Genomic DNA, 288,358 nt, shown 5'->3' with positions numbered 1-288,358 from the left:
AATTGTACCAGCCTCCACCACTTCCACTGGCAGCCCATTCCATACACACACCACCCTCTGTGTGAAAATAGTTGCCCTTAGGTCTCTTTCAAATCTTTCCCCTCTCACCCTAAACCTAAGCCCTCTAGTTTTGGACTCCCCCACCCCATGGAGAAGATCTTGTCTATTCACCTGTCAGAGCCCTCAGCCCTCAGCTCTCAGCTCCCGACAGTCCAGGAAATACAGCCTCAACCTATTCAGCCACTCCCTTTAGCTCCAACCCTGGCAACATTCTTGTAGATCTTTTCTGAACCCTTTCAAGTTTCACAACATCATTCCCATAATAGGGAAAATAGAATTGCATGCAATATTCCATTAGTGGCCTAACCAATGTCCTGTATAGCTGCAACATGACCTCCCAACTCCTGTACTCAATACTCTGACCAATAAAGAAAAGCATACCAAACACCACCTTCACTATCCTATCTATCTGCAACTCCACTTTCAAGGTGCTATGAACCTGCATTCCAAGGTCTCTTTGTTCAGCAACACTGCCTTGGAACTTACCATTAAGTGTATAAGTCCTGCCTTGATTTACCTTTCCAAAATGCAACACCTCACATTTATCTCAACTCTTGCTAACAAGTTTGGAGAAGATTTGTAGCTCAGGTTGAGGTTCTGGATGAAGTTTGCTCGCTGAGCTGAAAGGTTCGTTTTCAGACATTTCGTCACCATGCTCGGTAACATCATCAGTGAGCCTCCGGTGAAGCCTTGCTAGCAATCTTTGCATTTATATAGCACCATAGCACATGAATGAATGCGTACTTCATTCAGTTGATGGATGGAGGGTTATATAATCCAGGATGTGGAATAAAGTCACCATAGTCCCATTCTCTCATTAGAGAGAGATGACCGGTGATGGTTTAACCTACAAGTCATCCCACCTCAGGGAGAAGGAGAATCCTTCGTGGTAACTTCAGCTGGTGTGTGGGAATTGAACCCATACTGTTAATATTACACTGCATCACAAATCACCTGAGCTAACAAACAGCTGGTCTGGATATAGTGAGCACTGTGTCATGTGTTGTGTCACACAGCTGATATGCAATGTGCCGCTAAGAGACTTGCTCATCTGATCACCATCTCGTAGCATATGAGCTGATGGTATGGAAGTGTCAGTCCCCATCTTACTTGGACTACATGCAGCATGACAGGCTGAGAGACGCTTGCTTTGCAGCTGTGTTGTTCAGTATCAGTTTCGCAGTGTCAGTGAATGTCATATCGGTAGTACTAGAAGCTGTAATAAAAAACGATTGAATATTTAAGCACTACATTACCAACTTTGAGTTCTTATGTCACGGGAGATTATATAAGTATTGCCTGATCAAGTACAGAAACACTCTGGAACGTTAAAATACCCATCGTTGCATCTGTGCAGCACCTCACATTTATGTAAGCACTTGCTCACAATCTTTGTTCTGAAGAAGGGCTACACCTGAAATGTCGACTTCTGCACCTCCTGATGCTGCCTGGCTTATTGCGTTCTCCCAGCCTCCTGCCTGTCTACTCTGGGATTCCAGCATCTGCAGTTTATTTGTCAATAACCGTCATTGTGTCTACAGCAGACCTTGAGGGCAGATCAAATCATCCCACGTCATTTTCTCTTGAATTGGATTGAGAGTGAATAGTCTGGATAAACTGGATCCAAGCGAGTTTTGTTACTATGTCTGGGATTTAAGTTCTGTAGACTGGTCAGTGCATTGAGTTGGGAGGTCATGTTGCAGCTGTACTGGACATTGATTAGGCCACTACTGGAATACTGTGTTCAATTCTGGTCTCCCTGCAGTAGGAAAGATACTAAAGAATAATGCAGCACAGGAACATGGCCTTCAGCCCTCCAAACCTGTGACACCACATTTTGCCCTTCCATACTAAAACTGTCTTCACTTACAGGATCCGTATCCCTCTATTCCCTTCCTATTCATCCAGGTGCTTCCTGAAAGCTGCTGTTGTGTTTGTTTCCACCACCTCCCCTGGCAGCGCATTCCAGGCACTCACCACCCTGTGTGTGAAACACTTATTTCACATATCTCTTTTAAACCCCCATCCCTCTGTACCTTGAACCCGTGTCCCCGAGTAATCTTATAAACGTCTATTAGGTCGGTCCTCAAGCTCCTGTGTTCTACTGAAAACAACTATCCAACCTTTTCTCATTGCTAAAATCCCCCATAGCAGGCAACATCCTGGTCAACCTTTTCTGTACCCTCTCCAAAGTCACATGGTGACCAAGTGCAGCCTAATTAAAGTTCGATAAAGCTGCAGCATAACTTGTCTATTCTTATACTCAATGCCCCTTCCAATGAAGGCAAGCATGCCATAGGCCTTTTTTCACTCCCTTATCTACCTGTGCTGCTGCCTTCAGTGATCTGTGGACCTGAACACACAGATCCCCCTGCATATCAATACTCCTAAGGGTTCTGCCATTCATTGCATAATTTCCACCTGCATTTGACGTTCCAAAATGCATCACCTCACGTTTGTCTGGATTAAACTCCATCTGTCATTTTCCTGCCTACGCCTCCAACTGATTTATATCCTGCTGTATCCTCTGACAATCCTCCTCACTATCAGCAACTCCTGCAAACGAACTAATTAGATCAGCTACAATTTCCTCCAAATCATTTATGTAGACCACAACCAGCAGAGGACCCAGCACTGATCCCTGTGGAACACCACGAGTCACAAACCCTCCATTCCGAAAAGCATCTTTCCACCGCTACCCTCTATGTCCTATGACTAAGCTAATGTTGTTAAATTTGAAAGGGTTCAGAAAAGCTTTACAAGGATGTTGCAGGGTTGAAAGGTTGAGCTACAGGGAGAGTCTGAACAGGCTGGGGCTGTTTTTCCTGGAGGGTCGGAGGCTGAGGGATGACCTTATAGAGGTTTATAAAATCATGAGGGACATCCATAAGGTGAATAGTTAAGGTCTTTTCCCCAGGGTAGGGGAGTCCAAAACTAGAGGGCATATGTTTAAGGTGAGAGGGGAAAGATTTAAAAGGGTCCTAAGGGCAACCTTTTTCACACAGAGGGTGGTATGGAATGAGCTGCCATAGGAAGTGGTGGAGGCTGGTACAATTACAACATTTAAAAGGCATCTAGATGAGTATATAATTGGAAGGATTTAGAGGGATATGGGCCAAATGCTGGCAAATAGGACTAGATTAATTTAGGATATGAGGTCAGTACGGATGAGTTGGACTGAAGGTCCTGTTTCCATACTGTACAGCTTTATGACTCGAGATCATATTTACAAAGGGACAACAAAAGAAAATAGGAAGGGTGGGAGGAACCGCTCAAATTACTTTTACCCAGAATGTGGTGAGTGTGTGGAATAGATTATTGGCATGGGTGGTAGAACAGGAAACCTTAATGGGTTTCAAGAGGGAAGTAGATAGGTTCTGGTAAACAAACAGAGTGCTGGGTTCTTCAAAATACATTGACAGAATCCTGCAGGCAGGTGGGCAAAATAAACTAAAGGTTTTCACTAGGGCTTGAAAGTGTCACTATGGTCAGAATTCCACACCGCTCTGCAGAGTGGCCAGGGAGGTGGGAAGGGTGACCATTTAACAGGTTGGGAGTGAACAAGGGCAGACAACTGAGGGCAGAGGTGGGAATGGTAGATGGTTGGATCAATCTTTCTGCCTTTGGGGGATTGGAGGAGAGCCATAAATGGCCACTTGCCCGTCTCACAGTGGCTGATGGTGGTGGTGGGTGGTCACTCAGTAGTCATGTGACATGGTGTGGGGAGGGCTAACATACTTCCTGTTTGTTCTCCTGCACGGGCTAACATTAGCAGAAAGGCTGACCCTCCCACAAAAAAAACTCCCCCAGCTCAAGAAGAAACCCCCTCCCCCCTCCATATTCACCCTTGCCAGGACCTCCCCAGTAAACCCTTGCCCCACCACTGCCATAAATGCCTCTCCTTTGATCCTCCATGGCTTCATATCCCTTCAGCCACCTTCCCCTGTTGTCCCATCAGTGGACACCACACCCAGTGGTGCTGCTGTGTCTGAAGAGCTGTGGTCATTTGATTGGGTCAATCAATACAACGGGGTCTATACCTGTGAATGAGCTCCTCATGGAGGGTTTCCCAGACTGATAGCTGAAATGAATGGATTGTCTATTGAGAATGGGTCCAACAGGCTGCCTTGTCTCCACTTGGGTTTCCAAGAGTGAGAGATGACGTGATTGAAGAAAAAAGACCTTGATAAGTCTTGCCAGGCCACAGTGATAAAGTGGTTTCTACTTGTGGGTCACTCCAGAATGAGGGCACACTGTCTCAAAATTGGGGGGTCACCCTTTTAGGACAAAGGTGAGAAGGATTGTTTCCTTCTCTCCGAGAGTTGTCCGATTTTGGAACTCTTTGCCTCAGAAGGCTGTGGAGGTGTGTGTGTGTGTGTGTGTGTCTGTGTGTGTGTGAGAGAGGGAGAGCCTGTGTGTGTGTGTGTGAGTGAGTGTGTGTGTGTGAGAGAGAGAGGGAAAGTCTGTGTGTGTGTATGTGTGTGTGTGTGTGTGTGTGCGTGTGTCTGTGTGTGTGTGTGTGTGTGTGTGAGAGAGAGGGAAAGTCTGTGTGTGTGTGTGTGTGTGTGTGTGTGTGCGTGTGTCTGTGTGTGTGTGTGTGTGTGTGTGAGAGAGAGGGAAAGTCTGTGTGTGTGTGTGTGTGTGCGTGTGTCTGTGTGTGTGTGTGTGTGTGTGAGAGAGAGAGGGAAAGTCTGTGTGTGTGTGTGTGTGTGTGTGTGTGTGTGTGTGAAAGAGTGTGTGTGTGTGTGTGTTTGAGTCTGGGTGTATGTCTGCGTCTGTCTGTGTGAGAGAGTGTATGTATCTGAGTCTGTGTCATGTGTGTCTGTGTCGTATGTGTGTGTCTGTGTGTGCGAGAGAGACTGTGTGTGTGAGAGTCTGTATGTGTGTATCTGTGTGTGCGAGAGAGGAAAAATCTGTGTGTGTGAGAGAGAGAGAGACTGTGAGTATGAGAGAATCTGTATGTGTGTCTGTGTGTGTGAGAGAGGGAGGAGTCTGTGTGTGCGTGTGGGGGATGTGGGGCATTGAATATGACTCTCATGAGGCAGGAGAACCAAACGGTTAATACAAATGTGGAATTTGGAAAACCAATGATTACTTACAGTGTGGAAACAGGCCCTTCGGCCCAACAAGTCCACACCGACCCACCGAAGCGAAACCCACCCATACATTTGCCCCTTACCTAACACTACAGGCAAATTAGCATGTGACCTGCACATCTTTGGACTGTGGGAGGAAACCCATGCAGACAGGGGGAGAACGTGCAAACTCCACACAGTCAGCCACCTGAGGCGGGAATTGAACCCGGGTCTCTGGCACTGTGAGGCAGCAGGGCTAACCACTGTGCCACCGTGCCACCCACTAATTTTATCAAATGGAGGGACTGAATAGTCTATTCTGCTTCTGGTTCACATATCTGAATGTTCTGCCCTTTCTGTTCTTCAAACTCCTTCCACATCCGGATGGTGTTTCTTTGTCGAGAAATGACAAGGGTATGGGTTCTGTCCGGAACACTCAGTATTATAATCAAAGTGGAAAACACACCCCTCATTATCGAAACCTCTCAGCGAAACTTTCTAATCCTTTCAGACTCATGCTTATTTACTTTTCCCTTAAATGTCTTTGTGCTATCTGTTGAGAGGTCCACACTCCCAATGCTTTCTGCGAAGTTCTCCTGAATACCCGATTGGATCTGTTAGTGACTATCTTATGTCTATGGCCTGTTGCTTTGGGCTCTCTGCAGCAAATGGAAACAGCTACTCCACATCTCTAAACCCATTCACTATCTGAACCTGTCCATGGTCTAAACCCGTTCACTATCTAAACCCGTTCACTATCTAAACCCATCCATTACATAAACCCGTCCATTATCTAAACCCGTCCATTATCTAAACCCGTCCACTATCTAAACCCGTCCATTATCTAAACCCATCCACTATCTAAACCCGTCCACTATCTAAACCCGTTCACTATATAAACGCGTCTATTATATAAAACCGTTCACTATCTAAAACCGTTCACTATCTAAACATGTTCACTATCTAAACGCGTCGATAATCTAAACCTGTCCATTATCTAAACCTGTTCATCATCTAAACCTGATGAAGGGCTTATGCCCGAAACGTCGAATTTCCTGTTCCTTGGATGCTGCCTGACCTGCTGTGCTTTAACCAGCAACACATTTTCAGCCATCATCTAAACCCGTCCATCATCTTAACCCGTTCATTATCTAAACCCGTTCATTATCTAACGGTGTTCTATCAGGCAGTAGGAAACCTATCAGCCTTTCAATGCAATGAGGATTGACAGTAAATGCCAGGCTACCAGCCCACACAGTGGGCAAAGGACATTGACCAAATCATGCTCAAACACAAAATAAACTACGATAAATATTGAAAATCTGAAATAAAATAGATATGAAACATCGTTTGAAAACGTGCTCTATAAAATAGGGTGGCACGGTGGCTCAGTGGTTAGTACAGCTGCCTCACAGCGCCAGGGCCCTGGGTTCAATTCCCGCCTCAGGTGACTGTCTGTGTGGAGCTTGCACGTTGTCTCCCCGTGTCTGCGTGGGTTTCCTCCGGGTGCTCCAGTTTCCTCCCACAGTCCAAAGATGTGCAAGTTACGGTGAATTGGCCATGCTAAATTGCCCAAAGTGTTAGGTGCATTAGTCAGAGGGAAATGGGTCTGGGTGGGTTACTCTTCAGAGGGTCGGTGTGGACTTGTTGGGCTGAAGGGCCAGTTTCCACACACTGTAGGGAATCTAATCTAAAACAGTAAATGCTGGAGATCACAGCGGGTCAGGCAGCATTCATGGGGAGAGAGCAAGCTAATGTTCAAGTCTAGATGACTCTGCACCAGAACTGAAGAGAATTGTGGAGGGGAAGCATTTATACAGTAGTGAGGGGGGAGGTTGGAGTGCTGGGGGAGAAAGGATGTTGATAGTTCGGGTGAAGTGATCCGAATGTGAGAATGGCAGAACAATGGTGTGTCTAACAGCCAGGCTGGAAAGAACAGACAGTCTCTCTGGGGTGGGGAATGGGAGATAGGACGTGGAATGCAACAAGGATGGATTGAAAAAAAAGGGAAGGAATTTGTTCACAGTTTGAAGGTGTCGAACTCAATATCGAGCCCGGAAGGTTGACATTTGCTGAGCAGGTCAGGCAACATCCGAGGGAGGAGGGAAAGGAATTCCGAGTTATTGGACAGGAGCTCCCAACATTTCTCAGGCTGAGTTCAAGAGTGTTGGTGAGTTGAAATTCGGGGACAGTGCTGAGTTCATAAAAGAAGAATCTGGAAAAGCCAGGCCAGACCACAATGTAGATCTGTCAGCTGGGGAACACAAAGCAAGAACAGTTAACAAACACACTCAGTTAATTTGGCCTGTTTCCACGCTGTAGAGATTCTAATTCTATGATTGACAAAGAGTGCTAGAGAAACTCAGCAGGCCTGTGGTCACATCCTTGGAGAGAGAAACTGAGCTAATGTTTTAAGTATGATGTGACTTTTCTTCAGAAATGCTTATGCGGCCCTGCTGTTAAACCCACTTCTGGCCTGGGACTTTCCCCACATTTTGCATCCATACCTCCCCCCTCTGTCTCCCAGTAAATAGCCACACAAATGGTTCTGGTCAATGACCATTCAACAGAATTGGAAGCAGATATTTAATGTGGTATTTTTCAATGCCGGAAATACATTTCTTATTGGTACAGAGAATGCTGACGGGTTAATAAGTTTGTAAAAAGTATTGAAATGGAAACATTTACTCTGCTATTTGAACTCATGGCTCCTACGGTGGGAATGTACCTTTTAATAGGATATATTAATCACTTGAAGAATGTAGATGGAGCTTGCAAATATTGCTTCATACAAGCATAAAATGCTCTAAAGGCTGATCAGGGAGCAACTATTGAATGATACTGCTTACGCATCTTTGAAAAGTGGGCACAAAAAAAAAGACTTTGTATTGGAAATGATTCTGCAAGTACTAATCTGTTATGCCAAATACTTCTGACAGCGTGTCAACTGGCAGAGGAATTGACTCAGTTTAAATGCTGCAAACGTAATCTGTGTGTCACAAAGATTGCCAACGACTCATCGGACGAAGGTGGTAAATAAGTGAGTCACACCCATTGGGAAAGTCCCATGTTTAATCTCTGCTCGCTGCTGAGCCAGCTGATATCCCGGCAAGGCTTCCAACACCAACAACCTGTATTTATGTAGCGCCTTTCAATTGCAATACAGAGTGCACCAAGGCATGATCAGACAGAATCGGTGCTGAGCCATGACTGCATGCTGTTGGGCAGGTAACTACAGACCTGCTCAAGGGGAGCACTCAGCAACTTTTATATCTGAAAAGTTATTTTCTTATCTCATCGCGTAGAGATAGACCCTCTGGCCCACCATGTCTACACTGACCTAAAAACATCAAACTATATTAATCCTACTTGCCTGCACTTAGTCCACAGCCTGCTGTCCCCTGGCATTTTAAATACTCATCCAGAAGCTTCTTAAATGTTGCGAGGGTCCCTGCCTCCACCACCCTCACAGGCAGCACGTTCCACATTTCCACCAACCTCTGGGTGAAAAGTCTTTTCTCAGACTTTTCAAATCCACCAATTCCTCACCATAAACTAATGCCCTCTGGTGTTAGCTATGTCTGCCATGGGGAAAGGTTCCTCACCCTCTGTCATAACTTTGTATGCCTCAGTCAGAACCCCACCCCCCTCAGCCTCCTCTGCTCCAGGCAACACAAACCCAGTTGATCCAGCCTCTTCTCATAACAGATTTCTCTCCCCAGGCAACATCCGGGTGAATCTCCTCTGCACCTTCTTCAGTGCAATCACTTCCTTCTGACAGTGTGTTGGCCAGAACTGCGCACAGTATCCCATTCGTGAGTTTTGAGAAGATTTGTAGCTCAGGTTGAGATTCTGGATGTAAGTTTGCTCACTGAGCTGAAAGGTTCCTTTTCAGACGTTTTGTCACCATACCAGGTAACATCATCAGTGAGCCTCTGGTGAAGAATTGTAACAAACACTACTTTGGATAAACAGGCAGAAAACTAGCCACCAAAATACATGGTGGCACAGTGGTTAGCACTGCTGCCTCACAGCGCCAGAGACCCGGGTTCAATTCCCGACTCAAGCGACTGACTGTGTGGAGTTTGCACATTCTCCCCCTGTCTGCGTGGGTTTCCTCCCACAGTCCGAAGATGTGCAGGTCAGGTGAATTGGCCGTGCTAAATTGTCCGTAGTGTTAGGTAAGGGGTAAATGTAGGGGAATGGGTGGGTTGTGCTTCGGAGGGTGGGTGTGGACTTGTTGGGCCGAAGGGCCTGCTTCCACACTGTAAGTAATCTAATCTAATCTAATACATGAACATCAACCAGCCACAAAAGGACATGACCCACTCTCACTAGTATCCTCACATACAGATGAGGAAAGACACCACTTCGACTGGGACAACACCGCATCCTCAGACAAGCCAACAGAGACACACACAAGAGTTCCTAGAAGCATGGCATTCCAACCGGAACTCTAACACATCACTTTGGACTCAATTTGACACCCTGTGAGAAAAAACAACAGGAAATAACATCACCAACCCAAGGAAACCCCAAACAATAAATAGAAAGCGGGTCATAACACCAGTGCTTTACTGGAGGCTCACTGATGATGTTTCCTAGTATGGTGACGAAACATCTGAAAGTGAACCTTGCAGCTCAGTGAGCAAACGTACATCCAGAACAATATTCCATCTGTGACCCTACTAATATTTTATGCAGTTGTAACAAGATTTCCATTTTCCTATATTCCTGGCTAATGAAGACATACATCTTATATGCTTTCATCACCACCCTAGTTCAAGAAAAACAAAATGGCAGATGCTGGAATCCAAGGTAGACAAGCAAGAGGCTGGAGGAACACAACAAGCCAGGCAGCATCAGGAGGTGGAGAAGACAACGTTTTGGGTCAAACTAGAGTCCTGAAGAAGGGTTATGCCCAAAAGGTTGACTTGTCCACCTCCTGATGCTTGCTGTGTTCCTCCAGCCTCCTGCTTTTCCCCTACCCTGTCTACCTGTGCTGATACCTTCAGGGACCTATAGACTTGTACATCAAGGTTCCTTTGTTCCTCAGTACTCTCTAGGGACTCACCATTCATTGTGTAAATCTTTCCGTTATTAGACCTCCCAAAATGCATCACCTTGCACTCATCAGGATTAATTCCATCTGCTGCTGCTCTGCCCTTTTCACATCAGACATCAGACTGATCGACATCAGACTGTAACCTGAGACAATCTCCTCACTATCAATGGCACCACCAACTTTCTGTGGCACCTGTAACTTTATAATTAAACCTTTTCTATTCACATTCATGTCATTAATGTCCCTACCAAGAAGCATTGGTCCCAGCACTGATCCCTGTGGGACACCACCGGTCACAGACTTCCAATCACAAAAGCAACCCTCCACCATCACCCTCTGCTTTCTATTTTTTTTATCAAGTTTAAAACATTTTATTTTGTTACATTCTACCATATACCGCTTATGTACACTAAATCAGTCTGGGTTTATCGTAACATTTTTCTTTTCCACCACCACCCTATTGTCTATAGATTGATACAGCAGGTAGTTGAACTGGAAAAGAACATGGTGGGATAGTCTCCAGTGTTTTCCTGCCTCTGTAAAGAAAGAGTTAATTGTGGTGGATCAAATTCCAGTCTAATACATAGTCTATTATTAGAATAACAAAAATCTTGATGGCTAGCCTTTACTCACAATCCACTACTGCACCTTTAAAAGTTCTGCCTGCATCTTACACTTCCAATGGTAGTTAAGCTGAGATGAAAATTGCAGATGTACAAAATAAACTCTGTTTCATCACTATGTTTAAAAAGAAAATAAATGCATTGCACACCAGAAAAAAAGGAAGTGATTTTCTGCACTCAGCTCTGAGCCGGCACTGGTTGTCTTCTGTAATTACTGCTACTCTCTGCCTTTTATTTGGAAGCCAATTATGGATCCAATTTGCCAACTTGTTTGGAGCGGCCTTCTGTGTGGGACTTTGTCAAAGGCCCTTTTGAAGTCCACGCAACCCACATCAGAATATATTTAGTCACCTTTTCAAAAATATACTCGGACAGGATTTCCTTCTGACAAATCCATGCTGATCTATACCAGCCTTTCTGAGTATTGATTAATCCTGACCTTCAGAATTTTTCCCAATAATTTTCCTGGCACTGACGTCAGTCTGAAAATGTGTTGCTGGAAAGGCGCAGCAGGTCAGGCAGCATCCAAAGAGCAGGAGAATTGACGTTTCGGGCATAAGCCCTTCTTCAGGAATGGGGAAGGTGTGCCAAGCAGGCTAAGATAAAAGGTAGGGAGGAGGGACTTGGGGGAGGAGTGTTGGAAGTGCGATAGGTGGAAGGAGGTCAAGGTGAGGGTGATAGGCTGGAGAGGGGATGGGGGCAGAAAGTCAGGAAGAAGATTGCAGGTTAGGCAGGTGATGCTGAGTTCGAGGTTTGGGATTGAGATAAGGTGGGGGGAGGGGAAATGAGGAAACTGGAGAAATCTGAGTTCATCCCTTGTGGTTGGAGGGTTCCTAGGCAGAAGATGAGGCGCTCTTCCTCAAGCCGTCGTGTTGCTATGGTCTGGCGATGAAGGAATCCAAGGACCTGCATGTCCTTGGTGGGGTGGGAGGGGGAGTTGAAGTGTTGAGCCATGGGATGGTTGGGTTGGTTGGTGCGGGTGTCCCAGAGGTGTTCTCTGATACGTTCCACAAGTAGGCTGGCACTTCCCCTATGGCCAATAGTGTATTAAATATCTCCACCAGGACCCCAGCAATGTCTGTCCTTTTCTCCCATAGCACCATGGGTACATCCAGCCCTGAGGTTTATTCCTTTATATTCCAAGAGTATGATAAAATCAATCACTTTCGCTGTTGAAATTAATAGGCAGAGCCAAGACTGACTGAAGGAACAACTAAACACTATTTGCTTTGGGGACAGAACTTCAGCAGCTTAAATTGACAACACTGATCAAGTCATCATAGTCTTACCAGACCACAGGACAGCTCTCCCATTAGAGAGAGACAACTGGTGGTGAGTTTAACCTGAGGGTCACCATACCTCAGGGGAGGAAAGGGTTTGAGAAGCAGAGTCCTTCCTGGTAATCTCAGCCAGCGACGGGAACTGAATCCACATTGTTGGTAATATACAGCATTGCAAAACCATCCAGTCCACTGAGCTAAACCAACGCACCACTCCCACCTACACTCAACAACGATGATGACAATCTTGATGGACATCCTGCCTTCCCAGAAAAAAAAGTGCCAAGTGTGATTCACATGAATTCATGGGCAATGGGAGTTGATGGCTAGGTCAGTATTTATTCCCTAGAGGGCAGTTAACCACATTGTTGACGGTCTGGAGTCATGTGTGAGTCAGACCTGGTAAAGGTGACAGATTTCATTCTTTAAAGGCTATTATTAAACCAGATGTTTTTTTTACATCCACTGACAGTGGTCTTCTGGTTGCCAGCTGGCTAGATTTTGTTTAAGTTCTGGGCCGGAGGAGATATTCTTGGATGGGAGCAGTGAGAAAGTGAACAGGTCCAAGACAAAGCCGCACAACACCCGCTCCCTCCTCCACCAATGCTCAGTAGCTGCAGAAAACCTTCAAGGCTCCTTAGACAGCACCTTCCAAATCCATGACTTCCATCTAGAAGGACAAGGGCAGCAGATACATGGATTATAAAATCATGAGGGGCATGGATAGGGTGAATTGACAAGGTGGGGTGGGGGAATCCAAAACTAGAGAGCATAGGTTTAAGGTGAGAGGGGTAAGATTTAAAAGGGAGCTAGGGTGCAATTTTTGGAGGGTGGTGCATGTATGGAATGAGCTGTCAGAGGAGGCTGGAACAATTACAGCATTTAAAAGTCATCTGGACGGATACATGAATAGGAAGGATTTAGAGGGATATGGGCCATCTGCTGGCAAATGGGACTAGATTAGGTTAAGACATCTGTTCGGCATGGACAAGTTGACTGAAGGGTCCGCGCCCGTGCCATGCAGCTCTATGACACTATGACCACCTGCAAGTTTCCCCTCCAAACCACTCAACCACCCTGACTTGGAAATATATCACTGCTCTTTCAGTATCACTGAATCAAAATCCTGGAATTCCCTCCATCACACTCGTGTAGTCCACTACATGGACTAGAACAGTTCAGGAAGGCCATCGCCATCATCTCAAGGGCAAATAGGAACGGGCAATAAATACTGGCCCAGTCAGAGACACCCATGTCCCGTAGCTGAATACAAATAATGTGGTTGGAGGATCTGAAGGAAGCTTATAACATTTAATGCGTCAAGATAGGGCAGAGTTACGAAGGTTAAAATAAGTTTGAGAAGGATACAGGCTGGTAAACCTATCTCAGGCTAGGCCTTTGTGCTGAGCTGACAGATGGTTATAATCAGATTTTCAGGTGGTTTTGTTTCTATACGTTTTGAACCCAGTGACACTGGGGTGATCGAAACCGTCTCTGCTGCCATCCAGGCCAGAGCCCGACCAACTCAACATTGACAAGGCCACAAAAGCGTTCTCAAATCACTATGTTGTGCCACATGAGGACCAATGCCCACATGTTCCACACACACACACTCACGCATACTAACACACACATACACACGCTAACACATCCACACACAAACACACACACACATACACTCACACACACACTAACACATCCACACACTAACACACACAAACACACACATACACTCACATACATTAACACACACAAACACGCACATGTACACTCACATACACGCACACACATACACTGACACGCACACTAACACACACATACACACACTCACACACACACATACACTCACACACACACTAACACATCCACACACTAACACAAACACAAACACGCACACATACACTAACACACACAAACACGCACACATGTACACTCATATACACGTACACACACATACACTGACACGCACACTAACGCACACACATACACACACTAACACACACACATACACTCACATGCACACTAACACACCAACACACACAAACACACACTCACACACACAGTAACACATCCACACACTAACACACACAAACATACACACACATACACTCACACGCACACTAACACACACGCACACTAACACATCTACACACTAACACACACACATACACACGCACACGTACACTAACACACACACATACACACACTAACACATCCACACACTAACACCCACACACACTCACATGTACACACACACTAACACACACACACCAACACACACGCACACACACACAAGAGTTCCTGTTTCCAGGCTGTGTCATCAGTGTCCAGGATAGAGCAGCTACCCATCACTTCCCTCCCTTGGTCACTAAGTGTAACCCTCTTCCACCCCCTAGTGGGGAGTCATGCAAGAGCAGAAGAAAATAAGAAATGGGAGCAGGTGTAGGCTCTAACTGAGCCTGCTCCACAACTGCATCAAATCAAATCATGGCTGATCATCCTCTACACCTTCCCATATGATCCTGCACCCCTCCATTCTCCTAATATCAAAAAATATCCATAAATTTCAGGTATTGCTAAGCTCAAGTTGGGAGGATGTCAAGGGTTCTGTACCCCGAGTGAAAAAGACCTACTTCCGTCCTAAATAGGCACCTCCTCTTTCTGAAGCAAGCCAAGGGAAACATCCTTTCAGCATTGACCCAGTTCAACCCCTGAAGACCACAGCCTCAATGGGATCACCTTGTATTCTTCAAAACTACCGGGAATAGAGGCCTGGCTGACTCAGTGTCTCCTCAACCCACCCTTCCCAGCAATCAAGCTGCTGAGTCCCCTCTGAGGCACTGAATCCACCCTCTGTAAACATAGGATCACTTTTTGAATTTAAGTACAGCCCTGGACCTAGCCCTAAGAAAATATAAAATAAACAGTTTATTTTACTGTTATATAAATCTAAAACCAACCAATAATTTTGTCCTTTAATCATTGTGTCTCTATGTGACACCTGTGGTTACACATCATCTGCCAGTGCCTTAAAGTCTGGGCTGTAGTTTGAGACTGCTAGTTGTATAGAGTCCAACAAATGGATATCTGAGGGACAGGTGCAATACTTTCATCTGGAAGAACACTGTCTCACAGAGGTATGTTGAGTCATTTTAAAAACACTGGATTGTAGGAATGTGTCTTTTTCTATGTTTACAAATCTTCAAAGGTCACTATCTCTTGATCTGACTTTCAACTCAATATCAGTTTGTGTTGTAATTATCTCCATTTCTTTATAAATCAAACACCTGATGGAATTTTGGTATAGATTTGAGACAAACATGACGACTGTTCCATCACATTTAATTCCTGACATTCTTGGTTGAATTTCAGTGCTAACTTCCTCAGATGTGCAGAGGTGATTTCTGTACGGAACCATTTATCTTTATCTTTTGATCATTTCTACGGTTTTCTACAGCCTCGGGAAATGTTGCAACATTTAATTTTTTTAATCGGTAGGACCACAGACCCAGCTTCAGTCTGAATGCATTTACAGCAGTGATCCTATGTGCTACGTCTCTGCCCTTTCCCTGTAGTTCACTGTTCAATTCATTTAGTTTTGATGTTATGTCTGTATGTACTGTCTGCCCAACAGTAACATATTGACTGTATTATTGAACTAGAGATCTGGATTAATGATCTGGAGACACAAGTTCAAATCCCAACATGGCAGCTAGGGAATTTGAATTCTATTAAATATTCTATTAAAAATTACTATTAGTAATGGTGACCATTAAATACCAGATTGAAGTAAAACTTCTCTAATGTGCTTTAAGAAAACAGAATTTCCCATTTTTCCCTGGTTTGGTCTACTAACATCTCCAGTACAGTGCCAAAATTGGAACATAACCCACAGATTAGTCAAGCAACAGCCTGACATCATAGTCATACCATGGAATCAAACCTTACAGACCCCACATCACCATCCCTAGACATGACCTTTCCCACTGGTAGAGAGTCCCAGCAGAGGTGGCATACAGGGCAGTATACAGTAAGGAGGAAGTTGCCCTGGGAGTCTTCAACATTGACTTTTGATGGCATGACATCAGGATAAAAAACCCCAATCTTCTGTTGATTATCACCTCCAATCTCACCACCCCCACCCCCTTCGGCTGATTAATCTGATTCTTCTCCATGGTGAACACCACTTGGAGGAAGCCAACTGGATGTCAAAGGTATGGAAGAAGAGATTGGAAGGCTTCTCGTTGTCTTATTCACAGACCCAAGCTGTTCAGCTTCCTGAGAATCAATCACATAGTTATTAGCAGGCAGAGGCGCTTTGGCATCAATGACTGGTCACTAATCCATAGACCAATCAGCTACTTGAAGCTCCATTTGTAAACAAGCCTTCAGTTCTCAGTCATCTGCAGATTACACGTCAACTACAGCTTGAATCAGGCAGCTGTGTAAACAGTACTTCCAATGAGTGATAGGTTATCTGCTTTTCAAAAGTGCAGCAATCTTTCAGCAAGCTATGATACAATTCTTTTTCCCTTTCAGAACACAATGGGAAATACAGCAAGATACAGTGACCCAGTCTTTGGAAGATCCATAGAACTTAGAATTTAACAACAGAAAAACTGGCTTGCTCCTCTCACGAGGAGCCTTTTATATCTGAATGGGTGAAGCTTATCTTGTGATGCCAGCCACAATGCTAACTACTACAATAGGTTTTTTAAAACTTCACTCATTGGATGTAGTCATCACTGGCTGGGCCAGCCTTTATTGCCCATCCCTAGTTGCCCTTGAAAAGGTGACGATGAGCTGCTTTCTTGAACCACTGTAGTCCATATGCTGTAGGTACACCCACAATACCCTTAGGGAGGTAATTCCAGGATTTTGACCCAGTCACACTGAAGGATATTTCCAAGTCAGGATGGTGAGTGGCTTGGAGGAGATCTTGCAGATGCTGATGTTCCCATGTGTCTGCTGCCCTTGTCCTTCGAGATGGAAGTAGTCATGGCTTTGGAAGGTGCTGTCTAAGAACCTTTGCTGAATTTCGACAGTGCATCTTGTGGGTAATAGCAACAGTCTGTACTGAATGTTGGCGGTGGAGGAAATGGATGCTTGTGGATGTGATGCCACTCAAGTGGGCTGCTTTGTCTTGGATGGTGTCAACCTTCATGAGTGTTGTTGGAGCTGCACCCATCCAGATAAATGGGGAGTATTCCACCACACTCCTGACTTGTGCCTTGTAGATGTTGGACAGGCTTTGGGGAGTGAGGAGGTGTGTTATTCACTTCCTCTGCTAGCCTCTGACCTGCTCTTGTAGCCACTGTGTTTATGTGGTCAGTCCAGTTGAGTTTCTGGTCAATAGGGTAGTGGCAGATTCAGAGATGGTAACACCATTGAATGTTAAGGGATGGTGGTTAGATCGTCTCTTATTGGAGATGGTCATTGCCTGACATTTGTGTGGTCTGAATGTTATTTGCCACTTGGTAGTCCAAACCTGGTTCGTGTTTAGACCTTGCTGCATTTTGTGAGGAATCGTGAATGTTGCTGAACATTGGTGTAATCATTGGTGAACATCCCCATTTCTGAGTTTATGGTGGAGGGACGGTCATTGATGAAGCAGCTGAAGGTAAGAGTTGATGTTGTCAGAGGTGTCAAACTGTTTGTGCGAGGCAATATTTGTCCTCTCGGGTGGTCTTCCAAGACCCTGCAGCACTTCTTCAAAGACAGGCAAAAGAATTTCTTCCTGATATTCAGGGTTAATATTTATCCCTCAATCAACGCTGTGTGAAAGGGAAAACAAATCATTCTGGCATCTTGCATCTTGCAAAATGTCCAGATTACAGAGGAGGAAGTGCTGGATGTCTTGAAATGGGTAAAGATGGGTAACTCCACATGACCTGATCAGGTGTACCCAAGAATTCTGTGGGAAGCCAGAGAAGTGATTGCTGGGCCTCTTGCTGAGATATTTGTATCATCGATAGTCATAGGTGAAGTGCCGCAAAACTGGAGATTGGCAAACGTGGTGCCACTGTTTAAAAAGGGCGGTAAAGACAAGCCAGGGAACTATAGACTGGTGAGCCTGACTTCGGTGGTGGGCAAGTTGTTGGAGGGAATCCTGAGGAACAGGATGTACATGTATTTGGAAAGGCAAGGACTAATTAAGGATAGACAACATGGCTTTGTGCGTGGGAAATCATGTCTCACAAACTTGATTGAGTTTTTTGAAGAAGTAACAAAGAGGATTGATGAGGGAAGAGCAGTAGATGTGATCTATGTGGACTTCAGTAAGACGTTTGACAAGGTTCCCCATGGGAGACTGATTAGCAAGGTTAGATCTCACTGAATACAGGGAGAACTAGCCATTTGGATACAGAACTACTCAAAGGTAGAAGTCAGAGGGTGGTGGTGGAGGGTTGTTTTTCAGACTGGAGGCCCGTGACCAGTGGAGTGCCACAAGGATCGGTGCTGGGCCCTCTACTTTTTGACATTTACATAAATGATTTGGATGTGAGCATAAGAGGTACAGTTAGTAAGTTTGCAGATGAAACCAAAATTGGAGGTGTAGTGGAAAGCGAAGAGGGTTACCTCAAATTACAACAGGATCTTGACCAGATGGGCCAATCGGCTGAGAGGTGGCAGATGGAGTTTAATTCAGATAAATGCGAGGTGCTGCATTTTGGGAAAGCAAATCTTAGCAGGACTTATGCATTAATGGTAAGGTCCTAGGGAGTGTTGCTGAACAAAGAGACCTTGGAGTGCAGGGTCTGGCATGGACGGGTTGGACCGTAGGGTCTGTTTCCATGCTGTACATCTCTATGACTCTAGGACTCACTATTTGTAGGAACTTGCTGTTTGCAATTGGTTGCCATGTGTTCCTTCAACAGCTCTGAGACATCCTGAGCTGTGACAGGCACTGGATAAATGTTAGAACCTTTCCCGTTTGCACTCATAGCATTGATGCTCCTGTTGTACATTTACATCCATTATGTAGATGTCTAGGTCCTTAGTTCTCTAGTTTCCACCAACTTTAGGGATCACAAGATTTCATAAAACTAGGGCCTTGGGTAATGTTGTAGAACAGAGAGATTCAGGGTTCAGCTAATTCTTTGAAGCTCCCATTTGGCTCAGTGGTTAGCGATGCTACCTCACAGCGCCAGGGACCTGGGTTCAATTCCTGCCTTGGGTTTATTTCCATGCTGTATGACTGTAAGTAATGATAAGATCCCTCGATAGTGGCAGAAGTCTTTACTTGGTGACATGAATCACTCAAGTGGGATTAGCAATTTTCTCTGCCTAGCCTAGAGAGGTTAATGGCTGTATCTCTGCAGATTGGTGGTGAGCAAAGGCAGCAACACAGTAAAAAGAGCACTGATCTATACAACAGGGGATTTGGTGCCATTGTTTTAATAATAAATTTGTTCTGCTCAATCTTGGAAAAATATCTTCTGTCCCAAACTGTACGTTGGCCGGATAGTCCTCCCTCTTTTTTATTTGAGATGTGACATACACAGAAGCAAAAATATAACAAAGATTTGCAGCGACTAGAGACCCTGCAATGAACAAACAACAGAAATCGCTGGTGATTCTCAGCAGGTCTGTCTGAAATTGCTGGAGAAACTCAGCAGGTCTGGCAGCATCCGTGGAGAGAACCAGTTTTGAAGAAAGGCCACTGGAATCGAAACATTGACTCTGTTTGCCTCTGTCCACAGATGCTGCCAGATCTGCTGAGTTTCTCCAGCACTCTTGTGTGCACAGAAACAAAAGTGTCTCTCAAATTGACCTGCCAATGTGTACAAATGAATCTAGGACCATCATTTTGTAGATTGATATTGAAGTGTAGTCATTCTCCCACAGTCTCTGTTAAACTCAAGAAGTGGAATCATAGAATCCCTACAGTGCTGAAAGAGCCCATTCAGATCATTGAGTCTGCACTGACCCCCCCCAAAAAAATCCCACCTGGTTATCCTCATATCCCCCAATTTTGCATGGCTAACTCACCTCACCTGCACATCCCTGGACACTATGGAGACTGCCCTATGCCCAATGCACCCCAACCTGCACATCTTTGGACTGTGGGAGGAAACCGGAGCACCCGGAGGAAACCCATGCAGACATGGGGAGAACGTGCAAACTCCACACAGACAGACGCCCGAGGCTGGAATCGTACCCGGGTCCCTGTGATGGAGCAGGGCTAACAACTGAGCCACCGAATAAGTTCCTGATGTTTTTGCTTTTCCTTTTGTATGGTCCCTGCTGCCATCCCACACTCGGTATTCCATACTCCCCTCCTGAAGTTACTGAATTGTGCAGGGATGCAGTTCCTTAGCTGCCAGAGTCAGACAGGACATGATGGGTCATACGGACATCATCGGCCAATGAACCTAGATGGGTCCATTCAACTGAAGGTGAGGGGATTGGTTGGAGGACAAGAGGAAAGGGAACAAGAAAAACAGAAGAGAGAATGGGAGGAGAAAAGCGAAAGATGGAGAGAAGAGGAGGAGGTGTGGAAGAATATGGAGATGTGGTGAAACAAAAGAACAATAAAGTCACTCACAAGTAGAGGACATGTGAGTTTTGAAAAGACGGATACATTGTCAAAGATTTTTATCTTGATGCCACAAGGAATTAAGGGCTACGGGGAGAAAGTGGAGTTTAAATGCCCATCAGCCATGATTGAATGGCGGAGAGGACTCGATGGGCCGAATGGCCTTACTTCCACTCCTATGTCTTATAGTCTTATGGTCTTATCTTGCCCTCAATGGGCAACACAGTGCCAGGGTGGCTCAGTAGTTAGCACTGTTGCCTCACAGTGCCAGGGACCTGGGTTTGATTCCAGCCTCAGACAACTGTCTATGTGGAGTTGGCACATTCTCCCCGTGTCTACATGGGTTTCCTCTGGGTGCTCTGTTTCCTCCCACAACCCAAAGATATGCAGGTCCGGTGAATTGGCCATGCCAAATTGCCCATGGTGTTCATGGATTTGTAGGTTAGACGCATTAGTCAAGGGTAAATGTAGAGCAATAGATTGGGGAATGAGTGTGGTAAAAACAATGACTGCAGATGCTGGAAACCAGATTCTGGATCAGTGGTGCTGGAAGAGCACAGCAGTTCAGGCAGCATCCAACGAGCAGCGAAATGGGTGGGTTACTCTTTGGGAGGGTCGATGTGGACTTGTTGGGCAGAAGGGCCGGTTTCCACACTGTAGGGATTCTATGATTCTATGAACAGGACAGCATTACAAGAATACCAAATCTGAAAGGAAACAACAACTTGTATTGCTTGAAAAAGAGATGCTGACTGGTTGGGAAATAGAGGCATTGCCTTGAAAAATATACCAGGGAACAGGTAACTGCAGCAAAATGTAACAACAAACTGCAGATGCTGGAAATCCGAAACACAGATAGACACTGCTGGAGGAACTCAGCAGGTTTGGCAGCATCGGTGGAGAGAAAGCAGAGTTAACTTTTGGAACCCCTGACCGTCCTTGAAACAGTTAACTGCACATTTGGTTTGTCGCAAAAAGTACAGTCTGTACACAAGTTGTTTGCATTTACAAAGGAGAGGGCTCTGTGTGTGAAAATATGCAGCATACATGAGTCACACAGCGAGACCAACTGACCATCTTCAATTGATTGTTAGTGCAATTCCTAGTACACTCGGGGTAGTTTGTGACAAGTTGCAATGTGACTGTCAATAACTTGCACTGCATTACAAGCTAACTATCAGATCATGTTCCCCACTTTCTCATATCCATTGGGTTCAAAGGACTCAGCTTAAAGGGACAGCACGGTGGCTCAGTGATTAGCAATACTGCCTCACAGCAACAGGGTCCCAAGTTCAATTCCTGCCTCCGGTGACTCTCTGTGTGGAGTTTGCACATTCTCCCTGTGTCTGTGTGGGTTTCCTCTCAGAGTCCAAAGGTATACAGGTCCAGTGAATTGACCATGCTAAATTGCCTGTAGTGTAAGGTGCATTAGACAGAGGGAAATGGGTCTGAGTGGGTTACTGTTTGGATGGTCGGGTTGGGCTGAAGGGCCTGTTTCCACACTGTAGGGAATCTACATTAGTTTATCATTCCTTTTGGCCTTCCGTGGCCCCCCACCTCCAACAGAAGGAAGTATATTTCTTTCCAATTAAGAACTGAACAATTCAAAGGAGAAGACCACACATATTTGAAGGAAAATTCTATCCCATATAAATATTTTGTTTATGCCTGAGACACCAAGTTCCAATCAAAGGGAGGAGATACTCTTAAGGGGGCTTAAAAGCGAAAAAAAAATCAGCTTGGAAATTTTGGCTGAGGAGTTTTTGATGAGTTGACCTTTGAAAGTTTTGACAGTGTGTAGGTTTGAAGTAATCCCAATGTCATTTGCAGGAAGAGGATTTAAACACAGACCAGCTGCCTTAATGTGGGAGCTGCGGACAGTGTTGAGATCATACGTGACCCCCATGTTTGTCAGTCAGGCGTGTCTCAGCTCCTTCTTCCTATTTCTCTTTGCGATTCTCCCGTCGCATGGGGAGGAAATACTCAGGCACTGTGCCATGCATCTCCCTAGACATCCAAAACGGACATTCCTGGACTGCTTTTAATATGAAGTGGGGGGGGGGGGGGCGGAAAGGAAGGGGCAGTCTGGAGAGAGAGAGAGAGAGAGAGACACTTGAGAGGGCTGGTGATGAGCCCTGAGGAGACCCTCAAAGGTGAACGAGAGTCTCCATCAATTGGAAATGGAGCCTCACGCTTCAAAAACAACTTCTACAACCTCTTAGCTTCATTCAGGTATCTGCGAGAAATGAGTTTTTTCTTAACATTTTCAGGGGATGTAGCTGGCAAGGCCAATGTTTATTGCCGATTCTTAATTGCCCTAGAATTGAGGAGGGAAGTTCAGGTCAACTTTGAGTCTCACGTAGGCCAGACCAGATAAGGATGGCTAATGTCCTCCTCTAAGAGGCAGCAGATGACTTTAATACCATTCAGTAAGAGTTTCATCATCACTACTTACTAAGGCTTGTCTCTAATCCCACAGTTAAATTCAATTTAAATTCCACCAGGCGCTGGGTAGGACCTGAGTCCTTGTTCCCACAACATTCACCTGATTATAGTCTACTGATATTACAATGACTTTCTCTTAAACTCTGCAGTTAATACTGAGCTCACCACATGATAGAATCCCTACAATGTGGAATCAAACCATTTGGCCCATCGAGTCTACACTGACCTCTGAAGTGTATCTCACCCCGCCCACCCCTGGCTAATCCACTTTGTCTTGGTTCTGTGGGCAATTTACCATGGCTAACATACCTAACCCGTCCTTGTTTGGACTGTGGGAGGAAACCCACACAGACATGGGGAGAATGCGTAAGCTCCACCCAGACGGTCGTCCGAGGGTTGGATTGAACCCAAGTCACTAGAGCTGTGAGGTAGCAGTGCTAACCACTGAACTACCATGAGGATCTTGTCTAGCACCGGATGAATATTAAAAAGATGCTCTTGGAGTAGACTTGCTAGCATGTTCTAAAATAAATAAAGAAACTCAGGTAAAAACAGTAAGAATGTAAAGAATAGAAGCAGCACGCCATGATTATCATAAAACGCAGAGTAGCTTCGAAGGGTTGAATGGCCTCCTCACACTCCTGTTTTCTCTGTCTATGTTTATAACACTTCTTGAGCCTCTTCCACCATCCAATAAAATCATTACTGATATAACCTTGGCTCCTTCTCTGTCTGTTTCTTCATAACCCTTGGCTTCCTATCTATAATTCAACAAACTGTCTACCTCAACCCTAAAGATAATCAAATGACTCAGGCTTTAGAGTTCCCTGGATGAGAAGGGATACCTCTCCATCTCTCTCTGAAATAGGAGACCCTGATCTGAAACAATGTCCCGATGAGGGGAAACATTCTCTCATCAGCTACACTGACAAGTTGGCTTCCCTGTTCTTTGAAACTCCAGTGAGCAGAAGCCAAACCTGTTCAACTTTTCCTCACTGTTGTCTTTTCTTAATTCATTCAGGAGAGCTGTGAGTGGCGTTGGCTGGGCGAACATTTATTGCCCATCCATAAGTGCCCCTCAAGAAGGTGGTAGAGAGCTGCTTTAAATGCCTACTGGCACTTTCATCTCAGAACTGGCTGAGTGAACCTTCTCTGAACAGCTTCTAATATGAGTATATCCCTCCCTAAATAAGAGGAAAACTGTAACAGAAGTACTCTGTTGTCCTCCTGCGTTATCCATATCACTGTCTTTGACCCATATCCCTCAATACTTCTGCTTAACAGAACTTTATCCACCTCAGATTTAAAGTTAACAACTGTTCCAGCATCCACTGCCATTCGTGGAAATGTTTCAAATTTGGGAACTTATTCAAAACCTCTACCACTCTTTGTCAGTAGAATTGCTTCCTAACCCCCTCTCCAGAATGGTCTGGTCCTAATTCTCAGACTATGCCCCTTAGTTGTAGAATGTCCAACCAGTGGATGTAATTTGTCTTCATCTACTTTGTCTTTTCCCGTTAAAGTCATGAAGACTTTGTTCAGATTACCTCTCCAAACCATCCCCCCCTCCCCACCCCCCACCAGCTTCATTAAGCTTCTATAGGCCTAGAAATGAAGACAATAGGTGCAGAATTACACAGCACTGAGGATTCCGGGAAAGAGGATGAGGAGTGGGAAGAGCATGAAGAGGATGCAAAAGAAAGGGACATTCAGTTCATCGCTAATCACAAACCACCCCTGAACTATGAAAGAAAACACAATTTTCAGTGGACAGAGAGAGAGAGAAAGAGAGAGAGTTTCCCAAGATGAGCAAACTACTGGAAGATGTGTGGACAGGATTAAAATTTTCAATGGTCTTGTATTCTGGAGTGTCTTGAGTATATCAAATGGAAAGGATTGGTTGCTGCAAAAGAGTGAGTTGAGCATGGTGTCACCTTTAGCCATTGGGGGAGATGTCAAGATTGCATTTAGGATCAAAGAGACAAAGGGCACAAGGCCTCAATGCTATTGAAATAACTCTACAGAGGCCGGTATCCCGTCACTAAGTCACCTTTTATTTAGACATGGAGAGTCCTTGATGCTGTCGAACTTCCCTCAGAGCCAGCTCTTAGAGTGAACAGAACCCCCGGCACTACTGTTTACAGCTGTCAGCCAGGGCTCCCTGATTAAACCAAATTAACAGCCCCAATCAGAGAACTCCTATTTTATAAGGTGCACCTGCCTGACCTTATTCCAATCAGAGTCAAAACTGGTGGTGCTGGAAAAGCACAGCCGGTCAGGCAGCATCCGAGGAGCAGGAGAAGTGATGTTTTGGGCATAAGTCCTTCATCAAGACCGAGTTCCAATCTGCAGAGTTATCTGACCTAGTGCTAGCTTGCCAGAGGAAATGATGAAACTATAAGACGTAGGAGTGGAAGTAAGGCCATTCAGCCCATCGAGTCCACTCCACCATTCAATCATGACTGATGGGCATTTCAACTCCACTTACCCGCATTCTCCCCAGTAGGGACCTGAGTCACTGCCACAAAAATGCATGGTGGGTTCAAAGCATTTGCAACTTAAACTAGTCTCAATAAAGTAATGGGAAGAGGAATTTTAGACAAACACAGCAAGCATTCATTCTTTTGTATTTACTTCACTTCAGGGCCCATGTCTTTGTCAGATTGGAAGAGACAAGAGACTCACTGGCCTGTCAAAAAGAGATCAAGAGGCAATAGTCATTCAGTTTATGCATTTGGGAATGAATCCTTCACTGCGTTGTGTTGCTGTGATAGAGTAAGTATCTATTACCTTCCAACCCCATGTTTAATAGCTATACCAGCTGGACAATGAACGGAGGTGGTGGAATGAAAAGAGACTTGTTCAATTTCCCAAAGGGAGGGTGGGGATAACGCTGAGTCACTATTTAGCTTATTGTTTCAGCAATTGTACATCTATTCCACGTAAAATAGTGAATCAGTCAGTTTGTCTGAGGAGTGGATATGATTTAGCAACTCAATGATTACATCAGCACAAACTCAGAAGTTGCCCGGTCAATCTTATTTCTTAGAATTCCTATGAAAGCAGGCTGCTCAGTCCATCAAACCCATACTGCCTCTGTGAAAAGCATCCCACCAAAACCTACACTCCCACCTCACCCTATAACCCTGCATTTCCCATGGCTAAACCACCTAACCCGCACATCTTTGGACTGTGGGAGGAAACTGGAGCACCCAGAGGAAACCCATGCAGACCTGTGGGTGACGGTGTGTCGGAGTGGAGTTTGCACATTCTACCCATGCCTGTGTGGGTTTCCTGCCAAAGGTAGGTGGATTGACCATGGGATATGAAGGGTTATAGGGATAGTGTAGGGGGTGGGTCTGAGTGAGATGCTATTTGGAAGTTGGTGTGGAATAGCTGAATTGCATGCCTCCACCCTGTGGGGACTGTGTGAATGTACAGAGTTCACACACAGACAGTTACCCGAGGCTGGAACTGAACCTTGGTCCTTGATGCTGTGAGGCAGCAGTGCTAACCACTGAGTCACCGTGCCACCCAACCTCCTCAACTTCGTTGAGGCCAGGCCACATGATGTGGTACACCTCAACCTTCAAAAGGCTTTTGAAAAGGTTCCACATGAAAGGCTGTTGATCAAAGGCTGTTGTGGTCAGGACAATCCCCAGCAAGAGATAAGAAGCTGGTTGTAGTTCAGGATGAAATGTGCGCTTTCGCCGGGGCTGGAAGGGTTATTTCATCATGGGGGTATTCTCAAAGAGGCTATCACGGCCACTGCATCTGACACAGTAAACACAAAGGGACTCAACAGACAGCACCAAAACCTCAGGGGTATCATCAAATCAGAAAAGGCAACTCAGAAATTACAGTGCAAGTTGGGCAGCCTGGGTAAATGGGAAAATTAATACATTAGTGATGACGAAGTTAATGTTTCTGACATCGGCAGAGGCACAGAGCTCTGTGATTGAGACTCAGAGGGATACGTTGTGCTGGAATGCTGTCTTCAGTCCAATATATTTCATAGCGTAAGAGTTTACAGGTATTAGAGAGAGTGACAGAGAGATATACTCCTAGGATAGGTACAAGCTCGAATTGTCAGGTACTGAAAGCAGTCAAGCTAAAGAGTGAAACCTCTAAGCTAAAGCTTGAGAGAAGCGAGTGTACATCGAATCCACGGAGGGACAGTCATATTGGCTTGAGCCAAGGAGAGTAGCTGCAGCAATCTGAGGCTTGGTCACAGTGAAGTTCCCTCAAAGCAAGACAGAGAAATGCAAAACTCTGCATAAAGGAAGAAAAAAAAAGCAAGCACGCTTTATTCCATGATCAGTACCGAAATAGTCAAAGGTGCAAGCTGAATGGAATAGAGGAGGCAGTGATAGTGGACTCATTGTCAAAGATGTCCAACTAATGCAGATTCACAATTAACAACATCAGTGGGAAGGTTGAAATCCAGAGGCAAGAAAGTAGAAGCCTGGCCAGAGGAGAAAATAAACCAATTCTACAGTGTTGTGGTCATGGGCTATGGAGACCTTCAGTACAATAACAGCAAGAACATCAACAGCAGCACACACTCAATCAGCTCCCAGCATCCTCTGGGTAAATACATTTCCTTCAAATCTCCTCTAAACCTCTTCCCCTTCACCTTATAGCTGGGTCCCCTCACTACTGACACTTCAACCAAGGAGAACATAGCTGCTTCCTTCAGCTATGCTAAAGGAGGGCACTATGGAAGACTTGAGCAGTGTGGCAATATGGGCAGAGCTCAGAAATAGGAAGGGTGCAGTAACAATGTTGGGACTGTACTACAGCCCTCCCAACAGCGAGCATGAGATGGAGGTACAAATATGTGAAGAGATTATGGAAAAATGTAGGAGCAACAGGATGGTGATGATAGGAGATTTTAACTTCCCAACATTGACTAGGATTCACTTAGTATTAGAGGTTTAGATGGAGCAGAATTTGTAAGACGCATCCCGGAGGGTCTTCTAGAACAGTGTAAACAGTCCAACTCAGGAAGGGGCCATACCGGACTGGTGTTGGGAATGAGCCCAGCAGGTGGTTGAAATGGGGGATTACTTTGGGAATAGTGATCACAATTCCATAAGTTTTAGGATACTCATGGACAAAGACGAGAGTGCTAAATTGGGGGAAGGCAAACTATAGCAAAATTTGGCAGGAGTTGGAGAATGTATATTGGGAGCAGCTGTTGAAGGGAAATCCACATTCGATATATGGGAGGCTCTTAAAGAGGGGTTGATTAGAGTTCAGGAAAGGTCTGTTCCTGTGAAAATGAGGGATAGAAATGGCAAGATTAGGAACCATGGATGACAGATGAAACTGTGAGACTAGCTTAGAGGAAAAAGGATGTGTTCATAAGATCTAGGCGACTGAAGACTGACAAAGCTTTAGAAGAATATTGGGAATGTAGGACCAACCTGAAAAGAGGAATTAGGAGGGCTAAAAGAAGTCATGAGATATCCCTAGCAAACAGGGTCAAGGCAAATCCCAAAACCTTTTATTCATATATAAGGAGCAAGAGGGTAACTAGAGAAGGGGTTGGTTCTCAAGGACAAAGCAGGAAAGATATACATGGAGTCAGAGAAAATAGGTGAGATTCTTAATGAGTACTTTGCATCAGTATTCACTGAGAAGAGGGACATGGCAAGGTTAGAGATAGATCTTTGATTACTCTAGGTCAAGTCAGCATAAGGAGGGAAGAAGTCTTGTGTATTCTAAGAGGCATCAAGATGGACAAGTCCCCAGGTCCAGATGGGATCTATCCCAGGTTTCTGAGGAAAGCGAGAGAGGAAATAGCTGTGTCTTTAACAAATATCTTTGCAGCATCCTTGAAAATGGGGGATGTCCCAGAGGACTGGAGGATTGCTAATGTTGTCATCTTATTTAAGAAAGGTAGCAGGGAAAATTCAGGTACTTATATACATGTGAGGCTGACGTCAGTGGTAGGGAAGCTACTGGAGAAGATACTGAGGGATAGAATCTATTTACATTTGGAAGAAAATGGGCTTATCAGTGATGGGCAATATGGTTTTGTTCAAGGACCGTCATGTCTTACAAACCTAATAGAATTTTTTGAAGAGCTGAGAAAGTTGATTGATGAGGGAAGGGATGTAGATGTCATGTACATGGACTTTAGTTAGGCATTTGATAAGGTTCCCTATGGTAGGCTGATGAAGATGGTGAAGTCGCATGGGGTCCAGGGTGTTCTAACTAAATGGATAGACAGGTTGGGCAAACAGGAGACCGAGAGTAGTAGTGGAAGGAAGTTTCTCAAAGTGGAGACCTGTGACCAGCAGTGCCCCACAGGGATCTGTGCTGGGTTCACTGTTGTTTGTGATGTACATAAATGATTTGGAGGAAGGCGTAGGTTGCCTCATTAGCAAGTTTTCAGATGACACCAAGATTGGTGAAGTAGCAGAGAGTGAAGGGGACTGTCAGAGAATACAGCAGAATATGGATAGATAGTTTAGAGAGTTGGGCAGAGAAATGGCAGATGGAGTTCAATCCAGACAAATGCAAGGTGATGCATTTTGGAAGATGCAACTCCAGAGCAAACTATACAGTAAGTGGAAAATTCCTGGGGAAAATTGATGTACAGAGAGATCTGGGTGTTCAGGTCCATTTTTCCCTGAAGGTGGCAATGGAGGTCAGTAGAGTAGTCATGCTTTCCTTCATCAGACGAGGTATTGAGTTGGCAGATGTATAAGACTTTGGTTTGGCCACATTTGGAATATTGCATACAGTTCTGGTCGCAGCATTACCAAAAGGATGTGGATGCTTTGGAGAGGGTGCAGAGAAGGTTCACCAGGATGTTGCCTGGTATGGAGGGCGCTAGCTATGAGGACAGGTTGAGTAGATTAGGATTATTTTCATTAGAAAGACAGAGGTTGAGGGGAGATCTGATTGAGGTCTACAAAATCAAGAGAGGTATAGACAGGGTGGATAGCAAGAAACGTTTTCCCAGAGCGGGGGGCTCCATTACTCAGGGTCACGAATTCAAAGTGAGAGGGGAAAGGTTTAGGGGAGATATATACATGGAAAGATTTTTACGCAGAGGGTGATGGGAGCCTCGAACACATTGCCAGCGGAGGTGGTAGAGGCCTGAACGATAGCGTAATTTAAGATCTGTCTAGACAGAGACATGAATGGGTGGGGAGCAAAGGGATACAGATCTTTAGAAAATAGACAGCAAGTTTAGATAGAGGCTCAGGATCGGCGCAGGCTTGGAAGGCCGAAGGGCCTGTTCCCGTACTGTAATATTCTTTGTTCGATCCACCCATTGATTCCCTCATAATCTTACTAGATCAGTTAGATCACCACTCAGCCTTTTATGCTCTGAAGGAAATAACCCAGTATCTCTTCATCACTAAAATGTTCTATCCCAGGCAACATCCTGGTGTTATTGGGGATGAGGGGTGTCAGTGTGTTATTGGGGGTGAGGGGGTCAGTGTGTTATTGGGGGTGAAGGGAGTCAGTGTGTTATTGGGGTAAGGGGAGTCAGTGTGTTATTGGGGGTGAATGGAGTCAGTGTGTTATTGGGGGTGTGGGGAGTCAGTGTGTTATTGGGGGTGTGGGGAGTCAGTGTGTTATTGGGGGTGAGGGGGTCGGTGTGTTATTTGGGGTGAAGGGAGTCAGTGTGTTTATTGGGGGTGAGGGGATTCAGTGAGTTATTGGGGGTGTGGGGAGTCAGTGAGTTATTGGGGGTGAGGGGAGTGAGTGTGTTATTGGGGTGAGGGGAGTCAGTGTGTTATTGGGAGTGAGGGGAGTCAGTGTGTTATGGGGGGTGTGTGGAGTCAGTGTGTTATTGGTGGTGAGGGGTGTCAGTGAGTTATTGGGGGTGAGGGGGTCAGTGTGTTATTGGGGGTGTGGAGAGTCAGTGTGTTATTGGCGGCGAAGTGTGTCAGTGTGTTATTGGGGGTGTGGGGAGTCAGTGTGTTATTGGGGGTGTGGGGAGTCAGTGTGTTATTGGGGGTGAAGGGAGTCAGTGTGTTAATGGGGGTATGGGGAGTCAGTGTGTTATTGGGGGTGAGGGGAGTCAGTGAGTTATTGGGTGTGTGGGGAGTCAGTGTGTTATTGGGGGTGAGGGGAGTCAGTGTGTTAATGGGGGTATGGGGAGTCAGTGTGTTATTGGGGGTGAGGGGAGTCAGTGAGTTATTGGGTGTGTGGGGAGTCAGTGTGTTATTGGGGGTGAGGGGAGTCAGTGTGTTATTGGGAATGAGTGGAGTCAGTGTGTTATTGGGGGTGAAGTGTGTCAGTGAGTTATTGGGGGTGTGGGGAGTCAGTGTGTTATTGGGGGTGTGGGGAGTCAGTGTGTTATTGGGAGTGAAGGGAGTCAGTGTGTTATTGGGGGTGAGGGGAGTCAGTGTGTTATTGGGGGTGTGGGCAGTCAGTGTGTTATTGGGGGTGAGGGGAGTCAGTGTGTTATTGTGGGTGTGGGGAGTCAGTGTGTTATTAGGGTTGAGGGAGTCAGTGTGTTATTGGGGGTGAAGGGATTCAGTGTGTTATTGGGGGTGTGGGGAGTCAGTGTGTTATTAGGGATGTGGGGCGTCAGTGTGTCATTGGGGGTGAGGGGGTCAGTGTGTTATTTGGGGTGTGGGGTGTCAGTGTTTTATTGGGGTTGAGGGAGTCAGTGTGTTATTGGGGGTGAGGGGAGTCAGTGTGTTATTGGGGTTGAGGGAGTCAGTGTGTTATTGGGGGTGAGGGGAGTCAGTGTGTTATTGGGGTTGAGGGAGTCAGTGTGTTATTGGGGGTGAGGGGGTCAGTGTGTTATTGGGGGTGAGGAGAGTCAGTGTGTTATTGGGGTTGAGGGAGTCAGTGTGTTATTGGGGGTGAGGGGAGTCAGTGTGTTATTGGGGTTGAGGGAGTCAGTGTGTTATTGGGGGTGAGGGGAGTCAGTGTGTTATTGGGGGTGAGGGGAGTCAGTGTGTTATTGGGGTTGAGGGAGTCAGTGTGTTATTGGGGGTGTGGGGAGTCAGTGTGTTATTGGGGGTGAGGGGATTCAGTGTGTTATTGGGGGTGAAGTGTGTCAGTGTGTTATTGGGGTTGAGGGGAGTCAGTGTGTTATTGGGGGTGAGAGGGGCTCACTGTATTATTGGGGGTGAGGGAGTCAGTGTGTTATTGGGGGTGTGGGCAGTCAGTGTGTTATTGGGGGTGAGGGGAGTCAGTGTGTTATTGGGGGTGAGGGGAGTCAGTGTGTTATTGGGGGTGTGGGGAGTCAGTGTGTTATTGGGGGTGTGGGAGTCAGTGTGTTATTGGGGGTGTGGGGAGTCAGTGTGTTATTGGGAGTGAGGGGAGTCAGTGTGTTATTGGGGGTGAGGGGAGTCAGTGTGTTATTGGGGGTGTGGGGAGTCAGTGTGTTATTGGGAGTGAGGGGAGTCAGTGTGTTATTGGGGGTGTGGGAGTCAGTGTGTTATTGCGGGTGAGGGAGTCAGTGTGTTATTGGGAGTGAGGGGAGTCAGTGTGTTATTGGGGGTGTGGGGAGTCAGTGTGTTATTGGGAGTGAGGGGAGTCAGTGTGTTATTGGGAGTGAGGGGAGTCAGTGTGTTAGTGGGGGTGAGGGATTCAGTGTGTTATTGGGGGTGTGGGGAGTCAGTGTGTTATTGTGGTTGAGGGGAGTCAGTGTGTTATTTGGGCGTGAGGGGAGTCAGTGTATTAGTGGGGGTGAAGGGAGTCTGCGTCCTATTGGGGGTAAAGTTCATGATTTTGGAGAAATGTTATCAAATTGCAATAAGATCATAGGACATAGGAGCAGAAGTCAGCCATTCAGCCCATCAAATCTGTTCTTCCGTTCAATGAGGTCATTGCTGGTCTGATAATCTATTAACATGGATTCTGGAATAACTCTGCTTTTATGAAATGCCTGATGTTTAGTTTGACCTGAGATCCCACAGCTGCCTGACGGATTGATGTGGTGAGATCTGATTCTAATCTGACAGCCCCAGGATGCTGTCAGCATTTTCCCTGGTTTCTGATGTATGGGTCGCCTTGTCTCTGAGTGAGTGACTCACTGCAGTCTGACAACAGGCCTGGATGCTGTGATATGAAATGGTCTCTGATGTCAATCTGAAGGTGCTGAGTTTGATTGGACATATTCCATCAACTCCTGCTTTCTTTCAGTCTTGGCCCCCTCCCTATCCCACTGTTAATCTCTCTTATATTTAGGGGGCAAGTCAGCACTTTTCGTGAGAGCTTTAGTTAGTTAGCCACATAAGACCATAAGATACAGGAACAGAAATTAGGCCATTCAGCCCATCGAGTCTGCTGCACCATTTAATCATGGCTGGCAAGTTTCTCAACCCCATTCTCTTGCTTTCCTCTTGTAAACCTTGACAACCAAGAACCAATCTATCTCAGTCTTAAATACTCTCAATGACCCAGCCTCCACAGCCTTCTGTGGCAATGAATTCCATAGATTCACCGCTCTCTGGCTGAAGAAGTTTCTTCTTATTTCAGTTCTAAAGACTTTTGCCTTTACTCTGACGGTGTGCCCTCGGGACCTAGTCTTTCCTACCAATGGAAACATCTTCCTAAATCCTATCTGTTAGACAAAGCACTCACCCCACTGATTACCAACTCCTCTTATACAGGCTGACTGTCATATCTGCGGATCTGGTTTCTGTGGTTTCAGTTACCCACGGTTTACTGTGGCCTGGACATATTGCAGGGAACGTTCCAGAACCAGGGACTGGGGGCTGCTGGGAAGTTAAATGAATGGGTTCGCTCCTATCCACGGTCATGGCTTTCTGTGGAGGGTCCTGGAAGGTATCCTCTACACATTCATGGGGACTACTGTACAAAGAATTCACAGCAAATGAACCTTTCATTATTATATCCATCACTCACTCCCTCACTCCACAAGGTTTGAGACATTCCTTCAGAACAGATTAGACGATAACATCAATTTCCAATAATGAATAAGCAAAACTTTTTGAAGAAAATGAACAAAGATGATACCAAAATTGGAGGTGTAGTGGACAGTGAAGAGGGTTACCTCAGATTACAACAGGATCTTGATCAGATGGGCCAATGGGCTGAGAAGTGGCAGATGGAGTTTAATTCAGATAAATGTGAGGTGCTGCATTTTGGGAAAGCAAATCTTAGGAGGACTTATACACTTAACAATAAGGTCCTCAGGAGTGTTGCTGAACAAAGAGGCCTTGGAATGCAGGTTCATAGCTCCTTGAAAGTGGAGTCGCAGGTAGATAGGATAGTGAAGAAGGTGTTTGGTATGTTTTCCTTTATTGGTCAGAGTATTGAGTACAGGAGTTGGGAGGTCATGTTGTGGCGGTACAGGACATTGGTTAGGCCACTGTAGGAATATTGTGTGCAATTCTGGTCTCCTTCCTATCGGAAAGATGTGAAACTTGAAAGGGTTCAGAAAAGATTTACAAGGATGTTGCCAAGGTTGAGGTTTTGAGCTATTGGGAGAGGCTGAACAGGCTGGGACTGTTTTCCCTGGAGCATCAGAGGCTGAGGGGTAACCTTATAGAGGTTTACAAAATTATGAGGGGCATGGATAGGATAAATAGACAAAGTCTTTTCATGGGTTGGGGGAGTCCAGAACTAGAGGGCATAGGTTTAGGGTGAGAGGGGAAAGATAAAAGAGACCTAAGGGGCAACTTTTTCACACATAGGGTGGTACGTGTATGGAATGAGCTGCCAGAGGAAGTGGTGGAGGCTGGTACAATTGCAAATTTAAGAGGCATTTGGATGGGTAAATGAATAGGAAGGGTTTGGAGGATATGGGGCCAGGTGCTGGCAGGTGGGACTAGATTGGGTTGGGATATTTGGTCAGCATGGAAGTGTTGGACTGAAGGGTCTGTTTCCATGCTGTACATATCTACGACTATAGGACTCTATAAATGTACCATTTCTTTCTAAAACCCATGTTGCTTATCCAGCCAGGTATTTACACAAAGCAATGTCCAGGAGGTCAATTTTTTATGTTGGTGTCTGTGTGTGCATGTATGTGCGTGTGTGTGTCTCGGTGTGTGAGTGTGTGTGTGTGAGTATGTGTGTCTATGTGTGTGCGTGTGAGTGTGTCTGTGTGTGCCTCTGTGTCTGTGTGTGTGTGTGTGCGTCTGTGTATGTGTGTTTGTTTGTGAGTGTGTGTGTGTATATCTGTGTTTGTGTGTGTGTGTCAGTATGTATCAGTGTGTCTGTTTGTGTGCGTCTTTGTGAGTGTGTCTGTGTGTGTGTGAGTATCTGTATGTGTTTGCTTGCGTGAGTGTGTGTATCTGTGTGTGTGTGCATGTGTGTGTGCCTGTGTGAGTTGGTGTGTGTCTGTGTTTTTGTTTGTAGTAATGTGTATGTATGTGTGTGTGTACGTGTGTGTGTGCATGTGTGTATCTGTGTGTGTGTATGTGTGTCCGTGTATGCCCTTACGTGTGTGTGTTAATGTGTTTGTGTATGTGTGTGGATCAATGTGAGAGTTCCTGTGTGCATGTGTCAGTCTATGTATGTGTGTCTGTGTGTGTGTCAGGGTGTTCGTGTCATTGTATGTGTGTCAGTGTATATGTGTGTCAGCCTATGTATATGTGTCAGGCTATCTGTGTGTCTGTGCCTGTGTGCATATGTTAGTTATTGTGCGTATATGTGTCTGCGTGTGTGTGAGAAAGAGAGAGACGCATTGGTGGTTACTTTAAAATTTATTCATTAAATTCACGTCCTACATAAACAGCAGACTTGTGTCAGAGGTGCAGCATTGCAGACATTAATTCAGTGCTTCCCAAACCTTCTCCTCTATGACCCCATGTCAAGGCTTGAAAATTGTCACAATCACTCAGTGAGAGCTGTGACAGCCTGAGGACCCAACAGAGCAGGAAGATGGCTGAACTAACCTGCGTGGAGCTCCACTGTGTCCGTTACTGTCTCAGATTTCACTGTCTCAACTCTTTAGATCATGGCTGATTTGGGGTCCCACCTCCCACTTCTACTTTGGGGAGGGCTGATTATTGCAGCCTGAGGGTGGAAATCCATTAAGGAGTCTAGTCTTCAAAGGATCAGGGATTACATTCTGGGTTACAGTATGGAGACTTCAATTCCCTATGAGGTTCAACTTCTAATTAAATCATAAAGGTTTCCTCAAGATTTCTGTGTGATTTAAAAAAGAACTCTTCCCTATTTGCAAATAAAGTAATTTATGCAACAGTTTATGACATTGCACTTGTTGCACTCCTTGCTTTAAATCAAAGAGATCTCGAGTTCTCTTTAAATCTTAAACTATTTGATTTTTCTATTCAGTAACGGGAATAACAATGATCCAGACTCAGAGACGATGCCCGGCCTGGTGTCTGCAGAGGTCTGCAGCCCAGAGAAAAGTTCTTCAGTCCATCGGTGGGTGAGGACGATGACTCTGAAGGTGAACATCCTCTGTCACTTTAAGATGTAACCCTGAGTTTCAGGAGTTACAGTCCTGACAGAATTATATACATTACTGTCAGTGGAGTTCAATCTTCTTTACCTCTCTAAATTTTGTCTGATTCTTTTTAAATGGTCTCTTGAATATTGCTGGAAAGGAGTATACAGTGTAGTGTTTACTAGGTGGCACGGTGGCTCAGTGGTTAGCACTGCTGCCTCACCGGACCTAGGTTTGATTCCTGCCTCGGGCGACTGTCTGTGTGGAATTTGCACGTTCTCCTTGTGTCTGCATAGATTTCCTCCAGGTGCTCTGGTTTCCTCCCATAATCCAAAGATTTGCAGCTCAGGTGAAATAGCGTTAGGTGCATTAGTCAGGGGTAAATATAGGCTAGGAGAATGGGTTGCTCTTCAGAGGGTTGGTGTGGACTTTTGGGCCGAAGGGCCTGGTTCCGTACTGTAGTGAATCCAATCTAATTGTCGTGATCATTTCAAATTTGGTATTTTTGCATTTGTCCTGGTGGGTGCAAGGTGAAAAAGCCCAACAACATTTCTGTCATTTTTCAGTGAGAGTCAAGGTCTTTGCTATCCTGCAATTGTTTGTAAAGCTCTCCCTGCTAAAACAACGTGCTGCAAGCTATGCTAGGGAGTATCATCAGATACGGGGACAGGTTGTAAACATTTGCACAATTCTTCGAACTGCTAATTATTAATCAGGCTGTTTGTTCCACATGCAAGACCATGGTTTGTGTGTGAGTGGGTTCTCCCCACCTCCCCCACACAATGGCTGCATTTTAACTGGGTGTCCCAGTGGTTAGCACTGCTACCTCACAGTACTAGGGTCCCAGGTTCAATTCTGGCCTCGGATGACTGTCTGTGTGGAGCTTACACGTTGTCTCCCTGTGTCTGCGTGGGTTTCCTCCCACAGTCCAAAGTTAAGGGTGAATTGGCCATGTTAAATTGCTGAAAATGTGTTGCTGGAAAAGTGCAGCAGGTCAAGGAGCAGGAGAATTGACATTTCGGCTCATGCCCGAAACATCAATTCTCCTGCTGCGCTTTTCCAGCAACACATTTTCAACTCTGATCTCCAGCATCTGCTGTCCTCACTTTCTCCATGTTAAATTGCCCATAGTGTTAGTTGCATTAGTCAGAGGGAACTGGGTCTGGATGGGTTACTCTTCAGAGGGTCGGTGTGGACTCGTTGGGCCAAAGGACCTGTTTCCACGCTGTAGCGAATCTAATCTAATCCAACTGCATCTGAAATCGATTATGTTTATGCTGAGGATTGGGTGCACTGCTCAGGTGATTTGCTTGTGTGAAGTATTTAAATGTAGAGCAACAGGGGATCGGAGGTGTTAAGGGCTCCTTGTGGGGGTGAGGCTGGGGGAGAGGTGAGGGATGTTGGGCGTTAGGTAGTGGGTGTGGAAATTCTCTGCCAGGCTTGAGGGATCCACATTAATGTTTAGCACTCAGCCTGCAGCCTTTCAAAACTGGGAAGTATTTTGCGACTGTTTTCTGGAGAGTTTGAAGTGCAGCTCAGGAAGTGACACCCTCACTCTCGGTCAGCAAGCATAACTCAGAGGCTTGATCACAAACAGTAGGTTGATCGTACAGGGGAGGGTGCGCCTTCGTCCTTCACAATCTTCCCCATCTCTCCTGTCACAGATCCCCAAATGGTCTTCGTTCAAAGAAGAACAGGGGGCGGTTCTCCATGGTGACCTGGGCCAATACTTAGCCCTCAATCAATACCATCAAATAAAACAGAGAAGGTGATCATTGAGCCCCTGCCCACTGTGGTAGCTGACCATGTGCCATGTTTGCTATAAAACAACACCTTCCTGCTATTGGGCCAACTGAGGCCATGAAATGCGCTATATGAAGGTAGCTTCCATTCTCCACTTGTACAAATGGATAGGAACTCACCAGTGTTGCTATAATCATAGAATCCCTACAATGTGATTCTGACCATCCTGACCATCTCTCCCAGATCCACCCAACTTCTACATGTCCCATGGCTAATCCACCTAGACTGCACACTAGGGGTAATTTAGCATTGCCAATTCACCCTAACTTGCACAAATTTGGACTGTGGGAGGAAACTGGAGCACCCACAGGAAACCCATGCAGACACAGGGAGAACAATATAAACTATGCTCAGTCACCCAAAGGTGGGATCGAACCCAGGTCCTGGGAGTTGTAAGACAGCAGTGCTAACCACTGAGCCATCGTGCCAACAGACACAATATCTTACAACTGTTTCATGCAACGCCTCAAACAGAGTCTGCTGCAGAGAGAGTCAGTGCAGCTTCAGAATGAATCACAAAAATCCAAGTTCAGTCAGTAATAGGGAGGGGAAACGGATTGCTGGCCTTTATTTCGAAAAGGAAAGGCAAATGAGAGTAGGGACGTTTGCCCAATCTGTACAAGTCAGACCACAGCTGGAATACTGTGAACAGATTTGTTCCTCTTATCTAAACAGAGATATACAGCCATTGGAGTCAGCCCAGAGAAGATTCACTCAGCTGGTTCGGGGGATGGAGGGATTTTCTTATGAAGAGCGGTTGAGTAGCTTGAAACCCTACTCCCTGGAGTGTACCGCTGGAAAAGCACAGCAGGTCAGGCAGTATCCGAGGAACAGAAGAGTTGATGTTCCAGGCATAAGCCCTTTACCAGGAATGTAGGGCTTATATCCGAAACGTCAATTCTCCCACTCCTTGGATGCTGCCTGACCTGCTGTGCTTTTCCAGCACCATAGTTTTGGACTCTGATCTCCAGCATCTGCAGTCCTCACTTTCTCCTACTCCCTGGTGTTTAGAAGAGTGAGAGAGTCCTGTTTGAACACAGGGTGGGGAGATGCCAAAAGGGTAGATGATAGAAAGGTTGTCTCCCCTTGACCGATAGTGAAGGATAGCAAAGGGAGAATCATTTGGAAAGAGAGCATGGAAGTCCTCATCCCAATTGGACTGAGGCCACAGCAAGTTTGAGATTCAAATGTGTCAGAACTAAACATCTCGGCCCCAGATGTATGTATTTCAAATATCCAGCATGCTTCCTGCCAGTTTGAGGAATTATTTGGATGGTACTGTGGGTCTACCTACAACACATGGGCCGCAGTGGTTCAAGAAGGCAGCTCACCACCACCTTCTCAAGGGGCAACTAGGAATGGGGTGGCACAGGGGTTAGCACTGCTGCCTCACTGCGCCAGGGACCCGGTTCGATTCCAGCCTCAGGTGACTGTCTGTGTGGAGTTTGTACATTCTCTCCGGGTGCTCCGGTTTCCTCCCACAGTCCAAAGATGTGCAGGTTAGGGTGGATTGGCCATGCTAAATTGTCCATGGTGTTGAGGGAGGTGAGGTACATTAGTTAGGGGAATGGTCCTGGGTGGGTTACTCTGCGGGGCGTCAGTGTGGGCCGAAGGGCCTATTTCCACACTGTAGGAATTCTATGATAAAAGCTCAGTGCACCCAGTGACACCCATGTCCCAGGAGTGTACTTTAAAAAAAACAGTTTAGGGAGACAATTCCAGGATAAGAGGTGAGTGGCTGAAGCCATGGCCACTCATGGTGGAGTGACGATGTTGGGGAATGCTGGAAAATTGGAAGCATCCGGATTCCCGTGATCAGGGTCAGCTGGGGAGTTGTTTCAGGCATGAGTTGACCGTAGGAAGTATAACCTGACGTATGTTTGAGTGTAGAGAATTTACTGAGATACACTGCTGATGCCAGGCACTGATCATAGGAATAAATAAATCATTCACACTGCATTTTTCCACCTTTAAATCCAAAGGGTCGCTTGATTAATGACATTTTACACGTCTCGTAAATATATGTGGTTAGCTTTTCTTGTGCTGATTAAAGTCAGCCTGCCTGTGAATTGCCTGAGGTGCTGGTTTCTGGGGACATGTGTGTAATCTCATTATTGCCACTAATCAAATGGCAAGATGAACGGCCTGGGTGGCCTGACCCCTATGATTTGATAAGTAAATGCCCCGTTTGGTTTGGTGTTTTATCCTGATCAACACAGCCCCCTCTTTGTTCGGGTCACCATCCCAAGCTGTGTTCGAGACAAAAAAAAACCCTGCAGATGCTGGAACCTAAAACAGAGAGGCAGTAACTGGCAGCCAGTCCATACCAATCAGAGGTACAAGGGGGTGACTGAAGCAAGGTGGACGGTTGAGGTCAAGATGCAGATCAGCTCTGGCAGCACAGGCTTGAGGGGCTGAACGGTCTCCTCCTGATCCTGTGCTTCCCAGTCAAACACTCTGTTTATATAGCGCCTTCCACACAGTAAAACATCCCAAGGTGTTTCCGAACAAACATAGAAATAGAAGATATTTGAGCAGGTGACTGAAAGCCGGATGAGGAAGTTGACGGGAGAGGGAGAGATGGAAGTACCAAGAAGGTTAGGGAGGGAGCTCTGTTGCTGATGGCTGCTATCTGTTCAGACAGCACTGTCTCTGTGCTCTGGTTTGGGTAGATACTGTCCCAACCCTCCTTTCCCAGCGCTGAGTCTAAGATCTGTCTAATCATCAACATGAAAGATAGACCACTGTTCGGTCTAAACGGAAGGGGCATTTACCTTAGTAGTTTATTGCAAGATAGGAATAGATAAAGCTTGTGTTTACATAATGACTAAGGACTCTGGAGCTGTACTGAATAGGTACAGAACTCAACCATCTCCCTCCAAAGGCACCATCGGATTGGGTGAAGCTCAAAGTGACTTGAAGATTAACTCCTTCAGAACCATGCCTTACCCAATAGGGGCCTCAGCAATTCCACCCAGGAACCTCAGTGATGGGGGTGATTAGAGTCGGGGTTATGGTAGGAGCTAGGATTGGAGAAACTCATGGCACTTGGAGCATTGAAGGACTGGGTGTGGTTCCAGAGATGGGAATGGAGAGGGGGATCTGAAAACATGGATGAGACGTTGACAATCGGGGCATTGCAAGTCTGAGTCAGTGAAGGTTCATGAGCCAAGGGTTAATTAGTAAACCAGATATCATGTCAGCCTTAGATCAGCAGAGTTTAAGATTTGTTCATGTCTGGGGTGGTACCACAGTCGGTCCACTGGAGAGCTGATAAATGGTCACCCCTGAGTATATGTAGCTGAGTATATGAAGTGACTGGTATATATTGTGTACATGGTCTAGCAACATAGTGACTGTCTATATATTCCAGTATCTATCAAGACTGTGGATTTGGTCCAGTAGACACAGTGACAGCGTCTGTAATCTTGTATGGTGATACCTTGGGTAACCTGTGTGAGTCAGAGAGGAGTTTGTTGTGCACTAACCAATGCTTCAGTTGTAATGTTGCTCAAGGGAAAGGTACCTCGTGCTACCCTCTGCTTTGTGAAACTGGCTAGACTGGGGGTTCCTGGTCAGGCTCTCTCTGTCATCAGCTTCTGATGAGGAAATCACATTTGCAAATGCGGCACGTGCTGCCTTAGCACCCAGTCTTGTTATCAATCAGAGAAGTCAGAGCCATACAACACGGAAACAGACCTTTTGGTCCAACTCGTCCATGCTGACCAGATATCCCATTTTAATCTAGTCCCATTTGCCTCATATTCCTTAAAACCCTTCCCAATCATGTCCTCATCCAGATGCCTTTTCAATGCTGTAATTGTACCAGCCTCCACCACTTCCTTTGGCAGCTCATTCCACGCACACACACACCACCCCCTGTGTGAAAATGTTGCCCGACCAAGTTGTAGCTGAAGGTGAACGGGACTGGCAGCGTCTCTGGTGAGGAAAAAAGAGTTTCATGTATCGAGTCCAGTGACCCATCATCAGAATTGAAAATAGAACATTGAACAGTAGAGTACAGAAACAGGCCCTTCGGCCCACCATGTCTGTGATGACCATGATGTCACAGTAAACTAATCCCCTGTGCCTGTACATGGTCCATATCCTTCCATTCCCTGCCTGTTCAGGCTGGGAGAGGGTAATGGGGTGGAGGCAGTGGATAGTCTATATAGAGATGAAGCTTAAAGAGAGAGAGAAAGAGAATAAAGAAATAGGCAAGAGATTGCTGATGGTAAGGCGAGAGGGTGATAAATGCTCAGTATGGTTCTAAGAGATGTTGAAAATGGGTTGGGTGTGCAAGCAGGACCTTGGGTTCGGGGAAAGTGTAATGACCATGGAGGAGGATATTCCCACGCTGAAACTGATGATTGTTCTGAGCTTGACTGGAGTACTGCAGTAGTCCCGAGGCAGAGATATCAGCCCAGAAACACGCTGGCGTGTTGAAGAGACGGGCATCTGGAAGCTCACAGTCATTTTTACGGAGAGTGCGTAGATGTTCAACAAAGTGGTCACCTGGCCTGCAGTTCATCTCCCCAGTATAGAGGAGAGCACATTGTACACAGAGTCGTAGCTGTTAACACAAGCTTCTCTGTGCTGCTATTAAACCCCTTCGAGCCCAACGGCGCTGGCTGAAATTAGTGTCATAATTCCTCATTCACCCAGTGCCTCAGAACCCCATCAAAGTCAGCATGGACTCTCCCAATTGGTATGGCCTGTACTTCTTAACTAACCTCATAGCATCCTGCCCCAGCCTGATTCTGTCTAGCCTGGTTTCTCAATCTAACCAAAAGCACACCAATGCCTCCATTCCCTCACAAGGCTAAAGAATCCCAAATGTCCGCAATGACTCTGACCAATTTTTATAGACACACCAGGAAAAGCATCCTATCTGGATAGATCACAGCTGGGTACGGCAACTGCTCTGCCCAGGAGTGCAAGGGACTACAGAGAGTTGTGAACACAGCTCAGTCCATCACGCAAACCAACCTTCCATCCACTGACTCTGTCTACACTTTCTGCTGCCTTGGGAAAGCGACCAACATCATCAAAGACCCCTCCCCCATTGGTTACAAACTCTTCCACCTTATTCCATCAGGCAGAAGGTACAAACGTTTGACAAGATGTAAAGAACTGCTTCTTCCCCGCTGTTATTAGACTTATTAACAGTCCTCTCATATATTAGAGTTGATCTTTCTCTAACTTTCTCTGTGGCTGGAAGACTATATTCTGCATTCTGTTCAATTACGCTGATGTTCTTACATAATGTATGGTGTGTCTGGTTAGCACTCAACTCAATATTTGTCACTGTATCTTAAAACAAATCAAATAAAAACTTTAAAACAATCAAACTTAAAAAGACCCCGTTGACATTTAACCCTTGTCCTATGATTCTGAGGCAGACTAGGGGCAGCCATTTTGTGTGGAACATCCAGCCATGGGTGAAACTGAAGCAGAAATTGCTGGAGAAACTCAGCAGGCCTGGAAGTATTGGGGAGAGAGAAAAACAGAGTTAATGCTTCTTCTTCAGAAGTTCTAAGGAAGGGTCAGTGGATCCGAAACGTTAACTCTGTTTCTCTCTCCGCAGAAGCTGCCAGACCAGCTGAGTTTCTCCAGCAATTTCTGCTTGAGTTTCAAATTTCCAGCATCCATAGTTTTTGCTCCGGGAAGGGTGGCTTTGGCCACAAAATGTCTGGCTTCAGATCCAAATTCTATTTGATGCTGCTACTGCATAAACCATCTGGTAGAGGGAACTAAGACCCTGTCAGAAGTATTGAACTGGAGGAGAAAGTGAGGTCGGCAGATGCTGGAGATCAGAGCTGAAAATGTGTTGCTGGAAAAGCACAGCAGGTCAGGCAGCATCCAAGGAACAGGAAAGTTGACGTTTCGGGCATAAGCCTGAAGAAGAGCTTATGCCCGAAACGTCGAATTTCCTGTTCCTTGGATGCTGCCTGACCTGCTGTGCTTTTCCAGCAACACATTTTCAGAAGTATTGAACTGCCTACAATAGCCGAGACATTAATTTCAAGATAACTCACCTCCCTTTACTGTTTAAGACAATGGTCTTCAAGCCTGGAATGATGCTAATCTTGCTGCTGTGCATTTAGTTGACCAAGAATTTTAAAAAGCGAGAATATGACAATTTCCTTTACTGACTGTACAATTATAAATTAAGAAATATGAGATGAAACGTTCTGGTAATTTATAGTAACACATACTTACCTTATACAATGCTGGAATTCGAGATTTCAGACTTAAAACCAGCAAGGAGCATGAACAGTTTCATTAACTTAAGGGAACTATAAACCATCAATAGGCTGACACAAAATTCCTCAGTTCAATTGCTGGTTCAAATTTAATCTACAAATAGTGGCCTCATCAATACTTATCTCTCATCCAAAACCCACAACAGAGACCACCCATCACCTGTCATTGTCAAAGTGTTCTTGTGGGATCTTGCTGTACACAGCAGTAAGACAATCCAGGACACCTTGAGGTGGTGAAAAGCATTACATCCAAGGCCAATGAGACACATGAGCAGAAGGTGGCTATTCAATCAAAGGAGTCTGCTCTGCCATGAGGTCATGGCTGATCTGATAATCCTCAACTCCATTTTCCTGCCTTGATTCCCTTCCTGATTAAAAAAAAGTCTATGTCAGCCTCGAGTATACTTAAAAACCCAGCCTCAACAGCCGCCTGTGTTAAAGAATTCCATAGATTCGCTACCTTATTCCTGATGAAGGGTTTACGCCCGAAATGTCGATTCTCCCACTCCTCAGCTGCTACCTGACTGGCTGTGCTTTTCCAGCACCACACTCTACAATACAAATTCACCAACGTCTGAGAGAAAAAATTCCCCCTCCGCTCTATCTTAATGTAGGACCCCTTTATCCTGAGCTGATTCTCTGTCGTCCTAGACTCTCTCACAAGGGGAAATAACCCTTCCACATCTACCCTGTCAAGTCCCCAAAGAATCTTGTATGTTACAATAAGGTCACCTCTCACTCTGTTACATTCTAACGAATGCATGCCCAAGCAACTCAACCTCTGTATTCTAACTTTGACTCAGTTTATTAACAAGTATTTATCAGTTGAAAAGAGATTGTAATTTTTTTCTGACCTGTTTGTGCAGAGTCTGATGCAGGAATTCACTTCAACGTTGGACACTTTTGAAAACCTTCTGCTTGTACATTTTCAAACAGCACCACCTTCAGGATTGTTTAATGGAAACCGTTTCCCAGGAGCGTGTGGAGTCTGGGCAGTGCGAAAATTCAGGCTCTCACGATCCAGTTTAAATCCAATATTGGAGGGTCTGGCACTTTGGCCTAATGTTTGTTTCGAGCCCCCGTGTGAATTAAGGCCAAGCGTGCATTGTGCTGCTGGGGCCATAGCCACTTACAGAGCAAGGGGTGGCCCTTCAGCCCATCTTTGCTTTCTGCACTTATTACACAACAATCAATTCCTAACCCCTGATGGCTTTAGTTGAAAGGATTGAGGAAGGTATGGAATGCAACATTGGAGAATGTGAAGTAGAAGCAGGAATGGTCCTTTCAGCCTCCCCAGCCACCCCTCTCCCCCCACCTCTCTAAAAGCCATCAGCTTCTCTTTCACCTTCCCAACTTCGCCCCAAATCCCTTGATTCCTTGAGTAGCTGCAGCCTGGAACCCAATACTTGAGCCTTCCTGGCCTCCTGGGGCTGTTGCTGAACTCCAGTGTGAACTCTCCCCGTGTTTGAGACCCTCCATGAGGGCAACACATTCCCAGTGTTTACTTGCTCAGAGCATTCCAACAAAATCACTCTTTCATTCTTCTACCTTCCAGGGAGTACAGTGCCAGCTCACTCGCTCCTTCGGAATGCCCTCATCCCGGGAATCAAAGCCAGCGACCTTCAGCTGCAAACCTGCTGCAGTAAGGATATCCCTTCATATAGCTGGGAGCAATAGTGGACACTGTACTCCGTAAGAAAATAAGAACTCGGAGCGGGAGTAGGCCCCATTCGGCCCTTCAAGCCCATTCCACCATTCTATAAGATCATGGCTGACCGTTTCCTGGGACTCATCTCCACTTATCCGCCCACCCACCAGAACCCTTAATTCCTTTACTGTCCAAAAATCTCGCTTTACCTTAAAAACATTCAGTGAGGTAGCCTCAACTGCTTCCCTGGGCAGGGAATTCCACAGGTTCACAACCCTCTGGGAGAAGAAGTTCCTCCTCAACGAAATCTGCTCCCCCTTTTTTTGAGGAGATGCCCCCTAGTTCTAGTTTCGCCCGCCTGTGGAAACTACCCCCCTGCTTCTATCTTATCGATTCCCTTCATCATTTTAGATGTTTCTACAAGATACCTTCCCCTCCCTCCCCATCCTTCTGAATTCCAATGACTATAATCCCAGTCTACTCAATCTCGCCTCGTAAGCTAACACCCAAACTTGGGACCAACCAAGTGAACCTCCTCTGCACCCCCTCCTGTGCCAGTACGTCCTTTCTCAAGTAAGGAGACCAAGATTGCACACAGTACTCCGGGGTGGTATCACCAGCTCCCTGTACAACTGCAGCATAATCACCCTGCTTTTAAATTACATCCCTCTAGCGACGAAGGACAAAATTCCATTTTCCTTCTTAAAGACCTGCTGCACCTGCAAACCAACATTTTGTGATTCATGCACCAGGACACCCAGGTCCCTCTGCGTAGCAACATGCTGTGATTTTTCACCATTTAAATAATAGTGCAGTTTGCTGTAATTCTGACCAAAATGGATGATCTCACATTTACCAACATTGTACCCCCTTTACTGACTCATTTAACCAATCTATGTCCCTCTGTCCACTTTGCTCTGCAACTCATCTCCGTGTCAACTAGGAACGTTGGATAGCTCCAGGGACAGCTGGTGGTAGGCTGGGTCTCCAAAACTCAATCTAAAATAAAAACTGATCATTAATTACTGTACAGCATGTGGGGGAAAGTATGCAAACACATTTTACATCAGTACTTCAAACAGCAGGAGCTTGTACAGAGGAGAAGCCCAATGAGGATGCAGTGATTTTTACAGATTCCCTCAGTAACAGGGTGGGCTGTTCTGTTTAGTTTTGCATTGGAACAGGTTGTGTTTTTATTAAAATGATACATGGTAGGTGCTGGTTAGGTCAGTATTTATGAGCCATCCCTAATAGCCACGGTGGGATTCGAAAACATATCGTCCAATACTAGGATGCCATCGCATCCCACTGTGTCCCGAACCGGTGCACTACTCGCTTCAAACACCCCTCGGGACCCCCACACCACCCTGACCCCCTCTGTCCCCCACACACACACCACCCTGACCCCCACCGTCCCCCCACACACACCGCCCTGACCCCCTCTGTCCCCCACACACACACACCGCCCTGACCCCCTCCGTCCCCCACACATACACCGCCCTGACCCCCTCCGTCCCCCCCACACACACACACCGCCCTGACCCCCTCCGTCCCCCCCCCCACACACACACACCGCCCTGACCCCCTCCGTCCCCCCCCACACACACACCACCCTGATCCCCTCCGTCCCCCCACACACACACCGCCCTGACCCCCTACCCCCCCACACACACCACCCTGACTCTCTCCGTCTCCCCCACACACACACCGCCCTGACCCCCTCCGCCCCCCCCACACACACACCGCCCTGACCCCCTCCGTCCCCCCCACACACACACCGTCCTCACCCCCTCCGTCCCCCCCACACACACACCGCCCTGACCCCCTCCAGCCCCCACCCACACACCACCCTGACCCCCTCCGTCTCCCCCCCACACACACCGCCCTGACCCCCTCAGTCCCCCTCCCACACACACACCGCCCTGATCCTCTCCGTCTCCCCCCCACACACACCGCCCTGACCCCCTCCGTCCCCCACACACACACCGCCCTGACCCCCCCGTCCCCTCCACACACACACACCGCCCTGACACCCTCCACCCCCCCACACACACCGCCCTGACCCCCCCGTCCCCCCCACACACACACCGCCCTGACCCTCTCGTCCCCCCCCACACACACACCGCCCTGACCCCCCCGTCCCCCCCACACACACACACCGCCCTGACACCCTCCACCCCCACCCCCACACCGCCCTGACCCCCCCGTCCCCCCCCACACACACCACCCTGACCCTCTCGTCCCCCCCACACACACACCGCCCTGACCCCCTCCGTCCCCCCACACACACACCGCCCTGACCCCCTCCGTCCCCCCCACACACACACCGCCCTGACCCTCTCGTCCCCCCACACACTGCCCTGACCCCCTCCGCCCCCCCCACACACACCGCCCTGACCCCCTCCATCCCCCCCCCCACACACACCGCCCTGACCCTCTCGTCCCCCCCACACACACACCGCTCTGACCCCCCCGTCCCCCACACACACACACCGCCCTGACCCCCTCCGTCTCCCCCCCCACACACACACCGCCCTGACCCCCTCCGTCCCCCCCCCACATACACCGCCCTGACCCCCTCCGTCCCCCACACACACACACCGCCCTGACCCCCCCGTCCCCCCCCACACACACACACCGCCCTGACACCCTCCACCCCCACCCCGCCCTGACCCCCTCCGTCCCCCCACACACACACCGCCCTGACCCCCTCCGTCCCCCCCACACACACACCGCCCTGACCCCCTCCGTCCCCCCCCCCACATACACCGCCCTGACCCCCTCCGTCCCCCCACACACACACCGCCCTGACCCCCTCCGTCCCCCCCACACACACACCGCCCTGACCCCCTCCGTCCCACCCACACACACACACCGCCCTGACCCCCTCCGTCCCCCCCCCACACACACCACCCTGACCCTCTCGTCCCCCCCCACACACACACCGCCCTGACCCCCTCCGTCCCACCCACACACACACCACCCTGACCCCCTCCGTACCCCCCCCCACACACACACCGCCCTGACCCCCTCCGTCCCCTCCACACACACACCGCCCTGACCCTCTCGTCCCCCCCCACACACACACCGCCCTGACCCCCTCCGTCCCACCCACACACACACCACCCTGACCCCCTCCGTACCCCCCCCCACACACACCGCCCTGACCCCCTCCGTCCCCCCCCACATACACCGCCCTGACCCCCTCCGTCCCCCCCCACATACACCGCCCTGACCCCCTCCGTCCCCCCCCACACACACACCGCCCTGACCCCCTCCGTCCCCCACACACACACACATCGCCCTGACCCCCTCCGTTCCCACCCCCACACACACCGCCCTGACCCCCTCCGTCCCCCACACACACACACCGCCCTGACCCCCTGCATTCCCCACACACACCCCCCGACCCCTCTGGCCCTCCCCACACACCGCCCTGACCCCCTCTGTCCCCCCGACACACACCGCCCTGACCCCCACCATCACTCCACACACACACCACCCTGACACCCTCCACCACCCCTGACCCCCTCCGTCCCACCCACACACACCGCCCTGACCCCCTCTGTTCCCTCCCCCAAACACACACCACCCTGATCCCCTCTGTCCCCCCCACACACCGCCCTGACCCCCTCCATCACCCCACACACCGGCTGACCCCCTCAGGCCCCCCTCACACACCGCCCTGACCCCCTCCATCCCCCTACACTGCCCTGGTCCCCTCCGTCCCCTCGCAATTCCATGACCCCCTCCGTCCCCCCGCAACGCCCTGACTGCCTCTTAACCCCACACACACTGCCCTGACCCCCTCCGGCTCCCCCCCACCCCCCACACCACCCAGCCCCCCTCCATCCCCCGCACCACTCTAATACCCTTCAGCCCTCGTACTGTACTAACTTCACACTCCCTGCACCAACTCATATCCTGCTGCCCCCACACCACCCGAATACCCACCCAAAATGAGCACAATTTATACTGTAGGAGAAAAGAGTGCTGATTGGTTAGCAGTTGTGATCAATAAGTTAATTATGGAAACCATTACAAATTTGACATTCTTTTGTGAATCCTATATGTTCAGAATGAGAAAAAGGCCTGAGTTGAGTTTGGAAAAGTAGCTGTCTGTTTGTCATTTGGTGAAGAGATATTGCATGGTGGGAACATGTTTTGGAAACCTGAGCGTGTCCCTGATTCCCCAGCAGCTGAACATCTTGTGTGCTTCCTCAGCCACAGACGAACAAAAATTATCCTGTACTCATTGCTGCCCAGCTTGGAGTCTCAGCAACGGGAGTATGAAGACACAACAAAAGCCAAACAACCCTAAGGATTGGATTGTGTTTAAGATGTAAGATCAGCTGTGACAGAGAGTAGAGAACAGGTGAGGGTGAAATCTGAGCAGCTTTAATTTGTATAATTGTCCCGGTGACAATCTCCTTTTTGGATTTTGATAAAAGACCAACTCTATGTACAACATTAAACTGGCACTGAAAGGTTTCACCAGGAACTGACCATCAGATAATAGAATATACCTCGGTTTTTCCTTCCCCGAGCTTTTGACAGCAAATTAAAATTAGAAATATAATCATTATTAGGGCTTTTGGTCCCCCTCAAAAGCTCCAAATCATATATGGATAGGATTCTGTAAGTGGCCTTTCTTAAACTGGGCAGAAGTGGACACTGCAGATGCTGGAGATTAGAGTGGTGCTGGAAAAGTACAGCAGGTCAGGGCTCATTCCTGATGAAGGGCTTTTGCCTGAAACGTTGATTTTCCAGCTTTTCGGATGCTGCCTGACCTCCTGTGCTTTTCCAGTACCACTCTAATCTGGACCTCCACCTTTCTTAAACTGTCAGCCAAAGCAATTGCAAAATGATATAAACTCAGACATTCACCCTATTATGGTGGTGCTGCCTTTATCATTGACCTATCCAATTAATCTCACTTTCTCTGCTCTTTCCCCACAACCCTATCGAGAATTTCACTTCAAGTATTCTCTTACTATGGATGTGGATGTAAGCTCGCTCGCTGAGCTGGAAGGTTCGTTTTCAGATGTTTCGTCACCCCACGAGGTGACATCATCAGTGAGCCTCCGGTGTTAGCGACCCACTTTCTATTTACGGGTTTAGGTTTTCTTGGGTTGGTGATGGCATTTCCTGCTCTTTTTCTCTGGAATGGTAGAAGGGGTCCAAAACCAAGTGTTTGTTGATAGAGTTCCAGTTGGAATGCATTGCTTCCAGGACCTCTCGTGTGTGTCTCTGTTTGGCTTGTCCTAGGATGGCTGTGTTATCCCAGTCGAAGTGGTGTCCTTCCTCATCTGTATGTAAGAATACTAGTGAGAGAGGGTCATGTCATTTTGTGGCTAGTTATGTTGATGTTCATGCATTCTCTTACTAAGGCCTGCTGCCTGTTTTCTCTCCCTGTCTGGGATCTGTCGGCACCTGTCCATTCACTCCTCCAGCTCTGTCATCAGCATAAATGCCACTTCTTCCTAGTCAAAATCAGCTCTGAAGAAGGGTCACTGGGCGTGAAATATTAACTCTGTTTTCTCTCTCCTCAGATGCTGCCAGACCTGCTGAGTTTCTCCAGCAATTTTTGGATTTATTTCAGATCGCCAGCATCTGCAGTTTGTAGAGTCATAGAGATGTACAGCATGAAAGAGACCCTTCACTTCAAGTTGTCTACACTAACCAGATATCCAAAATTTATCCAGTTCCATTTGCCAGCATTTGGCCCATATCCCCCTCAACTTTCCTATTCATATACCCATCCAGATACCTTTCAAATGTTGTAATGTTTTGATCTTTTTTCTCCTCCAAAGTTCCAAAACAATGTAACAGCTGATAAAACAGTAATTACTGTTCCTGGAATTTGAGGAAACCAGCTCCAACACCGAAAATATCTCCAAAAAGGAGCAGCTCTTACAGCCACAGGTTTTCCCATCTTGGATTACCCAGAATCCTCTTCGATTTATTTGGGTTCAACAGATACTGAAATGGCTAGGAAAGCTGTTTTAGTTATTACTTCAACGAAAAGAAAGCTGAAAATCTGAAACGAAGCACACAGCACCAGTAACGTGCAGCAAGCCTGTTGGCCTATCAGAGAGAAAGATTGGCAAACATATCGAGATGATTCCTGCCCTCACCTTCCAGGCACAGGCTGAAGTGCTCCATATTTTCACTGTATTTTGGAAGTTGTTGTCATTACACAACAGCCATTGTCGGTGGTGTATATTGTCTGAAGGACTGATTCCAGCTGTCGGAATTGGCTTTCGGCTCTCCATTTAAAATGTTTTAGTAATGTCGAAGTAAAGCGGCCATGGCACTCCTTTTACCTGCTCTGCCATTCAATTGTACCTTGGCCTTGCCATCTCAATTTCATAATTCATAACAAAAACGTTCAATCTCAGATCACTTCAAATGACCTGCAGTTCTAAGGTGCTTTGTGAAGAAATGTTCCATAATTCCACCATCATTTTCATTCCTTGCAAACTATAAAACGTGATTCAAAGTCAGTCGAAATCAATGCTAAATTAATTCTGTTATCCTTTGACTGGAGGCAGTCAAGTGGTATATTTTGAGGGTTAATATTAGTACACGCCAAGCCCTACTAGCACCAGGAGAAACCCATTTTAGAGAGCTAGTGTTAAACCTTAATGATGTAGTCTACGTTGCAGATAGCTGATGAAATTCACATTGACACTTCCTCAGAGAACTAAGGTGGATTACAATGTCAGAACGAAGCTCATTATCAAGACAATAGTAGGACCCAATGCTGAAGCACATCGCAATGGGAATGTGCCTCATTAGGGAACCAGAGCAGAGTAATTATCTCCTGATCCTGTCTGAACAACTAAACAAGGTCTTTGTTAGTTTTGGTTCAATCATGCACTTCTTTATCTTGCAGTTGCACATCAACTAACTGCAGAAACTGAACAGTTTTAACATGTACACGCAGCTCACCTCATGCACTCATTTCTCCTCTGGGTCACAACTTCATTTCCTTTTTAAAGTTACACATGAATAAATCAGGCCGGAAGCCAACGTGTCACTGGATTTGCTATCAATGTGATGATAGTGAGGATAAAGCAAACCATTTCAAAATCACCATCTCTTTTTGGTGTAGATCGTGAAAGTAAAGATAAAAACAAGACAGCTGCTATCTTGAAGCTCACAACTGAATTGGAACGGACACTTTAAAATCTAGATTTAACTCTAGGTTTTAGTGCAAATACATTCAGTGTTTTGTGAAAGGAAACTTTGGCTTCAATTGATTTGCAGCCCAACCAAACAATAAATTAGGACAAATGGACAAGGTCTTTTACCTGGGGTGGGATCTAAGGGGCAATGTTTTCACACAGAGGGTGGTGCGTGTATGGAATGAGCTGCCAGAGGAGGTGGTGGAGGCTGGTACAATTACAGCATTTAAAAGGATGGGTAAATGAATAAGAAGGGTTTAAAGGGATGTGGGCCAAATGCTGGCAAATAGGACTAGATTAAAGTAGGATATCTGATCAGTTGGGAGGTCATGTTGCGGCTGTACAGGACATTGGTTAGGCCACTGTTGGAATATCGCGTGCAATTCTGGTCTCCTTCCAAGATATATGGAGAGGCTGAGCAGGCTGGGGCTGTTTTCCCTGGAGCGTCGGAGGTTGAGGGGTGACCTTATAGAGATTTACAAAATTATGAAGGGCATGAGTGTCTTTTCCCTGGGGTCGGGGAGTTCAGAACTAGAGGGCATAGGTTTAGGGTGAGAGGGGAAAGATATAAAAGAGACCTAAGGGACAATTTTTTTTACACAGAGGGTGGTGCGTGCACGGAATGAGCTGCCAGAGGAAGTGGCGGAGGCTGGTACAATTACAGCATTTAAGAGGCATCTGGATGGATATATGAATAGGGAGGGATATGGACCGGGTGCTGGCAGGTGGGACTAGATTGGGTTGGGATATCTGGTTGGCATGGACGGGTTGGACCGAAGGGTCTGTTTCCATGCTGTACATCTCTATGATTCTATTTCTAACTTTCACTGTGCACTGAATGCCTAAACAATCAGATGAGGAGCTGTGGCCCTCATAATCTATCTTGGAATTTTCAAATGTCTCCAAAGGAAGGGGCTACTGAGGGTGATGCCAGCTGTAGGAGATGACCCACTGGAACACTGAAGAGCATGGGACTGGTGTATTGGGTAAACGACAGGCAACATTATTATAGCATGGAGGATGACCACTCTGCCCATCGTGTAATGTGTGGGCTCTTGGAGACAGCGAAACAGTAAATCCCATTTTTTTGTTTTTTTCACCTGGTGCTCTAAGTTTCTCCTTTTTCAATGGAAAAGCAATTCCCTTTTGGAAATCACAATAGCTGTGCTTTCACTGCCTTTTTCATAAAGCATAACTCCCTGGGTAAACGAAGTGTTCTGCTTTGTCCCACAGGCTGTGGTATGTTGTAGTGACTGTACTTTTATTTCTGCACTTTTCAGAAAAGATCCATAAACTAAAAACAGCAAGCAACACCAAACTAATCCAACTACTTTATTCACATTATAGATTTAACATCTGTATCACACATTTACATACTCTAAAGAAAAATAATATCTCCACATACAATTTTAATATTTCAATTTCATCATCTCAACATCACAGACAACACATATAGTGCAATTAATGCTTCAACTATGATTTGACACATATTCTATGTTCTATAATCGCAAAGAGTGATTGAATATCCATTTTATAACAAGTGATTGTTGTGAGGTCCCAAGGATACAGTTTAAGATACCACCGGTAAAGACGGGTAACACAAACTGAGGCTAAAAAGTGCAAGAATTATACAGTAGTGACAACAGCATGAGCATCTTTCCTATCTCAAGTTCGTCATCAGTATGGGATCTGGTTCTGGTAGTACTGAATCATGTCGTAGGTTTTACTCCTGAAAGTAACAAGAAAATGTGCAGCATTTCAGTCAGTGTACATTGCATTCATCATGTCCCTCCATCTTTGAGTCCTCCGGGATATTAATATTTCGGTTTAAAAATTATTTCATAGAATGTAGCCCACCGCTAACTTCCCCTTCAATTGAGTGAAAGCAGTAGAATACTTTAGAGGGGATCAACCCACTTTACTGTGAGAGTCTAGAAGATAGACCAGGAAAGGACAGCAGATTGATTTGCCTAAGAGACAATAGTTAATGAACTGGGTAGGTTTTTATGACAATCATTTTGGGGTTCCCTAGTCCTGATACTCACTATCAATTCCACGTTTAGGAACGGAATTTAAAATTCCACTATCTGTCACGGTGGGATTCGAACCTAGGTCCCCAGAACATTTGTTTGGGCCCCAATGAGCAATAGTTTGGATCACCATTCCAGTGGGATATTACCACAATGCCACTGCCTTTCCCCAATTCCAAACTAGAAGCCAACTAAATGCAGTTGGAGGCGATTATTCTCCCTCTCTTATCCCAGGGGAAGGACATGACAGATTCCGAGTGGTGACCAATGCTTCGAGTCACAGGTTTGTCCCACAGAAACCTGGGGCAATAAGTGAGCTTGGCCCACTCTCAAAAGCTGCAGTATTACACAAGACAAAAGGAAATCCCAAAGACAAAAACATCAAGATCACCGACCTGTTGCTCAGGAAGCAGTTCTGAATGACTTTGATGATGTAGTTTGCTGCCTCTCTCTCACTTACATTCGGGTTGAATCTTTGTCTGAAAGAAAAGAAGGAAAAATGCTCAGAAGAAAATATAAAGACTTTTATCCTGGACATTTGAGCCATTGCTATTTCAAATTAGGACAAAATGTTCAATACGCTGCTTAAATATACTGCGCACACATCGAACGGGCAACTGATTGAAAGCAGGCTTCTTGACAAAGACAGCATTTTCTCAGTGAAGGATTGATTTTAATAAAATAATAAATAAATCAGGAATGTTTTTGGCAAATGTCAGCGTGTCTCTAAGTTGCAAGTTCCAAAAGTGACTGTATTTGAAAGGGTTAATAAATCAATAATGCCTTACTTCAGGAGCTTGATGGTCTGTCCCCGGAAACATGGAAGTCCAGTATCCAACATGAGTGTTACAAGTGACACCACAGCATCCATGTAAGGCCTAAACAATGAGAACATTAGCAATCACCAGAGGCTCCAAATGGTTCACACATTGTACATCAGGTGAGAACAGTACAGAACAGATCAAGTGGGAACATAGGCTGTGTGTTCCATAGGCCATTTCCTTAATTGAATTAGTTTGTTCACCTAAATAGGTTACAGCGTTAACTGGGATGGATTGAAGATTCTGTTGAAATTAGATTAGATTACTTACAGTGTGGAAACAGGCCCTTCGGCCCAACAAGTCCACACTGACCCGCCGAAGCACAACCCACCCATACCTCTACATTTACCCCTTACCTAACACTACGGGCAATTTAGCATGGCCAATTCACCTGGCCCGCACATCTTTGGACTGTGGGAGGAAACCGGAGCACCCAGAGGAAACCCACGCAGACACGGGGAGAATGTGCAAACTCCACACAGTCTGTCGCCTGAGTTGGGAATTGAACCCGGGTCTCAAGCGCTGTGAGGCAGCAGTGCTAACCACTGTGCCACCGTGCCGCCCACTATGCCATTCATTTTTCCCCAAATGTCATTAACAGTTCTAATTTTCTCTCATTTGCTGAATGCGTTCATTTCTTAAATGTTACTGAGAGTGATCAGCACAGAAACAGGCCATTTAGCTCAACTGTTCTTCGTTGGTGCTTTTGCTTGACATGAGCAGATTGGTCCTACATTTATCGGAGCTTAAGAAAATGAGAACCAACTTTATTTCATCACGGGGGAATTTTAGGCTGGGACACTGTTTCAAACTTAAGATGGAAATGAGGAGGAATTTCTTCTCTCAAGAGGGCCAACTGTGTTTGGAATTCTCTTGCCCAGAGAGGAGTGTCAGGTGGAGTCTAATTTAGATAAATGGAAAGTGTTGCACCTTGGTAAGAGAACAAGGACAGGACTTGTGCAGTTAATGGCAGGGTCGGGGGGGACGTGTTGGCGAAAAGAGAGACCTTGGGGTTCAGATACATAGCTTGGAAGTAGTGTCACATGCAGACAGGGTGGTGAAGGTGGTTCTGGATGTACGTTTGGTGAAGGTGGTGTTTGACACACTTTCCTTAATTTAATTGCCAAGACCATTGAGTGTAGGAGTTGGGATGTCTTGTGGCAGTTGTACAGGACATTGGTATGGCCACTTTTGGAATACCATGTACAATTCTGGTTGCCCTGCTATAGGAAGGATATTACTAAACTGGAAAGGGTGCAGAAAAGGATGTTACCAGGACTGGGGGGTTTGAGTTATAAGGAGAGACTGGATAGGTTGGGACTTCTTCCCCTGGAACGTCAGAGGCTGAGGGGTGACCTTTATAAAATCATGAGGGGCATGGATAGGGTAAATAGATAAGGTCTTTTCCCTGGGGTGGGGGAGTCCAGAACTAAAGGGCATAGGTTTAAGGTGAGAGGGGAAAGATTTAAAAGGGACATGATGGGCAACATTTTCACATAGAGGGTGGTTCATGTGAGGAATGCCAGAGGAAGTGGTACTTGCAGATTTAGTTAAAAGACATTTGCACAGGTACATGAATAGGAAAGGTTTAAGAGGGAGATGGGCCAAATGTGGCAAATGGGAGTAGTTTAGTTTGGGTACGGAGGAGATGGCCCTAAGGGTTTGTTTCCATGCTTCAGTGACTCCATGAGTAGAAGTTGGGTCATTCAATATATTCACAATTAAAAATCACACAACACCAGGTTATTGTCCAACAGGTTTATGTGGAAGCAATCGCTTTTGGAGCGCTGCTCCTTCATCAGGTAGCTAGCGGGGCTGGATCATAACACATAAAATTTATAGCAAGAGATCCTAGTGTCATGCAACTGATAAAATATACTGAACAAACCTAGATTGTTGTTAAGTCTTTCATCTTTCAGGATGGGTTGCAGGTTTCAATTGATTAATATGTAAATCCCAGAACTTCTTTCAAGTCACATTCTGAGATAACTTAAAGTTTTGTAAAAAAAAAAGTGCCATCAGACAATGCATTAAAGATGTGAGGTTAAAGTCTGTCTGTGTCCCAATCTTGAGTCAGACTGTTCTGTTTCCTAAGGGAGAAAGTGAGGACTGCAGATGCTGGAGATAAGAGTTGAGAACGTGTTGCTGGAAAAGCACAGCAGGTCAGGCAATATCCAAGGAGCAGGAGAATTGACGTTTCAGGCATAAACCCAATTCCTGATGAAGGGCTTATGCCCGAAACATCGATTCTCCTGCTCCTGGATGCTGTCTGACCTGGTGTGCTTTTCCAGCAACACCTTCTGTTCTGTTTCCAAAGTAGGAATTTATAAAATGTTACATGGATTGACTGCCTGCAGATTGTGTACTTTCTGAGCAAAATAGAATCTGTCTACTCTTGATTGATGAAGGAGTCAAAGATTATGGAGGCAGGCTAGAATGAGGAGTTAAGGCCGTAACCAGGTGACCCAGAGCGATGTTGAAAGCCCAAATGGCCTACTCCTTGTTCGTTTTTTTATTATTGTATTTCCTACCTTCTTATGAGCTGCCTCCACCTTACCTCAGGTAATCCCTTTTATTCATTCCCCACTTCCAAGCAGTAGTTTTAAACACGGTTGAGTAAAGAAACAATGCCCTATTTCCTTTACAGTGACTGTTTGGTATATACGGCCCCTAGATTTGGGCTTACTCACAACTGAGGCAAATTAGCAACCACCCCATTGGATGTTATCAGCATTTTAAAGACTTTCACTGTGTTTGGGTCCACAGAGGGAAAGTCATCATTTGTCCACCATTCAGCAAGTGGGCACCCAAGCACCCACTGGTCTTGGCCATCAGCGTCCTATGGAACGGAGACTAACTACAGCACCCTCATAAGCTTTTCAACTGACAATGGCCAAGACAGTGCAGTAAAATGTTTCTCATCTGTACAACTCAGCTGTGTCTTGTCCAAACATGCAGACCTATCAAGGCAACATCAAGCAATCGCAGAATGATTTGTTTCAGTTTGAAACCACAAAGATATAGATAAATTGGCTGAGGCGCTCACATGTTAGAACAAGAACATTTTTTAGTGAAACAGGCAGACTTTAATTTAATTCTCACTCAAGAAACTTGAAAGGGTTCAGAAAAGATTTACAAGGATGTTGCCAGGGTTGGAGGGTTTGAGCTATAGGGAGAAGTTAACAGGCTGGGGCTGTTTTCCCAGGAGTGTCGGAGGCTGAGGGGTGACCTTATAGAGGTTTATAAAATCATGAGGGGCATGATAGGGTAAATAGACAAAGTATTTTCATGGGTTGGGGGAGTGCAGAACTAGAGGGTTTAGGGTGAGAGGGGAAAGACTTAAAAGGGACCTAAGGGGCAACTTTTTCATGCAGAGGCTGTTGCGTGTATGGAATGAACTGCCAGAGGAAGTGGCACAACTTAACATTTAAAAGGCATCTGGATGGGTATATGAATAGGAAGGGTAAAGAGGGATATGGGCCAGGTGCTGGTAAATGGAACTAGATTAATTTAGGGTATCTGGTTGGCACGGATGAGTTGGACCTAAGGGTCTGTTTCCATGTTGTATGTCTCTGACTCGAAGTTAATTGGTGGATCATCCATTAGAGCATCAGGACATGTCAACAAGCCTCCATCATTAATAGAACTATAACCTTTCACAGTGTACAAGGCTCCTCTTGGGCCCACTGGGCACTTAGCCTTTCACTGAAAGTGTTGTTCACGAAGTCCATTCTACTGGCCTTTCTCACTAAATATATGGAAAAGAAAGAAAAATGTATTTACTCTGTTTTTAAATGCTACTTTGAATTTTGTTTCTGTCAAGATTTCTGTCAGAGAAAACCTTTCCCAACAGAGAGCTGCGAGGTTTTGCTACAGCTGTACAAGTCCCTGGTGAGACCAAACTTGGAATATTGTGTCCAATTCTGGTCATTCCACTACAGGAAAGATGCAGAGGTTTTGGAGAGGTTGCAAAGAAGGTTTACCAGGATGCTGCCTGGACTGGAGGGTTTGCCTTATGAAGAGAAGTTGACCAAGCTTGGACTTTTCTCCCTGGAGAGGAGGAGGAAGAGAGGTGACCTGATCGAAGTATACAGGATAATGAGAGGCATGGATAGAGTCAATAGCCAGAGATTTTTCCCTAGGGCAGGATTGACTGGGACAAGGGATCATAGTTTTAAGATATTAGGAGGAAGATATAAAGGAGACATCAGAGGAAGGTTCTTTACACAGAGAGTTATGAATGTATGGAATGCGTTGCCAGCTGTGGTGGTGGAAGCAGAGTCATTAGGGACATGTAAGCGCCTACTGGACATGCACATGGATAGCATGAATTGAGGGGTGCATAGGTAAGGCTACTTCATATTAAATTAGGATTAATCCTCTGCACAGCATAGAAGGCTGAAGGGCCTATTCTCCAATGGCCGATACCTGAACCGAAAGGGCAGCTTGTGAGAGATTCAGTGCCACATACATTTGGACGCCTGCATTGGCAACAAACTAAAAAGGTCAGCCACCTTCCCTATTGTTTTAAATACAAATAGATTCTGCCTATCCGCACACTGCAGCCATACAAGAACCGCTAATACCTTCACCACTGTGGGGACCTACTTGCTGAATATCACCAAGGGTTTAAATTGCACCACGGTTCTTGAAAAGATAACATAAAAACTCTCTCTGCATGACCCCTATAAAACTAGACAATATTTGTTTGTCCATAAGCTCCTTACCTGACTGCTAAGTATCCCTTAACACACATCTCCATGAACCATTTGAAGGGTGTGGCCTCCATCTTGCCTCCCATGATCATCACCATCTCATCCGTTAGTTTAATATCAGGCTCCCAGCCGAGATTGCCTCCAGGTGAGCTTTCAAACATGAAGCCAAAATCTGCAGAAAACACAAATGGCATGATTAAATCGGCAGTCTTCAACATCAACATGTTAATACTGGTAACCTGGCTACACGGTATTTGGAAAGTATTAAAATCTAATATCGTGAAGGACACAAACCAAGTTGCTGTTTACCTGATGGAAACTCTGTACTCTCACTCAACAGAGGCCATAGCCTCTTCCCTACATCCAGAAAGTTTATCTGGAAGCTCAATTTCTCATATTCAACCACTTAAAACCAAGCAAGTTCCAGAGCTTATTGAGAGTTCTCTGCATGTGCCACCGGGCCATCGTGCTAGGTGTGTAACTCTTTATTCTGAACAGGAGTCACACAGGACTCAAAATGTTAACTCGCTTCTCTCTCTTTCTACAGATGCGGACAGAATTGCTGAGTTTTTCCAGCATTCACAGTCTTTGTTTGCTCTCAGTCTAAGCTCAGCAGTAACATTCTGGCTTCAGAGTTCAAGCCACAGTCAACATGATGGAGGCTAACACATCTGTGTATAGCTGAGGAAATGCTGCATTGTTGGGTGAGAGATTAAATCAGTGGTGACACCTGCCCTCTCACATAGCTCAAGATAACATGGGATATGTCCAAGAGCAGCAGATAATTTCTCCTGTGTCCTGATTAAGAATTAGCCTTCAATTAAAATCACCAACAATTTAACTCATAGCTGTGCACAAACGGGCTGCCACGTTTCCTACTTTAGATCACAATACAGTCAGTTCTGCTACAACGTGCTAGTTATGATCTCGTGCAATCTCGTGTTATAAGAAAATCGTCTAATAGCAGCTTCATTGGAACGAATAGGGTGGGAATTGCATTATAACTGATACGCACTTTAAAACTTTGTGCTTTAGAAAGTGTCCCTAATTCATCAATTGTGTTACAGCGAGTTTGTATTAACAAAAGGCACTTTACAGCAAAGAACGAACTGTATTGTAAATCTCCAAGTACTAAATTACAGTCAAGTTGAAAGACACTGCATACACGCAAGGTTCCTTTTTATTTCACTCGGCCTGTTAAATTTGCAAAGACTGAATGGTGAAAGTGAGACAGTCTCCTGCAAACCTGCAGAGCTCAGTGATCAGATTACCAACTGTGACACAGGAGGGACGGCCCCGCTCTTAATATTCCAGCATCAGGTAGGCCAGCTCGTCACCCCAAATAACCCACACGTGTATCAGCCCCTCAATCCCCAGCCAGAACAGAACTGTCACTCAGCAAATGTCAATGATATAATCAGCATTAGGCAGACGATAGTCACCACTTTCCCAATCATTAAGACCCAGTGATTGAACCAGCCTCAGGTGTAAGATCTTCAGCAGAAACCACCTGCTTCCACAGTGACTCAATTACTGCAGTTGCTTTGATTCTGAAGACAGGAGTACCTGGACACATACCACCCCCCAGATGCCATCTATTGGCAGTGACTGCTCCAGGGTCAGATTTGTAGCACGAGGGCATCCTGCTCATCCAGACCATTACTGTTCCCTTTCCCCTTCCCCAAGAGGATATTTCTCATTCAGGAAGTTGGCATTGACACTGTCCACACTTATTGCTCAACAAATGGTTAGGAATCAGCAGCTTTTTAGTAAACTGGTTAGGGCAGCAATATAAGGGGGAGCAAGGGAAGTGTAACCACCAAACCTACACCTAAAGCATTCCTGCACCTTTAAAACTATTGGATTGTATAATGGCTTCTGCATATTTATGACCCCCAATTATGATTTCCTCTGCACAGCTGGATACATTATGAAACCTTTTCAGAATTTTAAAGGTTTCTGTCGAGGTCGCACTTCAGTGTTAACACTCCACGAGAAATCAGCCCCAACTTTGCTCATTTTTAAAATGAATATAAATCCAGAGCTGTGCTATTGCCCTTGCAAATAATTTTTGCTACTTTTCCACTGAATCAAATTTCTCATGGATTACAGTCCCACAGCACGGAAACAAACCCTTTGATCCAACCAGTCCATACCGAGTATAATCCCAAACTAAATTAACCCCATCTGCCCGTGCTTAGGCCAGATCTCTCCTATTACTTATCTAAATGTCTTTTAAACATTGTAACTGTAGTCTCTTTTGTTGTCAGAATTACACCATCTGAAGTTACCCCACCCCAACAGATTTTATTTGCTGCACACCTTTATTCCCATGTGTGTGGAAGGGTGCTGTTACCACGGTCTCAACCTCTTCCTCATCAAATAGGGACAAATACAGTACACAGCACGTGGAGTGCGGATTAACCACAGCTCTATCCAGCAATGACAACAAAGGTAGTCATGGGCAGGAAATAGGGAAATCCTCCAATGCTATATTCTCCAGCTGTTTTCTTAAAATGTAATCCCCTAATCAACTCAGAAGCAAAGAATAAACAGAAGTTCACAAGCAACAACGAGCTGATCACCAACTTAGTCAGCAAATATCAAGATTGCAATTCTTAAAACAACCAGACCAGTCCTGGAGATTTTCTATAACATACAACAAAAATAAAATGGATAATTTGACAGAGACACAAAAAAGAAAATCAACAACCGAGGAATTGATGGTGATGAGACAATGAGCTGTTCTTGCAAGCTAAGCACTGACCTATGTGGATGAGATGACCTTTCTTATCCAACATGATGTTCCCATTGTGTCGGTCTTTGATTTGGAGTAAGAAGAGGAGGAGGCTGTAGGCAGCCATGCTGCGGATAAAATTATACCGTGCCTTCCAGAAAGACAGAAAACAGTAATTGTGGGGTACATCAAAGACAGCAGGTTTATTAACAAAACTAGCCCTTCCTTTCCTTTACCAAAAACACATAAGTTGTTTAAAAGGTACTTTATAACACACACCAAGCAGCTGCTTATGGGTGTCAAGATCTAAATTCTTAAGAGAATAGAAATTTCATTTCTTCTTTTTGTGTTATTGAAGCTGCACATTACCAAGTAAGTGGGGATTATTCCATCATGCTGATGATTTATACTTTGTATAGTGGGCACACTCTGGAGGTATCAGGAGATACATTATCTGCCACAGTATTCCTAACCTCTGACCTGTTCTTGTAGCTATAGTATTTATAGGACTGGTCCAGTGCAGCTTCTCGTCAATGGTGATTCTTCCACACTCCCCTCAATGATGTTACAATTCAGTAATGACAATATCATTGAACATTATGGGGAGATGGTTAGGTTCTCTGATTGGACATGAACATTGCCTCGCACTGGTGTGATGCAATAACTACTTGCCAATTACCATCCTAGGGCCCCAGTTTTGCTCAATGTAGGAATTGAGTACTTTAATATCTGAAGACTTATGAATGGGAGTAAATGCCATCTATCATGAAGCAAACACCTCCTCTCTGGCCTTATGATGAGAGGTCACCAATGGCACAATTGAAGATGATTGCGTGACCTTAAACTAAATGAAATCATCTACAGAGTTGTGAGCAATAGCAATAATGTGCACCACAGTGCACCTTTCTAATAGCTCTGGGTCAAACAGGCATAGTCATATTAATGGAATTCAGAAGTGGTACGGGCCATTTGGATTAACAGGTCTCTGGCACTGTTGACACTCTAAACAGTCCCGTTCTACCTTACTTCAACTAAACCTCCAGCATAGTCTCCTGTCCATTTCTCCCGCATGAATTTACCTAGCCTCCTATTAAATGCTTTTATGCAACACACCACATCTACTCTTCACTCTTTCTGGATAAATGATTGTTTTTCAGAATTTCATACACCTATGTGGTTTGGGTTTGCACTCTCCCGCATGTGGAAACATTTTTACATCTTTCTAATCTGTAAGGTCACTTCTTGAACTTCTCCAATTGGAGAAAAGAACACACTTTGCAGCAATAATACAACATTGATCGCCCCTTCCAATTTACAGCCAATATTTCTTGTTGCAGAGATGTCCCGACGTTACCTTTGTAAACGCTAAAGTCGATTCATCTCCATACTGGTTTCTGAAGTAATCGTACATTCCAAAATCAGTCTGCCGGCCCAGCTGATCTCGTGATTTGCAGTCAGGGATGCATTCAATCACTCCACACTGAAAAGTTAAATTGCTGTCACACTTAAAATCCACTTATAATGAGTTGACATCTGATAGCTCCATCGCTGTATAGGACTTAATTCACCAAGTAATAAGCTGACAATAACCCAAATAGTAAACATCAGACAGTTGGTTTTACAAATACCCGTTGCCAAAATCTAGTCTCATCTGCTTATCTGGCACATCAGGAAATTAGTGCTGAGCCAGACATGATTTTACATGCACTGATTTCATAGCTGCCCATTACTAGTGCACATTGCTAAATATTGGCGCTTTGGCACACTTGGTCTGTTTGTTAAATAAAAACAGGAAATTGCTGAAAAGCTAGTGTGTGTATTTTGTTTTAAAAGTCTAAATTATTTGAAGCAAGGGTCTGACATTGAGAATGTCGGATCAGCCAGAATCCTATTGAATGGTGGAGCGGGCTTGCAGGATGAATGGCCTATCCCTGGTGCTATTTCTTACGGCTTTATGGAGAGAATTTCTCAATTTGCTGGCATTTAGACTAAATTTAACCAGAGGTCTAATTGATTCTTGACTGAACATGTTATCAATTCCAGAAATGTGTAGTTTTCTGACAATGGCAGCGTTTCAAGGTTAGATCTTCAGACAGTGAGAGTCTAGCTGTCCCTCTATTTTTAACTTATATGCACGTAACTGGATCCCAGTAGGTTTTCTGAACAATCACAGACACAAATAGAAACATGCTTCAATATCATTCTACCATGCGAGACATACCCCTGGTGCTGTAGCCACGACTCTGTATGGAAAGACAAAGAGATCCAAACCAACAAGCTGAATAATGTTCTTGAAAAGACCAATAATCTGTAACGCTAACATATCCTGCGGAGACAAAAAAAAAACAGTGAATACATTTTGAGAGCCAGGCAACACAAACAATTTAACCATTCAAAACTAGCTTTTAACAAAAATATTCCAGGTATAAGAACACACAATTACTATCATAGAAGTTTCACAACAAACATGAAAATGGTTACTGCTAAAATAGAAATACTTAGGGTTAGAAAAATGCGCTTATCTAAGTACAGTTTTCATGCAAAACAGAAGTTGAACCTTGACTTCATTTGAGGCTCAGTATTTTTATCCATCAAAGCAGATTGCATGTTTAGTGTGGTCACTGGCCATTATCTCAATCAGCCAGGTTTCCTTTAATTACTGCAAGATACCGACATCTAATGTTTGAGATTATGGCAAGTGCAGCTGACCTGCAGTTGGGCTAACAATGTCTTGCTTTTAGTATAGCACGCACGTCACTGTTGGAGAAAGTATCTCCAGCACCCCCCAATGGTTACAAGCTCCCTGGTATAAATGACTTTCTAATAGTTCCCCAGATCCAAACCATTTGGAGCAAGTGGGAAAACTAAAGTTACAAGTTTAAATGTCAGTTTCTAAGAACAAATGAGCAAGCATGGATTTACACTGTGCCATACTATGTATACAGATATCCAAAATCGCTAAATGACAATTACTTGAAGCAAAGTCTCGACTTTATAAGTCCCATCTCAATTCCAAATCGCTTCATGGAATTAGCCCACCCGATCACAATCAGCTCCTCCAGCCCCTCAGCACTCCCGTGCAGAATCTTAATTATTATCTGTGTCCCATTGGTAGCCATGACACTCACTGTGTGGAGCTTTCCTCTTTTCACACACTCAATAAAACCCGCCGTCAGGTCAAACATCGAGCCACGTGCCCTGATATCACTAATTGGCTCAATGTCAAATTTTGTTTGATAATGCTCGTGAAGTTGCTTGGATTCGGTTCTTGTTGGACATTAGTTCATACTCCAATGTAGGCAGATCCCACCAAATGTTCACCAGTTTTTATTTGGATTACTTCAGACTTGCTAAGTTAATGTTAGTAATTATAAACCACTATACAACTACAGGAATGAAATGAAGGGTTTACCTGTCTGCAGTCATCACCAACTTTAAAAATGGCAGCCTGCCAACATATCCTTTCAGAATCCTCATTCTCTGTACTGTCATCAGTGTAGTCAGAACAGGAGCGAAGACCTGGAAATCATATTCATTATTCTTCACTGTAATAGCATATCGCTTCAATGTTTAACTCATATGGTTAAAGCACAGAAATGATACAGAAGATCAGCAAACATTGATTAAGTATCAATATTTATTTACTTCAGCATTTACATTTGAAGATGATTGGAATACACCAAAGCTTTTGACTATCTTCTCTAGATATTGCTGCCTTTTGATGCAGAAATGCTCCTATAGTCATCAGTAGCCTAGCTACCATTGCTTTTAGGCTAAGAATGTACTCACTGAGCAACTGTGGAGAGAAACATGAGCCAGCTAATCATATACTCACCCAGCATTTACTCACAAATCCTCACTTATAGAGTATATGGACAATACATCAAAATGATGTTTTTGTTTCCTCTGGACTACAGATGCTTGCATTCATTAATGTTAAGTACAGTGAGAAGTTATGACTATGGCATAGTGGTTTCCACAAATGCCATTTTTCATTTATTTATTAAATAAAAGGAGGAACTGACAGTGATTGGGTAGGCTTATTCCATGGAGTGATTTGGACATGCAAACAACCTGCTTTTATACAACACATTTAGAATTAAAAATGGCTTGTTACAACTTAGAGGATCAGATACTGAGGCATAACAAGGAAAACAAAGACAAATTATACAGTATTGAAACACTTCATTGGTATTTTGCAATGTGTTTGTAATCTCAAAAACTATCCAACTTGAAAAATGTTTAGTTATACCGTTCTTTGGCTATACAGAACAGTTATCATCACTAGTTTAAACACCTAGTATCAGGGAGCTAAAATTTGAGGAACACTTGCATTTGCCATAAGATCTTTCTTGAAATCTACCCACTAAAACACATTTTCTACTGCCCCTACCCTGAACAAAGAATAGCAATCCGCATCAATCTTTGAGCAGGTAACTGTAGAGCACAACTGCAATGCAGTATTGAGTGAATATTCAATAGCACAGCCACTGTTTCTTAGGTCAGTGCTAGAATTCTAGCACTATCTTGTTTTAGATTTAATTCAAGGACTGATATGGAACTTCCCCAGTGTCCTGATGGGCATCTGGCCCTCAACCATGTCTGCCCAAAGGAGAGAATCCAGCCTTCAATCTTGTCATTTGAAGATGTGAAAATTGTTTATAGCATTGAATTCTTAAGTTAATAAACATGAAGTTTGGGGGACATTCCTGTGAAACAAAGTACAGCTCCTTATTTTCATAAAAAATACCCGTCATCAGGAGTTACTAATGCCCAAAATGTCGATTCTCCTGCTCCTCGGATGTTGCCTGACCTGCTGTGGAGTGATATGTCAGGGGTTGTATTGGGTTTATGGGCTCAGGTACAGTGGATATCCATTTTCAATGTGTTAACTACTATGTTTAAAAATAATGTACGCTTTATTTGCACAAGGATCCCAAACAGTACTCAGAATTGATTGCCTTTGAAAGTTTCAGAAGATGAATTATGCCAGGAGAAGTAAAAAAAGTGGATAGTGGTTTAAAGTCTCCGTGTAAACCATTTCCAAACTGATCACCAGAAAAGAAAACAGAATCTTGTTTCTCTATATACCCTTCTATTACATCTCCTGACCATCTGAACTTGGTAACTAGATTGACTGGAGAGGAACAAGAAATCTTTAATGACAGCAGATTTCACCACAAATGAAATGTTTTTACTGACCTTCCCTTTCCAATTCAGATACTCCACACCGTTTTACTTTAAACTTGGCCAGGTAGGGAGCTTTTGCAGCACTGTGCAACAAGAAATAAAGAAACAGATGTGTATGATTAATCGAAGCATTTAAACGGCAGACAACTAGATATTATTTTAAGTGCAAACTTGCTCAGTCTCTATTTGTAGGGAAGATGGGAATTAAAATAAAATGGAATTAAGACATTTCATAATGTTATTAATTATTAAACATGAAAAAGCCATTCACAGGATTAAGTGTGTAAAGGGGGTGGCTGAAAGGAATTCGAGACTTTGAATCAAATGCACCTCTGCATGGGAGTTCCTGACTTGTAGTCGATGTCCAAAACAATAGCTTCTGGATTACTTGGAAGGTAACAACCTGAAACCAAAAGAAATCAGACCAATGTTTCAGCATTCTTCTCTTAATTATTGCAGACATGTTTCACGATCATTCTGTTCAGAGTTTCTATTGCACACTTCTGGAGGGGGTGCAGCTTGAATCTGGGCCTCCTGGTTCAGAGGTAGGGACACCACCGCTGTACCATAGGAGGGCCCATTTGATTCAACATAAAAAGTAGCTGAGGGGAACAATGAGGTCTTCTAGAGTAAAGACTCTCAAATCGCAAACAATTAAAGATATGGAAACATTTACAAAATGACTTCTGATCACTACACTGCTGTTTGACATGCTCGAAATGACACAAGAAGGTCAGTTTCTCTTACCAGGCTGGACTTTAACCTCAGATAAGGCCTTCAGACATGCTTTCTTCCTCTCTTCCCCTTTCGGATATGGCCTGGAGGAGGAAGGGAAGCATTCTGAGTTATTCTATTGCTCTTTCACTTAACTGCTTTTCTGATAAGACCTAGCAAAGATCCTTTACTTGTAATTAAGGGACAGTGCATGTGAGAGCGAGAGAGCGAGAGAGCGAGCCCGCGCGCGTGAGAGTGAGAGAGATATTGTAGCATTGGACAAGTAATTCAGAGGACTGAATAACTGCAATTGGGACAAATCTCACCGCAGCTATTGGTGAAACGTAATTCTATGAATTAGTGTGGAATGGACAGCTAATCTTGGTATGGTGAACACAAAACAATTGTTAAAAGCTACAAATGTCATTTATGAAAGACAATCTGCCAACCTCACGTGGCAAGACACAAGGATCATTTGGGATGGGCAATAAATGTTGGTCTTGACAGTGATGCCAACATCCCATGGAAGGAGAAATGAAAAAGACTGCATTTATTTGGCAAATTTAATTTCAGAAAACCCTTTCAGCTTTGAACTCCTGCACAGCTAAAGTGCTAGTCAGGTAAGTAAAGCTAAAACTGTGAATTGAAGCAAGATTATTTCTTTCAGAGACTCATGCACCTCCACTGATAGTCAGACGCCACATTCTAATTTTGGGTAGTGGCGGTATCGAACAGAATTGATTGGTGGAATCTGGGACAAATATATGCAATTCCTTGAAGCAAGCACATAATCTATAAAACTTAATTCACAAAGAGGGAATGTGTGCTGAAGGGTCAAATATAATGACTGAGAAGAGAGTTAAAGCATTAACTTCCAATTTGAGATTTGGACATGGTTCCATTTTTAAAAACTGCATAATAATGGAGCCAAGCTAATCATAATGAATCAACTGGCAATTACTTCATAAGTCAACAAGGTGAACAAATTACTCCACTTCAAGAAAACCTGTCTCATGGATTCCAATATCAGTTCTCCATTACCTTCATTTTTTTTGTCTTTAGAAAGTATTTCAAAACATTTCTTAAAAACTTGCAAGCTACTTTGTATGTGCAAGCTTGTCATTTCCTTTCACTGTGGACATGACAGTTTTAAAACAAGCACTTAAAATACCATACCCCAATTTTACTGCACAAAGTTCAATTTCTACATAATGTTTGAATTATTTCAGCAACTGACAATTACATTGAAAGTCATACAATTAAGAAGACTACTCTTCATTTCAAAATCACAAATATTTCTTGGTTAGAATATCATAGTTAATCAAACATTGTTCTATCTAATGTCCCATCACATTGTATTAGTCAGCATTTATTTTACGTTAGAAAAATGGGAAAATTTTTGACTGATGGATAAGGTGTTTCTGGAAACTGGTGCTAAAACCCAAATTTATATAACATCTCAAAATGTAGTAAAATATCCCAAACTGCTTCATAATCATATAGATGGAAACAGACCCTTCGGTCCAACCAGCCCATGCTGAACATAATCTCAAACTAAACTTGTCCCATCTGCCTGCACTTGAGCTGAATAAAAGTGAAAGGGTGATATGTAGGAAGCTATGAGGACTGATGATTAAGAGCGTGGTTAAAGAAGTATGTTTTAAAATATATGTGAAAGGAAGAGAGAAGCGAAGAGGAGAGGGAGAAAAATTCACCGTATTTACTCCAAGCAGTTAAAGAGACAGCCACCGATGATGGGGGGGGAAAAAAAATCAGAGATTGCTAACTGACTCAGGAGCACAGAAATCTGAGATCTGAAGGGCTGGAGAAAGTTACTGAGATAAGGACAGATGGGTCAATGAAGGGATTTGAAAACAGGATAAGAAAGCATTGCTGGATGAGGAGCCAAATGTAGGTCAGCAAGCACAGAGATAAGTGAACAAGACAAGGTGTGGATTAAGGCTCATGCATTACTGCCAGTCGAACAGTGAACAGGAAATGGGATGAGAGGCTGGAATCTTCAAGATGGTGGTGTTCCTAAGTATCCGATGCTTTTTTGTCCTTCCCGTGGAGAGTGGTTGTGGGTTTGGAAAGTATTCTCTGTGGAGCCTCGGCGAGTTACTGCAGGACATCTTGTAGACGGTATACACTGCTGCAACGAAATGTTGGTGATGGAAGGAGTGGGTGTTGTGCCAACCAAGTGGGTGCTTTGTTCTGGGTGGTGTCAAGCTTCTTGAGTAATGTTGGAACTGCATTCATCCAGGTAAGTAGGTAGTAATCTCCAGGCTTGTGCTTTTTAGATAAAACATAGAACAGTACTGCACAGGAACAGGCCCCATGGCCCATCATGTCTGTGCTGACCATGATGCCATACTAAACTAACCCCATCTGCCTGCACATGGTCTGTTTCTCTCTATTCCCTGCCTGTTTATATGCCTGTCTAATGTTGCTATCATACCTGCTTTGATCAACTCCTGTGGAATCTCCCCTTCCAGGCTCTACCACCCTGTGTTAAAATAAAACTGGCTTTGAACATCTCTTTTAAACTTGCCACCTCTCACCTTAAACCTATGCCCTCTAATATTTGACATTTCCATCCTGGGGAAAAGACTCTGAATATCCACCTAATCCTTGCCTCTCTCAATTTAATATACTTCTTTCAGGTCACTCCTCAGCCTCTGATACTCTCATGAATACAATCAAATTTTGTCCAACCTCTCCTATACCTAACACACTCAAATCCAGGCAACATCCTGGTAAATCTCTTTTGCACCCTCTCCAAAGCCTCTGCATTCTTCCTTTACCATGGCAGCTAAAATGGCGCACACTACTCCAAATGTGATCTAACTAAAATGTTCATGTCCTCTGCAAGCTTACTAATCAGACGACCGACACTTTTATCCAAATCATTTATATATATTACAAACACCAGAGCTCCCAGTCCTGGTCCCTGTGCAGCACCTCTGGCCATAGACCTCCAGTCAGAAAACAATCCCTCATTTACCCTCTGTCTTCTATGACCAAGTTAATGTTGTATCACTGTGGGTGCCATATAACTTAATGTGACCATGTGATGATGGACAGGCTTTGGAGAGTAAGGAGGTGAGTTACTCACCACAGGACTCCTAGCCTTTGACCTGCTGTTTTGCCACAGTATTTGTAGGATTTGCCCAGTTCACTTTCTGATCAATGGCAACCCCCAGGATGCTGACAGTGGAAAATACAATGATGATGATATCACTGAATGTCAAGGGGTGATGGTCAGATTCTCACTTGTTGGAGATGGTCATTGCCTGGCACTTGTGCAGTGTGAATTTTACTTGCCGTTTGTCAGCCTAAGTCTGAATATTGTCCAGATCTTGTTGCAATTGAGCATGGACTACTTCAGTACCTGGAGAGTGATAAATAGTGCTGAACACTGTGCAGTTATGAGCAAACACCCCCACTCCTGACCTTCTGACAGAGGGGTGGTTACTGAATCGGGTGAAGGTGGTTCGGTCAAGGACCCTACTATGAGGAACTCCTGCAGAGATGTCTAACGTCCAACTATCACAGCAACCTTCCTCTACGCCAGGTAGGACTCCAACCAGCAGTGAGATTGCCCTGATTCTGACTAAATCCAGTTTCGCTTGGGCTCCATGATGCAACCTTATTACCAAGGCTGTAATGAGGGGAGGAGCTGAGCAGGTCTGGCTGGACTCAAACTGGGCACTACTGAGCAGGTGCTGCTTGATAGCACTGATGACATCTTCCATCACTTTACTGATGATCGAGAGGAAGCTGATAGGGCAGTAACTGGCTGAGTTGGATGTGTCAAAAAAGCACTCACTTCTCCCAATAACAGGTTCTTCATGCCTGGAACTGTTCTTGTAAATCATTTCTACACTGTCTCTAATGCCTTCACATCTTCCCTGAAGTGTGGTATCCAGAACTGGACACAATACTCGAGCTGAAGCCAAACTCATGCACTAGGTAAGATCACCACAACCTTCTAGCTCTTGTGTGTTCTATGCTACAAGCTTGTATGCTACAGGCTAACATCTGAAGGCATATCATAAAAGTATCATCAAACAACCCTTGACACTGAGCCTCATTTGGACATTGGGGGACCGAAAGCTAATCAAAGAAACAAGTTTTAAGGAGCATCTTAACGGAGAAAAGAGACCAAGTGGTTTAGGGAAAGAATTCCAGAGCTAGGGCCCTTGGTAGCTGAACACATGGACAATAGTGGTGAAGCAATTAAAATCAAGCAGCTAAAAAGGCATGAATTGGAACATTGCAGATATCTCGGTGGGTCGTGGTGTTGAGTAATCTGCCCAGAGATGGGGAGAGGGCAAACCAGGCCATAGTGATGTTCAAAGATAAGGATGAAAATTTTAAAATCAAGGTGCTGAGCAAGTACAGGGGTGAAAAGTGAATGGTTCCATCTTCTGGTTCATGTGCTTGGCACCTAATCACGTATGGTACTGGATAGCCAACCATTCTAGTCTGCAACGAGCTTGTTCAACAATACCCTGCTGAAAATGTGTTGCTAGAAAAGCGCAGCAGGTCAGGCAGCGTCCAAAGAGCAGGAGAATCGACGTTTCGGGCATGAGCCCTTCTTCAGGAAGGGCTCATGCCCGAAACATCGACTCTCCTGTTCCTTGGATGCTGCCTAACCTGCTGCGCTTTTCCAGCAACACATTTTCAGCTCTGATCTCCAGCATCTGCAGTCCTCACTTTCTCCTCAACAATACCCTGCGCCCTATAAGTTACCCAGCAGGCCGACAACAATCTGTGCCTGTGCCCAATACTGAATCAAGTCAATGATCTGGTCAATTGGCATTATGCCCTTGATCTTGTTCCAACATTTGCTTGTGACTTAACATAAAAACTACATTTGTGAAACAAAAGAATATGAATTTGATTTGAATGGCTTGGTCCTTCGCAAGTGCATTAAATATAGCCAAATAGATAAAATATTCAAATAATAGATCAAGAATTTGCAGAAAGATGGTGGGGGCTAGCCAAGGTTGGGATGTGTCCTTTTAAACCCTGTTGACATAGAATTCCTGCAGTGTGAAAGTAGGCCATTCGGCCTATTGAGTCTACACCAACCCTCCGAACATTATCTGAGTCTGATCCAGACCCACCCCCTACCCTATAACTCTGCGTTTCCTGTGGCTAATCCACATAGCCTGCACATCCATGGACACTGTAATTTAGCATTGTCAATCCACCCTAATCTGCACATCTTTGGACTGTGTGAGAAAACTGGAGCACCTGGAGGAAACACATGGGGAGCGCTTGCAAACTCCATACTGACAGTGCTCCTAGACAGGAAATGAACTATGGATAAAATAATCCAGTAGTCTTTGTACAACCAAAGTACTCTCTGTTGACTGAAAGGTCAATACAACCTTCATTACACCAATTTGCAAACTATAATCAGAAGGGTTTTTGAGAGTTCACCATCTTACTTGATGATAGCAGAAACATTAGTGATCTTGTTGAAGAAATCATACTCTCGTTGGTAGAAGTCTTTAGCTGGGCCTGATAATGAACCAGTGATTTCTTCAATCAGTTGCTCCAGTAGCTCACCGATATCAGCTGCCAACAAAACAAAGAAACACCCAGTTGCTTTCACATTAAGAAATATGCCAGTTCAGCATTAAAATGGGACTTGTTCCAACCTGAAGTGAGAATGGGATTTACCAGAGTTAGTAAACTATATAATTTATATAGGGCAGGATTACATCACAAACATAAACCCATTGACATCGTTCTTTACTTTGATCTCTCCTCTCTCGCAAAGAGCTGCTGGCATCATACACCCATTAAAGAAACACCCAACCACCATTTTTTCCCAAGATACAGTCAAACATCATTCTTCAACCTGCTCACCAGTTTTTGGGGTGGTCTATGGTGAACACACCCTTTCAGTTTCAAGTACTTTGCTTTGTCTTCATTTTCCCACCCCACCCAGACATTATAATGGAGATTTTAGAATAATATCATGCAGCTAATCACCCATAGAACTGGATAGCCGACCATTCTAAATGCAACAAGCTTGTCCAGCAACACCTTGCGCCCAATAAGTTACTCAGCTGGTCGAAAACAATCTGTGCTTGTGCCAATACTGAATCAAGTTGATGATCTGATCAATTGGCATTATGCCCTTGACCTTTAAGAACTCCATATAGTCCATTAGACAAAAAGCTCATTTCCTTAGCATTTTTACATAACAAGTCCTTTCAGACAACTGACAAAGTAGTGCATTTCAGATATGAATGAGAGCAAGTGTGCATCTGAAAGACAACAAGACATCAAGGTTTTCACTTGGCCCCAGATTTGCAAACCCTTATGAAAGTGTAATACCAGAACAGATCATTCCAAAAAACAAACAGATCAAGACTTGTACCATCAGGCTGATTGGACACAGCTTTAATCTTTGATGGATTTAGTTGGCATAAATGTTTGAGTATTTGAAGAAACATCATAGGACTTGAGGTATGCAATTTAATTCTGTCTCTGGCTGTTACTCCAGTATCTTGCTTTATAAAATAGTATTAGGATTCAAATGTTTTTATGAATAATGACAAGAAAAGATGTTATGCAACCGGCTCAAACATCTACCTGGCAACAAGTCTCATTGACTTGATTACTAAGGGTGAAAGGGAGGGCCATGGTGGCTTTAATAGGAAGACGAAGCTAGATTTTCCAACCTGTGAATAATGGCAGTTGTACTGATGGTGTATAGACTGTTAGTCTCCAAGCCCCAAGGATATATTAGAAATATCAGATTGTATAAACACTTATACTTTGACCTATTTAATTCCAAAACAGAACAAAGCTGGAGATCTAGAAGATAGCCTGAATACAAAGTAGATTGAAATTGGCTTTATTTTGGTGGGGGGAGGGGAGCATTGGAAACCATTGCAGGTTTGGGTTAAACATTTTCCTGAAATATCTGAATCGCTGAATCTCACAAACAGGTCACTCTACAAGAAGGTGTTGATCACCAAGTGAAATGTTCATACTCAAATTTGGAGAGAGTGAAGGCATGAAGATTTAAATAAGGTTCGAAGATTTGCCTAGCTTTGGCTGAAGGTGGAAAATGTCAGACTGTGAAAAATCAGTTCTGGGATTAGGAGTCATCCATCTGGAAAAGGAAAAGAATGGACGCAGCCGTTGGGAGCCAGGAATTACCTTTGACTGGTTCCTGGAGAGTCAAGTGTCCACACTTAAGAGATGGGATAAAACATAATTTTGGAGGGGTTCTCAGTTGTTTTAGAAGTTAACAGGAAACGTTTTTGTAGCTTCGAATAAATGCTGCAACTTATTCAATGTGGCGTTTATTTTATTTGCTACGGTTCAAGGAAATCTGAAAGCTCGAGACTTCTTACTGTGCGATCCTTTCGGTCAAGAAAGCAAAACAAGCCTACAACAAATACTTCAGAAGTGAAACCAGAAAGTGCTGGAGAAATTCAGGAGGTCTGGCAGCACCTCCAGAGAGAGGAACAGAATTTATTTTTCAGTTCTGTAGAGGAGTCACATTGGACTCAAAAAGTTAACTCGGTTTCTCTTTCCACAGACCTGCTGAGCTTCTCCTGCACCTTGTGTTTTTATTTTTGATCTCTGGCATATGCAATATCTCACTTTTGTTTAAATAGGTCAGCTATCTTTCATTTAATATGGATTTACCTGTAGCTCAATCACAAAAAACTACTATCACCTTCTCAAAGGAAGGAGGAATGGGTAGTAAATCCTGGCCACATGAATGACACTCAACCCCAAGCACAGGCAGAACCAACCAGAGAACATCAACTACACAGTTGGAGAAGGAATGTGGCAATGAATCCACATATCGTCCTTCGTACAATACAGTGGTCTAAATACTTACGGTCCTTATGATTGCCTTCTTCATCTGTGTATATGTTGGTTTTCATGTTCCAAATAAACTGATGACCTAAAAGCTGAGACTTGGCTGCTGCGCATAAGATGTACTCTCTCACATATCCCATCTGGAACACATTTATAAGACAAACAGTGGGTTAATAGATCGAACACATGAAAATTTAATATCTAGAGGTAAGTAGTATTTGTAGTTCTACCAACTGGCATAATAGTGCAAAAGCATACTTGTTCCAGAGACAGAAACTCCAAGGATCTTTTCTAGGAGACAAGGTGGAGCATAGAAAAAGGGATTGACCTGGGTATAGCTGAATGCCAGATGTCACAGAGTAGCTTAAGACAAGCTAAGTGGACATGTAACGGTACACCATACCAGCAGATCTCATGGCAGAAGGAGTTACTTTGCAGAAGATGCAATGATTCTTTAACATATATAAGCAAGACCAGATATCAACGTTCATAGTAAAAAGGACAAAGTCAGAAGTCACATGGCACCAGGTTAGAATCCAACAGATTTATTTGAAATCACAAAGTCACGTCACCCGATGAAGGAGCAGCGCTCTGAAAGCTCGAGATTTCAATACAGGAAGTATAAGTGAGAATGTATGCTCCAAAGCAAGTCTTCCCAGGATTTGGGGTGCAACTTGATTTAGTTTAGAAGAATGAGAGGTGATCTTATTGATACAAACAAGATCTTGCAGGGTCTGGATAGCGTGGATGCCTGGAGGATATTTCCTTTGGCTGGGGAGACAAACTAGGAGACACAGTTTAAGAAAAACAGGTCTCCTTTTAGGATAGTGATGAGGAGAATTTCTTTTTCACTTGCCAAGTTGTTAGAGCGTGGAATTCTCTTCCCCAGAACGTAGTGGGAGCAGTGTCTTTATATCAATTCAAGACGGAGTTAAACAGATGTAGTTGGACAGGGAAGGAAGGGGTTGTGAGAAGCATATAAAGTGGAGCTGAGATCAAAACCACTTTAACCATGAGCTAATTAAAACAAGGAACGAGGCAAATCATCTCCTCCTATTCTGAAGTCCTATTTTCAACAAAGCCTGTCCACTGTTGCGAAGGATTCAATTTTTTTTTAGATTCCCTACAGTGTGGAAACAGGCCCTTCGGCCCAACAAGTCCACACCGACCCGCCGAAGAGCAACCCATCCAAACCCATTCCCCTACCCTATATTTACCCCTGACTAACACACCTAACACTGTGGGCAATTTAGCATGGCCAATTCACCTGACCTGCACGTCTATGGATTGTGGGAGGAAACCGGAGCACTGGGAGGAAACCCACGCAGACACAGGGAGAATGTGCAAACTCCACACGTAGGTTCCATGAGATTTCTATAACATGAACACAAGAAAGGATTGGTGGACAATTTAAGCGAGATGAAGAATCCTGCTTTTGGATCATACCCTAGTGACAATTATTTTTTCAGAAACAAATGCAAATAAATCAACTCTGTTGCTTCAGAAGCAGGTTTGGAGAAACGCAAAAGTCTTAGCAACAGAAGGGAAAAGTCATTCTTTCTAAGTAAAATACGGCAAAGCAATTTCATGAATTTCTGAATGTTTAAACTCAGTAAACAGCAAATCAAATAACAGTGTGAAGTAGCAAAACACTTTCTTGCCTGTCTTTAAGAAAATAAAGTGAGTTAATTCCTTACCTTGTCGTATCGGAGAGCTTGAACAATTTGCGGAATGTAGAACAGAATTGCATCCTGTTTGGGCAAATAAAGAGTTCAATGCATTGCATGGTCAGTCAAAATATATACCCCACAAACAGACGGAGCTGCACAAACTCGGAATGTCCACAGCTGCTCTTCTCAGTAATAAGCTCCTCAGGTTAGGCATCAGCATACCCCAAATAGCATGTCACAATATGACAACTGTCAGTATGTCTGATGATGCACGTGTGGAGGAGAGGGGAAGAGGGGTACACTGGCAATAAAAGAAAGGAGTCTGCAACTACTATAATCTGCTTGTAAAGACTCAGTGACAAGATGCAACTCTCAGACTAACAGCTGGTTCAACAGAATCGCAGTATGGATAGCCACAGTTTTAATAGTAAGTGAAATTAATGTAGAAATACTTACTCCTAGATTGTATTAACTGTATTGAACTGAAACAATCATTTAAGACGCAATCTATAAAAAACAAACTTAAATGCCACACTTGCTGATTCAGCTAATTCGCAGCAAAGCAACAAATTATGGTTATCAGAATGCCAATTGTCCAAAAAAAATCACCAACTTTTCTCCTGTGGTGAATTGGAATAAAACACCTCGATTATAATGAGAATGACCTGAAAAACTGCGACAGGACACGTGCGCGGCCGTTCCTGCGACAGGTCACGTGCGCGGCCGTTCCTGCGACAGGTCACGTGCGCGGCCGTTCCTGCGACAGGTCACGTGCGCGGCCGTTCCTGCGACAGGTCACGCGTACGGTCATTCCTGGAAGAGTGTGTAATATGCAAGACTTCTAATACATTCAAAGCTACATTCTCTGAGCAGTTAATTCATAAAGTATTCGCATCTTACCGGAGGAAATGAACGCAGCACTTTTACAGCATACTGTGCAGTCAGTGGATGTGGTGGATACAAACTCGAAAAGTAAGAGAGGGCAGTGGGTGGATCTGTAGGCGCCCAACACAAAATATGGCTCAACTCTGGGGCATCCGCATCAATAGTATGCAAAGTGACCAGATGCTACAAAACAAGCAGGGATTATACACTTTAAACTACAAACAGGAAATCAAGATTGGGTATCAACAATTTTACAAAAATTTACTTTTTAATTGGATTATCATTGAAATAAAAAGAAGTCACAACTTTAACAGATCCATTTTACAGTTTTACCAATTGCAGTTATACAAATTATTCCAAGAAGCCCTAAAATGTAATACATGAATACAGCACAAAAAAACTATTTTGAAAATAAAAAAATGCTGGAAATCACAGCAGGTCAGGCAGCATCGATGGAGAGAAAGGAATCTAACGCTTCTAATCTCTCTATGGATGCTGCCTGACCCGCTGTGATCTCCAGCATATTTTGCTTTCAGTACAAATTCCAACATCTGCAGTAACTTCCTCATACAAAAAAAAACTATTTCCCACTTGTTTTTCATATTATTTTGTGCCTATTTTCTTCTACTACCTTTAAGCGATGTGCATTTCCATACGCATTCTTTAGTCCTCCCATGTAGGTGATCAACCAGCTTCTCACTCCTCCCACTCAACCAGCAATGGTTACTCTTCCCTTGCTTTCACAAATTCATCTCATCACATTTTGGCCAGTCACCAAAAGACAGAGTCATAGAGATGTACAGCACAGAAACGGACCCTTCGGTCCAACCCGTCCATGCCGACCCAATCTCGTCCCACCTGCCAGCACCCGGCCCATATCCCTCCGAACCCTTCCTATTCATATTCCCATCCAAATGCTGCTTAAATGTTGCTATTGTACCAGCCTCCACCACTTCATCTGGCAGCTCATTCCATCCATGTACCAACCCTCTGTGTGAAATGGTTGACCCTAGGTCTCTTTTATATCTTTTCCCTCTCACCCTAAACCTATGTCCTCTAGTTCTGGACTCGCAGACCCCAGGGAAAAGACTTTGTCTATTTATTCTATCTATGTCCCTCATGATTTTGTAAACCTCCATAAGGTCACCCTACAGCCTCCGACACTCCAGGGAAAACAGCCCCAGCCTGTTCAGCCTCTCCCTATAGCTCAAATCCTCCAATCCTGGCAACATCCTTGTAAGTCTTTTCTGAACCCTTTCAAGTTTCACAACAACATCTTTCCGATAGGAAGGAGAACAGAATTGCACACAATATTCCAAAGTGGCCTAACCAATGCCCTGTATAGCTGCAATATGACGTCCCAACTCCTGTACTCAATACTCTGACCAATACAGGAAAGCATACCAAACAACTTCTTCACTATCCTATCTACCTGCGACTCCACTTTCAAGGAACTATGAACCTGCACTCCAAGGTCTCTTTGCTCAGCAACACTCCCTAGGACCTTACCATTTAAGTGTATAAGTCCTGCTAAGATTTGCTTTCCCAAAATGCAGCACCTCACATTTATCTGAATTAAACTCCATCTGCCACTTGTCCGCCCATTGGCCCATCTGATCAAGATCCTGTTGTAATCTGAGGCAACCTTCTTCGCTGTCCACTCACCTCCAATTTTGGTGTCGTCTGCAAACTTACTAACTGTGCCTCATAAGCTCACATCCCAATCATTTATATGAATGATGAAAAGTAATGGACCCAGCACCGATCCTTGTGGCACTCCACTGGTCACAGGCCTCCAGTCTGAAAAACAACCTTCCACCACCACCCTGTCTTTTACCTTTGAGCCAGTTCTGTATCCAAATGGCTAGTTCTCCCTGTATTCCATGAGATCTAAACTTGCTCACCAGTCTCCCATGGGGAACCTTGTTGAACACTTACTGAAGTCCATATAGATCATGTCCGTCGCTCTGTCCTCATCAATCCTCTTTGTTACTTCTTCAAAAAACTCCATCAAGTTTAAGAGACATGATTTCCCACGCACAAAGTCATGTTGTCTATCCCTAATCAGTCCTTGCCTTTCCAAATACATGTCCCCTTTTTGCCCTCCTAATTTCCTGCTTAAGTATACTCCTACTGCCTTTATACTCTTCCCAGGATTCACTTGATCTATCCTGTCTATACCTGACATATGCTTCCTTCTTGTTCTTAACCAAACCCTCAATTTCTCTTGGTGAAAGGGAGTACTGCAGATACTGGAGATCAGAGTCAAGATTAGAGTGGTGCTGGAAAAGCACAGCAGGTCAGGCAGCAGCCGAGGAGCAGGAAAATCAACGTTTCGGGCATAAGTCCTTCATCAGGGATGAATTTCTCTAGTCATTCAGCATTCCCTACAACTACCAGTCTTTTCTTTCACTATCACAGGAATCTAATGTCTCTGGACTCTTATTATCTCATTTTGAAAGACTTCCCATTTTCCAGCCGTCCCTTTACCTGCGAACATCTGCCCCCCGTCAACATTTGAAAGTTCATGCCGTACAACGTCAAAATTAGCCTTCCTCCAATATAGAACTTCAACTTTCCGATCTGGTCTATCCTTTTCCATCACTATTTTAAAACTAATAGAATTATGGTCACTGGTCCCAAAGTGCTCCCCCACTGACACCTCAGTCACCTGCCCTGCCTTATTTCCCAAGAGTAGGTCAAGTTTTGCACCTTCTCTAGTAGGTACATCCATATACTGAATCAGAAAATGGTCTTGTACACACTTAACAAATTCCTCTCCATCTAAACCCTTAACACTATGGCAGTCCCAGTCTATGTTTGAAAAGTTGAAATCTCCTACTATAACCACCCCATTATTTTTACAGATAACTGAAATATTCTGACTAATTAGTTTCTCAATTTCCCTCTGACTAATAGGGAGCTTGTAATACAATCCCAATAAGGTGATTAACCCTTTCTTATTTCTCAATTCCACCCAAATAACTTCCTTGGATGTATTTCAGGAACTATCCTGAGTGCAGCAGTAATGCTATCGTTTATCAAAACTGGCACTCCCCCTCTCTTGCCTCCCTTTCTGTCCTTCCTATAGCATGACCAACTTGATATTAGTATCCATGCACACAGATGAAGAGGGACACTAGATCAACTGAGACAATACATCCATCCTGGGACAGGCTAAACAAAGACATGCACGGGAATTCCTAGAGGTCTGGCATTCAAACCGGAACTCTATTAACAAATATATTGATTTGGACCCCATTTATGAACCTCAGAGAAAGAACTGGAAGTGATATCACCCACCACAACAGGCCAAGACAAAACTAGAAAGCTGGACAGAACACCAGCGCTTCATCGGAGGCTCACTGATTATATTACTTAGCTTGGTGGTGAACTGTCTGAGAACAAACCTACCAGCTCAGCGAGCACACTTACAACCGGATATATTGATATGTGAGAAGCTCAATAAAACTGCATGCAATTTTGAGATACTGTGCTTAACTAGAGAGTGGGAAATGGGAGAAAATAATAGGGATTTCCTTCCGGAACAGTTTAACTTCCAATGCAGCATTCTCCTGCACAGTAAATCACAATTGCTGCAATGCAATACTTAACAGTGTCTGCTCTTAGTTGGACTTCGCTTACATGTTTCAAGTTTTTAAGTTTTGAGTTAACAAGTTTCTGTATGAGAGCACTGACAGTGTCACAATGAAGAGTAACTGGGCAACTGAGACCTTGAAGAAGGGCTTTTGCCCGAAAGGTCGATTTTACTGCTCCTCAGATGCTGCCTGAACTGCTGTGCACTTCCAGCACCACTAATCCAGAATCTGGGACCAGTGTGAATGGAGTAAATAGGATATCTGTTTCAATAACTAGATTGAAAGTTTTTGAAATAAACATCGCAAAGACATAAAGGAATTACATAGCGTGTGTATTCAATGTCAAATCTGATGTAGAGACTGCATAAGAGGTACAGTTAGTAAGTTTGCAGATGACACCAAAATTGGAGGTGTAGTGGACAGCAAAGAGGGTTACCTCAGATTACAACAGGATCTTGGCTAGATGGGCCAATGGGCTGAGAAGTGGCAGGTGGAGTTTAATTCAGATAAATGCGAGGTGCTGCATTTTGGGAAAGCACATTTTAGCAGGACTTTTATACACTTAATGGTAAAGTCCTAGGGAGTGTTGCTGAACAAAGAGCCCTTGGAGTGCAGGTTTATAGCTCCTTGAAAGTGGAGTTGCAGGTAGATAGGATAGTGAAGGCGGCGTTTGGTATGCTTTCTTTTATTGGTCAGAGTATTGAGTACAGGAGTTGGGAGGTCATGTTGCGGCTGTACAGGACATTGGTTAGGCCACTGTTGGAATATTGCGTGCAATTCTGGTCTCTTTCCTATCGGAAAGATGTTGTGAAACTTGAAAGGGTTCGGAAAAGATTTACAAGGATGTTGCCAGAGTTGGAGGATTTGAGCTACAGGGAGAGGCTGAATAGGCTGGGACTGTTTTCCCTGAAGCGTTGGAGGCTGAGGGGTGACCTTATAGAGGTTTACAAAATTATGAGGGGCATGGGTAGGGTAAATAGGCAAAGTCTTTTCCCTGGGGTGGGGAATCCAGAACTAGAGGGCATAGGTTTAGGGTGAGAGGGGAAAGATATAAAAGAGATCTCAAGGGCAACATTTTCACATAGAGGGTGGTACGAGTATAGAATGAGCTGCCAGAAGATGTGGTGGAGGCTGATACAATTGCAACATTTAAGAGGCATTTGGATGGGCATATGAATAGGAAGGGCTTGGAGGGATATGGGCCGGGTGCTGGCAGGTGGGACTAGATTGGGTTGGGATATCTGGTCGGCATGGACAGGTTGGACCGAAGGGTCTGTTTCCATGCTGCACATCTCTATGACTCTATATAAAGGGAATAAAAGAAAAATATGGATTGAGAATGGGAACAAATCATAAAATAAAAAATTCAAATTTCTACATTTATAAATTTCTCTAGTAATTAAAAGCCAAAGAAGTGAGACTTCATAGTAATGTTACATTAAGTTTTTCAGTGTTAGAGAAATTGCTGGCTATAACTAACACATACTATTAAAGGAGTCCTGAGGCTGAAATAGAAAATGAGTTGAAGCAGACAGCAAAGTGGCACTTTCGCATAACTCACGGTGAAGCACCACAACATGAGCAGCAACATCTGAGTTACGTGGGTTTGATCACAAACCTGGTCTTGCCTGCTGTGCCATTTACACAAAAATAACCTTAAACACCTTTGGCTTCACTATTACTTTGACAGTCAATTAGGTAATGTCAACTAATGGCTCTTTCATTAAGTTATTTCACCCAGTCGTTGATAAATGATAAGACATAGGAGCAGAAATTAGACAATTCAGCCCATCGAGTCTGCTCCATCATTCAATCTTGGCTGATAAGTTTCTCAACCCCATTCTCCTGCTTCCTCCCATTAACTCTTGATCCCCATGACACTTAACTGATCTACCGCAGTTTTAAATATACTCAATGAGCTGGCCCACACAGTCTGCTGTGGCAATGGTAGTCTTAACTTCACCATAAAACCTACGTACTGACCAATTGATGAATTGCATACAAAGTAAAGCATTCCAAAGCTAATCCCCCATTACCTATTCTCTCCCCATATCTTATATCTCCACACACTTTAAATGTCAGTCCATTTTTGCCATCCAGTAGAATAGCACCTAGATCAATCACCCTTTGTTGTTATATATCATGCTGCACATAGACATTTCTCCTCAACTTTGAGTGACAATTTTAAATTGTGTTACTAAAGTAGGTCATAGTTGATAGGGCAGTTAGTGTTCTCCTCCCCATCGTTTTTGTCACACCCTAACCCTAGAAAACAACTTGTCCATATTCATTCCAACAAATTATTTTGCCATTGTAAAAACTGCAATGAAATCCCCTCTTTTTCTGATGTAAAGATTCTGTGGGAACAGTATTAGCCATATTCAAGATCATTTGGACGACAGTTTTGAAATTGAAGGGTAACAAGACTGAAAAAGTGCCAGCACTCCTCTCCTTCCACTGAGTCTATAAACTTTTGTCGTTACTGTACATTCGCACACGCTGATACAAGAGCGTGTTGCTCATCCCTATAGTATCTCTACTATACTTTGTTGGCCAATCTCCCAAACTGAGCAGATGTCTGCTGGAATTTATTCACGCAAGCAGTTGTACATTTTGCCAAAGGCAGGGGTGTCACAGCTTTTTTTCATCTTTCTTGCATGGTGTGATGCATGGAGACTTAGAAACAAATTACAGAGGAGGACATACCACACAGAAGCAGGCCATTCAATCTAACGAGCCCATGCTGGAATTTATGCTTCAATTGTCTGCTCCAGTCCTTCCTTATTTACATTTATCAACACAACACTCTATTCATTTCTTGCTCACACATTTGGTTAGTTGCTCCTTAAGTGAAATGTCAATCACTTGAACCACGTCCTATGGTAGCGAGTACCACATCTCACCAACCTTTGAGAAAATAATAATTTTTCGAATTCCCTATTTGATTTGTTGGTGACTATCTGATATTAAATGTCTCTGATATGTTCTTCCCGTCAAGTGGAAATATTTCCTCTGCATCCACCTTCTATAATTTTAAAGAACTCATGCTATCACCCTGCAGCTGTCCTGTCCCGATAATGTTATTCTTCTTTAGCATGGCTAACAAAAGTGCACACTTTGGTCACCCCTTGCAGTGGTAACATATACCTTTTCATGCATGCTGCAACTTAAAAAAATGGATAACGATATTAGAAACTCCCACGTTCTTTTCATCACAGAGCTGACCAGAAATGTTTCCCATTCTTACCACCTGCCATCCACACGTATTGGAAAAATTTAAGTTGACTGACCTGTAATTTCCTGAACTTGTTATATTTCCATTCTTCAATGTAGATATTACATGAGCTAACTACCAATCCTCTGGCACTGTGCCTTTTTAATGCATCTTTAAATAATGCAGCAATACCTCTGCTATCTCTACCCCAGTTTCTTTTCAAATGTGAGAATGCAATCAAATCCAGCCCAGGAGTATATTCTCGAGTTTGTTCAGTTTATTCAATAGATCCCTTTTCTATTGTAAATGCATTGGTCTCATTACTTATCCGATCATACAATATCATAGCTACCCATCCTATTTCCGTGGTAAATACTGAAGTGAAATTATTTATCTCCTCTCTATTGTTATCTATTGTATTACCCAGTGCATTTTTTTTCAGTTCTCATCTCAGAGTTTTAGGGTAATCGCTTAAAAGGTTTACATCTACAGTCTCATTAATTCATGTGCATCTCAAATTCAAGATTGCAGCAAATGATGGTGTTTTAATTTGCATTGGTACAGAGCTTTCAGAATTGCAGGATATCTCGAAGTGTTTTATAATTCATGCAGTACTGTTTTGAAGGGTAGTAATGTTTGTATTGGAGAAATGCAGCAGCCAACTGGCACTCAATTTCCACAATTAATAATATAATTATGGCCCAGCAACCTGTTTTAGTGTTGTTGCTGGGGAATAAATACTGGACAGGGCATGAAGGATAATCTTAACTTTTATGTGATTACAAAAAGTTAAATAATGGACAAGGTGGTTAAAGGTTATTACTTTATTTCTGACATGAATTCCTAAATCAGAATAATTTAATGGAAGGGAAATTCTGCAACAGCACCACGGAGATCATTACATCTCAGGGCTAAATAGATTTGTAAGAACCTCTCCAAACAACAACTTTATTAGCAGCAGGAACAGTAGTAAATGACTTGGGAAATTCTAATGATGGTGCTCAATGATCTGCTATTAATGTGAATGACAGGACAGTGCTAATGAACAAGTTGTGAAAAAGACATGAAATATTTTCCATAGTTTATTCAGAATCATTACATAATTGATTCAAAGGCCATTTGACCCATCTTGCTATTGTCATCTCTCTGGTAGAACTCACTCAAATGAGTCTCACTCTCCTGTTTTTTTTTCCCCACTGTCCTGCTACTCTTCTTTGTTAAGTCAACTCTCTTTTTGAATCACCCTTTCTGGCAGAGTATCCCAGAGCAATGTTAAATAAAAACTAGTCTCCTCACGTCAGCTTTGCACTTTGTTTTTACCAATTACTTCTGATTTGTATCCTCACAGTACCTCCTCTTTGTCACTGGAAACAATTTTTCCTTAATGACTATCAAAACTATTCATGACTTTGATCACCTCTATCAAATGCACTCTTCACCTTCTGCGCTCTAACAAACATGAAACTCACTTCTCCATTATTTCCACGTAATGGAAATTCCTTATCTATAGCCCATTCCTGTGGATCTCGTTTGTACCTTCCCCTATTTCAATTCTTGAAATCTTTCATGAATTGGGGTGCCCAAAAGTAAACACAATACGCCAGCTGAGGCCAAACCACTTCTTTTAAAATAATATTTTTAGATAACTACTTTGCCTTTATATTCAATTTTTTCTATTGTTGAAACCACGTGTTCCATTTGTATTTTCAAACAGCTTTCTCAACTCACCTTGCCATATTAAATGATTCACGTACATATACCCAGGTCAGAGTTCAAGCACATATGCTAATTACAGAAAGCTTAAACATTCCCTTGATAAACCTAATACGACCAATAATTTAAGATGCAATGAAGTCACTTGAGTAAGACTAACAACAGGAGGTAGAAAGCAGAAAGATACATTGGAAAGCAAAAATGAGATGACACTAAGTTTGATCATAAAGATTTAAAGACTGCAGGAAGGAAGGGAGGATGAAAGAATTGAGGACAGTTTGGAACTCCAGAGTTCTAAGATTCGTAGGAAATAAGGAACTGCACAATTTATTTCCTCGCAACACTCTTGAAAGGAAAAGGAATAATGTAAAGCCTGAAATGGGGATCAGTAACATAAGACCAGTAGCTGGGATACAACAAAGGTCAATATCAATGAGACAAATGATGACATCAAACAAGTTAGATTGATTTGCAGGGTGTAAATTAGTATAGAACATTACCGAGAAAACAGCTGAGGTGACTTATGGATGGATAGTGATTCATCATCAAATCCCTCACTATTAACATCTTGGGGGGGGCGGGGTTTACCACTGACCAGAAACTGAACCGGACCTGCCATATAAATATCATGGCTATAAAAAGCAGGTCAGAAGCTGGAAAATCTGCAGTGAGTATCTCACCTCCTGATTGGCCAATGGCCACTGTATTCAAGGTATAAATCAGGAATGTGACTGAATTTTCTCCATTTGCCTGGTTGAGTGCAGCTTGAAAATCACTCAAGAAGCTGGTCTCCATTCAGAACCTAGCAGCCCTCTTGACTGGATCATCATCGAAGAACTGCCACATTCACTCCGCAGCAGCACCAAATGATCAGTGTGTATAGCATCTACAAAATGCTCTGCAGTAGCTCACCAATGCACCTCCAAAGGCAGATTCCAAAGTTGCGACCTCTACTACGGACATCGCTAGCTGCAAGTCCCCCTTAAAGTTACACACCATTTCTTCAAAATGCTGGAATTCTCTCCCTATCACTGTGGATGTATCTACACCACACAAAGGCATTCACAACTACATTCTCAAGAGCAATTTAGGATGCACAGTATTCAATTTTTAAAAGTCTGGCATTTGAGCTGAATTGCAAATGTGTTGCTGGTCAAAGCACAGCAGGTTAGGCAGCATCTCAGGAATAGAGAATTCGACGTTTCGAGCATAAGCCCTTCATCAGGAATAAGAGAGAGAGAGCCAAGCAGGCTGAGATAAAAGGTAGGGAGGAGGGACTAGGGGGAGGGGCGATGGAGGTGGGATAGGTGGAAGGAGGTCAAGGTGAGGGTGATAGGCCGGAGTGGGGTGGGGGCGGAGAGGTCAGGAAGAGGATTGCAGGTTAGGAGGGCGGTGCTGAGTTGAGGGAACCGACTGAGACAAGGTGAGGGGAGGGGAAATGAGGAAACTGGAGAAATCTGAATTCATACCTTGTGGTTGGAGGGTTCCCAGGCGGAAGATGAGGCGCTCCTCCTCCAGCCGTCGTGTAGTTGTGTTCTGCCGGTGGAGGAGTCCAAGGACTTGCATGTCCTCGGTGGAGTGGGAGGGGGAGTTAAAGTGTTGAGCCACGGGGTGATTGGGTTGGTTGGTTCGGGCGGCCCAGAGGTGTTCTCTGAAGCGTTCCGCAAGTAAGCGGCCTGTCTCACCAATATAGAGGAGGCCACATCGGGTGCAGCGGATGCAATAGATGATGTGTGTGGAGGTACAGGTGAACTTGTGGCGGATATGGAAGGATCCCTTGGGGCCTTGGAGGGAAGTGAGTGTGGAGGTGTGGGTGCAAGTTTTACATTTCCTGCGGTTGCAGGGGAAGGTGCCGGGGGTGGAGGTTGGGTTGGTGGGGGGTGTGGAGCTATTACTGATCCAGTTAGCATAAGAGGTAAGTTGATCAAGATATTGTTTACACCCCTTCATGTGAAACGGGTCTCTGTATTCTTTAACATCTTAGGTAAGTGAGAAAATATATTGCAATGATGCATAATTTTAATCTTTTTTTCTTTTATAGGATGTGAGCAGCACTGGCAATGTCAGCATTTTTTCTGCCCATTTAAACTGCCCTTGAACTGAGTCTTTTGTTCGAGGTCATTTCAGAAGGAAATCCGGAATCAACCACATTGCTGTAGGTCAGGAGTCACAGGTAGGCCAAACCAGAAAGGATGGTAGGTTTCTTACGACATTTGATAGTAGGGTCATGGTCACCATTACTTAGTCTACCTGTTAATTCCAGACTTTATTAATTGAATTTAAATTCCATTAATACTGTGTAGGACTGGAATCCACAGCAAAACGATTACCGCCACTACACCACAATCACCCAGTAAATTAAACTAAAATTGAATGCTCAAGCTGGTCTCATTGCTCCTGGGCTGGGATTAGGAAAGATCATCAGCCAGGCTAGCAAATGACTTCGTTCAAGAAAAGCACACTGGAAAGAACAAGATCAGAAATAGCCTAACACTCACTATAACATTCATAAGTGAATACTGATCACTGCAATGAAGGAATCCCAGCAACAGTCAAGAAATGAAGATGCGATTAAATACCATTGTCGCAGTCACTATTTTTTCAATGTCTTGAAAGGTTCCCAGAATGAAACGAATGTTGAAGTAAACTGAATTCAAGTGCTGACAGATGAACAATGTTTCATGCTTGCTTTCTACAATATTTGATAAACGTACGAAAATTGTGACTACATTGCAAACTAAAATATGTAGAAGGAAAAAGGGGTTAACTTTGCAAACAGTCAGTTAGCTCCATGCATTTCTCAACCACCTGTATTTGCCAGAAACTTCACCTTCAATTTATTGTTTACTTTCAGTGTGTAATAAATCTGTCATTTTGCCTACGATAAAAAAGTAAATTTTTTAATATCTCCTGGAATGTTGGCTGGATAATTGAGTTTCTTGACAGATTGCTTCATTGTATTCCAAGCCAGTCAGCAGAAAAAGGAACAAGTTCCCCTTTCAATGTTCCAAATGCCAGAGCCAGGATTATAAAATGAAGATTATGCTTACAAGAAGTCCAGATTTAATTAATTACCTTACTCGCAAATATCCTGGGGTGAAAGTGTGTAAATGGATTCATTGTTAGGTGCATTCTTCCTTCCCACCTTTGTCCCATCTGTAGCAAATAGCTTTGCATGATAATATTTTGATTGTTCTATTCCACAAAGTATTGAGGGGCATCCCTAAGATTTCATTTCCAGAAAAATACCTTCAGTTTTAACTTTTATAATAAGATCACAATGGTGAACAATGACCTTTCAGCCCAAGTTACTGTACCCAGCCAGAAAGTCTATATATTCCACTATTTTGTATCTAACTACCTTGTAACAGATTATAACACGGAGCTTCCATTATTCAGACCAGGGTTCATTCCAAGCATTGAACACTCATGTGAGTACTTGTGAGCATTAGCACCTGTTTCCACTGTCCCACTGAAAATAACATTCTAGATTTACCTTTCCCATCTCCTTAGCTAGTTCAGTATCTCCACAAGATCACCTATCAAACACCACCATTTTTGTCTCTTCACTCTATTCTCCAACTTTCTTCTACATTGCCATCGCCACATTCATGACTCTTGTCTTATGGCAAACAATTCTGCACAAAGTACACATGTGTGCTGCAGCCAGTGCACTGTCCAACCTGTTGGGTTCAAAATTCATTTCAGTGCAATAATGAAGGAGCACAGCATTGTCGGATAAGCCATCTTTTAAATGAGATGCTAACCTGAAAGCTTGGGATGTCTCCCCGGAAGTGAACATGAATATCTTCTGGCCATATCTGAAGGGTTGCACAGTGTACCTGATGGGCTGGTTGACATCAATCTATCAACTGACCAACACTGTTGTAAAAACAAGATCTCTGGATATTCCTCTCAATTACACAAGGACTTCTTCAAAAGAACTTTATAGGCTGTGAAGTACATCAAAACTTTGTAGAATATGAAAGGCATAACTGTTGATTTGCATCCAAAACTGACACATATCATTTCGCATTCCACTGAATTACAAGCCCCTGGGGAAAACTGAAAACCAAATTTATCAAAAGACCCCAAATGAACTTCTTGTTCTTGTAACATCTACTTTAAAACAAATCATAGCCAACGCAAATCAAAGGTGAATTAACAGGTAAACGGTACTTCAAATACATAGGAGTGATTTTACTTTAAATAGTTGATACAAAGATACATTACAAAACCCCAACACTACTTGCACAAATGTAGCCTCACAAGAAATTTCTCAATCTTTCCAACCCTGTCAATTCAGCCTCAAGCTGCATTCGGTAGCAGGCATTTTCCATTTGAGGCCCTTGGATAATGTTTGCCCCAACACTTAATTGTGTACTTTTAAAGAATTTATTTTCAACCATATGACCAACGATATGCAATTCACAATCTAGTCCTCTGCTACAAACTCAGCTGTTTTACATGCCTGAGTTACTTATGTCACCTTTTCTGTCTTTTTCAGCTCACTTTTGTATTGTTGTCCCAAGTGCTCCTGGAATTCTATTTTTCCTTTTACTGTCAAACAGAAAACTAAAATCCACTTCATAAAGATTCGCTGGTTTCTCCTCATGCAAACTCTCTATTCTTTTCTCTTTGTTTTCTCTTTAAGACTGAAGCTGAGGGCTGATGGCCTTCTCTTAGTCTCTTGCATGCAACTTTCCTGCGTGTGTGTCTGGCCACATGGCTTCTGAATCAACTTCCTTCCTCATGGTGCTGCTTCCAGGTCAAGGATTGCCATGTCACATGAGTCGGTATTATTAACCGAGAAAGTGACAATTGATCGCTTTACAATTAATACGAACTCAAAAGTCTTTTTAAGAAACTCTTAAAAACAATTTGAGATCCAGGCTAAACACAGAAGATTCAGAAGATAGGTGAAAAGTAAATAAGAGGAGCAAGGAGGGATTATGTAAAAAGACTAATCAGATAACAAAAGCAGTAACCCCACAAGTCTACAGGCATTTGAAAAGCAAAGGGATAAATTAGGGACCAAAATGGGAATTAACACATGGAAGCAAGGAACATGGCTAGGGTATTAATGGAATATTTTACATTTGTCTTTACTAAGGAAGCAGATGCGATCCATGCCATGTTGACAATGAGTCACTAGAGAGGTCTAAAGCTGATAAGGCTAAGATATCCAGAGAAATGGATACATTATCTGTACTTAAAGCTAACAAGGATCTTTGAGCCTGTGACTGATGGTGCAGATCAGATGAAATACAATGAAACATAATGAAGGAAGAGTGACTGGAGATTGCAGAGGGACTGACTGAAAAATTTCAGTCTTCCTTAGACTTGAGGATCTTGTCAATGGACTGGAAAATCATAAATGTTGTACTTTTGTTCAAAACAGGGTGTAAAGATTAGCCAAGCATTAACAGACAAATCATTTTAAGTTTGGTGGTAGGAAACCTTTGGAAAGAGTCGAAGAATAGAAATGGTGCAGAAAGAAGCTGATCATACCTGCACCAATTTTATTACCTAAAGAACAGTCTCTTTTAACCGAAACGCTTTTGAAATAAATTTGAAAAAAACTTGCACATTTTTGGTCCTGTTAGTGTGATTGGCTTAATGTTTTCCCTCTTTCATTGCAAACCACCACAATATAAACATACTTCCACAATCACTCCAATGGAACTAGCAGTTACTTGCACTTCCTGCTCGTACCCATTTCAAGACTGAAGCTGAATCCTCACGGATGAGCTTAACCAGTATTGTCAAATACAACAAATTCTCAGCCTTTTCGGACAGGAATGATCCCCAACAATAATCTACAAAGAGCATATCTCGTTGCCCTCCTCTGCTATCAAAAAAAAGTGCACTCTGAATAGACTGTGCCCGAAGATTGTACGTGTGTGTCATTGCAGTCACTGAAATCCAAGTTTTATAATGTGTTAACGTGAGCATATTCATCCAGCTGCTAAATACTTCTTAGCACTCGTGCAAGATTAAATGAAAAGACTGATGAGAGTTATCTACAAGAATTGCCAAAACATATATAACAAGCAAGTCTAATTTACAAAATAGCCTGTTGTCTTGTCACTCGTATCTCATAATGAGTCATGATCAAAAGTACACAAACACAGAATAAAAAGCTTTGACTTTGCAGAAATATGTCAAAAAGCAAGTAAAATGACACCACATCTAATCGCTGGAAATAGCCATTAACACAATTTGTTCCAAAACCATCAGAAATTTATCTCATTTTCAAATTAAGTTTTTCCTATTTTCACTAACTCATACATTTAAAAGCTGTATACAAAAAATAAATGAGGATAGTTATTTAGGGACATTTATTTCATTTCACAATCTTACCCGTATGGCTTCTGGAACATCACTAACAGCTCCAGGATCCAGCCTCACCAAACGTGTTACTTCTGCTCCAATGGCTTCAGTGTTTTTAAATCTGGTAGGTGCAACATAGTGAACAAGGTGTAAGCTATTGATAAAACTAACGTACAGTTAAATTCAGTTTTAGGTACAGAATTCCTCATCCTATCAAACATTACTGATGGCACTAATACAGGTTACGGGATCTCAGTGTGGTCACACTCATGATTTATGATCTTGCTGTACATTAACTCAAAAGTAGTTTCTGCTTTTCTGCAATATACCAACACTAGTGAAGCAGAAATCAGATAAATGTCTCAACCTAACAATATTACATGCATTAGTGACATGGGTCTCATAGATATAATATCTGTAATGTTATTTACTCACTGCTTTGCAAAACATGTTAGAGAAGCAGATGCTTATTGGGAAGAAAAGAAGGGGATTAGTAATAATTTTTTAAAAAGGAGTGTGGAGAAAGTAATGGGTCTGTAGGCTGTTAAATCCCCAGAGCCTGATCAGCTACATTCCAAGAGATGGCCATAGTAATAGCAGATGCATTGGTTGTCACCTTCAAAAATTCTGCACATTTTGCAACAATCCTGGCAGATTCACAGGTGGTAAATATAACTCCATTATTTAAAAGAGGAGACTGGGATATACAGCCTAGTTAACATTAGTAGGAAAATGCTAGCATTTGTAGTAATGGATTTATAACAGGACACTTGAAAACACCAAAAATGGATTATGCCAAGTTAATATGGATTTATTAAAGGAAAACTGTGTTTGGCAAACCCACTCCAGTTTACTTGAGAACAAAACTAGGAGAACAGATGGGGGAGAGCCAGTGGATGTGGTGCATTTGGAGTTTTAGAAAGGTCTGTTGATGAAGTTCCACATGAGAGATAAGTGTGCAATATCAAAACACAAGGGATTGGCGATAACGTACAGGAATGGAATGAGAATTGGCGAGCAGAAAAGAAACAGAGTAAGAATAAATGAGCTGTTTTCAGAGTGAGATGCACAAATGGAACAGAGGAGGAGTCAGTGCTTGGGCTTCAACTATTCACAACGTATATCAATGATGTGGTTAATGTAACACTTCATCCTTGCTGATGACATAAAATTAGATGGGGTTGAAAGTGGTAAATAGGAAGTGAAGAGGCTTCAGGGTGATTTCAGCAAGTTGAGTGTGTGGGCATATATATGGCAGATGAAGTTTAACAGGGATAACTGTAGAATTGCCCACTATGTGAGAAAAAACAAAAGACTGGTTATTATTTAAATGGTGATTGATTGAAAAGGTTTGATGTACAAACAGATTTGGATGTCCTTGTACTCAGGTCACTGAAAGCAAAAATGCAGCAAGCGGTCAGGAACGCAAATGGTACATTGGCTTTTATTGCAAGAGCAGCCAGGAAGCCTTACCACAACTGAACCAGTCCTTGGGAGAGACCACGCCTGTATTAGTGTGTACAATTTTGGTTACCTTACTTAAATAAAAATACACGTGCTACAGAGGGAGTGCAGCAAAGGTTCATCAGATTGATTCCTGGTATGGCAGGCTTATCATATGAAGGCAGATTGGGTCGATTGGGCCTGCATTAACTGGAGCTTAGAAGAGCTGACAGATTGAATGCAGGAATGATGTTTCCCCTGGCCAGGGGCAGGGGCCAGAATAAGGAGTCAAGATCTCAGGCATGGAGTTGGCCATTTTGAACTGGGCTGAGGCGAAATTTCTTCATTCAAGAGGGTGGTAAACTTGTGGAATTTCCTGCCATAAAATGCTGTAGAGACCAAGTCACTGAAAAGGTTTAAGAAATATTTCTAGAAGCTAAAAGGTTACAATGGGTGTAGGACAGCAGGAGTAGGGCACTGAATGAAAGGATTTGCCGTGTTGATATTGAATAGTAGAGTGGGCTCGATGGTCTGAAAAGATTACACCTGCTCCTATTTTCTATGCTTTCCTATATCTCTGACAAGCACTTTCACAGGCATTTTGTATAGCCAACTTTATCTCAAAATGCCTTATGAGGACATTTCACATTATGAGGACAAATAAACTCCTCTCAAAAGAGACTTCCGTCCTGCCCTGAATCGTCCCACATAACCCTAACATAATCTATAATGAATTTGTATTCAGTCAAGACTGAAAAGAACAAGGAACTATATATCCCTGCTCACAATGGGGCAATTTAAGATGGCCAATCTTCCTAACCTACATAGCTTTGGACTGTGGGAGGAAACCAGAGCACCCAGGTGAAAGCCATGCAGACCTGGAGAGAATGTGCAAACTTCACACAGACAGTTGCCTGAGGCTGGAATCGATCCAAGTCCCTGTCACTGTGAGGCAGCAGTGCTAACCACTGAGCTGTCCTGCATGGCATTAGACAATCCTAGAAGGAAAGTGTTTGGATTCCAGTAGCATTCAATCAATACCCAGCATGTGAAGAACAAATAGAACACAGCAACAGAAAATGCATACAAACAATGTGGCAATTTTAATTTATGTATTAGCCAGCTGACTACTGATATAAAATATTAAGCAGCAGTTTTGCATCCAGCAATACTCCTGCATCCAGTTAACATGATGTAAAATGATAAAGTTTTAATCCTCTGTCTTATTACCTGGAAGGCAGCTCTATTGCCAAGTAAGGGGAGATGCTCCAGGCCAGATTTACATTATCTTTCCATTGCTTTTCATTCAGACTGATGTACTTTGACCGCCAGTTTGCTACGCTGTGTTCTCCAGCCTGGTCCAATGCCAACTCAGGGGATGACAGGGGGTTATACCATGTGGTGAGTCGTTCAATTTCACTTGCCTAAACATTAAGAACAAAAGTAAACATTTGTTGGTATGTTAGCCATGGCTTGCGGGTAGAACTCTTGCTTGAATCAGAAGACTGTGGGTTCAAGTCTCATTGTGGAGTCCAAGCTGACACAGAAATCCAGTGCCAAGACAGTACTGCATGGTCAGACAAGATGTTAAACCAAAGCCCTGTTTGCTCTCTCAGGTGATCAAGATCCTGTGCCCACTATCTCAAAAAAAAGATAGTGAGAGTCATATCCAATATTCATTTCTTGATCAAGATCACTAAAACCAGATTATCTAGTGACAGGTTTGTGGCCGCTCGTTGTGTGTAATACAGCTTCTGTGTTTCCTGCATTATGACAGTGAGTACACTTCTAAAGAACTTTATTGGCTGCCAGGTGCTTGGGATATCCTGAGGCAGTGAAAGGTGCTTTATAAAGACAGCCTTAAAGTAAATTATGATTAGATGCTTTTTTAAATTGTTCATCCAGAAATTAATGTAACTATTGAATCACAGAATTTAACTAGCACAGGAAGTGATAGGGCCCATTGTACAGTGTCATGACATTTAATTAATCTCAGTCCTCTGTTCTTTTCCTATAAGCATGGATTCTGTTTTCCTTTCAAACACTTATTTAATTCTCTTTAGAACACTATTATTAAATCTGTTTCCACTGCCTTTCCTGATGGGGCATTCCAGCTTACATTAATTCACTGTGTAGAAAAATATGTTGCTTTTGCTCTTTCGTCAATTATCTTAAACTTCAATCCTCTAATTATTGAACCTTCCCAATGTAGAATTAGTTTTCTTGCCAGTTTCCTATCAACTAGTGAGCCTAATGAGGCTAGCGTGCACAAAATGTACAGTCTTTTCTTTGATAATTTACCCATTTTTAATCCAAAATCAAATTAAACAATCAAATGAAGAATGAAAATTAAGAAGCTCTGAATTGAGAGAAGAGTGTAATTCATCAGGCAGACATGAAGGCATGAATGCGAATGAGTAATATAAAATTATGTATTATTTTTAATTAATTAGACAATTACCCTTCTTCATAATTAAGAGTTAAAAGTCAAATAGTCTTGAAATCATAATGCCATTCAAATCACATTGGTGCTGCACTATGTGACTCTACTGATTAGAAAAATACAATGGCCAAAATGTATAATGAACTGTTCATGGCGCTCTGCTTCCTGAGAGTTTGTAAAGAGCAGTATTCAGGCAATTATATGCACAGATTAAATTAATTGGATAATTATGTTGCACTTCAAATCAAATGTAGCTAACATTTTTTATTCATTCACAAGATTTTGGGAGCGGTTAGCCAGGCCGCATTTATTACCCATCCTGAACTGCCCTCTGGTATTCCAACATGGAGTTGGAATCATGTCATGATAGCAAATGTTGAGGAATAAGACATAGTAATACATCAAACATTTTTCTATAGAAGAAAAAAATGGGTTATTATATCTGATACATGTATTAAAATATTATGTTTTTAATGACAGTCTCACAAACAAAGTTAACTTGAGGCTTTTTTGAAACACTTCAGGTCATTTACTGCGGTAAAGGCAAAATACATGGATCTTGCAACTGCTCCTGGGATTGCGTGCTTAATTAAAGATCCATTATAGTTATATTTAAGTTAGTATATTTCACTAATGTACAATGTTTAAAAGACATTCGGATAAATACATGAAGGAAGGAAGGTTTGGAGGGATATGGGCCAGGAGCAGGCAGGCTGGACTAATTTATTTGGGATTATGGGTGGCATGGAGTGGTTGGACCAAAGGGTCTGGTTCCATGCTGTATGATTCTATCCAAAGGTAAGTTGTTGCATTTATGTCAGTATACAATCAGCAGCTTTGTGACACATTCTCACCATATTCTATTTCCCCCATAAGCCTCCTGACCATTAATTATTGTTTCTCAACATTTTTGTGGAAATTGAATATTACTGATACAATAACAGGTGGTATATGTTGAGCTGATATACTTCTCCCAAAAACTGGCCCAAGTGAGAAGCACAGCAGTAATTATGGGAAACTCAAACACTGCAGCACAATTTCTGTTGTTTTCAAAGTCTATCAGTATGATAGCCAAGATCACCACTTTACCAATTGTGTTCTTGTCTGAATTTATTACACAGAAATAATGACAAAATAAAACCTGGAAAACGCGTGCCAGAGGTGTGATATTATCTAAGTATATTAAGTCAATTGTTAAGAACACAGAAAAGTAAAATTTGGAAAATGACTTCTAATTAAATCGAATGAGTCAGACAAGAACCAAAAGGTTGAAACTGGTTAAAAAAAAACATTTTTAAGATCAATATCAGGAAAACAAAGAGTTATCAAAATGCAGAACAGATGGAGATGATTCCTTAATAAAGTACTAATAAATTCCTGAATCAAGTGAATCATTTTTTAAAAAAAGCTGAGCATGCTCTGAAAGAATATTTGGAGTCATTGTTAAGAAACGGGATATATGGCCTTATTCATTAGTATTTACCTTGTGCAAACAGGGACTTTAGAATATGTTTAAACGTTGCTCTAGTGAAACCTAATTAACCCGCATCATTATTTGGAAAACTATGATCAAGGGAAATAGCTTAATGAAGCGGAATGTGTAAAGCACAGCTTTCTCTTAACGACTGTGAATAAACAACTCACCAATAAAGACAACAGCAGTGTGCGCCGTTTCATGTAGTACTTGTGCAACTGAGTACCTCGATTAGTATTTTTTGACATGCCTGATTGGAAGTAATAAATAATTTCATTGAGATCATGAAAATAACTCTGTAATATTATGTACAAATCTGGACATCACCAAGATACAATTTCAGATCATCACAATACATTAATGACTGTCTGAGGCATTCTAACATTTCCTGCACGCCACAATGCTTCTTTTGGAGATACTTCTGGATGCCATGATGTGAGCTGCAATCAATAGCTTGCCTGAACGTTTTATAAATGAGTCACCTTTGATAAGAATAGGAGCAAGTTACCAATCAAACAATGAAATTTATGGAAATGATCTCTGCATATGGAATGGTCATCACAGAAGTTACACAAGATCCGTGCACACATTATATGCAAAAGAGTCAACGACAGAATAACCAAATAGCAAGCACGATGAAACAAAAATGTTGCAGCCACAATGCTACAGAAACGCTCGGAAACATAAACTAGGCAACATGCAGATCCAATGTAGTTTAAAAGGTTTCCATTGTTCACATCACCTGATTTTTTGGAGATAGTTGACATTCCACTGGACAGTGGGTAGGTATTGATCCAGCCTTGTGTAGCTTGCTGTCTTGTTCCAACAGCAACATCAAGATTGCTCCGGGAATCAGCCACAGTTATAACAGACAGGTTATTCACAGAGGGATCCTGGTTGTCTGAAGAATAGTTTTCCATTTGTAAGCTTTATGCCCAATAGTTCTCTTTGTACCACAATAAAACTGCAATGATCTTTTTTTCAAACAAAATTGCAGGTAAGAGAACAAAAGCAATTGAAAAGCATTTCATGGCAGCTCAGCACCAGCTGTTACATAGTCTTTTCCTGAGGATTTTCCTTATGGTTGCACAAGGACAACCTTATACATAACAAGAGAAAATATTAACTTCTGCTCCCTTCCCTTTTGAGGGCAATGATTTATAATGGGGACCAATTTCTCAGGGACTGGAGATGTCAAAAACCTTGGGCAGTGTAGTGGGATAAGTGTGCCCAAACAGCAAGGGTCAATATGCAGTCTATGAGAGCAACAGTGTCCTCTCCTCACCATACAGCGCCAGGAGGGTAAGTCTTTTCTGGCCAGAAATGAGGAATGGTACTGTAGTGCGTCTCCCGACACATGACTGAGGTGAATTAGCACAGCACAGAACAGGGTCAACAAATGTTCTTGGATTAATTAACTCAGTGACACTTGATACAAGCCTCTAGGCTGGTTTCAAGTTCACATCCAAATAGGAAACTGTTATTCTGATACTTTCCATTAACACAATTCTGCTTGAGTTGCTACTGTTAGATACTAAGTGCCTCAGTACCACTATAATGGCCTTCACTAAACTGCCTCAAGTTAAAATGAGCTATTTGACTTCATTTAGTACATCTCACAATCATCTTTTGAAAATTAGACCTTATGGATTTTACAATCAAACTGTCAAAGCAGAAACCTGAGAAACCTCTCTTGTTGAATCCAAGAACAGGAATGAAAGCAGGTGCTTCGGTCAGTAAAGGAATAAGAATGGTAATAAATAGCAACAGGCATGGAATCTGGGTTGAAACTTGGTATTGCATTCATAGAGATACTGCTTAAAACAAGAGATGAGCATAAGCCTAGCACTAATATAGAGAGAAGGAAGATGAAAAATGAAACCAAGCAATGGAAGGCAAGAAAATAACTGCAAGAGCCTTTTTTACTTTAAGGAGACTATTTCAGGTGTTCAAACCTATTAGATTATTGGGGGAAGAAAGAAAATTAGCAACAAATCACAACTTTGAGAGGAAAAGAAAGGCTTATTTGTGTAAGACTGATATGCTGTTTAAATACTGAGCTTGTTTTATCTTAACAGAACAGATGTACTGAACGTGATGGGAGAGAACGCAGTCTTAATCACTCCCACATCTATACTTCCCTCCTCTTCTGTTCTTAGTTTCTCACTGTATACCTCTTCAACTTTTGCCCTTGCTATTCCTTTAACCTTTCCTCAATGTCTTGCCTTTTCTCTGTTTCATGTGCAGGCTGCCAGAAGGAAACAATCATGTGACGGAGGAGTCTGCACTGAAGGAAGTAAACTAAGGGCACAACTTCCCCATTAATGCAGCTTTAATGAAATTAAAGGGAGAATAATGAATGATAAAACATAATGAAAGCTAAAAGCATAGAAAAAGAGAGCAGGGGGCTTTGAGAGGAGAATGGGTTGACAGGATCTGATGGGATTAGAGGGTGAAGTGAGTAAGGGTGAAATAGAGGTGAGGCATGAAGGGATGAGGCAAAAGGAAAAATGAGGCATGAAAAAGAAGTGGGAGGGAGCAGGTTACAAGGGAAGGGATAGCAGAGTGAAGGAGGGGCAATACAATGAGGGAGAGAGCATGGTTGAGAGATAAAGAGAGGGAGGGAGAGAGAGAGAGAGACTGGGTGAAAAAGGGAGATATTTCAGAAGACAATTCTCAAACTATTTTATCAAGTTTGATGATAGCAAGATACTGGGCTGGAAAGAAATACAATGCAGATTGCATTATTGAAGGGGCTTTGGAACAATGTACTATAAAAACTAACCTATTTGCTTGCTTGATTTTCTCTCAGTTACGAGAAACACTCAAAATTTAATTTATGCGCAATAAGATGATCAATCACTATTCATATTCTTTCAAATTTTGCAGCAATGGAATGTAGACGAGAGCTGGGTAGAAGCCTCTCAGTTTAACAGGATTTCGTTTAAACCTAGAGCGATGGTGCAGATTAACAGCTGGATCAAAGAATTTGTTGAATATATGATCAATAATGTTCCTTTAAATCTGCACTTAGTATAAGAAGTCAAGTGAAGCTTAATAGAGACCCAGAGGAAAATATGGTAGCTGTAGCAAAGTAATACTTGATAAAATGGCACAAGCTTGTCCAAAAAGATGGATTTAAGGAGGATCTTTGAGGAGAAGAAAAGGATTGAGAAGTTACAGGGAAATAATTCCACACCATAAGACAACAAAGGATCAGAATGAGATTAAGGGATATAAAGTGAGTACAGAAAGAGATGACCAAATATTGAACGGAACATAAGTGAATGCTGGAATCAGGATGATATGCAAAGAAATCAACTGATTAAGCGATAGAATTTGGCAGCTTAAATTTTAGAGATAGGGAGAAATTTGTAAAAGTTTTCTCAACTATTACATTTCTTGATAGACCAGTGAATTTTGAGAAGTTTTGTAGCTCAGGTTGAGGTTCTGGATGTAAGTTTACTCGCTGAGCTGGAAGGTTCATTTCCAGACGTTTCGTCACCCTGCTAGGTAACATCTTCAATGGGCCTCCAGGTGAAGCACAGCTGCTGATTCCTGCTTTCTACTTGTATGTTTGGCTTTCTTTGGGTCGATGATGTTATTTCCTGTGGTGATGTCATTTCCTGTTCTTTTTCTCAGGGGGTGGTGGATGGGGTCTAAATCGATGTGTTTGTTGATAGAGTTCCGGTTGGAATGCCACACTTCTAGGAATTCTCGTGAGAGTCTCTATTTGGCTTGTCTTAAGATGGATGTGTTGTCCCAGTCGAAGTGCTGTCCTTCCTTATCTGTATGTAAGGATACCAGTGAGAGAGGGTCATGTCATTTTGTGGCTAGTTGATGTTCATGTATCCTGGTGCCTGTTTGTCCAACGTAGTGTTTGTTAGTGTGAGTAGTCTGAGTAGTCTGGCAGTCATTTCTGAGATGTCTTTGATGTAGGGGAGAGTGGCTAGGATATCTGGACGTGTTTTGTCTGCTTGTTTGGGTTTGTTGCTGAGAAATTGGTGGACTGTGTTCATTGGGAACCCATTCTTTTTGAATACAAATACAACTTCATTTGTGGATGAGGGAATGAGTGCTGCATCAGAACATTATTTCAACGAGCCAACACACAGTGCAGCACAGAGGAACTGTGCAGAGCAGAGGAAAATCACCCAGACCACATATTCAAAAAGAATGGGTCCCATCTTAGAAATGACTGCCAGACGACACAGACCCCGTGGCATCATCGTTGCCCACCAACACACTAAAACAGCAGCTAATGAACTTGAAAGACCCTATACAGACAACAAGCAAAACTAACGTCATTTACAAAATACCATGTAAGAACTGTAACAAACACTATGTTGGACAAACAGGCAGAAAACTAGCCACCAGGATACATGAACACCAACTAGCCACAAAATGACATGACCCTCTCTCACTACTATCCTTACATACAGATAAGGAAGGACACCACTTCAACTGGGACAACACATCCATCTTAGGATAAGCCAAACAGAGACACACAGATAGCATTCCAACTGGAATTCTATCAACAAACACATCAAGTTAGACCCCATTCTCCACCCCCTGAGAAAAAGAACAGGAAGTGACATCACCAACCCAAAGAAAGCCAAACACATAAGTAGAAAGCAGGAATCAGCAGCAGTGCTTCACCGGGAGGCCCACTGAACATTTTACCTAGCAGGGTGACGAAACATCTGTAAATGAACCTTCCAGCTCAGCGAGCAAACTTACATCCATTGATAGACCAGATTTCACATAGTCTGGAGGAGCAATGGCTTTGACATATCCAATAATCCTTTCTTATTCTATGTTTTAATAGGTGCTGTAATTAGACTTAAGCGATATGCTTACATTTCAACAAAAGCAACACTTCAACTGTACAACTTCGTATCATTTAAAGCCTCTGCTATGAAGAAGAATTTGCTTAAATGGTTAAAACTTGAATGTGCTTTTGCCTTTACTTTCTCTTTTAATAATAAAGGTCATACAGAATTTATTCCATTCATCCAATATAGAAAGAAGCAGTATGCATAATTGAAGTCTAAATAAACATTTATACATATATACTTCAACTAATCTTAAAATAAATCTAGGCAGCTTCATAGGGTAACTACAGTTCCAGACTAAATGTATACTTAAGTACCCTAACCACTGCCTGGATGTTTCTTCCATGTGACTAATTTCCCTGTGTCCAATAAAGTTAGCAACATTTTCAACATGACATCCCTTAACCTGCTCCAAGCATCCTTTGAAAATTTAGATACTTATGCCAGGTAGGTTGTCCCAGTCTCCATTTGACATGTGGGAGGAAAAAAAAAGAGCCCCCTTCCATTCATTTAAATGAGGTTTTAACAAGGAGGACAACTTTACCAGGAGGGACAAGTTGGTTTGCATTAAGGTACTTCTTATCGGAGAACATGGCTGTCCAAAACTTGATCATAATGCTGATATCTTCACGCAGTCTCTTCTCCTCTTGCGTGGGATACTTTGGTGCAACACTGAAATAATTAATCAAACGTAAACCGAAATGTTTGTGCGACTGCACAGAAAATAAATGCACGGATTTTTCACTTGAACAATATGATAGTGTTTACCTGAAATAGTCAAAGGCAGTGGAATAGACTTTCTCCCTCAGCACATTCCGAATTGTTGCATTGGAAATAACATCAGCATGCAACAATGCAAGACCGAGAGTCAGTAACCTGGAGTGACAAAAACAAAAGCAGTTCGATCGCTTGAAATTGTAGTGAGAGGATGGTGGAAATTGCACTGACGTTAATGAAAATTTACAGTAATTTTGATCCCATTTGCCCTCCTCTGTGGCAGCCCTGCGTGAAAACGTCATTAGAGAAGGTACCAAGCTAGAGATCTCCACAAGGTCTGAAGGAAAGGGGAGACTCAACCTAATGAGGTTATGCTATTCATTACTGTTATCATTTGCCAGCGAGCGCACATCAGCAGAATAATGTAAATTGAGTCCAGAACTAGAGGGCACAGGTTTAGGGCGAGAGGGGAAAGATACAAAAGGGAGCGACGGAGCAACTTTTTCACGTAAAGAGTGGTCCATGTGTGGAATGAGCTGCCAGAGGATGTGGTGGAGGCTGGTACAATTGCAACATTTAAGAGGCATTTGGATGGGTATATGAATAGGAAGTTTGGAGGGATATGGACCAGGTGCTGGCAGGTGGGACAAGATTGGGTTGGGATATCTGGTCGGTGTGGACGGGTTGGACCGAAGGGTCTGTTTCCATGCTGTACATTTCTATGACTAGCAGCAAGGGTAGGCCAATTGGACCCCGAGTCTGTCTGATGCCTCTGCCTATCAAAAATTTATATAAGTTTGCCTTGAATAAATTCAAATCTCACAGCCTCCAGCATTTTCTAGGGAAGAGAACAGATTGCTAATTTCAACCATAAGATCTTTTCCATCACATATTTTTGAAGTACACACAATCGTCAGATCATTGATGCAATTTCCACTGTAGTCACACTGCACTTACTTGAATCTTGGCCCAATGGCAGCAACGTGTCTGTTCAAACTTCCTTTGGATCCTCCAACATTTAAGGAGAGAGAACGCTGGAGCAGACAACCAAAGATCTCCACTTGGTCTGCACTGCAGTACTTTGCAATCTCAAACCTTTGCAGCAGGAACTAAACAGAAAAGCACATGTGATACATGTACTTTTAGCAATCATAAGGTAAAGGCCAGATCAGCTCAATGGATTCAATGCATTCAGCACACATCTTTGCAATGATTTTCCCTTTCAGATGGCAGAGGCAACAGTGAACTTGTTTGAAAGATAAATGGATGCGCTGTTCAAAATGATACAACAAGATTTACAATGCACCCACTAATGCTGACTCGCAATCAATTGCCAGCTTTGTTTAAATCTTATGTTGTTTGAGTCTGACTGGTCAGGGTACTACCCTGAGAAATGAATAAGTGAATGGCTGGTCTTGTTTGAAGTTGGCGTAGGAGCTGTGTATGTTTATACTATATCCCCCTGCAAAGAACAGGGCTCAGTGTATTAACACATGGAGCTTCTAGTAAACACAAGTGCACCACATTATGAACTGACTGAATCCTAAATTAGTTGTCAGCAGAATGATGTCATTAAGCTCTTCATAAATCTCTCTGACCAAATACCGTCTGAAAGTGAGGAGTCTGCCCTCTGTCGTGGTTTCAGTTTTACGTGCTTTCATCTCACATTCAGGACAGACATTTTCTGAGTTGAACTCCAGGTATCCCTCTCCAAACCAGTTCCCAATGAAGATGGTGAATTGTTGAAGGTGTGCCTATCTGATCTAGTGCATGCAAATGGGTTATCCAACTTTCACACGCAATGTGAAAACCTGGCAGCGTTGAGAGGTCTCAAGGGCAACTTAGACATGTATATTACTCAACCTGCTTAACAAACATGACTATATCAATAAAACGCATGCGTTTCTTAATGACAGGTTCAAGTTTGAATCCAATGAACCTGCTGCTCAGCATAGCCATACACGAAATCAAGCCTTAAAAAAAAAGTGGGAGATATCTGTGATCATGTTCATCCTCACAACTCACCGAATTCTGGGTATGCATGGGCTACCCAGACATGTGAATGGGATGTCCCTTATCTATGGCTGGCTCTACACCACAAGAGCTGATAGAATAGTTGGCTGCATTGCTTCAACTAATTTTAAACATGTTTTCCACTTACAAGGTGAAGGATTCTTTCACATTTGCAAATATCATGCAGGATTTCCACTTCAATAACTATGTAGGGCCCATGTGCACTTTTGATGTTGCTAGCCTATTCCACCAATGTAGCCGTGAAAGGAAAAGCCATAAACATCGACAGTGCAGCATTATATCATGGTGATCCAGACCTGCCAATGTTGCATGAAGCCACATTCATTGAACTAATGATCTCAGCAACTCACGCAGATCTTTTTCAATGACACTAAGGACCAAGTGTGCCCAAAATAAATGTTGTCGCCATGGGATCCCCATTAGAATCAGCTCTCACAAATATTGTTGATGCATTCTATGAAAAACAATCCTTTAATAGAATAACACACATTACCCTTGGTATATTTTTACAGTATGTAAACTATACATTTCCTAAAGTTGAATCCACAACTGCATGTAAGAACATCCTTCCCTTCATCCTGAGCTCATGACACATTTGAAATGGGACAGTTAATTAGCTCCTTTTCCTCGATGTACTCATCTTTAGAAACATGGGAACTATAGACCAGTCAGCCTAACATCTGTGGTAGGGAAGTAACTTAAGATTCTGAAAGACAAAATATACATGCATTTGGAAAGACAGGGTTTGATTAGGAGTCATCAGCATGGCTTTGTGCATGGGAGATCGTGCCTCACAAACTTGTCAGGGTTTTTTTGATGAAGTGACCAGGAAGGTTGACAAGGGCAGGGCAATAGACGTGGTCTATATGGATTTCAGTAAGGCCTTTGATAAGGTTCCACATGGCAGTTTGTTCTGGAAAGTTGGATCACAAGGCAAACTGGATACACAACTGGCTTTTTGTTAGGAAGCAGAGGGTAATAGTGGAAGGATGCTTGTTGGACTGGAGAGCTGTGACTAGTGAAGTGCCTCAGGGGTCAGTGCTGGGCCCATTGCTGCTTGTTATCTATATCAATGATTTGGATGAGAATGTACAAGGGGTGATTAGTAAGTTTGCAGATGACACTAAAATAGGAGGTATTGTAAACAAGGAGGGAGGTTATCAAAAATTGCAGTAGGACCTTGACCAACTGGGGAAGTGGGCTGAGAAAAGGCAAATAGAGTTTAATTTCGAAAAGTGTGAGGTCTTGCATTTTGCAAAGTCAAGTCAAAGTAGGAGTTTCATGGTGCATGGTAGGGCCTCAAGGTGCGTAGTGGAAACAAAGGGACCTTGGAGTCCAGGTGCACAGTTCCCTGAAAGTGGAGTCATAGGTATTCAGGGCAGTGAAGGAGGCTTTTGGCACACTGGCCTTCATCAGTCAAGGCACTGAGTAAAGAAGTTGGGAAGTTGTGTTGCAGTTGTACATTATGTTGGTGAGGCTGCATTTGGAGTATTGTGTTCAGTTTTGGTCACCTTGCTATAGGAAGGATGTTATTAATCTGGAAAGAGTGCAGAAGAAATTTTCAAGGATGTTGCCAGGACTCAAGGGTGAGAGTTATAGGGAGGGGTTGGTCAAGCTCAGACTTGTTTTTCTTTAGAGCGTAGGAAACTGAGAGGGGGAATTTTATAGAGAGGCATGGGTAGGGTGAAAGTACTCAGTCTTTGTCCCAGGGTTGGGGAATCACTACAGGACATCAGTTTAAGGTTAGAAGGGAAAGAATAAAAGGGAACTTTTTTGGAATGAACTGCCAGTGGGAGTGGTTGAGGAGAGTACATGAACAACATTTAAAAGGCATTTGGACAAATACATGTATAGTAAAGGATTAGAAGGATGTGGGTCAAGTGTAGGGAAATGGGGTTAGAATGGATGGACATTTTGGTCGGCATGGACCATAGAGTCATAGTCATAGAGATGTACAGCATGGAAACAGACCCTTCAGTCCAACCTGTCCATGCCAACCAGATATCCCAACCCAATCTAGTCCCACCTGCCAGCACCCAGCCCATATCCCTCCAAACCCTTCCTATTCATATACCCATCCAAATGCCTCTTAAATGTTGCTATTGTACCAGCCTCCAACACTTCCTCTGGCAGCTCATTCCATCCACGTACTGCCTTCTATGTGAAAAGGTTGCCCCTTAGGTGTGTTTTATATCTTTCCCCTCTCACCCTAAACCTATGCCCTCTAGTTCTGGACTCCTCAACCCCAGGGAAAAGACTTTGTCTATTTATCCTATCCATGCCCGTCATAATTTTATAAACCTCTATAAGGACACCCCTCACCAGTTTGGGCCAAAGGCCCTTTTCTCTACGCTGTAGGACTCTATGAGTGTATTCAATGAGCCAAGAGGCTACCTACTGCTGACAACCCCAAATCTACTTGACTAATCAATATTCACACCGAGAACGCACAGGTTCACATGTTTTAAGAATGACCTTGTGAGCAATCTCATAATTAGATGCTGAAATATTTGTTCAGTGAGCAAACCTGATTCTGAAATATAGCACATCTAAGCTATCCTGAGGGATAACGGTTAACCTGATTGAACCATCTCACCGCATATTGCGGAGACTCATGAAAGGCCTTAACACGGTCACTACCGGTAATGAAAAGTGCCCATCTGCCTCAGATTACCGTTTATATTATTTAGCCTTTATATTATTCTGGGAGTGCTTTAAGCAAATATTGACAATTTTAGATCATACTTGTATTGAATACTCAAGAATTAGAAAATGCTATAATACTAAGGTCAGTTTATGAGCCAAAATCACTTACAAGCACCTTCTCATTTTCACTGAGTATTGCAGGACAGAGGGCAGAAAATAGGAGCAGGAGAAGGCCATGCGGCCCTTTGAACCAACTCCACCATTCAATATGATCATGGCTGATCATCCATCTCAGTCCCCTGTTCCTGCTTTCTCCCCCATACCCTTAGACCCCTTTAACTCTAAGAATTAAATCTAACTCCTTCTTCAAAACATCCAATATTTTGGCCTTACCACTTTCTATGGCGTTGAGCTTCACAGACACACGACTCTCAGGGTGAAGACCTAATTTCAGTAATAAATGGCTTACCACATAACCTTAGACTGTGCCCCTGATTCTGGACTTCCCAGTCATTGGGAACATGCTTCTTGCATTTACCTTGTGAGAAATTTTATAGATTTCTACAAAATACCCCAAATTCTTCTAAATGCCATGCACTTGCCTCTATCCAGATGTGGTGGGGTGTAACTTCTGGGGGACAGGGCTTGGGCTGGCTCTGCTCTGAAGCTGCCAAAGGATCTGCTTCTTTCTTGTCTTCTGAGAAAAGACCAATCTTCTGTTGCACTGTCATCTGCCAGGCTCCAACCATTTCACGCATAAACTGCAAAAGGTAACAACAGCTGTTTCTTCTTGCAATCAATAAATAAAGTACAATTGATGAAAAAGATGGTCGCATTGAAGATCAAAAACTTTTTCATTAGTTGTCAAATAAAATTGGTCACAAACACAGAAAATACTGCAGAAGTTCAGTCACGGTCAGTGTGGCAGCATCAATGGAGGGGGAAACAGAGTTCACATCAAAACTGAAGAGTTTTATTTTACTTTTGGCTGGGCAAGCTTTTGCTCCCATCCCTAATTGCTCTGGGTTTGGAGTCATAATGAGGCCAAACCAGGTTGGATAGCAGTTTTCTTCCCAAAAGATATTAATGAACTAGGTGGGTTTTTCCTACAATCAACAATGGTTCCAAGAACTCTGTTTTTCCCCAGAAGGTTTCATGTTTGTTTCAGATTTCGACAATAAGACCATAACAGCAAAATTAGTCATTCAGCCCATTGCATCTCCTCTGCCATGTGATCATGGCTGTATATTTCTCAACCTCATTCACCTGCCTTCTCCCGTGACCTTTGATCCCTTTACCAATGACTAAGAAACTCTCAATGACATGGCCTCCACAGGGCCTGCAGCCCTGAGTGTACAGATTCACCACCCTGGAGCTAACAAAATTCCTCCTCATCACAATTCTAAAGGGTTACCCCTTCATTGAAGCTGTGCCCTCGGGCTCTAGTCTCGCCTACGAGTGGAAACACCTTCACCACGTCCACTCCATCCAGGCCTCTCAGTATTCTGTAAGCTTAAATCAAAACCCACCCCCCACCCCCGATCCCATAACCCTTTGAAACTCCATCGTGTAATGACTCCGGGTCCTTAACCGCTCCTCACAACAAGCCCCTCATCCCAGGATCATTCTTGTAAATCTCCTCTGGACTCCCTCCAATACAGACACGTCATTCCTGTGGTATGGGACCCAAAACTGCTCACAATATGCCAACTGCAGTCTGACCAGAGCTTAATACAGCCTCAGCAGTACATCCCTGCTCCTGTAGTTTAGTCCTGTTGAGATCAATGCTAACATTGCATTTGCCTTCCTAACTGCCAACTGAACCTGCATGTTAACTTTAAGAGCATCCTGAACTAGGGCTCCCAAGTCCCTTTGTGCTTCAGAATTCTGAAGCCTTTTTGTGTTTAGAAAATAGACTAGACCTCTACTCTTCCAACTGAAGTGCATAACCTCTCATTTTCCCAGTGTTCCACCTGCCACTTCTTAGCCAACGCTCTTAGTTTGTTCAAGTCCTTCTGCAGCCTCCACACTTCCACAACCTCTCCCTCCACCTATCTTTCTGTCACCTGTAAACATGGCAACAATGCCCTCAAGCTCCTTTGTCCAGATCTTTAACGTATAACATGAATAGTTGTGGTCCCAACGCTAACCTTTGCAAAAGGATACGAGTCACTAGCTGCCAACCTGAAAAAGATCCAGAAATCCTAACTCTCTGCCTTCTGCCAGTCAGCCAATCCTCTATCACAGCCCCTAACATCATGGACTCTTATCTCAGTCAGCAGCCTCCTGTGCTGCACCTTGTCAAAGACCTTCTGCAAATCCAAACAGTCCAAAGATGTGCAGGTTTCAGTCCAAAGATGTGCAGGTTAGGTGAATTGGCCATGCTAAATTGCCCATAGTGTTAGGTGCAGGGGTAAATGTAGGGGAATGGATCTGGGTGGGTGCGCTTCGGCGGGTCGGTGTGGACTTGTTGGGCCGAAGGGCCTGTTTCCACACTGTAAGTAATCTAAAAAAGATAGAGTCGACTCGCTCTCCTTTGTTTCACTTGCTTGTTACCACCTCAAAGGCTTCCAACAGATTTGTCAGACATGATTTCCCTTTTAGAAGCTGTGCTGACTTGGCTCCATTTTATCACACACTTCCAAATACAGAGGAACATAGAGTATTCGAAGAAACAAATTCTGAATTATCCGAACAAGATTGCAAGGTCCCAATGCTTGGCTAACTATGTTAGCTATGGCATCTGTTATCCGAACGAAACACGCCCCACCTGTGTCCTTTCTCTGCACTCCACAAGCTCATCCTTAATAATGGACTTTAAAATCTTACCAATGACCGAAGTCAGGCTAACTGGCCTATAGTTTCCTGTTTTCTGTCTCCCTCCCTTAACTAGGGATTTAAGCATCCATATGCTCTGTGAGCCTCCATTATCCACAGTATTTTGTTTAGAAAATAAAATATGACAGTCATTTGAAACTATGCATAAGGCCTTCACATATAGCAGTTTCTGCTCTTTGTGGACATTCATATTGATGAAAATGCAGCTGATGCATACTGACCCTGAAACATGTGCATACAAAGCACTGAAGCAAAAATGGTCTGAAATTATGAAATATACCCTCTTTCTCTTTCTTCTCCAAACTTGTTCATTCATGCAGGGCACATCGTAGAAATGTGATCTCACCAAACATGTGGAGTCACCTGAAAAAACTCAGCAATAGGGACTGGGATCCTTGCTGTTTGTTATGTACACTAACACCTTGGATGTGAATGTAGTTAAGAGATGGCACAAAATTGGTGGTGTTGTTAATGGTAAGGTGGTCTCAGGTTACAGTCTGACGTTGATCAGATGTCAATAAATTGGGCAGAGCAATGGCCAGTTGAAATTTAATACTGTTAAGTGCAAGGTGATGCATTTTGGGCAGTCTAATATTGGAAGGATTTACATAAGGAATGATAGGTCCCAAGGGAGTACTGAAGAACATGGAGATCTTGGTGTACAAGTTCATAGATCCCTGGTGGTGTCAGCACAGGTAGACAGTGTGTTGAAGAGGGCATATGGAATGCTTGTTTACATTAGCCAGCATGGATTACAACTTGATAAAACGTTGGTTAGGCCACTGATGGCGTACTCTGTGCAGTTCTGGTCCTAATGAAGGATTTATACCCGAAACATCGATTTGACTCTCCTGCTCCTCGGATGCTGCCTGACCTACTTTGCCTTTCCAGTGCCACATGTTTCGACTCTGATCTCCAGCATCTGCAGTCCTCACTTTCTCCAGACTATCAGAAGGACAGGAGTGCACTGGAGAAGATGCAGAGGAGCTTCACCAGGAAGCCTCCTGGGATGAACAGACTCAGTTATGAGGATGGCCTGGACAGTCTGGGTTTATGCTCCCTGGAGCAGAGTAGGTTGAGCAGGATCTGATTGAGGGATATGAAATTAGGAGAGGCATAGGCAGAGCAGATCATGAGAATCTCTTCCCCACAGCAGACATGTCTAAAACCAGACGGCATAAATTTAAAGTGAGGAGTAGGTAGTTCAGAGGAGATCTGAAGAAACCCTTTTTCACCCAGAGGTTGATGGATATAATGGATCGTGTTCCTTACAGTGGTGAAGACAATTGCTCTCACAACACTTAAGAAACAACTGGAGTAGGCTATAGACCAAGTGCTGGTCATGGAATTACTTTGTTTATTGTTTGTTAGTCAGCATAGACATGATGGGCCGTAGGGCCTCTTTTTCTATGTTGCATGATTCGACAACTCCTAAATAGTCAGACCACCACCACCACCACCACCACCACCACACCACCACAACCACCGTCAGACCACCGCCGTCAGACCACCGCCAACACCACCAACACCGCCACCACCGTCAGACCACTGCCACACCACCGCCACCACCGCCGTCAGACCACCGTCGCCACCACCGCCACACCACCACCACCACCACCACCGTCAGACCACCACCACCACCACCCCCTCCCCCGGAGGAGCAAAATCAACTCAACTACAGATCAAATCAGGAATTTTCTGGTTACTAATGATTGTGCCTTCATTTACCATGTCAGAGAACTAGTCCCACAGCTTAAAATAATGAATCAACATTTTATTAATTTTACGTGGCTCAGTGGTTAACCCTGCCACCTCACAGCACCAGGGACCCACGTTCAATTCCAGCCTCGGGTGACTGTCTGTGTGGAGTTTGCACATTCTCCTCATGTCTGCGTGGGTTTCCTCCCACAGCCCAAAGATGTGCAGGTCAGGTGGACTGGCCATTCTAACTTGCCCAGAGGGATGTATAGGTTAGGTGCATTAGTCAGGGGTAAATATAGGGTAGAGGAATGGGTCTGGGTGAGTTACTCTTTGGAGAGTCAGTGTGGATTTGTTGGGCCGAAGGGCCTGTTTGCATACTGTAGGGATTTTAATTCTAATAAAAATTCTAAGCCTTCCTGTAGCAAACATCTATTATAACTTCAGTCAAAACGTGTGGCACTGGAAATGCTCAGGAGGTCAGGCAGCATCTGAGGAGAAGGAGAATAGACATTTTGCGCATTAGCCCTTCATCAGAAATATGCAAAAAGTGCTCCTCAGAAGCTGCTTGTCCTGTTATGCTTTTCCAGCACCACACTTTTCTGGCACTGATCTCCAGTACCTGCAGTCCTCACTTTCTCTTAATCTACTATAATTACCAAATGAAAAAAAACTTAATGGATCAAAGACAAAATAGGATGATCTTTTTCTAAATCCAGCATTTCAGATTAAATCTTTATAAAATAGTTCTGCAATTCTTACTGCTGGCATCCTAACAAAATCACAAGCGTTCAGAGAGACATGGATAAATGCATTCTAAAAATCAATTCTATCTGAAATGTTCAAGAAGTCAAAAAATAAATATCTCGATGACTGCTCAAAGGCAACTCACTAACTTCTCCTCTCTGCCTTGTGAGTTAACCACACTGTCAGTGTAGAACTAGCTATAATTCAACGTGCAGCTACAGATCATGTCCAGATTGCTGCATTTCCAAAGTTCAATCTCGCCCACTGGAAGTGTAGCAATGAGTTACGTCATTTTGCAATGTTTAATTCTCACAAGAAGACAGAGATGCACTTTGCTTGCCTGAATGACAGCGAATGGTATACAATGAGGGACTGATTTTTGTGGCGTGCTTATAAATAATGACATTAATTGACAGCATAATACTTACTGGAACCTCGATGCCATTCTTTGCAGCCAGTAGCCATTCCCAACAAGCCACAGCAGTCTCCATGCCCAGTGCTGTAAACATACGCAGAGGGGCCCAGCACAGATGATGGAGGAGTTGAGGGTCACAAACTACATCAGGACCAGAAAAGAAAATGAATGCTTTACATGAATATGCATAATTATTCATTTAAACAGCTAAAAGAGTTTAACAATCTCAAATATCAGTGACAAATGATGGAGCTTTAAAATTAAGGATCCAGAATCGGGTGCAATTATTGATCAAAAACCTTCAGCTAGACTTATATTGCAAATAAAACGGCTAACAAATTATAATAAGGCCTACTAAATGTCAGCATCTGTTCAAACTGAACTTCAGAGATGCAGTACATCACTACTGAAACATCATCCATTGTACAGATATACTGTTCAATAATTAAAATGGTCAGCTTGAAGGGTCTCGCTGACTTACACATGGAAAAATCTGGCGCTCCAGTTGGAATATATGCACTGCCTTTAAAAACAAAATTATTCTTGTATACAAATAAAAATATCACATTTTGGAGCTTATTTTCAACTCGCTGAGTCAGAGAGGTGTACAACACAGAAACAGACCCTTCGGTCCGACTCTTCCATGCTGACTCTTCCATATCCTAAATTAATCTAGCCCCATTTGTCAGCATTTGGCCCATATCCCTCTAAACCCTTCCTATTCATATACCCATCCGGATGCCTTTTAAATGTTGTAACTGTACCAGCCTCCACCACTACCTCTGACAGCTCATTCCAAACACACACTACCCTGAGAGAGAAAGTTACACCCCTTAGGCCCCTGTTAAATTTTTCCCTTCTAATTCTAAACCTATACCCTCTAGTTTTGGATTCCCCTACCCTAGGGAAAAGACCTTCACTATTCACCCTAAAAATGCTCTTCACGATTTTATAAACTTCTATAAGGTCTCCCCTCAGCCTCCGGTGTTCCAGGGAAAATAGCCCCAACCTATTCAGCCTCTCCCGATAGCTCAAACCCTCCAACCCTGGCAACATCCTTGTAAATCTTTTCTGAATCCTTTCAAGTTTCACAACATCTTTCCTACTGCAATTTCCGGTACAGCTGCAACATGACCTCCCAATTCCGATACTCAATGTACTGACCAATACAGGCAAATGTACCAAGTGCTTTTTTCACTAACCTGTCCATCTGCGGATTCCAAATACAAGGAACTGTCAACCTATACCTTAAGATCTTTTTGTTCAGCAACACTCCCTCCCCAGGACATCACCATTAAGTGTATACGTCTTGCCCTGATTTGCCTTATCAAAATGCAGCACCTCACATTCACCTCAATTTAACTCCATCTGTCACTCCTCAGCCCATCTGATCGAGGTCCCATTGTACTCTCGAGGTAAACTTCTTCACTGTCCACGACACCAGCAATGTTGGTCTCATCTGTAAACTTACTAATCAGTTATCCCATATTCACATCCAAGTTCTCCCAGTTAATTTATTTAAAATATATTTCAGCCTGCATTTCCCACGTGTTAGGGTTATTGATTGAGAATGGCAACCGATACATTAGATACTCCATAACAGAACAGGTGGGGATGAAGGATGAGCATATTTAACTATAAAGTGCTACAATAAAGCTTTACGTGGTTAGCTTTTTGTTTGATGCCACAGGACATTATAAGGAATAGCTGGACTTAAGCTAAAAGTAAATTAGTTGATCTTCACTGAGGAGGTACAAACCATTCACACTAGGGTTTAGTACTGCTAAACTTCCAACAAATTCACTCTTTTGACATCAACAATTCAATTATAAAACACTCAGTTACTGTAAAATAAAGTGCCTTGCCAATTCAAAGGTCAATTTTAATGACTTATTACTTATGACACAGGTCATGTTATGCAATGCAGCCTATAATTTTTTTGTAAGGTAGGATGTATTTCAGTGTTGCATCCCTCACCTTTGCTGCTGATAAGCAAAGCAGTAAGGTTAAACATGGATTGTGTGCACGCCTCACTCTCAGCCGATTCCAGCGCATCATTAAGTTTTTTAATCATAACTTTGTTCAGGTCGGACTGCTGTCGACCAGTTGCTTCAGAGAAATGTATCATGCCTGCAACCTGTGGAGAGGGAAAAAAAACTGAAAATATTGTACAGGTGGCAAATGTACATCCCTCATGACAGGAAATACAATCATCACTCAAATTCAGCAGAATAGCTCTGGACTACTCAAGTCACAATTACACAATTCAAGCAAAGTTTTAGAGTAAATTACAATTTCTTTTACTGGTTTCACCTTACCATCGTCTCTTTTTCTGAATTAAAGGATTTCTGCCTTTCTTTCGGAAGGTGCTGGTATACGACAGGGTATAGCTATGCCTGCTTCTGTCTTCCCACATGCTTGAGGAGAACATGTCAATCAGATTGGTCCAGTCTAGTGCACGCCAAGCCAGAATGCTGGAGAATTCAAGTCTCACTACGGGACCAGGGCACATAACCTAGCTAAAATAGTGCAATGCCAATGGTAGTGTCATGTTGTCAAAGAATCCATCTTTCCAACAGGATGCTAAACTGAGAACATATCTGGTTGCTTAGATGGTGTGAACAATCCACTAGCATCGTTCAAAGCAAATTTCTACCAGGACCGTGGCCATATCAATCAGCACGGTCAAAACAGTTAATTTTGCTCATTCCTTCGATGCACAAAGGAATACCCAAACATGATCTTCTGATGTCTATCATGTGATCTTTTGCCCATAGGCATAATGCAGGATCATACCAACATTGTAACCTTGGGCAACAAAAGCACTCAACTTTGACTGAGAGAATTCTAAAAATTCCTCATCAGCACTATCTGGTTGTGCAGATGTAGCCCAGCAAACCATACTGCCTCAGCTGATAAAACCTGACCTTTTAATTGCTTTTACATGACGTGATCTGTGTCCTCACCATCTAGTCGTCCTGTATGCCCACATTTAGGTGCATTAGTCAGAGGGAAATGGGTCTGGGTGAGTTACAGTTTGGAGGGTCGGTGTGGACTGGTTGGGCCGAAGATCCTGTTTCCACACTGCAGAGAATCTAATCTAATCATAACAAGTGACTAGCACATAAAATATTTCACGGGATAAAACCCACTTTAGGCCATCTTGAGACTATGGTGAAATATCATCAACTTATTCCTTTATTTGTTTCTGGGCTATCCTCACAGAGGTTTAAGTACAACATTTGCAGAGCGCAGGAAACAGGTGGATTTCCTTGATTGTGATTCCAAAAATTAAGAATAAGGAAGAAAGAAGATGGTAAAGGAATAGTTTTAAATGAACGATTTACCTCTCCTGCAGAGCGGTTGCGTAGATTGAGGGAGGACATAAAGCTAGAGTAGTCCTTCTTCACACAAGCAGGTCTTTCAGTTAGTTGGGTTGCCTGCAGAGTAACGCATAAACATGCAAAACAGTCTTGCTGTAAAGTGCTTCAAACGGGAGATGAAAAATGAAAACATTTACAGATAGAAAACAACCTATTTTTCAAATTTTGAAACTCCTGTGACAATTCTGGAGGAGAACATAATTCTGATATTTCATCCAAATTACAGCCTGTAGATAACACATCGCTATCAATATGATATAAATTCCAATTGCCATCATTAAAATTTCAGACTCCTGTTCAACATTACTTCTGAGAATGAGATACCACGTGAAATGATTGTCCAATCAAACAGAAGCAACAGACAAATCTAGGATCACAGCTGGGTGGCAACAGCTCAATCAACACTCTAAGTTTGAATATTGTGTGATCATTGCCACACATCCGCCTCGGATTTGTATCCCATGATGTTTTGGAACAATGCTGAGAAGGCATTAAGGATTTACAGCACAGAAACAGGCCATATGGCCTGACAACTCTGGGTCAGATACCCAACAGCTGCCAGTTCACTTGGTGAGTGGGTGGCACAACATGGCATTCCCAGGAGACCCAAGAATCAAATCCGACTGATGATGATGATGATGATGATGATGGGTGATTCTTACGATTTGCTTTAAAAGCTAGCAGCGATTCTTGTTTATCCAACAGTTTAATACAATCCACAGTAAGTAAATCAAAGTGCAAATTAGCCATAGTTGGCAAATTGTGATCTATAAACATACGTGGACTATTAACAGGTCAACTCAGTTAAAATAATAACAAGTGTAGTTATCAAATCGAATGTTCAATGTCGGAACTATTTCACAGGATTAAAAACATTTAGTCGCAGAACTTTAGTTGTTAAAGTGAATAGTGAGACAAGCTTCAAGATCACCAATTGATAATAAAATTATACCATGTTACAAAGTACCAACTAATGTAACCCTACCCTGCTCTCGGCACTGTAAAGCTTTGCTTCATTCACTTCACACTGCAGCTTTCTGTTAATTCTCCTGCTCATTCAAATTTCCACACTTCATTGTTGAAAATAAATTGGATCCAACCACTTGCCTATTCATGATACACAAGCCTGGAAGTGCATTTACAAGGAATTTCTTTTCCTCAATATCCACCCAGTGATGCCATGCACCAGCTGGAAGTAATGTTCACAAGGCTCAATGCACCGTCCAGCCCCAGGATGACAGGAACTTCTAGACTGGCCTCATTCATGCTAGCCTTTAAATCTAAAGGACTGGAGTATAAGGATGCAGAAATTATACCTTGGTTGTCCAAAACCCCACTTGCAGTACTGTGGGCAGTTCTGGGCACATGTTAGGAACAGTATATTGGCCTTGGAGGTAAAATATAGGTGTATAAGAATGATAACTGGATTTCAGGGATTAATGAGAGGATTATACAACTTTTCTTTAGAATTTAGCAGGTTAAGTGGTGATCTGATCAAAGTCTTCAGCAGTTTAAGGAAAAGACAAGGTTCCTAAACTGTTTTCACTGTTTGAGGATTTTAGAACCAGGGGGCATAGTCTGAAAATTAGGACCAGTCCATTCAGGAGAGATGTTAGGAAGCACACACAAAGGGTGGTAGATGTTTGAAACTCACTTCCACAAGCAGCAATGGATGTAGGATCAGTTGTTCATTTTAAATCTGAGATAGATAATTTTTTGTTAAACTAAGGGTATTCAGGACTATGAGCCACAGGCTGGTATATGGAGATGGGCCACAGATCGGCCATGATCTCATCGAATGGTGGAACAGAATCGAGGGGCTGAATGGCCTACTCTTATTCCGATATCCTTACATCCTTTGTGGCTTGGAGACAAAAGATACCACATAAATAAGAGGTGTTTTTTTCCCACTGATAACTGATAAATCTCTCCTATGAATGAGTACAACAATTCTCTAATCAACCCGTCCACACCTCAGAAGCAGATGAGACTTAAATGCAGGCCTCCTGGATCAGAGATGAGGCCTTGACTACTATTCCACAAGATCTCCTATAATAAGCTTGATGTATCAATAACTTACAAATTACAATATTAATGGTATATTGTTTACAGTATTAATATTTTATGAATCTACTGTACTGGTATTTTATGTAATACATATCGTTAAATTCTTATAGTGAAACTTGATAAACACTTACCTTGTTATTTTATAAGCTTTTGATAATATTGGTTTTGTAAATTCAATTGGAATTTCATAAATATTTTGTAAATGCCTTAGAAGTGATATTTTTAAAATGCCTACACAATATTGATGCTTGATCCCACCCCCAGTGCTAATATCTTGCTTACTTCCTCACGAGTAACATTATTGAATAATGTCAAGTGCAGTTGGATGATAATCTGAATCCAGGGGCAGATTGGTTTTATAATACGTGCCCCACACTGGCAGGCAGTCGTCTAACATCTCACCAATGCTGGTCATCTGAAGGCAACAGTGGCAACAAAACAGCACATCCAAAAACATTGACACAAAACAAAATATTTCAAAATAAAATATTTCAAACCACTTTCTATCCCACCACCTGTCACACTTCCAAGCAGTTTGAGAAAACAGAATAAGCAATTTATAACACACATCATTTCACAAAAGACATGAATAATGAAATGGTAATACATTGCATTGGTTATTCTACTGCTGTGCGCCACAGTCCATTGAAAATTGGATAACACATCCATGACTAATTTTCTGCCACATGATTGAGTGTGCCAATTCATTCTTTACAGAACTTATTCTGTGCTAATGGTTTAAGAAGATACCCGAAGTAAAGCTTTCCACGCGTGTTTGTTTAGAATATTGGAAAGCGAACTAAAGCAAAATGTAATGTATTTATTTCTCTGGTCCTTCCTCCCCATCTAATAAAGGTTCTAACTCTCTTTAAGACACATTTCGTTTGGTTCTTCCTCATGCAAGAGGCCACTCCTAAATACCAGCCGAACGTGGTATGACGGCACGACATACAGCAGTGGGAAGTTTCAAGAGCGTGCTCAATCATGGTACTCATCTCAGTACCAGCGTGAGCAATTTGCAAACACTTCCCAGCAATAACTGCAGCTCTCCTTAACTTGGGGATTGCCAAAGACAAGAGCAGGGCCCTTACCAGCAGCTGGGAACAGCCATCTTGGTACATACTATGGTTAAAAACACAGGACTACCATCAATTATTTGGACACCAGGAGGAGTGACGATCATTATGTGTATACCCAACAAGTAAGTCTTTCAACATATATGAAGTTCAGGATGGGGAATTTTGCAGGCTACATTAACTGATCTGAACTGTGCAACTGCTTTTGTCAGTTAAGACTCATTATTCTTCGCTTTTGAATCAAGATCATTGTTTTTTTTGATTAGCAATGCAACAATATTCTTTGTAAATCACCAAAAGGATGTGTTATAAAAGGCTTCACTAGAATCTAAAACTAACTCAGACAGGAATTAGTAGAAATCATTAGAAAATGATCAAACCCAATCAAGAAATGATCTGCCTAGTGATTTGAGTGTATCAGCCACATGGATCATGAATACCAGTGCATTTAACCCCAAAATCATAATTAACCAGTAAAGATATACAAGGCAATTGGAAATGCACTCTCATATACCAAGTCTGCACTCACTAATGGTCCAATTCCCAAAATTCATGTTTTAGCTTCCATTTGAGTCATTCTATTGTTAAGTAAAAATGCCACATTGTAAACGTATTGCCTTTATAAAGTCATGATTCCATTTCCAAAACAATTACTATTAGAATTTTGGTTTTGCATGAGGCACTTTCCATTTCCATTTTGGACGGTACATCTGCTTGAAGGCAGCTGCATTATAATGCAGAATTTGAACTTTAGAATTGTTTTTCCGTCACAATTGTGTCAAATCTCTGAGCACATACTTTACTGGCAGTTAATTTACATCAATGAAAGGAATGAGAAGCTAAAACTCTCGCAAAACGAGTCAAACGTGCTGGTTATTGCTACAACAAACCTGGATAACAAGGGAAGATGGTGGCTGTGGAGGTTACACACAATGCAGGACAATCAGTGACATGAAAAACAGGAACAGCCACATCACAAGACTAATTCATGGGGAAAATAAAACGTAAAAGAAACCATACAAACACATTTCACTGAAAGATTGAAATTAAACAACAGGGCCGCACTGTGCAAAGTGATATGATACCCAGTTGTGAGCAGGTCTGCCTTCAAAGTGATTTATGTCAAATGAAACAGCTCAATCTGTGATGGTTAAAAGAAAAAACCGGGGTGGGACCAAATGCTCTGACATTGGCTTTGATGTGATTCATCTTTAGTTAAATGCTCACATATACTCTCAAAAAATGTTTTTAATGATTACTGGGGTGACAATTCCAACAGACACCCATTCAGTAACTCACCCAAGTGACATTATTCTTCTGAGTTCCGAATACCACATTTTAGCATTTGATCACAGTGGGGTAGGGGTTCACACTGCAGCCCAGCTCAATATTGATTTTCAGCCATCTGTATCACATTGTACAACAGAATGCAGGCAGGAATGGGAAAGGGAGTGCTTTCAACTTCTTAATCTAGTTAACCCAGATAATATCTTAGTTCAGTCTGAGGGGAGGGCATCTCTTGGTCAGGTAGCATCTGTGGAGACAGAATCAAAGCTAACATTTGCACCAATAGTCATTGGAACTCTGAAAGGTTCGGATTAAAAACCTCGACTTGATGTATTAATGTTTCTCTCTGCACAGACTCTGCCTGACAGCTGAATATTTTCACTATTTTCAGATTTTATTTCAGATTCCCAACCCCCACAGTATTGTGCTGTCACATGAGAGATGAATTTCAGTATTTGCAGGGTCAATGGATAAACTTGATGTGAGCTGTGAATGTTTGATGATTAACTTTGGGAAACGAAAGGCCTTCTGCTTGCTTTAGAACATCGAGGTTGGCCCAGTGGATGTCTGGAGAAGGGGAGTACTTTACTTTGAAAGCACTGCATTATTAAGACAGCATGTTATGGAAAAGCTGAATATTTAATCTGTTTCCTGATGTCTGCAGTGCTGGTGGCTCTATAATCTTAAACAACTGGCTGAATAAAGCAAAACTCGAAATGTATTCCAACACTTTTTTTTATCTCAAGATAAGCATGAAATATTAAATTATACGCAATGGTGAAAATTGATTCAATATTCAAAAACTGGAGTTACAATTATATCCTACAACTAAACTTACAATTCAACTAACGAAATAAATGCAAGGTCCTGCTTTTGTATATATGTTTCAGCATGGCCCAGTCATAACTATCTGACTGAAGCTCAATACACCCTGACATGTAAACAGCTTTCCTGCCCACAAATGAGACTGATCTGCTGAGTGTAACTTCAGTTTTTTCTTTATATTTCAGATTTCCAGCATCTGCAGTATTTTGCTTCTTAATTAAAACCATTTTTCTTCTTTGGTATGTAATCAGAAATTGCTGAAGGAGCTCAGCAGGTCTGGCAGCATTTGCTGAGAGAGAAACAGAGTTAGATGTTTTGAGTCCAGTGACCCTTCTTCAGATTCTAAAGGAGAGTCACTAGGTTTGATAGGTTAACTCTGTTTCTCTCTCTCTGCAGATGCTGCCAGACCTACTGAGTTTCTCCAGCAATTTCTGCTTATATTTCAGATTTGGAACATCCCCTGTTCTTTGTTTTATTGTGGTGCTCCTGGCTATTTTTTCCCATGCCAGATGCTGCACACATTTTCTTGTTTGAGAAACTTGGAAAAGTATTTCCAGAAATCTGTTGACAAAAAGCACTGAAAAACAGGTTGCAATGACTGCACTGTTGCTTTTTCTGGGGCAGTTGTTTCTCTTTGAATGGAATCTATTGAAAGTATTTCCCCAGGGTGGTTGCAGGAGGATTCCAATTTGCACGCTCACCTTTGTTAAATTAAATTGCAAACATGATTCAAAGCCGATGATAGTCACATCTTAGCAATGTAAATTCAAACTTCAATTTGGCACAGATGTTTCAGTGAAAATTGAGATTTAAATTGCTGCTATGAAGTTGCACCCAGAACTTCATTGTTAGAATAATGAATTCTAAAAAAATAAGAGTTGAGACAAACTGAGGCTATTCTCTTTGGAAGCTTAAGGAAAAATTTGTTAGAGATGTTCAAAATAATATAGAGTAACTAAGAGGAATTTGCTGCAGATGGCATCAAGATCAATAAAGAGGGAGCCCCGACTTAAGAAAAGAACTGGGAGGTGAAACGCGACGATATTTTTATGCAGTGTAAAAAGAGTGGTGAAAGTAGATTTACTAATAATTTTCAAAAGCTTGAGGGGGAAGAACTTGCAGGGTAATGCAAAAAATGTGAGGGAATGGGGCTAATCTTTCAAAGCACAAGCACAGGTATAAGGAATGGCCTCTTTTTGCACCAGATCATTGTGGTTCTTAAAACTAACAACTGCGAGTTCTCAGTGCAAAGTCAGCTGCATTCAGAGATTTGTTGGATGATCTGTAATTGTAATTTAAAACTGCAAGACCTTCAATGCCTTCTTGGATGAGATTTGTCTCAGAGAAGGGCAGGTTTTTGAAGGAATCCATGATTGGGAAGTTGGCTTTTCAGCACAGTGGGTCACCACACTTAATTAACAGAAAATGGAGAAATAAACAGCAAATCATGGAGGGCTTAGAGCTGGAGACAAATTCAATTGTACACTATTAATCCTCCCCTGTACTATCAGGAGCAATTCAATACCAATTCTGTCCTTGCTGTACATACCCCTAGAGTCGTGTTCTGTCTGTTGTAACTCGCAAAGTTCAAGATACTTTCAGTTGCCATAGCGAGGCCAGTGTGCTGAGACAGACCTGACACCCAATTCTGATGCTTATTCAGATATTCCTGAAAAACAAAAACAAAACACAGACCACTCCTCACACAACAAATAACAAAAAGTGAGGATTAACTTCAGCTATGTAGTGTAATTTCAGAAATATTCACCACATGGACACCACAGATTTTGAGTTTCCGAATATTCTGCAATAGGAGGGCAGTTGAAATGAAAAGTCTGCCACAATCCCTCTTTAGTCCACAAGATGGCAACATATGCCTATGAGATGGGACAGGAATATGACCATGCAGTTCCTCAATGCTGCTTTGCTCTTCAATTAGATCAAAGCTAAATTATTTCTCATTTCTATTTACTTGCACTGGACCAGTATTCCACAATACCAGTGAGGAAGGAGAAAATCTGTTACTCTCAATTTGACAGTACCAACAATGTTTAAGAGCAGTTTCACACCTTCACTGTCCATCGTATGAAGAAGTGAGTCCCAATTTTGTTCCAGAACAGCCTAGCTCTAACGTTCATTTTTTTGGTTCTAGACTCCCCAACCAAATGTACACTCCCTTTGTCATCCCCTGCTGTTTTAAACACCTCAATTAGGTCATTCCTTAATTCACTCTACTCAAAGGGGAGATAAAATTGTGCGACCTCATGAACCCTTTAACTACAAGCATCGTTCTGGGAAACGTGAACTGCACCCTCCCAGATCAATATATTCAGAAGTGCAATGTCCAGAAATGAATGTATATTCCTGGTAAGTCTATACAACTGATGTGTAACTTCCCTCCCTTCATATTGTAGTTCACTTGGGGTCACAGCCCATATTGCTCAAACTGATTGCTTCTTGTAACTGAATATTAGCTTTCTGTAACGTACATAGAGACTCTTAAATCTCACCATTTAGAGAATATGCCACTTTGCAAATCTGGGATCCGTAATGGATGACCTCCCTAATCCCCACATTGAATTCTGCAGTCCACAGTTCTACCCAATTACTACATCTAAGCAAGTCCTCATACAGCCTCTCTCTGCACTGCCTACTGTGCCTCCTAACTTCAGGGTGGTCAGCAACGTTGGAAAGGTGACTCTCTGTTTCATCATCTAAGTTTCTGACAAACATAGTGAGCAGGTGAGGGAGCCCTCAAAATCCTTAGGGTTGCACGAGACACATCCTGCCCCTAAGATTAAAAAGCTACTCTTTTCAGCAAAGGTTTTGGTCATTTGTCTGGATATTCTCTCTCAGGCTTGGCACCATCACACATCAGAGATGTGGCTTTGGAACATTGTAAAGGTACTATGTAAATTTAGACTTGTTGCCAAACACCCAGCCCAATTTTCATTCAATTGATATCTCCGATTCCTTGTGCATTCATTTTCTTTTGTTGCTAAATGAGCTGTCAGGTTACCTGGAGATGGGACTTGGTAACAGTTGGAGCCCATTTCATTGCCTCCTGAAGGATTCCACCACAACGAGCAGCAAAATCTCGGACAATGCTCTGAGGAGAGTGAGGAGACAGATGATTAGGTTTAACACAAAGATAGGTGGAGGGACAGGTAGTGTTGAGAAAGCGGGGAGGCTGAAGGAGAACTCAGACAGGCTAACAGCATGGACAAGGAAGTGGCAGATGGAATACAAGTGGACGAGTGTGAGGTTACGCACTTTAGCAGGAAGAACAGAGGCAGAGACTATTTCCTAAACAGAGAAAGGCTTTGGAAATTTGAAGTATAAGGGCACTTGGGACTCCTCCTCAAGGGGACTTTTAAGGTTAACGTGCAGGTTCAGCTGGCAGTAAGGAAGGCAAATACAATGTTAGCATTCATTTCCAGAGGACTGGAATACAAGAGCAGAGATGGACTGCGGAGGCTGTCTAAGGTTTTGGTCAGATTGTATTTGGAATAATGTGAGCAGTTTTGGGGCCTGCGTCTAAGGAATGGTTTTGCGTTGGCCTTGGATGAGGTCTGGAGGAGGTTCACAAGAATGATTCCAGGGATGAAGGAATGTGCTAGATGAGGAGCGACTGAAGACTCTGGGTCCATACTCAGTGGTGTTTAGAAGGTTGAGGGGAAACTTGATTGAAACTTACAGAATGCTCAGAGGCCTAGATAGAGTTGATGCGGAGAAAGTGTTTCCACTCAGTGGAGAGGCTAGGACCCAAGGGCACAATCTCAGAGTTACTGGATGACCCTTTAGAACTGACATGAGGAGGAATTTCTTCAGCCAGAGGATGGAGAATCTGTAGAACTCACTGCTACAGAACGCAGAGTGGGCCATGTCATTGAGTGTACTTAAGACAGAGATAGATGGGGTCTTGATTGGTAAGGGAATCAAAGGTTACAGGAAGAAGGCAGGAGAATGGGGTTGAGAAACATATCAGCCATGATCGATTGTGGAGTAGAATCTGTGGGCTGAATGGCCTGATCCTACTCCTGGATATTATGGTCTAACCAGGGTAATTTATAACTACTCTAGTGCAGAAACTGTGGTGAAAGCTAATTCAATAAATAATTTTAAAAAGGAGCTAGACAAAAATATAATGCTCAGTGTTATGTTCAAAAAGCAAGGGTGGCTGACTGAGCTCAATGGTTTGTTTCGAAGAGGCTGTACAAGGACAATGGGACAAATGGTCGCCTTCTACACTAATTCTATGTATCTGCACGTGTTTTGAAAAATATTATTTGAGCACTAATTTATTATACAACATCTTCTGCAAAAGTCATTTAAATAACTTCTTTGCACAAACAAAACCAATTCCTTTGTACATTATTCCTCATAAATACATTTGCTTCATGTCCAAATTAATCACTAAGTGATTAATATTTCCTATGGAACCTAAATATAACTTCTTTTTAAAAAATCACTCATTTAAAAATAAAAGGGAAAATCAAGAACACCGCGGGGGAAATAAAAAAACATTAAACTGTCAATTTCAATTCAGCTAAAAGTAAAGTTGGAAAATTTAGACACTCTGTACTCCCAAAGAGCAAAGGCATAACATCAGATCACTGTTGTATTTAACAGCTGGCTTATCTTGTGTCTGTTTAACCAGGAATGGTTAGTGAGTGTAAAACCTAAGTCGGAAAACAAAAGTATGATTCCCAAGAATTAAAATCATAATCTTTCAGGGAAGTGCAATCATGCTCTGAGCAAATCCAAGGCTGAGATCAAAAGGTTTTGGGTACAAGGGAATCAAGGATTTGGAGACAAGGCAGGAAACTAGAACTGACTTAGATCAGTTGTGAGCTTAAAAATGTGTTGCTGGAAAAGCGCAGCAGGTCAGGCAGCATCCAAGGAGAAGGAGAATCGACGTTTCGGGCATTCATCAGGAATGGGGAGGGTGTGCCAAGCAGGCTAAGATAAAAGGTAGGGAGGAGGGACTTGGGGGAGGGGCGTTGGGAATACGATAGGTGGAAGGAGGTTAAGGTGAGGGTGATAGGCCAGAGAGGGGGTGGGGTCGGAGAGGTTGGGAAGAAGATTGTAGGTCAAGAAGGTGGTGCTGAGTCTGAGGGTTGGGACTGAGGGGAAATGAGGAAGCTGGAGAAATCTGCATTCATCCCTTGTGGTTGGAGGGTTCCTAGGCGGAAGATGAGGCGCTCTTCCTCCAGGCGTCGTGTTGCCACGGTCTGGCAATGGAGGAGGCCAAGGACCTGCATGTCCTTGGCAGAATGGGAGGGGGAGTTAAAGTGTTCAGCCACAGGGTGGTTAGGTTGGTTGGTGCAGATGTCCCAGAGGTGGTCTCTGAAACGTTCCGCAAGTAGGCGGCCTGTCTCCCCAATGTAGAGGAGGCCACATTGTGTGCAGCGGATGCAGTAAATGATGTGTGTGGAGGTGCAGGTGAATTTCTGATGGATATTGAAGGATCCCTTGGGGCCTTGGAGGGAAGTGAGGGGGGAGGTGTGGGCACAAGTTTTGCATTTTTTGCTGTTGCAGGGGAAGGTGCTGGGAGTGAAGGTTGTGTTGGTGGGGGTGTGGACCTGACAAGGGAGTCACAGAGGGAGTGGTCTTTCCGGAACGCTGATGGGGAGGGGGGGGGAATATATCCTTGGAGGTAGGGTCTGTTTGGTGGTGGTGGAAATGACGAAGGATGATCCGATGTATCTGGAGGTTGGGTGGGGTGGTAGGTGAAGACTAGTGGGGTTCTGTCCTGGTGGCGATTGGAGAGGCGGGGTTCAAGGGCGGAGGAGCGGGAAGTGGAGGAGATGCGGTGGAGTGCATCGTCAACCACGTCTGGGGGGAAATTGTGGTCTTTGAAGAAGAAGGCCATCTGGGTTGCTCGGTATTGGAATTGGTCCTCCTGGGAGCAGATGCGGCGAAGACGAAGGAATTGGGAATATGGGATGGAGTTTTTACAGGGGGCAGGGTGGGAGGAGGTGTTTGTGTTGTGTTGCCTACTCCTGTTTCTTATGGCACGGCTTGAAATGTACAGCTTAGAAATGGTCTGGAACAAAAATGATTCATTGCAATGTGGTGTGCTGTAACAGGGAAACAGCAAACAGCACCACGGTAAACCTTAAGAAATTAGAACAAAGCAAATGTTCCTCTGAATAAACAAGTAATGTTGTCAGTTGTAGAAAAGCATTTTTGCAGTCTCATCAATTCTCCACCAAGTGGTGAGAATGCACAGCTACAGATGTGACTGAGTTAAATCACTTCACAATGAGAAAATCCCCTTGACAAATCACCTCAGAGGCAAGGCAGAATTATGACTGTCCAAATAAGACATACAGAGATCGGTTAAACTATTTTTGCAAAAGCTTCAACAGCTTTTATTTTACAAGGTAATTAATTCTGGGAATGCAAATCAGGTTGCCAACAACACAGAGAAAGAGATGTGGTGGGGTGGGAGGGGGGAAGCAATCTAGTGGTGGAGTAGAATTTGAATATTTCTTTTCCTGTAGGTTGATGATGTATATACGGTTTCCAGCCACCTGGATCTTACATGAAGTTCAAAACCATTGCTCTAATTAACCTGCATAATATCTGCACATCACAATGTCTGCACAAGATAGCATTGTGCCAGGAGATAGGATTTGCTAAGTGAGCTCTTTCAAAAAAAAATCTAGGCTCAAACAGCAAAACGGAACACTAAATAGGAAACAGAAGGTTTAATTGAATTAAACGGAATAAACTTTGAGAACCAGACTACCAGGGGATGGTGGGCAGCATTTGCTTCATGGTCAGTGGTTTGAGATACAAGCAAACTTGGGGTTTGACATTTGGCAATCAATAAGAATTCCTGGTCCAGCAATGATTCAACTTACAAGTTTTCATCTTTGTCATCAAATCCTTCCACCCATCCTGGTCTCCATAGTCTCCTCTAATCCTAGGCGCTCCCAAGAAATTAGACAACGCCAGGTCTGAGCTCCTTCGTTTTCTCAATTTCCTTCACCTCATCATTGCCTTCAGCTTTCTGGACCTTGGTCTTTGCAATTCCTTCGCTAAACCTCTGCCTCTCTCTCCTCCAAGACATTCAGTAAAATTTGCAACTTTCCAAAGATTTTGTTGCTTCTTGTTTGTTTCTTTGGTTTAGATGTGGGTAATGTTAGCTAGACCATCATTTACTGGTCATCCTTAACTGGCAAGCTATAGGTACTGGTGAGCTGTCTTGACAGGTTTGGCATGGAGTGGAAGTTTTGCCTTTTCGAATAATCTAGAACTAGGGGCTACTGTTTAAAAAAATAAAGATGAGGTGATTTTTTTTAAACTCTGAGAGGGGCATGAGTCATTGGAATTCAACTCCGAAGAAGGTGGGGGAATGCAATCCTTCAATATGTTTAAGGCAGAGGCAGACAGTCTTCGCTTAGGCAAGGCTATCATGAGTTGGCACGAATACGGATTTGAGTTTATAAACAGGTCAGTCATTGTGGAGCTGCTTTGATAGGGTGAATGACCTTCTCTTGCTCCTTGCTCACATATTCTTGAACCCTACTACGTGGGATATGGGGATTCCCATGGTGATAGTGAGGAGGGAGGGTTCCAGGACATTGACCCAGTGACATTGAAGGAATGGTGGCATACTGCCAAGTCAGGGTGGTGTACAGCTTGGAGGGAAACTTGCAGGTTGTGATGCTCCTAATAATCTGCTGCTCTAGACCTTCGGGAAGGAAAAGGTTAATGCTTTTGGAGGTACTGCCAGTGCTTCTTGTGGATGGTGTACACTGCTGCCACTGTGTGTCACTGGTGAAAGGTGTGAACGGTAAAGGTCATAGATGGGGTTTCAATCAAGCTGCTTTGTCCTGGATAGAGTCAAGCTTCTTGAATATTGCTGGGGAGCTGCACCCATCTAGGCAAGTGGACAGGACTAGATTATACTCCTGACTGCCTTGTAGATGGTTGATAAATTGGGGAGTCAGGACGTAAGTTACTCACTGCAGGATTCCTAGCCTCTGATCTGCTCACTACAGGATGCCTAGTCTCTAACATGCTCTTGTAGCCACAATGTTTATATGGCTAGTTCAGTTCAGTTTCTGGTTAATGGTAAAGCTGAGTATGTTGATGGAAGATTTAATGTTAATGCCACTGTACATCAAGGGGTGATGGTTAAATTGTGTTTTGCTAGAGAAGACCAGTGTCTGGCACTTGTCATGCCACACCTGGATGATGGCCTGGTATTTCAGTATCTGGCTCTGTATCTGAGGAATCACAAATCATGCTGAACATTATTCAGTCCTCAGTGAGCATCCCCACTTCCAATCCAGTGACAAAGGGAAGTTCATTGATGAAGCTGAGGCCCAGGACACTACCCTGAGGGATTTCTACAGTGCTGGCCTGGCTCTGAGATGACTGACCTCTTGCTTTGTACCAGGTACGACCCCAGCCAGTGGAGAGTTTTCCCCCGGATTCCCATGGACTCCAGTTTTTTTTCCTGGGTTCCTTGATGTCACATTCAGATAATTGCTGTCACAGGCAGTCACTCTCACCTCACTTTACCTTTGGAATTCAGCGTCCTCTTTTTGAACAGGTTTGAACAAAAGCTCTAGTGAGGTCAGAAGCCAAAAGTCCATACCAGATTCCAAATTAAACATCAGTGAGCAGATCATTCCTCAGCAACTTGACCCTTTCCATCACTTTGCTGTTGATCGGGAGCTAATTGACAGGATGGTAACTAGCTGAAAATGTACTACTGGAAAAGCACAGCAGGTCAGGCAGCATCCAAGGAGCAGGAGAGTCGATGTTTCGAGCATGAGCCCTTCTTCAGGAATCAGGATGGTAACTTGTGTTGCATTTGTCCTGCTTTTCACGTACAGAAAACGTTTTTACTTTAGCGGATGGATACCAACTTTGCTGAAAGAGCTTGGCAAGGAGCGTGGCAAGTTCTGGAGCACAAACCTTCAGTATTATTGCTGCAATGTTGTCAGGGCCCACAGTTTTGGCAGTATGCAATGCCCTTCAGCAGCTGCTTCTGATCATGTTCCAGGCTTTGTGGAGCTTCCATAGTCTGTTAGCTGTTTAACTCGCCACCAACACAAGGCTGAACGTGGCAGCAGATGATCTGCTGGTCAGGGGATCGCTTTGTCTTGGAACATTTTATGATGAGATTCCCTACAGTGTGAAAACAGGCCCTTCGGCACAACAAGTCCACACCGACCCTCCGAAGAATAACCCACCCAGACCCATTTCTCTCTGACTAATGCACTAACACTATGGGCAACTTAACATGGCTAATTCACCTGACCTGCACATCTTTAGACTGTGGGAGGAAACCGGAGCACCCGGTGGAAACCCACACAGACACGGTGAGTATGTGCCCAAGGCTGGAATCGAACCTAGGAACCTGGTGCTGTGAGGCAGTAGTGCTAACCACTGAGCCACTGTGCTACTCTATGATATTGAAGCAGCTGCGTAAACATTAGTTGTTGCTGAGTCCACAATCCTCCCAGGCTTCGGGGAAGCTCGAGACTGAAGTAATACGAACAGGCAAACAAGGAACAAGAGTCGGCCACTGAGTCCTCCAAGCTTGCTCTATCATTCAATAAGATCATGTTCGATCGGATTTCACCTCAACTCCATTTTGCTGAATGGCCCCAATAATCTTTCATCCCCATGGTCATCAGGTTTAAAGATTCCATACCCACCGTTGTCTGGGAAAGGGAATTCCAAAGATTCACAAAGAAAAAAATCAAAATCCTCATCTCTGTTTTAAACTATGGCGCCAGTTCTAGATTGCCCCACAAGAGGAAACATCTTTTCCACATCCACCTGGTCCAGTCACCTCAGGATCTGACATGTTTCAATTAAGTCACCTCTGACTTTTCTAAACTCCAGAGGATACAGACCTAGCCTGACAAACCTTTCCTCACATGGCAATCTGGTCATTCCTGGTGTTAGTCTAACAAACCTACTCTGACTGCTTTCAACGCATTGCTGTCCTTCTTAGTACAGTACACCGGAGCCCAAATGTTTTTCTTTGGGAGTGGGAAGGACAAGAGGAGATGGGAAATGGAGAGAAAAGTTCATACAGTTGAACTAATCAAATAAATAATAGATCAGTTTACAGGCTGCCCAGCGGAAAAAACCAAATCATTTTTATTTCAGCATCAGACAAACATTTATACATTGAAAATGAAAGATAAGAGTACCTCTCTGGCTTCATAGGTATCAGGAACAGTGATTCTGTAAGGGGTATCGAGTATATCATAATAAGGCTGATCCTTGTGGATGTCCTGCAAAGCAAACATTTATCTAATCTCATTATCTCTTATTGTCAGAACATTCTTCTGTGTGGTGAGCTTTGTTGACTAAAGTCCTTACCGCACTGAGGGAAAGAGAAAGTGTCTGAAGAATATCCAGCATTGTTTTTAGCACAGTACCACTCCATAACAAATGTGGGAATCTGAAATCAATAACAACAAAATAGAAAGATAACTTTAAAAGGAGAAAGGGAACAACAGAATTTATGCAATGCCTTTTCAACCTGTAGTTACTTTATCATACCACTAGGTGAAAAGATTGAACCTAGTCTGCAACCATCATGAACATACATGTAGACAGTAAATTTTACTCTCTTCAAATATACCCCCTTCCATTAAAAATTCTGTTTCTGGCTTAGATACCACAGATGTTATGAGACAGCCCACAGATGATATGGGACAAAGTCAGATAAAACAGCAGGATGCTGATCAGCAGGCTTGGCACATTTGGAGTCTTACTTAAGGACTGAATACCCACTACTCAATTCCAACGCTCCTGACTTCAAAATCTGTCACATTATTGCAGGTACCAGGGTCAGTTTTGCTTCTCAACCTATGCTCTTCACTTCACCAAGGGAGATCGACTGTAGCTGTCAATACATTTATGAGTTACAATACAATACTTACTTTAAAACAGTGAATTGCTTGATACTAAATAGTTAATGGAATCACACGAAATGTACATCACCGACACAGGTCATCCAGCCCAGCACAGTGAATAACAGCATGCAAGCTTCTATCCATCCCTCTTCAATCTCATCCTAACAGCTTAATCTTCTTTGTCTTTCTCCCTCAGGCACTTGGGGGAGAAAGTGAGGTCTGCAGATGCTGGAGTATCAGAGATGAAAATGTGTTGCTGGAAAAGCGCAGCAGGTCAGGCAGCATCCAAGGAACAGGAAGGGCTTCCTGATGAAGGGCTTATGCCCGAAACGTCGAATCTCCTGCTCCTTGGATGCTGCCTGGCCTGCTGCGCTTTTCCAGCAACACATTTTCATCCCTCATGTACTTACCTACTTAACTTTTAAAAACAAAAACACTTGAAGTGAGCAATTGTCCTAAACGAAACAAGACTGGCAAATTAACAATGGAAAATGAGATGGTAAACTAATTGAATAAGTATGTTGCGTTGGTCTTCAGAACTAAGGATACAAGTTACAAACCAGAATTAAGTGTCAATCATGAAATGGGAGAAGGAACTCTAGAAAAGTAGAATCACCTGGGAATTCCCAACTAGCAAACTGTTTGAGGCACATGTCAATAAGCTTCCCACAGAGTCCTGATAGTTTTCACCTTATGGGCTTAAAAGAGGTGGCCAGAGAGATATTTGACGTACTGGTTTCAATTACGATGTGGAGGTGCCTGACAAAGGAGTAGCACTCCGAAAGCTCGTGTTTTAAAATAAACCTGTTGGATTGGAATCTAGTGGCGTGTGCCTTCTGACTTGGTTTCAATTCTTCAAAATTCACAATAGTCCAATTGATTGGAAAAGGCAGTGGAAGCAGTCTTTGAATAATTTTAAGGCAGGTGTATATGGAAACTTGATAAGCAATTAGGGTGAAAGGTTATTGGGACAAGGCACTAATGTGGAGATTAATCTCAGATCAGCCATAATCTTTGTGAATGGCCTACCACTCCTGGTCTTAATCCATAGGTTTATAAATGCAATTCAGTGATTGGAGCTTCACCTTGTTGTGGTGAATTCCATATTCCAATCACTCACTATGTACAGAGGCTTCTCATAATTGCCTTTTGGATTTATTAGTGTCCACCTTAAATACATGAGCCCTGGCTCTGATGTTACTCAGAACGTGTGTGTTGTTTTCAAAGCAGTCGTGCAACCAGTTACAAAATTTAAAATGAACAAAATAATCTCTTGGAAGGTCTTACTTATCTACCAAGCCAGACAAGAACTTGTCAGCAACCCTTCGAATCCTCTTGTGAATATGGTTGAAATTCACCAACAGGAATTGGGCATGTTTCTCCAGTTCTTCCTCATTTTCTTTCGTTTTGGGCTGAAGGGGGTAGAATCAAGGGGCTTCTTTGTAAAGATTTGCCAACACAGATTCTTGAAAAAGACTTCAAAATGGTAAGTAAAGACAACTGGTTAAACTAAAGCATATGGTACCTTGTCGGCCATAACGGAGAGAAAAACATCAAACACTTTATCGGCTACTGCAACCACACATTGCATCATTCCTGCAGAAAACAAGGCACAAAATAAATTACATTTCTTTACAAGAGACTCAAAAGAGGACGAACTTTCAGGCTGAGGAAAATGCTGGTTCGAAATTGAATCACTGCTTCCAAGTAAAAAATGAGGTCTGCAGATGCTGGAGATCACAGCTGAAAATGTGTTGCTGGTTAAAGCACAGCAGGTTAGGCAGCATCTCAGGAATAGGGAATTCGACGTTTCGAGCATAAGCCCTTCATCAGGGCTTATGCTCGAAACGTCGAATTCCCTATTCCTGAGATGCTGCCTAACCTGCTGTGCTTTAACCAGCAACACATTTTCACTGCTTCCAAGAGCATGCACAGGCATGAAGGATCAAATTGGTCTCTTTGCTGTTCATTTCTGTGACTTGGTGGAACAAGTCTTTGAATTTATTTAGCACCTTTCATGACCTCAGGGTATCCCAAAGTGCTTGAAGGCCAATACAGTACTTTTCAAGTGTAACGAGCATTATATCGGAGGAAAGGTCTTTAGCAGAGCTTGATCAGACAGACAGTGAGGAAAATCCAGCCCAAGGAAAAGCTGACCTGACTCTAAGTGAATTGAGATGGAATTTGGTTTGATTTATTCCTCCTGCTTTATTGAACAGGTGAATAGCTGAAAAGGTGTTAGGACAGTCAGATGCTGAGTTCTGATTCTGCAAGGTGACAAATTGTAAATTACATGGAAACTGACAAGTGCTTTTTTTTTTAACATCAGAGGCAATTCCATGACTTCAATTCTCCAGTAGAAGAATCAATTCACAAGTATTTGGACACTAAGGTCCAGGGAAAGAGGATTTTCGAAATCAGGAACAGCATTAAAAAAGGAAGCAGCAGTGAGTTTACAGGGGAGAAATTGACAAAGAGAATGCATGATTTTTTTATATGAAGGACACACAAATATAAGCGTCTGTACAACTATTTTTTTTCAACAGTACGCAAAGTGTGGATCTCAGATGATATGTTTACCTCTCATAGAAGTTGGTATGGACTAGGCCAGACCACTCAAAACATTCTGAAGCAGGCAGCTCAGACCATAAGTTTGCAATTTGTTTTGCTAAGTGTACAGCAAAATAACCCAGATTACGTTAGTGAGGTTAACTACTAGATCTTAAAATAGACAAAAACTTATTCACAAAATTACACAAAGAAACACAAAGAACAGAATAAAGAAACCCGACAGAACTCAACCTATCCAACTAGACTTAATCATGTTGTTCTGAACATAAACAACAATCCCAATAAACAAATTTCCTTTAAAAATCAGTATAAATGGCACACATGCTTACAGGTTGAAGTTAGGAGAGAGTTTCCACACAGCTCACTGTTGACCTTCTCACCACGTCATGACTGAAATAAAAACTGCTCAACTCAGCTACAGAGTTGACCACTCCCCTTTCATTATACAGATCACTTCTAAAACATGACCACCTTGGCCTGAATTCTCATCTGTTTATATATAAACAAAAGGCCTCTCAAAATCCTTTTCCTCTCTGTACCAGACTGATTGGAGTGCGAGACGGTTTATTACCCCTCTGAAAAGAAAATCAAGGACGGAGTCTCCTTGAGCCAAGGAACAGCTTTTAGAAAAAAAAGGGACTAGCTTTGTGACAAAGTCACACAGACTAGTCTTGTCTACTGTTGAATAAAGCTACTTAAAGCAGCAGGAATAAATCAAACCAAATTCCATCTCAGGTGTTAGCTCAATTCACTCAAAGAGAGACTCAGCGTATGAAGAACAAGGTGCTCTGAAGACAGGCTCAACAAGACAGGCTCATTGTTGCACTCTCAGATCCCAGTATTATGCTCATAGACATGGGGCAGTGGGAGCCAACTTTTTATTGCTAAATGCAAAAGGAAGTTATTGACAATACTAACTGAGCACAAGCCTACAGCAAAACTGAACTTTCAATCATCCCCTACAAAAGTAAAATAAATAAAATAAAATAATATATAAAACATTTTCAATGCTAGAAATCTGAAATAAGAATAAAGAAAAACACTCAAGGAGGTCTCTCAGCATCTGTGATGAAGTGTCAACCATTTGAAACGCTTTGTCTCTGCAGATTTGTGTTGATATGCTTACCTGCCTTATCCTTCTGAATAGCTTTGTCCTCTAAATATCGAAACATGACTTGAAATCGGTCCTGGTCTGTAGAGCGGGATACCCTGTAAACAACACGTTGTTCATTAGCAGTTATTCTGTGCAGTCTAACTGCAGAAAAAAGCGCTCATGCATTTTACACGATAAAGTTTCTCACACCTCATATACTCCAATCGGTAGACAGAGAGCAGATAGGTTGACATGGCAAAATCCAACTTGTTAATGAGGGCAGAGACTTCGGGGGGTGGATCCAGGAGATTTATGATGGTGCTTCTTAGTTCATTCAGTTCAGCCTAAGAATGATAAATAAATGTCATGCTCATTTCTCAATACTAATTTAATAGGTAATTTGAAAAGATACTAGAAGAATTGCAGTGAAAAAGGACAGTAGAGTACACACATGCTCCATTGTGTTCTAATCTAACACTTATATTCCTCACTTTTGAGTCTAAAGATCAAATTTTAAGGAGCTTGATCAATTATGGTGCCTGTGTATTTAGCTATTTTTTACACCACTTCCATAGCATGTCTACTTGGTTTGACCATAATCTCCCCTCAGTTCCTTCAAAGCAGAGATAATGATTACACGTTAGAAATGCCTAAAGTTCAAATGCTCTTGTCACTTCCAATTTCTACCAAACCCAACAAAGTTTAGGTACAACAACATACATGCCCCTCACAAAAGGACAGTCCCTTGTTCTATCTGAAATGACCATTTCTGAGGTGATTTCTTGTGTGGCATGCGAGTGACATGTGGCTGGTAATAAAGAGTGACAACTCAGTGGTACAGATAGATTGGTTTGAGGAATCTCTGATTTTAGAGGAAAAAAGTAGAAGTGCAAGGTGATGGGGACATGCACCACCACTGACTTTAAAACAGAAAATGCTGAACTTTTGCAACATTCGACCATGTTTGTGAAACGTTTTTTTTTTAAAATTTGCATCTCAATTTGAATATTTTTACCAAGTGACAATCGAACATTTACTGAATTGAATATAAAGTGTGTACTGTCACCATGCACAGTGCCATTTAAGAAAATATTTTCTCAACAAGCAACATAACTTGTACAGCTTGCTCCAAGAGCAGATGACATTGGGATGGAGGGAAATTAAAAACAAGATATAAAAGAATTTCTTGACATTTTTAAGACTCGCAGCAGTGGCATTTCAAAACATCTCCTGAATGTTTTCATCATTGCTAGTTACCATGTAAGGTATGTTCTGAGGGAGTTGATGCTTGTCTCTTGTTTTCTGAAAGAGAATTACTGGCTACTGCATAATTAGAGTCAAAGCATGCAAGGAAGCCATTCAGCCTATCATGTCCCTGCTGGCTCTTTGAAAGAATTATCCAGCTTGATCGACACCCCTGCTTTTAAATACCACCCTCCTTATGAAGTCTATATCCAATTTCTTTTGAAAATTTACTTTTTCCCATTTTTTATTTGAAGAAAATGACCTATTGCTCACCAGTTACTAAGGCAGAGGACTGTTTAAGAGTTTCAACAAAAAATATCAGAGTCATTCTGACACATTCCAAAATTCAAAGAGGCCAGAGCATCCTTTGTGTGTCATGTATGGCTCAGTGGATAGCACTCTCTCATTCCAGTCAGAATGTGAGAATTCAAGCCCTAATGCACAGCCTTAAGACTAAAACCTGACAGCGCACCCTGGTGCAGTACTGAAGGAAATTGAGGATCAGATTAAGCTTTAAACGGACAGAATGTCTACTTTGTCAAGTAGATCTTGCTATTTGGAATTGGCTGCTCATTTCCTACATTGTAACAGTGTCTGGGGTCCACAGCTCAAAAAGTACTTCGTTGCCTGTAAGGAATGCCCTGAGATCATGAAAAAGGCACACACAGGAACTTTTATTTCTTTTTGTGAGTTTCTGCCATTCTTTTTCTGCATTTTCATAGATGTTTGTTGCAGAGTAACTTTAAACTAGGACCTAGGCTTATTACACTGAAGCCTCTTCTTTCCCACCACATGTAACATATCAATCCAGATTGGCTGCTGCCCTTCACATTGACCTCAACATGCTACAACTAAAAGCTGTGGTCTTTTGTCTGCTAAATTTCACTCTCCTCCCTTGTGGTTTCCTGAATCACTTACCCAGCAGCTGAGCCAAGAGTGAAACTTTCAGAGAGAGAATCTTCACCCTATGCAGCCATCAAGTACACACTGATGCTGAATCACAATGTCCGAGACTCGCAAATATTTTGTTTCAGTCACTGGAAAAATGTGGGTGTTCTTACCGGAGAAACAGTGTCATTCTTCAGGGCAGAGTTATACTGCAGTTCTGAACGTAATGGCTCTCCTCCAGGAAAGGTGAGCAGTGGGGACTTGGTGGCTATTTCACACACTCCCTCATACCACTCCTCTGGCCATAGGCCTGCAGGAATGCAGAAATACATCATTATCAATTGGAAATATTGGTTTTAGTGAAAACAACCTGGGGCAATGTCAGAGAAACGCTAAGTGAGGTATTACGGCTTCCGACATTAAACAGTATTAGAAAGCGCTAAATGACAACAGTGCACAAAATCAAACTGGATAACATGGATTAACTGGATTAACACACAGTCAAATCTTATGATCAGTAATGATTCATTATTTGTAATTCAGACATGCATTTTTGAAAAGAATTATTTAATTTCTCCCTCATCACTGGTGTTCCTATCTAATCTAAGCCTCTGTGAGCAAATTCTGCACACATGAAGTTTATTTGTACATACTTTAAAATGTTTAAATTAACTTTGAAAGAAAGTGCGATGCCTTTAGTTAACAGGGTGAGTTACAAAATGTGCAAGTAAAGTTGCCATAACCCTACAGCCCCATAGGGATGTTCCCTCAATAGAGTGAGAGATGACTGTTGGTGGTTTAAGTTGAGGGTAACCATGCTTCAAGCAAGGGGAGAGGTTGAGAAAGAGTCTCCTTCATCATAACAACAGCCAGAGCAGGAAGTGAACTCATGCATCATTCTGCATCACAAACCAGCCATTCAGTAAACTGACAGAAAGCAGGGACTGCAGACGCTGGAGATCAGAGTTGAGAATGTATTGCTGGAAAAGCACAGCAGGTCAGGCAGCATCTGAGGGGCAGGAGAATCTGGGTTGCGGCTGAGAGATAAATGGGGGGGGTGGAGTTTGGGGAGAGGTTGCTAAAAAAGCATTAGAAGGATGAAGGTGAGGGAAAAGGTGATAGGTCAAAGGGGGGAGGTCCGGAGGGCAGTACCACCTTGGGATATGTGTGCGCGTGTGTGTGTGCGCGTGTGTAGGTGGTGAATGAGGAAGCTGTTGAAATCCACGTTTATCCAGTGTGGTTACAGAATCCCAAGACAGAATATGAGGTGTTCCTCCTCCAGGCGTCAGGTGGTAACAGTTTGGCGGTGGAGGAAGCTCAGTAAACTGATCCAGTATAACCATATATGCCGGGTCATTTTTGCCAAATAAGATTGTGCCCATACAAACTTGAAGAGCTTTCCAAACTACTTAATAAAATCTTTCAGATATTTATCACGGATTCACTAAAGTCTGAAAGTTTCAGAGTTTCATGATTGCTGAAATACAGCAAGTTCCATGACGTATTTTGACTGACTCAAGGGAGGGGAAGAAAAGAGAATGATAGAAAAAGAAATGAAATGAGAGAAAAAAAAAGGAGTGCAGTGAAACACATTAATAAGGGATTTAGACTTTTCATAAGTTCAACACCTAAATTCCATACACATTAACGAAGTTCACAAGTCCACAGCAGTAACATGACGAGTGATTTATCCTTAGGCTCTCAGAAACATTGTTCCACAGTTTAGAGATGTTCAGCACCCATTCGCAACTCCCTCAATACTGAAGCAGACCAAATCCATAGAAAGCAAGATCTGGACAATATCTAAATTTGAGTTAATAAATGTCAAGTAACACAATATCATACAAGTGCCAGATAATGACAATCACAACAAGACAGAATCCAACCACTGCCATATGACATTCAGTGGTATCACCATCACTGTAACCCCAATATCAATACCCTGGGATTATTGTTGACTAGAAACTGAATTGGATCAGCCATGTAAATGCTGTGGCTACAAAACAGGTCAAATTCTGAATTCTGTTGTGTGTAACTTGCCTCCTGATCCCTCAAAACCTGTTATCAAGTCAGGAGCGTGACAGAATACTCTCCACGAGTTTGGATAGCCTGGTGGCCTCTTGTCAATTTGAATACTTAAGGAAGATGCCTGCACCATCTTAAGAGTTAAAATGGATCGATTTTAGCATTAGCTCAAAACTTTAGAAGAAGTGTTGATAATCTTGTTAAAAAGCGAAATCGATGACTTCTCACACTGGCTCAAACACCTTCTCAAATGTTACTCTTTAAAATTATTAATCTGATCAAAATGATTATTTGTTTTTGTGGTTCAGCGATAAAAAGCCATGCTCATAGACACTTTTGTGTGCGCTAATCTGTGTTGCTGGTCCTTACTAGCACACAGCTGGAAGCACTTCTCCCTCAGGATACCCAAATTCTCACCACAGGGATTGTGTTAGGACTTTGCGGAGATTTATTCAATGTCAGCTGCAAGCAAAAATCCGAACAGTTGCTTCTTGGAATTTCACCAAACTAGAATCTTCATTTCAACCATGTCATAACACAGTATGTTATCATTCTCTCGGGTACCTGAGCCTTCCACGGCAAATCCCATCACAACTGAATAGAGCCAGAAGTCTCGGAACAGCTTCTGAAGCCTGGGTTTTGCATCTTTGATTGGAGGGAGCCGTCTTGTCAGCTGCAAAACAGAAATCACATAACCAGAAGTTCCACTAAACCCACTTGTCTGAACACACAAATCATTCTGAAATCTTCAGTCAGGAGGTTTGCAGGTAGTCTGAGAAGGAAAACGGTTAAACAGTATGAGTCTAAGTCTAAGTCTATCTGTGCCCCCCTTTCTCTCAAACTCAGTAAGCTTCCAATTGGATGGTCTTCATTTAGCTTCCAACAGCAACTGAACATGTATCAAAGTTTAATCCATGTCCCCAACACCATCCTCACAAACCCATAAAGAGATACAGAAGTTGGTCAAGTGTATTTTACCATTCAATGAGCTGATAAACCTCAACTCCACTTTCCTGCCTCAGCCACTAATCCTTGAGTTTTTTCACTGATTTCTAACCGCTTATCTCAAACTTGAATCATCTTCAAGAGTTAGCCTCCACAGCTTTCTGTGGTAAATAATTCCACAGATTAACTACCCTCTCTGAGAAAAAATATTCCTCATCTGTTTTACATGGGCAACCTCTTATTTTGAGGTTATGCCCTCTGGCCCTAGATTGTCTCACAAAGGGAAACGGCTTCTCCATATCTACCCCATCAAGCCCCTTAAGAAACCTATATACTTCAGTTAGGTCTCTTATCATTCTTCAGAATACAGGCCTAACCTATTCAAACACTCCTTGTGAGAAAATCCCTGCATATCCTGAATCAACCTAGTGAACCTCATGTGGAATGTTTCCAATGCCAGCAAATGTTTTTGAGATAGGGTTAGAGTTGCAGCATTCCAGCTATGGGGTCTGACTAGTGCCTGATATAGCTTTAGCAAGACCCTCCTATTCTTATACTCCATTCCCTCTGAAATGAAGACCAACATTCCATTTGCCTGCCCGATTACCCATGAATTTGGATACACAAGGACCCCCAAATCCTTCTGGGCTGCAGACTCCAGTAGTCTTTCACTATTTAAATAATATTCAGTTCCTCTATTCTTCCAGGCAAAGTGCAAAACTTCACACTTCCCTCATGACAGTCCATCTGCCAAGTTTTTCCCACTCAAACTGTCTATATTCCTTTGTGTGACTGTGTCCCCTCCTCACCACCTACTTTTGCAACATCTGTAAACTTGGTGACAGTACGTTTAGCTCTATAATCAAAGTTACTAATTCATATTGTAAATATTTTTTCTCTCAAATTGATTCCTGTGGCATTCCACTAATTAAAAGATTGCCATCTCAAAATGTCCTCCTCATCCCAATTTACTATCTTCTACATGAGCAGTACCTTATCTGAGGCATTTTTATGTTACATCTACCTACTTTCTTTGTCTATCCGGCTTGTTACCTCAAGAACTGCAATAGGTTTGGCAGGAATGATTTCCCTTCATGAAACTATTCTGACTCTGCTTGATGATATCATATATATACATATAAAAATCGTTCTGCTATTGCATCTTTTATAATCAATTCTAATACCTTGCCAACGACAGATATTAAGCTAACTGGTCTATATCTACCTGTTTTGTGCCTCCTTTCCTTTTTGAATGATGATGATATGTTGGTACTTTGCAAATCCTCTAGGACTTGGATTGTTGGAAGATTATGACGAGTATATCCACCATCTTGACAGCTACTTCCTTTGAAATCCCAGGATGCAACGCCTCAGATCCAGAGGACTGATCAACCTTTAGCCTAATTCGTTTCCCTAGTATTTTTTCTCATGTGTCACTGAGTGTTCAGCTTCCTCACCCCCTTTTGCCCCTTGATTATTTACTATTATTGTAATACTAGCAATGACTTTGACAGAAGACTGATGTGAAATATTTATTCAACTCTTTTACTTAGACAATTCTTGGTTCTTTATTACTTACCAGCCTCATTCTCTAATATAGGAGAAAGTGAGGATTGCAGATGCTGGAATTCAGAGTTGGGAGTGTGGTGCTGGAAAAGCACAGCAGGTCAGGCAGCATCCGAGGAGCATGGCCCTTCAATATTTTGGGCAAGGGCCCTTCATGAGAACTTCATCATCATTCTCTAAAATGTTAACTTTCTTGTCTATTTAAAGAAGCTCTTACTGTCCATCTTTATTTTTTTTAATTCATTCATGGGATGAGGGTGTCATTGACTACGCAGCATTTAATAACCATCTAGTTACCCAGAGGGCAGTTAAGAGTCAACCATATTGCTGCTGGTCTGGAGTCACATGTAGGCCAGACTGGGTAAGGATGGCAGTTTCCTCCCTTAAAGGACATTAGTGAACCAGATGGGTTTTTTCGAACAATCAGCAATGGATTCATTGTCATCATTAGACTCTTCATTCAATGTTTTCTTTCATTGATTTCAAACTCTACCATCTGCCATGGCAGGATTTGAACCTGGTTCCCCAGATTTTTCATTAGCCTTTGACACATCTGAACAGGTGTCTCATTTTGAATTTGAAAAAGGGAGATCTCACTGAAAGCAAAATCTTCCCATCTGCTAAGCCTGAAAGTTGGAGCTTCCAGAAGGGAAATCCACAATCTACAAAATCTGATGGTTCTTCCAGCAATAAAGCAGCTGATTGGCTGCCAATAGCTTTTCTGACAAACTAGAATGTCCCATCTGCCTGGATTTGCTGGCCAATCAGAGGCTGGAATATCTAAGTGCCAGAGGCCCCAGCAGCTGCTGAGAGGATCCTCTCCCAGACTCGCAGGATGGGAAATCACCTTTGGGAATGGCGAGTGCTGTTTTAGTGAATGGGCTGGTGGGCTTGTTTCTGGGTTAGGTAATAGCAGGGAAACAGCTTTCAGATTCTCCTTAAATGAATCCTCTGTGCTATTTCCATATCCCATTTCGTAAGCATTCTCTGGGTAAAGAGATTTCTCTTTAATTCACTACTGGATATTTTTGGTTTATTTTATTATTCCTAATTTTGAATTTTCCACGCAACAGGAAACGTTTTCTCTACAAGTTTCCTCATCAAATCATCTCAGGATTGTGCATACCCACTTGGTCACTCAAAAGACATCTCTTTACTGCATCCTTTACTGGGTGAGCACTGGCGACTTTGGTTCGAGCTGCATGAGACGGAGCTCTGGGAACAGGAATAAACCTGGTGCCCATAGCACTACCTTGAAGACTGTGATCAGTGGTCAATATATCATGCCCTCCCTCCCAAAAGCAAGTAGAGATCATGGTGGGTAGGCTGATAACAAGGTTGACTGAGTTGACAGGATTATTCATGCAGCAAGTCAAAAATAGCTTCAGCGTAAACATCTTTTTGATCAATCTGCCCACTTATCCATGTGCTCCATCTGCCTTCCTACATATGCCTAGGTCAGGTACATTAGAGTAGCATTCCTATTAGTGCTGCATTCATGACAACTTCTGCAGCTGGAAGTCTGTTCACCTCAAGTGATGTTTCAATTGTCTCTTTAATCTTTATCTTCAATGCTTTCTTCCTTCTCAATCTCAATCATGGATCTACCAAACCTTGCTGTTCCTATCTGCACATCTGCCACATACAAATACACACACAATTTGGTTCTCTACTTGTCCACGTTACCTTACTTGCTTTAAACAATTTATACTGGTCATTGCTTAATTGCACTTGGCAGCCAACCAACCACAAACTTTACATTTTGTTTTTCTCATCTCCTAACCCTATCTCTGTTTTTGCCTGAAATCTGTTATAACTAAAATAAGATCAGAGAAGTAAGATGATGTGAGCTATTGGGAGAGGCTGAATAGACTGGGGCTGTTTTCCCTGGAGCGACAGAGACGGAGGGGTGACCTTACAGAGGTTGATAAAATCATGAGGGGCATGGATAGGGTAAACAGACAGGGTTTTTTTACCCTGGAGTGGGGGAAGTCCAATACTAGAGAGCATAGGTTTAGGGTGAGAGGGGAAACATTTAAAATGGACTTAAGGTGCAGTTTTTTCACACAGGGAGTGGTGCGTAGATGGAATGAGCTAACAGAGGAAGTGGTAGAAGCTGTTACAATTACAACATTTAAAAGGCATCTGGATGGGTATATGAATAGGAAGAGTTTAGAGGGATATTGGCCAAGTGCTGGCAAATGAGACTAGATTGGGTTAGGATATGTGGTCAGCATGACGAGTGGACTGAAGAGTTGAACAATCATTGACCTTGTTTGTCTCTCCACAGTGACTCAGTATTTTAAGCATTTTCTGTTTACATTAAAATGAACTGAACCCTTGACAGAAAAGAATCAGTTCTCAATCAATTACTTTGCTTTGAACCTGACTGGGGGCTCCATCTATTACTCAGGCAATCAACTAATTACATAAGTAGCATAGTGCAGCTCTAACCTAGCACCATGAAGTCTGACTAGAGTAATTTGGAATGATTCCATTGTAGTGTCTGTAGCTCAGAATGTTACAGTAGATGTAGCTGCTCAAGTAGTGACTTCAAGGAAACCACATCAAAATAATTTGTTGTTTGCTATGTGGGCTCAGGAGCAAATATAAACAGATTGGCAGTCACTTTTAAAATGCTTTGCACACAAGGTTGATGGAAAAGGTTTGGGAGAAAGTGACGAAAACTTGACAAACGGTAGCCTTGAAACCAACAATAAGTAGTTAACCTTATTAAAACAGAATTGTGAGGTTACATGACTTCAATAACTTTTTCTTTCAGGACAACATTCTCTTCCCTATTTTCTCCTGAAACCTTCTGGCTTCCAGTTGTTTACGTAAATGATCAAATGACCAAGGGCAACAAATGTTGGCAGGCTGATGAACTGCAGGGCACATCACAATCAAGCTCAATCTATCTTCACCTGATATCACGGTGCCGAATCTTCCAGCAGGGGTTACTGAAGCACAGGGGCAGGAACCAGTCCAGAATTTCAAACTCCTAGCTTAAAAGGTCCCGAGACTAACATTCAGCCAAGTTAAATTGCAGAAGTATGTTCAAGTGAAAAATACACACTGGGATATATACATCAACTCAAATCCACAAGAATAGTCTTGCCCAACGGGAATATTACATATCCTGAAGTGTTTGATTTGGTTTGTTTGCTTTCTCATTGATCAATGAACCGGGGACATTAGGTCAGATCTTTAAGAGCAAAGCTTTTGAAAAACACACAACCTTTTGATTTCAACAGCACAAGTCTGCTCTCCTATATCGTCCCACAGGTAAGCCCATTCAAACATTTTAAATTAAGACCAACTGATTTAGATTACAAACACACATGTCAAAAGTGGTGATAGTTTATTGAGGAGCCTGTGCATTTTATTAGAAAAAACATGTACATTTTACTGTAAAGTTTAATTCAGAAAAGTGTTCTTTTGGGCATAAGAGTGATCGCAAATGGTTTCAATATTCATGAGCAGAAATAGATTCAGAAAAAAATGCACAAGGAACTTTTTTTTAAATTCAGGATTTTAAAAAGAAAATAGCAAAATTATTGGGTAACAGGTCACGTAGACCAGAACTAGCATGTCCTTTGTGTTGTACATTCTAACAAATATAATCAGGGATTGTCACAAATCACCCTCTAATAAATCAACAATTATGGGATTAAAAATTAATCCTTTCCAAGTGAGAATGGAAAAATACGATTTTTACAACTGCTTTCAAAAATTTCTTCATCTTTCACAATGCACATCATGCACACATGCCAAGGTAACAACTGGGTAATACATTCTAATGCATTACCATCCTGCAAGTGTGCCAAGATATGTTTAATTTGACTGTGCCTTTAAGGTTATAAAGGTGAAGTGAATATCCTTTGTTGAAGGACAAACAGATGTTGTAGGAATTAAAGCTTCCAAGATGAATTGTGCCTCAAAAACAATGTTTGAAAAACTCCAGCTCTTCACTTTGAGGAAAGCAAAATCAGAACAGACTAGAGGGAAACAAACAGCTTTTCCTTTCTCTTTCATACCTTTAAAATAATATATTTTAAAATCTCATTTGTTTATTGACGGGTCCTTATTGTTCAGTTTAATTACTGGGAAGAATTACTGGTTTACAAATGTATTCAAGATAACACAATTGTGCCTCAATTTAATTGCATGTGATGCAAATTGATTATACTATCTGGTGTCAACTGCAGCTGAGATGGCCACACACTCAGCTCTGAGTCAGAAGGTTATGGGTTAAGTTGCACTGCAGGACTTCAGCACAAAAATCAAGGCCAATATTCCAGTGCAGTACTGAGGGACTGTTACACTGAAAGAAATGTGGTTACGATGAGATGTTCAACAGAAGTTTTATCTGTTCTCAATTGGCCATCCAACATCCAAATTCCCCTCTGGGCAATTAGGGATGAGCAATAAATGCTGCCTAACCAAGAACACCCTCATCCTGTGAATGAATAAAGAAAAAAATAAAGCTAATTGGGCACAAGAAGAAAACAAATGTCTACTTAACTGTTCTTTATGATATTGATTGAGGAATGAATGTTGATTGGGATGGTATAGGAATTTGTTGCTTTTCTAAAATCGACATGATGCGATCTTTTACACACCAGGTAATAGGTTATTTGGAAGTAAAAGCTTTTGGAGCGCTGCTCCTTCCATCACGTAGCTGTGGAGCAGGAGCATGAGACACATACTTTATTGCAAAAGATCTCAGTGTTATAAAACTGAAATGATTTTTTAAACAAACCTAGATTGTTGTTAATTCTTTCTTCTTTTAGAATGGGTTGCATGTTTCGATTCATTAATAGGTAAATCCCAGAACTCCTTTCAAGTTAGATTCCTGCAATAATTTAAGGTTTTATAAAACAAAAGTGACATCTCAGCTCAGACAATGCATTAAAGGTGTGAGGTTAGATTCTGCCTGTATCCCAATCTGGAGTCAGACTGGTTCTATTTCCAAAGTGGATTAACTGCTTGCATTGACTGCCTGCAGATTGCCTGCAATTACACTTCTGCAAATGCAAATTCACCCCATAGATTATGTGCATGACAGAGAATGTGTATGAGGGAGGGTCTGCATGTGTGTGCGCACATTGTGTAGTGGAACATGAAACCAAGGTCCCAGCTGAGGCCATCCTGACGAGTACTGAACTTGGCTATCAACCTCTGCTCGGCCACTGTGTTGTTGCCTGTCCAGAAGTCTGCCTTGGAGAATGGTCACCCGGAATCTAAGGCCAAATGTCCCTGACCGGGAGGGAACATCCCTGTCTGGCGATAGTTACTCACACTCTCACGCAGACCCTCTCTCATTACGCACTCTCTCGCAGACACACACACCCCTTACATATACACCCTCTCACAGGGTTATACTTCGTCATACTCTCGCACACATGCAAACACGCTCTCTCACTCACACACACACACACACACACACATACATATATATATAAATCTATGGGGTGAATTTGCATTTGCAGAATTGTAATTGTAAATACATTCTATTTTGTTCGTAAAACCTTACATTATCTTGAGAATGTGACTTAAAAGTAGTTCTTGGATTTACATATTAAATGAACCCAAAACCTGCAATCCAATCTAAAAAGATGAAAGACTTATCTGCAATCTAGGTTTGTTCAATGTATGATTTCAGTTGCATGACACAGATCTTTTGCTTTAAACTCGGTCTCTTATGGTGCTACTCCACAGCTACCTGTGGAGCACTTCGAAAGCTTGTACTTCCAAATAAACCTGTTGGACTGTAACCTAGTGTTGCGTGATTTTTAAATTGTCAATTAGATTCCCTTCATTGTAAGGTTAGTAGTAATTTGCTGATGATTACATAATGTTCAGCACCATTCACTCCTCTCAGACTGAAGCATCTCACATTCAAACCCAACAAGTTCTGGACATTAGCCAGACTTCAGCTGAAAACTGGCAAGTATCATTTGCGTCTGGCAAATGTCAGGCAATGACCATCTCCAATAAGAGATAATCTAACCACCACCCCTTGACATTCAATGATGTTATCATCACTGAAGCCCCCCACTGTCAACATTCTGGGGCTACCATTGACCAGATACTCAAGGAGAGTCACCACATAAACAGTGGCTACAAGAGCAAGTCAGAGGCCAGGAATAGTGCAGTGAATAACATACCAACTGACTCCCCAAACCCTTGCCCATCATCTACAAAGGCACAAGTCAGGAGTGTGACACTGGATGGGTGCAGCTCTCACAACTCTCAAGCTGACACCATCCTGGACAAAGCTGCCTGCTTGTTGGCCCATCCACAAGCATCCATCTCTTCTGCCATCATCACTCAGCAGCTGCAACAATGTGTACTATCGACAAGATGCACTGCAGATATCGAAAGATTCTCAGAGAGCACCTTCCAAACCCACAATCACTTCTATCTAGAAGGACAAGGGCAGCAGATGCAGATGGTGGTGCTCCAATGTAAGGTCCGCTTCATCACCTACTTTTATTCAAAATCTGGGACTTGCCTTGCTAACGGCATTGTGGGTCTACTGAAAATGCATGTACTGCACCAGGTGAAGAAGGCAGCTCACCACCACTTTCTCGAGGGCAACTATGGACAAGCAATAAATGCTGGCCCAGCCAATGAATAAGTGTAATGAGGTTTGAACTCAAAACCTTGCAACTGCAAGGTAAGAAAGACCCCACTGTGGCAGGTTGACACTTGGTAAATTGACATCTTCCAGAAGTTGGAGGAGAAAGTGAGGACTGCAGATGCTGGAGATCTGCAGAGCTGAAAATGTGTTGCTGGAAAAGTGCAGGAGGTCAGGCAGCATCCAAAGAGCAGGAGAGTTGACGTTTCAAGCATGAGCCCAAAGGACTCTGTGACTGCGGTTTCCTGAAGAAGGGCTCATGCCCAAAATGTCAACTCTCCTGCTCCTTGGATGCTGCCTGACCTGCTGCGTTTTTCCAGCAACACATTTTCAGCACATCTTCCAGAAGTTGCAGCTTTGTTGCAAACATCTCTAAAAAAATTGCTGAAGTTAAATTTTAAATTTCAGATCTTCATGGTTGGCATTTTGTGCAGATGGGGAAATAAACTGAGGGCAAGAACACATTTTATTCACATTCAAAATAGCAGTTGGGTAAAGAGTAAACTAGAGCTCTGTTTTGATGGTTTTCAGTTTGTGTTTGCATGGGTATCTGTCTGCATCTCTCAAATCAAATGAAATTAACTCATTAGAATCTCTGCCAATAAATTTTATCCTGTACACTTTCAACTCCTAATTTAAAAAACATTAAAACAATTAGAGGATTTGTTATGGCTTCAAATTTAACTTCTTTCCTGAAAACTGACTAGATTTTGAGTAAAGGTATTCAACAGTTTCTCTCAATGAGTTTGATATGGTTTCTGAAATTGATAAAACAAACGCTGAAGCAGGTGGTCCCCAACTAACTGTTGCATTTTTGTAATTTCTTAGTATTACAGGAAACACCACCCAAAGTTTATTGAGAGAAAGATTTTCTTCAAGTAAGTTTAAAGAACAGGTAAGCACACACTTAGTTAAAAAAAAAGTTCAGGTCAGTTGATGCAACAATGCTGAAGCATCCTGGAAATTTAGATGTGAAGCACAAGCTCAGACTGGACTTGAAGTCTCAAATCCAGGCAAAACTTTAAGAGTGCTTGAGGGCATCATTTTGAACAAAGCACTAAAATGGTCAGAGTACTGAGTACAGGAGTTGGCAGGTCATGTTGCGGCTGTACAGGACATGAGTTAGACCACTGTTAGAATATTGCGTGCAATTCTGGACTCCTTCCTATCGGAAAGATGTTGTAAAACTTGAAAGGGTTCAGAAAAGATTTATAAGGATGTTACCAGGACTGGAGGATTTGAGCTATCGGGAGAGGCTGAACAGTCTGGGGCTGTTTTCCATGGAGCATCGGAGGTTGAGGGGTGACCTTATAGAGGTTTATAAAGTCATGAGGGGCATGGAGAGACAAAGTCTTTTCCCTGAGGTGGGGGAGTCCAGAACTAGACAGAATAGGTTTAGGGTGAGAGGGGAAAGGTATAAAAGAGACCTAAGGGGCAACTTTTTCACAAAGAGGGTGTGCATGTATGGAATGGGCTGCCAGAGGAAATTGTGGAGGCAAGTACAATAGCCACATTTAAAAGGATGGATACATGAATAGGAGGGGTTTAGAGGGATATGGGCCAGGTGCTGGCAGGTGGGACTAGATTGGGTTAGGATATCTGGTCAGCATGGACGGGTTGGATTGAAGGGTCTGTTTCCGCGCTGCACGTTTCCATGACACTATATACTATAAACAAGAGAAAACTGATCAACCTACAGTTGAGATTGTGGGTTGTTTTCCAGAACTTTTAAACCTTCTTTGATACTGAAACCGCAGTCAGAGAGTAAAGGGCATATGTTTCCCTCTGGAAAGCACTTGGAAGCAATGTGCAGGGGGTGGATGGTGATGGTTAATGATAAAGCCCTTGATCTCGGTGCAGTGAGAAACATTTCAAAGGACTTCTGAACAAGACGTGCATGCAGGCAAGAATTTTCATATTATATATAATTTGCCAGTTGAGAATTCTTAGGGAGTTTCATGTAATTAAAGGCAACTTGCTGCCAGTCCGACATGATCAGAATTATCACTGCACTTAACCACAACACTCCACTGAACTTTTACAAATGGAGAGATAAAAAAAAGCATTTTTCTCTATTCATGATAGCAGTCATTATCAGTTAGTAGCGAAGTAGGTTACAAATGATAATTTTAGAAGCATCATTGTAAGATTAAAAAACTCCAATTCGTCAGATGGATCAGATCAAAATTCCACAATGTGGTCTAACATCCAAAAGGTAACTAACTCTTAAGAAGTTTTGACATATTTTACCATTTTCTCCAAATAATTGAATGCAGTTAAGGTATTCATAAGCAAGCCAGATAATAGGTAAAGTCTCCATAATCCCACAGAACCAGAGAGAAATAACTGGTGATGGTTAAACCCAAGGGTCACTGCACCTCAGGCGATGGAACAGGTCGAGAAGCTGGGACCCCTAATGACCTCAGCCAGTATATGGCTGTCGGTATCAGTCACGCTGCATGACAAACTAGACATCCACCCAACTGAGCTAACCAACCCCTCTGCTTATTAATAACCAGTGAAACAGTACATTGCTAAACATAACATACCATGATGTCAACCCCAGAATGTGTCAACTCCCAACTGTCACTCCGCACTTAACTTTTCTGCACTAGAACAAATCTCCACATTTCTGTAATCCTGGCCTCTTCAGAAATGCAGCACACCCCTTACATTCAACAGTTCTCTTGTAGTGCAGGACAGTGAGGAAAGTCAAAGATACTGCAACATTTTAGGGACTGGTAGCTTATTTTAAGAGTTTAAATATCTAAATCTTAAGCTAACTGTGTTATTTTCAGCTATGTTTCACAGCTGAAAACATGTTAAAATATACTATGTACTATCGTAGAGTTCCCTTGGCTTGCTTTTCTTTACTGGCAACCTTCCCCAAAATCCCTGATAATGCACTCCCCTCTTCATGCTCAAGTGTGGTCAACACCGATAGCCCTCTAACTCATCTTCCTCCTTCATCCCACACAAGTGTTCTTCCTTTCTTACCTACAGTGTCTTTCCCCATTTCTCTGAACACATATGCCTCCCACACTCATTCCATAAGAAAGCACGACCACACCCCACCTACCCCTACCCCCAGCAATGCCAGCTCTCTTGTCAGCCAGACCAGACCGAGAGATCCCAAGGGGTTGAAACTGACTGGGACAGAGGAAGCAGGTGAAATGGAGGAGGAGCAAACAGTACGAATGGTGGGTTGGGGGTGGTCTGCGGAGCATTGAGCAGAGAAGTGGTAAGAACACTTCAGTAAGGCGTTCGACAAGGTTCCCCATGGGAGACTGATTAGCAAGGTTAGATCTCATGGAATGACAGGGAGAACTAGCCATTAGGATACAGAACTGGCTCAAAGGTAGAAGACAGAGAGTGATGGTGGAGGGCTGTTTTTCAGACTGGAGGCCTGTGACCAGTGTAGTTCCACAAGGATCGGTGCTGGGTCCTCTACTTTTTGTCATTTACATAAATGATTTGGATGCAAGCATAAGAGATACAGTAAGTAAGTTTGCAGATGACACCAAAATTGGAGGTGTGGTGGACAGCGAAGAGGATTACCTCAGATTACAACAGGATCTGAACCAGATGGGTCAATGGGCTGAGAAGTAGCAGATGGAGTTTAATTCAGATAAATGCGAGGTGCCCATTTTGGGAAAGCAAATCTTAGCAGGACTTATACACTTAACGGTAAAGTCCTAGGGAGTGTTGCTAAACAAAGATTCCTTGGAGTGCAGGTTCATAGCTCCTGAAAAGTGGAGTGGCAGGTAGATAGGATAGTTTGGTATGCTTTCCTTTAATGGTCAGAGTATTGAGTACAGGAATTGGGAGGTCATGTTGCGGCTGGACAGGACATTGGTTAGGCCTCTGTTGAAATATTGTGTGCAATTCTGGTCTCCATCCTATCGGAAAGATGCTGTGAAACTTGAAAGGGTTCAGAAAAGATTTACAAGGATGTTGCCAGGGTTGGAGGATCTGAGCTACAGGGAGAGGCTGAACAGGCTGGGGCTGTTTTCCCTGGAGTGTCGGAGGCTGAGGGGTGACCTTATAGAGGTTTACAAAATTATGAGGAGCATGGATAGGATAAATAGGCAAAGTATTTTCCCTGGGGTCGGGGAGTCCAGAACTAGAGGGTGTAGGTTTAGGGTGAGAGGGAAAAGATATAAAAGAGACTTAAGGGCAACTTTTTCATGCAGAGGGTGGTACGTGTATGGAATGAGCTGCCAGAGGATGTGGTGGAGACTGGTACAATTACAACATTTAAGAGGCATCTGGATGGGTATATGAATAGGAAGGGTTTGGATGGATATGGGGCGGGTGCTGGCAGATGGGACGAGATTGGGTTGGGATGACTGGTCGACATGGATGGGTTGGACTGAAGGGTCTGTTTCCATGCTGTACCTTCCCGACTCAGGCGACTGACTGTGTGGAGTTTGCACGTTCTCCCCGTGTCTGCGTGGGTTTCCTCCGGGTGCTCCAGTTTCCTCCCACAGTCCAAAGATGTGCGGCCCAGGTGAATTGGCCATGCTAAATTGCCCGTAGTGTTAGGTAAAGGGTATATGTAGGGGTATGGGTGGGTTGCGCTTCGGCGGGTCGGTGTGGACTTGTTGGGCCGAAGGGCCTGTTTCCACACTGTAAGTAATCTAATAACTCTATAACAGTTCAGGAGCTAGGGTTAGGAAGGGAAATGAATCCAAAAGGCACCAAAGGGCTGAACAGTGTTGTGGTACTTTGGCTCTCTAGCTACTTTATCAGGTCATGAAATATCTCTAGAGCAAGTTGGACATGAACCCTTGTCTTCACATGGAGTCCCATGAGCAGCATTGTGAGCAGTTATGAAAGCCTTAAAATCAGTCTGTCTATAGACAGGATACATATGGCATAAAACAGCCCATATGTGCATTTCTGGCCAAGTGATCCCACAGTCCGTGGAATCTCAGTAATATGGCAGGGTAAAACCAGAGACCAGATATTTTAGCTTCCTTTGTTACATGAGTCAAGATTTTCTCAGGATCTCAAGCATCAGCAACTCAAGTTGAGTTGGAGGCTTTTCTGTCAGAAGATTGGACCAACTGTTTATAATCATTTTTATTATTTTACTGGAAATCTGATATCTCCCATTTGGCTCCAACAGAAGCAAATCTCTGCAAAATGAAGCTTGTATTCCTTATTCTGAGCGCCTACACTGTGCCTACACTTTGTGGAGTTAAGCCTTTAGATGAACACTTCAATTTCAAGGCAACAGACAAACCGCTGAGCCCTCAAACCAGCGTGGACAGTGAGGATCCAGCCTTGGAAAGTATTCAAATGCAATTCCATAAAGATAACACCTTAACACAAGATCTCCTTCCAGAAGGAGAGGAAGACGACGAATACCTGGATTTTGATGCTCTGTTGGGGGAGGATGATGATTATATTGACGCAATTGATGAGATAGATGTGCCAGAAATAGTCACAGACTTTGAACTCTCAGATCCAGCGACCAAAAAAGCCAAGCTACTTAAGCTATTCCGCGGCAAAACCAGGATTCAACGCTTGAATACAGTGAATGCAAACTTTGCTTTTGATCTATACAGAAGCATCAGAAATGCTGTTGACCAGTCTGATAACATACTGCTAGCTCCTGCTGGCATTTCAATAACCCTGGGCATGGTCTCTTTAGGTGCAAGACACGAAACCCATCGACAGTTATTCAATGCACTTGGTTTTGCAGATTTTGTAAACGCAAGTGTAAAATACGACACAATGACAGTTCACAACCTCTTCCGTAGGTTAACCCATCGCCTCTTTCGACATAACTTTGGTTACACTCTCCGGGCTGTTAATAACCTGTTTATACGTCAGGATGCACAGATTCTGAGCAACTTCACACAAAATATGAAAACCTATTACTTCGTCGAGCCTCAGTCAGCCAATTTTTCTGACTCTACGTTGATCAATAAATTAAATGGTCACATTTTGAAGATCACCAAAGGATTGATTAAGGAAGCCGTAAAAACGATAGATCCGCAGACTCTAATCATGATTCTGAACTGCTTCTACTTGAAAGGTAAACTTATTTAGTCACACATTCAGCCAGCATATTTCTAAATTGGTGGGATATTAAATTCATCCAATATAATATCACAAATACAAAACATTATTTAATTCAGAACAGGTCACTATACCTAATCAATTTTTTAAAAATTACAATTCCAGTTGTCAAGCCTAAATCATGAATTTAACCGGTAAACATATGTACAGGGCAGTCCCTAAATTATAAATGTTCAACTTTTGAGATTCCATACCAAACTTTATTTTAAAGATCCAACACGTGAACGTTTTCACGTATTCAGGGGCATCTATTTTATATTGTGTGCCAACTTGAATACAAACACACAGAACCCATTCATAACTTGGAGACTGACGGTATATCAATGCACCCACAATCTGTCCAAATCTTACTTTCACTTCATAATATTCATCTCAGAATGCAGCACGGGGGGGGGGGGGGGGTGCGGAGATTGGGTGTGGGTGCAGCTTTCAAGGAGGCGTATAAGCTGATAGGTTGCAGAAAGCAAACTGCTGAGTTCTATGAAAGGAACATTCTCAACTCTTATGGATGCTATTGTGTTGATTTTATTTTCAATTATTTGGCGTTTAATTGACCATAAAACACTGCCCATTTCCCTTTGGCATGTTTTTCAAACATTAATTGTAGAGGAGACATATTAAAACTTTAAATCATCTGATATTCAGTTTGAGAGAGCTTGCTGCTCTATGAAAATATGGAAAATACAATGAGATTCTAAAATCTGGAATCCCGAGCTCAAATACAGTAACGCTATGTGACCTCTCCACCCACCCCCAAACAGGAACTTGGGAAACTAAATTTCCAGTTGAGAATACGTACACAGGTTCATTCCGGCTGAATGAAAAGAAAGTGGTTCGAGTCCCTCTGATGCATACAAAAGGAAACTTCTTGGCAGCTGCAGATCACAAACTGGACTGTGACATTCTGCAGCTGCTCTATGTGGGAAACATCAGCATGCTGGTCGTGTTACCCCGTAAATTCTCAGGCATGAGGATCGTCGAAACACAGCTGACATCCGAAGTGGTGGGGAATTGGTTAGACAGCATGACTAACAGGTACATTTTGAACATTCAACCATATATATGGGAGACCTCTGCAGGAAGCTAAAATCATTGGACTAGCATTTTAGTGAGCTAGACTAATGCTTTGGAGATACGGGTTCAAAAGCACAGCAGGTAATGGAATTTAAATTCAGCTCAAAGGTCTGCAACTGAATGCTAGTCTCATGGTGACCATTACTAAGATAATCACTGGTTGTCATAAACATCCATCTGATATACGAGTGTCCCCTGTCGACCTTCCTGTGACTCTGCAGCCATAGCAATTCGCTTGACTCTTCACTGCCCTCTGAAATGGTCTAGTCACTCAGTTCTAGGCTATTAAGGATGGGCAACAACAACTATTCTATGAGGAACCAAAGCTATGGGCCACTTGTTACCCAGTTGGCCTGGCAATCCTGCTCAAAAAGCTTAAAGATCCAGTGCAGTATTTTTTGAGCGTGTGGTGATGGTCATATAGGCTGAAGGTAAAACCACCACAGTCCCACCAGACTGTAGGACTGTGTTTAAAATCTGAGTTCTTATTAGAGAGAGATAACTAATGGCTTAAACAGAGGGTCACCATGCCTCAGGTGAGGAATGAGGTCGAGAAGGAGAGACATGATAACCTCAGCTGGTGTAGGAATTGAACCCGTGCTGTTGATGTCACTCTGAATCACTAACCAGCCAACTGAGCTAACCTACTCCCCCGCACCCACACCCATCTAACTTTAATTGTTGTGAGGCCATGCACTTGTGACAATATAATATAAAGTCATTTAAAGCATCACAATTTATAAGTTTGTCTTGATGTACGAGAACTTTCAGGTAGTTGTGTTGAGAGATCATTGATTCTGGGAATTTTGCCTGAAGTTACTCAACAGCTTGTACTGTTTGAACAGCTTGTGGATTTTAGGCAACTCTGGAAATTTATCAGGATGGAACCAGATTTAAAGGATTACAGTGAGGTGAAAAGATAGGAGAAATTGGGATTATTATCCATGATGCAATACAGGTTAGCACAGTTATTCAAATAAATAGGGGCTTGATAAGAGTGGACAGAGTGGAAACTGTTTTCTTTGGCAACAGGGCCAATGAACAGGTTAAAAGGTAATTGGCAAAGGGAGTTGTTAGGACAAAACCAGTTGTGAGTATCTAAAGTGGACTGTTTGAAAAGCTGGAAGAGATTCCAATATGAACTTATTAGGAATTGGATTGCAAAGTGATGGGAAAACACTAAACATTCAGCTTTGCTGATGGGCGAGCACCTTTTTCTGTACTACACCCTTTGATGATTCCATTTGCCGGAGGAACAGGGGTGTTATTCATTAAAGAAATGTAACTTCAAGGTGATGTGACAGATGAAGAGAGCAGATTCTGCTCAGGCAGTTAGATTGTTTGACTCAAATGAGAATGAAAGGATTAAGAGGCAACAGCTTAAAATATGAAAACAGAATTCAGTTAGTTCTCAAATTCTTTCTAAGAGAGTTAGTGATCTCCGGATTCAATTACCAAATGTTTGTTACATATGGTCAAAAAATGGATGGGATGAGTTTGAGAATCCTAGGTTGCTCAAGTGACGGAAGTCAGGTGACTAGAAGCTGTAATTATGGGCATTAGCTTTTGCAGTCTCTTGGCGTTTATGTCCAATTGCCTGCAAAGGTCACACTTTAAACTGAAGTCATGATAGCGCATGCGAGTTGTAAGCAGATGCTTGCACATATTTCTGTTGTATAAACCAAAATGACCACTCATTGCAGCACATAGGATTCCCACAAAGAAAAACTTACTGCTCTACCCAACATGAACCACAAACTTTGAGGGCAACTCGGCCACGCTGACAGAGACAAGGGAAGACGATCACTTTGTGACCAGGCCTGAGTAAGACGTAAAAAGGAAAGGGTAAGGAGTGGTGAGGCACACTCTCGCAGGAACCTTGGCACTTGCTGATAACATCATTCGAAGGAATTAAAGCATGGGTAGTCCAAGAGATAGAAAGGAAACATTAATCTCGGGCTCCATGGCCCCCAATGATTGAGGAGTTATATCTACACCCTGCTCATATTGCTCCTGCGTTCGGGAGACAGGTCACTTTTTGGGGTGGGGCCGGAGCAACTTTATGTGCATTTGACTGTGCTGCAAGTGGCCCAGAAATGGCTCAGTTATGTTGTCGAAAATAGGAACAGGCTGATCCCCATCTTTATAACCCTTCACTAAACCGAGCAGAACAAATAAATAACAAGTGAAGACTGAAATTGCTCAAAATCACTGTCACAAATACAGCAATCAGATCCTGGTTTCTTTCTAAGATGTCTTTTGAAGTAAAATTTTAGCGATTAAGTCACTATAAGAATAAGTGGAGCAAAAGAGGAAAAATTTTGTCGAAAATTAATTCTGAATGCAATTTTGTTTTTTACTTTAAGAACACGAAAGGTGGTGCTTCCCAGATTCAATCTGGTGAAATACTATGACCTGGTGCCATACCTGAAGACTTTGGGATTGACATTACCTTTTCAAGCAGTTGCCAATTTTACTGGAATATCAACCAAGGAGAATCTGGTCATTAACCTGGTAGGAGTTCCACTCTGCATCCACGCACAAGCACAAACGCCCAAACCAAACAGAACGGTAGCAAGTTATAAGAAACAAATTGCTGTAGAACTCAGAACATCTGGCAATACCCGTGAAGAGAAAACAGTGTTAACACTTCAAATCCAGAAAGCTATGTCACAAGTGGCTGTAGAAACCGTGTGGAGTTTGCACATTCTCCCCGTGTCTGCGTGGGTTTCCTCCGGGTGCTCCAGTTTCCTCCCACAGTCTAAAAACGTGCAGGTTAGGTAAATTGGCCATGTTAAATTGCCCACAGTGTTAGCGGCAGGGGTAAATGTAGGGGAATGGGTCAGGGTGGATTGCGATTCAGCGGGTCGGTGTGGACTTGTTGGGCCGAAGGGCCTGTTTCCACACTAAGTAATCTAAAAAAAATTCCTCAAAGAGGGTCACTGGATTTGAAATATTTTGTTTTCTCTTCACGGATTAGATTAGATTAATTTCCTACAGTGTGGAAACCAGTCCACACCGACCCTCTGAAGAGTAACCCACCCAGACACATGTCCCTCTGACTGACGCACCTAACACGATGGGCAATTTAGCATGGCCAACTCATCTGACCTGCACAGGTTTGTGACTGTGGGTGGAAACCCACGCAGACACGGAGAGAATGTGCAAAGTCCACACAGACAGTCGCCGGAGACTGGAACTGAACCTGGGACCCTGGTGCTGTGAGGCAGCAGTGCTAACCACTGCGCCACCGTGCTGCCCCTGCTGGATTTCTCCAGCAATTTCCATTTTTGTTTGGTTCAGATTTCCAGCGTCAGCAATTGTTTGTTTCACTGCTGTAGCGATCTATCATTTTGATGGGACTGTAAGATAAATCAGAATATTCAGCTAATTATAACAAATTGAGAAGAAAGTTGTGAGAATCTGGCTCAAGGTGGTACGGGACGTGGATGAGATATGTCGGAGGGCACTTCAACCACATGGGAGGGGATTGCCCAACTTTCTGCAAAAATGCTATCCCGTATTCCCAATCCGTCCATCTCGGCCTTATCTGCTCCCAGGAGGACCAGCTCCACCACAGAACACACCAGATGGCGACCGTCGTTAAAGTCTGAAATTTCTCATCCCACGTGTTTGAAGATGACCTCCAACACATCTCACCCACTCTGGCACCTCCCCACTCAAGGCACACCCTTCCAACCGCAACAAGGACAGAACCCCCTGGTCCTCACCTTCGGCCCCACCAACCTCCGCATAAATCACATGATCTGCTGACACTTCCACCACCAGGGATATATTTCCCTCTCCACCCCTTTCCGCAAAGACAGTTCCCTCTGTGACGACCTAGTCAGGTCCACGCCCCCTAACAACCCACCCTCCCCTTCTGGCATCTTTGCCTGCCACCACAGGAATTGCAAAACCTGTGCCCCCACCTCCTCCCTCACTTCCATCCAAGGCCCCAAAGGAGCCTTCCACATCCAAAGTTTTACCTGCACATCCACCAATGTCATTTATTGTATCTATTACTCCCGATGCAGTCTCCTCTACATTGGGGAGACTGGACGCCTTCTCGCAGAGTGCTTCAGAGAACATCTCAGGGACACCCGCACCAATCAACCACACCGCCTGTGGCTGAACATTTCAAATCCCTCTCCCACTCTGCTGACGGCATGCAGGTCCTGAGCCTCCTCCATCGCCACTTCCTTACCACCCGATGCCTGGGGGAAGAACGCCTCATCTTCCGCCTTGGAACCCTTCAATCCCAGGACATCAATGTGGACTTCACCAATTTCCTCTCCCCCCACCTTACCCCCGTTCCAACCTTCCAGCTCAGCACCTTCCCCATGACTTGCCCTACCTGTCAACCTTCCTTCCCACCTGTCCGCTCCACCCTCTTCTCCGACCTATCACCTTACCCTACTTCCATCCACCTACTGCACTCTCAGTTACCTTTTCCCCAGCCCCCACCTGCCATTTATCTCTCCACCCCCAAGCCTCCCAGCCTCATTCTTGACGAAGGGCTCCTGCCCGAAACATCAATTCTTCTGCTCCTCAGATGCTGCCTGACCTGTCGTGCTTTTCCACTCTCAACAAGTCATTCAGCACAACTAAATTGAGTCTTGCCACATTCATATAAATGATCAGTCTTTTCTGATATTTATTATAATTTTTCCCATTTATTCATCCAGTTTCTTCTTGAAAACATCCAAATTGTGAGCTCTGATGACTACAGATGTTGTTTTGCTTGCTAACTTCAGATCTTTTTCCCTTCAAAATGGCAACATCCTTATTTAGTACCTCAAAGTTTGCCATTTAATAAAATCAAGTAAGACAAACAGTAAAGAATGGGGATGAGCCTAGAATGACCTTTATGCTTACGTTTCAATTCTTTCAGTTCAAACACCAAGGAGCATTAAAAGTGAATGAAGAAGGAACAACAGCAGCATCCGTGACCACCGTTGGCTTTATGCCCCTTTCCATGCAGAATGAATTTTCCGTCAACAGACCCTTCTTATTTCTCATATACGAGCACCGCACTGAATGTCTGCTGTACATGGGGCGGGTGACAAACCCACTGAATGACTAATGACCAACAGGGAAGTAAAAGTAATATGCTTTCCAATAAATAGCCTAAGTTTTTGAGAAATAAAACAAATTTTTTGCATCACAATGTACGAGAATGCAACCACAGTAAGCAAATGAGCATTACTTTGTAGAAGAATATGTCAAAACAAATTTTAAAGAAAGTTTGGCAGTTTTTGTCTCACGAGATTGTACTTTCTCCTATTGTTAGTCGTGGCTTGAATTTAACAGTTGGTGTTGCTATTGCATCTTGCTAATATTTTACAGATTAATCCCAATTCAAGGGTTTTCGTCTAAGACCTTGGTCAACAAATCTCAACAAAGGGAACTTTGGATTTGTTGAAACCGCAATTATTCGGGCATGGACGCAAAAACTCCCATGGCACAACTTTAAAAGTGGACACTGTAGATACCCTTCTTAACTTTCAGCTCCAAATCAACACCATCAAAAACAGATGAACAGGTTAACTCTAGGATTGCTGTTCACATAAGAGATGCCACATTGGCCTCCCTGAAGAGCGCCTGATTTCAAAGCTGTCTTTTCCAAACAGTTTATAAAATCAGAAGCTTTATTACAAGTCGTTTGCTCACCGTCTTACACTTGGCTACATCAAGTCAAGGACTTGCAAAGTTGCAACAAGGAATTGATATCTCATGCTCATTTTTGTATTGGAAGATTAAAATTTAGATGAAAATCTAAATCCAACTCTGCAAATAACTAGACAGTACAGGCAGATTTTTTAAATAGAGAAGTAGTACTGTAACTTCCAATAAACAAACATGCTATTTTTAAAACTGGAAATTGGATCATTGTCCTGCTGGGAAAACAGAAAATGCAGGATCACAGAAGAAGGTGAATCACTTCTTCAGAGGGCCAGCACATGGTGAATAGATTGAACTGCCTCTTTCTGTGCTACAATTTTATTATAATTCTGAACAAGATGGAAAACATGTTATCCAACTGTATGCAATATCCATTGCTCTTAGTGCTTAGCTTGAGGCAAAGCGAACCAGCTGACAGAGAGATCCACGTTGTCCTGTGCTGGGTTCCCAGCCGCACTTAAAGATTTATTGATCAGGTCACATTGCATACATCAGTACTGAAGTTGAGCAGAGTTCCTATCAGCTATCTTAAAATCCAAACTTTGAAGATCATTTCTTACTTCAACAGCATTTCTGTTATCTCAATAATTACAATACTTTTCTATGCAAAAATGGTGTTGGTCATTTTTTTCCACTGACTCAAATTTAAAACTGGAGCAACTTCTTTCAAACTTAGTTATGTGATTATTTAATATATCCCAATGTATATGGTAATTAAAAAAGGACATACCTTTTGTATAAATATAGAGTCAAAAACAGTCATGGATTTGTGCAGCACAGAAATAGATCCTTTTGACCAGATATCTTAAATTAATCTAGTCCCATTTGTCAGCATTTGGCCCCCATTTCACTCGAAAACTTTCCTATTCATGTTCCCATCCTGATTGCTTTTAAATGTTGTAACTGTACCAGCCTCCACCACTTCCTCTGACAGCTTGTTCCATACACGCACTACCCTCTGCGTGAAAACATTGCCCCTTTGGTATCTTTCCCCTCTTACTTTAAACCTATGCCCTTTAGGTTTGGACTCCCTTACCCTGAGAAAAAAGATCCTATTCCATGCCCCTCACGATTTCCTCAGCTTCTAGAAGATCATCCCTCAACCTCTGATGTTCTAGGGAAAATAGCCCCAGCTCATTCTGCCGAGAGTTCAAACCTTCCAATCCATGAAATATCTTTACAAATCTTTTCTGCAACCTTTCAAGTTTAACAACATCTTTACTAAAGCAGGGAGCCCAGAGCTGAACACAGGATTCCAGAAATGGCCTAACCAATGCCCTGTACAGTTGCAACATGACCTCCTAACTCCCACTCAATGCTCTGACTGATAGCCCTAATTAATTATGCAGTTCAATCATGTAGGTACTTTCTACAATAAATAAATGCACCATCTTGGATAAAGACATATGAAAGATAAGGTACTCACCACAGCTATCACCGGTATAAGAACCCCCAAGTTACCCGCACTACTTGAAGCCTGAAACGAGGAAATACATAGATCATTCAAGAATACTTTCATTAGCCAGTATTGCTGCTAATAGCTAACTTCAACTTCAATGTTAAATGAGTTAACTGTATAGCACCATAATACACTACCGAGTGTTGTTGAAGCTCCACTGAAGTCTCAGAAGAAAAGCTAAAATCTCAAAAAAAAATTAAGCTGTCAATCACTTTTGAAAATCTCTATGGAGTTTGAACGTGCATATATAACCTGAACACACCTACAAGAATTTCCTTTCTTTTCTGCATAAAGAGTGCATTTTATGAAAAGGAGTTCTCGCAATCAAGTTCACATACCTCAGCAGTCAAACCTCTGTGTGCTATCAGCCTTGGCTCAGCACCGAGCCACTGACTCAGAATGTCATCGATTTGGGTCCCATGCTATAAACTTCACCATGTAATTCACGATGACACTTCAGCGCGGTACAGATGGAAAGTGCTAGTTTTCATTCTTGCTCTCTTGGGTGACAATATTTAATATCAGCATTCCGCAGAGACAATTCCCTCCGTAACTCCCACATCTCCCATCAGCCCACCCTCCACTGCTGGCACCTTCCCTGGCTGCTGCAAGATGTGTAAAACCTCTGCCCACACCTCTCCCCTCACCACCATCCTAGGCCCCAAAGGATCCTTCCAAATCCAACAGAGATTTTCTTCCACATCCAAACACCCCATCCACTATGACCATGGCTCTTAATGTGGTCTCTTCCACATTGGGGAGATAGGACGCCATCTCTCGGAATGTTTCGGAGAACATCTCTGGGACACCTGCATCAAACAACCCACAACCCAACCAACCAATTCAATTCCCCTCCCACTCCACCAAGGACATGCAAGTCCTGACCTCTACCACCCGGATGAAGAACACCTCATATTTCTAGCAAGTTTTGAGAAAATTTGTAGCTCAGGTTGTGGTTCTGGATGTAGGCTTGCTCGCTGAGTTGGAAGATTCATTTTCAGACGTTTCATCACCGTACCAGGTAACATCCTCACTGAGCCTCCCACCTATCAACATCACCACCCCCCTGTATCTACTTTCCCTGCTACCTTCTCCCACAGCATCCACCCTATTTATCTCTCAGCCTCCTCGCCAACCCCCAATTCCTGATGAATGACTTAAGCCCGAAACGTCAATTCTCCTGCTCGTCAGATGCTGCGCTTTTCCAGCACCACACTTTTCAACTTGCAAAGAAGTTCCTCCAATGTACTGGACAATATCTATGACTCAACCAACATCGCATGAAAGCAGGTTCTGATCATGAACCAAACTGCTCTGTGAGAGATTCAGCTATGCACAAATTGTCTGACACACATCCATATATGGAGAAAGCAATCTAGAGTTGGACAGGTACTTAATTGGTGGTGAAAGTGAGGTCTGCAGATGCTGGAGATCAGAGCTGAAAATGTGTTGCTGGAAAAGCGCAGCAGGTCAGGCAGCATACAAGGAGCAGGAGAATCGACGTTTCGGGCATGAGCCCTTCTTCAGGAAAGAAGAGGATTGACTGAGGATGTTACCTGGTATGGTGATGAAACGTCTGACAATGAACCTTCCAGCTCAGCGAGCAAACCTACATCCAGAACCGCAACCTGAGCTACAAATTTTCTCAAAACTTGCTAGAAATATGAGGTGTTTTTCATCCAGGTGGAAGAAGTCCAGGACTTGCATGTCCTTGGTGGAGTGGGAGGGGAATTGAAGTGGTTGGTTGGGTTGTGGGGTTGTTTGGTGCAGGTGTCCCAGAGATGTTCTCCGAAACATTCCGAGAGTTGGCGTCCTATCTCCCCAATGTGGAGGAGACCACATCAAGAGCACTGGTCATAGTGGATGGGGTGTTTGGATGTGGCAGAAAATCTCTGTTGGATTTGGAAGGATCCTTTGGGGCCTAGGATGGTGGTGAGGGGAGAGGTATGGGCAGAGGTTTTACACCTCTTGCAGCAGCAAGGGAAGGTGCCGGCAGTGGAGGGTGGGCTGATTCCTGAAGAAGGGCTCAAGCCCGAAACGTCGACTCTCCTGCTCCTTGGAAGCTGCCTGACCTGCTGCGCTTTTCTAGCAACACATTTTCAGCTTAATTGGTGGTGAAATTTTGGGATATTCAAAGTTCGTAAAAGGCCCTGTCAAATGTAATATCTTACTTCCCTTTCCACAAGACTTGCGTAAAAGAGCTTTCAGCATTCAAACAGAAAGCCTTTATTGACAAAGTGCTTTGCAATTTCTCTCAGAACTTCACAATTTTCCTTCGTAGGATGTGAACGTCACTGGCAATACCAACATTTGCTGCTCACTCCAAACAGCTTGAAATGGTGGCAATAAGCAGTCTTTGGTAATTGCAATAGCCCATAGTACAGGTACTGTGCCATTAGGGAGTTACAGGATTTTGACCCAGCAAAAGTAAGGCAATGGAAATATATTCCATGACACGGAGAGAAATTTGGAATGGAATGTGCAGGTTGTAATGTTCCCACACATCTGCTGCACTCATCCTTCTAGGTGGTAGAGGCCACATGTTTGGAAGGTGCTGAAGTATGACTGAATTGCTGCAATGCATCTTCTAGATGCTGCCACTGTAGGTCAGCTATGGAGGAAGTGAACGCTTAAGGCATCCGGAAATGATTCATAATGGATTGATTTGAAAAGGAGATAGTTGTGATACACAGGTCATTTCAAAAACAATATTTCAGAGAAATGTATGGATTAAGTTGGGTGATAAGGTCACTGCAAATCCATACAAGTTACAAGGTTTTTTAAAAAGACTTATTTGCACATGCTTAGGAAGGACTGAGTCATGGAATTCAGATGTCTCGAGAACAGTGAAGTCAATCACATATCGCTGTAGTACCTGGATTGGAAGGGCAGTGTGGGTAGTGAATGCTGAAACCTTGCTTCTTTAAGACCAACTCCCAGCAAAAGGGCAGAACTTTAGGTTCAGAATCTGCCAATTGAGAGGCATTTAGCACAGAAGAAACAAGGTAAAATTTTCTCGCTTTCAAACACAAGACAGCTTTCACCAGGACAAAAGAAGTGAAAGTAAATAATTGAAAACCAACTGATTCCATAAACCAAAAACCCTATTCTGTTATTATCTCCAAATTAAGTGCAATGCTTCAACAGGAAGAAAAACCTTTTTAAAATATCCCAAAGTAATACTAAACATCAAATCATTAACCAATGTTAAGACAATGGATCAGTACCACAAAGCATTTATGGACATTTCTTTCACTTTTACTTCCAAGGTGTGAAATTTTTAAAGGAACCGTGACAGAAAATCTAGAGATTAAAATTCAGAGTGTGTCTGGCAAAGTCCGGTGTTAAGCCAATGGAAATGGTCAAATAGGGAGGGACATGAGAAGAGGAGATAGCAAGGAGATTGATTCTCTTCCCTCTCAGCAGGAAGTTACCTCTTGCAGGTATGGCCTATTGGTATTATCACTAGACCGTGAATCCAGAACTTCAGCTAAATGGGGACTGGGTTCAAATCCCATCATGGCAAATGGCAGAATTTGAATGCAATCAAAAAAATCTGGAATTAAGGATCTACTGATGACCATGAAACCACTATTGATGTTCAGAAAAATCCATTTGGTTCACCAGTGTCCTTCAGGGAAGGTAAACTACCACCCTCACCTGGTCTGGCTGACATGAGACTCCAGACTCTCAGCCATGTGGTTGCTTTACAGCTGCCCTCTGAAACTGCCATGCAAGCCACTCAGTTGGAGTGCAGCTCAGGAGGGACAATACATGCTGGCCAGCCAGTGACACCCAGGTCCCACAAGTGAATACAAATAAAAAGTTCATGCTATCCATTTGGGTGAGTCAAAGACAAGGGTTTAAAAAGACAGTTTCAGTTCAGCTGAAGACGACTAGTGGGACTGAATGCTCACATGCGACATCCTGGGTTTGAGTATTAGCATGCTGTGAAACTAATACTTGAGAAACTAATATCCCCTATGCTGTAGGCAATGACCCTCTACCTAGAGTGCTGCTAACCAGCTAAAAAGGAAACAAGACAACAAAAGGCTCACACACTCCGAAAGGTGGAGTTTAATCACAATCATTAGACACCATAAATGTAGAACCTGCAAAAGTCAGAATTGCAAAGCTAGCTTTTCACCTACTAATGCAAAACTACCAGTAACCCAAACTGCAATGCCGCAATATTCAACTATCAGTTCTTAGCAAACAATTCAAAGATTGATCCCTATATTTTTTCAAATGTTTATTTTCTTGGACTTCCTTCTTATTTCTAATCGCTGTATATGTACTTTGTTTTACTAATTCTTCTCAGATTTAATACTTCCTAAACCTACTTTTTCTTCATTCAAGAAAACCTGGTTAAATTGGCTCCTTTCAATAAAAGTTCATATGGGTCTAGAAGAAAGTGATTCACAAGCGAAGGGATCTTTTATAAATTAACCTTGCTACAACCAACCAAAAAATGAGGTTGAAAAAAGATGGAGAGCCTGCTCATCCCTCCTCACATTGGAGACCAACAGTTGGAGTATTCTGTCTGGAACCATAATGAACTGGGGAACCTCGTGTGGAGTCTGTTTGTAACATCTGAAGGGGATAGCCCTACTGTGAATTCTCAGTTAATTCAGATTTTGGACATCAGTTTTCTCATATTTCTGTTTTCAAATTCTTACATTGGAAAATACAAAAAAATTATAATGAAGTTCTGTGTAAATGGTTGAAAACTTTAAAAGCATAGATGGACTTCGTGCTTTGATGCTAATCATTAACCTGTAAGCTTAAACTTTGAACAAATACTGTTATTTCATTCACTGTTTAAAGACAGTGCTTCTGTTAATATTTATTTTTGTTATGACATTAGGAACATAGTTTGCCATCAAGTTAATACAATAAACTTGTGCTGCTTCACATACCAACGATATATTAATACAGTGTGTAGATGCAGGGGAAATCATGATTACCACTGCTCTGCAGAAAAGGATTATATTGTTACATTCCTTCCCCTTTGCCATCTCAAGGTTTGCAAGTGCTTCTGTGCTGAAACTTGCGCCTTAACTTTCAAATCAAATATCAGCTGAGATCAGCTGGGCTCTCCTTCGATAACTCAGCTGGTAGAGCGAAGGACTGTGGTGTGTCGCAAATCTGTCATCCTTAGTTGTGGGCGGCATGGTGGCACAGTGGTTAGCACTACTGCCTCACAGCGCCCGAGACCCGGGTTCAATTCCCAACTCAGGCGACTGACTGTGTGGAATTTGCATGTTCTCCCCGTGTCTGCTTGGGTTTCCTCCGGGTGCTCCGGTTTCCTCCCACAGTCCAAAGATACGCAGGTCAGGTGAATTGGCCATGCTAAATTGCCCGTAGTGTTAGGTAAGGGGTAAATGTAGGGGTATGGGTGGGTTGCGCTTCGGCGGGTCGGTGTGGACTTGTTGGGCCGAAGGGCCTGTTTTCACACTAAGTAATCTAATCTAATGTAATCACTGATCACTTTGAGTCAGATGAATGTGGGATCAAACCTGCCCATTGCACACATAAGGCCAGGCTGATGTGAAACACTGAAGGAATGTTCATCGTCAGACATACCACGGAAATAGATGCATTTGCCTACAAAAAGAAAATTTCACATTTTCACAGCAATTTGTCTTATCCAAAGCATTAGGGTTCTAAAAGCTGTGATAAAGTTGACCACATTTGACTGTGGAGAGAAGTATCAGCATTTTAGGAACAAACCAGGGGCAAGATGCGTTATGAATAACTATTGTATCTGTTGTAATAATACTTCAGAGCAGTATACAGAATAGTGGGTCAGCTCAAGCAGTTAACAACAAACAGAAGTGTTTTAATGTCATTTAAATCAGAGTGTTCCTGTATTGCGGTTTGTTCAATGAAGTACGATATGTGAGCTGTAAAACTCAAAAGTTTCACATGATGGTGTCTGCGACCTAAATTTCCAAGTTTTGTTTTTCCAAGATTGCTTTGGGAGGCAAGGGAGAAGATTGCAAGAGTCTGGTGGAGATATTTAATATGTCACTTGCCAGAGGTAAAGTGCCAGATGACTGGAGGATAGCCAATGTGGTTCCATTGCTCAAGAAGGGGAGCTGGTATTTCCAGACAAATTAATTTTGTGTAAGTGGTAGGAAAGTTGTTATACAAATATTCTGAAGGACAGGATTAATCAATACTTGAAAAGACTGATATTGATCAGTGAGATCCTGTTTGACAAGTTGGAGTTTTTTGAAAAGCTGATTAAGTATAGTGATGAGACTAGTGCAATTGATGTGGTTTACGTGGACTTGAGTAAGGCCTTTTGAGAAGGTCCCATGTGGAAGGCTGGTCCAAAAGGTAAGAGCCCATGGGACCTACAGGAAGTTGGATCCAAACCTGACTTACAAATAAAAGGCAAAGAGTGATGGTGGGGGGGTGGTTTTGTGATTGAAAGTCTGTGACCAGTGGTGTACCACAGATTTGGTGCTGGGACCCTTGCTACCTATTTACAAAAACAACCATCTATGGAGCTAGTTGAGTTCACTTTCTGCTGTAACTAATCGATAATTTCTTTCAAAAATGACTTGGATGTGAATGCTGAAGGTTTAATTAGTCAGTTTGCAGATGACGCACAAAATGGTCTGATGTTGATGAGCTAGTAAACTGGGCAGAGCAACAGCAGATGGAATTCATCCTGATGAGTGCGAGGTGAGGCATTTTGGGAGGTCTAATTGGGGAAAAAATGAATGGCAGGAACCTTGGTGTACCAGTCCATCAATCCCTGAAAGCATCAGCACAGGTAGATCGTATAGTGAAGACGATTGATGGAATGCTTGCTTTCATTTGCTTGGGCACAGACTATTGGAGCAACAAAATCTTGTTATAACCACATAATACATTGGTTAGGCCACACACAGAACACTGTGCGCAGTTCTGGATACCACGCTAGTGGAAGGATGTGATTGCACTAAAGCAAGCACAGAGGAGATTCATCAAGATGCTGCTAGAGATGTAAAGTGTCAGTTATGAGGCCAGACAGGTTTGGTTTGTTTTTCTTGCAGCAGAGGAGGCTAAGAAACAGAGTTCGGGCTTTGAATCCAATAAGACTGTTCTTCTCAAAGCCTCTTAGTTCTGAAGTCAGAATGGGAGTTAGTCAATGCATGATTCTTACCATTGACCTGGTCTTGTAGCCAGACCATCTATGGAGCTAGTCGAGTTCACTTTCTGCTATAACTAATCTATAATTTCTTTCAAAAAGCATCAATTGACACTTCTCGTTGTTAAATAGGAGGCCGAGGGGTTACCTTACACAGGTTTATAAAATAATGAGGGTCATAGATAAGGTGAATAGCCAAGGTCTTTTCCCCAGGGTAGGGGAGTCCAAAACTAGAGCGCATAGGTCTAAAGGTGAGAGGGAAAAGATTTGAAAGGAACCTGAGGGGAAAATGTTTCACACATAGGATGGTGTGCATATGGAAAGAATTGCCAGAGGAAGTGTTAGAGGCAAGTACAATTACAACATTTAAAAGACATTGGGCAGATATACGGGGAGAAAAAGGTTTAGAGGGATATGGGCCAAATACTGGCAAATGGAATTAATTCATGTTTGGAAACCTGGTCAGCATGAACGAAATGGACTGAAGGATCTGTTTCCATGCTGTGTGACTTTATGACTCTAATTAACTTGAAGAGTTTTCAGTTTCAACAGAGTCACTGTTCTATGCCCTCATTTTCACAATTTTTAAAACTGCAACGTTCAGAGAGATTCTGTTTCGCCAAAATATAGAAGTATATATCCTCTCAAGACAACATCAAGAGATTTTATTGCCCAGGCATGCCAGCACCCACACACTGATACACACTGTTACATCATCTTACAAATAAAGCAAATACTTTGGATTCCAGACTACATGAGGCAGCACAGCCTTAAAAGATGGAGTGTGGATATTTTTCATGACTAACCCGAATGGAGCCACTGATGGAAATGGTGCATTCTGCAGCTTACCTTTAAAGCAGGACCTTTCTCACTTGCTCTTTCACTTGCTCGTTTCCCTTCTAAACCAAGCTGCACAAAAAGCTCCAGCAAATTCACAAGTAGTTCATCAACCAGTTGCTCCCCCTGCAGGTTAGCTGCTATGTTGGCGAGGGCATTGATAACTGCCAGGGAACAGTGCCTGAAACAAAGGGAATCAGGATGGTTTATGTGAAACTGTGACAGTCATTAGCGCAATAAAAACTGCTCCTTTTTAAAAAGGATTTGCATCCCATAACACTGACATCTGGAGATGGAGGACACTCAATATAGTGGCCAAATAACACTTCCATTTCAAGAGACAGGTGCAATATACACCAACTTTCCCAATTTAGAAATCTGGTCAGAAAAAACAAACTGTTGGTTCAGAATTTTTTTGAGTAGACCCAAGCAATCCCTCATCACCAATTTAGCCCAGCAGTGTGTGTTGACAAACTAATCGTACATAACCGTTTTATATTTGAATTCATAGATTTGTAGTTTGGGATTTCTAAAGTCATTTATAATGCAAAACGTTCTGAAATTCAGAAATGACTGGGCCTCCAAGTTTCCAGCCTGCAGAGATTCTTGTGTAGCAACATTACATTCAACCTCAATGAGCAGTATGACATTAGTTCAAGTGCTGATACTAAGTTCTGTTGTTATTTGGATCTTTTTCAGCAATGAGGTTACAGCACCAAGAACCGGTGTCCAAACCTCAACATTCTAGCTAACAACAATCAAACAGAACAAAGCAGCAGTACCAAACAATAAATATATGTAGGACTACACCTAAAATACCTCAAAACAAAAAGAAGCAGCTGTTATAGCCAGAAAGTTTTCCTGTCCTCCATCTTGGATTACCGAGACCTTATCGGAAAGACTTTGTGAAGCTTGAAAGGGTTCAGAAAAGATTTACAAGGATGTTTCCAGGGTTGGAGGGTTTGAGCTATAGGGAGAGGCTGAACAGGTTGGGGCTGTTTTCCCTGGAGTGTTGGAGGCTGAGGGGTGACCTTATAGAGGTTTACAAAATTATGAGGTGCATGGATAGGGTAAATAGACAAAGTCTCTTCCCTGGAGTAGGGGAGTCCAAAACGAGAGGGCATAGGTTTAGAGTGAGAGGGGAAAGATATAGAAGGGGCCTAAGGGGCAACTTTATCATGCAAAGAGTGGTGCATCTATGGAATGAGCTGCCAGAGGAAGTGGTGGAGGCTGGTACAATTGCAACATTTAAGAGGCATCTGGATGGGTATATGAATAGGAAGGGTTTGGAGGGATATGGGCCGGTTGCTGGCAGGTGGGACTAGATTGGGTTTGGATACCTGGTCGGCATGGACGGGTCGGACTGAAGGGTCTGTTACCGTGCTGTACATCTCTATGACTGTATGACAGGTTGCCAGAGCTTTAAGAGTACAACTTACAAGGGTAATGGTCCGAGGGCTGAGTCACTATTAAATAAAAACCCTCAAGGTTACTTTGATTTCTACCATGAACAACAAACAACAAAATTGCGGGAGCTCAATCCTCTGCAAGTCACAAATTGTTCTGACTTGGACATAACATTATTTCAACACAGCTGCATCAATAATTTGGAATAGCCTGCTGAGAGATCATTGTCACATTATCGCTGCAAAGGCCACAACAGTTCAAAGAGAAGATGCACTCCCATTTTCTCAGAGCAACAATGGATGAGTGATAACTGTGGCCTTGGCAGGGTCACTGACATCTCAAGGAAATGAGTTATTTTGAAACAGCAGCTTGGTTGTATACAACTTTTCCTGCTGAGAAAAGGAGACAGGCTTGCGTTCACAAGAAAAGGGTGCTGTCTGGTAGGCAAGTCAACTCTACTGGTCAAATGTTCTTTAGGGCAGAAAGCTGCCACCCTTACCCGGTCTGACCTACACATGACTCCAGATGCACAGCAATGTGGTTGACTCTCAACTGCTTTCTGGGCAATTAGGGATGTGCAAAAAAAGGTGGTCTAGCCAGCACCTCCCTCAGCCCATAAATGAATAAAAAGAACATTTTTGCTTAATTCAAACAAATGTGGAACACCTGGACAACTTTTTACTGTTTGTAGAGGAGAGGCTCGACATATAAAGCTTCCAACAAGCACAAGGAGCCTCATGAATAACCCAGCTGATCATCGGAATTGCATCATTACTGTAATCCCCAGCCCATTCGGGATTGCTCAGCAAATGCTGTCCAATCGCAGAATGCCGTCAAACATCAGTTATCATGGTCTAAGTTTGGAAAGTATAGACTTATGCCCTGAAATACCCTAATCATAAGGGCAACAGAAGCAGACTCAATGGCCACTTGCAAAAGCAAATTAGATAAGTACCTGAAGGGGGAGAATGGAAGGTATAAAGAACAGGAAAGTGGGATTGTTGAGAGAGCTCTTTCAAAGAGCGAACACAGGCATGATGGACAATAGAGCCACTGGCGTGCTTTGTGAGCAACAAAGACATAGTTCTGCAAATTTTCAATAGAGAGTTTCTAATCTCCCTCTCACAAATCAGGAAAAAATGCTAAGCAGAGGAGAGTACTTACCAGTAGCGTGCCATTGGAGGCAGCGGTCACCTTTGGGACTTGTGTCAAAGCTATTTTAGAGAAATATATTGATGCAGGTCATCAGCCTACCATCATTTGCCGCCAAGTGGGGAATGACAGGATTTCAAAGGAAGGAGAGATTACTGGACAGCAAATAAGATGGTTGGCTCTGAAGTGACTAGGAATGAAGGTTCTCAGATTGAACAGTTGTGAATTCTTTCACTCAGTTGGTCAAGAGGAATGAAATGGGAAAAAGTATGTACGTTGTATAGAACAATACTTCAAAACCTACCTGTAACCATGATCTTTGTGGTCTTTAGTTGCTGAGTAAACAACTGAACTGGCTTTGACACTGATTTGTTGAAAGAGGTTCCAGACTTCTTGATAAATATATTGCTGCAAAAAATAAAATTTGGTCAGCATTTTTCAAATTGTCCTAGGTACTGAACTTGAACTGTCGTAATTTGACAGCACATTCCCAACCCATGACCTCTGTCAGCTCGGAAAAGGGCACCAGATACATACAAACACCAGCACCTATAAACCACCCTTCCTGCCACATATCATCCTATCTTGAAACTAAATCACCGTTCCTCCACCATGCTGGTCCAATAAATGCCGGTCCATCCAGGGATATCTCTTGGTTTCAGCAATCATCTTGATGTAGCACCTTATCAAATGCCTTTGGAAATCTAAATACAGTACATTCACCTGTCCTGTATGATCTAGAACACAAGATACTGCCTCAAACAGCTCCAATACATTAGTCAAATAGGTCTTTCACAAAAACATGTTTGCATGTTCAGTATGCTCTGTTAACTCTAACTTTGATTCTCTCTGCACCGTTAGTGCCTGGCGCATTGAATATTCCCAGACTTTTCAGTTTTTATTTCAGCTTTCCAATATCTGCCGCCTTTCGCTTCTAAATAAATCGATACACTTTCCTCCTTCCAAATAATTGGATCACCAAAAGATCTCTGTTCAGAGGATGAAAACTAACAGATGGCTTGATGCAATTTCCCAGATAGATTTTGGCTGTTTCCAAAGATGGGCTACCATACTAATCAATTAATTTAGAACAGTTGTGTGCAGCAGTCTCAAATCTACGGAGAGACAATGAGAATTACTCATGCCAAATGACATGGAATGAAGAGAGCCACCCTTTTCCAAGACAGAATTTGACATCAGGATTTTAATTTGCAACCACACCCTCTGGACAGGACATTATATTAGAGTGGATTACCCATTTGTAGGAGAACTCACCTGCTCTCATCCCCAAGGATTCATCCCGCTGTGCGACTTTCAAAGTTCTGAACTTGAAATTATTCCTTCGGTGGACACAGCTCAGAATGTCAAGAGGTTTAAATTAGTGCCCTAACTAATTTTGAAAATTATTCCCCAAACTCGAATTATTTGACCTGGAATTGTAAGTAACAGCCACAAATCTTTGCACCATACTTACGTTCCCTGTGATAACCATGCAGCCCAACTGATCGATAATAAGAACGTCCAGCTGAGACGGTGGCTGGCAGAATTTCTGCTGCAGAATTTGCAGAATTGGTTCCATCACCTTTGGGGTGTCTCTCAACGCCACAGCGATGTGGCCGAGGGCACGGATCGTGTGGTCAGGAATCAAATGGGCATCTCTGGAAGAAGAAAGCAAGATAAATCCAACAACAATCAACCAAGTATAACCATGCTGAGACAACAAGGTCCAAAATTCAAGGGTCTGCAGCCAAAGTATAAAACACTCTGTATTTTCAGAATTTTATGAGTTTCAATGACATCATTTCTCATTCTTTTAAATTCCAGAAAACATAGATCCATTCTTACAGCACAAACACCTCAGACTTAAATGTGTACTTGTTTGGTCTGTGTTCGTGGCTATTAAATCGTTCCTAAGACAGGGAAATTAAAGCGGTCTCGTCAAAGTCCTGCACAATTGCATCAAGCTTTCATTACGCATGCACTTCACTCACCATTTCCATACTTCTGCCGTCTGTTTTCTTATGCAAATGAAATTTTGGAAAGTTAATTACTGCTATAATAGTTTTAAATGAAATCTGATGCTATGGAGTAAATAGTAGAAAAATTCCATTTTCAGAGGGATGCCAATACTCAATATTCCTTTAAAAATACAGTATTTTCAGAGCAACAAGACTGTTACTCTCAGAAGCAAAGAATTTAAGGCACATTTCAACAACATTTTAGAAGTGGTTACAAAAATGCTGTTAATTGAACTCTACTTTCTCATGTAAAATGTTAATAAAAATTTTTTAAATGTTGTTGTGGTTCTGCTCGCCAAGCTGGAAGTTTTTGCTGCAAACGTTTCGTTCGCTGGCTAGGGAACATCATCAGTGCTGTTGGAGCCTCGTGTGAAGCGCTGCTTTGATGTTTCTTCCGGTAGAAACATCAAAGCAGCGCTTCACAGGAGGCTCCAACAGCACTGATGATGTTCCCTAGCCAGGGAACGAAACGTTTGCAGCAAAAACTTCCAGCTCGGCGAGCAGAACCACAACAACGGATACCCGAGCTACAAATCTTCAATCAGATTTTAAATTTTTAAAATACTAAGCCATTTAATTCTCAAAATAGGTTCAAAACGAGGTCAGGAGCTGCATATGAGCTCCTGATGAGTTGCGTGTGGCTATGGAGCTGCAGGTTGCAGCCCCCTGGTCTCAGCCCTTGCATTACTAGTCACTTAACACCACACCCGGTTCCTGTTACTCTGTTCTTATCTCTTGTATGTTTCTTAACTCAATGCCCCTTCTCAGCTGTGCGCACAGACCAACTGCAGCAACATGGAAGTTACCATGCAGGCCTCTCACCTGTTTCTTCCTTAATGATAGCTCACACATATGGCTGCATTAAAAACAGGGCTGACATTGGTCTCAATCTACTCATTTCATATAAAGTGCGCAAAGTAACTTGCACAATCAAGTGAAAGAAAGACACATCATGTTCAATTTAGTATTTATTTGCAGCAAAGAGAGGTCAACACAAACTACCATTTGCAATTAATTTCATAAAAAGCAACAGGAAATGCTTTGGATCACAAGAAACCAAAAACTCTTGCAGGGAAATATTTTTTCTGCACCGATTCTCTTTAATTACACTTAAATATTCTCACTAGTTCCAGAAACAGCAGAGGATCTGAAGATAAAGATAAAGAACTGCCATGCAGTTCATTGCAGTCCATTCTGGAAAAACAGGTTAATGAAGGAACCAGATAAGGACATGAAATGAAATCTGATTGTTGGATCATAGACTGAAAGTCAACATTCATTTCAAATCTACAAAGAAGGTAACCAAAAGCTACGCGCCAGATAATTCCACTCATGTTCAAGGGAGGAAACACAAGAGGACGCATGTGGAATAAATACTTAAACAATCCTATCATTTAATTCTGGTGTTGCAAAGCATGTTTATAGAGTGCAGAGGTCATGAGACAATATTTGAATATTAAATAGGAATGCTATAACCACAGAAACAGTAATGTTTCAAAGCCTCTCATGGTCAATTAATAAAGATAACTAATGCAAAGCTGTCAGCATTGTCTACCATTTTGACAATTTGACGAGAATTATTCACCGTTCTAATGATTTGGCTTGGTAATTTGAACCAGCAAGCTTCAGGCAGGGTCAAACTTGTCAACGGCTGGGCTGTCAGCTCGGTATTATGGAGAAATTCAGTTCTGAAGGAATCATATCTTTTAACTGCTCATTTGCCACTTGGGTGTTGTAACTTGCTCATATAGTTCATTTCAATGTTTACATGCAGTCAACCACAACTTCAAGTCAGGTGTGGGATTTGGTTCAGCTCTTTAAGCCACGGCCATTACAATATCAGAGTAACATAGATAGTGGCGTCAAGGCTGATGGTGAACAAGCAGGAAAGTGAAACTAAGTTCAAGATTAGATTAGATTACTTACAGTGTGGAAACAGGCCCTTCGGCCCAACAAGTCCACACCGACCCGCCGAAGCGCAACCCACCCATACCCCTACATTTACCCCTTAACTAACACTACAGGTAATTTAGCATGGCCAATTCACCTGACCCGCACATCTTTGGAATGTGGGAGGAAACCCACGCAGACACGGGGAGAACGTGCAAACTCCACAAGTCTGTCGCCTGAGTCGGGAATTGAACCCGGGTCTCAGGCGCTATGAGGCAGCAGTGCTAACCACTGTGCCACCGTGCTGCCCACAGATTGGACATTATCACGGTGAATGGCAAAGCAGACTTGAAGGGTCATATTTTCCTTATATTCTCAATTATCTGCCAATATGAATGAGTTCACTGGTAAGGAGAAATTCTCTCCATTATAACATGATGGTCACAGTTGTCCCATGAATCCATGCATAAAGTGAGAAAGAAATAAAATGAAAGTTGTGAAGTTGATGCGAAAATTCCTTCAACAACAGTCAAGATTAAATCTTCCCAACTGAGGGATTTAATTTTAAACATTATGGAGTCAGAGATGTACAGCATGGAAACAGACCCTTCAGGCCAACTATTCCATACCAACCAGATATCCTGACTCAATCTAGTCCTACCTGTTAGCACCTGGTCCCTTATCCCTTCAAACCCTTCTTATTCATATACCCATCCAGATGCCTTTTAGATGTTCCAATCATACCAGCCTCCACCACTTCCTCTGGCAGCTCATTGCATACACGTACCACCCGCCGCATGAAAAGATTGCCCCTTAGGTCCCTTTTGTATCGCTCCCCTCTCACCATAAATCTATGTCCTCTAGTTCTGGACTCCCCCACCCCAGGGAAAAGACCTTATCTATTTACCCTATCCATGTCCCTCATATTTTTATAAACCTCTACAAGATCACCCATCAGCCTCAGATACTCCAGGGAAAACAGCCCCAGCTCTCCCAATGCCTCAAATCCTCCGACCCTAGCAACATCCTTGTAAATCTTTTCTGAACCCTTTCAAGTTTCACAACATCCTTCCGATAGGAAGACCAGAATTGCACGCAACATTCCAACAGTGGCCTAACCAATCTCCTGTACAGCTGCAACATGACCTCCCAACTCCTGTACTCAATACACTGACCAATAAAGGAAAGCATACCAAACACCTTCTTCACTATCCTATCCACCTGTGACTCCACTTTCAAGGAGCTATGAACCTGCACTCCAAGGTCTCTTTGTTCAGCAACACTCCCTAGGACCTTACCATTATGTGTACAAGTCCTGCTAAGATTCGTTTTCCCAAAGTGCAGCACCTCACATTTATCTAAATTAATCTCCATCTGCCACCTCTCAGCCCATTGGCCCATCTGATCAAGATCCTGTTGTAATCTGAGGTAACCTTCTTCGTTGTCCACTCTACTTCCAATGTTAGAGTCATCTGCAAATATACTAACTGTATCTCAAACTCACACCCAAATCATTTATATAAATGACAAAAAGTAGTGGACCCAGCACCGATCCTTGTGGCACTTCACTGGTCACCAACCTCCAGTCTGAAAAACAACCCTCCACAACCACCCTCTGTCTTCTACCTTTGAGCCAGTTCTGTATCCAAATGGCTAGTTCTCCCTATATTCCATGAGCTCTAACCTTACTAATCAGATTCGCATGGGAAATCTTGTCAAACGCCTTACTAAAGTCCATATAGGTCACGTCCACCACTCTGCCCTCATCAATCCTCTTTTGTTACTTCTTTAAAAAACTCAATCAAATTTGAGAGACATAATTTCCCACGCACAAAGCCATGTTGACTACCCCAATCATTCTTTGCCTTTCCAAATACATGCTGAAAATGTGTTGCTGGTTAAAGCGCAGCAGGTCAGGACGCATCCAAGGAACAGGAAATTCGACGTTTCGGGCATAAGCCCTTCATCAGGAATGAGGAAAGTGTGTCCAGCAGGCTAAGATAAAAGGTAGGGAGGAGGGACTTGGGGGAGGGGCGATGGAGATGTGATAGGTGGAAGGAGGTCAAGGTGAGGGTGATAGGCCGGAGTGGGGTGGGGGCGGAGAGGTCAGGAAGAAAATTACAGGTTAGGAGGGCGGTGCTGAGTTCGAGGGAATCGACTGAGACAAGGTGGGGGGAGGGGAAATGAGGAAACTGGAGAAATCTGAGTTCATCCCTTCTGGTTGGAGGGTTCCCAGGCAGAAGATGAGGCGCTCTTCCTCCAACCGTCGTGTTGTTATATTCTGGCGATGGAGGAGTCCAAGGACCTGCATGTCCTTGGTGGAGTGGGAGGGAGAGTTAAAGTGTTGAGCCACGGGGTGGTTGGGTTGATTGGTCCAGGCGTCCCATAGGTGTTCCCTGAAGCGTTCCGCAAGTAGGCGGCCCATCTCCCCAATATAGAGAAGGCCACATCGGGTGCAGCGGATGCAATAGATGATGTGTGTGGAGGTACAGGTGAATTTGTGGCGGATGTGGAAGGATCCCTTGGGGCCTTGGAGAGAGGTAAGGGAGGAGGTGTGGGCGCAAGTTTTGCATTTCCTGCAGTTGCAGGGGAAGGTGCCGGGATTGGAGGTTGGGTTGGTGGGGGTGTGTGGACCTGACGAGGGAGTCACGAAGGGAGTGGTCTTTGTGGAACTTTGATAGGGGAGGGGAGGGAAATACATCCCTGGTGGTGGGGTCCGTTTGGAGGTGGCAGAAATGACGGCGGATGATACGCTGTATACGGAGGTTGGTAGGGTGGTAGGTGAGAACCAGTGCGGTTCTGTCCTGGTGGCGGTTGGAGGAGCGGGAAGTGGAGGAGATGCAGTGGAGGGCATAGTCGATCACGTCTGGGGGGAATCTGCGGTCTTTGAAGAAGGAGGCCATCAGGGCTGTATGGTATTGGAACTGGTCCTCCTGGGAGCAGATGCAGCAGAGACGAAGGAATTGGGAATACGGGATGGCGTTTTTACAGGGGGCGGGGGGGCAGGAGGTGTAGTCCAGGTAGTTGTGGGAGTCAGTTGGTTTATAGTAGATGTCTGTGTTGATTCGGTCGCCCGAGATAGAAATGGAAAGGTCTACGAAGGGGAGGGAGGAGTCTGAGACGGTGCAGGTGAATTTGAGGTCGGGATGGAAGGTGTTGGTAAAGTTGATGAACTGTTCAACCTCCTCGTGGGAGCACGAGGCAGCGCCGATACAGTCATCGATGTAGCGGAGGAAAAGGTGGGGGGTGGTGCCAGTGTAGTTGCGGAAGATGGACTGTTCCACATATCCTACGAAGAGACAGGCATAGCTGGGGCCCATGCGGGTGCCCGTGGCAACTCCTTCAGTTTGGAGGAAGTGGGAGGATTGGAAAGAGAAGTTATTCAGGGTGAGGACCAGTTCAGTCAGTCGAAGGAGGGTGTCAGTGGAAGGATACTGGTTGGTACGGCGGGAAAGGAAGAAGCGGAGGGCTTTGCGTCCTTCCTGATAGGGGATGGAGATGTACAGGGACTGGATGTCCATCGTGAAGATAAGGCATTGGGGACCGGGGAAGCGAAAATCATGGAGGAGGTGGAGGGCGTGGGTGGTGTCCCGAACGTAGGTGGGGAGTTCTTGGACTAAGGGGGACAGAACCGTGTCGAGGTATGCAGAGATGAGTTCGGTGGGGCAGGAGCAGGCTGAGACAATGGGTCGGCCGGGGCAGTCAGGTTTGTGGATTTTGGGCAGGAGGTAGAAACGGGCGGTGCGGGGTTGTGGGACTATGAGGTTGGAGACGGTGGATGGGAGACCCCCTGAGGTGATGAGGTTATGGATGGTCTGGGAGATGATGGTTGGGTGGTGGGAGGTGGGGTCATGGTCAAGGGGGCAATAGGAGGAGGCATCCGCGAGCTGGCGTTTGGCCTCAGCGGTATAAAGGTCGGTGTGCCAAACTACTACCGCGCCTCCCTTGTCTGCTGGTTTGATGGTGAGGTTGGGGTTGGAGCGGAGGGAGTGTGTACATCCTGATTTTCGGGATTCCCTCCAACAACTTTCCCACCACCGACACCGGGATCGCTGGTCTAGAGTTCCCTGGCTTTTCCTTACCACACTTCTTAAACAGTGGCACCATGTTTGCCAACCTCCAGTCTTCCGGCACCTCACCTGTGACTATCGATGATAAAAATATCTCAGCAAGAGGCCCAGCAATCACTTCCACAGCTTCCCACAGAGTTCTAAGATACCCCATATCAGGTCCTGGGGATTTATACACTTTTAAGCATTTCAAGACATCCAGCGCATCCTCCTCTGCAGTATGGACATTTTTCAAGATGTCATCTACTTCCCTACATTCTTTATCTTCCATGTACTTTTCCACAGTAAACCCTGACGCATAATATTCATTTAGTATCTCCCCCATCTCGTGTGGCTCCACACATAAGTCACCTTGCTGATCTTTGAGGGACCCCGTTCTCTCCCGAGTTACCCTTTTGTCCTTAATGTATTGGTAAAAATATTTTGGATTCTTCTTAACTCTATTTGCCAAAGCTATCTCACGTCCCTTTTTTGCCCTCCTGATTTCCCTCTTACTGCCTTTATACCCTAAGGATTCACTCAATCTATAATGTCTCTATTTGACACGTTTCCTTCTTGTTCTTAACCAAACCCTCAATTTCTCTAGTGATCCAGCATTCCCTATACCTACCAGCCTTCCCTTTCACCCTGACAGGAATATACTCTCTCTAGATTCTTGTTATCTCATTTCTGAAGGCTTCCCATTTTCTAGCCGCCCTTTTACCTGTCAACATCTGCCTGCAGTCAGCTTTTGAAAGTTCTTGCCTAATACTGTCAAAACTGGCCTTCCTCCAATTTCGAACTTCAACTTTTAGATTTGGTCTACCTTTTTCCATCACTATTTTGAAACTAATAGAATTATGGTCGCTGGCCCCAAAGTGCTCCCCCACTGACACCTCAGTCACCTGCCCTGCCTTATTTCCCAACAGTAGGTCAGGTTCTGCACCTTCTCTAGTAGCTCCATCCACATGCTGAATCAGAAAATTGTCTTGTTCATGCTTAACAAATTCCTCTCTATCTAAACCCTTAACACTATGAGAACCAAAATATTCTCTGACATAACATTCTTACTCTAATATTACAAACTCAGGCTGGCACAGCATTCTTTTGACATTACAAAGATATTTATCACACAGTGATAAGAATCAGTGAAATTGCATAACAAGCATTGAAAAATCATGAATAATTATTCAAGTTAAGGAAAAATATTTACTTGGCTTCAGTTGAAATATTTTTTCGCCAAGCATATTGGCAAATAGCATTTGTAAACAGATTTCATTGATTATGCTTTTTCTTTGCATCAATCTGTATCTATTATGCAGATTTTGACCTAGGCGCATGTCTGAAAAAGGCATGTCTATTGGGCTAGCCCCGAAGTGGAACAACAGAAGAATTGTTACTTACTTATCATTCTCTTGGGATATATACAGACGATTGGATAGACTAGCTAGGAATGCTTCCACAATCACTGGGTCTGCAACTGATCCTGCCTTAAGGCACCTAAACAACAAAAAAAAACATGAGTCAAACAATAAATTTATTTTTTAAGATGGGCCCTGAGAATCACTCCACCGCACAGTTAATCTCATAAGGTCCAGAGATAAATAAATCAATCCAAATAATCAGACAAGTCTCACATCCATCAGAACCATAATTGCAATTACTCATCATTGGGTTTGAACTGTTGGAAGTGTCACTGTGTAAGGTGCTGGTTTCAAGGTAAGACAACTGTCTGCCTTCCCATCACATTGCATAATTTAACTAAGAGCTGGGGAGCTCCACTTCTGCTATGGCCAATAATTCACCTAGTAACCAACAAGATGAAAGTGTATTTGGGGCCCTGTGCAAACTGGTTGTCACAAAACCTTTACTCTTGAACACTTCAATGTTTTCCTGACTGTGAAACATTTTAGGTCTGTTTTGAGATTGTTTAGTGCACTATGTAAATGTGTTTACTTTATTTTCTGAATAGGTAAATCACCTTGCAACTTTACTTACCCCCTATCAAAAGAGAGGGTGCAGACGCTGGGAAGGAAAAAGTGATCAAAAGTGAAAGATGAGGGAGCACAAAGAGGGACAACATGCCACATTGACAGAGGGTGCCATGAGCAACTTTGACCAGCATGTCCTTACTCTGATGAGCAGATAGAAGCCACATTGAAGAGAATCAAGGAAAGGCTTTGGGAGAGTTGGTGATGATGTATTTAAAAACAGAATGAAAAGGGGACGAGACACGCATTAATAATTGGAAGGACATCAAGGATTAAGCTTACTTCAAGGAGGATGACAATAACTTCAGTTTTAAAGACAACAGCTTACTTTTTGAGCTAAGGAAGCCACTTATATTATCAATGGGAAATTGCCAGGAGTTGAGGGGAGGAAGTAAATCTCAGAGGAAATGAGACAATGGTCATAAAACAGAACAGGACGCATATTATCTACTGTCTTCTCGCCGTGGCAGTTTGGTTCAACAAGCAGCACTCTTCCATCGAAGTCAGAAATTGATGGGTTCAAATCCTCTCCAAGACTTGAACACACAATAGAGGTGGCCATTTCAATGTTATGTTAGAAGTTGGAGAAGTTTTTTCTTTAGATTAAGAATTAAATTGATAGCCCACATTCTTGTTCAAGTGGACATAAAAACCCAAAGGCTATTTGCCTGGATTTATTTTCTGTCCTGGCAAATTCTTGCCTTCACCCAACATTACCAAGGAAAGGCATTTAAGGATGGGCAATAAACACTAGCCTTGACAACAACAAAAATCCCATGAACAAATAAACATCAGGAAATACATGAACTTTTTTTTTGCCATTTGAGAGAATTTACAAAAGAACTGGTAACGAGTGTCAACAAAGTGGCTACGTTTGAAATATAAATCCTTCGTTGTGAACCACTTTGAGACATCTAATGGGTAAAACAGGCAATATATAAATGCAGGTTACTTGTTTATATTGCAATGCTCCTTCATAGACTGTTTGGATTTTTCTTACCTACAGATATTATCGATAGCAATGTCCCTCAGCTGTTCATACATAGATGGCTGGTTTTTCTTTGGAGATAACACAGTCGCCTCTGAGTGCTCATTTGTTACACTTATCTTAATGTCAGAACCTCCTTTAAAAGAACAAAATAGCATTGCTATAGCGAAAACTAAGACTACAAATTATTTCAAACATGTGAAAGCTTCTAAGAAATAACATTTGGGGCGTGTATATGGTTCAGTAGTGCTTCTGTGCCTCTGACTGCCTCTACCATGGAAAACAGGAGATGGTGACAATTTTACTTCCTGCAACATAGCTTGATAACAGGCTATCACATATATTAACGGGCTGATTACAAAGAAACCTGACCCACATAAGATATGGCCCAAAAATGAATTGTTTAATTTTTCATAAAGATTAATGACTTGGATCCTGCACTACTTTTTAAAGGAACCATTAACATTAAATGATTGGGAGAACCTAATCTTTTTTTTAAATAATTGCATGCTATTTTATTCGGAACTTTGTGAATCATTTTAGCTGCTATGTTGGAATTCCTCACAATTGTGATGTGAGCAGAGTTTTCAGAGCAGGTTGATGAATATGGTTGGTCTAAAGCCTCAGTGACATAAAAAATCTGAATTAAAAATATTTCCTTATTAAATTTTACACTAGCACAGGTTAAACAGGCCTCAAGGAAGAGCAATGCAATTAGAATAATGTTGAGTTAACACTAACGTACTGACTGCTCTCATCACTTGTAGCAATGTTGCTTTGTTGCAACAGACATTTTATTTCAAGCTTGCTTACATCTCTATTCTAAACTGTATAGAATATAACAAATGAGCCAGCTATTGCAATAAGTTTAATCACTGTGTACTTGAGAAAGATCAGCCGAGAATGTCTTCTCAATGCTTCTGTCAATAAAACAAATTTCCTCATTGTAAAATTTCTTCAATTGTTTTTAAAATGAAAGTCATTACCACTTCGACAAATTTGCAACAGACTATAGTTATGCGCCAAGTTACCTGAATTGTACTGACTGTGGTATTTGTACACCTTGACGAGTACTGGTGAAGGGATCACCAAAAAATCTCTTAGTGATGCTGTGACCGAATGAACTGCGACAGGGAATCGTTCACACAAATGTCCCAGACCCTGGTCAGATAAAAGACTTTGATATGCAAAATACAAGCAATATTCATAAATGTCTAATGATACCAACAAGTAAACTGCAAAAAGAAAGAAAACCACGAAAAATATTCTTGACGGAAAAGCTTAATTGAAATGCTTAGTTGAAAAAACAAATTTTGGGCGTGAAAATTTGGTTTATCTTAGACATTGACCTGCTCAGGCATTCTGATGTGTGGTACATAAAGGCTTGAAAATAGAAAAGCATTCTGAAAGAAATTCACAAAGACTCAATCGATAATTGGAAGTCAAGCCATACAAAAATGATGATAGGAGGGTCAGCCCAAGGTGGGCCGATTCAGTGGGTTTTTAAAAAAGGAGGCAGAAAAATTAATGGAGGAAACTAGGAATGTGGGACGGAGGTGGTTGAAAGCATTGGGTGCCAATGGCGAGAGGATGAGAAGATGAACGTACTATAGGCCAGAGTCTGCGCAGAGTATTCAAGATGGATGGGACATGAAGTGTTCTGGACAGTCAGGGAAGGAGAGCAAGAGATCTCAATACACATGTTCCATAAGTGAGAGCAGCCTTCTGATGCAGTGAGAAACCCATTTCACACTCTCCAGGTGGGGAAGTAAATGCCTGCTACAGTATTAACCCAAACAAAAAGAAGCTCTGACGGTCAAATCGTGGCTGGTTGAGCTTAATTCATCTCAGTCAGGGCATGAAGTGGGACATTGCACCTGGTAAACACAAAGTACAATAGACTGGGTTCCTGTTGTTGATCGAGAAATGTGCTACACTTTGCTCAATGAAAACAGGTCAAGTGCCCAGCAATAAAAGGCACAAAAATTTGCATTTTTATTTAAGCTGCTGAGTTTCCCAAAGAATTTCACAATTGAAATTACTTTTGAAATGCAACTTGTTACATTTGCTTTGGGAGATGCAGCAGACAACTGGTACAGCAAGATCCCAGAAACCGTAGCAAAGAAGGGCAACTCGAGATGGGTGATTAATGTTGGCCTGGCCAGCCATGCTCACAACTCTCAAACAAATAAATATAACTTTTTATAGCAAAGACAGACAGGAGTGGCAGTACGCCATTCAGTCCCTCAAGCATGCTGCACTAACCTCAATCAAATTATCTTTTTTATCGGTAAGGTCATCTCTTCCTCTGAGGTTAATAAATCTGAATACTCACCACACTCTAGGAAGAAATTTGGCACCATCTCATTCCTAAATAGCTTGGCCCTTATTCTGAGACTGCATCCCATAGTTTTAGACCATCTACAGCCAGAAAAAAAAACCCTTTCTGCACCTACCCTCTCCAGCCCTTCATAAATTTTATCAAGTTTCAGCAAGATGGTCTCCCATTCCTCTAAACTCGAGGTCCAATCTTCCCAGTCTTTCCTCATACAACAGTGCTACCCTACCAAGAATTAGTCTGGTGAATCTTTGATTCCTTCTTATTGCTACACACTCATCCTCTTGTGATAAATTGGACTTCCCACTGCACTGACACTTCAGCCTTCACTGACTCATGAACAAGGAAACCAAGGTTCTTTTACATATCAATACTTGCCACTCTCGCAGCATTTATGGAATAATCTACACCTTTGTCCTTCCAAACAAAGTGGATAACCTCAAACCTCCACGATATTCCTGCCCACACTCTCAACTTGTCCCTTTGCATTATTCAAACTCCTGTTCCAGACTAGCTTTGTGACATCCAGAAACTATGAAATCTTACAAATCCAGATCATTGGCATTGCTTGTAAACAGCTGCGGACCAAGCACTGATCCTTGACTTCAAAAGCTGGCTAAGATGCCAGAAGATCTTCTTTTCTCCCCGTGGCAGAGTGCCACATGATCTTTTGCATCCATGTAAACAAGGAAACACGAACATTTCATCCTAGAGACAACAGTTCTAACAGTCGCCTCTCCCTCTGTCAGACAGCCAAATCCTTGGCACTGGATATGAATCCATTACCTCATGTCACTGGGGTAAGAGCATCACCAAATGGGTCTGACACTTGATCACAGGGCTTCTGGACCACAACCTGACTGAATTCTTTGCATTGTGAGCTCCAATACATCAACGGCTGCCATGGAGCTCCAACTGAGGAGCAACAAACAGGCTCCTGAAATCATCAAGTCCTTTTCAAAAAGGGCTCAGGGCCTCACTGGCCAATCCTGGATGCCTGAACCCTGTCCTGAAAAACTCACTGAAAGGTGAGTGCTTTTGAAAAAAAAAATCTATTGATTAATTAGCTCCCCAGCTCTTGGTCTCACCTCCTTCCCGACACTCATCTCTAACCGCTGATGACTCAGACCTTCACCCTTTGGCTCGCTACACCATCACCTCCAAACTTCACCCTGCTCTCTCAGGTCTCAGGTGTTCAAGCACCAAAAAGGGATCACATTTGTAAAGGATGTGGGGAGCACTGCTTAGTGGAAAACACAGAGGGATTAATGTGATAGCTCTAGTACATAGAACAAAGCAGCACAGGAACAGGCCCTTCAGCCCACCATATCAGTGCACACTATAACACTATCCGAAACTATGTCGGTCTGCCTGCACATCATCTGTGTCTCTCTATTCCCTGCCGATTCATATGTCCGTCTAAATGCCTCTTAAACGGTGGTATCATCTCTGCTTCTACCACGACCCTAACAATGCAGTCAATCTTACGCGTTAAAACTAGCATCACACATCTCCTTTCACCTTAAACTGATGCCCCCTGGCATTTGACATTTCCGCGCTGGGAAAAAAAACTCCAACTAGTCATCCTTTGCAAGTCTCTCAAACTCTATAGATTTCAATATTCATTTTGAAAGTTGAAACATACCTGTAGACAACAAATCAGAAGAGGCATGTGTGACAGAATTATTTTACTGGATGTCTTTGACTGCAGTTTCTCTGAAAGCTTTGAACAGAGGTTTTCTGCACCTTCATGGAAAGAATTCCACAAGTTAAACTTCTGAAGAAAAGAATTTACTCTGTTATAACCATAAACTTTGACTGTACTTCATGAATCAATCATATTATATACTCTTTGCTCTCGAAGGTTACAGTATCCAAAAACTGCACTTTTAAAAGAAAATCTATCTTCAGAATAACAATGAAGATACAAATAATTCTCATACTCTGTTTCTATTAAAGCTATGGATCTCAATGAATTGTCAGCAATTTCAGATGTATCAAACATAAAATGTTCATAACTAATAAGGCACTAAGGGTAAGGTGTTCAACCAAAATAGATCTTCAGTGTGTCCTTACGGGAATGGAATTTCAGTCACTCAAAATGGCAGAGCATGCTAATAAAACATTAGCTTTCACATTAAAAACCAGTGAGAAAATACAATCACCAATTTTCATCAAATGACTCAACTGTCAACCGCAGTGCCGGGTGTGGTACTGAGTCAGACCTGATTCTTGGATTGTGCCAAGTTGCCGGGGTTCAGATAAGGAAGCAATAAGCTATCAGCTGCAGATTCACAAAGAAATGAACCAAAATTTGAGGAGGTGGCGGCCTAGTGGTGTCATCCTAAGACTGTTAATCCAGAAACTCGGGTAATATTGTGGGGGCCCGGTTCAAATCCCAGCATGGCAGATGGTGGAATTTGAGTTCAACAACAAAAGAAATCTGGAACTAAGAATCGACTGAAAACCATGAAACCATTGTCGATTGTTGGAAAACCCCATCTGGTTCACTCATGCCCCTCAGCGAAAGAAATCTGCAATCTTGACCTGGTCTGGCCTACATGTGACTCCAGAACCACAGCCATGTGGTTGACTCTCAATCATCCGCTGAAATGGCCTAGAAGCCACTGAGTTACACCAATCACGACGGAGTCTCAAAGAAATGAAACGAGATGGATCACCTGACATCGGCCAAAACACTGGGTAAGACAATGGCAGAAACAGTCTTGTCGACCCTGCAAAGTTCTCCTTAGCCTAACCCTATTGGGACAGGTGTCTCACAGACTACTCAAGCAACAGCCTGACAGTCATACTCTCAGAATCATATCTTACAGACAATGTCTCAGACATTAACATCACCAACTGTGGTTATGTCCTGTCCCACCACAGTACAGACCCAGCAGAGGAGGCAACACAGTGGTATACAAATGCAAGGGAGTTACCCAGGGAGTCTTCAACATGAACTCCAGACCTCACGAAGTCTCAGAACTTCAAATCTCATGGACAAGGAGATTACAAAGTAATTCTGTTGATTACAAAGTACATTGCTCCCTCAGCTGATGACTCCGTATTCCTCTATATTGAGCAACAACTGGAGAAAGCACTGATGTAGCAAGTGGTGAAAATGTCCTCTGGGTGGGGGATTTCAATGTCCACCCACCCAGAGTGGCTCAGCAGCAGTACCACTGATCAACTGGTCGGGTCTTAAAGGATATAGCTGCAAGGCTGGGCCTGTGGCAGGTGGTGGGGAAACATCAGTGCAAAATATAAAGGCTGAACCATTTACAGCAACCTTCAGTCTGAAGTACTGAGTGGATGATCTATCTCAGCCTCCTCCAGTGGTTGCCAACATTACAGATACCAGTCTTCAGCCAATTCAATTAATTCCATGTGATATTGAGAAACAGTTGGAGACACTGGATACTGCAAAGGCTATAGGCCCTGACAACATTCTGGAAATAGTACTGAAGACTTGTGCTCCAGATCCTGCTGCTCCCCTAGCCCAGTACAGTTACAGCACCAGCATTTACCCGACAATGTGGAAAACTGTGCAGGCATGTCCCGTACTTAAGAGGACAAACTCAACCAAGACAACTACCAGCCCAATCTATCTACGCTCAATCACCAGCTAAGTTATGGAAGGTGCAATCACTAGTATTATCAAGCAGCATTCCTCAGCAATAATCTATTCAGTGATGCCCAGTTTGGGTTCCACCAGGGCCACTCAACTTCTGACCTCATTATAGCCTTGGTCCAAACATGGACAAAGGAGATGAATTCCAGAGGGGAGGTGAGAGTGGCAGCCTTGACATCAAAGCTACGTTGGACAGAGTGTGACAATAAGGAGACCTGGCAAAACAGGAAATCAATGGGTATCATGGAGCAAACCCCCCCCCCCACACTGGTTGCAGTCATACCGGGAACATAGGAAGATGGACATAGTTGTTGGATGTCTGATTAGTCAGCTCCAGGACATCTCTGCAGAAGTTCCTCAGGGTAATGTCCTATGTCTCATCATTTTCATTGATTTCATCAATGACCTTTCTTCCACTTTAAGATCAGAAGTGGAGATGTCTGCTGATGACTGCGCAATGTTCAGCACCATTCACAACTCCTCAGATACTGATGCAGTTCATGTTCAAATGCAACAAGATCTGGACAATATCCAGGCTTGGGCTGACAACTGGCAAACAAATGCCAGGCTATAATCATCAACAGTAACAGTCAATCTAAACACCATCCCTTGACATTTAATTCTATTACCATGACTGAATCCTCCACTATCCACATGCTGGGGATTACCATTGATCAGAAACTCAACTGGAGTCCCCACATGAATGCAGTGGCTACAACAGCAGGTCAGAGTCTAGGACTCCTACAGTGAGTAACTCACCTCCTGCCTTTCCAAAGCCTGTCCATCAACGACAAGGCACAAGTCAGGAGTATAATTGAATACTCCCCACTTACCTGGATAGGTGCGGTCCCAACAACACTCGAGAAGCTTGACACCATCCAGGACAAAGCAACATACTTGATTGGCACCACACCCACAAGCATCCATTCCATTCCGCTACCATCACTCAGTAGCAGCAGTGTGTACGGGATACACTGCAGACATTCACCAAAGACCCTCAGAGAGCACCTTCCAAACCCCATGATCACTTCCATAAACAAGAATAAGGAGAGCAGATACATGGGAACACCACCTGCTGCAAGATCCCTCTAAGCCACTCACCATCCTGACTTGGAAACATATCTCCGTTCATTCACTGTCGCTGGGTTAAAAACTTGGAATTCTCTCCCAAAGGACATTGTGGGTCAACATTCAGCATGTAGCCTGTAGTGATTCAAGAAGACAGCTCACCGCCACCACTTTCTCAAGGACAACTAGGGACGGGCAATAAAGACTAGCCAGCCAATGACGCTCAAATTCCACAAACAAATAAAGAAGTAATAAATTGCCAGCAAGTCTCCGGGCAGCATCCGTGGAGAGAAATCAAAGTTGACGTTTTGTGTTGAGTGATCCTTCTGCAGACCTGCTGAGATTTTTGCAGAGATTTCTATTTTTGTTTCTGATTTACAGCATTCACAATTCTTCCGGTTTTTAAAAAAAATTTCCTCAGGTTGATGTTTATCCAGTGACCTCTCTGATAAAAAAACAATAACAGACATCGACACAAATGTCCCCCTCAACAGGATAACATTCCAGCCCAGTAGAGAGAGGGGTTGCCAGGAAAACAGAGGTTTTCCCGATGCATTCCTGGTGCTGAGATTTCCGAAGGCTGAGTTGGGAAGGAAATCAGCACTAAGCAGGTAGCCAGGTGACTGAGACCTCTATTAGGGGAGATCTGTGGCCTTTTATGGCATTTTGCCCCCTGTTGCATGCACAGAAACTGCAAGCCCAATGATCTCACTGTTACAAGTTGGGGTAGGGACAGCCACCAGATATAGAAACTCCATACCTCATTGCCAGGGATGTGAACATGAACAGCCATAATTGTGGGACATCACAATGCAAGAGTGAATCTCCCTCCAGTCAATCCCAATTGACTTCCCCCATCGATCGTGTTTATTTCTACACTGCTGTGTCGGCCAATGAAGGTATCCAGGGGACCTATGATTTGGTTGGTAGCATTGAGAGTTTGCATGGTGTCCTTAATTGGACAGAGAGGTCAGGAGGTGATCAGTTGGGAAGTCAACCAACACCCCTAAGTCAGTCTTGCTGCTGGCAAGTGTTCGCTCACATTCCCCATTTGGCCTTTATGAATATCTAAGCCTCAGTGTTTAGAATAACCTGAGAAACAGCCAGATGGGTCAAGACAAAGTGTTATCTTCATAACATTATCTGAATAAGGAGGATCTTTTAAAGGAGAGGCAAATAAATAAAACGTCACTGATACCGATCAGCACTGCCATCTTAAAAAAAAGTTAAAATGTTTTAACCTTGTACAGGAACAATGCAAAACATGGTCAACATTTTTAACGTAACTAAGCCACTCAACTGGCCAGATTATTTTACAGTCGAAGAGTGTGGTGCTGCAAAAGCACAGCCAGTCAGACAGCAATCCAAGGAACAGGAATAGCGACACTTCAAGCATAAGCTCTTCATCAGGAGGTTTATGCCCAAAACGTCGATCCTCCTGCTCCTAGGATGCTGCCTGATTGGCTGCACTTTTCCAGCACCACCCTCTTCGACTCGGACCTCCAGCATCTGCAGTCTTCACTTCTTCCTCAGTTATTTTACAGATAATTGAAAAAAAAAGAGATTTCCACTTTTTAAATATTCTTTACCTTGCTCATCTTTAACGGCCCACACCATTAAATCCACACATGCAGCATTTGCTTGACATCTGAGTTTCAGAGGGTTAAATTCATGATGAATATACTCTGTATCATGCAGTATCTTCTGGAGTTCAGACTGACTACTATTAAACTGCTCGAGGACAAAATCATGAACCTCCTTCACAAATGCAGTCTGGAGATCTGAGAGGACAAAATTGGTTAATGCTGACAGTGCAAAAGAGAAAGAGATTTTGGCAAATGGATATATCCAAGCTCCTGAAACCAGATTCCCTTGTTTACAGCAATACTCTCCTGTCAGACAGGAATGAACAAAGGGTTACTTGAAATATTAGTAAATGGCAAATCTATATACCCAGCCTTCTAAACAGTTGTATTAAATAATATTATCTAATTCCACTCATTATTTGTTTACGGTAAAATAATAATTAATAATCATATATAACCTGCTTATTGTAGCTCAAAACAAATTCCAAATTGTGTTTAGTAATAATTTGTGGCCTTGTTCATAGATTTGAAATTCTGTGCAAAAAGAATGCAAATTCCTGTTTATTTTGCAGCATTCAGTGATTATTTTTAGAATCATAAAGTAGGCTCACGGGAGTTAAAACAGAGAACCTCTAGAAGCTACTCTAAACTATGCAAACAAGTCGAATAAATTTTGCATTGTCATCTGAATCCAGAGACAGCTCAATTCCCTGAGACATATCACAGTCTTCTTTAGTCTTTATAACCAGCAATGCTCAGGTGCATCATTTGTAGTTAGACAAAGCGGTTTCAGAACTCATTTAACTCAAAGGACTGCATTGCTTCAGGGATATTTAACATGAAAAGCCATAACGAGAAAAGGACAGCCGCTTGTATTTGTGTAACACTTTTCCTCAGCTCAGGACAGCTTAACATGCTTCACAGCTAACATAATACTTACAAATGTTAGTTACTATTGCAGTGCATGAATAAGAACAATCAATGTGCTCTTGGCAAGCATCAATAAACAGCCTAATATAGTGACCAGACAATAAAAGCAGGAATGCTGGAAATACTCAGCAGGTATGATTGATGGTGGAGCAGTATTGATCAGGTCCAAGATCTTCCATCAGAACTGGAAAAATTTGGAATATCATAGATTTCAAGCTAATATAGGAAAAGGAAATGGGATGGGTGCAGGGAGAATGAATAAAAGGGCAGGAGAAATTAAATGACAATAAAAAGGGAATAGTATTGGAACCAGAAAAAAAAAGTGGATCTAAATGAGGTTCAAAGCAAAATAATAGAATCATTAACATGTACTGTCTAAAAAATGGACAGTGGTTGCGATTTAAAATTGTTGACCTCAAAGCCTTTGTATTGACTTAAAGCCTGCTACACCTTGAATGTTTTTCCAGTTCTAATCAAAGGTTGTAAATTTGAAATAATAATCTTTTGTCCCTAAATGCTGCCTGACCTGCTGGATGATTCAGAGTTCCAGCACCTGCAGTGCAGGTTTTTGCAGTAAGAGTTGAATGATCCACTTGACTGTTGATGGTTAACATCAGGCTCAGTGCATTGCAATGGCTAGAAAGGCAACGATGCTGAGCTAGTTAGTTTAAGTATCAATGTTATTAAAAATGCTGTACTTGAATTCACCATAAGTAATGTTATGGGTGAAACAAGCCACTAAATAAAATAGCACACCTCACGTTAGCATCTCCTTTGCAAATCAACAAGTGACACATTGAATTGTAAATGTATGTTGTGCCTCAGAATTGAGGTCAATCTCTCTGAAGGATGGGGCAAGACTCTTTTTGCTATGGGATTAGGCATCGACAATCAGAATCGCTACAGCATGGAAGCAGGCCATTGTGCCGGCTGAGTCCACACTGCCCTCCTGGAATTGATCCCAAGCTATGGAAGTATTTTTTTTAAACTGATATTCTGTCATGCTTGGTTAGAAATGGTAACCTGCTTCCTGGTGCCATTTATCTTTGCCTCTCTTTAACTTCAGCTGAGACCAAATCAGTCCATTTGCTGAAGTGAAGCGAACATTATCCCCCTCCATTCCACGTACGTAAAACAACTGAAACTTCAAAAAGTACCATAGCAAACACACGACAGATGAACAGAAGCCCCAGGAAGATGTCTGTACTCTTGTTTATATCATGATGTAGAGGTGTCAGTGTTTATACTGGGGTGGACAAGGTCAGAGGTCAAATGATACCAAGTTACAGTCCAATGAGTTTATTTGAAATCACTAAGTGACTTCACATGACAAAGGAGCAGCGCTCTGAAAACTTGTGATTTCAAATAAACTTGTTGGGACTATAACCTGGGGTCAAATGACTTCTGACCTTGTTTATACCAGCATCATAAGGGCATTCAATTCTTGAGTTTGATCAAAAATTAATCAACAATGCTAATAAAGAAAGCAGCTTACCTTTCATGTGATACAAAGTGTCTCTCAACATTTTAAACACGACCACATAAAGAGGATCGCTGAAGTTTCGATAGTACAGATCCAAATTTGCATTTGCCTAAATATTAAAATCAATTTCAAGATTATTGCATTGCTCATTTCAGAAAATCAAACACACTTTGATACTATTCAGCTAGGATCTGTGAAACTCGTGTCTCTGGCCCTGGTTCTTTACACAACATAATTAGTAAAGGTTACATTATCAAATGTACCAGTCCAAAGCTGTGCATGTTGGGTAGATTGGCCATGCAAAATTGCCCATAGTGTTTAGGGATGTGTAGGCTAGATAGATTAGTTAGGAGAAAATATAGAGAGTAATAGGGTAGGGAAATGAGTTGGGTGGGTAACTCTTCAGAGGGCTGGTGTGGACTTGTTGAGCCAAATAGTCTGTTTTCACACTATAGGGATTCTAAGATGATGATGATGATGGACCATCGGAAATAGACATTATCTGGCCAAGAGGTTTGTGACTTTTTTTTTTGAAAACACATGTTATAGAATCTTAAGAGCACAGACGGAGGGTATTCATCCATCATGCTTTGTTAGTTCTTTCAACAAGTCTCGGCTCGACTTATTCTCTAGAACTCTGAAAATTACTCCTTTTGGAGCATAAATGCAGCTTCCAGCATCCTGTTAGACAGTGTACTCCAGGTCCAAATTTCTATCATTAATTACACGGAACACTTGATTTTAACTTTTCTATCAGGTCAGTCTGAGCTCAGCGTCAGCCAAATAGTTAACACATGCAAACAAAATTATCTCCTTTGCAAGATCCAGGTTATTTTAGTGTGAGTGTTGCATTCATCAAGGAAACATTAACTGTTGTAGAGTTATACAGCACAAAAACAGACCCTTCGGTCCAACCAGTCCAGGCCGAACATAATACCAAACTAAACTAGTCCCACCTACCTGCCCTTGGGCCACATCCCTCCAACTTTCCTACCCGTGTATTTATCCAAGTGTCTTTTAAATGTTGTCACTGTGCCCACTTCCACCACTTCCTCAGGATGTTCATTCCACATATGAACCACCTTCCATGTAAAAACATGGCTTGCCGTGTCTTTATTAAATCTCTCTCTTCTCACCTTCAAAATATGACATCTCGTTCTGAAATCTCCCAGCTGAGGGGAAAGTCACCTACCATTAACCCTATCTATACCCCACATGATTTTAATCAACCACTGAAAGGTCACCTGCCAACTGTCAAGACTCCAGTGAAAAAAATGTCCTGGGTGTCTCCCAGATCTGATAAAGCCGAGCATTAATGCTGGGTAATACAGGAAACAACGCAGCCTCTCCCGTAACAAGTACTTTCCATGCCTTGCAGCTGTGGTCCATAGGGTGTGGCTGGAACCTCGTCTATAACTGACTGCTGTATATTTAACCAGGACAGTCAGCAAAGACAGCAATGTGCAAATGGCTAGCACAGAGCAAATCAGAGCCACAAATTCTAAAGCACAGATAAAAAGCAGAAAAATACCACAATAAATAAATCAAACTGCAATCATCACTGACAAAGCATGAAGGAATGCCCAAAACCATGTATAAAATGAGGTGGAAGTGAGGCAGTGAAGGGATTCTGAGCAACATGCCCCAGTTTCAGAACAGCATTGTGGAATATATTCATCCTGTGAGCTCCTTCAGAGATGGCGAACCTCAGGCTGGATTTATTGCCATTGATCCTGGAAAAGTCTGAAATATAATCCTTCGTTGCCGGTTTGAAAGTTAGATGACGACTTGAACATGGAGCAGTATTTTGTTTTGTTGGGATTTGAACCAAGCTCTTGGAAAAGAAAGGACAGTGCAGTTGACTGTGTAACCTTGACTTCCACCTACTTTCATTTTAAATAATGTGAAACTTGGGGAAGATGTTGCCCTAGTAGCATGTCACTGGACTAACAGTCCAGAAGCCCAAATGAAAGGCAAAGACTGATTGGGGATAGTCAAGATAGCTTTGTGCATGGAAAATCATGTCTCACAAACTTGATTGAGTTCTTTGAAGAAGTAACAAAGAAGATTGATGAGGGCAGAGCAGTCGATGTGATCTATATGGACTTCAGTAAGGCGTTCAACAAGGTTCCCCATGGGAGACTGATTAGCAAGGTTAGATCTCACGGAATACAGGGAGAACTAGCCATTTGGATACAGAACTGGCTGAAAGGTAGAAGACAGAGGATGGTGGTGGAGGGTTGTTTTTCAGACTGGAGGCCTGTGACCAGTGCAGTGCCACAAGGATTGGCCCTCTACTTTTTGTCATTTACATAAGTGATTTGGATGTGAGCATAAGAGGAACAGTTCATAAGTTTGCAGATGACACCAAACTTGGAGGTGTAGTGGACAGTGAAGAGGGTTACCTCCGATTACAACAGGATCTGGACCAGATGGGCCAATGGGCTGCGAAGTGGCAGATGAAGTTTAATTCAGATAAATGTGAGGTGCTGCATTTTGGGAAAGCAAATCTTGGCAGGGCTTATACACTTAACGGTAAGGTCCTAGGGAGTGTTGCTGAACAAAGAGACCGTGTAGTGCAGGTTCATAGCTCCTTGAAAGTGAAGTCGCAGGTAGATAGGATAATGAAGGTGGCGTTTGATATGCTTTCCTTGATTGGTCAGAGTATTGAGTACAGGAGTTGGGAGGTCATGTTGCGGCTCTACAGGAAATTGTTTCGGCCACTGTTGGAATATTGCGTGCAGTTCTGGTCTCCTTCCTATTGGAAAGATGTTGTGAAACTTCAAAGGGTTCAGAACAGATTTACAAGGATGTTGCCAGGGTTGGAGGATCTGAGCTACAGGGAGAGGCTGAATAGGCTGGGGCTGTTATCCCTGGAGCATCGGAGGCTGAGGGGTGACCTTAGAGGTTTACAAAATTATGAGGGGCATGGATAGTGTAAATAGGCAAAGTCTTTTCCCTGGAGTCAGGGAGTCCAGTACTGGAGGGCATAGGTTTAGGGTGAGACGGGAAAGATATAAAAGAGACCTAAGAGGCAACTTTTTCACGCAGAGGGTAGTATGTGTATGGAATGAGCTGGCTGCTACAACTGCAACATTTAAGAGGCATTTGGAGGGATATGGGCCGGGCGCTGTCAGGTGGGACTATTTTGAGGTGGGATATCTGGACGGGTTGGACCAAATGGTCTGTTTCCGTGCTGTACATCTCTATGACTGCTCTGGGAACATTGTTTCAAATCCTATCACAGCAGCTGAGGGAACTTTAATGTAATTAACAAATTTGGAATCAAAGTCAGTTTCAGTGACCGTGAACCATTGTCAATTGTCAAAAAAAAACCTAAATGGTTTTTTTAATGCCCTTTAGGCAAGAAAGTTTGCCATCCTTACCTGATCTGGACGACATGTAGCTGAGCCTGGAGTCACATGGTATACACTTAACTGTCTCAAGTGGCTGAGCCAGCGGTCAGTGACGGCCACATCCAATGAAAGAATTTTTTAAAAAAAAACAAGATTTCTAAAGCAGCAGTTGACTGTACAATGCCAAAGCAATGAATAATTCCTTACCTCAGTAACCTCTGCCAAGATTGCATCCAGTGTTTTTAAAACTGACTCAGCCACAATCCGTTTAACCTGGGAGAAGAATAGAAATTTTCTTCAATCATGAATCTTAACAGCGTCAGAGTCTGAGGGGCTCTGAAATAGAGATTTATAAAATCATGAAGGGCATGGATAGGATAAATAGATAAGGTCTTTTCCCTGGGTTGGGGAGTCCAGAACTAGAGAGCATAGATTTAAGGTGAGAGGAGAAACAAATAAGGGAGACCCATGGAGCAACTTTTTCAAACAGAGGGTGGTACGTGTATGGATTGAGCTGCCAGAGGAGGTGGTGGAGGCTGGTACAATTATAGCATTTAAAAGGCATCTGAATGACTTTATGAATAGAAAAGGTTTAGAGGGATATGGGCCAAGTACTGGCAAACGGGAATAGATTAGATTAGGAGATCTAACATTGGAACGAAGAGTCAGTTTCTGCGCTGTACATCTATGACTCTATGCCTCTACTGACTGAGCAATAACACGTATGTGTGCCTGTGCGAGAAAGAGAAAGAAAGAAAGAGAAAGGAAGAGAACGAGAAAGAAAGAGAAAGAGAAAGAAAGAAAAAGAGAAAGAAAGAGAAAGAGAAAGAGGAAGAAAAAGAAAGAAGGAACGAAAACGAAAGGAATCTGAAAAAACAAAATCATTTGAAACTACTTAACTGTGGACATTGAACTCCATCTAATGGCTTCGCAAACCACTCAGTTGTAACGGTTATAAAGTTTCTAAAATGAAACAAAGCCAGATGGACCATCTGGCACTGGAGAAGGCAATGACAGAAACAGCCCTGATGATCCTGCAAAGCCTTCCTTACGAACATCTGGGGGGCTATGGCCAAACTGGGACAGCTATCTCACAGGCTAGTCAAATAACAGCCTGACATAGGCATACTCACGGAATCATTCCTTACAGACAATGTCCCAGACACCAGCACCACCATGCCTGGATAGGTCCTGCTCCATCAACAGGACAGACCCAGCAAAGGTGGCACTGTAGTTGTATATAATCAGGTGGGATTGTCCTCGGTGTCCTCAACATGGGCTCCAGACATCCTGAAGTCTCACAGCATCAGGTCAAATACAGGCAAGGAAATCTCCTGCTGATTACCTCATACTGACCTCTTTTGTTAAGTGACTCTGTGCTCCTCAACAACACTTGAAGGAAGTACTTAGGGGTCTAAGGGCACAGAACCTATTGTGGACAGGAGGGAGTTCAATATCCACAATCACGAATGGCTCTGAAAGGACATTGCTGCTAGACTGGTTCTACAGCAAGTGGTGAGGGAATGAACAAAATGGAAAAACATAATTAACCTCATTCCACCAAAATGCCTGCTTCAAATGCATCTGTCCATGACAATATCGATGAGAGTCACCACTGCACAACACTTGTGGATGCAAAGTCTCACCTCCACACTGAGAATACTCATCATCACGTTGTGTGGCACTATCACCACACTAAATGGGACAGACTTAGAATAGATCGAGCAACTCATGCCAGGGAATCCATGAAGATTTGTACTTTTTCTCTTTGTCAAGTTGATTTCAAGTTGTAAGCTTAATTCAATTTTATTCTGCAGTGTTCCTCCAATAAAACCAAGACAAACATGGGAAGTAATCCACCATTATTGTTCTGGTACTCAAAGTAGACAGCGACCCTGGATGGATATTAAACCAAAGTACAGCATTCGGGTTAAACAATGCTGGAAATAATTGGACCTGGTGCTCAGACATGATTCACTCCTTACTGAATTCATAACATGATTATGTACTTCCACTTATAAATTCTTGTATTGTACATTTCACAAAGACAAAGAGATAAGCAAGCAGGAAATGCACTATAGTGGGAAAGATGTTTGAAAGCGGTCATCAATATTTGATAACATACATACCATTTGGAGTAGCTGTCGGAGGTATTCTAGTGGAATATGAAATTCTTTTGTACTACAGCCAGTGAACAGTGGGGAGACAGAAAAACTTGAGCTAATAGTAGAAAAGTAATATTGAGGATCCACAGTACTGCCATCAGGGAGATATGAACCTAAAAAGTACAAGATGCCAAGATTCTTGATTAGACTAGAGAATAGAATCTGAACTCTTCTAAGAGCCAAAGTACAGCACAGGCGGAGGCTGAACAGTCATTCAGATCTCTGCTGGTTCTTTGTTAAACATCATTTTGTATTCATGCCCTTCAGCCACAGTTACCCAACCAGAGGAAATAGATATTTCCCTATCCACCACTCTAAAATTCTTCATAATATCAAAAAAATTCTCAAAATTCTTTCCAGAAAAATCTCTTATGTAGTTTCCGAACCATTTCCTGCTGAATAAAAGACTTGAACATCCTTTCTGCAATAGGGGCCAGAGAATGAGGCTGTGTTTTTGGTTGCCTGACCAGTGCAACATACACTTATTCAAAACATCACATTTCCTGTCGAATTCCTCCAGCCAACAATGGCATCACTTCCTATGTCTGAATTTTACTCGAGACCCATCATTAAATGCCTTGTCACAATCCATACAAGCGTACATTGCACAGAATACCCTCTTTATCCAATTGGTCCCAGTGACAAAGAAACCCTTCTACTTGCCCAACATGATTTGCCCAAACAAATTTTGTTAGCTTACCTGCATTTACTCATGTGTTTTGAAATATTCACTAATTTTATCTCAAATAATGTGATTGCATAGGCACACATTCATTGGCACTGTGCTTCTGTAATAAAGTTAAAAATCACAACAACAGGTATAGTCCAACAGGTTCATTTGAAAACCCAAATTTTTGGAGTGCTGCTTCTTCATAAGGCATCAGCTACCTGGCAAAGGAGCAGCGCTCCAAAAACATGTACTTTCAGGTAAACCTGTGGAACTATAACCTGGCATTATGTGAGTTTTTAAACTTTGTCCACCCCACTGCAACACCGGCACCTCCACAACATGTCTACAATATAGATGAGGATATTCAGCACATTTTAAGTTACTGTAGCTTTATTCAAAAATGCTCTGATGTAATCTGTGTAACAGCAGAGATCTACCACTTTACCTTCGAAATAGTGCATGTTGGTCCCTCCTGGTGAACAAGGAGCTGCAGTTGTGCGTTCAGGGCTTGCCTGCAGTAGTATTAAAGAAGAACCATGTTAGGCAAGAACTCCAAGTTTGGTTTTCAACTGAAGCAACAGCATGACAACCTTGGTAACAGCAGCTGATTCAGAATTTAAGAGAAATTAAACACAAGGGGTGAAAGTGAATGCTTTAGGATTAAGCAGCATGCTTACGAAAGGAGTTTGCAAAATAAAACTATTTCCAATAGAGTTTCAGTGAGAAGTAACTTTTGTTTTTTAATATAAATGCTCGTTTATCAGCATTTTCATTTTTTTGTAAAAGACAAACAATTATTCAAAATGAAGGCTTGGAATTGATTTTGCAACTTAAAGGACTTTACAAATTTTAAGACAGTCCCAATGTGACCACTCTCATACATCTTATAAGACAGCAAAGTCATCTTTCAGAAAAATAATGTTTCTCGCAAACAATAAGACTAAAGTTTGGTTTTAACCTGAGAAACACTACAGGCGTTGTGCCGCAAGCTATCACACGATTGGCAGGCAGTCAGGAGGGAACTGGGCAGGATTGATCGAAAATCATTGAAGGAGCGCCGTCTCAGTCCATCCATCTCATGAGGAACTTTCAGTGATTGTGGTGTAACTTTGGGAAATAGTTTTGAAAGGAGAGATTCATCTGTGTTACTGTAACGTCCAAATGCTCGACCAATTCCAATCAAGCAAGGAACTGCATACCTGCACAGGTTTTCTGCACAAAGGCAAACTTTGTTAATATGGAGCAAGCTGACAGGATACAGGCATTGAACTTGATATTTACAATAGCTCGATAAAAAAAATATATTTCAACAAAATACTTTCATACTATCTCCAGCAAGTGCAAACTGAAATTGGTCGATGTGACACCAATTTAAGAACACTTGTTTTAGACCAGGGCAATATTTCAGAAACTAAGTGCAACTATAGCGAATACATAGATAATTGATGCAAATTGATCTACAATGTCAGGACTGAACTCTTACAGTTTATGAGCAGTTGCTCACTTAAGCTGGCAAGCTCAAATCATGTTCCTTACCAAACTTCTGGGACTAAAGACATGTAAACCCTCTTTCAAACCGGGATTCATCCAATCTATTAAAAAAAAACCCTGCTACAGCTTTTTGATGCACTGTAATCTATGTGATATCCCATCATCCTCTTCCTAAAAATGGGTTTGACATTTATTTTCAGCTCACACTCTTAACTTTGTCATTGCCAATGTATTCTACTTTTCACTGAACCATTGCTCTGAATCCAAGTTTTCAGTTCCAGCCCACCACTTCACAACTTGGTTTCTTCACTAAAACATCACCTAGGATCTTGTATTTTCAGAGCTTTACAGAAATACCTTTATCCTGAGTCTGAGGCGCCAGACACATCCCCAGCAGAACTTCCATGACATCCAGTATAGCCTCCAGAACCTGTAAAGATTATTTTTTCAAAAACCAAACATGACAAAATGCAATATCTGAGATGCAAAAGGGTGCAGAGAGGCATTTAACAAACTTGTACTTAACAACCAGCAATCTCAAATGCAAAGGAATCTTTAAAAAATATGCTTTCAAGAGATCTTTGAACCGAGTGGTTTATTTGATCATTTCAGCGTGCACATCAGAGGCAATTTCAATGCTACATGCCTGCAGTCACATGTAGGTCAGACTAGATGAGGATGGCAGACTACCATGGGTTTTTATAGCAATCGGTGCTAGTTTTAGGTCTTCAATAATTCATGACGTTGATTGTTAAATTCCACCAGCTGCCATTAATTTGCCCAGTGACAATATCACCATGTACCTTCGCCCTTGAATCACAGTATTGTACAGCCACAAATTAAAACAGTTTCTTTAGACATGCAGTCATAGAAGTGTTACCTCCACGTGCTAAAAGTAAATAAAAACTCCTTTCTTCAAGGTGGTTTTTATCAATTAAATTGCAACAATGGAACTCTTTTTAACAAAAAAGCGCTCCACCACATAATCTCATTAAATTTATGACCGGGATTTGAGACATTTGTAACAAAAGTCATTTTTCTGAGGTACTGAATAACGCCTTACCTGTACCCTTAATGTGGGGTCCTTTTGAGCAACATCGAAAAGTAGTGTCACCAAACAGAAGCTGAAATTTTCAGCAACAGGAAGCTTTCCTGCAAGGTTGAAAAATTAAAAAACAAATTGCAAATATTTCTCCCCTTGTACACACATCTGCACCCTATCAACACATCTGTGATATAATCAACAGTCGCAGTTCAAGAAGGCAACTCACCACCACCTTCTCAAGGGTAACGAGGAATGGGCCATAAATGCTGGCTCAACCAGCAATGCCCCATATCCCAAAAAAAACATTAAGCAGGGTCTTCAGCAACTTGCAATTCCATGCCATCAATCTGTACTGTTGTTATTCCAATATACTGAGCACAATGTGAAAAGTCCTTCACTGACATTAAAAAGACTCAGGTTAAACTACAGTTCAATCACTGCCATGGTGTTACAAGTTACAGAAGCACAGTTCATATTGGTTTCTCATTTCATAACACTAAGACATTGAAGCCACAGAGTTTTTTGCTGCATTCAATACTTTCCAACAGTGCAATGTGAAGTAGTAGCCTTCTTTCACTCCAATCAAATTCACAAAAGTTGGCCATTCAGCCCAAAGAAAAATTATACTGGGAGTTTTATCAGCCTGTGTTAATAGATTTTCAATGTGAAATCTAGTAAAGCTCAATTGCAAGGGTTTTCTGGGCACTGGGAATAATCACGTTGAGTACTTGTAAATTTACAAGTTGCTATTGCCAGATTGCATAAGAGCAAATTAATGAAAATAGCTTGTAAAAGAAATCATGAAACCAGCAGCTAGACTTACATATTGCAACATATAAGTCAACCTTTGAAGTCTTGAAAAATCCTTCCAAAAATGGGTTCCCTTATATACTGAGTATAAAACATGAACCACTGGTGTTGGTGGTTACCATTTTAGAACAAAGAACAAAGAAAATTTACAGCCCAGGAACAGGCCCTTTGGCCCTCCAAGCCTGAGCCAATCCAAATATACTGTCTAGACCTGTCAGTCAATTCCTAAGCGTCTTTATCCCTCTCCTCCCCACCTACACATGCATTTATCCAGATGCATCTCAAATGAATCTACCGTGCCTGACTCTATCACCTCTGCTGGCAACGCGTTCCAAACGCCCACCACCCGGTGTGTGGTGAAGTAAAATGGGAACTAGTAACACTGACAATTCAAATGAAATCCAGGTTGAATGAATTAGTTCTAGAAAAACATTTTTAACCATAATTAAACGTTGCTTCAAAATAAAATGTTTTGAAAACCCGCAAATTCATTGTCTTTGGAATCCAATACATAAGGAGTTTAACTACTGAATTCTGAGTCACTGTGACTTTAGCATCATCGTAAAATAGCTCAGAATTTCTCAACATCGAAAAATCTTTTCAATGCTTTAACCAAACACTTCTGACCTGAAACTTACAGTGACGTAAAGTCTTTCTTAACAGTCCTAAATTACCATCTTTTCTCAGGAGCGACATTTTTACATAATCAGCTTCTGCCAAGACTTCTGCAAAACTACCATACTGAAATCCAAAGAGTTTTTATCTGAAAGCCGAATGCACTACACTATTTAGTTTGTTCACTCAAACTCACCCAATAAAAACCAAACTCCCAAATTCGCCAAAATGGCTGCTTCTAATACACTGTATTTTTTTAAAAATCACAGCTACAAAAATATTTAACAAATTAAACTTCTTCAAACACAAGGAACAAAACCACATGAAACAAAAGTCAGAGACTCAGAGGTGTACAGCACGGAAACATATCTTTCAGTCTAACTCGCCCATACTGACCAGATATCCCAACCCAATCTAATCACAGCTGCCAGTATCCGGCCCATATCCCTCCAAACCCTTCCTATTCATATACCCATCCAGATAGCTTTTACATGTTGCAATTGTACCAACCTCCACCACTTCCTCTGGCAGCTCATTCCATCCATGTACCACATGGTGTGAAAAAGATGCCTCTTAGGTCTCTTTTATATCTTTCTCCTCTCACCCTAAACCTATGCTCCTCTCACCCTAAACCTATGCTCCTCCCCACCCCCAGGAACAGACCATGTCTATTGATCCAATCCACGATCCTCATGATTTTATGAATCTCTACCATGTCACCTGTCAGCCTCCAACGCTCTAGAGAAAACAGCCCCAGCCTGTTCAGCCTCTCCCCATAGCTCAGCTCCTCCAATCCTGGCAACTTCCTTGTAGTTCTTTCCTTAACCCTTTCAAGTTTCACAACATCTTTCCGATTGGAAGGAGACCAGAACTGCATGCAATATTCCAACAGTGGCCGAACCAATATCCTGTAGAGCCGCAACATGACCTCCCAACTTCTGTACTCAATACTCTGACCAATAAAAGAAAGCATGCCAAACGCCGCCTTCACCATCCTATCTACCTGCAACTCCACTTTCAAGGAGCTATGAATCTGCACTCCAAGGTCTCTTTGTTCAACTACTGTCCCTCGGACCTTGTCATTAAGTGTATAAATCCTGCTAAGATTTGCTTTCCCAAAATGCAGCACCTTGCATTTATCTGAATTTAACTCCATCTGCCACTTCTTAGCCCATTGGCCCATCTGGTCCAGATCCTGTTGTAATCTGAGGTAACCCGCTTCACTGTCCACTACACCTCCAATTTTGGTGTCAACTGCAAACTTATTAACTGTTCCTCTTAAGCTCACATCCAAATCATTTATATAAATGAAGAAAAGTAGTGGACCCAGCACCGATCCTTGTGGCACTCCACTGGTCACAGGCCTCCGGTCTGAAAAACAACCCTCCACCACCACCCTCTGTCTTCTACCTTTGAGCCAGTTCTGTATCCAAACGGCAAATTCTCCCTGTATTCCATGAGATCTAACCTTGCTAAACAGTCTCCCATGAGGAAGCTTGTCGAATGTCTTACTGAAGTCCATATAGATCACACCTACCGCTCTGCCCTCATCAATCCTCTTTGTTACTTCTTCAAAAATCTCAATCAAGTTTGTGAGACATGATTTCCCACGCACAAAGCCATAGTGACTATCCCTAATCAGTCTTTGCCTTTCCAAATACATGTACATCCTGTCCCTCAGGATTTCCTCCAACAATGTACCCACCACTAACGTCAGGTTTACTAGTCTATAGTTCCCTGGCTTGACCTTACCACCTCTCAAACAGTGGTACCATGTTTGCCAACCTCCAGTCTTCCGGCATCTCACCTGTGACTATCGATGATCCAAATATTTCAGCAAGAGGCCCAACAATCACTTCCCTAGCTTCCCATAGAGTTCTAGGGTACACCTGTTCAGGTCCTGGAGGTTGATCCACTTTTATACGTTTCAAGCCATCCAGCACTTGCTCCTTTGTAATACCAACATTTTTCAAGATTCATCATCTATTTCCCTACATTCTAAATCTTCCACGTCCTTTTCCAGATTAGGTCATGATGCAAAATACTCATTTAGCATCTGGCCCATCCTCTGCAGCTCCACACAAAGGCCACCTTGCTGATCGTTGAGGGGCCCTATTCTCTCCCTAGTTACCCTTTTGTCCTGAATAGATTTGTAAAAACCTCTCTTTTACCCTATTTCCCAAAGCTATCTCATGCCCCCTTTTTTGCACTCATGATTTCCCTCTTAAGTATACTCCTACTGCCTTTAGACTCTTCTAAGGATTCATTTGATCTATCTTGCCTACACTTGATGCAAGCATCCTTCTTTTTCTTAATCAAACCCTCAATTTCTTTACTGATCCAGCATTCCCTATACCCACCAGCCTTTCCTTTTACCCGAAATGTCTCTGCAATCTCGTTACCTCATTTCTGAAGGCTTCCCATTTTCCAGCCGTCCCTTCACCTGCAAACATCTGCCCCCCAACATGCTTTTTAAAGTTCTTGCCAAATACCACCAAAATTAGCATTCCTCCAATTTAGAATTCAACTGTCAACTCTGGTCTATCATTTTCTATCACTATTTTAAAACTAATAGAATTATGGTTGTTGGCCCCAAAGTGCTCCACCACTGATACCTCAGTCACCTGTCCTGCCTTATTTCCCAAGAGCAGGTTAGGTTTTGCACCTTTTCTAGTAGGTACATCCACATACTGAACCAGAACATTTTCTTGGACACACTTAAATTCCTCTCCATTTAAACCCTTAACATTATGGCACTCCCAGTCTATCTTTGGAAAATTAAAAACCCCTACCATTATTATTCTGACATAACTGAGATCTCCTTACAAATTTGTTTCTCAATTTCCCTCTGACTATTAGGGGATTATCCCTTTCTTATTTCTCAATTCAACCCAAATAACTTCCCTGGATGTACTTCCAGGAATATTCTCCCTCAGCACAGCTGTCATGCTAACCCTGATCAAAATGCCACTCCCCCTCCTCTCTTGCCTCCCTTTCTGTCCTTCCTGTTGCATTTGTATCTGGGAACATTAAGCTGCCAGTCCTGTCCATCCCAGCCATGTTTCTGTAATTGCAATGATATCCCAGTCCCATGTTCCTAACCATGCCCTGAGTTCATCTGCCTTCCCTATTAGGCCTCATGAATTGAAATAAATGCAGTTTAATTTATCAGTCCTACCTTGTTCACTGCTTTGTTCCTGCCTGTTTGACTCACTTCTTTTCTCAACTGTATCAGTCTCAGATTGATCTCTTTCCTCACTAATCTCCCTGGGTCCTCCCACCTTAATAGTTAAAATCCTCCTGAACAGCTCTAGCAAATCTCCCTGCCAGTAGATTAGTCCCCTTCCAATTCAAGTGCAATGTGTCTTTTTTGTCCAGGTCACTTCTACCCCAGAAGAGATTCCGATTATCGAAAAATGTGAATCCTTCTCCCACACACTTGCTCCTCAGCCATGCCTTCATCTGCTCTATCCTCCTCTTCCTGCCCTCACTGGATCGCAGCACCGGGAGTAATCCAGGTATTATTACTCTCAAGGATCTCCTTTTTAAAATTCCAGCCTAGCTCTCTATATTCTCCCTTCAGAATCTCAACCTTTTCCCTTACTATATCATTGGTTCCAATGTGTACAATGACCTCCAGCTGGTCCCTCTCGCCCTTGAGAACATTCTGCATCCTCTCAGAGATATCCTTGACCCTGGCACCAGGGAGGCAACACCATTCTGATTTTTCACTGCTGGTCACAGAAGTGTCTGTCTGTGTCTCGGACTAAAGAGTCCCCTAACATAATTGATCTCTTGGAAGCAGACATACCCCTCATTGCATTAGAGCCAGTCTCAATACCAGAAACTTGGCTGTTCGTGCTACATTCCCTGAGAATCCATCACCCCCTATATTTTCCAAAAACGCATACCTGTTTGAAATGGGGATAGCCACAGAAGAGTCCGGTAGTGCAGGAGTATCTCTTGCCTTCCCTGGAGTTAAGGCCACACTTAAGAATATACACATATGTTTCTGTGCTGTGATCTCTCCCAAACAGGTTCCTCCAAGACTAGTTATGAATTTCACTGTTTGTTCATTTTCCCAGATGCACTCCAATGTCCAGTGATACATGAATTCAGGCAGCAAATGTGGAGGTTCACTGCTGTGTCACTTAGCAGTGTAGGTTTCTCTCTCTCTCTTTCTCTTTCCCTCCTGCACTGACCTCACCATGAGCTGTCTTTGTGTGTACACTCCCTTTTAAAAATGCTGTTGTTTTGACTATTTTTTCTTCCAAATTCAAACTCCCCAATAAGTGATACAGGGGAATGTAGCGTCAACAGTGGTATTGAGACCGGCTGTAATGCAATGAGAGGTACGTCGGGTTCCAAGAGATCAATTGTGTGAGGGGACTCTCTAGAGTGAGACACAAGACAAACATCTGTGGCCAACAACGATTTGCATCAGAATGATCCAAATTATGAAGGTGCAAGCTTTGTATAGGACACATGCTGTACATATTAATGATCCACAACTTCACTTTACCCACATCATTCAACCAGTGTCACGGACTTACACAAAATCTCAAGCAAGGCATGGTTTCACGTTCAAAATTACCATAGCCTTTAATTCTGTTCTATTGGTCATATTCTTTTGACTAATACGACTCTGAATCTTGTCTTCTCAAATCATATAGTTTTCACTCAAACTGCTTTTGAACATTTCCAGCCCATAGTTCTGTTCCTGGACATACAGTAATTCATAGCAGCTTCATCCATTTTGCCCATGTGCCACCTTGGGACTTGTGGTTTTGGAACTGTTAATTTTGGGATATTTTGACAGTCTCTGAACAGAACTGGAATTTTTTTTAATATACGCACACTGCACTTCTTCTGTCGATTAACTTATTCTAGCTATATTTTAAGGATTCATTTTGATACAAGGTGTGCAAGACTAAGCAAATGACTGGATCTTGTTCTCATTTGATCTTAGGTTTCTTCTTCAGGGCTGATTTCTTCTTTCTCACTTCAGTTTTTCATGAAAATCAAATTGTCTTGCTGTAGCATAGTTACTTGACTGAGTTTACAAATGTTGCAATTTATCATTGAACCCTTCTCCTAGTTGATCCTGTTTGACCCACTTCTGTTTGTCATTTGACACGTGCATTCTACAGTGTCTTAAAATTTCCACCTATCTTTTACACAACCTGTAGCACCTGCTTAATTCCATGTGTCAACTAGGGTGAATAAAACATGTAAATCTGAAGGTGAAAGATCAAGACTGATTCTTAATATAAATATAGTATTCATTCACAGTAATTATCTTTCTGTGGGAATTATTGTTAAATCTTCAGCTCAACTACTCAATTCCAACAAAGGCTACTGTGGCATAAGTTAATTCACTGAACCCAACAAAACCACTATTAGGCAAAACACGAGTTATATTTACATAACATACCTGATGTCCTCAGAAGTGCAAGTGTTTCATTATTAATGGATTTCCTATGAGATCGAGACACTGCTGCTTTTGAAACATAAGCCAAAAACAAATTGCAAGCAAAGTCCCATAAATACAGTGAAATTCATGATCACTGTTGACATGATGTGGAGGAGCTGGTGCTGGACTGAGGTGGACAAAGTTAAAAATCACATGACACCGAGTTATCATTCCAAATAAACCTACTGCTGTGCGATTTTTAACAATGTTTATATGGCATTGGTTGAGACCTGACAGCTGGCCAGGGCAATGCCATAGTACGTTCACACCAACCTCAACTGGGAAATGCCGCCTGTTTGTGTATCATGTGAAGTTGTGCTCCCTTGGTCCTGCCCTGAAGCCCTGGGGACACGGCCCCATCCATGCGCCTCAGAACCCCTAACCTTCTGTCTCAGAGATGCATTGACCCAGGTGCAAGTATAAGCAGAAATACCTTATGCACAAGTTGACCTTGAAATACATACTGACATGATGTACTCATTCGCCATTCAAAATTTTAAAAATCAGAAACATCGCACAGGTTAAGTACAAATATTAAATTTCTTATAGCCAGTTGAGGGAGGAGGAAACCAGAGGTCAAGCTTTACTTATTTTAGATTTATTTACAGCGAAGCATGATAAATATGCAACTCCTAGTTTTAGAACCCGTCAGTGATAATAAGTTTTTTTTTAAATATCAACGCCACTTGCATGTATTATGTCACAGACCTGTGACCATAGCATTCTGTGGTGAGACTTGAACGCTGGTCATCTGGCCCAGTAGTAACACCACTAACATGGCACCACTTGATTAACGAATAACATCAGCTTATTAATGCAAAGAGTTCTTCTCTTTGATTCAGTTCCTATTTTTGGACAAGCTGACACCCCCGCTATGTTACACCACATCCTGTGCAATCTTTATTGCCACAGAGGTGTACAGCTTCCAGTAGCTGAAGGAGTTTATTTCTTGTGCAATAAGCAAGGGAAAGGGTTCTCTATCCCAGTAGAAAAACGGCGAAGTTTCAAGCACAACCACTACAACAACTATGGGTTCCCTATAACAGCACCAGAGAGGAGTGTCATTCTTTTTTCATTAAAGCCAGAACTCCACCTTACAGAATTTCTGTCCATTTTTAACTTAAAAGAAATATCTACTTACATGGAAAGATCGCAGGTAGGAACATTATAATGTTTTAAAATATCCGATTCCTGCATTGGCATTCTCTCAACCATTCCCATTATGAATTCCAAAAGCACAAGATAATCCAGTCATTATAGAACTGCAATATCTGACCAGCGAGGACAAGTTGCAAGGCCATTTCATTGTGAAAATAAATTCAATAACCCCTGTAATTTCTGGGTTGCTACCAGTACATGGCCAAGATAGCTAAGGGAAACAGAACCAAATGCACTGCTGTACCTTCACAGTGCCTGTGGAAGTTGCCTTTAGAAATTTACAGAACAGTTTCCATTGTGAATATGGACATACAAGCTAGTGATGACAAAAATGTAAATACATGGATATGCCCTTCGATGAGGATCCAATTATGTCCCAACCTCACCCAACTGCTCATGATTACCAACCCCACTTGCCCGAAGACCCAATTCCTATGTACATCTCCATGGAGATTAATTAGCATTTAATTAACAAAAAAAATACACTGATTCAATGAACTATTGTCAATATCCGGTATCATTCTGAAATCTTAACTTTGTAACTTATAACATTTCAGCAACTCTATTGAGCAAATATTTGCAAAGGAAACAACATTAGCCAGCCCTCCTATTTCAAATTTGTAGTCATAGCAAATTTATGATTGGGCTGATGATACATGGCAGTAGAAATACTGAATTATTCAAGGTTTCATGACTTTTGCCAATCATAACAGAAAGCACAAAATGACATGCAATTACCTCGATTCTTTTTCCCTGAGCTGTCTTCAATCCATTGGACTTTGGGTAATCCCTTCAGCAGCCGCAGCAGATAGGGAACCACAGTTTCCTTGTGCTATGAGAAAATAAGAACAAATTGGTTACATCTGTCTTTACCATATCATCTCATGAGTTGATAATACCAAAGAAGATAACATTGCAACACCTAAAGGAAACAAAGAAAGCCATCAAGTGGGTCACCGAAACAAGGAAGCAATGCAATATGCACAGGGGTAAAAGGGAAATGCAGCTGTGCACCCAATGGAAATATATAGATAGATATCGGTGAACAGTGACATAAAAATTTAAACACATCATTGTTTCTACTGTAAATAAATAAAACTACTAAAAGCCAAGTACTTTGTGAAATTTTTAACATCCCATTATTGAAAAGGACATTTCAACCACAGAAAGGATTTAGCATCAATTAAATAGTAAGGATAATGACAGCAAAAAGACTTTCCTTTTTTCTTTTTTGAAATCGTTCCACTTTTTTTTCCATTCCTAAATTGCTGCATCAACCTTTCTCAATTAATTTCCTCTGCATCATTCAATTTTCCTATGTCTGCTGTTACAATGTAATTACAAGCCTCTCTGATTTTTGTCACTGTGTTGTATTTCAAGAACATGTTCTCGTTATCAAATGGTCACAAGAAGAATTGGTAGCGATCTGAAACAATTACATTTTATTTTGGAAAGCTTAGAAGGCGAAACCAGCATGTCCCTAAGATAATAGAGACACTTCTGTGGACCCGAGGATTAAAAGAATTTTCCAAAAGGATTTGTTGACAAATGCAAACAACAGTGTCATGGTGACAAGAATCGGATTTTAACAGAGGGGTTTTTAGGTTACATTAACAGAAAGATGAGAGGCATTCACAGCAGCACAGATTATAATAAAAAAGAAATTTGCATAGATGTGATTCACTTAATTTAAAATGCTTTAGTGGTCATTACTGAACACACCATCAGAAACCAAAACAAATCCCAAGAGATTCCAGTTGTATCAAGATACTTACAGCACAAATCTTTCTTACCTGAAGTTTTGACTCTGTCAGAAAAACTCCGAGAGCAATAACTGCATCTCTGCGGCGTTCATCCAACTGAAAAATGCCATGGAAATCCACAGGAGACATACAAAGTAACTTTTCTACCTGCAAGAAAAAATGTTTATCAGTCTCAAAGATAAAATTAGATAACAGGAATACTGAAAACTCTCAGGCACATGCTAGCTCTTCACTTTTCTTAAATCTGGAAGGTTTGGGAGATGTGGAGACTTTTCTTATGCAGGCTGTTCAGTAGATCTGGAATGCAATGTCAGGAAAGGTGGTGAAAACATACGCAAAAGCATTTTTTTTGGAGAAGGAAATTAGATAAATACATATAAAGTAACTTATTAAAGGATTAGGGAGATCAGATCAATTGGATAGGGCTTTCAAAGAGCCTCCTCTTGCACTGTATAATTTTATATGACAATGAGGCATAGGGAGACATGGTAAACTCAATGGACTTGCAATCTAGAGGACCAGTCTAATTCATTGAAGACATTAGTTGGAATCCAATCATGGCCAATAAATTTAGAATATAAAGCATGTGTCAATAATGGTTCCCAAGACAACCTGCAACTACAGCTGTGACCTACCTCTTACACAAACATCCTTCAGGAAATCTGCAATGCGGTAATGTTTTAACTACTATCTACAAGGGTCTCCATTCAAAGGCAAATAGGGATTTGTAACAAACATGGCCCTGCTAATGATGCCTTTTTATAAAAACCTTATTCTCTCATGGGACGTGGGCACCATTGGTTGCCCAGCATTTATTGCCCATCCCAAGATGCTCTTGAGAAGGGAAGTGAGCTGCCTCCTGGAACCAGTGCAGTCCACCTGCTGTGGGTTGACCAACAATGCCCTGAGGGAGGGAATTCCAGAGACAGTAATATATATCCAAGTTAGGATGGTGAGTGGCTTGGAGGGGAACGTGCAGGTGCTGGCTTTACCATATATCTGTTGTCTTTGTCGTTCTAGAATGAAAGTGGTCCATGAGTTTGGAATGTGCCAAGCAGCTTTGATAAACTCTGCAGGGCTTCTTGTAGATAATACATTGCTGTGGCTGACCATCAGTGATGGAGAGGGGGGATTTGGTGCCAATCAAGTGGACTATTTTGTCCTGAATGGTGTCCACTGTCTGGAGTGTTGTTGGAGCTGCACCCATCCAGGCAAGTGGGCAGTATTTCATCACACTGCTGACTTGTGCTTGTCGATGCTGGGCAGGCTTTGGGGAGTCAGGAAGTGAGTTACTCACCACAGTGCTCCTAGCTCTTGTCATCACTGTACTTATATGGCATGTCGAGTTGCGTTCCTGGTCAACGGCAACATCCAGGATGTTGATTATGGGAGATTCAGCGATGGTAACACCATTGAATGTCAAGAGGCAGAGATTAGATTCGCTCTGATTGGAGATGGTGATTGTCTGGCATTTGTGGGACACAAATGTTTCTTGACATACTTCAGCAGAAGCCTGGACACTGTCCAGAACTTGTTACATATGGACTGTTTCAGTATCTGATGAAGCATGAACGTTCAAAAATATGATATGAACATCCCTATTTCTGATCTTATCAAGGACTGAAGTACCTCTCTAGAGATGCCCTGGAGCTGAGATGTTTAACCTCCAAGAACCACAACCACCTTCCTACATCATAGAGTCATAGAAAAGTACAGCATGGAAACAGACATTTTGGTCAAACCCATCCATGCCAACCAGATAGCCAAATATAATCTCGACCCATTTGCCAACGTTTGGCCCACATCCCTCTAAACCCTTCCTATTCATATACCCATCCAGACGCCTTTCAAATGCTGCAATTGTACCAGCCTCCCCCACATCCTCTGACAGCTCGTTCCATACACGTACCACCGTCTGCATGAAAAAGTTGCCCCTTAGGTCCATTTTATATCTTTCCCCTCTCACCCTAAACCTTTGCCCTCTATTTCTGGACTGTCCCACCCCAGGGAAAAGACCTATTTATCCTATCCATGCCCCTCATGATTTTATAAACCTCTATAAAGTCACCTCTCAGCTACCGACGCTCCAGGGAAAACAGCCCCAGCCCATTCATCCTCTCCCTGTAGCTCAAATCCTTCAAACCTGGCAACATTCTTGTCAATCTTTTCTGAACCCTTTCATGTTTCACAACATCCTTCCAATAGGAAGGAGACCAGAACTGTACATAATTTTCCAAAAGTGGCCTAACCAATGTCCTGTCCAACTGCAACATGACCTCCCAACTCCTACACTCAATACCCTCACCAATAAAGGAAAACGTACCAAACGCCACCTTCATGATTCTATCTACCTTCTTTCTATCTATCTACCTACTTTCTAGATTCTATCTACCTACTTTCAAGGAGCTGTGAACCTGCACTCCAAGGTGTCTTTGTTCAGCAACACTCCCTAGGACCTTACCACTAAATGTAAGTCCTGCTATAATTTGCTTTTCCAAAATGCAGCACCTTGCACTTATCAAAATTGCACTCCATCTGCCACTCTTTAAGCCATAACTCTAACCAGTGGACAGTTCATCCTAATTCCCATTGATTTAGTTTTGCTTTGACTCCTTTGATGGAACCATCATTTGAATGTGACTTTGATGGAACTCAGCTCTTTTGTCTCTGTTTGAACAGAATCTATCATAAGACCAGTGGGTTTGACAGAATGCAAACTGGTTACCCGTAAGCATGTTATTGATGAGCAGGTACAGTTTTATAGCACTGTCCTTGACATCTTCCATCACTTCACTGATAGTCTTGTGAGGTGGTAATTCACCAGGCGAGATTTGTCCTGCTTTCCGCACAAAGAATACACCTTGGCAATGTCAGGTTGCAGCTGTCCTGAAACAGTTTAGTTGACAAGCCAAGGCTGGAAGAACACAGCAAGCCAGGCAGCATCAGAAAGTAGGGAAGTCAACATTTAGGGTATAACCTTTCTTCAGGAAGGGTCCAGCAACTGCAGGCTTTTTTTTTCAGTACCAGAACAGCTTGGCTACTTTTGCACGCTGGGGGAGGAGAGGAAAGGGGAAACATGGGGGTGTGGGGGGGGGGGGGGGGGGGGGGAAGAGAGACATGTGGGGGGGGAAGGGGAGACATGGGGGGATAGGGGGGATCAGAGGATGTGGGGGAATGTGGGGGGATGGGGGACGTGGGGAGGGAGAGGGGGAAAGAGAGGGATGTGGGGGGAGGGGAAAGGGGGATGTGAGGGGGGAGAGAGTGGGATGTGAGGGGGGGGAAGAGGGATGTGAGGGGGGGGAAGAGGGATGTGGGGGGGAGGGGGATGTGGGGGATTTGGGTAAAGAAGTGGTTTGCGAGAACACTCTCTCATCCCTCCGGCTAAACGCGCTCAGATTCTCACCGGCGCAGCAGCTTCATCAGAAATAAAACAAAAATAACTCACTTTGTCGATGGAAGCGGGTTTCTGGGCGGCCAGGGAGCGGGCCAGGCTGAGCACCGTGTTAAAGTAGAAGCCACGGCCGGCTCCCCTCCCCAACAGGTCCGCCATGTTGTGTGGCGGCGGGCGGACGGCGAGCCGGAGAGTTCACATCGCACACCGCGCCAGGGTCAAAACCGTCAGCCTACAGGGAGGGGGAGGGGGAGGGGCTCAACACGGAGGGGGAGGGGTTAACAGGGAGGGGGAGGGGCTTAACAGGGAGGGGGAGGGGTTAACAGGGAGGGGGAGGGGCTTAACAGGGAGAGGGAGGAACTGAACAGGGAGGGGGAGGGGGTTAACAGGGGGGGGTTGACAGGGAAGGGGAGGAACTGAACAGGGAGGGGGTTAACAGGGAGGGGGAGGGGGTTAACAGGGAGGGGGAGGTGGTTAACAGGGAGTGGGGAGCTTAACAGAGGGGGAGGAGCTTAACGGGGGTTAACAAGGAGGGGAGGAGCTTAACAGGGAGTGGGAGGAGCTTAACAGAGAGGGGGTTAACAGGGAGGGGGAGGGGTTAACAGGGAGGGGAGGAGCTTAACAGGGAGTGGGGAGCTGAATAGGGAGGGGTGGGGCTTAACAGGGAGTGGGAGGAGCTTAACAGAGAGGGGGTTAACAAGAGGGGGAGGGGGTTAACAAGAGGGGGAGGAGCTTAACAGGGAGTGGGGAGCTGAATAGGGAGTGGTGGGGCTTAACAAGGAGGGGAGGAGCTTAACAGGGAGTGGGGAGCTTAACAGAGGGGAGGAGCTTAATGGGGGTTAACAAGGATGGGGAGGAGCTTATCAGGGAGTGGGAGGAGCTTAACAGAGATGGGGTTAACAGGGAGGGGGAGGGGGTTAACAGGGAGGGGGAGGGGGAGGGGGAGGGGGTTAACAGGGAGGGGGAGGGGGAGGGGGTTAACAGGGAGAGGGAGAGGGAGAGGGTTAACGGAGGGGGAGGGGGTTAACAGGGAGGGGGTTAACAGGGAGTGGGGAGCTGAACAGGGAGGGGGAGGAGGTTAACAGGCAGTGGGGAAGTTAACAAGGAGTGAGGAGGCGGTTCACATGGAGTAAGGAGGTTAACAGGGTAGGGGAGGGAGCAAACATCCACATTGAAACATTTACCTTTGTGAGTCATTGTTCCTTTTGTTAGATATTTGTTTATGAGCTGACATATTTTAAACATAGATCACATATGCTGCATGTTAACTTTGATCAAACCAAGAACTCTGGATGCTGGAGATCTGAAACAAAACTGCCAGAAAAAAAAACTCAACGGGTCTGGCCGCACCTGTGCAGGGTAAAACAGCAATAACATTTTCAATCCAATGAGTGTTCTTTTCTGAAAAGGTGATGGATGTTGCCAGGGTTTGAGACAAAGGGAGGGGCTGAATAGGCTGGGGCTGTTTTCCCTAGAATGTCGGAGGCTGAGTGGTGACCTTATAGAGGTTTATAAAATCATGACAGGCATGGATCGGGTAAAAAGGCAAAATCTTTTCCCTGGAGTGGAGGAATCCAAAACTAGAGGGTATAGGTTTAAGGTAAGAGGAGAAGTATTTGAAAGAGATCTTGGGAGCAACATTTTCACGCAAAGGGCAGTGTCTAAATGGAATGAGCTGCCAGAGGAAGTGGTGGAGACTGGTACAATTACAACATTTAAAAGTCACGTGAATGGGTACATGAAGAGGAAGGGTAGAGAGGGATATGGTCAAGGGCTGGCAAATGGGACTAGATTAATTTAAGATATCTGGTCAACACGGATGAGTTGATAAACAAAGGGTCTGTTTCCATGCTGTACATCTCTGTGACTCCATAATTATCCAATTCCATTTAAAACAAAAGATACATATGAGTCTGTTTCCATCACAGACTCAAGCAGAACAATTGAGGGAAAGTCACTGGACTCAAAACATTCCAGCAATTTTGTTTCATGTTAATTTTCAGCTTTGAGTCCCACTTTGGAAGTTTATGCTTGGAATCAATGTTGTTGTCTCAGTGCAGTTTTGAGACAAGCTATACCATGAAAGGAGCCCAGAGCAGATCAAGATAATTAAACTTCACTGCCCTCTCAGATTAACCACCCCTGACACTATTTCAAAGAAGAGTAGGGGAAGCCACTGCAGTGTTCTGGATTGATACTAATCCCTCAAGAAAGATCAGTGCTTGCTAAAACAAGCAATACATTCAATGAATTATAAGCAGGCCATTCAGCTCTTCAAACCTGCTCAACTCTTCATTGTTAACCTGATTGTTCCACGTTCCCATCCAACCCCAATAACCTTTTGCTTTCTTGCTTATCAAGAATTCATCTATGCCTGCTTTAAAAACATTCAGGACTCTGCTTCCACCTCCTTTTCAGGAAGGGAATTCCAATGACTCAGAACCTTCTGTGAGAAAAATATTCTCCCTATCTCTGTCTTAAATCATAGTTAAGGTTGGATTCTATTTCAGGTACCATAAGTGGAGAGGTTGGGATGTCGTTCTATTCTTCATTGTGTCAACTGTGGTTTATTTGCGAGCATGCTTACCCAAGTCAGAAGGTTGTGAGTTCAAAACACACAGAGTGCAAAAACCTGGCAAACACTCCAGGAGAGTTAAAGGAGAGCTGCACTGTTTGAAATACAGTCTTTTTGATGAGATTTGAAGATGCCACCTGCCATAAGGTAGACTTAATTACCCCATAACACTATAGTGCTCCCTAATGCCCTGCCCTTATCCTTCAGTTCACATCATAATGGGCAAAAAGAGCAGGCATTGACAACAATGTCCATATAGGGCAATTGAGAAAAAAAATTAATAATCATATCTCATAGAATCTTAAACATATATAAAAGGTGGCCATTCAGCCTCTCACATTAGTCTGAGCTCTATGCAAGACTAATTCAGCTAGCTCCAGTCCTCTGCACGTTCTCTGTCACCCAACAATTTCTTTTCTCAAAAGGTAATTATCCAGTTCCATTTAAAAAGCACAATTGAGTCTGTAACCATCAAGTGAATGATGGCTTACATGTGTTCCTACATTCCATTCCATGGTGGCTTTCACAATCATGAGTGGAGGATTGTCCAAAGTGTTTTATAGCTATTTAAATACTTTTGGAGCATAGTCATTGTTGTAGTGTAGGTTCAGCCTCAAATGGAGTTTTGTGTCCAGTTAAATGCACCGCTGGTTTAGGAAGGATATGAAAACTGTTGAAAGGGAGCAGAAAGGATTTACAAGAATTGTTCCGGGATGAGAGAACTCAATTGCATGGTTAGATTGGAGAAGTTGGTACTGTTCTTGACCAGAAGATTGAGGAGATTAGATCAAGGTGTTCCAGATAATCTGGACACAATGGAAAGAGAGAAACTGACTTCTTGGTGAGAGTCCTCAGGAGACATCCATTTATTGTGAATGACAGAATAATATCAAGTGGATGTTTCCTAAGGACTCTTTCACCAAGAAGTTAGTTTCTCACTATCAATTGTGTCCAGACCCCTCATTATCTTGAACACCTTGATCTAATCTCCTCAATCTTCTGTTCAAGAACAGTGCCAACTTCTCCAATTTAAACATGCAAGTGAGTTCTCTCATCCTGGAACAATTCTTGTAAATCCTTTCTGTCTCCTTTCAACAGTTTTCATATCCTTCCTAAACCAGTGGTGCGTTTAATTGGACACAAACTCAAGTTGAGGATGAACCTACACTACAACAATGACTATGCTACAGAAGTATTTAAATAGCTATGAAGCACTTTGGACAATCCTCCACTCATGATTGTGAAAGCCACCATGGAATGGAATGTAAGAAAACAAGCAGGCCATTCAATCTGTCACGTCTGCTCCACCATTCAATTAGATCATGGCTGATCATTGGGTGGCACAGTGGTTAGCACTGCTGCCTCACAGCGCCAGAGACCTGGGTTCAATTCCCGACTCAGGCGACTGACTGTGTGGAGTTTGTACATTCTCCCCGTGTCTGCGTGGATTTCCTCCGGATGCTCCGGTTTCCTCCCACTGTCCAAAAATGTGCAGGTTAGGTGAATTGGCCATGCTAAATTGCCCATAGTGTTAGGTGAAGGGGTATGGGTGGGTTGCACTTCGGCGGGTCAGCGTGGTCTTGTTGGGCCGCAGGGCCTGTTTCCACACTGTAAGTAATCTAATCAAATCTAATCTATCAATGGCACTTTCCTACACTCTCTCCATCCCCTTCAATGTCATGAATCTCCAGAAATCAATTCACTATTGTTGTGGACTAGGCCAGACCCTCTCAAAACATTTAAAGAAAGTAGCCCACTCCCTAACTTTGCTAATTGTTTTAAGAAGGTGTAAAGTGGGTATTCCAGGAGTGATGCAGCTAGCCCAATAACTAAACAGAACTTATTTGCAAGATTACTGAATGAAACACAAACAAAAGAGAACACAATATAGAATAACAATCTATCAAAAAACTGAACAGACTACCCAAACTTGATAATGCTGTTCCAAATTCCTGCAACAATCCCCATAAACATCCCTTGGCAGAAAAGGTAAAATCAAACACAGGATCTTATAGGAGAGATATTAGGGAATGAGAGAGAGAGATGGCTGAGAGATTCAGCATGGAACAACTTCTTCCATGTATCTGTTTCTTTGACCAGCAGCCTCAAAACTGACTGACTGCCTGCTCTGGCCAGCCAGAATGCCAAAACCCCAAATCAATTTAAACCAAAGAAAAGCTGATCTGGGAGAACTGGCCACTCCCCTTTCATTGTACAAGTGATTTTTTTAAACTTAAAAGCTTCTTCAAGTAGATCAAGACAGACATTTTGGAACCCGTGTAGAAAAACACTTCTGAAAAAAAAAACCAAGGACACCATAACCTTGCTAAAGGAGCTCTGTCATTACACTATTGCCTTCAAAATGGTCACTGATTGAGCTTCCACTGCACTCTCGGGTAGCAAAGTCCAAAGATTCACCACCCTCAAAGTGAAGAAATTTCTCCTCAATTCAGTCTTAAATAGTATATCCCTTGTTCTGACTCAAGGTTGGCATACAGACAGTCTCTAATCTGAGACTGCATTATCTGAGCTGTCACCTTTTTTTATGAAACCTTAATTTATCTCAGGAATGTGACTTAAAAGAAGTTCTGGGATTTATATATTAATGAATTGAAACCTGCATCCCCATTCTCAATGATTAAAGACTTAACAGTAATCTAGGAGAAAGCGAGGACTTCAGATACTGGAGTTCAGAGTTGAAAAGTGTGGTGCTGGAAAACCACAGCAGGTCAGTCAGCATCCGGCGATCTGGAGAATCAAAGTTTCAGGAATAAGCCCTTCAACAGGAATGTGATCCCATTGCTCTATATACCACATGACGAAGCTGCTTCCAATTAAACCTGTTGGATTATAACCTGGTGTTGTGTGATTTTTAACTTTGTATTTCCTGATGAAGGGCTTATACCTGAAACATCAATTCTCCTGCTCCTCAGATGCTGCCTGAGCTGCTGTGCTTTTCCAGCGCAATCAACAGCAATCCAGGTTTGTTCAATACATCAGTTAGCTGTAGAGTCATAGAGATCTACAGCACAGAAACACACTCTTCGGTCCAACTCGTCCACGTTGACCTGACATCCTGACCTAATCCAGTCCCATTTGCCTGCACTTGCCCCATATCCCTCAAAACCCTTCCTATTCCTTTACCCTTCCTGCTCTTGGTTAACTGTCTTATTTGAGTGATCAGCAAGTATAAGTGTATGACACCTTGATCTTTTACTATAAGTGGTGTCCTGTGATCCTGCCCCTGATGAAGGAGCAATGCTCCGAAAGCTTGTACTTCCAAATAAACCTGTTGGACTATAATCTGGTGTTTAGATTAGAGTGGTGCTGGAAAAGCACAGCAATTCAGGCGGCATCCAAGGAGCAGTAAAATCAGGAATATAATCTGGTGTTGTGTGATTTATTTTTAATTTTCAGAAAAGTTAGCCTGGACTCTTTTGGGTGGAGAAGTGGGGCTGAAATCACATGATGGTGCTGGCAGCCAGTCTGAAAGATGGCCGCGCCCTCGACGCGTAGCACCCGGGTGGGTCACGTGGTGATGACGCGCAGGGGTCAAAGGGGGTGTCAGGTGATTTGAAGTTGTCCGGTGAAGGAGGCGATCCTGAGTCCGGCGGCGGCACCGAGAGGGAGGAGGGGGATGTCGGCCTACCCCAACCGCCACAACCCGTTCGCTGAGGACGATGACGACGAGCCGGAGGTGCCTGGCGGCCGGAGGAGCCAGCCGGGGGCCTGGGAGGACGGGCCTGGCAGCAGCGCCGAGGACAGGCAGTGGTCCCTGAGGCAGCAGGCCCTGCGCAGCGCCGAGAGGGCCGTGCAGAGCAGCGGCCGCAGCGTCGCCCTCGTGTACGAGTCCGAGCAAGTGGGCACCGAGGCGGCCAAGGTGAGAGTGAGAGGCAGGGCCCGAGGAGGAGGAGGGGGGGCAACAGCACAGCAAAGAGGCTGTTCGGCCCGTCGTGTTTGTGCTGCTCACAGAGGTGTACAGCACGGAATAAGGCCCTTCGGTCCACGCCGACCGGATATCCCAACCTAATCCAGTCCCCCCCTTGCTAGTATTCTTCCCATATCCCTCCAAACCCTTCCTATTCATGTACCTGTCCAGATGCCTTTTAAATGGTTGTACTAACCCCCAGCACTACCTCTGTAGACAAGACCACAGCAAACCCAGCACCGTCAGGAGGTAGAGAAGTCTAAAAGTGTGGGCTGGAACGGCACAGCTGGCCAGAGAGTCAATGTTTAGGGCATAAAGTCTTCAGGAATGTGGGTGGGTATCTAGTTGGAATGGGAATGCTGACTTTCCTGCCCCAGCTGTGTATTTCCAATGCCACACTTTGACTGATCTGCAATCCTCACTTTCTCTTTTTCTCAGAAGGTGGACAAGTCAGCATTTCAGGTCTAACCCTCCCTCCTTCAGGGCTAGCTAAGGGTTATACCTGAAGTGTTGACTTCTCCACCTGCCTAACCTGTTGTGTTCTTCCAGCCTCCTGTTTGGATTCCAGTATCCACAGTCCCTTTTGTCTGTCTCTGCCACTGCCTCTGGCAGCTCAGTCTGTACACTGACAACCCTGTATGTGAAAAAGTTGCCCTTTAGGTATCTTTTAAATCTTTTCTCTCCCCTTAAGCCTATGTTCTCTACTTTTGGGCTCCCCTACCCAACGAAAAAGGCCTTGTCTTTTCACCCTTTCTGTGCCTTTCATGATTTTGAAGACCCCTAAAAGGTCACCACTCAGCCTCTGATGTTCCAGAGAAAACAGCCGCAGCCTATCCAGCTTCACCCTACAGTTCAAGCTCTCCAACCCTGGCAACAACCTTGTAAGTCTTTTCTGATCTCTTTCAAGTTTCACAACATCCTCTCTATAGGAAGGGAAACCAGAATTCATAGAGATGTACAACATGGAAACAGACTCTTTGGTCCAACTCAACCATGCTGACCAGATATCTTAAACTAATCTAGTCCCGTTTGCCAGCATTCTATGCATATTCTTCTAGGCCCTTCCTATTCATGTGTGCATCTTGATGCCTTTTAAATGTTGTAATTGTACCAGCCTCCTCCACTTCCTTTGTTGACAAACAGGAAGTACGCGGCAAATAGGTAGCATCAGGAGCTGGGGAAGTCATGATTTCGGGTATAATCCTTAGCCATCCCTGAAGAAGGGTTATACCTAAAACGCTGACTTTTCCGCTGCCTTGTTTGCTGTCTACTTTGGATTCCAGTGTCTGCAGTTTTTTTCCTCTCTCCACCACTTCGTCTGGCAGCTCATTCCACACGTGCACAACCCTCTGTAGGAAAACTTTGCCCTTTAGGTCTCTTTTACATCTTTACCTCCACTTAACAGTGGCTCAGTGGTGAGCACTGCAGCCTCACAGCGCCAGGGACCTGCATTCAATTCCAGCCTCTGGCAACTGTCTGTGCGGAGTTTGCACGTTCTTCCTGTGTCAGCGAGGATTTCCTCCGGGTGCTGTGGTTTCCTCCCACAGTTCAATAATGTGCAGGTTAGGTGAATTGGCCATGCTCAATTGCCCATAGTGTTAGGTGCATTAGTCAGAGGGAAATGGATTTGGGTGGGTTACTCTTCAGAGGGTCGAAGGGCCTGTTTCCACACTGTAGGGAATCCAATCCAATCTAATCTTAAGCCTACGCCGTGGTATTGAACACTTTCACACCTGTGAAAAGACCTTGTCAATTTACCCTCTCCTTGCCCCTCATGATTTAATAAATCTCTATAACCTTTGACACTCCAGGGTATATCATGCCAGCTTATTCAGCCCCTCTCTAAAACTCATCCTTTGACCGTGGCAGCAACCTTAATCTTTTCAACACCTTTTCAAGTTTCATAACTTCATTAAGTATACATCTGTTTCTAAGAATAAACAAAAACAAAGTTCTGGTGAAACTCATTAGGTCTTCCAGCATCTGTGGAGAGACAAAAGTGTTAATGTTTTGAGTCTAATCTTCAGAACACGATCCATCTATTTTAGTACTATTTTCCAGCCCTGGAATTTGTATAATGTGATGCTTCAAGTGCTTATTTAAACACTACTCCAGGGTTCCTGCCTCTACCTCCCCCACTTCCCCAGCCTTTTCCTCTTTCAAGAGCCTCAGCGTATCTTATCTCTCCACAGTTGAATTGTTCCAGCACAGGTGCCACATTTAACAACATTCCTGAAAGTTGTACATTTCATTTAAAAAGGATACTTTTTTTTTTGCCAGTTCCTGAAGGTGGGAGGACATGCCCATAGATGTATTACTGAATGATGGATGTTTGTTCCTTTGGGAACACAGCTCTAGCAGGAGCAAGAGACATGGCAAAGGGGTCAACTGAGTAAAACATGAGTGGAAGTTAGGTTTTGGATTTTGCTCAAGTTAATTAAGCATCTCGATCTCTGCACTTGAGAAATAGAGGCAAATGCTATAACATTTTGCTAAAATGTTGCTAGACCCATTAGTTTGGTTCCTTTCCTAGTACAGGAGAGGGCACTTCACATTATGCATGATAGGATCCTGTCAGTTCTATTCTCCCTTTAGCTCAGTTTTTCTTTCAGTTCCATTCACTTTCATATAAGTTGTTAATGTCTTTGCTTCTGTTGGGTACAAGAAGTTCTTGCTCGTTCTTTGCTGGAGGAGTATGTTTCATTTTGTGCCCTACATTTTAGGAAGGGCAGTCAAGGACTTTGGAGAGGGTGCAGATAAGATTTCACAAGAGTACACCGTATCATTCACCTCTTATCCCTGGAAAAGAAGGGAAGGCTAATAGGAGATTTGCCAGAGGTGTTTAAGATCAAGAAAGAGTCAGAAAAGCAAAGAGAAATAAACTATTTCCAATGAGCAATCACCTGAGGAGCTAATTGATGACTGAAAATTCCTACCCCATTAATTTGTCTGAGTGATGAGGATTCCAAACACACTTCCTGTTAAGGTGGTGAATGGGTTCAAAAGACATTCGGAAAAATATGAGCAAGGGGAAAAAAACTTCAGGAACATACTCCAAAAGTAAGGAATGGGAGGAACTGGATTGAACCATCTTCTTGCAAAACAATCTATAGTATTTGGCGGTTGCATATTGATAATGTGAGTCTTGTTCCCACATGGTGAAGGTGAATAACAATGAGAATTCTCTCTGTCCCCTGCCACCACCCCCACTCTTTTCCCCCCCCCCCCCCTTTCCCCATCTGTTTGCTTCTATTCCCAACCTTTTCCCAGCTAGTCAGTTCTGAAGCAGTCACTGGGCCCAAAATGGTAATTCTGCTTTGTCTCCACAGATGCTATCAGATCATTTGAGTTTTTGGAGACGTTTGTTTCTGATTTCCAGCACCTTCAGTTCTTTAATTTATTTTGTTTAAGGAATGTAAAGTAATAGGATGAGAAGAGTAGCATAGACCATGAACCCACAAACATGTAAATCAACTATCGAAGACTTAGTTGTTTTGTACGCTCTATGTAATACTGTGCATGGTCCTGGTTTCCATAATTGAAAGACTAACTGAAGAAAGTACAACCAAGAACTAAAAAGCTAATCACCGTTGAGAGTCTGAACAGCTAGGGTGTCTTTTGAAAAAGATAAGACCATGTAGTGACCTGATAGAGATACTCCAATACATAAAATAATTGTGAGGAAGATGTTTCCATTGCAAAACTAGGCCATAAATGTGAGAAATCAAATATGTAAGAAACACTGAAGGAGTGGTGCACTCAGTTGAAGTCTACCAGCTAAATTGTTATATCTGGAACCCATTGACCCCCTCAGAAGGACATTGAAGATCTACTATCCTATTTCTTAAAAGAGCAAGAGTTGTTCTACAGCATCCTGGCCCACTTATCCATTTTGAGATTGTGAAAGGTCTTTCTATGTGAGAATTATCTGTTCGAAATCAAAAGCACTTTCATCCGTTCTATTTGAAGGCTGCAATAAAGGAAGGGCTTAGGGGAGAAAAGTAGGAAATAATGGGAGAATTCTTTTAGTGTTGATCTGGGTACAGTTGACCAAATGGTTGCCTTCTGTGCTTGGTGATTGTATTCCTTGCAAGCTTGTAGAATTGTCACAAACATTTCAAGGCTGCTTTCCATTTTATCATATTTCAGTGACCTACAATGTGGGTCAGGAAAACTGTGGAAACCTCACTTTTATTCTAATTTACTGAGTGCTCTGTTTCTAAGTAAGGATGTTATAAACTAGTGTTCCTGTTAATATTTGTGAAGCAAGGTAAAATAGGTTTAGACATGAATAAAGATGCCTAGACCACAATATTTGCAATGTGCTGACGAAATCTGGATGTGACGCAAGTATTTAAACAATGGAACTAAAATGTAATATCTACAAATTTGTGGATGACACAACGTTGGGTAGCAGAGCAAACTGAGGGGAGGATGAATGGATGTTAGTATGGTGTGGGGAAAAATAGACTGGGAGAATACACATCATTGCTATGCAATGTGGATAAATGTTTTCCACTCTGGTTGCGAAAACATGAAGGCAGATTATGATCTGAATGCACCCTCCCTTTCCTAATCTATTGCCAATGAGATCTGGATGTCCTTGAACACCAGTCACTGAAAGTAGCCTTGCAGGTGCAGTAGGTGGTGAAAAATTCAGATGTATGTTGACCTTCATGGCATGAGCATTCTAGTACAGGATCAGGGTCTTGGTGAGACCACCCTGGAGCTTTGTACAGTTAGCTCAGGAAGGCTGATGGTACTACAGAGGGAGTACAACAAAGTTTTACCAAACTGATTCTTGAGGTAGTAGGACTGATATGAACAGACAGTGAATTGGTTAGTGCTATGTTCACTGGAGTTAATGAGGTGGATGCTTCTGGTGACTGAGGAGTTAAGAACCAGGGGTCAAATCTAATGATACAGGGTAGGCCATTTAGGACTGATATTACCATAAATGAGTAAGGACTGCAGATGCTGAAGATTAGACTAGTGTTGCGCTGGAAAAGCACAGCAGGTCAGGCAGTGTCTGAGGAACAGGAAAATCGACATTTTGAGCAAAACGCCTTCGTCAGGAAGACCATGAGACCATAAGTGAAGTGTGGAATTAAGTCCATTCAGCCCATCAAATCTTCTGTGCTGTTCAGTCATGGCTGATGTTTCTCAGCCCAATTGTCCTGCCTTTTCTCCATAACCCTTGATCCCCTTATCAATCAAGAATGTATCTATCTTAAATATACTCAACGATGTGGCCTCCACAGCCCTCTGTGACAGAGTTCCGCAGATTTTCTACTTCTGGCCAAAGAAATTCCAATCCCATCTCTGTTCTAAAGGGTCATCCCTAACACTGAGACTGTGTCCTTGGGTCAGAGTTTTCCTATTCGTTGAAACATCATTCTCACACCCACACTATATAATCCAGGCATCTCAGAACTGTATTGTACCCTTTCCAGTTTAGTAACATCCTTCCTATACCAAGGCAAACCAAATTGTGTGCAGTATTCAAAATATGGCCTTAACAACGTCTTGTACAGCAGTAATATGATATACCTATTCCTGTACTCTGCTCTGACCAATAAAGTATACCAAATGTTGCCTTCACCATGCTGTCTACCTGTGATGCCACTTTCGAGGAACTATGTACATGCAGCCTGAAGTCTATCTGTATGGCAACACTCCCCAGGCCCTACCATTAGCTGTGTAGGTCTAGCCCTGGTTTGTTTTAGCAAAATGCAACACCTTACATTGTATCTGAATTAAATTCCTGCCCCAGGCCCAGTTGATCAAGTTGCTGTTGTAATCTTAGAAAACCGTTCACTATCCACTGCACTGCCAATTTTGGTGCCATCTGCAAACTTACTGTGCCTCGTGTTCTCATCCCAAACATTTATATAAATGACGAACAGCACAAATCCTTGCGGCACACCACTGGTCACAGGCCTCCAGTCTGAACAGCAAGCTTCTCCCAGCACCCACTGTCTCTTACTGTCAGCCAACTGGATTCAAAATTGGCTTATCTCCCTGGATCCCATGTGATTTGACCTTAGCAATCATGCCGATTCTTGTTAAAGTCCATGTAGTAACATCTCTTCTGTCATCATCTAACATCTTGGTTATCTCCCAAAAAAAACCTTAATCAAGTTTGTGAGACATGATTTTCCATGCATAAAGCCATGCTGATTATCCCTAATTCCAAATGCACATAAATCCTGTCTCAGAATCCGCTCCAACAACATACCTACCATTGATGCTAAGCTTGCTGGTCTGTAGTATCTTCGCTTTTCCTTGCAGCCTTTCTTAAATAATGGCATAACTTTAGTCACCCTACAGTCTTCTGGCACCTCACCCATGGCTGTCTATGATACAAGTATCTCTGCTAGGGACCCCACAATTTCTTCTGAGCTTCCCACAATCTTTTGGGATACATTTGATCAAGTCTTGGGGATTTAGCTACCTTTTATGCATCTTAATACCTCCAACAACACCCCTTGTAATATGGACTCTTTTCAAGACATCGCTGTTTATTTCCCCAACTTCCCTCACTTCCATAATCTCCATGGTAAATGCTGACGAGAAATATTTGTTTAGGATCTCATTCATCTCCTGTACTTCCACACACAATGGCCTTAATCCTTAAGGGGCCCTATTCTCTCCATAGTTACTATTTTGTCCTTAATATACAATAGTTGCAGAATCTCTTTGGATTATCCTTTACCCTATCTGCCAAAGCTATCACATGGCCCTTCTTTGCCACCTCAGGATTTCCCTCTTAGTCATAAATCTCCAATATTCAAGGGATTCACTTGATCCCAGCTGAATCTACCTAATGTCACCTCTTTTGATCAGAGCCTCAATACTTCTACTCATTGTGTTCCCTACTCTGCCAACCTTCCCCTTCGCACCAACAGCTGGTCCTCACCTTTTGTTATCTCATTTCAGAAAGCCACCTCCTTGCCAGCCTCCCCAATCAACTTTTTGAAAGTTCCTGTCTAATATCATTAAAATTGGCTTTGCCCCAATTTAGAACTTTAACAATGATCCAACAATCTGAATCCCTGCCCCAGCTCCTCAGCCATGCATTCATCTGGCTTATCCTGTTGTCCCTACTCTCTCTCTAGCACATGGCTAATCCAGTGATTATTACTTTTTGAGGTCGCAGTATGAAAAGTAGAGGGAAGAGAAGTGGAATTCAGTGCCATAGAAGGGTGTGAAGGCCAGGTCATTGAATATATTCAAGACTGAGGTAGATAGGTTCTTGAGAATCAAGGGTTATGGGGAGAATGAGGTTGAGAAACTTATCAACCGTGATTGGCAATTAGATCAAATAGCCTAACTTCTGCTTCTATGTCTTTTGGTCTTGTGCTTTTTGACTTCCTGCCAAACTCCCTATATTCACAGTGCAGGACCTCCTGTCTTGATGGTTATTATAGATGTGGTTTATATGCTCCACAGGAACTACTGCGACAAGGTGAATCTCTTAAGCGATCTGAGAACATGGTGGATAAGATGGACCAGGATTTAAAAGTTAGCCAGAGACACATCAACAGCATTAAGAGTATCTTTGGTGGCATTACAAACTACTTCAAATCTAAGAACCCAGAACCACAAGCCCCTCCAATGCCTGAAACACAAACGTGCAGCAAGTAAGTATCCTCTTCCTCCTTTCGCAGTCCATCCTTTCTCATTCTCCTTGTCCATCTCCATTTCTCTCTGCTACTTCTCACAGTGACCTCCCAGATTCTATCCTGCAGTCCTACTTTTCCTCTTTCTCAGTGGCATCCTCTGAAGGCAGATGCTTTTTCACCCTCAGTCAATAATGTTGACCTCTCTCTCCTCAACTCTTCTACGCTTGGTGTGCTCTGAACTCTGACAAGTTTATTTTTAAGTGCCACAGGACTGGTTTCTAATTAAAACATTTTTCTTACATTGAATGATTTGGCAATGATTAAGCTGTTACGCTTTTGTGTATCTAACGTGTAATTTGGATGTTACTGTGGTCCCAGCTAATGTTACTGGACAAGTCAGATCCCGGACTGAAATATGGCTTGGGAGGCTTTTTTGTTACTTAACAAGGTCACCTTTCACTGAAACACAAGTATGCAACGCTGCAGATTTGCTTTTGACAATAAAACACAAATTTACTATCTTCCATAAGAGAAAATACAGTCAACCAAGCTATTCACAATAGACCATTTTCAAGATTTTGAAACACAGCGCAATCCCATTTATTTCAACACTTGAGTTAACAGAATTTTCTTCTGTATCATAGTTACAGGTTTAACTTGACAATTTTTTTCAGTTTCCAGTCATAGAATTTGACTTTTTTTTTCCCCTGATGGTGAAAAAACTGAGCTTAAACTTTTCTTCAAATTAACTGTGTTCTAATCAGACACTCTTGAATGTAACTTTTAAAACTAAAATCCTTACCTTGGAAATATGATTCTAATTCTTTTCTCGAAGCGAATCTGTTTCATACCTTTTATCTTCAACCAGGATCTCTCTGGACAGCAAAACAAAAGTTTTTCAAGCTAAGTTTTTTTTTCCCCTGAAGTGAAAGAAAAATCCTGATCCTTCTAAATAGAAAGCTAATGCTTCTCCATGTATACTCTGTCCATTCATAAAATTCTCCCAATGCAAAGGAATCCCATTTTCTCATCAAGAATGCATTTTGCGCTGGTTTAAATAAACCATGGCCCCTGCAAAGCTGTCAAGTTAATGATTAAATCCCTTCATTCATACAAGTGAAAACCCATATGCCACTAGTTCAAAATCGAAGCTCTGTTTAGTTTTGCAATAGTACTCCAATTTATTTTTTCAGCATGCACATCACAATTAAAGTAGCTTTTGAGTTGGTTTCCTTCCACACAAACTTAAATGAATGATCATAAGATTGCATAGCAATATTATATAAGATCCAATCAACCCTTACTTTTTAACTGACTGCAATTATTACACCTCAGTATTCTGACTTAGTATGCCTTTTGAAGGCTGCTGTAATTAGGTTTTTGACATGTGCAATTTCCCAGTAATCTGAAATGGAATTGAAAATGCTTTCCATTTGAATTAAGTAAAATGTCTTCAGTCAGATGTGACATCTGGTTTTGGCATCCAGAAAAACAAGCACTGATTAAAAATGTACCACTGCAACTCTATGCTTCTTTATCTGACCACTGGTTATTGACAGAGTACTTTTGTAACATAGTTTAACTCCAGCTTCCTAACCTCTGGCTCTTGAAAATCGTTTTAATCAACTATTTCAGACATGTGATGTCTCTGGAGTAAGTGGGCCTTGAACCCAGGCCTTCTGGCTCAGTGGTAGGAACATTCATTGCTCTGCAAGAGCCTTGCCACAGTACCCGTGATTAATTCAGTTCAGTTTTTGGTCAGTGATTCAACAATGGGAATGCTATTGAATGTTCAGATATGATGGTGGTTTCTCTATTGTTGAAAGTGGTTATTGCTTCGCATTTATTACTTAGCACTTGACAGTCAAACCTAATCTTGCTGCATTTGGCATAGATTGCTTCTATATTTGTGGAGTCATAAATGCTCCTCAATGTTTACTGTCGCTTGTATCCTTGGAAAGATTCTGCCACATTAGACAGCTCCAGGTTGGGAAAGCAACTTGGCTTTGGAGAAAAGGTTAATCAAGGGAGCTTTACAATGACGCATAGATACTGCTAGGATTTGAACCCAGGATCGCCGACTAACTTGATAAATGCTTTAACCAACAATGCTGCCTGCTGGTCCAACAGAACATTGATCAGATTGACTGACTAACGGGCTGAGGAATCAAAAACTCTCCCAATCCAAAGAAGCCCTCACCTTAGCCCAAGGATGCCTTCTCTCATACTGATTTAAATAAAATCATGGTTCAAGAAATAGTGACAAGACCCCTTCATTTACAGTCAACCCATTTGCCATTAGTTAAGATTTACAAGCTCAAAAGCTGGACACTGGGCAGTTATCAGCAAGCACCCCCATTCTGACCTTCTGGTGGAGGGAATGTAATTGATCAAACAGTTCAAGGTGGTTGGGCTAAGGACACTACCCTGAGGAGCTCCTGTAGAGATGAAGCTGAGAAGACTGACTTCCAACAACCAAAGCCATTTTTGTTTTGTGCCATGTATGACTTCAACCAGCAGAATGTTTATCCCCTGATTCCTAATGGCTGCAGTTTTACCAAAGCTTAATAATGACATATTTGATCGATTAAAAGCCTTGGTTTTGAGGTCCGTCATTCTCACCACTTCACCAACTCTGCTCTTTTGACCATGTTTGAACTGACCGTGTAATAAGGTCAGGATCTGTGTGGACTTGTTTCGCAGTAACCTGCTTGGGTTTGGTTTCAAGTGATGTTTGTCCGTGATGAATTTTGACAGGACTGTAGAGCTTGGATCTGATTAAGTCACTTAGCTCTGCCTGTCATTTGTTTGTGGTTTGGCACACAAGTAATCCTGTTTGGTAGCTTCACCAGGTTGATGTGGCATTTTTTAGGAATGTCTGGTGCTGCTCCTGGCATGCCCTCCTGCACTCTACATTGCACCTGGTTTGATGGTTACAATAGAGTGGGGCAATGACATAGCTGTCGGTAAGGCCACTGTTAATTTATGACTTTATGCTTTGTATGCATGAGGAAGTTGTGTAGTTCTTTTTTGTGCCAGAATAAAGCAACTTCCTTCCCTAGTCTAGAAACCTTTTTTCCTCTTTTAGTTAGTAAAGGAAAATTTAAGCTATTGTTTGAAACATTGATTTTTGCTTACTCTAAATTAAACAGTCAGGGGAACTTTGTTCAACAATTATAAGTTAGCATTTGTGACAACAACCAGCCCCACTGGGGAGGCAGGGGCCTGGTGGTATTATTTGTTAGATTATCAATCTAGTCCATGGTTCCAATCCACCATGGAAGATGGTGGAATTTGAATTCAATAAAAATCTGGGATTGAGTCTACTAATGACCATGAGACTGACTGATTTTGTCAGACAATCCCATCTGGTTCGCTATTGTCTTTCAGGGAAAGAAATCAGTCTGGTCCAGATGTGACTCCAGATCCACAGCAATGTGCTTGACTCTTAGCTGACCACTGGACAGTTTGGGTATGCATAATGCTGGCCAGTCAGTAATCCCCACAGACCATGCATCCATGTTTTGGTGTCTTTAGATTTGATAAATTCAACAGGTCCTGTCTTTGCACAAAGTCGTTAAGTCAGAGCGAACCTTGTGAACCAGCTTTATGTTAACAAGTGCTGGGTCCACCGGTGGTTTTTTTTGGTCATTTAATATAAATGGTTTGGATGTGAATGTAGAAGATATGGTTAGTAAGTTGGCAGATGACATCAAACGTGGATGGGTCATGGACAGCGGAGAAGGTTACCTCTGGTACAATAGAACCATGATCAGATGGCCCAATGGGCTGAGGAGTATCAGAGGGAGTTTAATTTTTAGATAAATGGGAAAGTAAATCTTTAGCAAGACTTATACACTTAATGGAAAGGTCTGAGGGAGTGTTGCTGAACAAAGAGACCTTGGAGTGCAGGTTCATAGCTCCTTGAAAGTAGAGTCACAGGTAAATAAGCTAGTGAAGAAGGCATTTGGTATGCTTTCCTTTATTGGTCAGAGTATTGAGTACAGGAGTTGGGAGGTCATGTTGCAGCTGTGCTTGACATTGGTTAGGCCACTGTTGAAATACTATGTGCAATTCTGGTCTCCCTGCTGTAAAAAGGAAGTTATGAAACTTGAAAGGGTTCAGAAAGGATGTACAAAAATGTTGACAGGATTGAGAGGTTTGAGCTATAGGGAGAGGCTGAATAGTCTGGGGCTGTTTTCCCTGGAGGCTGAGGGGCATCCTTTAGAGGTTTATAAAATCATGAGGGCCATGGATAGGATAAATAGCTGGCATCTTTATTTATCCCCCAGGGTAAGGAAATCCAAAACTAGAGGGCATAAGTTTCAGGTGAAGGGTGGGTTGAGCTTTAAGGGGCAGCTTTTTCAGAGGGTGGTGTTTGTATGGATTGAGCTACCTGAGGAAGTGGTGGAGGCTGGTATAATTACAACTTTTAAAAGGCATCTGGATGGGTATATAAATCACAACGTTTAGAGGGATATAGCCAAATGCTGATAAACAGAACTAGATTAATATCAGCTATCTGGTTGGCATGGACAAGTTGGATTGAAGGGTCTGTGTCCATGCTGTCCAGCTCTGCAAATCGAGTGTATATGCTGCTGGTATTGGGTCTCCTCTTAGTTCCAAGTTTCTCACATCCTTTCATTCTGACTTTAGATTTAAATAAGCTATAAAAGTGATTTGATGTGGGAAATGGGAATCTGCACAATTGTGCTGTATCTGTCAAACCTCGATCTTATTTTGAATAAGTTGTCTTCTCATCCTCTTCCGATGAGTACTGGCCACAACTGGAGTCAATGGGGATCTAGGTAAAGCTTATCCACTGGTTGAAGTCATAATTGACAAAGGAAAATGTTTGTAGTTGCTCCATTTTGGTTCCAGGACACTACCTTGGGAGTTTATGTTGATATTCTTGGCCTAACTCTTTTCAGTTGTTTTATCAATGACTTCCCCATCATTGTTCGCTCAGTAGTGGGATTGATTGCTCATTTATTTAATGACTTTTGTGAAGCCTCCGGTACTGAAGCAGTTCAGGTCCAAATGCCACAATGCCAGAACAATATCCAGCTTTGTGCTGACAAACAGCAAGTAGTATTTGTATGACCTAAGTGCCAGGCATTAACCATGTGCAACAGGAAAGGCTAACTGTCACCCCATGACATTCAGCGTTGCCACTGCTGAATCTGACTATCAACATGCTGAAACTCGACGAGACTAATCACTTCATATTATGACTACAAGAAAAGGTCAGGATAGCAGTGGGTAACTTGTCGTCTGAAATTCAAGAGCCTGTCTGTTGTCTACAAAGCACAAGTCAAATTGATTCATATTTCCTACTTGCCCAAATAGTGCAGTTCCATGACACTTAGTGTGGCACTTATTATTTTGGGTTTTTGGTCAGATTTTTGAATAGCAAGCTGATTCCATGTATAGCTCAGAGCATGCGCAAATTTTAGCAGCAGATAACTACTATCTGGCTGCCTTGTTATCAGATGTCAAGCACAGTGCAATAGTGTTAAGGCTCATCAAGAGAATTTTTTATTAACTCTAGAACTTTACAGTCCACTTACCTACATGATCAGCTATTTGATATTTTAAAATCTCTTAAATTTCATCATAGATTAAAAGATGCTTTGGATAAGAGTATGCAGCAGGAAAATGAGTACCGAGCGAACCATCCAAACCTGAGGAAACTCGACACTTCAGGTAATTCTTTTTTGGTCGGGTTGGGGGGGGGGGTGGGGAGGGGAGGAGGTGATACTATTGCCCATCTGTGAGACAGCGGTATATACATGGAAGATACAATGGAGACGCTTGGAGCTCTATAAAACTCAAGTGATTTAAGTACTGTACTGAATAACACACTTAACTTCTAGAGATATCTCATTACTCTTTTTTTCGCTACTCTGGGTTCTGTAACTAACCCAATATGTTACCCAGGAGGGTCAGCAGCTGGCCAGGTTGGAAGTCTTCTCGGCATCTGCATGCCTCCTGACGTAGGGTACCTCCTGCGGTATTAAGTTCTGGTGGATAAAAAGGGTTTTCTCAGGCTGCTTTTTACACCGGTCTCTCTGCCAACTGTATGTCTTATTCGGAATTGTCTGTGACATGATCAATCTCAAATGTTTTGTCCTTATCTGATAGAGGCAGAAGTTCATGATTCATGCAATCTTAGACCTGAATGACTCAGCATCGTTCAACAAAGATTGGTGGAGTTGTGGATAGTGAGGAGGGCTGTTGTCAGCTGCAAAGGGACTTAGGTATGATGCAGAGCTGGGCTGAGGAGTGGCAGATTGAATTCAACCCTGTCCATTTTGGAAGGACAAATAAGAATGCGGAATACAGGGTTAACGGTAGGGTTCTGAGTAAGGTGGAGGAGCAGAGGGATCTGGGGGTCTATGTTCATAGCTCTTTGAAAGTTGCCACTCGGGTGGATAGAGCTTGTAAGAAGGCCTATGGTGTAGTAGCGTTCATTAGCAGAGGGATTGAATTCAAGAGTCGTGAGGTGATGTTGCAGCTGTATAGGACCTTGGTAAGGCCACATTTGGAGTACTGTGTGCAGTTCTGGTGGCCTCACTTTAGGAAAGATGTGGAAGCTTTGGAGAGGGTGCAGAGGAGATTCACCAGGATGTTGCCTGGAATGGAGAATAGGTCGTACGAGGATAGGTTGAGAGTGCTAGGCCTTTTCTCATTGGAACGCCGAAGGATGAGGGGTGACTTGATAGAGGTTTATAAGATGATCAGGGGAATAGAGATCAAGGAGACAGTCGGAGACTCTTTCCCCAGGTACGACAATGTTACAAGGGGACATAAATTTAAGGTGAAGAGTGGAAGGTATAGGGGGGATGTCAGGGGTAGGTTCTTTACCCAGAGTGTGGTGGGGGCATGGAATGTGCTGCCTGTGGGAGTGGCAGTCAGAATCTTTAGTGACCTTTTTAAGCGGCAATTGGATAGGTACGTGGATAGGTGCTTAATCTAGGACAAATGTTCGGCACAACATCGTGGGCTGAGGGGCCTGTTCTGTTCTTTGTTCTATGTTCTACTTAGCCCATTGTGAAGCCCCTTTTCAGTTCCTGTTATCTTCAGCCTTATCCAGCAGTACACAAGGTACCAAATAGCGTTCCATCTTTCTTGGAGAATGCCAACAGAAAATCCAAGTCTGGGTTTTATTTCTTTTGCTCTTTGTTACATTCCTGAAGTACCAGAGTCCAAACAGCCAGTGTGTAATCCTGGGAACTCTGATCTGTTGGTCTCGAAACAACTGGTTAATTGCAGCCACTTTAAAGAACACCAGAAGAGATTACCAGAAATGAACAGCTCAATTGGCAAAGGAGGAGACCCAGATAAAAGGTGGAAAAACACTGCACCTTCTTGGCCCGCTGTTTCTCTACAGCAAATGTGACCGACTCGGTCATGCCAGATTAGGCTCCTTAGCTGCATCAGCCAATGTGTAATACTGTTGGCTGCCACATTGCAACCATTATCTCCGAAGATGGTAGACTGCCACAGATTTAGTAAGGACTATGGTAATCTATGAAGGAAGGTGCATAGGAAATGACAGGGCGTTCGGGCCCTTTTTGGCTTCCATTCATCCTCAGTGCCATAGATTTGTTTTCCCTTTTGTATTCCTTGGTACCTTTCCTAATATAAAAATCAATCTTATCTCTTGAAGCTACTGTCTGACACGAGGGTGACAACTGTATCCGCTGTATTTCTACTTCAGTCAAATGATTTCAGTATGAGAAAATGGAAAACTGCCAGATGAAATTGTACTAGATTTGTGGAATTTTAAGGAAATGAACTAATAATTGAAACAACTTTTCAAGTCTTCAATAAATAAAAAATGGCCATTCTAAAGTTCTGAAGGATCTGGTATTCAAACTGTTGGTTGTACCTTGCATCAAGGCAGATGGCTGTGATCGCTGGAGGCCTCGCTTCCAACTGAAGACATTGCTGCAGGAATTCCTTTAATCACTAACTGCTTCATTATCTTTTCACTCCCTTTTTTTTAATATAGTGAAGTGGGGATATTCACTGCTCATGGCGATATTTGTTTGGTATTATTCATGACTCTTCAGTTACTTGACCAGTCATGTTTTTCCCTTATGCAGTCAGCTCTGGAAAACTTTCAGGGAGGAGAAAGTGAGGACTGCATATCTGGTGATAAGCTTCACGTGTGGTGCTGGAAAAGCACAGCAGGTCAGGCAGCACCTGAGGAGTAGGAGAGCCAACATTTCGGGCATAAGCCCTTCATCAGGAATGGTTCCTGATGAAGGGCTTATGGCCAAAACATTGATTCTCCTGCTCCTCGGATGCTGCCTGACCTGTTTTCCACCACCACACTTTTGACTGGAAAACTTTTCAGGCTCGTGTTTAGCAAATAATTTGCACCACACACAGGCAGTTTCTCCAAGAGCATTCGGCTATGCATTCGATAACAGCGTAACCAATACCAAATCACTTACTCTCGACATCCTGAGGTCCACTTACTAGAAGTATAACTGGACTATCCATACTTTGGCTACAGGAGGTCAGTCTGTGGACTGTGTAGCACACCATCTAGAAGATACAAATCAGGAATGTAATTCAGTGCCCTCTCTTCTTTACTCAACTTGGCTGGATAGTTACAGCTTCCACAAAAGCTCACCGTAATCTGGAAAACAGAAATCAGCACCCCATCCACGACTTTGTGTTCACTGCCTTAACCATTTGTGCCGTTGTTGCTGTGTACCTCCTGCAGCGGCTTGTCAAGGTGCCTTCAACAGCACCTTCCAAACCTGCAATCTTAGCCTCTCGAAAGATGCTGGCAGCAGGTGCCGTTTCCACCCGTGCAACACATTGTGCTGGCTTGGAACTGAAACAGTGCCCGGGAAACTCACTAGCTCTGGCAGTGGCTGTGGAGAGGTTGTCCAGTACTGTTTTCATTTCAAATCCACAGTATGTTGCTTCTATCTAACTTGGAGCTATATCTCCATACCTTCACTGAGCCAAAACCCCTTGTTTGGGGAGGCAATTATGGTTTATAGCTAAATTGTTAATTCAGACCAACCAACCCAACCACCCCATGGCTCAACACTTCAACTCCCCCTCCCACTCCACCAAGGACATGCAGGTCCTTGGACGACTCCATCGCCAGACCATAGCAACACGATGGTTGGAGGAAGAGCGCCTCATCTTCCACCTGGGAACCCTCCAATCACAAGGGATGAACTCAACTGGAGAAATCTTCCTCATTTCCCCTCCCCCTCACCTTGTCTCAGTCAAATCCCTCGAACTCAGCACCGCCTTCCTAACCTGCAATCTTCTTCCTGACCCCTCCGCCCCCACCCCACTCCGGTCTATCACCCTCACCTTGACCACCTTCCACCTATCGCATCTCCATCGCCGCCCCCCCCCCCCCACCTTTTATCTTAGCCTGCTGGACACACTTTCCTCATTCCTGAAATAGGGCTTATGCCCGAAATGTCGAATTTCCTGTTCCTTGGATGCTGCCTGACTTGCTGCGCTTTTCCAGCAACATATTTTCAGCCCTGTTAATTCGGAGACCGAGGTTATGTTCTGGGGACCTGGGTTTGAATCCCAATGGTGGAATTTGCCCATATTCTATCAACACACTAATGATTGATACAACATAAAACTGTGCCTCTTTTACAATGTTCAATTCCCTATCATCATTCGTGATCAATACTCTGAGTTGTTAGCTATTCAGCAACATTTTTCTATCATTAGACACCTGATTGGGAATGGAGGACTATGTGAATGCAATTTGTTTCCTCTGCAGGTAGAGGAACTTTGTCCCCTTGATATCCATCACCTTTCTGGGATAACAATTGGACTTCAACGTCACAAGAAATGTGGCACTTCATTGGCTAACACTGAATGTGTTTGAGTTCAAGGAACATGCACCTTTTTCTAACAAAATTTAACATGGTTCAAAGACCTTTTGAAAAGTTTTCTAAAAAAAACTGAATTGGTACCTAAAGTTAATGAACACTAGAAAAGCTTCAGGAAAACAGGTCCAGTCCCAAAGATAGAAATACAGATGAGAGGATATTTTAGTTTTTGTTTGGCCACTTTTTCTACCCCCCCCCCCCCCCAAAAGCTCTTTGTAATTTGTTTTATTTTTACTCTCTTACAAATGTTGTTTACATATAAACACATTTCTGGCATTTAACTCACGTTTATCCTCTTAGCCTGCTTACTGTTGAGTTCAAAAATAATTTTCTTACTACTTTTTTATATCTCAATAATACCTGCTCTGTAATCTGCCTTCAAGGCAGAAAAGCTCAGATTTGTCTTCCAGGTTTTCTTCCTAAACCCAGTCCTCTGGTGCGAGGGATTGGCTCTGTGCCTTTTCTCTAAACTGTACTCTAGTTCTAAATGTTTCCCTCATGTCTCACCAGAACCAAACATGAATGATGTGAATTGAGCATTACGTTTAATCACTTCCTGTTCCTCACATTCTGCTGCTTTTGGTTATGTAGTTGTATTCTATTGTTACTTGTGGTTCTAGGTATTAGTGAGTCCCTGACTCTTGGTGTACTCTCGACCTCAAAGGTCTACCCTTAACCATCCCTTTATTTCCTTTTGTATGTGCTTTTATTCTTTGTTAAATGTAATCATGCCATTGTTTTTGACCACTTTTGCATGGGAAGTATATTAGGTAAAATATCAATGTGCTGTGAATCCACAGCTGCTTCTATTGTTACAGTAAATTGACAAATTTATAGTCTGTAACCAATAACACTTGCTTTCTGCCCTGCAGCCAGTTTCTTTTATCTATCCAATTTTTGTCCCTGCAATATTTGGGTACTAATAGTATTTTGTAAGGAGTTTATCGCAATGTTTTCTTTGCAACTCTTGATACACTGGCTTGTCCTTTCTAAAGTCCACTAAAACCACTTCATTTATGGTGGGGTTTTTTTTCTCTTTTGAACATGTTTTTAATTGTTGTGTCCTTGCATAGAGAACTGTACTCTCTTTGCCTTTATTGTATTTCTGAGATTCTCTCCTTTGCTGTCCTATTTCTGTCCATCTTCCAAGGTCAGCAGTATTTCTGTTCAGCTTGTATCGTAGTTCCTTGATCCAAGCAGCCTGTAATTCAGACAGTTTATTGCAAATGCTTCTGGTGTTCCTCCATTAGCTTTTCCTTTACCATTGACGTCAGACTTTCTTTTAATCTGGTTTGTTGGCTAGCATCTCTTCTTTCATTAACCTTGTATGGGATCCACGTCCTGGGTTTGAATAATTTACAAAAACTGCTCTGATTTGCTCGTTGGGTGGTTCCTCTGTCTTTGAAAATCATTGCCTTCACTTTGGGAGAGAAAGAAGTCTTCATGAAAATATTTGTTAATACTGAATGTTAAATAAAACAAGCTTATTAAAACAAACGAGATTTTTCTGGTTAAGGATCAAAGATATGAGGGTATATGCTCAAAGGGAGAGGGCCCAGCAAGAGGTCATTGTACACATTGGTGCTAATGACATTGGAAGGGAACAGGATGAGTTTCTGAAAGGAGAGTAAAGAAAGTTAGGGAGGAATATTAAAAAGGAGATCCTTGAGGGTAGTAATGTCTGAATTACTTATGTTGTGAGCTAGTGAGGGTAGGAATAGGAGGATAGAGAGATGAAGTCAGTGTGGCTGAGGAGCTGGTGCAGGGGAGAGGGGTTCACGTTTCTTTGGATCATTTTGACTCTCCTGGGGTTGAAGTGACCTGCACAAGAAGAATGGATTACACCTGAATTGGAAGGGGACTAATATACTGGCAGGGAGACTTGCTAGAGCTGCTTGGGAGGATTTAAACAAGTGAGGTGGTGGGTGTTGGGGGGTTGATGGGCCATGATGGTAGAAGGCAGGGCAGATGACTGAGGTGTCAGCAACCATGATTATATTAATTTTAAAATGGTGATGGAAAAGAATAGACCAGATCTAAAAGTTGAAGTTTTAAATTGGAGGAAGGCTAATTTTGATGGTATTAGGCAAGAACTTTCAAAAGTTGATTGAGGGCAGATGTTCATAGGTATAGGGACAGCTAGAAAATGGTGTTCCAAAAGATCGGTGATGGGTACACTGCTTTTTGTCATTTTTTACAAATGATTTGGATGTGAACATGGGGGATATAGTTATTAGGCTTGCAGATGACACCAAAATTGGAGGTGCAGTGGACAACAAAGGTTACCTCGGAGTAAATTGGGATCTTGATCAGATGGGCTGAGGAGTGGCAGATGGAGTTTAATGGGCAGCACGGTGGCTCAGTGGTTAGCATTGTTGCTTCACAGCACCAGGGACCCAAGTTCAATTCCAGGCTTGAGAAACTCTGGAGTTTGCAAGTTCTCCCCATGTCTGCGTGGGTTTCCTCTGGGTGCTCAGCTTTCCTCCCACAGATTAAAGACGTGCAGGTAAGGTGAATTGATAAAGCTAAATTGCCCATAGTGTTCAGAGATGTGTAGGTTGGATGCACTAGTCAGGGGTAAATGTAGAGTAATAGGGTAGGTGAATGGTTTTGGGTGGGTTTCTCTTCAGAGGGTTGGTGTGGACTTGATGGGCCAAATGGCCTGCTTCCATGCTAGGGATTCAATTCATTCTATTCTAGGTAAATGTGAGGTGCTGCATTTTGGAAAGGCAAATCAGAGCAGGACTTAAGCACTGAAAGTTCAGCAACACTCCCCCAGGACCTTACCACAGACCTCTGGAGTGCAGGTTCATTGTTCCTTGAGAGTGGAGTTGCAGGTAGATAGGGTAGTGAAGAACGTGTTCGGTATGCTTTTCTTTATTGGTCCAAGCATTGAATATAGGAGTTGGGAGGTCATGTTGTAGCTGTACGGGATGTTGGTTTGGCTGCTTTTGGAATGCTGTGTGCAGTTCTGGCCTTCCTCCTATCAGAAGGATGTTGTGAAACTTGAAAGGGTTCAGAAAAGATTTATAAGAATGTTGCCAGTTTGAAGGTTTGAGCTGTAGGGAGAGGCTAAATAGGCTGGGGCTGTCTTTCCTGCAGCATTGGAGGCTGAGGGGGTGACCTTGTAGAGCTTTATAAAATCATGGGGGACATGGATAGGATAAATAGTCTTTTTTTTCTCCCCTGAGGTAGGGGAGTCCAGAACTAGAGGGCATAGGTTTAGGGTGAGGGGGGAAAGATATAAAAGTGACCTAAGGGGCAACCTTTTCAGAGGGTGGCATGTGTATGGAATGAGTTGCCACAGGAGGTGGTGGAGGCTGGTACATTTGCAACATTTAAAAGGCATCTGGATGGGAATATGAATAGGAAGGGTTGAGAGGGATATGGGCTGGGTGCTGGCAAATGGGAAGAGATTAGGTTGGGATATTTGATCGGCATGTACGAGTTGGACAGAAAGGTCTGTTTCTGTACTGTACATCTGACTCTTAACTCTCTGCCATGGTTTAGTTGGTAGCACACTAGTCTGAATGAGATTATAGGTTTTGAGTCCTGGTTTAGGATTTCAGTTGAAGGCTGCCACTCCCAGTCTGAAAAGGAGGTGAGAGTTGTAAACGCTTGGCTTTTTAGCTTTCTCTTGAGACGTTTCAAACAAAAATCACAAAAACAAAGAAATTCCATCAGCGAAGGGAGACACTAAAGTTAGAGAATGGATTGTTGTCAGCACCATGTGGAGAGGTGGTCAGTACAGGAGTTCTGGAGAGGGGCATCTCTACAGTGCCAAATGCAACAGATTCACATTTAGGTGGAGGGTTCCCAGAGTTGCTGGCATTGAAAGGTCAAATCTAGAAGGCTGAGGGATCAGCAAGCCATCACTCAGAGCTGGCCAAGGTTTAGGAGGCTGTTCACTTTGGAGCCTTAACAGATTTAGTTTGTGAATTTTAAGTTCAGCTAAGTTTTGGAATTTAAGAATATTAATTTTAGATGGTAAAAGATAAATTGTGGATAGAGGAAGGGTTGGTTCCTTTTTAAAGGTTGGACTTTGATCTGTTCCTGTTGCCCTCTTAATACAATAGATATTAATGTTTCCAAGATCAGAATGCCACAAGTGGCAGATGCTGGGATTGGAGCTGAATGTTTTTATTCTTAAGGTAAGTCTAAGTCCACAACTTGCGAAAGGGGCAGATGTGCCATTTAGTAGAGTGGGATGCTCCTCTTGTTGGATATGGGCAATGGGAGTGGTCCATGGAGACGAGCAAGTCAAGGCTGCAGATGCTGGAGAGTTAGAATTGAAAAGCGTGGGGCTGTAACAGCACAGCAGGTCAGGCAGCATCCAAGGAGCAGGAGAGTCAGTGTTTCAGGCATAAGCCCTTCACCAGGAATGTCCCTGGAGACTCTGTCTATGGCAAGTGTTTGGCCGTAGCTCCTATCCGACTGCATAGAATGGCAGGTGGATCTCTGAGGAGTATACAGAAGTCGGAGGTTGATAGCTTTAGGGTACAGTCAGGTTCACATGAGGGACTGTCAGGTGAGGTAGGATATCGTGGAAGAATCTCATGTTAATGTTTCCCTTTCAAATAAGTATCCTGTTTTGGATATTGATGGAAATTGCGCTCTGCAGTTCACATAATGTCTGGCTGTTAAGGGGGTATGTCAAGGTCCAAACTTTCAATTGCGATCGGGGACTCTGTAATTGAAGCACAGGCATTTCTTTGGCTTTAAGTGAGACATCAGGGTGGTGTGTTCCCTCCACGGTGCAGGGTCAAGGATATCACTGAGCAGTTGCAGCAAATTCTGAGGTGTGAGCAGTCAGATATTGTGCTGAATCCATGAAGTAGGTAGAGAAAGGGATCAGGTTTTGAGAGAATGTAAGAAGTTAGGCTGGAGGTTTAAAAAGCAGATGTCAACAGTGAACTCCTGAATCACTGGTGCCATGTGAGTGTGAGGAGAAATAGGAGGATAGGGCAGATTAATGAGTCACTGAGGAGCTGGGGCAGGGGCTCACATCTTTGGATCTCTTGTGGGGCAGAAGTGATCCCTCGAAGAGGGAAGGATTGCACCTGAACTGGAGGGGTATGCAGATCCTTGTGGGAAGGCTTGCTAGTGCTACTCAGTCCCCAAACTAGTTTGGGGTTGGTGGGACCCTCTTGAGACGAGAAGGTTGACACTGATGAGGGGGGCAAGTTAAATGGACGAGGCATCTCCCCCCCCCCCCCCCCCCAAAACAGCAAGTGGGAAATTGGAGTGAATATCTAAAGGTATCACAGTTGTAAGAATAATAGGGTTATAATGGTATGGGATTTCAACTTTCTAAACATAGTCTGGGACTGCCATGGAGAGGAATTTGTGTTCAGCAATCTTTTTTATTTAATATGTGAATGTACCTACAAGAGAAGTAGGTCCATTTGTGCCAATCAGTTTCTTATTAGCAAACCACTTTCTACCTATACTAAAATTAGTACCTATTCTGACCTGATTCCTTCATTTCAAACTGTAGTCTTGAAATGCATTCCCAGATAATTCTCTAATTTAACCAAGCCTCATTTGCTGGTGATAAACTTGCAATGCAGGTGATAATGCTGCAGTATTTAGTCCGTAGCACTAGGTGGCACTAGTGTATGTCATACCAACAGTGTTGTGTGTTCTGTACTAATCACAATAGTTATTTAGTTTGCAAAGATTTGTTATGCATTCAAGTTAATATGGTTATGTTTTAAAATGAATATTTCTTAAAGAATTGCAGCAAGAGATTTCCTGTTCAATTTGCATCTGAGTGGAAATGATCCAGCCAGTTTGACGAAGGAGCTTGCAGTTGGCTTCTCCTCTCGTGGTCTAAAGAGAGGGGAGTACTGACTGATGTGGTGTTACCGTGTTGTGCCATCCAGTGATCCATGTGAGGAAGTGATCAGTTGGAGCTGAGATTCCAAGTTGGCCTTGGTGTTTGGATGACCAGCTAACACATGCCTGCCTGGCCTGTATAAAGGCAGGCTTCTTAGGGTAAAACTGCCAAAGGCAGCTGTACCGAGGGATCCATAGCTTGGTTATAACCAGGAACTTTGGAAGATGTAAATTGCAGGTGGGATGTCATTGACTGCAGAGTTCACACATCATTTTGTGGGATGTGATCTTCCAGCCAGGATTTAAATCACATTGGGGTTAAGGGTTTATTTTTTTTTTAAGGATAATTAAGCACCAAAATTGATGCAATCGTTCCAAAGAAAACTAATCATGAGCTAAACTTTAATGAACCATGACTTTGTAAAGAAACAGTCGAACTCCTAAGCCACATTTCTATAAGAAATAGGCATCTCACATTTCGTTTGAACTTCTTTAAAAGATATGAATTTTACTTGTAATAGTGGAGGTTTATTTGTTTTTGGATATTGTAGCTCTTGGCCCTCAGTCCAACAAAGATGTGATGTGCTCCTGTTCTGAGCTGGTGCTGCTGACTGGATTTTGCAACTCGACACAATTCAAATGCATCTTCTTTGCTACCTTGTCCTCTGATTTTTGTACAGGATTGTAATTACTTCCATGTGTCTTTCAATTCTTGGCATAAATTTTAAATGTTCATGTTAATGTACACAAGTATATTGTAGTGTAGGAGTGGCCACTTCAATCACTAATGGTTTTCTCTAAGTCTTTCCTGCTTTTATTTTTGTCTCCATGTTTGGATTTTTCACTCTTATTTACTATTTCATCTTCAGCAATGGCTTGGACAGACGAGTTTGCACTTAAAAATAATATTTAATATTAAAGATCTTTTTTCCACTTTTCCTCATTGGGATGTTACTCAGTGAAATCGTTCTAACTTAATGTAACACAACTTGCCATCAAGAATCCCAAGGAGGCCATTAAGGCCCACCAAGTCCCCATTGACCCTCCAAAGAGAAGACCCATCCCAGTCCAGTAAACTCTGCATTTCCCAAGGCCACTCCATCTAACCTGTGCATCTTTGGGCTGTGCAAGGAACCAGAGCACCCAGAGGAAAAACAGACGTGGGGAGTGTTCAAACTCCAGTCACTCGAGGCTGGACTTGAACCTGAGTACCTGATGCTGTGAAGCAGCAGTGTTAATTACTGAGGTACCTTTGCCCAATCTTGTCAGTTTTTAGCTGGAAAGGGGTGTAGTGGAGCAAGCTATAACTTAAGTGAACCACACAACAGCCTTCATCCCTTTATTGTATCTATGTAAACCAACCTGATGGTTTTTCTAACACTTTTACACCCTCGCTCTAACAACAGGCTCAATGTTCTTCACTCCATACCTGACCAGAAATGTAGAAGCTCACTTCAGTTTGAGTTCTTATACTTCCAGTATTAAAGCCAGAATTTTGTTTCCTTCATTAAATGCACAATCCACTGGAGCCGCTCCTGTTTCCTTACCTTTTTTCTTTTCTAAATTATTGTAGCTACTACCAGGATCCTCTTGCTGTCAATAAGAAATGATGATCTTTCAAAGCACGTTGCCTGTGCCCACTGAGTGATCCAGTGCTGATAATTAGGGAAACCACTTCCCATATGTTTACAATTTGAGAAATGCCCCTTTCCCTAAAACCTTCACTGCCTTCCCTCTTGACACATGATGGGAACTAATAGTCAGTCTGCCTGCTTTGAGAACATTTGTGCTTTGGATCCTTGAGGCAGGTGGATTTTTGAGCCAAGTGTCTTGGTCTGACAATTGGATTGTACAGTTTCTTTTAAGGAAAATGTATTCACTCATGGGATGTGGCCATTGCTGGTTGGTCACCTCTTATTGCCCACCCTAAGTTGTCCATGAGAAGGTGGGGGTGAGCTGTAGCCTTGAAGTGCTGCAGTCCACATGCTGTAGGTAGACCCATAATGCCCTGAGGGAATTCCAGGATTTTGGCCCAGTCACAGATCAGTAAAACATCCAAGACGACAGGATGGGAAGTGGCTTGGAAGGAAATAACCGGGAGGTGGTGTTCCCACCTATCTGCTGTTTGTCCTTCTAGATGGTCGTGGTCACTCACCTACTCACCGAAAGTCAGGCAAGCTTGTGGATTCCTTGGATGGCGTGTAGTTTGATGTTTGTTCTGGACTGAGCAGTAGGGCTAGCTAAACTGCTCTTGCAAAGTGTTTACCTAGATTTGATGGGCTGAATTTCCTCTACTTTTCCTGTAATCATTGTTTCCAATACCAAGCTTATCTGATGCCATTCAACTGGAGCTCCACTTTCTGTATGTCAATCCTGTGGGCTTTGAATTTGGTTCCGAGATTAGGCTGCACTAGCTATGTGATATGCCAGAGTCCCTTCTCTAGCCTTATGAAGTTAGAAATGCAAATACAATCCTCTCTTTTTTTAAATTGACTGCAGAATTACTAAATTACTGACAAGATGCCTTTCTGGTTTTGTGCAAAAATGAAGTATCTGGAAATATACCTTGGGTTAAAAATTGGATTTTTGAAAGAAGTCCTTCTCGTTTGAATTTTGCTAATTTTCTCTTTTCTCTCTTCAGGTTTTGGAGCTGCTAGCAGTTCTGCTTCTCTTGAAGATGGCCGTTACTCTAAAAACAATGTTCTTCATAGTTATCATGCACAGATAGATAGCAGTCTAGGTAAGGCATTATCATATTGTCGCCTTGTGTGTCCATGCATTTGTTTCTTGTAGAACTTGGACCCATCCACACCTCAGAAGAGAATGTCATTTGACTGATATTGGACAGGTACTGCATTAATTCTGGTATCCCTGATTATAAGGAAGATGTCAAACTTGAAAAGGTTGAGAAAAGATTTACAAGCATGTTGCTGCGGTTTGAGCAGTAGGGAGAGGCTGAATTGGCTGGGGTTATTTTCTCTGGAGGGTAGGAGGCAGAGTGTTGACGTTAGAGGTTTATGAAGTCATGAGGGGCATAGGTAGGGTGAGTAGCCAAGGTCCTTTTCCCCAGGGTGAGGGAATCCTAAACTCGAGGGCATAGGTTTAAGGTCAGAGGGGAAAACTTTGAAAAAGACCTGAGGGCAACTTTTACAAGCAGAGGGTGATGAGTGTATGGAATGAGCTGCTGGAGGAAGTGGTGGAGGCTGATATAATTGCAACATTTGGATGGATAAATGAATAGGAAGGGTTTCAAGGGATATGGATCAAATGCGGTCACATAAGACCAGACTAATTAAGAATATCGGATTTGGATGACTTGGACTGAAGGGTCTGTTTCCATGTTGAACATCCCTATGACATTACCAATTGAAACCTCAAAGTTACAATTTTAGTTAGGTAAATGGAACTAAAGCATGAGGTTATTGTGATCTAATTCTGATGTGATCCTGAGTCTCTCTGCCTAATGGAGATTTTTGTAGTTTTGAGGCACAAATAGCGCCTCCTTCATGGCTTGGTCTTTCAATGATCAGCCATCTTTAATGCCACGAGTGATCTGTTGTTCCTCAGCAGATCTATCAGCAACTGGTCTTAATTTCCAAGTACTGTGTCCAACACCACCATCACCCCTATCCAAACAAAACCTCTAAACAAATGTATTCCCTGTAACAGATACAATAACCCACTGCGCGAAGGATCAATTGTTGCACGTTTGAAGATCTTTAATCTCTGACAGCAGAGCACTTTCTGGTACACTAAATCTTCAGTGGCCCTCCCTCCTTTGCCCTTCCTGAGCTTCCAGTCTCTGCCCTACTGTTGTGGCAAAGTGTCCAAGGGGGTCACATATTTAATTGCCAGTAACAAATGTCTTGTCTTCTGGTCCCTCCAAGTACAAGAACGTGTCAGTTTTATTTTGCCAATCAATAAAACATTTCCTATTACAAATTGCTGTACTCAAAAGTAATAAATAATTCAAATGATAAGGTTCTTTGTAAATTCTCGTTTGAATTTATATTAATGGTTTAAGCATACCACTTGTAACTGTAATGGGTAGCTTGTATTTCTTTTGCATTCATGTTGCATTATAATTTCTATTTTAAGTGAATTTTGTGAAATATACTTCCTCCAAGATCATCTTTCCCTTTTGCAGTCAGGAATACTTCAGTAGGGAATTATGAGGTAGCAATTTTGTGGTTTCAAGTCCCAATGCAGGAAGTTCAGCTGGCATTCCAATGCGGTATTGAAGGAGTGTTGCCATTGCCATCTTTTTGAGTAAGCGGTTGAATCGCAGCTGCCTGTGCTGTTTTGAAGAAGAGCAGGAAGTTATCCTTACTGATGAGCATGTATATCCCAGAATCAACAGGAAAAGAGCATGGTGGCTTAGTGGTTCGCACTGCTGAATCACAGCACCAGGGTCCCAGATTCGATTCCAGCCTCTGGTGACCGTCTGTATAGAGTTTCCACATTGTGTCTGCGTGTGTTTTCTCCAGGTGCTCTAGTTTCCTCCCACAGTCCAAAGATGTGCAGGTCAGGTGGCTTGGCCATGCCAAATTGCCCACCGTGTTAGTTGCAATAGTCAGAGGGAAATGGGTCTGGGTGGGTTACACTTCAGTGGCTCGGTGTGGACTGGTTGGGCTGAAGGGCCTGTTTCCACACTGTAGGTCATCTAAACTAAACAGATGACTTGGTCATTCACATGTGGTCTGTATAAGCTTCCTGTGTGCACACTTCCTGACTTTAACCGTAATGACTACTGTTCAGAAGTACTTCAGTCACCATATATGTGCAAGATGTCTTACACTATAGTTATCTAAGCAAGAGTCATGGTTCCTTCTCTTTCTTTGTAATCACAGATGAGCTCTCCTCTGGCCTTGGCCGTCTGAAGGGGCTGGCAATTGGCCTGCAATCAGAAATTGATGACCAGGATCAGATCATTGACCGGTTGACGACCAAGACTGAGCGCCTGGACTCTAAGATTATTGCAACTGATCAACAGATTCGTAAACTATAAAATGTCGCTTGGGATTTCACATGTTTTAAAATCCTTGTGAAAATAACCTTGCAGAAATAACTCTATTCAGATGTTTTCATGAGCGGGTTTTAAAGAAAACAACTTGACACACCTTTACCCCCCCAACCAAGAAATTGAATTGATTCTTGAAACAATGTATTTCTGAATGTATAGCAATGGCATCTGAATTTTTGATTATGTATGTTGGGTATCTGTTACCAATACTAATTGATATGCAATACAGAAAGGATCCGAAGTTGTGCAGCAATTTTATGTGCACACTCTTCTAATGTGAATGATGATAATCTGTCACTTTGGACAGGTGGCACATATTGTACAAGATTTAAAATCTGTCACTACTAATACAAAACCTGGATGCACTTGTTACTGGTAGCTTTGATGGAATAGGGAGCCAGTAAAACTGGCCTGTGAGAGATCACTGAAGAATTATTAAACGTTAGACTCCAGTTCTGTACTAGGATCTGATAAGTCAGCTTTAGCTGGTTCACATTTTGCCTGCTGACTTACAATTCAGGATGCCCCTGTTCATTCTTGCCTAGTCTGTGGTTTCACTTTGTGAAGATGCTTGGATATCGGTATTTCGTCATTGGTGACTAGCATCAGGTCAGCAATGTATCAACCTCTTATCAAGATTAATATGTATCAACAATCAATGTTTCCACCAGTCAGAGTTATCCTTATCAAAACATGCCCTTTGAATTTTTGCATCAAGGGAAACAACCTCTTTTGTAAGGCTGTTTTTAATGAGCAGTCTTTTGTTCTCTTGGAATCTCAATTTGTAGCATATGTAAACACTTGAGTATTCAACAAAACGTCATGGTCAATGTACCTTGGCACTACTGGAGGAGCTCTCTATAGAGCAGGCCTATTAGCTGTTAATTTAATCCTGTTATGCTTGTGATGTATTTAGGGTATTTGGGCTCGAAGAATCCTTGCGAACCACCATTAGCTGATTGTCGAGCAAATGTCTGGGGAATTGTCTTTTTAAAAAATGATTTGAAAATAAGATTTTAAGCAAATTTGGTAATATCTTGATTGAGTTGTCACACACCTAAATGGTGTATTGGTAAATGGAGTGTACCTTGAGTTTGCTCATGTCTTAATTCAACACTATAGCAGTGAATGAATGATTCTGTAGAATGTACTTCCTCCTTCACTTCTCACTGTTTGTCAATGAGCTGAGAGGTGCATTGTGTCCAAGTCACTTTTTATTAGTGTTTCTTTGTCTTGTTTCTTGCCTTTTGATTTCTTCTGTCTATGGTGCAATTGAAAGAGCTGATTAATTGAGATTGTGAGCTTGATAGTCCGAATATAAACACATGCTGTTCTCTCAACATCCGACCGAGAAGTTGCAGCTCTTGAAAATTCCATGAATCTGACCCCATATTAGTTATAACCATCAGACTGCTCCTTTTGTCTAGTTATGGTGCCAAGTTGTCTGCCTGCTGAGAAATTCAAGGATCTTCACAAAGCTTTTTTTATTGCAAGGCTTTTTGTTTCCTTCAAGGTTTGTGTTTTGATGAATGAAGTATGAATTGAGTGGGAACAGAATTGACTGAGGCCACCAGGATCAAACTTTTTGTTCTTGAGACTCCGCAGTATGTCTGTCATAACCAGTTTATTTACTGTCTTTCAAACTAAGTTTGTGCAAACACATTGTGCCTGCCTTTTTTACCCATTAACCTTTTGTAAGTCAGGTCAGGGTTGGGTGAAGAGATCAAAGTACAGCCTATTTTGAAGGTTGCAAATGTCTCTCTCGAGGCTGTAAAGTCCAAATTAGCAAATGAGCCCATCTGGACACACCCCCAAATCATGGGGAATGTGGTAGGTTACTGCTAGACACATTCAGCAACTGTTTTTCAGGGGTTCTGAGGAACAATCTATAGAAAGTACCTGTTCTTAGGATGTACATCAGATTTGCGTTCAAAGAAGAATGAGCAATTAATTTGACTATATAATTAAAGAATCCAACTTTTTAATATTCACTGGTTTTTGTCAATGGTGGAACATTTGGATTGAAATATCCAACTTTGCACCAAATTGTGTCTCAAACTAAAGTTTGATTTCAATTTCAAGAACCTCTACATTATTACTTCAAATTCTGCAAGTATATGGGTTTGTAGCTATTGCAACTTCCTTTTGGATGCAGTAACTGAGTGTAAAAGCTAAATTTGTTTTAATGTACTTGAAATGTGAAACATTAAAAATGTTGGCTATAATTGAATGTGAATATCAAGTGTACAGACTTTATTGCTTAATGACATTTTGCACTTAACAGAACAGTTGGCAAGGAGCCAATCAATATTTGAGAGGTGCTGATTAGTTGGTGAGTGGACAACTTGCTAACATGTCAATTAATGATTAACAACTAGCAGCCAGGTTTTGGTTCAGGCCAGGTAATTAACTGGCTGCTATCATCATTAATGTGTGCATTCTCCACGGCAGTACCTTTACCGACATCCACTTGCCAACTAATCAGCTCCTCTCCTCAAGTATAAGTATTCATTGCCTCTTTGGTTTGCAAGAATACCAATTCATTCTGGTGAGTGCAAGATGAAAACCTGTGACAATGTGTCTTCAGCAACCAAGTTATGCACTACAAATGACTATTTGTATGCAAATGTTGAATCGATGTTTTTAGAAATTATTCAACAAGCAATGTCAAATTACTCATTCTGTAATTGAGTGCCATTGTGTACGTGTAATCTGGTTATTTTGTAAGATTGCATAGCCATATTATCTTTACTCTTCATTGTGGACATTTTTCTGCAAATGTGCATTAAATTGTGAATTTGAGAATCAGAGTAACAAATTGAAGTTTTCCTGCACTCATTTCAAAAAGCGAATCACAATTAGCTGCACATTACTATAGTCCTCTGTGGTCTAGCACTGCTAGTACATGGTGCATAATCAGCAGGTGTCTGAATTTTCAATTTCCAGAAAGTAAGTTGTGTATACTTTGAGAGATTGAAAGTATTTACTGCTCAATCAAAGTTGAAGGGGAACATGTGACAATACCTGAAGTATTTTGAAACCTTGCTGCTGCCTTAGTTTCTTTCATATGTCAAAAAGACTTGTATAGATATTTGACCTATATTGGCCTGTGGCAGCGTTTACTCTACATGGAGGCTCATACATTTGAACACGTTGTTTAGATAAATTAAGAGTGCAGCATTTTTGTAAATCTGGAAATGGTGCCATTCTGGTATTACTTGACATGTTTAGATAAATTGCATACAGCATTTCTATCGAGTGCCTTCTGAAAAGTTTTAATACACCAAAAGTACTAACTAGCCTATGTGGAATAGGTTGTACTAACATTTACAAGGGGCATGGAAATTATAGGGTTTCTGCTCAATTTATAATGTGATTCTGCTTTAACTGTAAAAATACTTGGAAGAGCAAACTAATAAAATGTATTTGATTTGTTACTGGGCTGGAAATATTTGTATTTTGAGCTTTAAGCTTCAACTGCCTTTACGATTTTTGGACTTTTAGTTAGAAATGATCTGACTTTTTGTCATAAAACCTCTAATGCATGTGATCTGGCAAGAGGAAATGAACGAAACTGGAATTTTATCTTTCCCGTACAGAAGTTTGGATTTGTTTTCAGTTTTTACAAGACTGAGATTGGTCTGTGAAGATTGGCTAAACTCCATTGATCATAGCTTGGATGATCAATGTGGAACCGATATCGGCTATTGGAGTGCTTTCTATCTGCATGTATATTGTTTCCTACTGTTTTAAAGTGGCCTTAAAAAAACATGCATTCCTGACTAATGCTATTCCTTCTACATAAAATTGGTCCCCTCTGTGGGTGACATCCTAGAAGACTTTTTAAAAAGTACACCTGGTTTTCTTGTTTAGTTTAACTAAGAATGCAGCTGTTGTATATGGAAATCAGCTTTCCAAAATCTCAGCGTTGGTAACTATGTACATACTAACAATATCACCAGGTTTTTAGGTCAATCTACTTTTTTTTTCATCCTTCCCTCCTACAGAAGCTGAGTCTTTAGTGAATAATGCAGAATTACGTATTCCATGAAACATTTTGTTCTGTGCTCTACTGAAAATCGTAGTGTGGTCTTAAATACAGCTGCTAGAGGGTGGCTAAACCAAAAAGCTGCTTCCCCTAAAGGATATAAGTAAAAATTCAGTACAATACTTCCATGGTTACCACCATTCAGAGGCTGGTTGATCTAGGTTTAAGGAGTCTCGTGGGATTTCAAGGAATGTCTCAGTAGTTAGTTCAAACCTCTAGATTATTAGATCACTAAGTACTATGCAATCATATCCCTTGTGTAGTACTTTTTACAACCTCCAGGGTATCGCAAAGGGATTTACACAATAAAAGGCAGCTAATTTGTGTATAGGAAGCTCCCCTGAACAGCAATATCATGACCAGCTAATCTCTTTGACATTGAACTAAGTATTGATGGAGGCAGTAAAGATGGTGTACTTAATCCTATTTCAAGTAGGACCATGGGGAATTGGGGTCCTCTGTCTAATGTCTCTAGAAAATGTTGTTCGTGGGAAGCGTGTTGCTGACTGGGCTGGTATTTATTTCCCATCCCTGGTTGCTCTTGTGCTAAGCTGCCTGCTATAGACCATTTGGTTTGGGTTTCACTCTGTACTGTTAGTGCAAAGGTGCCAGGTTTTTGACCGACTATTTCTGAAATCGGGTGATGTGCGGCTTGGAGGGGGACTTGCCCGTGGTGGTGGTACTACTTTTCCGCAATGCAACACTCTCTTTGATACTTCACTGAAGTGTCAGCCTAGACTACTGTGTGTGTGTGTGTGGTCTGTTCTCATCTCTGGGTTTAGCAGTTCTGTGGTTGGTACTCCTATCCCACATAGTCAGGTCTGGAATCCTCTTTTTGTTTTGATGTGTTTTTGGCTCACTTATTTTTTAATTTCAGTTGGGTGTTGGTATTGCTCATGAGAGCTTTGGTGCAATGGTATGCCTTATTTCTGAGACAGGAGGTCCAAGTTTAAGAAATTTACCAAAGATCCTTTAGACATCACCTTCCAAACCCATAACCACTTCAACCTCGAAGGACAAGGACATCAGATGCAGGAGAACACTGCCACCTACATGCTCCCTTCTGAGTTGCTCACCATCCTGACTTGAATATATTGCAGTTCCTTTTGCTGTTGCTGGTTCAAAAACTTTCAATGCCCTCCCTGGGAACCTGATGACTGACTGGTTGCCATTTTGAATAGCCATAGACTTTCTGTTACAACATTGGGTAAACCTCTTTGCTAATTTAAAACTAGCAATCTCAAAGATTTATTCCATGTAGTAATGTGTAAATTTGATAGGTCAAGAACTAGTTAAAGTACAAATTAACAACCTTATTTCTTAAAGTATAACAGAATAATTAACAACTATTTACAATGCCTCCCTCTAACATATATTTTACTTTGCCCTCTACAATACTACTCTAAAATCCCTGAGTAAGAATTACAAAACTACTTATCTCAACCAGGCAGCTTCCAGTTTTTGCTGAATTACTGTCTTTTCTCGTGGATTCTGCTTCAGAGGTTACTGATCAATAAAGTACCTTTTTTTTTAAAGAGTTAATCTTTAGGTAGTCTTTTTACATGCTGATGGCTTGGAAGTTCTCCTCCAACTGCTCAGTTTTCCCTGGTCTTTTACCCCTCTTCCACCACCACCCCCCAAAAGCAACAGATTGCATCATTGGATTTTAAGATTGTCAATATAGTGAAACCAAACTGGATTGGAGTTTGGAATTTTTGGGGTTGGCCTAATATAAACTGATTTGGCCTAATTTGAATCTGGCTTGTTTCTAAGCAACCAACTAATCAAGCTGTTTGACCAAATGTTACATTTTTTTTTAAAACTTGGTTCAGTCAGGTAGTTCTGTTGCTGTCTCAAAGATACCATACACGCACACCTTTATATTACTTTCAAAGAAAGCTTCAGATCTTTGAATTGTTTTCATTAACCCATAGTCTCACTACCCGAACACCAACTTACAGACTGGCCAAAGAACTAAACGCAAGATTGAAATACCTAGTAGAAGAGTCACAGCATTCCATCCACTCCACCAAGGAATTCCTAAAAATCATCAAAAACACCAAAATAGAGGAAGACGAAACAATGATCTCATTCGACGTAACAGCACTGTTCACCTCCATCAACATCGACCTGGCAAAGGAAACACTTACCACACTTTTAGAAGAGGCCATCACACACCCCAACCACATTACCAATGAAAACATCATGAAGCTAGTGGACCTGTGTCTCACCACCCACTTCACATTCAACAACATAATCTACAAACAAACCAACGCACACCCATGGGATCTCCGCTATTAGGATTCATAGCAGAAGTGGTAATGTAAAGGCTAGAACAAACAGCCCTACCAACCATCAAACCAAAAATCTGGGTCCGCTACGTAGATGACATCTTTGTCATCACAAAATGAAACAAGATAGAAGAGACATTTATAATCATCAACAACATCCTCACAGGCATAAAGTTCACCATGGAGGAAGAAACTGACAAACTCCCATTCCTGGACCTCACAGTTGAACGAAAGGACCGCAGAGAACTACAAACCTGCATATACAGAAAGCCGACAAACACTGACCAAATACTTAACTACACCAGCAACCATCCTAACACACACAAACGAAGCTGTATCAGAACACTATTCCAACGAGCCACCACACACTGCAGCACAAACTCTGGAAAACAGGAGAACCACTTGTACAATGTATTCAAGAAGAATGGATACTCAAAAAATACAGTCCACAGATTCCTCAAGAACAAACCACGACAAGCAGACCAAACACGGCCAGAAACCCTAACCACCTTACCATACGTCAAAGAAGTTTCAGAAATGACAGCCAGACTATTAAGACCCCTCGGCATCTAGTAGCACACGAACCCACCAACACTCTCAAACACAAACTAACAAACCTAAAAGACCCAGTACAACCCATGGACAAAACCAACATCATTTACAAAATTCCATGCAAGAACTGCCACAAACACTACGTAGGACAAACAGGAAGATAGTTAGCCACCAGGATACACAAACACCAGCTGGCCACAAAAAGACCTCTCTCCTTCTTAGCTCTACACACGGATGAAAAAAACCATCATTTCGACTGGGACAACACATCTATCGTGGGACAGGCTAAGCAAAGACATGCCAGAGAATTCCTAGAGGCCTGGCACTCTACCCACAAGGCCATAAACAAACACATAGATCTAGATACTATCTATCCAACCCCTCAAAACAAACAGGAAATGACATCACAAACCCCAGGAACCCCATCCAGGAGAAAGATCTCAACAGAATGCAAGAGAAAACAACTTTGTTTCAATTGGAGGTCGCCACTGTATGATGTTACCTAGCCAGGTAATGAAACATCTGGATATTGAACCTACAGCTTAGCGAGCAAACCTACACCCTAAAGCTCATTCTTTCATTCTGTTTTATGTGTTCTACTTCTGAATTAGAGACCTTTCTTTTTGGAGTGCAAGTTCATACTTCCTTGCAAGTGGAGTCCCAGGTAGGTAGAATAGTGAAGGTGTTTGGTATGCTTGCATTGAGTATAGCAGTTGGGAGAAAGTGAGGATCATCTATAGGAGTTGGGAGGGCATGTGGTTGTACGGAACATTGGTAAAATCCCTGTTGGAATGCTGCGTGCAATTCTGGTCTCCCTCCTATCTGAAGTTTGTGAAACTTGAAAGGGTTCAGAAAAGGATGTTGCTAGGGTTGGAGGGTTTGAGCTATAAGGAGAGGCTGAACAGGCTGGGGTTATTTTCCCTGGAGTGTCAGAGGCTGAGGGGTGGCCTTAGATGTTTATAAAGTCGTGAGGGGCAGGGAGAGGGTAAATAGACAAAGTCTTTTCCATGGGATGGGGAGTCCAAGACTAGATGACAGGTTTAAGGTGAGAGGGGAAAGTTTTTTTAAAAGGGGCTTAAAGGACAATGTTTTCACACAGGGTATTGAGTGTATGGAATGAGCTGCCAGAGGAAGTGGAGGAGTACAATTAAAACATTTGGATGGGTATATGAATAGGAAGGGTTTAAAGCGATCAAGGGTCAAGTGCTGGCAAATAGGACTGGATTAACTTGGGATATCTGGTTGGCATGGAAAAGTTGGACCGAAGGGTCTGTTTCCATGCTGTACATCTCTGACTCTAAGTTTCTAACTCTTTCAATTTCTAAAGCTACATGTTCTGTCATTGTCTCAATCTCTGGCAGAGTACACTAATTGAAGTTAGTGTAATTGATTTGGAGTGTAATTAGCATTGCCACAAAAGGCCAGTGGATCGTAATGTCAGTAAATCTAATTAATCAGGAATAGATGGTTTTTGAAAGTTACAAAGCTCCCTGTTTCTGACAAAACTGAGCTTCTGGAACAGGTGCTTGTTAAATCTCGCTGTTTTGAGTACATCGCAGCCCATTAATGTGCAATAATACAAGTGGGCACTTGTGTGCTGTTCTATTATAAATCCAGAGAGGATGTAGTAACCCTTGTAGTTATGGCACTTTGACTGATGACTAAACTGGTGGTTTTATACAGAACTTAGCCAGGTGTCCACAACAGGATATACATGACTGTAAACTATCCATGTGCAGTTTTGTTTCTCATTTGATCTGAAGGAGTTTACAGAAAGCAGGAAATTCATTTTGTCCACAAGTGTTAGAATTACCACTGTGATGATTCTGCTAACAATCGATCAACTGTTATTTTTCCTTTTACATCTGTTTTTGGCCTTGGAGGGTATTAACTGTGCAGAACTATATAACTCCTTGAAGGGCTGACTTCATAGGCAGCATGTTGTGCAGGAGTGAATAGTAAGTCAATATCATACAGGTTAATCTGACTCCTTACAGATTTTGTTCTGATCTCTGTGAGCTGTCCAAGCTAATTTTGAAAGCTTATTCATTTTGATTCATTCTTTTCCTGGTATGGATTGAATTACTTACAAGGTATCCTGGTGTGTGGTTTATTGGAAAATGCTTTCCCTCCCAACTGATTCTTTTTCTGTTTCGCTTTCAGGTCATTGATCAGGCTCAGGGTAGGTGGAGAGGGGGGATAAAAATCATATTGGTGCACCAAGGCCCCTGCTTCTGAGATGGGGATGAAAGGGTTTGTGGAGGAAAAGGAAGATGGCCATTATTTAATCTTTCTCAATGAAACCTCTGCTATAGCTATTTCTCCATGTCTAAGCAACCAACCAACTTGTCCTGGAATCTCTCCACAGGTTGATATTTTGACCAGATGATTTGATGAATGCCCTTATCTTTAAGGGGAGTTATTAAGAGTGAATGGACCAAAAGGAAGCATGGAAACTGGATAGTTTTTCAATCTTCCTCTACTCCTCCTCCCTGTGAGAACTGATTCACCCCATTTTCCCCTACGCTCTTTCCCTCCATTCCTCCCTTCTCTATCCTTGATATTTCTGCCCTCCCATTCTCTCACTTCTACCCTCCCCTCGATGGCCACTTGTCGTCCTCCCCACATTTTCACCTCATTCTCCACTCTGCCCTTCCTCCTCAACCCATCTTTTTCACCCTCCCTGCTCTTTTCTATTCTACGGGCAACACGGTGGCACAGTGGTCAGCACTGCTGCCTCACAGCGCCAGAGACCTGGGTTCAACTCCCGCCTCAGGCAACTGACTGTGTGGAGTTTGCACGTTCTCCCCGTGTCTGCGTGGGTTTCCTCCGGGTGCTCCGGTTTCCTCCCACAGTCCAAAGATGTGCGGGTCAGGTGAATTGGCCACGCTAAATTGCCCATAGTGTTAGGTGAAGGGGTAAATGTAGGGGCATGGGTGGGTTGCGCTTCGGCGGGTCGGTGTGGACTTGTTGGGCCGAAGGGCCTGTTTCCACACTGTAAAGTAATCTAATCTATTTCCCCAATCACCCCCAGTTTTGATTTGACTTGCTGTGAGCCCCATAGTTCACAAAGCAAAGCCTGTGGAATGCAAATAACTTGTTGAAACTATGATATTGTAAAATGTAGTAACAATTCCTACCAGCAACAAATTACATCTTTTTGGCCCTGCCTGATTTTTAGACCTAAGTGAAAGTGAGAGCTGTTGTGTGGTAGTTTACTCGGAGCATTAGCCCAATGATCTGTACAAGCAAAATGTAACATAACTCATTCTCCATAGTTAGGTCAGGTATATCCCAAATAGAACTAAAGCTGCAGGGAAACTCTAACAGTGGTCTGGTGTTTTATCTATAAACCTGTCGCTACATCTTTTCTCATTTGGTGATTTTACTGGTGGACTAGATGCAGTCCATCACTATAACCACAGACGTTACCCACTCTTTCTCTCTTTCCCCCCCCCCCCCCCCCCCCACACACACACACACACACACACACACACACACACACAACAAACATGAAAAGAATGGGTTTCTGCAATTTACTGGATGCAGAGAAAATAAAATCTGGGAGTTCAATTCCTTGCAGATTTGGAAAAAGGTTGTTTTTCTTAGTTTAGTAAACTTGTATTTACCAAGTTGAGTAGTGAAAGCAGCACTGATTTTTATTTTTAAATGGTTGTGACAGCCAATGTTTGTTTATGGTTTGATCTAAATTGCAGCTGGGAAGCTCAGTTCATAGTTAAAGGCTGCTGTTTGGCTGTACCAGAGTCAATAGAATATCAAAAAATAAAACTACTTGTCTATAAATAAAACTAAATAATACTTGTCTCATTCTTTGGAACAATAGGTGGCAGGTTTACTCCTACAGTTCGCATACATGGCAGATTAATTTAGCATATCTGGTCAGCATGGACAAGTTGGAATAAAGTCCAGATTAGAGTCAGGCAGCGTCCAAGCAGCAGGCAAATCAACGTTTTGGGCAAAAGCCCTACATCAGGAATGACTATTTTCTTGTTCCTGGGATGCTGCCTGACCTGCTATGCTGCTTCAGCACCACACTAATCTCCAGCATCTGCAGTACCCACAAGTTGGAACGAAGGATCTGTTTCGGTGCTGTATATCTCTGACTCTAAGAAACGATGCCATAACTGGCAAGTCCTGTCAAACAACAACTTGCTTTAAATGTTAATACCTTTTGGATGTTTATTTACCACTCACCATCTCACCTTCTGACAGATCTTTTGTCAACGTCCCACTTTCCAAATGTCTTTTGTTGATGATTATTCTCAAAGTGCCAATAGAAATGTCTGATTCTGTTTCTTTAACCTGCTTGTAAAATACTGTCGAGTTGGTGTTTAGCTTAAAGTGCTTGTGGTTGGCTTGTGTGTAATTTGCTAAGAGTCTGTAATTGTCGACACGATCACTGAAAGATGACCCACATCAGTGTGGGTTATGAGTATATAATTGTTGCTGTTGCCTGTGACCAGGGAGCTGTATGAGAGTCATGGACACCTCGGAACCAAACAGTATCTTGAGATTATTAGCAAGAGGCCATTCACCTCATTGAATCTGCTTTGCCACTGAATAGACAATAGGTGCCTGAGTAGGCCATTCTGCCCTTCGAGCCTGCACCACCATTCAATATGCTCATGGCTGATCATCCTTAATCAGTATCCTGTTCCTACCTAATCTCCATAACCCTTGATTCCACAATCCTTGTGAGCTCTATCCAATTCTTTCTTAAATGAATCCAGAGACTGGGCCTCCACTGCCCCCTGGGGCAGAGCATTCCACACAGCCACCACTCTCTGGGTGAAGAAGTTTCTCCTCATCTCTGTCCTAAATGGTCTACCTTTTTAAAGCTCCCTCCTTAACCCTGGACTTCCTGTGAAATTTTGATCTATAGAAGATTTATAGCTTTGTAACATGGGTTTGGTGAAGATCAGAAAGGATTTCCACAACGGAGAAATCAACGAATGATGAGGGGCTGTAGGGAGTGAATGAACAAAGACATTGTGGGGAAATAATCAGAAGAAGCCAATCAGTCTCGGTCAGGTATATTCCAAGAGAAAGTGGATTTGTAAGAGGTGCTATTGAGGAAAAATTTCAAGAAAAGAAGAAGAGAAATCAATGTGGGATGGCCTAAAGATTGAAGGAAATTATTGGAACTGTAAAAAAATGTCCGAGGCTAGAGAAATAGGCAAAAATTGCCACAAACCAAAAATCTGCCTTTGGAATGAGCATGTTATTTCTATCGGAGAAAAAAGCCCCACGGTATATGTAATCTACCTATTGATGTGCATATGCACTAAACTAAATGAGTGAATGAGTGCAGTAGCTCATCCACAATTTGGGCCTATTCAGTTTCAATGATTCCACTGTACTCCAGGCCCTGCTGCCTGGTATCTCAATACCCCCCCCACCCCTGGGCTTGGTGACCAAGTTGTCTCCCAAACCACCAACAATTCCAATTTAAAATTATTGATCTCTTGCTCCTTTCCTATCCCTGTAACATTTTACACACAGTAAGTAGGTTGGGTGGCAGCAGGTTCAGTTGAGCTTTCAAGACGGCATAACCATCTGATGTGCAGAGTTATAGGGCAAAGGCTCGATGTTTGCAGCAAGACAAAATACTCCGAGGGCTGCTACAGAAGCAATGGACTGAGTGGCCTTTTACTCCACTGTAACACTTCTGAGATTTCAGCCCTACAACTCTCCCTTAATCTCTGTGCCCCTCCGAATCTGAATCTGAATCTAAATCCCTGCACTTCCTGGACCATCACTGGCAGATTGTCTTTTGTTGATGTTGGAATAGAAACTAGGGGGGGTCTGTATTTGAGGATGGGGAGGACCTATTTCCATTAATGGGGGTCATTAAACAGGGGTTGAGAGTAGTGGTGGTGGGGGGGGGGGGGGGGGGGGGAAGCAGAAATTGATGTAAAGTAATTGTTGCAAGGATTTTAATTTATAGTAACAGGATTCCGTAACTCCTTGTCTGAAATCCATGGGGCTATGAAGAAAGATCTAGAAGCTGGGATTAGCCAGGTAAATTCCGTTTCAAATGGTTTCAACATAGTGGCCTCTTTCTGTGCTATTAATCGCAGTTAGAATCATAGAGATCTACCACACAGAGGCAGATCCTTCAACCCATCCAGTCTGTCCTATTGAAAATCCACCACCTAACTATATTTTAATCCTGTTTTCCACAGTGCTTGGCCCATGGCCTTCAGTACCTCAACAACCCTTCTATGTTTCTACAGTAACCACCCTACATCTTTCTCCCTTCCTTTAATATCCCTTTAGGGCCCTGTGTGTGCGGGACCAAAATGTTGTTGCCTTCTTTGGCTCATCATCTTCCTGGTTCAAGCTTCCCGAAGTATTCCAGAGCTTTACCGGGGTAAAAAGAAATGAATGCAGCTTTGTGCATCTAGATTTTAGAAACCATCAAACAAGAACATAGTTGACTGAAACCCAATGGATTTGCTGCCATTTCCGATAGCAACATTTCCTGCTGTGGTCCCTGTTCAATCATTCAACATTTCACTTCTGTTGAGAGACACGGTTGGCGTAGTGGCTGGACAGACACGTGCACCCTGTGATCGGAAGTCTCTGTCGTGCTGGATGCAAGTTCGAACAGCTTTACTCTAAACTTAATTGTCTTGGTGAAAGCAAACAGTGGCTGGCTCGTGACAATGGCCTTGAGGATTGGAATGCTCCCCCCTCCTTTCAGAGGGGCTAATCACTGAATCCACTGCTGTCATGAGCCATCAGGCATCAAGCCTGGAGATGGCTATTCCTCCTTTTTCTGAACTGAGCCCTCTGCCAGGAAAGGTTAGGCCCAGGTTCATCAGTCATGGCTGACACAAATCTTTCTCCAGTGTTGTGAAAGAAAGCATAATGCTGACACAGCCATATGGGTGCCGTGCTCCAGTGAACGCAGTGATTTTTAACAGTCTGGAGTTTGTTATGACTGGAATTTTTTAATACTTTTTTTTTCCTGTTTGAGAAGAAGGCTTGCATTTCCATAGCGCCTCTCGTGGGCTTAGGTCCTTCCAAAGCATTTCAAAATGGAACCTCCCTTGGAAACACAGCAGCAATGGGGTTTTTTTTGCCCGGTGAGTTCCCATGCAAAATAAAAATGAACGGAAAAGCCAGTCCTACACCAACACTGGTAAGAAAGTAAATGGTGTATAGAACATTAAGGAGACTAGAAAAAAAGCTATAACCAGGTTACATGATGTGGAAGTGCTGGCGTTGGACAGGGGTGGGCAAAGACAGAAGTCGGACAACACCAGGTTATAGTCCAACAAGATTTATTTGAAATCGCAAGCTTTCGGAGTGCTGCCCCTTCATAATTCACTTGATGAAGGAGCAGCGCTCTGAAAGCTTGTGGTTTCAAATAAACCTGTTGAACTATAACCTGGTGTTGCTTCTGACCAAGTTAAGTGAGCAGGCAAAAACTCTGGCAAATTGTGAACCATGTAGGAAAATGTGAATTTGTCCATTTTTTCACATGAGTAATTAAAAAAACATTATCTCAATGTTGAGAGATTGCAGAGCTGTCAGAGGGGTCTGGGCGTCATAGTACATGAACAGTAAAAGGTTAGTAGGCATATACAGTGTTTAATTAGGATAGCTAATAGAATGTTATTAGTTATTATGAACAGAATTGAATATAAAAGTAGGGAGGTTGTGCTACTGTTACACATGTCACTTGTTAGACAACATTTGGAGTACTGGGTACAGTATTTGTCTCTTTGGGTAAGGAAAGATCCAAATGTATTGGAAGCAGTTGAGAGAAGATTTACCTAGAGTTGGTGGGTTGCCTTATGAGGAAAGGGTGCACACACTCGGCTCGCACCCACTCGAGTTTAGACGAGTAAGAAATGAACTTGATTGAGACGTCTGCAAGATCTGGAGGAGTCTTGACCAAGTCAATATGAACAGGATGGTTCCTGAAGCAGGAGAATCTAGAACTAGGGGTCACTGTTTAAAAATAATGGGTTGCCCATTTAAAACAGGTGAGAAAAGGAATCTGATGAGACACACTGGAATTCTGTTCCTTTAAAGACTGTAGAAATGGAGTCTTGTTTTTGTGTCAATCTGAGAGGGATGGACAACTTTAATATCTCATTCCTTCCTGGCTTCCTTTGGTGTAGACTGCACCGAGAGGGCATCATTAGTTTTGGGTATCGATTGCTCTTGAAGCTCTATTCAAAGGAAGGTAGACCAGCAGGAAGCTGGAAGAACAGTCTCCTGCACGGTGGCTCGTGGTTCGCCCTGCTACCTCACAGCACCAGAGACCTGGGTTCAATTCCAGCCTCTGGCATCTGTCTGTGTGGAGTTTGCTCATCCTCCCAGTGTCTGCATGAGTTTCCTCTGGGCGCTCTGGTTTCCTCCCACTGCCCAAAGATGTGCAGTTTAGGTGGGTTGGCCATGCTAAATTACCCATACTATTCAGGGATATGTAGGTTAGGTGCATTAGTCTGGGGTAAATGTAGAGTAGTTGGGGAATGGGTCTCGGTAGATTACTCTTTGGAGGGCTAAAATGGACTTGTTGGGCCTACACTGTAGGGATTCCATTCTATGTTTAGCATAGCAAGCCAGGCAGCATCAGGAGGTGAAGTCAATGTTCCAGGTGTAACCCTTCTTCAGGACTGGGGGTGGGTGTGGGGGGAGCTGCAGATAAAGGAGGTGGGGGCAGGGTGGTGAAGTGGGAATAGGTTAAGACAGGCAGAAGGTACAACCTGGTTGGTCATTGGGAGGAATGAATCTGGTTGGTGGTTAGAAGGAAGTGTCGATGAGGGGAATGGAAGGGAGGGGGAGGGAGATTATTTGAAACTGAAGAACTGTGTTGACTCCTCTGGCTGTAGGCTGCCCAGGCGGAAGCTGAGGTGTTCTTCCAATTTGCAGTTTGGTTCATTATGGCAAAGGAGAAGGTCGAGGATGGTCATGTCTGAAAGGAAGGGGAATCAAAATGGCCGCTGACTAGGAGGTCAGGTTGACCTCTGTGGTTAAGACAGCTTTTCTCCGGAGCCACATATAGATATTTTAGATATTTTCTACATAAAGAGACATTTAAGGGCGGCACGGTGGCACAGTGGTTAGCACTGCTGCCTCACAGCGCCAGGGACCTGGGTTCAATTCCCGCCTCAGGCGACTGACTGTGTGGAGTTTGCACGTTCTCCCTGTGTCTGCGTGGGTTTCCTCCGGGTGCTCCGGTTTCCTCCCACAGTCCAAAGATGTGCGGGTCAGGTGAATTGGCGATGCTAAATTGCCCGTATATGTAGGGGTATGGGTGGGTTGCGCTTTGGCGGGTCGGTGTGGACTTGTTGGGCCGAAGGGCCTGTTTCCACACTGTAAGTAATCTAATCTAATCATTGCACACCTCAATAGCAAATGGGACTTGATCCCAGTTTATCCTAGCTCAGAGGTAGGGATATTATCACTACTCCATAAGAACCTTTGTTAAGATTTTGTAGCCATCGAGTTAGAGGGCCCTTATGGTAATTCTGTTGACGGTTGCTCAACATCCACAGATTTTTCTGATTGTATCAATTATACAAGTCAGAATTTGCCTTTGAAGTGTTAGTGTGTTGTCCAGCCATCTGTCAGCGTGGAGGATCTGTCCCTTCTCATTCTCCTTTCTAATATCTGCCCGGGTCAAAGGATAGACTCTGTATGATTTTGAACCATACGGCCTAGCTTTTGAACGTTTGTGTCTGGAAATTTTAACGTAGATTTCACATCGCACTTACTTTGTTGTGTCGAGGAAGGATTTATGTGAGTTGAAGAGCTAGGCGGGTTGTGTTTTTAAATTCCAGGTCAGCACACAGCCATAAGCATTAGCCTAGATTTCTCTTCCAGACTGCCATTTCATAGTCACTCCCCGCCCCCACGTCCACAATCCCTCCAGACTCCTTTTACAGTCAGTGATGTACCGGTGGTTCTGCTATAACATGACAGTGGTGTTCCTCTGCAAACTCATGCTATAGAAAATCACACTGTAGAAAGTTAAAAATCACACAACACCATGTTATAATTGGAAGAACTAGCTTTCGGAGCGCCGCTCCTTCAAGCGTTTGTCACAACCACCTGATGAAGGAGAAGCGCTCCGAAAGCTAGTGCTTCCAACTAAACCTGTTGAACTATAGCCTGGTGTTGTGATTTTTAATTTTGTACACCCTAGTCCAACATTGGCATCTCCAAATCATGACACTTTAGAAGATCACTACCGAAAATCACTAAGCCTGTTAGAAAGAAAGCTTGCATTATCCAAACATCATCCACAATTTGTCTATTGGGTTATAGCCAATTTGTGTTGACAAAACACGCGTTATACCCAAATGACCTGTAGTGGTAATGGCCTGCTTTTACAGAGGCCTGGGCTAGTGCCTGTGGACATGGGTTCAAATCCTACCGTGGATTCAATAGATAAAGCTAGTCTCTGTAATGCTGACCATGAATCAATTGGAAAACTTTCCTCGTTCACTAAAACCCTTTAGGGGAAATGATCTGTCATCTTTTATCTTAACTGAATCCCTGCCAAAGTAGTTAAATGGATTGTTGGCAGCACTTACTCAGTTTAGGTTCTGGTCTACACGCAAGAATAAAAAATATGCCCCAGCTTCTGATCTCTCTACGCAGAGCCAGGTGTGATCTTTGAACTCTCCGATTCAACCCTGTTCACGTTCTGACTGTTCTCTCCATCATCCTTTCCCCCCACTCACTCTGACACCCATCTGCCTGCCCTCATACAGCCCTCCCTCCCTCCCTCCCTCTTTGAGAAGACCAGGCTGAAGTGTCCATCAGAAAAGCCAAGCCATTGGTTCACTCCCCATTCATCTGTCAGCTTTTTGGCAAGCTGTTGTTGTGCAGTTATTTTCTGCAGAACAGAATCAAGGAACCGGGAACATTAACTCTGTTTCTGTCTCCACAGATGCTGCCAGGCTTGTGGAATCCGCTCTCCCAAAGTGTGGTGAATGCTGGGGCAGTGAGTATATTTAAGTAAGAATTAGATAGATTTTTAACTGGTAATGGGTTGAAGGATTACAGGGAGAAGGCAGGAAAATGGGGCTGAGGAGCACATCAGCCATGGTAATGCAAAGCAGACTTGATGGGTTGAATGGCCTCATTCTGCTCCTAAATCATATGAACCTGCTGAGTTTCTCCAGGGATTTCTGGTTTAGATTGTTTCAGATCTCCAGCATTGACAGTTCTTTATTTTATTATACCAGCCCGATGAAAACCGTTCACAGTGAGAAATAACTGCTGGCCAACGGTTCCCACAAGCCCAGGATGAAATGTGAACGAGGTTCAACCCAGAGGCGAAAGTGAGTATTGCAGGTGCTAGAGCTTAAAGTTCAGAGTGTGGTGCTGGAAAAGCAGGTCAGGCAGCATCTGAGGAGCAGGAAAATCGATGTTTCGGGCAAAAGCCCTTCATCAAGAATGAGGTTCAATCCATACCATAACCATTCCCGGTCTGTCCTTTTAAGCTAGGTCTTTCATTTTTTTTTCCTCCTTATTCTTATTATTCAAAATGGCACCATATATGGTGATAAAAGAAAGCTTTTCACAGTGTTTTATTGTGCTCTTACTGTAAAAGACATTGACAATAAAAATCAAATTGACCCTCCGTGAGTTTCTCTTCCCATGGAGACCCTGGTACGTGTTATTTCTGCGTATCTCTGAGGCACTGAGCATTCTTGTGACCTCTGCCTTACTAACCACACCCCACCCCCCCACCCCCCCCCCCCCCCCCTCACCACCATGGCACGCTGCTTGCAGGTTGGACAACCCCAGAGTGGCCGCTCTCCCAGATCAAGACACCATCCTCTGATCATATTTGGATGGCCACCATCTGGCCACTCCAGAGAAAGTCACAACGGGCACCTGTTGCTCACCCTCTGTGAGGGTGCCTAATTAATCCTGACAGTTGGGTCTGGAAACCTACAGGAAATGTCCTGTCTTAGAACAGTGGCAAAGGGTTGATGACACACATGGCTAGGTTGAAAGAACCCTAATAGGACAAGTCCTCTGAGGCACTGCCTTATTAATAATGACATAGGGGCAGATAAAAGGCCATTCAGCCCATTGAGTCTGTTCTGCCAGTCAATCAGATTGTGGCTGATCTGGTATTCCTCAATTCTACTTTCCTGTCTTTCCTCCCTGATTCCATTCCAGATGAACCTCTATTATCTGGCATTCAATTATCCAAATGTCAGATTATCGGAACAAGATCGCAGGGTCCCAATGCTTGGGTAAACTGTGTTGTCTGGCATCAATTATCTGAACATTTGATTATCCAAACAAAATACTCCCCACCCATGACATTCGGATAATCGAGGTTCCTCCGTACAGATTAAGAATCTGTCTCGGCCTTGAATATACAGCCTCGACAGTAAAGAATTTCACAGCTTCACTACCTTCTGAGAGAAGGAATTCCTCCTCATCTCTGTCTTAGATGTTTTATCCCTTATTCTGAGATTACACCCACAAGGGAGAGACCCCTTTGTCAAGCCCCTGTAAGAACCTTGTGGTTTTTAATAAGGTCGCCTCTCAGTCTTCGAAATTCCAATGAGGGTCCAATCTGCTCAACTTACCCTCCGCAGCCCCAGCATACAGGGACAACCTGAAAAAATGTATATGTAGCCAAAATCGTCATGATAATGGATTTATTCAAAAGTAATTTTAAATAATATTCAGTCTTTGCATCTAAATATTCTCATCTTTGCTGTTCCCAGTTACATAGCGTATGGATAGACATTAAAAAATACTTGACAAATAGTAGAAAACCATTGAAAGGACTTTATGTTTTTTTTAATAAATGCAAGTGTGTTTAGGGAGGTAGCTGTCAGCAGAGTTTCAGAGGTAAAAGGTTTAAAGGTTCTTAGCTGTTCTCTTTGTGCTTTGAAACTTTCATTGTTCTGTCATGAGGTTATAAGACTCTGCATGTGCTTATGTAGAAGGATACTGAGGTAAATAGCATGCAGCAAGGTTACATAGACTTTCCTTCTGCCATTTTTACATGTCTCACATCTCATTGCCAAATGCAGGTGTCCAGCGAGTGACGATGGCTCTGCACAGAGCTTTCCTCTCTGTGGCTCCCCCGAGCTGACTTCTGTTGCTGTATGGGGTTCCGTGTCAGATCCAGAGCAGCATTAAACAAAGATCAGCGACTGTGGGGGACAGCGACAAGTTTCATGCAGAGATTCACGTACCCAAGATCCTTGGCAGCCAGCGTTGGAGGCCGCTATCCAGAATGTTCTAGAGGGGAACGAAAGATCCACACACAAAGGTAGTTTTAGGAAACCAGGGGGACAAACAGGGAATTCTTTAAATCTGAGATAGGTACATTTTGGATGTAAATTTGCTCACTGAGCTGGAAGGTTTGTTTTCAGATGTTTTGTCACCATACTAGGTAACATCATCAATGAATCTCTGGTGAAGCACTGGTGTTAGTGACCCATTTTCTATTTCTGTGTTTAGGTTTCCTTGGGTTGGTGATGTCATTTCCTGTGCATTTTTTTCAGACTGTCTCAGAGATACTTTTTTTTTGTTGAAATGAAGGGATATAGGCCAAAGGTAGGAATGTGGAATTAGGCCACCGATTAGCTATGACCTCATTGAATGGCTGAACAGGATGGTAGGGTTGAATGGCCGGTTCCTGTGTTCATATATTCCTTTATATCTTTACTTAGCCTGTCCCAGGATAGATGTGTTGGCCCAGTCGAAATGATGTTTTTTTTTAATCACCTTACCATACATCAAAGAAGTTTTAGAAATGACTGCCAGACTACTAAGTCCCCTCGGAATCCTAGTAGCACACAAACCCACCAACACTCTCAAACAAAAACTAACAAACTTAAAAGACCCAGTACAACCCATGGACAAAACCAACGTCATCTATAAAATTCCATGCAAGGACTGCCACAAACACTACGTAGGACAAACAGGAAGAAAGTTAGCCACCAGGATACACGAACACCAGCTGGCCACAAAAAGACCTCTCTCCCTCTTAGCTCTACACACGGATGAAGAAAACCATCATTTCGACTGGGACAACACATCTATCCTGGGACAGGCTAAGCAAAGGCATGCCAGAGAATTCCTAGAGGCCTGGCACTCTACCCACAACACCATAAACAAACACATAGATCTAGATACCATCTCTCAACCCCTCAGAAAATGAACAGGAAATGACATCACCATAAACTCCAGGAACCCCGTCCAGGACAAACATGTAAATAGAAAGCAGGAGACAACAGCTTCGCTTCACTTGGAGGTCGCCAGGTAATGAAACATCTGGATATCAAACCTACAGCTCAGCGAGCAAACCTACACCCTAAACCTCAACCTGAGCTACAAACCTTCACAAACCTTGCAGAAAGGTAAAAGGATAATCAAAGAATAGAGTCAGATCACTGACAGATAAATAGCCAACTTGTAATTAAGACCAAAGTAATGATGGGTCCTGTTAACAAATCCCACAGCTACAGTATTGGCAAAGCAAAATGGAATTGTTTAATCACATGGCATCCAGGGAGAGCTAGCCAATTGGATACAAAATTGGCTTGACGGTGGGAGACAGACGGTGGTGGTGGGAGAGGGTTCTAATTTGGATTGGAGGCCTGTGACCAGCAGTGTTCTGTAAGGATCAGTGCTGGGTTCACTGCTGTTTGTCATTTATATAAACGATTTGGATGAGAGTATAGGAGGCATGGTTAGTATATTTTGTGGATGACACTAAAATTAGTGATACAGTGGATGGCAAAGAAGGTTATCTAAGAGTACAATGGGATTTTGATCAGCTGGACCAGTGGGCCGAGGATTGGCAGGTGGAGTTTAATTCAGATAAATGGAAGGTGTTGCATTTTGGTCAGACAAACCAGGCCAGTTAATGGTCGGGCCCTGGGGACTGTTGTTGAGCAGAGAGACCTAGGGTGCTTGCCTTCACTGGTCAGAGCATTGAGTATATGAGTTGGAATGTCATTTGTGGCTGTACAGGACATTGGTTAGACCACTTTTGGAATACTATGTACAATTCTGGTCACCCTGCTGTAGGAAGGATGTGGTTAAACAGGAACGGGTACAGAAAATATTTACAAGGTTGCTGGAAAGTTTGGGTTATAAGGAGAGGCTGAATAGGCTGGGGGTTATTTCTCTGGAGCATCAGAGACTGAGGGGCGCCTAATAGAGGTTTATAAAATTATGAGGGGCATGGACAGTATGAATAGCTTAGGGCTTTTTCCCTTGGTGGGGGAGTCTACAACTACAGGTCAGAGCTTAAGGTGAGAGGGGAAGGATTGAAAAGGGACCTGAGGGACAACATTTTCACAGAGAATGGTGCTTGGTTGGAATGAGCTGCCAGAGGAAGTGGTTAAGACTGGTACAATTACAACATTTAAAATGCATTTGGACAGGTACATGAATAGGAAGAGTTTAGAAGGATATGGGTCAAACACAGGCAAGTGGGATAATTCAGTTTGGGATGCTTCATTGGCATGGATGAGTTGGACCGAAGAGTCTGTTTCTATGCTCTGTGATGGTAGAGCTAACGTTCAAAGAGGTAGGTCATAAATACATTGATTAAATAGTACTCATAGAATAAAGCCAAAAATATCAGAAAATATGAATAGACTTTTGACACAGTTTGATGACAAGTCTTCAGTACAAAGCCATACCTCTTATGTTAATAGGAACCCTATGCAGTCTTTAATGAAGATTTCTTCATGAGAGACATGAAACAAATTGCTCCCTACCTGGTTCCTTCCAGCCCATCACCTTCACAACGATCTCTGACCCCCATGGCTTCTCCTTGGCACTCCACACACACGTATTTCTCCCGGAACAGTTGGCTGGTCTGTAGCCCAAGTCGGCAGGAGGGACTTACCTCCTTCATTTGGAAATAAGCACAGTAGCTGTCAAGGGAAGAGGGGGCAGAGAACAGAAGGGGAAGAGTTGGGCATTAGTGCTTGATCTTTCCCTAACAAGTGATTGATAAATAGATTAAACAGATAGATGGATGGATAAATAGATAGATTAAATAGATTAGATTAGATCATATTAGATAGATGAATAAATTAGATTAGATAGGTGATAGATAGACAGATAGATATAGATAGGTAGATAGATAAGAAGATAGGTAGGTAGGTAGATAGGTAGATAGATCGATTAAATGGATTAGATTAGATAGATGGATACTTAGACAGACAGACACACAGACTAAGAAGACTGAGAGTTTATGGAGCTCTGTCAGTCTATGAGCTCAGTTAAAGGCCCCTTCATTAGATTGAAAGCATGGACACTAGTACTGAAGGAATAAGACCATGTTTTCCTGTTTTTCCTGGGTATCATTGACAGGGCTAGCTTTTGTTACCCATCCCTAATTACCCTGGTATTGAATGGTTTGCGAGGCCATTCCAGAGGGTGGCTGTGGTCAATTCAACGCACAGACGCATGTCGTGACTGAAACAATTCAACATTCAAGAATAAATCAGTCGGTTAATGGAAAGGAGGATAACACAATTGTTAGTGATGGTTAGAACTATTCAATACTGTGGAAGATAAACCCGAACACAGCTGATGCTATGTTTAAGTTAGTTCAGAAACCATGCCAATGTTTCCAAATTTGGATGTGGGCCTAAAATGTTCAGAGCCCTTACCAAGGTAAGTTAATAACCTTTAATTTGAGTAAACACTCAGTTCAGCAGATTTCTCTGTTGTGTCACTTATGAATTAGTTTGAGCCTAAATCCCATTGTTTCTGAGAACAATCACACCTTTCAGACTGTTCTCAATGAATATCTTGGAAGCGGAAGGCATCTCAAAAATCTTTAATCAGTAGCAACACAAGTGGTGAATTCAACCAACTAGATACTGTCATCAAACAAACCAACCAACCAGATATTGTCATCCAACCAACCAACCAACCAACTGGATACTGTCATCCAACCAACCGGATTCTGTCATCAAACCAACTAACCAATCGGACACTGTCATCCAACCAACAAACCGGATACTGTCATCCAGCCAACCAACCAATCAGATACTGTCATCCAACCAACAAACCAGATACTATCATCCAACCAATCAGATACTGTCATCTAACCAACCAACCAATCAGAGACTGTCATCCAATCAACCAACCAATCGGATACTGCCATCCAACCAACAAACCGATACTGTTATCCAACCAACTAACCAATCAGATGCTGTCATCCAACCAACAAACTGGATACCGTCATCCAACCAACCAACCAACCAGATACTGTCATCCAACCAACCAATCAGATACTATCATCCAACCAATAAACCAGATACTGTCATCCAGCCAACCAACCAACCGGATACTCTCATCCAACCAACCAGCCAACTGGATATTGTCATCCAGCCAACCAACCAATCAGACACTCTCATCCAACCAACCAAACAACCGGATACTGTCATCCAACCACCAACTCACCAGATATTCTCATTCAACCAACCAACAACTAACCGGATGCTGTTATCCAACCAACCCACCAGGCGGATACTATCATCCAACCAACCAACCAGGCGGATACTATCATCCAACCAACCCACCAGATATGCTTCGCACCACCCAAGTGAATAATGTTAATTTCAGTGCCAGTGTGCTGTCAGGTACAAAGCTGTATGTCTCAATGGCTGACAGATCAAACGTGTCAAACTACACAACCCTTTGTATGTTTGCAACGAGTACAACCTGTACTCAACCAAACCATGTAAGCAAAACTCAGATCATAATGTCAAGTGAGATGTGACTCGGGAAATTGACAACACTTCGAGTCATAGAGTCATAGAGATATACAGGATGGAAACAGACCCTTCAGTCCAACTCATCCATGCCATGCAATCCCACCTGCCAGCACCCGGCCCATATCCTTCCAAACCCTTCCTATTCATATATTCATATTCATTCCTGAAGAAGGGCTTATGCCCGAAACGTCGATTCTCCTGCACCTTGGATGCTGCCTGGCCTGCTGTGTTTTCCAGCAACATATTTTTCAACTCTGGTCTCCAGCATCTGCAGTCTTCACTTTCTCCTATTCATATATCCATCCAGATGCCTTTTTAAATGCTGCAATTGTACCAGCCTCCACCACTTCCTCTGGCAGCTCATTCCATACACGTACCACCTTCTGCATGAAAGAGTTGCCCATTAGGTCCTTTTTATATCTTTCCCCTCTCACCCTAAACCTATGTCCTCTAATTCTGGACTCCCCGACCCCAGGAAAAAGACAGTCTCTTTACCCTCTCCATGCCCCTCATGATTTTGTAAACCTCTATAAGATCACCATTCCACCTCCGACGCTCCAGGGAAAACAGCCCCAGCCTGTTCAGCCTCTCCCTGTAGCTCAAACCCTGGGAACATCCTTGTAAATCTTTTCTGAACCCTTTCAAGTTTCACAACATCTTTTCGATAGGAAGAAGACCAGAATTGCACGCAATATTCCAACAGTGGCCTAACCAATGTCCTGTACAGCCACAATATGACCTCCCAACTCCTGTCCTCAATACTCTGACCAATAAAGGAAAGCATACCAAACACCTTCTTCACTATCCTATCCACCTGCAACTCCACTTTCAAGGAGCTATGAACCTGCACTCCAAGGTCTCTTTGTTCAGCAACACTCCCTAGGACCTTTCCATTAAGTGTATAAGTCCTGGTAAGATTTGCTTTCCCAAAATGCAGCACCTCACATTTATCTGAATTAAACTCCACCTGTCACTTCTCAGCCCATTGGCCCATCTGGCCAAGATCCTGTTGCAATTGGAGGTAACCTTCTTTGCTGTCCAGTAGACCTCAAACTTCGGTGTCATCTGCAAACTTACTAACTACACCTCCTATGTTGAACAATCCCAAGTGTGCTATGAATTACAGTACATCATTGATCAGTTGGGCTCCCAATGTAGTTCACGTACCTTGTGTTGTGATTGGAACTAGGGCCAGGTAGATCCCATTCACTATGAGATCCCCAACTGGGGTTTTTTACCTGGATCAATCAGGGAGTCCTGGCTGACAGATAGCAATAGGAGAGTCAGAGAGACTCCTCATTCTAGGGACTGGCTCTGAACTGGCTGGCCAGAGTCCATGTACAATGCACATGGAAATCCAGGCTGACTTGGTAACAGGATAGTGCCCTCTGTGCAGTCATCTCACCTTGCTAGAAGCTAAATAGATGTTGAGACTTGTATCAAAGTCTTGTAGCTTTTTTAAAATTAAACAAATCTCAAAAACCAAAGAGACAATAGTTCCCTGGTCCATTCTCTGGGACAAAACTTTGACCAATCAGAGTTGACTTGCCGACTAATCAATATCTGTTCCATATACGAAGTAAATTGTTGTTCTTTTTGAAATGTGTCACTCTTGCGTTCCATCCTGATGAGTGGAAGCTGCAAAACTCTGACACCATGTTTCTTTGCTCAGTAACCTTCAGGTTCCCTACTATCAAGTGGTTAAGGATTATTGTATCCAGACACATCCTCCATCATATCTTATTGCTACAATTTTTGGTCAGGTTTTTATCTTAACATTAAAAACATTTATTTTAAAAACTTTGAGAGTGGAAATCCAATATGTAAACACTTGCCTGTTACATTGTAGTTACAGTCTATGCTCTTTAGAGGGTGCACTTTAAATACTGTCTCTCAATTCTGTTGCCTGTCCATCATTCCTGAAAAAACTGTCTATTGTCACACGTTACATCCCTAAAGTACCAAACATTGAGACAAAAGCCAGTTACAATCTGTTTTGTTTATCTAGAACATAAAACATAGAACAGTACAGCACCGAACAGGCCCTTCAGCCCACGATGTTGTGCTGACCACTGATCCTCATGTATGCACCCTCACATTTCTGTGACCATATGCATGTCCAGGAGTTTCTTAAATATCCCCAGTGACCTTGCCTCCACAACTGCTGCTGGCAACGCATTCCACGCTCTCACAACTCTCTGTGTAAAGAACCCGCCTCTGACGTCCCCTCTATACTTTCCTCCAACCAGCTTAAAACTATGACCTCTCGTGTTGGTCATTTCTGCCCTGGGAAATAGTCTCTGGTTATCGATTCTATCTATGTCTCTCATTATCTTGTACACCTCAATTAGGTCCCCTCTCCTCCTCCTTTTCTCCAATGAAAAAAGTCCAAGCTCAGTCAACCTCCCTTCATAAGATAAGCCCTCCAGTCCAGGCAGCATCCTGGTAAACCTCCTCTGAACCCTCTCCAAAGCATCCACATCTTTCCTATAATAGGGCGACCAGAACTGGAAGCAGTATTCCAAGTGCGGTCTAACCAAAGTTTTATAGAGCTGCAACAAGATCTCACGACTCTTAAACTCAATCCCCCTGTTAATGAAAGCCAAAACACCATCTGCTTTCTGAACAACCCTGTCCACTTGGTGGCCATTTTAAAGGGATCTGTGTACCTGCACACCAAGATCCCTCTGTTCCTCCACACTGCCAAGCATCCTATCCTTAATCCTGTACTCAGCTTTCAAATTCGACCTTCCAAAATGCATCACCTCGCATTTGTCCAGGTTGACCTCCATCTGCCACCTCTCAGCTCATCTCTGCATCCTGTCAATGTCACGCTGTAGCCTACAACAGCCCTCTATACAGTCAACGACACCTCCAACCTTTGTGTCTTCTGAAAACTTGCTGACCCATCCTTCAATCCCCTCATCCAAGTCATTAATAAAAATTACAAACAGTAGAGGCCCAAGGACAGAGCCCCGTGGAACACCACTCACCACTGACTTCCAGGCAGAATATTTTCCTTCTACTACCACTCGCTGTCTTTTGTTGGCCAGCCGATTCTGTATCCAGACAGCTAAGTTCCCCTGTATCCCATTCCTCCTGACCTTCTGAATGAGCCTACCATAGGGAACCTTATCAAATGCCTTGCTGAAGTCCATATATACCACATCCACAGCTCGACCCTCATCAACTTTTCTAGTCACATCCTCAAAGAACTCGATAAGGTTTGTGAGGCATGACCTGCCCCTCACAATGTCCTGTTGACTGCATTTAATCAAGCTATGCTCTTCCAGATGGTCATAAATCCTATCCCTCAGACTCCTTTCTAACACCTTGCAGATGACAGACATGAGACTTACTGGTCTGTAATTGCCTGGGGTTTCCCTATTTCCTTTCATGAAGAGAGGAATTACATTTGCCTCGCTCCAGTCCTCAGGTACGACTCCAGTGGAGAGCGAGGATGCAAAGATCTTTGCAAGTGGTGAAGCAATCGCATTTTTCATTTCCCAAAGCAGCCGAGGACAAATCTGGTCCGGGCCTGGCGACTTGTCAATCTTAATGTTTGACAAAATTTTCAGCACATTAGCTTCCTCTATCTCTATCCATTCCAGCATGCATACCTTTGTAATTTCATTCACTACAAAGTTCATTTCTTTTAGGGCAAAAAACTCATTTAGGGCTTCCCCTACCTCCTCAGACTCCACACACAAATTCCCTATGCTATCCCTGATCGGCCCTACTCTTTGTTTGACCATTCTCTTATTCCTCAAATAAGTGTAAAATGCCTTTGTGTTCTCCCTAATCCGTTCTGCCAAGCCTTTCTCGTGCCCCCTCCTGGCTCTCCTCAGACCATTTTTGAGCTCCTTCCTCGCCTGCCTGTAATCCTCTAGAGCTGAGCTTGACCCTAGCTTCCTCCACCTTATGTAAGCTACCTTCTTCCTTTTGACGAGAATCTCCACTGCTTTCGTCATCCAAGGTTCCTTTATCTTACCACTTCTTGCCTGTCTCAGAGGGACATATTTATTCATCACTCACAACAACAGTTCCTTAAACAGTCTCCACATGTCTATAGTGCCTTTACCATGGAACAATTGTTCCCAATCCATGCTTCCTAACTCATGTCTAACTGCATCATAGTTTCCACTTCCCCAATTAAATATCCTCCCATTTTGCCTAATCCTCTCCTTTTCCATAGCTATGTAGAATGTGAGGCAGTTGTGGTCACTACCACCAAAATGCTCTCCCACTACAAGATCTGATACCTGCCCCGGCTCGTTTCCGAGCACCAAGTCTAGAATGGCCTCTCCTCTCGTCGGCCTGTCAACGTACTGAGTTAGGAAACCCTCCTGAACACACCTTACAAAAACAGCTCCATTCAAATCTTCTGCTTGAAGGAGGTTCCAATCAATATTGGGAAAGTTAAAGTCACCCATTACAACAACCCTACTACGTCCACACTTTTCCAAAATCTGCCGACCTATGCTTTCTTTCATTTCCCTGCTGCTATTGGGGGGCCTGTAGTAAACCCCTAATGAGGTGACTGCTCCCTTGCTGTTCCTAATTTCCACCCTTACTGACGCGGTAGGCAGATCTTCCTCGACAATGGAAGCCTCTGTAGCTGTGATACCCTCTCTGATTAGTAGTGCTACACCCCCTCCTCTTTTTCCCCGCTCCCTATTCTTTTTTAATGCTCTAAACCCTGGAACATCCAGCAACCATTCCTGCCCCTGAGAAACCCATGTCTCTGTTATGGCCACAACATCATAGCACCAGGTACTGATCCATGCTCTAAGCTCATCACTTTTATTCCTGATTACCTTGCGTTAAAGCAAACACACTTTAACGGATCCCTTGTTTCCTTCCCAGGAAAATCCTTCCCACTAGCTGGTCTACCTCTTGCTATTGCCTCATCTGCATCAACTCTCACCTCTGGTATACAGCTCAGGTTCCCACCCCCCTGCCATACTGGTTTAAACCCTCTCAAACTACTCGAGCAAACCTTCTACCCAGGACATTGGGCCCCTTCCAGTTCAGATGCAACCCTGAGATGCAAATCTAAGAAATAATTTGGGTTGGGAATTTAAAAAGTGTGATCAGTTTACAGAAGTATATGTCAGTGATGCACTCTAACGTACCCCTGGGTGTACCCATGTCAGATAGCAACCTTGCATATGCTAAACCTGCGGAAGCTCTCAGTTAGGCTTGTCACAGCTCCCTGGGGAGTAAAACACCAGAAATCAAGCCTCCTAGTCATGGAGTCATCACAAAAAAATTAAGATTTTAAAATAAATACACAAAATTTCCAAATTTATCTCATTTTCAGACCCAAGTTAATATACAGTATGACTACCAGGTTGCCATTCTGAATAAGAATTACTATGTATTACAAGTAATTAGACACTATCCACAGGTATTTTGCATCAGTGTTTACTGTGTAAAAGGATATGGAAGATATAGAATGTAGGGAATAGATGGTGACATCTTGCAAAATGTCCATATTACAGAGGAGGAAGTGCTAGATGTCTTGAAACGCATAAAAGTGGATCAATCCCCAGGACCTGATCAGGTGTACCCTAGAACTCTGTGGGAAGCTGGAGAAGTGATTTCTGGGCCTCTTGCTGAGATATTGGTATCATCGATAGTCACAGATGAGATGCTGGAATACTGAATATTGGTTAACATGGCCCCACTGTTTAAGAAGGGTGGTAAGGACAAGCCAGGGAACTATAGACCTGTGAGCCTGACCTCGGTGGTGGGCAAGTTGTTGTGGAAATCCTGAGGGACAGGATGTACATGTATTTGGAAAGGCAAGGACTGATTAGGGATAATCAACATGGCTTTGTGCGTGGGAAATCATGTCTCACAAACTTGATTGAGTTTTTGAAGAGGTAACAAAGAGGATTGATGAGGGCAGAGTGGTAGATGTGATCTAAATGAACTTCAGTAAGGCGTTCAACAAGGTTCCCCATGGGAGACTGGTTAGCAAGGTTAGATCTCACGGTATACAGGGAGAACTAGCCGTTTGGATACAGATTTGGCAAAAAGGTAGAAGACAGAGGGTGGTGGTGGAGGGTTGTTTTTCAGACTGGAGGCCTGTGACCAGTGGAGTGTCACAAGGATTGATGCTGGGCCCACTAGCTTTTGTCATTTACATAAATGATTTGGATGCGAGCATAAGAGGTACAGTTAGTAAGTTTGCAGATGACACCAAAATTGGAGGTGTAGTGAACAGTGAAGAGGGTTACCTCAGATTACAACAGGATCTTGACCAGATGGGCCAATGGGCTGAGAAGTGGCAGATGGAGTTTAATTCAGATAAACGTGAGGTGCTGCATTTTGGGAAAGCAAATCTTAGCAGGATTCATATACTTAGTGGTAAGGTCCTAGGGAGTGTTGCTGAACAAAGAGACCTTGGAGTGCAGGTTCATAGCTCCTTGAAAGTGGAGTCGCAGGTAGATAGGATAGTGAAGAAGGCGTTTGGTATGCCTTCCTTTATTGGTCAGAGTATTGAGTCCAGGAGTTCGAAGGTCATGTTGCGGCTGTACAGGACATTGGTTAGGCCACTGTTGGAATATTGCATGCAATTCTGGTCTCCTTCCTATCAGAAGGATATTGTGAAACTTGAAAGGTTTCTGACAAGACATACAGGGATGTTGCCAGGGTTGGAGGATTTGACGTACAGGGAGAGACTGAATAAGCTGGGGCTGTTTTCCCTGGAGCATCAGAGGCTGAGGGGTGACCTCATAGAAGTTTATAAAATTATGAGTGGCATGGATAGGATAAATAGACAAAGTATTTTCCCTGAGATGGGGAGTCCAGAAGTAGACAGCATAGGTTTAGGGTGAGTGGGGAAAGGTATAAAAGGGACCTAAAGGGCAACTTTTTCACACAGAGCTTGGTGTGTGTATGGAATAAGCTGTCAGAGGAAGTGGTGGAGGCTGGTACAATTACAACATTTAAAAGGCATTTGGATGGGTATATGAATAGGAAGGGTTTGGAGGGAGATGGGCCAGGTGCTGGCAGGTGGGATTAGATTGGGTTGGGATATCTGGTCGGCATGGACGGGTTGGATGTTTCCATGCTGTACATCTCTATGACTCTATAAACTGTCAGCATAGTGGGCGGCATGGTGGCACAGCATTTAGCACTGCTGCCTCACAGCGCCTGAGACCCGGGTTCAATTCCCGACTCAGGCGACTAACTGTGTGGAGTTTGCACGTTCTCCCCGTGTCTGCGTGGGTTTCCTCCGGGTGCTCCGGTTTCCTCCCACAGTCCAAAGATGTGCGGGTCAGGTGAATTGGCCTTGCTAAATTGTCCGTAGTGTTAGGTAAGGGGTAAATGTAGGGGTATGGGTGGGTTGTGCTTCGGCGGGTCGGTGTGGACTTGTTGGGCCGAAGGG

At 42.8% G+C, this 288,358-nt stretch overlaps 4 protein-coding genes across 6 annotated transcripts in view; 2 read left to right on the top strand and 2 right to left on the bottom strand.

Annotated features, from left to right (window-relative positions):
- Positions 1 to 54,682: 54,682 nt before the first annotated feature.
- On the bottom strand, positions 54,683 to 221,623 carry pi4kab (phosphatidylinositol 4-kinase, catalytic, alpha b). 3 transcript variants are annotated; one of them, XM_060843454.1, is made up of 56 exons: positions 221,467 to 221,623; positions 218,052 to 218,168; positions 216,997 to 217,090; positions 208,221 to 208,309; positions 207,515 to 207,587; positions 206,625 to 206,878; positions 206,112 to 206,178; positions 204,961 to 205,109; positions 203,039 to 203,104; positions 199,488 to 199,584; positions 197,066 to 197,257; positions 192,420 to 192,520; positions 189,468 to 189,597; positions 188,449 to 188,572; positions 186,862 to 186,957; positions 178,975 to 179,158; positions 177,805 to 177,908; positions 174,954 to 175,122; positions 166,928 to 166,978; positions 144,063 to 144,171; positions 141,647 to 141,783; positions 139,551 to 139,684; positions 139,374 to 139,456; positions 137,202 to 137,272; positions 136,964 to 137,088; positions 135,138 to 135,219; positions 134,966 to 135,049; positions 127,795 to 127,884; positions 126,325 to 126,444; positions 123,554 to 123,577; positions 119,485 to 119,577; positions 118,115 to 118,274; positions 116,151 to 116,278; positions 111,042 to 111,200; positions 106,717 to 106,868; positions 105,811 to 105,918; positions 105,587 to 105,714; positions 100,950 to 101,108; positions 100,378 to 100,457; positions 97,521 to 97,714; positions 94,878 to 94,968; positions 80,004 to 80,171; positions 79,131 to 79,184; positions 77,453 to 77,573; positions 75,030 to 75,159; positions 69,604 to 69,674; positions 69,187 to 69,259; positions 68,869 to 68,939; positions 67,079 to 67,185; positions 65,888 to 65,992; positions 65,021 to 65,146; positions 63,697 to 63,817; positions 60,942 to 61,101; positions 56,182 to 56,271; positions 55,789 to 55,872; positions 54,683 to 55,092 (listed from the first exon to the last, which is right to left on the bottom strand). In XM_060843454.1, exons 1-56 carry the CDS (start codon positions 221,569 to 221,571, stop codon positions 55,041 to 55,043), a joined length of 6,306 nt encoding a protein of 2,101 aa, XP_060699437.1. In that variant the 5' UTR covers positions 221,572 to 221,623; the 3' UTR covers positions 54,683 to 55,040. The 3 variants fall into 3 exon arrangements, with proteins under 3 accessions (XP_060699437.1, XP_060699438.1, XP_060699439.1); XM_060843455.1 differs by lacking the exon at positions 123,554 to 123,577; XM_060843456.1 differs by lacking the exons at positions 204,961 to 205,109; positions 206,112 to 206,178; positions 206,625 to 206,878; ... (3 more) ...; positions 218,052 to 218,168; positions 221,467 to 221,623 and adding an exon at positions 204,383 to 204,447.
- Positions 157,801 to 164,902, top strand: serpind1 (serpin peptidase inhibitor, clade D (heparin cofactor), member 1). The gene is made up of 4 exons (XM_060843917.1): positions 157,801 to 158,698; positions 159,504 to 159,777; positions 162,183 to 162,330; positions 164,711 to 164,902. The coding sequence occupies exons 1-4, from the start codon at positions 157,801 to 157,803 to the stop codon at positions 164,900 to 164,902; spliced, it is 1,512 nt and encodes a 503-aa protein (XP_060699900.1).
- A 5,921-nt stretch (positions 221,624 to 227,544) lies between the features above and the next one.
- Positions 227,545 to 259,731, top strand: snap29 (synaptosome associated protein 29). The gene is made up of 5 exons (XM_060843453.1): positions 227,545 to 227,867; positions 235,368 to 235,558; positions 241,161 to 241,246; positions 253,913 to 254,011; positions 256,122 to 259,731. The coding sequence occupies exons 1-5, from the start codon at positions 227,625 to 227,627 to the stop codon at positions 256,277 to 256,279; spliced, it is 777 nt and encodes a 258-aa protein (XP_060699436.1). The 5' UTR covers positions 227,545 to 227,624; the 3' UTR covers positions 256,280 to 259,731.
- A 16,111-nt stretch (positions 259,732 to 275,842) lies between these two features.
- si:dkey-178e17.3 (somatomedin-B and thrombospondin type-1 domain-containing protein) overlaps positions 275,843 to 288,358 on the bottom strand; it is a 136,974-nt gene continuing 124,458 nt past the window's right edge. The window contains exons 4-5 of the mRNA XM_060843916.1: positions 278,944 to 279,102; positions 275,843 to 276,448 (exon numbers count right to left, since the gene is read on the bottom strand). Of these exons, the coding sequence (XP_060699899.1) occupies positions 276,343 to 276,448; positions 278,944 to 279,102 (265 nt within the window). The 3' untranslated portion in view covers positions 275,843 to 276,342. The remainder of the gene's footprint in view (positions 276,449 to 278,943; positions 279,103 to 288,358) is intronic.

Source organism: Hemiscyllium ocellatum, chromosome 24 (assembly GCF_020745735.1).
Source record: "Hemiscyllium ocellatum isolate sHemOce1 chromosome 24, sHemOce1.pat.X.cur, whole genome shotgun sequence".
Lineage (NCBI taxonomy): Eukaryota > Metazoa > Chordata > Chondrichthyes > Orectolobiformes > Hemiscylliidae > Hemiscyllium > Hemiscyllium ocellatum.
The sequence above is the reverse complement of the archived record's forward strand: the minus strand, read 5'-3'. Positions and strand labels throughout refer to the sequence as shown.

Excerpts from the sequence above, each read along its gene's own strand:
- snap29 (XM_060843453.1), top strand. The coding sequence starts at position 227,625 with ATGTCGGCCTACCCCAACCGCCACAACCCGTTCGCTGAGGACGATGAC. Across the intron at positions 227,868-235,367 it reads TGGGCACCGAGGCGGCCAAG|GAACTACTGCGACAAGGTGA; the intron begins GTGAGAGTGAGA and ends TATGCTCCACAG. Across the intron at positions 241,247-253,912 it reads GAGGAAACTCGACACTTCAG|GTTTTGGAGCTGCTAGCAGT; the intron begins GTAATTCTTTTT and ends TTCTCTCTTCAG.
- pi4kab (XM_060843454.1), bottom strand. The coding sequence starts at position 221,571 with ATGGCGGACCTGTTGGGGAGGGGAGCCGGCCGTGGCTTCTACTTTAAC. Across the intron at positions 205,110-206,111 it reads CAACATGCACTATTTCGAAG|GTTCATATCTCCCTGATGGC; the intron begins GTAAAGTGGTAG and ends TGTACTTTTTAG. Across the intron at positions 67,186-68,868 it reads ATCTGAATTGGAAAGGGAAG|GTCTTCGCTCCTGTTCTGAC; the intron begins GTCAGTAAAAAC and ends TATGATTTCCAG.
- serpind1 (XM_060843917.1), top strand. The coding sequence starts at position 157,801 with ATGAAGCTTGTATTCCTTATTCTGAGCGCCTACACTGTGCCTACACTT. Across the intron at positions 158,699-159,503 it reads GAACTGCTTCTACTTGAAAG|GAACTTGGGAAACTAAATTT; the intron begins GTAAACTTATTT and ends ACCCCCAAACAG. Across the intron at positions 159,778-162,182 it reads TTAGACAGCATGACTAACAG|AACACGAAAGGTGGTGCTTC; the intron begins GTACATTTTGAA and ends TTTTACTTTAAG.